Source organism: Oncorhynchus masou, chromosome 28, assembly GCF_036934945.1.
Source record: "Oncorhynchus masou masou isolate Uvic2021 chromosome 28, UVic_Omas_1.1, whole genome shotgun sequence".
NCBI classification, from domain to species: domain Eukaryota; kingdom Metazoa; phylum Chordata; class Actinopteri; order Salmoniformes; family Salmonidae; genus Oncorhynchus; species Oncorhynchus masou.
This window is the reverse complement of record NC_088239.1, coordinates 31,117,777-31,362,126: the sequence shown is the minus strand read 5'-3', so window position 1 is coordinate 31,362,126 and position 244,350 is coordinate 31,117,777. Positions and strand designations below refer to the sequence as shown.

Below are 244,350 nucleotides of genomic sequence, written 5' to 3'. Positions count from 1 at the left end.
TCAAAAACTGAAAAATTGGGCGTGCAAAATTATTCAGCCCCCTTAAGTTAATACTTTGTAGCGCCACCTTTTGCTGCGATTACAGCTGTAAGTCACTTGGGGTATGTCTCTATCACTTTTGCACATCGAGAGACTGAATTTTTTTCCCATTCCTCCTTGCAAAACAGCTCGAGCTCAGTGAGGTTGGATGGAGAGCATTTGTGAACAGCAGTTTTCAGTTCTTTCCACAGATTCTCGATTGGATTCAGGTCTGGACTTTGACTTGGCCATTCTAACACCTGGATATGTTGATTTTTGAACCATTCCATTGTAGATTTTGCTTTATGTTTTGGATCATTGTCTTGTTGGAAAACAAATCTCCATCCCAGTCTCAGGTCTTTTGCAGACTCCATCAGGTTTTCTTCCAGAATGGTCCTGTATTTGGCTCCATCCATCTTCCCATCAATTTTAACCATCTTCCCTGTCCCTGCTGAAGAAAAGCAGGCCCAAACCATGATGCTGCCACCACCATGTTTGACAGTGGGTATGGTGTGTTCAGGGTGATGAGCTGTGTTGCTTTTACGCCAAACATAACGTTTTGCATTGTTGCCAAAAAGTTCAATTTTGGTTTCATCTGACCAGAGCACCTTCTTCCACATGTTTGGTGTGTCTCCCAGGTGGCTTGTGGCAAACTTTAAACAACACTTTTTATGGATATCTTTAAAAATGGCTTTCTTCTTGCCACTCTTCCATAAAGGCCAGATTTGTGCAATATACGACTGATTGTTGTCCTATGGACAGAGTCTCCCACCTCAGCTGTAGATCTCTGCAGTTCATCCAGAGTGATCATGGGCCTCTTGGCTGCATCTCTGATCAGTCTTCTCCTTGTATGAGCTGAAAGTTTAGAGGGACGGCCAGGTCTTGGTAGATTTGCAGTGGTCTGATACTCCTTCCATTTCAATATTATCGCTTGCACAGTGCTCCTTGGGATGTTTAAAGCTTGGGAAATCTTTTTGTATCCAAATCCGCTTTAAACTTCTTCACAACAGTATCTCGGACCTGCCTGGTGTGTTCCTTGTTCTTCATGATGCTCTCTGCGCTTTTAACGGACCTCTGAGACTATCACAGTGCAGGTGCATTTATACGGAGACTTGATTACACACAGGTGGATTGTATTTATCATCATTAGTCATTTAGGTCAACATTGGATCATTCAGAGATCCTCACTGAACTTCTGGAGAGAGGTTGCTGCACTGAAAGTAAAGAGGCTGAATAATTTTGCACGCCCAATTTTTCAGTTTTTGATTTGTTAAAAAAGTTTTAAATATCCAATAAATGTCGTTCCACTTCATGATTGTGTCCCACTTGTTGTTTATTCTTCACAAAAAAATACAGTTTTATATCTTTATGTTTGAAGCCTGAAATGTGGCAAAAGGTCGCAAAGTTCAAGGGGGCCGAATACTTTCACAAGGCACTGTATGTATTTAATGGTGATGAATGGAAGGTGCACATTGGTACTGCATAGGGAGATAGAGTATGTGCATAAATGGCACCCTCTGGTGGGTAGATAGTGAACAAATAACTAAAGTAGGATAATGATGCTGATGCTTGAGCCAACAAGGGGTATGCTTTTTGCCCTTTTCTTTAACAAAGGTTATGGCATACACCCACATACACCCGCAATTAGATCCTATACAGCCTATGGCAGCCTTAGCCTATAGGCTATTAAAGTTTGGTAATCTTGTATAAGACATGTTCTTATAACCAATAAAGGTAATGGGTTTCTTCCCTCAAGATGAGTTATGCTGCTGTTATAAAATGCTAGTCATTTTAACCAAGTAACAAAGTAGTTATTTAAAAATAGACTAAGCGTTCTAACGTTGGCACAAGCAGTACCTCTTTCCCGCCTAAAATGCTTTTGTTCGTAGTGCAGCATTGCTCCTTGTCAGTCTAGCCTGGTCTCATAGACGAGACGTAACATAGTAAAAGTAAATATGATTACTCTATTTAGAAGGATTTTATTGCTTTTAGTGTGGTTACATAAGACAGATGGTTACTTAGGTTACTTATAACCTGAACTTCTAGCAACCCAAAGGTTGTGAGTTTGAGTCACATTACGGACAACTTAGCTAATTGGCAACTTTTCAACTACTTACTACTTTTGAGCTACTTTGCAAATACTTAGCATGTCCCCTAACCCTTTTAGCTAACCCGTAACATATAAGTTTAGCAAATTCGTAACATATTGTACATTAAGCAAATTCACAACATATGATATGAATTGTAATTTGTAACATACACTATATATACAAAAGTATGTGGACATCCCTTCAAATTAGTGGATTCGCGTATTTCAGCCACACCTGTTGCTGATTTGTGTATAAAATCGAGCACACAACCATGCGATCTCCATAGACAAACATTGGCAGTAGAATCGCCTTACTGAAGAGCTCAGTAATTTTCAACATGGCACCATCATGGGATAACACCTTTCCAACAAGTCAGTTTGTCAAATTTATGCACTGCTAGAGCTGCCCCGGTCAACTGTAAATTCTGTTATTGTGAAGTGGAAACGTCTAGGAGCAACAACGGCTCAGCCACAAAGTGGTAGACTTCACAAGCTCACAGAATGGGACCGCCGAGTACTGAAGCAAGTAGTGCATAAAAAGTGTCTGTCTTTGGTTGTAACACTCACTACTGAGTTCCAAACTGCCTCTGGAAGCAATGTCAGCACAATAACGGTTCGTCGAGAGCTTCATGAGCCTAAGATCACCATGCGCAATGCCAAGCGTTGGCTGGAGTGGTGTGAATCTTGCCGCCATTCGATTCTGGAGCAGTGGAAACGCGATCTCTGGAGTGATGAATAACGCTTCACCGTCTGGCAGTCCGACAGACGAATCTGGGTTTGGCGGATGCCAGGAGAACGCTACTTGTTCCCAGTTTGGTGGAGGAGGACTAATGGCTGGGGCTGTTTTTCATGGTTCAAGCTAGGCCCCTTAGATCCAATGATGGGAAATCTTAATGCTACAGCATACAATGACATTCTTTTTGTTCATTTTTATTCATTTTTTTCATTCCTTTTTTTGTTTTTAGAAGTGTGACTGCATCTAGGGTATTAAGCAAGGTTACATTTAGATCCTTGGTTAGGTGGATAACTGGGTAGATGGAGGGAGTCTGGAAGGGAATTTATAGCACAGCTTTTTATAATCCTTGGTTGGGGTCTGAGCAGATAGGTTACGTTCCTTATTGGTATGTATTAATTAGTGGATGTCCATCACCCATTTCATATGATGCACAACATGACCAAAAATATGTGGACACCTGCCCATCAAACATCTTATTCCAAAATCATGGGCAATAATATGGAGTTGTTCCCCCTTTTGCTGCTATAACAGCCTCCATTCTTCTGGAAAGGCTTTCCACTAGATGTTGGAACTTCTGCGGGGACTTGCTTCCATTCAGCCACAGGAGCATAAGTGAGGTCGGGCACTGATGTTGGGCAATTAGGCCTGGCTCACAGTCGACGTTCCAATTCAACCCAAAGGTGTTTGATGGGGTTGAGGTCAGGGTTTATGCAATTGGCTCCCACCAAACTGGAAGTGTTAGCTTGGAAAGACAGTACCGTGCAATATCGAAGAGCCCTCACTGCTGCTCAATCAACCTTATTTTCTAAACTAATTGAGGAGAATTAAAAACAATCCAAATTGTGCTTTTGATACATTCACAAAAATAACTAAAAAGCAGCATTCCTCTTCACTTCAGCAGTGATGAATTCATTAACTTCTTAAATGAAAAGATCATGACCATTACAAAGCAAATTACGGACTCCTCTTTGAATCTACATATTTCTCCAAAACTCCTGAGTTTTGTCCTGAGTTGGCACAGAACTGCCAGGACCTAGTACCCTATTCTAAGGAAGCAACTGAAAGAGCTATTTCCTGTGCTTGGCCCTCTTATGTTGAACATAATAAATGGCTCCATGTCCTCCGGATACGCACCAAACTCACTAAAAGGGGCAGTCATAAAGCCTCTCCTGAAAAAGCCAAACCGTGACTTGGAAAATTCGGAAAAAAACTATTGGCCTATATCGAATCTCCCATTCCAGAAAAAAAAACTTTGAAAAGCTGTTGTGCAGCAACTCACTGCCTTTCGAAGACAAATAATGTATTCAAAATGCTCCAGTCTGGTTTTAGATCCCATCATAGTACTGAGACTGCATTCGTGAATGTGGTAAGGGACCTTTTAATGGCATCAGACCAGACTGTCCTAGTGCTCCCAAACCTTAGTGCCGCTTTGACACCATCGATCAACACATTCTTTTGGAGAGATTGGAAAGCCTAATTGGTCTACACGGACAGGTTCTTGCCTGGTTTAGATCTTATCTGTCTGAAAGATATCAGTTGTCTCTGTGGATGGTTTGTCCACTTACACATCAGTTGTATGTTTTGGTGTTCCTCAAGGTTCCGTTTTAGGACCACTGTTGTTGTCACTATATATTTTACCTCTTGGCGATGTCATTCGGAAACACAATCTAAACTTTCACTGCTATGCGGACGACACACAGCTGTACATTTCGATGAAACATGGTGAAGCCCTAAAATTGCCTAACCTGGAAGCCTGTGTTTCAGATATAAGGAAGTAGATGGCAGTAATTTGTTTTATTTTAAACTCGAACTAAACAGAGATAATAGTTCTAGGTCCCAAGAAACAAAGACATCTGCTGTTTTATCTGACAACTAATCTTGTTGGCTGTACAGTCATCTCAAATATAACAGTGAAGGAGCACTGCGTTAATCTTTTCTGCCGAGCATCTTCATAACATTGCAAAAATCTGAAATTTTTGTCCAAAAATGATGCAGCAAAGCTAATCCATGCTTGTCTGAACCACTAAATAAACTTCAGTTAGTGCTAAACATGCTCTCATGGCGCTAATGAGGACCGCCACAGGAAAGGAAGACCCAGAGATACCTCTGCTGCAGAGGAAAAGTTCATTTGTTTATTTATTTATAATTTTTTAATTAATATTTAAAACATACAATATACTTGCAGTGAAGCCGCTCAACAACTACATCACATTAGTCACCTAACAGACTCCCATCTAGAGCAGCACACTGAAGCAACCAGCGTCAACACTCTGCTCAAGGGCACGTCGACAGATCTCACATAAGGTCAAAAACGTGGACCTGAACCAACCATCCCATCAGCCACCGGCCCAAGCCCCCAACCCACAGGCCATCATCAGCCCTCCAAGATCTCCCACACAGTTCCCCAAGAGCTGCCCCTCAACCAACTGAATTCCCCACCATAACCAAGAAAATGAACAAAAGAGAAAAAAGAGAAAGACAAAGGAAAACAGAAGACAACAATGCAAATAACAAAACACATCAAGGACAACAAAAATCATATCAGCAAGGCATGCAGTGCATGTATGGCACTATTTACATGTGTCTCCGTGTATGTGCATCTGTGTGCATTTGAATGACACCAATAAGAAGAAGAGGCTTGCTTGGGCCAAGAAATACAAGCAATGGACAAAAAGAAAACTGTCCTTTGGTTAGATGAATCCACATTTGAGATTTTTGGTTCCAACTGCCGGGTCTTTGTGAGACGCACAGTAGGTGAACGGATGATCTCTGCATGTCTGGTTCCCACCGTGAAGCATGGAGGAGGTGGTGTGATGATGTGGGGGTGCTTTGCTGGTGACACTGTCTGTGATTTATATAGAATTCAAGGCACACTTGACCATCTTTGCTACTACAGCATTCTGCAGCGATATGCCATCCCATCTGGTTTGCGCTTTGTGGGACTATCATTTGTTTTTCAACAGGACAATGACCCAACACACCTCCAGGCTGTGTAAGGGCTATTTGACCAAGAAGGAGAGTGATGGAGTGCTGCATCAAGTGACCTGGCCTCCACAATCACCCAACCTCAAACCAATTGAAATGGTTTGAAAGGAGTTGGACCGCAGCGTGAAGTACAAGCAGCCAACAAGTGCTCAGCATATGTGGGAAATCCTTCAATACTGTTGGAAAAGCATTCCAGCTGAAGCTGGTTGAGAGAATGCCAAGAGTTTGCAAATCTGTCATCAAGGAATAGGGTGGCTACTTTGAAGAATCTAAAATATATTTTGATTTGTTAAAAAGAAATTGGTTACTACATGTGTGTGTTATTTCATAGTTTTGATGTCTTCACTATTATTCTATAATGTAGAAAATAGTCAAATAAAGAAAACCCCTTGAATGAGTAGGTGTCCAAACTTTTGACTGGTACTGTATGTACGTTTGAACATCTTGAAGAACGATCTGGCCTTAATGTCCATGCACATTTATAATCTCCACCCGGCACAGCCAGAATTAGACTGACTACCACTCAGAGCCTGGTTCCTCTCTAGATTTCTTCCTAGGTTCCTACCTTTCTAGGGAGTTTTTTCTAGCTATCATGATTCTACATCTGCATTGCTTGCTGTTTTAGGCTGTGTTTCTGTATAAGCACTTTGTGACATCTGATTATGTAAAAAGGGCTTTATAAATACATTTGATTTCAGTTGCTTTTATACTAAATAGAGTGTCTCGGATTGAGAATAGGTTGGTCAGAAATGCACTGAAGAGCTACTACAGCGCTCTGTAGCTCACATCCATTCCACCGAGGCAGCTGGGACACTTTTTGGGGGTATGAACCCAACGTGAACCGGCAGGAACTGGCTCATTGGTTGATGCAATCCAAAGCCTGAGAAGAGGAACGCAATAAAAGATTTGAGTTCCAGACCAACTAGGTAAAATGCCTATGCAGTTGGCCCTCCCTGGCATGCTGTCAGCCTCACCTGGGACAACTTTAGAGATCTGTTTTTCTACAGTCAAAACACTCCATTACAGCAGTTGTTTAGCAGTCAACCTATTTCCTGTAGTCTCAAAATTATTAAAGTTAAAGATTTCTACTTCAGGGGCCTCCTGGCGCAGTGGTTAAGGGCATTGTATGGCAATGCCAGCTGTGCCATCAGAGACTCTGGGTTTGCGCCCAGGCTCTGTCATAACCGGCCCCGACCGGGAGGTCTGTGGGGCGACGCACAATTGGCCTAGCGTCGTCCGGGTTAGGGAGGGCTTGGCCGGTAGGGATGTCCTTGTCTCATCGCGCACCAGTGACTGCTGTGGCGGGCAGGGCGCAGTGCGTGCTAACCAAGGTTGCCAGGTGCACGGTGTTTCCTCCGACACATTGGTGCGACTGGCTTCTGGGCTGGATGCGCACTGTGTTAAGAAGCAGTGCGGCTAGGTTGGGTTGTGTATCGGAGGGCACATGACTTTCAACCTTCGTCTTTACCGAGCCCGTACGGGAGTTGTAGCGGTGAGACAAGATAGTAGCTACTAAAACAATAGGATACCATGAAATTGGGGAGAAAAAGGGGTAAAAATTCAACAACAAAAAATAATAATAAAAATAAAATGATCTCTACTTCAAATGGAGCACACTTTGTTAATAATATGTATTAAATCATATGAAATAATTTTATTAAAATAAGTTGAATCACTCGCATAAGTGTACCTGGATGCACAGGTATAAACTTTGAAATATTCTTTGTTTTTGGCTAATGGCTAGGCTAATGTTGCTTCTAGCACCTAGCATGGCACTTGGTAGTAGCCTGCAATTCACACCTCCCATGTAGATAGCGTAAATTAGCATAACTGTCAGTGCTCCTCTTTCCCGCCCATAATTACTTTGTTCATTGAGCAGCTTTGCTGGAAACCAACTTCAGCGCTGCAATTCATTGCCATTTTGTCGACGTAGGCGATGACTCTACTTCCGTTGGTAGCAAAAAAAATCTTAACCGCTGGGACACTTTTTGGGGGGCTATGAACCCAGTGTGAACCGGCAGAGTTCTGTCATGGAAGTTCTAAAGAATCAGGAGAGACTTGGATAATTCTTCAAGCAATTGTACTTTAATATTGATTAATTATTACAATAATGGAGCTGGTCAACGAACCAGCCATAGGTGATTCGTTGAGAGCCCCACAATTCAAGAAATGCAGAGGTCTTATATAGTGGACCTAAAAATGCTTAGTCATGGCTGGTTCCACCTTTCCCCGGCAGATCAGGGAAACAGAAGCTACCTTTTTTTCTTCTTGTTGCTATGTGTATCGGGTCATAGCGCACAAACAAGTGATAATGTTAGTTCCGTTACTCCTCTCTGTTTAAGCCAGCCTCTATTCTCTTCATATCTCCACACAGCTGTGCCCTTGGAAGAAAGTAAAAAAAACATGATGGACTGAAAAACTGTGGTCACTCAAGAGGCTCTTTGCCTTGACCGTGTGACTAAGTTGAACAAAGGCAGAGTGGAAAAATACCAGCTCCTTCTTACAAGACCATCAAACAGACAGTGGAAATGTACAGGTTTAACGTTCATACAGTGCATGTGCATAACAAAGTTTAGCATTAAGAACTATTAAAGTAATTCTTCATTACATTGTCTCTGCTATACAAACTTAAAGAGGTTATACAGGATTCTTCCCTCACAGTTTGGCCATTGGTGGTTTTGCATCACCTCAGCTGAGACCGACGGTGGATTGCATCAACCAATGGACAAATTCCTGTCGGTTCAAGCTGGTTTCATAGCCATAAAAAAGTATCCCAGCAGTCCCAAAAAAGTATGCCGCCGATGGAAATGGAGTCACTTCCTACGTCAGCGAAATGGCAGCAGGTATATTATTATTTATTTTTTTAGGGGGTAGATCAGCTTTAATATTGCAGATAGATCGTGGCTAACGTGTTGGGCCAGTAAAATGATATCTATATTTTTATATATTTTCCTTCATTATTATTTTCCCCTAACCCTACCACCCCTCCCCTAATTGGAGTAAACTAATTGAATATATTTTCCTTCTTTATTATTTTCCCCTAACTCTACCATCCCTTCCCTAATTGGAGTAGACGAACGGACAACAATAGTTAGTCTTACACTTCCAGCTTATGCATACTACATAAATTTGACGGGCAGTATATTTTACATTAGTTAACTTTAGTTTGTTTTTAGTCCAAGCCTTCAGTTATCTCTACTTGCACATCCATCTTTTGCACATCTACCATTCCAGTGTTTAATTGCCATATTGTAATTACTTCGCCACCATGGCCTATTTATTGCCATAACTCCCTTATTTGACCTAATTTGCACTAACTGTATATAGACTTTGTTTTCTTTTTTTCTACTGTATTATCGACTGTATGTTTTGTTCATTCCATGTGTAACTCTGTGTTGTTGTATGTGTCGAACTGCTATGCTTTATCTTGGCCAGGTCACAGTTGCGAATGAGAACTTGTTCTCAACTAGCTTACCTGGTTAAATAAAGGTGAAATACATTTTTTTTAAATACCATTAACCCCTCCCATCTATCCCTGAAGACCATCCAGTTTTGGATGTCATACATTTTTCCACTGTGCTGTGATGTTTCACAAAAGTTATGAATCTTTAGAGCATTATATTATTGATTGATGGACTGTGACTTTTCAAATCACCCACAAGTGCAATTTGCTGAGTTAGCTCTTTGTAAATGTTGTAATTTTTCAGCCATTCCTGAACCTGTGACCAAAAACAAGCTACATATGGGCAGTACCAAAACAAGTAATTTAATCTAATTATTCTGTCTCTTCGCAGCAAAATATGCAGAGTTGGGATGGGATGCATTCGGAAGGTATTCTGACATTCACTTTTCCACATTTTGTTACGTTACAGCCTTGTTCTAAATTGTGTTAATCCAAAATGTGGAAAAAGTGAAGGGTTTGGAATACTTTCTGAAATCACTGTATATATAACATTCTATTGGTTGTAAGAATTTTGATAAAGTATTTTAATTGAAAAACTTTACGTTTTGAATCCGATATCGTTTTGTGTATCAGTTTGTAAACCATGTGCCATGGAATAAGTACGTTGAAAATCTCCTCCCAGCTATATGGTGCAGCTATCAAGTTTTTGGTCCTTAAATGAAACTGGTGTGCTTTTTTATTTCTCACAATTTTCTTTAGCCAATTTTGGTCTTAGTTGCTCTACACTGCCTGGGCCATGCAGCAATGCTGCCTGGTTAACAAACAAATGTTAGGCAGGAAAGAAGGGCAGAGCACTGAGTGTTTTGCTTGTTATCGCCATCTTCATGATGGGGTGTGAATTGCAGTCAATTACCATGTGTCATGCGCTCAGGTAAAAGCAATAAGCCATAGCCATTAGCCCGAACAAATAAAACCATGTTTCAAATTTGATACACCCAGGTATACTTATGTGAGTGAGTCAAATTCTTTGAATTGTATATAAATTAATACCTTTTATTAACAAAGTGTGCTCCATTTGAAGTAGAAATAAACATGATTAAATTAACACAATTTGTATTAATTTGACACTAAAGGAAATAGGTTGATTGTTATGTTAATAACTGTAGTCATGGCAGTCCTGTGGCTATTGTAGTCTTTTGGGGGAGAAAAACCCCCCAGTAATCTCTAAAGTTGTCCCAGGTGAGGCATGCATTCAAGGGAGGGGCACTTACTCCTGTGCATTCCACCACCTGAACAAGGCCACAGTCACGACTTCCCAGGTCGAAGCACTGAAGTTCCAATAACTCTGACAGAATGTGAACTCCCCCATTAGTAACTTAGCCAAAATCTCTGACAACACTGCGCAATTTTAAACTCAGCACTGGACTGAGAGCAAAACATTGAATGAAATATGTTTGTCCTATTGTTTTTGTTTACATTTTTTTCAACTCCAAGCAATGAGTAACAATGAGTCTCAGGATCTGATGTGGCGTGTATTCATGGATGCCAAGGGAAGCCAGGCGTGCCAAAAACGATTTACAAATAAATGAACACAAATTATAAAAAATGTATCTTTCTTCCCTCTGTGTTTTCATAATTGTCCTTCAGTTCGCAATTGGCTGTATCTATCTCACAGGGGAAAGCGCCCCTCTGTCTCAGAATGTGTACCACATGTATCTGATGCTGTCTGGACAAAAGAGTACATGTTGCCGCCAAAGAGTTTGATTGATTGATGCCAGCGAGCATTTGGCCTCAGTTGATAAACCAATTCTAAAATAATTAGCCAATCAGCATTGAGTTGAGCTCAACTCTGGGTGGTCCTGGCGCAGCAAAACACCCCTCAAGGGAGGCCAGTCTGGATTTGGCTTCACACCAAAAGCAAAATGTCATTGTCAGAAAAAAAATCTGTTTCTGGTCTGCTTGTTGTCCTAAAGTAGCTAGCTACTTCGCCCCTTTACTAAATCGGCCCTTTACTAAGCCATGGATGGAGATGGGAATTTGGACTTGTTATTTTTATTTAAATCTCCATACAGGCCGATGATTATAATGGCAATTCTGATCTAACTATAAATTCATACATTGTACCACTGGCCTGAGAAGATTTAAGTTCAGTATGTATCCTAGATGTAGTAGGCTCACGTTAACTAGCTAGCTAGTTTAGCTATGGATATTCAATTTAGCTATGGATATTCAAGTTGATATTCAACATGTCATGAGTCCTTCAGTTTTAATACAATGGAAAAAACGTGTTTATAGGTCCTTTTGCGCGCTTGGCACCATTTTATATTTGTTACAAAGCTTAACAATTCCCAACTCCTCTTCAGATTCATATGCAGATCGCTTAACAATTCCCAACTCCTCTTTAGAATCACATGCAGATCACCAGCTGGTCTGCTGACTTGCAGAAGGGTCTGATTTATGTCTCCTTAACCTGCTCAGGGCCATTCAGAGTTGTAAACGGAGAAAAGAAGAGCAGTTTATTGGTCTTGTGATGGGTTGAATGGGGGCGGTGTCAATTACAGAACTGTAAATCTTGGCCTGGAGTGTGGTACTCTGTCCACTCGTGGGCTAACATTACAACATTCCCCTCTTGTGGTTTCAGCTTGGAAGGTTTTCCCTAGCTGTAAACCACAATGTAGGGCTGACCACGAGCTGTAATTTTGATGCTGAGTCTCCTGACCACGTCGTCCAGTCAGCCATCTTGGTTGACCTAGGCAGTAACTTAGCTACAAAGTTAATGGCACGTGACACTCAACCAATACACCATTCCTTTCCTATGAGTGGACGCTGTGGCACTTCATTTGTGGTTGTATGGAAGACTGTTCATGTCAGTTTAGGCAAAAATAGGTAAACACATTAATTCTGGTTACCACACCTTAATTATCTAAGCCGACATTTTGGAAAAATTACTCTATTAGGACACTTGTCTAAGATGTCTTACTTAGGGTGTTCCTACTTCAGTGGTGTGTTGCTTAAGGCACTAGTATATGTGGACTTAGGGGCATCAGCTTAGGGAGCCTGCACACCTCTGGGGAGGCAGTGGCTGTACTGCTTATAGGACTCTCGGGGTCACTTGTCAGCTAACCAAAGACTGGTATTGACTCGAACCTGGCACTAGTGATTCTAGTATAGATCCTTGTTGCATCCTCCATTGGGTGTGTGCACCTAAGCATGTAGTAAGAACAGACGCCAATGGCAATGAAACCAAGGATCATGATAGCGGTCGAAATACTGTCAGGCATTGTCTACGAGTGGGTGACGGACCAGTCTTTGGACTTATCATCAGCAGGGTTGATTACCAGGCCATCATTAAGTAGACTATGATCAACGACCATCGGTTCCTCATAAAAAAAATTGGTCTTGAATGGTACAGTTCAGCCAATTCAAGAGTGCGATTTGAAAATGAATCAGGGATTTTTATCTCAGTGTCCAGTCTGTCCCCGTGGAGATGGTACATAGCTAGGTCACCTATGTGGACAATTGCTCCCTCTTGCACACTAACAAAGACAGTCTGGTTAGGCATGCTAATTTCAGTGATTGAGGTCATGAAAGTCATAAGTCATGGCAGTGGATGTGAATGGTGTGTTAACAAGCCACTTGTCTTCTACTAACTCCACCTGAGTGGTAGACACATCATCCCTGGTTGTCAGCCTTGCATGGCAGCGCTCATCGCTGGCTAGGGGTTTAAGGATGTTTGATGTTGTTCCTAACAAATGGTTCGCTAGGGCAAAAGTAATGAACGTCTTTAGTTCTAGTACACTAATAGATTGTATGTCAGATATAAGTCTGGCCTTTCCTCCTGGAAAGCAGGGATGTGTTGATTTTCACATGTGTGTTGTCTTGCCAGAACCCTATGTTGAGTACAGTTTTAAACCTGTAGATATTCTCTACATCAATGACAAAGAGTGTGAGCAGCAATCCCACATTCTTACCAGCTGTACATGGGCATAATCATGATTCATGACCTCTACCAATTGTCCTATTGAATGGATAGTTCTATTAATGAGAGTAACATGCACGTTACCCAGAATAGTGCCTTGGAGTATCTTTCCTACATGTTGTAATCTAAGTGACTGGGCTTTAATCTGCTGTTGGATCAGGGGCATCTCATCTGTTAGTTCTCTAACATAATTTTTGAGTGGCCAAACAGACGGCGTTGACGGCAGTGGTACCTAAAGAGAGTAGTGACCCTAAAGCTCTTGCTACTGAGAGTAAGGCTCCAATGAATTGCTTCTGCCGTCTGGGCTCTGGTAATTCTTGGAGAATTTTTGGAGTTGGGCCAACATTTGAGCAGTGTCTAGCTGGGCGTGCTTAACTGCCTGGCCGATCCAATCAGACCCGGAACCAACTCAGGTGTGCACTGGGGGGGGGGGGGGGGATGTGTTCACGGTATACGTTCACAGAGTCCAGGCAGACATACATTCTCTAGAGATTAGTGGACAACTGTGTACTCTGCAGTTGGTCGTTAATAGTCCTGGATCGTTGCTCAGGATGATAACCACTGGGGGTCTGCTATTGAGTACATCTGGTTGGTTTGATTCGACAATGGCACAGAGTGCCAGGATCAACCAGAGCAATCCCATCCTAATCTGGATTGACCTCCCGGGATAAGATACACCATTGCATTGTAAGGGTTCTTTGTGAAGGTTTGGAAGGTTGGAACTGGCAACAGATTAAGCATACCTGTACGCGCTGTGTCACATCCTGTTCCATGCGTGGCCAGTGGCCCACTTGTTGCAAGACTTCAGACGTAGCCTTGACCCCCTATGGCCTCCGCAAGGCTCATCGTGGGCATGGGCTATCATCACCCCCCTTTGTGTCTTTGGGACCACACATCTGTGAGTGGTGTTGGTGGACCGGGACACAAGCCAATAGGTTATGCCCAACTTTGGGGTGGAACAAGTGTGTGAGCAGGGAATCGTGGGAATTGTAGTTTTATTGAGGCCACCATCTAGGAGCGATACTCGTCAACTGGCAATGGGTCCAGAGCACACAAGAAAGCATCCTTTTTGTTCAGGGGCTGGGTGGAGTGCCATGATTTCTCGTCCGCAATAAGGGATGCTGGAGTGACTGAGTGGCCAAGAGGGAAATCCTTTGTGTCTGGCTCGGTGTCATGGGGTGGTTGAGTGGCTGAAATCGGCTCTTCACTGTGGAGTACAGTGTTGCACCAAGTGTCTTGGGAAGGTGGTAAGGCCAGGGGAGCAGCTGTGGTCACTTGTCCACACTTGGTTCTTGCTCCAGTCTATCAAAAGGACCAAGCAATCTATGAAGTCTGACCCAATTAGCAGTGGCTCGGTTTCAAGGCTGGGAACGTACACAGGGTGAACATGGACCACTTTCTGGAAGGTTAGTTTTAGGAGAATTGTGAGAGGTGAAGTTGTTTGTGTGAACCCTCAAAGTTTATTGTCACATCGTTCCAATTTTAACTCACGTTTAGCCGGGTTGACGATCCTTTTAAGGTCACCCAATAATGTCAGAGAATTAGGGAAATGGTAGAACCAGAATTGATTCGAGTTTCACAGGGCAGACAGTCCTCAGGGACTGTCATGAAGATAGGGCCTCTTAGTGTTGTTTTTACTTGTCATCTCCCCAACAAAGTGGAGAGGGGGTGTTTCTTAGGGTTACGGCTCGTCATTCGTTTTTGTTTTGATGGTTAAAACAGACGTGCTTATTTCAGGGTCTGGAAGTCACATGGTTTGATTTTGTGTGGAAGCGGGAGCAGACCTATTAATGTTATACTGATGTTCCACGCCGAGTGATAGCGATTTGTTTTCCTGTTTAGCTGTTCACGTCTTTACATCTCTTTGAGCAATTCTTTCGCAGAGGCCGTGCTCAGCACTGCATTCCCATTCCATGTTTTGTTACCTTTTTGGTCTGACCCTTTGTCTGACTGATTAGCAAGATGTGTTTTATTAGGTTGGCTGTCATACAACCTATTTTACGCGTAGCGGTCGTTATTTTTACGCCTACCATGATAGGTGGGGAGTTGGAACTATTGCGTTGTGGTTGGTAGTCAGGTTGATAATTTTGAGGGGTAGCCGCATTCCCTGTCTGTCGAGTGGGTGGCTATGGCAGCGGATACAGAGGAGGAGAAGGTAGGTCCTCCGGAAGTTTAGTTTTCCTCCATTTTTGCTCAGCTGCCCGCTTCCCTGTTTTGTAAGCTTGCAATGAGTCATTCATCCACGGGCTGGAGTAGAGGGCCGAGCCTGCAGGAGGAAAGGAGACAGTGAGAGTTATGGGAGGAAAGGGGACAGTGAGAGTTATAGGATGCGGAAAGGGAGGAGATTAGGGTCTAAGTGGCAGAATCAGGGGACAAGAGGGAAAATGATTTAGCAGAAGGGAGAGATTATAGGATAGAAGAGGAGAGAGTAGTAGGAGAGAGAGTGAACATTGCGGTGGCGCATGGCAATCTGGGTAGGGCTGAGTGGCTTGGGTTGGAGGAAACAAAGACAGAAAAGGAAACAAAGCAATGATCAGAGTGTATGAATACATTCAATAAAATGTGCAAGTATAATTTTTTTAAAGTCAATTGACGAGTATGAATATTCTGCTGTGAATCAAAAATACACATGCAGATTGTCACGACTTCCGCCAAAGTCGGCTACCCTCCTTGTTCGGGCGGTGTTCGGCGGTCGACGTCACCGGCCTTCTAGCCATCACCGTTCCATTTGTTTTGTCTTGTTCCCTGCACACCTGTTTACATTCCCTAATCAACTGCATATATATATTCCCCATGTCTTTGTGTGGGATTGTTTTGTTACGTGTTTTGTATTGACGCGCCAAGCTGGTTTTTCCCCGGGTACTATGTTTCAACCCGGAGTATGTTTAATTGTTAAACATTTTTGCTTATTTGTGACTTTGTCGAGGTTTGCACTTTTGCCTTTGGCTGGAGGTTTGTTGGACACTGTTGCGTCCGGCTGTTGTTTGCTTCTGCCGAATAAAGTGTGCACCTCATCACAACTCTCTGCTCTCCTTCACCTGACTTCAACACCAGTAGCGCATACGCTGACACAGATTTAGAATATGCACATGCTCAGAGTTCTGTCACGTTACCAAGAGATTTGTTTGCTTGGAAAAAAGTTTTGTACATTTGTAGAAAGAGATTTGCAAGTAACATTTTTATTTGCGCTCTGGGGCAGGACCTTTTACTCCTGACCAATCAGTTCCCTCTGCCAAAACCACAGCCGCCTAACCATTGGCTGGATTGTTTCATCAATCAAATCTCAGGATTTAGCTACCCACATGAGCAAGAGAGGATGAGGTAAATAAAAACAAGATTCAGTGCGGCTTGGCGGGGTCGAGTTTTGGAGGACGCACGGCTCTTGACCTTTGCCTCTCCCAAATCTGTACGGGAGTTGCAGCGATGGGACAAGACCGTAACTACCAATTGGGTATCACGAAATTGGGGAGAGAAAGTGTATATATATTTCATACTCATAAATGGAATAGTTCTGAAATTATACCTGCCGATGTTCAAATGTCAAGAAAACAAGTTTGAGACCTTATTTTCCACCATAATTTGCAAATAAATTCATTAAAATTCCTACAATGTGATTTTCTGGATTTTTGTTTTCATTTTGTCTGTCATAGTTGAAGTGTACCTTTACAGGCCTCTCTCATCTTTTTAAGTGGGAGAACTTGCACAATTGGTGGCTGACTAAATACTTTTTTGCCCCACTGTACCTGATATTGGTGGAAAGCTTACATTCTTGTTAATCTAACTGCACTGTCAAATTTACAGTAGCTATTACAGTGAAGGAATACCATGCCATTGTTTGAGGAGAGTGCACAGTTTTTAACATGAAAAGTTATTAATAAACAAATTAGGCACATTTGGGCAGTCTTGATACAACATTTTGAACAGAAATGCAATGGTTCATTGGATCACACTAAATCTTTGCACATACACTGTTTCCATCTAGTGGCCAATATCTAAATTGTACCTGGGCTGGAATAATACATTATTTTGCTTACTTACTTACTGACTTTATTGTCCCCATGGGGAAATTTTGTTGCAGTGTCATGTACATGTTTAAAGTGGCGTTTAAATGCAAAACAAAATTGACAATACATTTTTCATAACAGTTACATACCAATAAAACATAATTTTTTTGAAGACTAGCCTGCTGGCCTTTCTGAGTCGATAGGAACATTAGCCCGAGCCATTTAGGAGGGATCACACCTGGCACAAATGATTGTCTAGTTCTGTTTTTCCTGCTGAGGGGTGCCCTATACCTGCGCCCAGAGGAGAGGAGTTCAAAGTCCGGGTACAGGGGGTGGCTTGGGTCTAAAATGATTTTGTGAGCCTTGCGGAGGGCCCTGACCTTAAAGATCTCATCCAGGCCTATCTGTTTGACTCCAAGTACATTGCTTGCTGTGGTGATAATCCTTCTCAGCATATTTCTCTGGCTGACAGTGGCATTGCCAAACCAACAAACAATACAAGAAGTTAAAATAGTCTCAATGAAAGATTTGTAAAACAGAGTCAGTATAGTACATTAAAAGATCCCAGCTTTTTGAGAAAGTACAGTCTCTGTTGGCTCTTTTTGTAGATCAGGTCTGTACATTTACTCCAATGAAGCTTATTGTCCAAGAGGACACCCTGGTATTTTCTTATTCCTCTACAATCTCTATATTCGGACCTCTGATAGATGTTTCAGAGGTAAGTGTTGTACACTTCCTGAAGTCTATGCACATTTCTTTGGTCTTGTTGGTATTGAGGACCAAGTGAGATTCCTCACACCACTCTACAAAGTCATCTAGGACCGGGCCATGATGTTCCTCGTCATCATGCAACAGGCTGATCAAGGCAGTGTCATCAGCGAACTTAACGAGGTGTCTGTCACGATGGGAACTAGTACAACTATTAGTGTACAAGATGTACAGGAGTGGGGACAAAACACATCCCTAAGGAGAGCCTATGTTTGTATTGCGTATGTCTGACACGTGAGGACCTATTTTGACTCACTGTGAGCGTTGGCTCAGGAAGTCCAACAGCCACAAAACCAGCCCCCCATCTAAGGAGAAATCCCGAATGCGTCTCTGTGCCAGAATGTAGGGCTGGATTGTGTTGAAGGCAGAAGAAAAATCAACAAACAGAACCCTGACATGGGATGTGGCCCCCTCTAGATGTCTATAGACCATGTTAAGGAGGGTAAGAATGGCATCATCAACTCCTCTGCTAGGCTGACAGGCAAACTGAAATGGGTCGAGAAGCTTCTGGGTGACGCTGAGAATATGACTTTTCACAAGTTTCTCAAGGCATTTCATTACTAAGGATGTCAAGGTGACAGAGCTGTAGTGATTCAGCACAGAGGGATTAGATGCTATAGGAATTGGTATAATTATTGAGTTTTTCCACAATACTGGCATGTGTTGCTGGTGTTGCTATTTTTCCTAGTGTGACATTTCACATGCTGGTGGTATGTGAGCAGGACTTTGTGCAAGGTACAGTTGTTAAAATCCCCTAAAATAAATGTGGGTGCGTCGGGAGAGATGGATTCCAGTTTCTGTGTTTGATTATAAATAATCTCTGATGCCTTTGTTATATTAGCTTTCGAGTTGAATGTACACAACGGTAATAAACAATTGGGGGAACTCACGGGGCAGAGAGTAGGGTCGCAGTGACACAGAAAGCAGTTCAATGTCGGGGGAACAGAGTCTCTCTCTTACCAGGATCGATTTACACCACTGGTCCCTGACAAGCAAGACCCCCCCACCCCACTTGCAGACAATCAGGGATTAGATGGGCCAATGGGATACCCTGCTGTATTGGAATCCGCTGCCAGCAGCGTTTTCATAATTTAGTGAGTTTGTAGCGGGTATATACACAATCAACAAGATCAGTCCAACACCCCACCACTGTGAATCCATGGTTGGCAGATTGTTTGTAAACTAAGTGTACAAATTAAAAACATAAAAGAACGCCACACAAAACACCACGCCACACCAGACGTCACACACACTGCAGGATGCAACAGAGCCTGTCTATCCCCCCAATCAGAGCTGGTGGCCTTTCTCTTGCATTTCAAAGATGATGGTACAAAAACAATGCAATAAAATGTTTGTTTTTTCTTTGTTATTATCTTTCACCAGATCTAATGTGTTATGTTCTCCTACATTCCATTCACATTTCCACAAACTTCAAAGTGTTTCCTTTCGAACGGTACCAAGAAAATGCATATCCTTGCTTCAAGGCAATGTCGTTCAAGGCAAACATGATTTTTTTTAAGTGTCCGATCCTTCAGAGGTTTTAAGTCTTTCACACATCATGATACAAGCTTGCAAAATTAAATGACACGCTTGCGAATAATACTTGCAACCACGAATCTCAACGTGTGACCACGAAATTCTCAATACAAACGTAGTTCTGTCATCGTTATAATCCCATACACTAATTGCCTAGCAGAGGTGAAAAGCACACCTCCAGGTATTAATTGCTGATAGCCTAGGAGAGGAGAAACCACTCCCCCTCCAATACAGCCCCTGATGACCAAAAAAAGTCACAAATTGCCCTGCCCTTTAATCCTGGTTGATGTGTGAAAAATCATCTGCAATTTATGAGTAGTCAGCCATTCACACACCAAGTAGGCTACTGGGAATGCAGGCAGCACTTAAAGTAGATGGCCCTAGCTTGCAAAAAGAAAGTACTAAACCACAACAGATAAAGACAACAATTGTACTTATCACTCCTGGGGATATAAGGAGTCCTCTAGCTATAGAATGAAGCACACAGCTATAGAATGAAGCATACCATCACAGGACATAGTCATATATAACATGTAATAGCATAACACAACAGATTAGATCAACTGGATTGACACTCTCACTCACGGTTTCACACAAAAAAGCTGGAAACAAACCACATCCCCAAATTCTCCTCTGGTTAAATAAAGGTTAAATACATTTTTTAATTCTAAATATTGCGCTGACGCCACTACATTTTTAATGATCACTAAAAGTTGAAAGAACCCTTTCTTGAATTGCAAAGAACCATTGACGGGCTCAAAGGGTTCTTTGGGTCAGTATGGTTCCACATGGAACCATCACCTTTCACAAAGAACCCTTGAGGAACCGTCATTTTTTGGGGGGTGTGTACACCACATCAGGAATTTATGCTTGAAAGATACTTGAATGTTTTATGTTTATCCACATTTTAAAGGTTCACAAAATAGACCGAGTTTAGTCAGACGCACGTGTTAGCGAATGTTACCATGCAATTTTTGGAAAGAGCAAGATATCGAGACCCTAAATGAAGATGTACTGTATGAATGAATACAGCACCTTCTCCTGTTAACCTATCATAGTTACATGTACCTACGATCAGTAGATGGCGCCGTTATACAGCTTTGAGAAGGTGATACACTGTGCTATTAGAATTCTGGAAATGCCTATGTATACTTATAGCCTTGGGAAAGTGATAATCAAGTGATCAACTTATTCACCACGATGGCAAGTGGGTACAAGTTCCCAACAAAGAGACTGAATGGTGTGAAAATACAAATACATATTCGGTGTGTCACTATGATCAAGCATATTCCATACGAACAATGAATTGCCCCGTCAATACATACATTCCTTTGCATAACTCAAGATAATGTGAAATCCCTCCCATTGTTACACTTGAGTGTAATTAGATATGTATTGTAGTTTTGACTTTTCTTTCTTTGATTTTATGAGATTTGTACGTTTCAAGGTTAGATGTAATAGGGTATAACCCCATTTAAAGTATATGCTCATCCAGTAATTTGGGAATGGTGTCTGCCCATTAAAATCAACCGGGCATATCTGATGAGTGGCTAGCACTAATGAGTTTGGAGAATAAGAGTGTTATTTCACGTGCCAACACTGAGGAGCTACTCAAAGTATACAAGACTGTTGAATTGGAAATCAAAATGACACAAATTTCTCACTAAATGTACAAACATACACAGATCTTGGCACGGCTGCTGGTGCCTTTTCTGTGAAGTCATTTGAAATTCTGGGCACTTGTGTAACAGGGTTGGTTAGGTTTCGACTTTCCACTGCAGATATGTATTCAATGTTTATGTATTCCGATTGGTTGGTTCGGAATACATAAACATTGAATACATATCTGCAGTGGAAAGTCGAGGCTACCCTTGCAGATAGGGGGAGATCGCGAACGTTAATTCTCCCCAGGTTGATGAGTCTATGCACGTGTGAGGTCACTTTCTAAACGACTATATTCTATTTTCATTTTAATGTTTACGAGTTCATTATGTACATTTCCTGATGTGTGTGTGTGTGTATTTGTGTGTATGTGTGTGTGTACACAGTGCCTGTTAGATATTGGGGGCTTCCTGTGCTTTTGTATGTATGATTGCTGTATGTGTGATAGTTAGCTAGCATGCTTGAGCTGTAACGATCACATTAGCCCCTGCTAATACACACAGTCCAGCAGGTAGGATAAATAATTGTTTCATTTTATGATACAAATATCAAACATGGTTCACTAATACTAAATGCTTTAATCAACATTTTAAAGATTGGAGGCAATCTGGGAAGAGCGTAAGTCAACCAGGTTAAACATCCAGATTTTCTGTTAGCAGAAAATAGGGTAAAATCATTCCAAACAATATAAAAATGACTTTCATTTAATCTACCCACCAAATTAACTCCACAGATAATATAGACAATCATTCGGATCATAATGTACTCTTAAAACCTTAATAGGGGTCATATTGAGGTCATTTTGAACATAGTCCAGTGCATACAAAATGGTGGACTTTGTGGTAGAGCCGCCAATTTTCAAGTATTTTTGTAAATAGTGCCATCATGGATTTTGTCCATTACCTCCCTGGTGGCCATTACCAATATGGCCAGCAACCAGCGTTATTGGGACATATTGGACTAGATTAATTTGTCAATATGTCCATAAATAATTTGTACATATAACCCAATGATGGCTTCAAATATTTGAGGGTGTCTGGAAAACACTATTTAAAAAAAAAAACGTTTTACAAACTTTGTGTTAAGGCTAAAATGTCTAATCATAAAAGTAGTTGTTAAAATGGGTTATCTGTCTCTCTGCTGGACATAATAAGTTCCTGTGTGATTTTACCTAAAGTGATGTGCACAGGGCAGGTTTCCTGTCATTTTTCATAAAATGTACACAAAACAGAATACCATATTACATATCATTGCAGTCAGTAGAGTTCAGGGAACACACATTTTACTTTTTAGAGTGTGTACATGTAAACTATTGGAACTAATCATTTTCACCACTCTTCTACTAAACATTTAAATGATAGGTATACATGTACATGGCATTATTGTGTTCTCCAGAGCCCAAATATTTTAAGCCATCGTTGGGGTGTATGCAACAATTATTTATGGAGACATGGCCATGTGAATCAAGTCCAATATGGCCCTGTGCAGCTGGGCCATCGCATGGCCATCATATTTCTAATGTTGATCATTGAAAGAATGTAGCCGGCTACATTTCCTAATGTTTTCCTTGAGGTTAATCTTGCATTTTACCGGTGGAAAAAAGTAGGCTGGCTACAACGAGAAAAGTACAGGAGAAAAGTAGCTACACATCAGTCAGAGCGCTGTCTACTGATAGAATTCCCGTTAGTGCATCCAAGTGGAAAAGTGCAACTGAAGCATAACATTTGTCTGATGCCGAGCAGAAATTCTAATACGAAGTTTACAAAACTCAGCAACATATTTCTATTTGTTTTATCTTTTTTTCCTGCGTGAAAAATGCAGAATTCTGTGTTAACGCGACCCCTAAGTTTAACTTGCTAGTTATCTAAGTAGCTGAATTAATTTGGTGACGGGGCATCATATTGTGTAAGCTTTTTGCCATGTTTGAGAAGTCAAAGCCCTTTGGATTAGTTATTTGTAGAGCTTCCACCCTTGATTTACATTAATTTTTTCTTAGCCGGTCTTCTCCATCCCTCTCTTGTCCTGAGCAGAGCAGACAGCCCTGTTGCCCTAGCGACTCCAGACTCCACACAGACACAGAATGTACACATTCTGCTCCAGAGCCAGTGGTGTTCTTCCTTCAGACAGGCATGCATCAAAATGTTGTTCATTTTCACAAAATGTTGTTTAATTTACATAATACCTCTTGTTCACATTCGCTTGTAAATGTCCAAACTCACCAAAAATTACATTCGGTAGCTCCTACCTATATATGTATAACTTTATGAGCTGGATTACCTGTCTGCAATTAGTTTATTTATATTATTTAGCTAGCAGCCTCCATGGAAATTCCATATTACTTGCACTACTTCTGTTAGCATTGCCCAATTGTATTTTTGTTGCGTTTTTTGGAGCCCCCTTGTGTACTATGTATGTACTAGAGTATATCCCAGGAAGAGATAAGGACGGTATGACGATATGAAAATCTGGATACCGCCCAACCCTAAACGTTACAAAGTCATTTTGATATTGTTTGGAAGGATTTTATCCTATTTTCTTCAAACAGGAAATCTGAATGGCAGCCATTTTATAAAAAATCCCACCCTGGTTATCTGACACACTTCCCAGACTGCCTCCATCTTTACAACGTTCCTTAAGGTACACTACATGACCAAAAGTATGTGGGAACCTGCTCGTTGAACATCTCATTCCAAAATAATGGGCATTAATATGGAGTTGATCCCCCTTTGCTGCTATAATAGCCTCCACTCTTCTGGGAAGGCTTTCCACTAGACGTTGGAACATTGCTGCAGGGACTTGCTTCCATTCAGCCACAAGAGCATTAGTAAGGTCGGGCACTGATGTTGGGTGATTAGGCCTGGCTCGCAGTTGGCGTTCTAATTCATCCCAAAGGTTTTCAATGGGGTTGAGGTCAGGGCTCTGTGTAGGCCAGTCAAGTTCTTCCACACCGATCTCAAAAAACAATTTCTGTATTGACCTCGCTTTGTGCTGAAACAGGAAAGGGCCTTCTCCAAACTTTTTCCACAAAGTTGGAAGCACAGAATAGTCTAGAATGTCATTGTATACTGTAGCCTGAAGATTTCCTTTCACTGAAACTTAGGGGCCTAGCCAGAATCATGAAAAACCGTCCCAGACCATTATTCCTCCTCCAACAAACTTTACAGTTGGCGCTATGCATTGGGGCAGGTAGCGTTGTCCTGGCATCCGCCAAACCCAGATTCGTCCGTCGGACTGAAAGTTGGTAAAGTGTGACTCATCACTGCAGAGAATGTGTTTCCACTGCATTTCACGAAGCTCCTGAAGAACAGTTATTATGCTGAAGTTGCTTCCAGAGGCATTTTGAAACTCAGTAGTGAGTGTTGCATCCGAGGACAGATGATTTTCGCAGATGACCCATTTTTGCTCCTAGACATCTCCCCTTCACACAACGGCATGTACAGTTGACCGGGGCAGCTCTAGCGGACAAATTGACTTTTTGGAAAGGTGGCATCCTATGATGGTGCCACGTTGAAAGTCTCTGAGCTCTTCAGTAAGGCCATTCTATTGCCAATGTTTGTCTATGGAAATTGCATGGCTGCGTGCTTGATTTTATACACCTATCAGCAACAGGTGTCACTTATTTGAAGGGGTGTCTGCATACTTTGTTATGTATATATTGTATCTATATAGTATTAGTGTACCAAGTTTGACACTTGTATCACAAAGTGGAACGAGCTCTGGTATGTTTGGTAATTAGCCACTGGACGAAAAGTTGTTTCCATGCTACAGATGACTCTACAGCCACCGACAGACTTCTTTCTGTACTGCATACTTGATACTCTTGCTCCAAAGATCGCGTTAAAGATTCCCTGAGATAAAGTGAGAGTAAAGATATAATGAACCGGGAGAGGGAGAGAGAATGGAGCAAGTGCGAAATGTAATTTCCAAAATTAGAAAGTTCAATTAGCGTCTCAAACATGATCCTTCCAGTGAACTATTTGTATTTTCTAAGACTGAGAGTTAAAAATAAAACCTCCAGACCAGATCAAATGAAATCAGTTCATGGCGACTGTATTTCACTTGCCGTATTTCATAAACATTTACAAATAGAGCAATTATCAACGAGAATAAGGGGACCTGGTCAGTTTCTACGGTTATGCCTGTTATGTGTGGCACAGGAGAAAGCACAACGATAATAATTCGAATTGGCAGCACACTCGACAGACACAGCAGCACAGGGACAACAGTAAGTCTTGTCCCAGCTGTCGTGGTAATGTTAAAAGCAAGAGTGTTGTTCAGACGACCCAAAAAAGTAGGCGCGTCCACAAGAAGGGGGCGGGAGGCAGAGGAAAGGGGGGAAATGTGGGGTGAGCAAGATAAGAGGGACAGATTGAAAGGGAGACGGGGAAAGAAATACGGGATAGAGGGGTAGAGATCGGACGGGAGAGAGAAACTGCATGGGAGTCTCTCCAATTTGATAGGAAGAGTGTAGAATAGAAGAGCAGACTGGTGGTGCATGCACTAAGCATAGACTCTCGATCAGAGCACTTGACTGCGCTCATTCAAGAAAAACACACGCATACAAAAACAGACACACACACAGGGGAAGGAGCTGGGAGCCGGGAAGGCAACTCAGGACGAGAAAAACCGAATGGGGCAAAACGCGTGAGTTTGAGAACCAACAGAAGTCGCAAGGGGGAGGCAGGGGTATTCCATAGGGGTGGGGAGGGGGGGGCTCCAGACAAGCGCCAGCCAGCCATGGGAAGCAGAGAGGCGGGAGAGAGAGAGAGGGTAAACCAGAGGAACGTATACCCAGCAGGACACAGACCCTCACCAGCAGCCCTGCAGCTTCCCAACACCAGACGGCCACTTATCCCAGAGATGACAAGCGGGATGAGAGGGACCCGGATAGCTAGCTCTTGCTCCTGAGCTGTTTAACCTGGGGTGGGAGGGGGGTTGCAGTCCACAAATGTGGTCGTTGCGGAGGACCATGGGGCCGGGTCCATTACGGGGTGGCTGTTTGCTCAGGTGGCTGGGGTTGAAAATATGCCGCAGGAGCACGCTGGTGTTCGCCCTGCTCTGGTTCGGCACTTGGGTGTTCCTCAATGGCTTGGTGTTTGTGCACCGGACCATCCTCTCCGACTACTGCACGGATGACAAGAGCAAGAGGATACTGCAGAGAGTGGTGAGTAGCCTACGGGGGATGGAGGGCTCACGCTTACGCTTCTGTTTTGATGTTGACATTGAACTTGAGTTTAGTGTGTGTGTGTGTGTGTGTGTGTGTGTGTGTGTGTGTGTGTGTGTGTGTGTGTGTGTGTGTGTGTGTGTGTGTGTGTGTGTGTGTGTGTGTGTGTGTGACAAACATGCCACAAACCACATACTACAAACATGCCACAAACCACATACTAAGCAAAATAATATAACAGGTTAAGATACTGTAGAGTACACAGATTCAAATATTGATTGATCCAAGCAAACTGACTTGGAAACAAAATATTTTCTCAGGGTAAAGTTATTTAATCAATCTGTCTTGGACAAATACCTTTTTAATTCCGCCAACCAACACTCACGCAATTAAGCTGAATTGACTCAACTGAATCACAACTCAATTGAAGAGCATTCCTAAGCAGTTGTAGACAATAAACCTCCCATATTCTTAACCTCCTCTGGGCTACAGCACAGCAAATTAGCCAGTGTTATAAAAATTTTTTTTTAACACAGAGTGTTAAATCAACACTGAAAGTGTCAAGACTGAGGACCTACATAGACACCATAACAGTGTTAAATTAACACACAGCTCTGTGTAAAGCCTTATTGAAATAGTTTTTTTTTTAAAGCTGAGTTACTTGCCTTTTGAGTAAATTGTAGATTTACCACCCATGACTGTATTTGTTAGTGAGAGAGACATGGTTGTTGCATTTGGACTTCAGCAAGTGATATCCTAAGTGAACATTTTATCATAATGTTTTTTTTTATGAACACAATTTAACACTGGTCATGTATGTATGTATGTATGTATGTATGTATGTATGTATGTATGTATGTATGTATGTATGTATGTATGTATGTATGTATGTATGTATGTATGTATGTATGTATGTATGTATGTATGTATGTATGTATATTAATATATAGACAAAACACTTTGTGTTGATTTAACATGCTGTGTTATTTAAACAAAAGACACTGGAAAACTTGCTGTGTGTATGTAGCCTATCACATTTATGACTTTTAATACAATTGCTCTATGCGCCCAGAGTCCACAAACAATCCCAATGTTTACTTAGGAGACATAATTATCTCTGCGCTGCCATGCTCTCTACCAATTACACCGACTAATGTTTCAACCCCAGCATCTTTATGTAGCCCTAGAGGCATTTCACGGACTATGCATTTCGTGGACTGCAATTCTGTCTGGGATTACTTCTTGGTTCTAAAGTTTTCACATAAATCTCCCTTTGAACCAGTGGATTACACACAATGTTGTGAGTGTGATGAAATGGTGGAAAGGTGCAAAGTTCGCAGCATTTTTCCTGAAGGGAATTCCACTTACAGGGTAGAATGAAAAGATTAAACAAAAGTGACAAACACGCGTGACAAGAGCAAATATAAGGATATAGGATAAATATGTGATTATCTATGCCTATTTGTGTACAATCTGCCCAATCAGATAAACAGTGCCTTCAGAAAGTATTCACACCGCTTGACTTTTTCCACATTTGTTATGTTACAGCCTAAATTTAAAATGGATTCAATTGAGATTGTGGGTCATTGGCCTACACACAATACCCCATAATGTCAAAGTGGAATTATGTTTTTTGAAATTTTTACAAATGAATTAAAAAGGAAAAGCTGAAATGTTTTGAGTCAGTAAGTATTCAAGCCCTAACCTAAATAAGTTCAGGAGTAAAAATGTACTTAACATGTCACATAATAAATTGCATGGACTCACTCTGTGTGCAATAATAGCGTTTAACATGATTTTGTAATGACTACCTCATCTTTGTCCCACACATACAATTATATGTAAAATGTCCCTCATTCGAGCAGTGAATTTCAAACACAGATTCAACCACAAAGACCAGGGAGGTTTTTTCAACGCCTCGCAAAGAAGGGCACCTATTGATAGATGAAAAAGACAGTGAATATCCCTTATCCCCTATCAATACACCCAGTAACTACAAAGATACAGGTGTCCTTCCTAACTCAGTTGCTGGAGAGGAAGGAAACTACTCAGGGATTTCACCATGAGGCCAATGGTGTCTTTAAAATGAGGATGGATCAACAACATTGTAGTTACTCTGCAATACTAACCTAAATGAAAAGAAGGAAGCCTGAACAGAATGCAAATATTCCAAAACATGCATCCTGTTTGCAATAAGGCACTAAAGTAAAACTGCAAAAACTGTAGAAGAAATTAACTTTATGTCCTGAATCAACACAATCTCACACCAAATTTGTGCAAATATGTACAAAAAGTATTTTAGCAGATTTTGTGCGTTTTTGTGTGGCTTAATTCGTGTGAAAATACATTTTGGGGGGGCATACTTTTGAAGTTATTAGAGCAATGCATGATGGGCAATGGTGTTCTACACTTCCTTATTTCGTGTCCCACATTTATTTATATAAAAACAAACATGTTAACAACCCACTATTGTTAATCAACCAGGTTGTCACCGCAATAATTATAATATAATAGTATCCTTACCTTTTTTATTAATGCCAATACGGTTTTCTATACTTGGGATACTGGTGCACTTGTAGTCAGAAAGACTGTTTTTTCATGTAGGCAACAGTGACCTCGATGATTTTCTTCATAACACATTTCATATTTTGTGGAGCCTGCATTACACAATTTTCTTCATAATGCATTTAATACAAGGCTCCACTTTTTCGTGTTCATTACACAATGGCTTTTTTTGGGGGGGGGTATTGATGAAGGTATTCGATTGGGGAATAAGGATACATTATTATGATGGGAAATTATAATACATACTATGATACACGCACACAAACACTTAAACACATATACAACACACTCACTCTGTTTGTACTCATGTTATAGCCAACTCTTGATTTTTGTCTGAATTATTTGTAATACATTTTTTTAAATCTAGTTGTCATGTATTCATTATCTTTAAATGTTTGTAGTTTGCATCTGTCAGTAATGATTAACATGGTTAAATAGTCATACATCACTGCTTGATTTAGCTTTTGATATATTTGGCATTTCTATACATATTCTGTATTTCCACTGAAGATCGCAATAATTAATCAACACACTACCTGAAATAAAATGACACTACCTGTTATAAAACAGCCATTCAGCTATGGGTTTCACAACCTTATAATAATGATACAAGTTATATCAGCTTAAAAAGGGTTCATTTACAAAGTCTGGGGTAAAACATGTTGAGCAAAGTGGTATAGGAGAGTCTGACATACAACCCCTAACTTGAGTTCAGTCTTCCCCAATGAGAACCAAGAGCGGCCTAGCTTCATCCTTCACGACTGGGAAAGGCCTAAATTCTAGGCTGTAGACAATCCTACATCCATTTCATTAGATGTATAACCTTTATTTAACTAAGGTCGAGTCAGTTAAGAACAAATTCTTATTTACAATGATGGCCTACCAGGGAACAGTGAACTGCCTCATTCAGGGGCAGAACGACAGATTTTTACCTTGTCAGCTCAGGGATTTGATGCAGCAACCTTTCAGTTACTGACCCAACTCTCTAACCACTAGGCTACTTTGCCATCCCAGATCAGAACAAGAGGGATCAACAGAGATTGATATTACTGGTTTCCATCCTTATAAAGCATAGTTGTGTTTTCCCGCGTAACACACATTATTTGTCTACCCATATGATGTGGATCATTGTCAGGTTATTAGAACATCGTGCTTGCAATAACACTTTAAACAGGCTGCTTGTAAATGTGTAGAATGTGTTTGTTTTGGGTCCACACTGGTAAGTTTACTTATGTAAATTTGACCGTCACAGAGGATTTTCTTCTGAATAACTGGTCAGGGTTTTGCACTTTCCATTCAGCTTCAGGCAACTTTTGTATAAGGCTGGATCACACCTGTAGTGACTACATCTATCTGTCACACCCATTCTTGCTTCTCCATTGTTCACTAGATGTAGCAATGTAATTACACCCAACGCAATGTTGAAAAACACAATGTTTTTATACCACATAACTAGACGTGAGCTGGACGTGATCCCTACGCTGCCACCTGTAGAGGAAGAAAGTGAAAGCTGCAACAGGGACTCTAACCAGGGCTCATACGTTGCAAAGTGAGCTCTAACATCCGTTGACATGAAAGCCTAGCAGGCCTCTGGGCAGAGGCAGTATGCCTACAATGCTGGCATATGCCTTGTTACAATAGCCTAAGTATATAACATGATCGACACGACCGCAATAATCATCATGAAACAGCCTTGGAAGTACCATAAGTGTAAGCCAACATAATTCATTATTTTACATTAATCTGTTTAACTACATTGATATGGCTTAATTGATCATAGTCCAGACTCGTTATTGTTGCAAAAACCATGCAGTTGCACCAAGGGAATTGAAACCAAACTGATTTTTTTGCAAGTCTTCTGTGTCCCCACATTAATTGATTAATTCATTTCCCATCATGAAAATGAATCCCAATTCTCCAATAAATGCAACCCCGACATCACACTAGTATCCCAAAGTATTAAGCGAAAACAGCATTGACATTAATAAAAATTAAAAAAAACATAAGGTTACTATTTTATTATAAGTATTTTGTTGACAACCTGGTTGATTAACAATACTGAGTTGTTAACCATTTTTTTATATATAAAAAAAATGTGGGACACAAAAAAATGCAGTGTCGAACACCATTGCCCAAAATGTATTGCTCCAATAACTTTCATATGATATTCATATGAATGAAGTCGCATAGAAATGTGTTTTTCCCTACAGAAAAGCTTGGAATCTGCTGAAATACTTTTTGTACATATGTGCACGATTGAGTGTGAGATTGTGTTGCCCGAATACAAAGCCTTATATTTGGGGCAAATCCAACACATAACTGATTACCACTCTTCATATTTTCAAGCATGGTGGTGGCTGCATCATGTTATGGGTATGCTTGTCAACGGCAAGGACTGGGGAGTTTTTTAGGATAAAAAGAAATGTAATGAGCTAAGCACAGGCAAAATCCTAGAGGAAAACCTGCTTTCCAACAGACACTGGGAGAAGAATTCACCTTTCAGCAGGACAATAACTTAAAACACAAGGCCAAATATACACTGGAGTTGCTTACGAAGATGACATTGAATGTTCCTGAGTGGCCTAGTTATAGTTTTGACTTAAATCGGCTTGAAATTATATGGCAAGACTTGATAATGGTTGTCTAGCAATGATCAACAAACATATTGACAGAGGTTAAAGAATTAAAAAATAAATAATTTGCAAATATTGTACAATCCAGGTTTGAAAATCTCTTAGAGACTTACCCAGAATGACTCTCAGCTGTAATTGCTGCCATAGGTGATTTTAACATTTATTGACTCAGGGGTGTGAATATTTACAGTATGTAAATGAGATATTTCTGCTCTCATTTTAAAAACATTTTCTTTAATGACAAAAAAAGACAACATGTGGTAAAGGCAAACACTGAAGTACCAATTGCTTATTGCATTGCTACATATTTAAATCCCAATGAACATTGCGCAAGTCATTTTGGTAGGCAAGCCTGAACAAACAAAATACACAAGGTAATAATAGCTAGATTTCGTATTATGATTAAATGCAGGCAATCCATTCTCTCCCTTCAACATTTACTCTGCCAACTTCATGAATAACGCCAAACATGCTTTGAAATTATGCAGCCATTCTAATAAATCATGTGGCGAGACAAGAAATGAGCACAAAATAGGCAAATATTGGTTGCTTTTGCAACAGGTCATCAGTCAGTCGTTTCTGGTTTTGGCTTTGTTGCAGGGCCTTATGTTGGCCAACCGTAAAATGTATCCCACTCTTTAGGGTCAAACTGACCAATGATTTACTGGTCAGCAATGTCAGCCAAGGTAGAACGCAAGTAAAAATGCCCCAACTCTGTATTTGCTGTCTGAGTCTATATTCCTATTCAGACAAAGTTGTTGTTCTGTCTGATTTATATTCATCATTATTTGTTTGCAATAGGTGCAACACAATCATACTATTCATAATATGTACACACATACAGTACTCAGTATTTACTCTGAGTACATTCTGGTAAAATGTACAGATAAAAACATGTTAAGGCTAGGTGTGTAGATTTTCACATTTTTAAGGGACATTTCATCATGGCCTATAGATTATTTAGCTTTCAATCTACATTTCATTGCAGAGGAGGCTATATATGTATATACAGTGTATTATGTGGCTTGAGGTGACCACTGAGGATTGTAGCTAAATTGTATATAATGTAACAGTGAAGGGTATTTTTAACTAAGCTACTAGATGAAAACTGTCACACGGATACCTTACCACACACAATGAAGGCAGCAGCTAACTTTGAGAGCGGACCTTGACGGAAATGCCCAATATCCCGATGATACATTTGAAGTCGGGAGTTTACATACACTTAGGTTGAAGTCATTAAAACTCGTTTTTCAACCACTCCACACATTTCTTGTTACCAAACTATAGTTTTGGCAAGTCACTGAGGACATCTACTTTGTGCATGACACAAGTAATTTTCCCAACAATTGTTTACAGACAGATTATTTCACTTATAATTCACTGTATCACATTTTCAGTGGGTCAGAAGTTTACATACACTAAGTTGACTGTGCCTTTAAACAGCTTGGACAATTCCAGAAAATTATGTCATGGCTTTAGAAGCTTCTGATAAGGCTAATTGACATCATTTGAGTCAATTGCAGGTGTACCTGTGGATGTATTTCAAGGCCTACTTTCATACTCAGTGCCTCTTTTCTTGACAATGGAAAATCAAAAGAAATCAGCCAAGACCTCAGAAAAAAAGTTGTAGACCTCCACAAGTCTGATTCACCCTTAGGAGCAATTTCCAAACGCCTGAAGGTACCACGTTCATCTGTACAAACAATAGTACGCAAGTATAAACACCATGGGACAACACAGCCGCCAAACCGGTCAGGAAGGAGACACGTTCTGTCTCCTAGAGATGAACTTACTTTGGTGCGAAAAGTGCAAATCAATTCCAGAACAACAGCGAAGGACTTTGTGAAGATGATGGAGGAAACAATTACAAAAGTGTCTATATCTACAGTAAAATGAGTCCTATATCAACATAACCTGAAAGGCCGCTCAGCAAGGAAGAAGCCACTGCTCCAAAACCGCAATAACAAAGCCAGACTACGGTTTGCAACTGCACATGGGGACAAAGATCGTACTTTTTGGAGAAATGTCCCCTGGTCTGATGAAACAAAAATAGAACTGTTTGGCCAAAATGTCCATTGTTATGTTTGGAGGAAAAAAGGGGAGGCTCGCAAGCCTAAGAACACCATCCTGACCGTGAAGCACGGGGGTGGCAGCATCATTTTGTGGGGGTGCTTTGCTGCAGAAGGGACTGATGCACTTCACAAAATGGATGGCATCATGAGGGGGAAAATTGTGGCTATATTGAAGCAACATCTCAAGACATCAGTAATGAAGTTAAAGCTTGGTCGCAAATGGGTCTTCCAAATGGACAATGACCCCAAGCATACTTCCGAAGTTGTGGCAAAATGGATTAAGGACAACAAAGTCAAGGTATTGGAGTGGCCATCACAAAGCCCTGACCTCAATCCTATAAAAAAATTGTGGGCAGAACTGAAAAAGCGTGTACGATCAAGGGGGGCTTACTCACCTATCTCAGTTACACCAGCTCTGTCAGGAGGAGAGGAATGGGCCAAAATTCACCCAACTTATTGTGGGAAGCATGTGGAAGAGTACCCAAAACGTTGTACCCACATTAAACAATTTAAAGGCAATGCTACCAAACACTAATTGAGTGTATGTAAACTTCTGACCCACTGGGAATGTGATGAAAGAAATAAACGCTGAAATATATCATTCTCTCTACTATTATTCTGACATTTCACATTCTTAAAATAAAGTGGTGATCCTAACTGATTTAAGACAGGCAATTTTTACTAGGATTAAATGTTAGGAATTGTGAAAAACTGAGTTTAAATGTATTTGGCTAAGGTGTATGTAAACTTCCAACTTCAACTGTAAATACAGAGACTAACATTGTCCCAGTGTTGCTATGGTTTGCTACTGTTTCCTAGTAGGAAGTTAAGCATATCTACAGCTTGGAACAACTTCTCACATTGGTAAGGGGGCTTATACACTAATTTCATCACTTCTCAGCTGGCAATAGGGACTTTGGCTTTCGAAAGCATCATGTAGCTATGCCTCTAAGCCCGGAGCAGACATGAAAGTGTCTGTATGTGTTCAGGACTATTGTCTATCTGTGAGGCGTTCAGTCAGAATAATCAAAGAACGGTAACATCCTCTGAGGATTTCCTCAGGTAAAGTCATATTTGTTTGTCAAGTTGCAATATCCATGAAATCTCTTTTCTCATCCATAATGATAACAGACAAAAGCAAATGAAGGGAAACAAAGCAACAACAAAAAATGAAGACAGAGCTGAACTTCAATTTGAATATAACCTAAAAAAAAAACACTTTGGAACGTGTGCTTAATTCCTTATCTAACCACATAAATACCTACAACACCACCCCACCCCTAGTTGTGCTACTGTGTGTAATAGATAGTGCTAGAAATATTAAAGTTTACAGGTTCAGATGTTGGATCTTAATTTGATCACCAGGTTTCAAGACAACTTTCCTGCAATGCAGGACATTTTGAACTTGTAGTGTATTTGAGGTTTTAATTCCCACTTTGACTTGATTTTCCTTTAAGAAAAATGTATCAACCCCTACAAAAATGTCCATTCATTATAATCCACCGAATAATTCACATTTCCTGTTGCTACAGGATTATTTTACTGCTCTAGCAAACTGGCACAAATTAAGATCCTACATCTATCTGAATGCTAAATTAACTAAAAATTAAATTAATCTAAATTAACTAAAATTAAATCTTAAAGGATCCCATTCAAAAGGCTATGTTGTGAGTCCTCTTTTTAAACAGCGGAGCCATCTTTTCGAAGGTCTTTTGGCAGCCTTTGCCAGTTGAACAAACCCCTTAAGATTTTTACTGCACACCTTAATAGCTTTCTGCTCCAGGGCTTACACTACAGCTTGGCTATTTTATTCTTTATTTATGCATTTAACCAGGCACAGATGGCAATGCCTGGAGATAGGGAGTTGTACCAAGGCCATTTCAATGTGAATTCTACTGATGGTTGTGTTTCATAGGATAATTACAGTAGGCTACTGTTTTAAAAAGTATACATAATATATATATTATACTTTTTATCTGTAAAGTAACTGTAAATATGATATTGTGTTCCTTTTATACCATGCCATTGTGAATAATATGATTGGTTAATAATATTGTGACAATTCCACATTTTGTTGTGTTACAGCCTGATTTTAAAATTGATTATCTTGTGATTTTTCTGTCACTGGCCTACATACAATACCCCATAATGTCAAAGTGGAACAATGTTTTTTTGAAAATGTTACCAATTAAAACCTGAAATGTCTTAAGTCAATAAGTATTCAACCTCTTTGTTATGGCAAGCCTAAATAAGTTCAGGAGTAAAAATGTGCTGAAAAAGTCACATAATAAGTTGCATGGACTCACTCGGTGTGCAATAACAATAATATCATGATTTTTTAATGACTACTTCATCTTTGTACCACACAATTATTTGTAAGGTCCCTTGGTCGAGCAGTGAATTTCAAACACAGATTCAACCACAAAGACCAGAGAGGTTTTCCAATGCCTCACAAAGAAGGGTACTTATTGGTAGATGGGTAAAAAAAAAGCAGACATTGAACTCCCTTTGAGCATGGTGAAGTTATTCATTACACTTTGGATGGTGTATCAATATACCCAGTCACTACAAAGATACAGGCGTTCTTCCTAACTCAGTTGCCGGAGATGAAGGAAACTGGTGACTTTAAAACAGTTACAGAGAGTTATGGCTATTATAGGACAAAACTGAGGATGGATCAACAGCTTTGCAGTTACTCCACAGTACTAACCTAACTGACAGAGTGAAAAGAAAAAAAACATGTACAGATATAAAATATTCTAAAACATGCATCCTGTTTGCAATAAGGCACTAAAGTAATACTGCAAAAAGTGTGTCAAAAAAAATGTGCCATTAACTTTTTGTTCTGAATACAAAGTGTTATGTTTGAGGCAAATCCAATACAACACATTACTGAGTACCACTCTCAATATTTTCAAGTATAGTGGTGGTTGCATCATGTCATGGGTATGCTTGTAATCGTTAAGGACTGGGGAGTTTTTCAGGATTAAAAATACATGTAATTGAGCTAAGCACAGGCCAAATCCTAGAGGAAAACCTGGTTCAGTCTGCTTTACACAAGACACTGTGTCATGCCTGCTCCTGTTCCTCCCCTCCGGCATACGAAGTTGCCAGAGTACTAACCACCGGTCCTGGGATTCATCATTACACACACCTGGCTCTCATCATTACGCGCACCTGTGAATCATTATGATTCACACATGTACTCCATTACCTTCATCATTTCCTCCCCTTTATATGTCACTCTCCCAGGTTCACTCACCAGTTGGCATTGTTCGTGTGTATCGACGTACTGCCTTATGTTAGTGTCATGTTCTTGGTTTTGTTGTTTTATTAAAAAGTTTCACCTGCACCTGCTTCCGATTCACCGACCCATCATTACACACTGGGTGTTGAATTCAATTCTCAGCAAGACAACCTAAAACATAAGACCAAATCTACACTGGAGTTGCTTACCAAGAAGACAGTGAATGTTCCTGAGTGGCTGAATTACAGTTTTGACTTAAATCTACTATCTAAAACTATGGCAAGACCTGAACATGGTTGTCTAGCAATGATCAACAACCAATTTGACAGAATTTGAAGTATTCTTAAAAGAATAATGGGCAAATGTGTGTAAAGCTCTTAGAGACTTACCCAGAAATAAATATGCTTCTGCTAAGTATTGACTCAGGGATGTGAATACTTATGTAAATTAGATATTTCTATATTTAATTTTCAATACATTTGCAAAAGAATATCAAAAATCATGTTACTTTGTCATTGTGGGTTATTCTGTGTAGATGGGTGAGAGAAAAAAATCTATTTTAATCCATTTTGAATTCAGGCTGTACCACAACAAAATGTGGAATAAGTCAAGGGGTATTAATACTTTCTCCTATGGAAATGGAACAGGTCATGAAAATAGAATATAATATTAATATAATGTATGTGGTAACTTCTGTGTTTTTTTATTATGTGCTAGTAAACCAGCTGTTTGAGACTAAAAACAATATGACAAGGGCTTGAATCCCACAGCTAAGCGATCAGATAATGCAACACTAGGCTACTGAATAAAGGGGTTTAGTTTCCAAATAAGCAGCAATGAAGTTGTGCATAGTGCATGCATTCATAATTATGGGATACTAGTACTTCCAGTGAACTGGACTTCTCGATAAAAAACAGGCCACCCTCTCAGTGCCCTCAAAATGAATGTATTTATTGTTCTTCTTCGTTTAAAATGAATAAACACAATAAAGTCCACCCCACATTCACACTCCACACAATAAGAGCAATTATGGCTTGATGATTTACAGTACTGGCTTACATTGGCTGTGATGAGTGAGTCCAAATAATTACATTGTTCCCGCTTAGCAAATCGTGCCAAATGTATATAATCTAGGCTACAATGTATATATTTTAAACGATTGTCTGTCGAATAATGGGGAACAAAAGGTCTTCTCTGGACGTATTTGAGTATATCTTTGTTTTCCGACAAATTTTTCCAGTGAGAGAAATCTTAGTAGAGCTAAGGCCACTGTTGTAGGACATTCCAGACATGCCGACTCTGACCAGTGCTTGGGCCAGACTGCGCTCCGCTCAACGGACCGCAGCACACTGGTCCACTGCACTTTTCTTGTGTGAAACTTGTGAACTGTCATGTGAACTGAAGCCACTACAGTTCAGCCATTTACAATAATTGTACAAAATAAGTATGCTTTTAATAACAGGAAACTAACCATATTTATGACACATGCATTGAACTAATGTAATTCTGAGGGATTCGTTTGTTATTACATAAATGCGAAGGGACATTGCGTTATTTAGCTCCCTTACCCATTAGCGAATAAGATTACAGAATGGTGAGCACTGTAAAACCTATACTGCCACTACCAGGTAGATTCTCTTCATAGGTAGATGGCTTCAGTTTTCAGAATAAGAAGTGTGTGTAAACAGGCAGCAGTTTGTGAACTTTGTCTGTTTGATTGAATCCCAGTCATAGAATAGGAATAAAGCATAAATGGTACAATTAAAAGGTAAATGTTTTATAATAGAAAAGTGGACCAATCTTTGCAGTGGTGCAGACGCTTTAGTAAACCTTGCCATTAGGTTAAATAAAAAAATTAATGTGATTAGCTTTTGCTGGGCCTTTTAAGATCTATGTATTTGGACTTTAGTATATGGAACGTGCTCCAGAGATGGAGTTTGGGCTTAGCCCAGCCAGCAGCGATTTCCCTGATTCTGATTGATGGTCAATAAATGTTTGCTTTGTTCATTACCTTTTTGGGGATTTCGAGACATACAATGTGAAAGGAGGAAAAGAACAGAAAGCAAACACCTGCTGATTTTTTGTTGTTGTTGCTGTTTCGACCCTGTAATCATGATTATGTGACTTGGCTGGTCAACCGAAGGTTCATTAATGACTTGGACTACTTCAAAGTCTGGATTGTGTTGTTTCCCTGAGCCCACGTATTCACGTCATTAGCTAGAGTTTGAAATGCCAAACAAACATGCTGTGGGCGCCAGCAGGGCTATTTATTGACTTTAACTCTTGTTGCCGTATTTTGGCTTCTCTGTACATATCCACATCTGACAATATGACATGCGTAACTATAGCTGAAGCCACTGTTTCTCCACAAAGCAATTATACGTACATTGTAAACGCCAATGCTTATACAAAATGCCAGCAAAACATCATGACAGAGTCCAAACACCACAGTGGGAAAGTTTACATACAAACAGAAGCTTAAAAACAGCTGCAGTCTGACATTATGCAAGTCCCAGGAAATCCAGGGAATTAAAAATGGATGTGTGGAACTTGGATGCCTTGCTGAGAAGGGAAAAAAAGAAAAGAGAAGAAAATACACGATTCGGCCTGGGCTAGATGGCTAGGCTGGGATATTATGGCCGCGGCACCGGTTAGCCTACACAAGGCCGAGAGATAGCAGGGGTGCATTAGGGGCCTCAAAATAATTGCAGGGGTCTCTGAGTTCAGCCCTCTGGAGATAAGGGGAGGACACTTAGGCCTTTCAGATGGCTGCAATGACCGTCAAAACTATGTGATACAGCTCAAGACAGGCCACTTTCATTTGTGTTGTCACCCAGCCTAACAGATAGCAAAGTTGGAGAGCAGGAAAGTCTGCCAATGCAAACATAGTATGAGACTCAATATCAGGCACAAGCCAAGCAGAGAAGGTTGATGACTGCTAACTCTTTTTAATTTATTTTGTGAAATATACACTACCGGTCAAAAGTGTTATAACTCCTACTCATTCAAAGGTTTTTCTTGATTTCTACAATTTCCTCATTGTAATAGTATAGACATCTAAACTTTGAAATAACATATATGGAATCATGTAGTAACCAAAAAAGTGTTAAACAAATCAAAATATATTTTACATTTTAGATTCTTCAAATAGCCACCCTTTGCCTTGATGACAGCTTTGTACACGCTTGGCATTCTCTCAACCAGCTTCACCTGGAATGCTTTTCCAACAGTCTTGAAAGAGATCCCACATGCTGAGCACTTGTTGGCTGCTTTTCCTTCACTCTGTGGTCCGACTCATCCCAAACCATTTAAATCTGGTTGAGGTCGGGGGATTGTGGAGGCCAGATCATCTGATGCAACACTCCATCACTCTCGTTCTTGGTAAAATAGCCCTTACACAGCCTGGAGGTGTGTTGGGTCATTGTCTTTTTGAAAAACAAATGATAGTCCCACTAAGCGCAAACAGATGGGATGGCATATCGCTGCAGAATCCTATGGTAGCCATGTTGGTTAAGTGTGCCTTGAATTAGAAATAAGTCAGCAGTGTCACCAGCAAAGCACCCCCACACCATCAAACCTCCTCCATGCTTTACGGTGGAAAATACACATGCGGAGATCATCTGTTCACCAACACCGCAACTCACAAAGACACAGCGGTTGGAACCAAAAAACTCCCATTTGGACCTCAGACCAAAGGACAAATGTTCACGAGTCTAATGTCCATTGCTTGTGTTTCTTGGCCCAAGCAAGTCTCTTCTTCTTAATGGTGTCCTCTAGTATTGAATTCTTTGCAGCAAAATCAACCATGAAGGCCTGATTCACGCAGTCACCTCAGAACAGTTGATGTTGAGATGTGTCTGTTACTTGAACTCTGTGAAGCATTTGTTTGGGCTGCAATTTCTGAGGCTGGTAACTCGAATGAACTTTTCCTCTGCAGCAGAGGTAACTCTGGGTCTTCCATTCCTGTGGCGGTCCTCATGAGAGCCAGTTTCATCATAGCGCTTAGTTTTTGCGACTGCACTTGAAGAAACTTTCAAAGTTCTTGAAATGTTCCGTATTGACTGACCTTCATGTCCTAAGGTAATGATAGACTGTCGTTTCTATTTGCTTATTTGAGCTGTTGTTGCCATAATATGGACTTGGTCTTTTAACCAGGTGACTTCCTCATGAAGCTGGTTGAGAGAATGCCAAGAGTCATCAAGGCAAAGGGTTGCTATTTGAAGAATCTCAAACATAAAATATATTTAGATTTGTTTAACAGTTTTTTGGTTACTACATGATTCCATATGTGTTACTGCATATTTTGTTCTTCTTCTACAATGTAGAAAATAGTAAAAAATAAAGAAAAACCCTTGAATGAGTAGGTGTTCTAAAACATTTGACCGGTAGTGTACATATGATTATGCCACATGGACCAAGTTGTCGGTATGTTAATGATTTTGTAGCACATCTGCAATGAACTTAAAACAATCACTAAATTGTAATGAATATAAATAGTCCACAACCACAGTTTTCAATTATTATCAGTGAAGTTAATGTTCAATTTCATGTTATTTGGCCAATTCATTCACTTCAATGTGTCACTATGTGATGTATGACCTATGCTTGTAAGCTTGCAATTTCAATGCAAGCCTTACAAGCCTAGAGAGAAAGGGGTGTGGAAGGACCAATAAACATCTGTGTGGGTTGGTGATAAGAGAAACAAAACTATGGCTAACGTATTAATGCCATGCCGCCCAGTCAAGGCTATTAAGCATCTCACTGAAATCTTGAGAGAATCAAGATGACAGCTGTTTACTTTGGAATGTAGGCAGAGAGGGAGTTTCTATGTAATCCCGCCAGGAACACTAATCATTTTCAACCTCTGGATGTACATCTATGCACTGAGATGTACACCAATCACATTAGCTCGCGAATCGGAGACATAAAAAAGCAGGTTAAATAGAGGGCGAAGCTGTAGTGTCGTGGGATGTAATTTAATTCACCATCAACTGGAACATGTTCAGAAAATGTACTGCCTTGTACAGGATTGTCCATTTTCATTTCAGTAGCACAGTAATACAGTGCCATTCCCTTATTAGGATGTGACGTAGACTACAAATCACATTTTTCAAATCTGCTGTTCAAAAATAAACGTTGTTTCCTGCTAAATTTGTTGGTGCCTCATCATTTTAGAAGAAAAAAAAGATTTGCAAAAAAAACTATGTTTTGTGACTCTGCCATGACAACCTTACTATGTACACCAAAAATAATTTGATTTTGTCTGTGTGTCTCTCTGTCTGTCCCAGTGTGAGGAGTACCGCGAGGGCGCCCTGACTGGTGACCTCTGCGAGGACCTGTGCGTGAGCGGCCAGGTGGAGTACAAGCGCTGCCTCTACTACGAGAATGGCAAGAAGGTGATCGAGGCTCGGTGGCGTGGCACTCCTGTGGTGCTCAAGTCCAAGCTGGAGAACTTCTCCTCCTACGAAAGCCTGGGCCTCCTGGAGTACCAGGACCCGGCCGAGGAGCTCGCTCCCCTGGACGTGGTCTTCTATGCCACCCTGGAGATCAGGAACTCCCTGGGGCTGGACATGGGTGGCAACGCCTCGCTGCCACCGCTGTGGGGCCAGAGGCTGAAGGAGCGTGGGCGGCCCTACTCGCGGCCAGAGCTGGCATCGCTTTGGTCCCTGCTCCAGCAGGAGGAGTACGTCTTCCTGAGGGTGCTGCAGGACCTCAGCCGCCACGTGGCCAAGGTGCTGGGTTCCTGCGGACACTTCTACGCTGTTGAGTACTTGTCGGCGGGCCACGCCTGGGACCAGAACATATTCTCTCTGGAGGAGTTATCGGCGGGCCCATGGACGGCGAGGGACATGGTGCACCGCATCGCCCTCAGCTTCCTGGACATGGCGTGGCGCTTTGACAATGACTTCTCGCACCGCCTCCACCTGTGCGACATCAAACCAGAGAACTTTGCCATCCGGAAGGACCTTACGGTGAGCTGACCACATTCGCACGCATACACACACACATATGAACACACTCACACACAGAGTACACTCATAGACACACACGCACATGCTTCAAAGCAATAAGTTGCTGACTCTTTCACAGAGGAACTCTAAAACAGCATGGAAGTCTCATTTGGAGATAAACCTGTCATTAAAACTGTCCCAGAGCGGCTGCTGGGTACCCCTCACAGATCTGAGATCGGCTTCTTTTTAGTGGGGGAGTTCCGATTCTTTCTGTGTAAACAAGACAAGGTCAGATTTAGCTCCCTTTTTTCATAGTAAAACAGTAATTAATCCACACAATAATACTGCAGCACATTAATCCGCAGAGTGCAAACCGTTTGATGAGAACAACGTGCAATCTGAAGAATGATGAGGCTCCAAGTTGTTTAATTGTTTCCCACAAGGTTAAAAAAACAGCCGGTTGTGCCATTTTTCACAATTATATTACGTTGCTTTTTAACGTGGAGGAAGCCCATGATCCAGGCAACACACCGAGGAATATGATTAAAGATGTATTTAAATCTGCTTGTTGAGGACACCCCTTATGCATTCCACAATATAAGTTTGTCTGAGTTTCACCTGAGTTTCTCTGTGTGAAACCTATACACCTTTGGCTGACTCTGACCTATGAAGGACTGAGAGCAAGGTGCATGTACACCGCACGTTGCATTTTTGTACCCCAATTATGCCATCAGTGTGCCAATAATCAGTACAAAACATGTTTTATTTCTGTTGATGGGGGATTCAAAGAATAGACAGATATCCAAATGAACTCTTTCTGAGTAGCCTAGATGAGACAAGAGGAATAAAAAGCGAAAATCATTAACACAAAAGCATAGTATTACCATAGAGGGTATTACAATTTATTAACAGTCCTCTCTGGTAGGCACCATTTTCATTTTATTTCCATAAAAATGTGATAAACTTGCCAGTGCCGTGAAGAATAAGCTGTTTGAGCAATCAATGAAAAACGTATGTATTATCTTTAGAGTGAGTAGATTTATTTATATTTTAATTCAACTTGGCTTAAGTTGCTGTACACCAATTGCTCATGTTGGCGGCGGTACCCGAAACTGGAGAACATTAGTTTGATGAGGCCCTCGATGAGATAACTATTGTTATAAGGACATCATTTATTTTGCATAACAGTTAGCATGCCAAAACCCAAATTATCTTTCGAAGTAAAAAAAAAAAAAAAGAAAAAAAAAAAAACATGCAAGAAAAAAAGAAAGATGGAAGCTTTTACAATTTATCGACAGCGTAGAAAGTAAAGAGATGACGCTGTTTGAAATGAAATATAATATTCTCATCCCTATTATGGTTTACATCAACCGTGAGCTCATTTGATAGTGTGGACAAAGACCAGGAGAAAGGAGAGGAGTCCAAAGGAGACATGTTATTGTCTATGTTTCGGCTGCTGCGTCGTCAAAAAACAGTATCCTTTCAATCCCTCCTTTCTTTTTTTATCTCAAAAGTACATGTATATAGCTCCAGGTGATACTTTGTTTTTTACCGTGCAGCTGATCCCTTATTTAGTTTTCTCATGTGATAATAAATAGAGGAAAGGAATTCTCTGTTATATACTGGGGGGTATATTGAAAGGGTGTATTGAGTACAGTATATTAAATGTTGGGGGGGGGGTTACACAGTATAGGGGCTATATTGTATATTAAAAATATATTGGGAGTATATATTTGGTTGGATTGCGTCATTGCATTAGCAGTGGTGAGTGATACATAGGATACCAATTATTATCATATCTGTCAGATCTACAGCTCCTTAAAGCGCTATGCTGATTTGGCTGGACGTGATGGATGAGTGAGAGCAATGTCGAGAATACCATCTCTTATGTCCACTGATCACTCAGGGCTCTATTCAGTCTGTATCGCTGAAGCATCACAGATTGCGCACTAGAAAAGTGAAGGTCATATCCGATTGAGCCGACATACCGTGAATGCAGTCTCCTTGACCACGAGAACATTCCCTTCAGTTGTCAATCACGCTATGAAGCTTCACCTTCCGCGATACGGATTGAATAGAGCCCTTAAGATTCTTTCTACCTTTCAGAATTCGACAGTGACTTGTTTTTGTTGTTGTTGGTGTTCTGACATGTTTGCTACAAATCAGCTGAAGCTGACATGAAGTGCTGCAGTGGCGTCATTCCTCACGGGCCGTCACTTAAGCAAAGAGGACGATTATAACAAGCCATACAGATGAAACAGAATCCCAACGCCCTTAAACAACAGCATGTGTGAATTGTTGTTGTTTTTTTTACTGTATAATTCCATGTCAATGAGATTCAAAATATCTCCCACAGGAATAGTTGCAATGTGGTTATTCTTGATTTATTCCTTTTGCTTAAAAAAAAGAACAAGTGGTGAAGGAAAAGGGAGGTAGATGAAAGTAGTGAACGTAAGTGAAGATTCTGAAAATAAACGAGGCTAAATAAAAATAAATTTGATTGATTGATACATCTATTAAACCCTTGCCTCTGGGGTCAATGTGAGCTCAGGAGTTGGCAGCAATGAAACTCCGGCACTTACTCAGCTCTCTCTGTGCTGTTGTGCAGGTGGTGGCTATAGATGTGGACATGGCTTTCTTCGAGCCCAAAATGCGAGACATCCTCGAGCAGAACTGCACTAATGACGACGACTGCAACTTCTTTGACTGCATCTCGAAATGCAACATGAAGACGAACAAGTGCAGCTCAAAGCGGAGGAATAGCAACCTGCAAGTAAGTGTGATTGCATCAAAATATGAATGTGATTGCATATTATTTTCAACTCACTCTACATCTCACCATTAAGTAAGTTATTCAATTCTTGGGTTGGTTGCTCCTCTGAAGAGCTAAACAGGAGCACTCAACTTTTAATTATTTTTAATTATGAATGTGTAGTTGAGCGCTTCAAGGAATGTTAATTGCGTATGATAACACTATGGAATTTCAGTGCATGATGATAATACATGAACCAACCCAAGATAGATAAGACCTCAAGAGACTATTTCCCACTTTCGCTGTAAACACAGAATAAATTATTTTCGCTGTAAACACAGCAGTTGTCAGCTTAAGCAGAAATCACCTTTACGGCCCGGGATTCAATACGATCGTGTTTTTTGTCAGCATTTTAATTGCTATGTTTCCGCATTTGCGGAGACTATATCCACAGTTGACCTTTCAATGTTGACCTTTCAATGGCACATTGTTCAAATCCGCGATCGGTTTGAAACCCGGCCTAAGACGCAATGCAGTACAAAAGCGCAACATGACTGCAAAAGAGACAGCTTGGAATGTCTGAGAAATAGTGGACAAATGAAACTTTTGGGTAAATTAGTGAGGTTTGAATTTGTTGATAAAATGCGGGACATGATTGTTTGGTTGCGGGATGCTGGACAAAAGGCCAAAATGCGGCACGGTCCAACACAATCCGGGACATGTTGTCACCCTTGTCAATACCTAGTCTTTGACATAATATGCATCCAATTGATAAGTTGAAATACTGTCGTCACTCATACTGCCGGATGCCCTGGAGAAGCAGAGAGCTCCCAGACAATGTCGCATATGTGATGACACCAGGTCCACCTCAAGGCCACAGGTGGCTGCTGCGAATGATACCTTTCCTCCGCTCCTGATCACTTATCGCGACCCTCGCTGACCCCTACCTCTCCATTGTACTGCCTGCCATCCAGGAGACAATGGTGGCTTTGTCTTTAAACGATTGCGGGGGTCAAGGAGACGATTTGTGTCTCGGGGGCTCTCGTCCCCTTCAAACAGGCGTGTAATAAGAATATGACTGATGATGGCCCCGGTGATAATGAAATAAGAACTAAGGAACAGTAGGTTACTCTCACAATGACCAACCCCCCTCCCCTTTTCTCTTGTCCACCCCTCTTTCTTCTCCTCTCTGACTGTCCACTTCTGTCATCCCCCTCCCCCACTTTCCTTGTGTTTCTGACTGTCCCATCCTCTTCTCTCCCCTCTCTGTTACCCCCTTCCTCCGTTCCTCTTGGGTCTGCCTCACCCCCTCTTCTCTCCTCCTTTCTTCGCTCCTCTCTGGACTGTCATCCCATCTTCTCTCCCCCTCTCTTCTGCTCTGGACAGGTGATCTGTCAGAAGATCTTCAGGCCCTGGTTCTCTCCCACACTGCTGGGCGCCAAGGCGGGCCTCCCCCTCCAGGTGGACCTCCAGCGGGCGGTGCAGGAGTGCGCCGAGACGCCCTGGGGAGAGGACGAGGAGCGTCCCCAAGCCGTCCAGAAGCGCTTGCTGCACCTCCTTACGCGCCTTCTCCACCAAGGGACCTCCTCTGAGCGTGGGGGCGCAGATGGAGAGGGCATTCACTCCCACACAGCTCTTAACTTCTGAGACATTGCACTGTTCACTCTCACAAAAACTATACACTGAAGAAAACAATCATATTGGCTTCATGTGAGTTATTTAAAGTGTCTAGATGTTTTGTGATGTGATTCCTGCGGACTGATACTGGTTGTTGATGTAACAAAAGATGCACTGATGGTGGTAGTACTGACTATGTGTCTTTAGTACCTACAGTAAGCAGACAATGGCAGTTTCTGAGGTATAACTGAAGCATCTGCCAATAATTTGTGGTCTATCAAGCAAGTGGTTCTTATTTGAGTCATCATTACATTAAATAAATGCAGATACTTTCTTTGAACCCTTTTGTACAGTCGATCTATTACTATGATCTCATGTTGATCACTAAGGATATGCCCCTTTTCTTCAATTTCCTCCAAAAATGACATACCCAAATCTAACTGCCTGTAGCTCAGGCCCTGAAGCAAGGATATGCATATTCTTGGTGCCATTTGAAAGGAAACACTTTGAAGTTTGTGGAAATGTGAAATTAATGTAGGAGAATATAACACAATAGATCTGGTAAAAGATAATACAAAGAAAAATCTACAGTTCTTTTGTATTTTTTTTGTACCATCATCTTTGAAATGCAAGAGAAAGGCCATAATGTATTATTCCAGCCCAGGTGCAATTTAGATTTTGGCCACTAGATGGCAGCAGTGTATGTGCAAAGTTTTAGACTGATCCAATGAACCATTTTATTTCTGGTCAAAACGTTGTATCAAGACTGCCCAAATGTGCCTCATTTGTTTATTAATAACTTTTCATGTTCATAATGGTGTACTCTCCTCAAACAATAGCATGGTATTCTTTCATTGTAATAGCTACTGTTAATTGGACAGTGCAGTTAGATTAACAAGAATTCAAGCTTTATATCAAATATGTCTATGTCCTGGGAAATGTTCTTGTTACTTACAACCCACGCATTAGCGTTAGCTCAACCGTCCCGTGGAATGGACACCGATCCCGAAGAAGTTTTAATAAAAAGTTACTTCAGTAACAGTCATGCAGTGTGACACACATAGCGTTTTAAAAATGTTTCCCAATATCTGTTTGATACCCGCTTGCGATCAACTAGCCAAACTCACAGCTGCCTGTTGTCAGATCTGCCTTTTGTTTCAAGTAACATGTCAACACCTTCCAGGCTAATGGACGGGGAGAAGTATAGATCAGAAACAGCGCTCGGTTCCCACCGTCTGGCCCGGTCGCTTGTTCCAATGGGAAATGGCGATGCTGTCGGGCAAGTACTCCCCTTCTCTCTACAGTGGACTTTAGCTTCCAAGAAGATCAGGTTCCCTACACTCTCCAGCTGGTTCACCACAGGATAGGGGGAGGAAGGAGACGAAACCCAGGCTTTGGATGGGAAGGGCGGGTGGGATGAGGGGCAAAACCCATCACATCCACAGGGGGCATCGAGAGTGTGACACGGACCTGGTAATCTGGTAACATCTTACCTGCAAGTGAACTCCGGCCCTATGGGGACCTACAGGGAGAGCCACTGATTTATGTTCAAGTGTCTCAGCTTTCTCTCAAAACACAAGACCTCTGCAGCTCCCAGGGTCTCCAAGGTGATACTCAGGGTCTGGTTTGGATCTACTCCTAGGGACTAAGCCAGGGGATGGTGGAGATACTGTAGTATGAAGGAGAGTGAGAGATGAGTGGACTCTAGGTTCTAGGAAGGTCTTCAGCTGGATCACTGTCACGTTCGGAGATAAACAGATTCGTTTAGATAGAGTTACTGTAAAAGGGAGAGATGGAAAAAGGGAATGAGAGCGCAAGAGACTCTTTCCAGTCCCTACTGTCAACATTCCACTACCTCATCTTCATGGGAAAGAAAAAGCCATGGGATTTTATTCCTAGGTTCAAGTGTGCAGTGGAAATCTGCTGGCCTCTGTTTTTTTGTGTGTGCAGACACAGGCCTCGTAAAACATTGAGTTTTATGAGATTGGATCATAAAACCGGCTGTCATCAGCGGTTGCTTCCTGTTCATACTCTCGCGCTTCATACAAACATAAGGGAAAGTGTCACTTGATATGCCTGACCAATGATGTTCTGAAGTTTTGTGTTGTCTCTCCCTGAAATCATGTTTAATATCAACCTATCAGTAATGTGATGATCACAATGTCCCAATAACTGTCTGTTTCATATTGGACAAGGCAGATTTCATGAGTTGACGAGATACTATAGCTTGGAATAGTTATCTACATGTAATGATCAGAAACACTTGGGACTTGGGAGATAATGCCCCCAAGTGAAATTTCTATTTTAAAAAGCAAGGTTTGGTAAGATTTAGATATGTGCATAATGTCTATCCTTAGGCAAACACATTTTTAAGGGGAATAAATGGGCAGATTTTTGTTGTTATTCAATAGAAACAAAAACTTTAGATAGTGGTGTTTTGCCCCAATATATGGGCAAAATGCCCCCTGAAGAATAGTGTGTTAAAATCAATTGTATTTAGTATTTTGTAGTTGACTCCTAAAATATAAAGTCTAGGTATCTTATTTTAATGAATTAATCTCTGAAATAATCTCACTATTAATATCTTCACTATATTGAGGTTTTGATGTAAGTCAATGGTACATTTTTTTTATTAAATTGACATTTGTTCCCTTCCTGTCCAATCATCCTAAAGTTTCTCAAAATTGACTGTGTAACTCAAAGAAGTTACTTATAGCTGATTTGAAAAATGATAATATACAGTGCATAAAAACCGCAAATATCACATTACATACATAAGTATTCAGACACTTTACTCATTACTTTGAAGCACATTAGGCAGCGATTACAGCCTTGAGTTGTTTTGAGTATGACGCTACAAGCTGGGCACTTGTATCTGGGCTTCTCTCATTCTTCTCTGCAGATCCTTTCAAGCTCTGTCAGGTTGAATGTGGAGCGTCGCTGCACAGCTATTTTCAGGTCTCTCCAGATATATTCGATCGTGTTCAAGGACATTCAGAGACTTGTCCCGAAGCCACTCCTGTGTTGTCTTGGCTTTGTGCTTAGGGTCATTGTCCTGTTGGAAGGTGAACCTTCACCCCAGTCTGAGGCCCTGAGTGCTCTGGAGCAGGGTTTTTTCTCTGTATATTGCTCCGTTCATCTTTGCCTCGATCCTGACTAGTCTCCCAGTCCCTGCCGCTGAAAAACATCCCCACAGCGTGATGCTGCCACCACCATGCTTCACCGTAGGGATGATGCTAGGTTTCCTCCAGATGTTACGCTTGGTTTTCAGGCCAAAGAGTTCAATCTTGAGTTCATCAGACCAGAGAATCTTGTTTTTAATGGTCTGAGAGTCCTTTATGGGTCTTTTGGCAAACTCCAAGCGGGCTATCATGTGCCTTTTACTGAGTCGTGGCTTCCATCTGGCCACTTCACCAAAAAGGCCTGATTGGTGGAGTGCTGCAGAGATTGGTTGTCCTTCCGGAAGGTTCTACAATCAACGCAGAGGAACTTGAGAGCTCTGTCAGAGTGACCATCGGGTTCTTGGTCACCTCCCTGACCAAGGCCCTTTTCCCCCGATTGCTCAGTTTGGCCACGCTGCCAACTATTGGAAGAGTCTTGGTGGTTCCAAACTTCTTCCATTTAAGAATGATTGAGGCCACTGTGTTCTTGGGGATCTTCAATGCTGCAGAAATGTTTTTGTACCCTTCCCAGATCTGTACTTCTGTTTTTTATGTTTAATACATTTGTACAAATTTCTACAAATCTGTTTTCACTTTGTCATTGTGAGTTATTGTGTGTAGATTGATAAGGAAAAAATATATTTAATACATTTTATAATAAGGCTGTAACGTAACGCAATGTGGAAAAAGTTAAGCGGTCTGAATACTTTCCGAATGCACTGTAAATAGCGTATATTTGATGGTCCGAACACATTCTGTCCCTTATCAACAAGAATGACAGAAAATAGTCAAGACAACGAGCTTAATCGAGCCTCTGCCATGTATATCTTAATACTTTCTGAATGCACTGTAGGTACCATTGACTTGCATTGATTGCCCTAGGGGCATTTTGCCCCCACTGGATTTTCCCCAAATTGTACTACTATATTAAAAATCCAAATTTTCTCTTATTATTTAATTATGTAAGCAATAAGGCATAAGGGGGGTGATATATGGTCAATATACCATGGCTAAGGGCTGTTCTTAGGTACTACGCAAAGCAGCACTTAAGAGGTGGTGTATTGGGCATATACCACAAACCCCTGAGGTGCCTTATTGCTAGTATAAACTGGTTACCAATGCAATTAAAACAGTAAAACATGTTTTTTTGTCATACCCGTGGTATACGGTCTGCTATACCATGGCTTTCAGCCAATCAGCATCCAGGAGCCAAACTACCTGCTTTATAATTATCTTTAGGCTCCCCTACTGGTATGTATTTTTTTTTTACATGTATAGATCTAACATTTCTTAAAATTGACAGAAAACAGAATATCATATTATAGACTGAACAAAAATCTAAACGTAACATGCAACAATTTCAAAGATTTTACAATTACAGTTCATATAAGGAAATCAGTCAATTGAAATAAATTCATTAGGCCCTAATCTATAGATTTCACATGACTGGGAATACAGATCTGTTGGTCACAGATACCCCCCAAAAAAGGTAGGGGCGTGGATCAGAAAACCAGTCAGTATCTGTTGTGACCACCATTTGCCTCATGCAGCGCAACACATCACCTTCGCATAGAGTTGATGAGGCTGTTGATCGTGGCCTGTAGAATGTTGTCCCACTCCTCTTCAATGTCTGTGCGAAATTCCTGGATATTGGAGGGAACGGGAACATGCTGTCCAAACATGCTCAATGGGTGACATGTCTGGTGAGTATGCAGGCCATGGACGAACTGGGACATTTTCAGCTTCCAGGAATTGTGTGAGGGGTTGGCAGCTTAGCCTAGTGGTTAGAGCGTTGGACTAGTAACTGGAAGGTTGCAAGTTCAAACCCCTGAGCTGACAAGGTGCAAATCTGTCATTCTGCCCCTGAACAGGCAGTTAACCCACTGTTCCTAGGCTGTCAATGAAAATAAGAATTTGTTCTTAACTGACTTGCCTAGTTAAATAAAGGTAATGTTGGGGGCAACATTATCAAGCTGAAACATGAGGAGATGGAGGCAGATGACTGGCACAACAATGGGCCTCAGGATCTCATTGTGGTATCTCTGTTAATTCAAATTGCCATTGATAAAATGTAATTGTGTTCCTTGTCCGTAGCTTATGCCTGGCCATACCATAACCCCACCGCCACTATGGGGCACTCTGTTCACAACGTTGCCATCAGCAAACCGGTCACCCACACAACGCCATGTACACCGTTCGCCATCTGCTCGGTACAGTTGAAACCGGATTCTTCCGTGAAGAGCACACTTCTCCAGTATGCCAGTGGTCATCGTAGGTGAGCATTATTCTCTAAAACGACAATGAAGGCGGTTTACGGTAGAGAAATTAACATTAAATTCTCTGGCAACAGCTCTGGTGGACATTCCTGCAGTCAGCATGCCAATTACACGCTCCCTCAAAACTTGAGACATCTGTGGCATTGTGTTGTGTGATAAAATTGCACATTTTAGAGTGGCCTTTTATTATCCCCAGAAGAAGGTGCACCTGTGTAATGTTATTGATATTCCACACATGTTAGGCGAATGGATTATTTTGGCAAAGGAGAAATGCTCACTAACAGTGATTTAAATACATTTGTGCACAAAATTCAATAGAAAATTTTAAATATTTTATTTCAGCTCATGAAACATGGGACTAACACTTTACATGTTGCATTACATTTTGTGTATATCATTTTGTTGGAGTGATTAAAAAAGTTGAGATGAGGCAGATTTTTTGTTGAGAAAGACTTGTGACATTCAGCGAAAGTGTTGAAAAAATGTTGCAGACATAAAGTGGTTTCTGGAAGAATTACATGGGGTGGCGTGGGGACGTTTAACCCCAAGCCACCCTAATGCTATTGGATTGGGAAGAGACAGAAGTGTGAATGGGAAAATGTATGGCTAGTTTGTCATTTAGAAAAAATTTAACACAGTGTAAATTGCTGTGGGAGCGCAATAAAACCAGTGAACTGTGACAAATTAAATAAATAATTTGCGAAAACGCACAGAGTTCCAGACTAACAAGCTGCTTTGCCAAAGTTAGCCAATCTTTTGTTTAGACAGCAGCACAAATAGGGAAAATGTGAATCATGAAATACGCACCAAATCCAAAATGCACATAGCTCAGTATTTTCCAGTAAGATATACACCTATGGAAAGAAATCAAACATACTGAGACAAAAACCCAGTTACTACTAGGTTCCTCTTTGCAGTTTCAAGCTTCCACACCTTGTCATTGGTGGGCTTAGAACCTTGTCATGGTTCTGTGGTGTGGAATGGCTGCGCCAGGCTTTGTTGCAATGTATATTATCACGTGTGACACTTTGAAGTTTCTTCACCCCTGTGATTTCTAGACTGGAGATGCGAGCCTGGCGAATTGCACACAGATGTGCGGAAATTGGTCACATATTTTGAGCGTTATCGACTTCGCAAAAAAACTGAGAAAGGTCAACTGTTATAATAGTTTGCGGAGACCTGAGGAAAATAAACTTTGGACTGCTATGCTACAATCCACATGAAGAAAATACTATGGTATTCCCTGTAGTGTTTTTGCAGACTGCTGTATTTACTTCAATGTCTTTGTTTGATTATCTTTGACATAGAAGGTTTCACGTACAGAAGAAATAATAAAAGAGTACATTTTTCATAACCTGTAGGTAGAACTGGGGCCTGACCAGATAGCTCAGCACTTCTGCTTTTTTATATAACATTTAGAGAACACAATATATTAAGTATATTTGGTATGAAGGTTTCTCATTTATGGGTGGCACAAATTATGGTATGGGGAGGGGAATGGTATATGTAAATTAAATATTGTACCATTAACTATAGTTTAAAAAGTGTAGTGTTTATGCGGACTGTCGTGTTTTTGCAGACATTATTATAGTTTTTACAACAGTATTATCCACAAAAAACACTGCAGTATTTACTATAGTATTTTACAGTATACTAAAACATTATATAGTAAGTACTACACATGATCGAGGGATATTACAGTGTGTAGTATAAGTATAATATTCTATAGTATACTACAGTTTACAATAGAATTCTATCGTAAGTACTGTAGTATTCTATTGTAAACTGTATTATTTCATGTGGGAGGGTAGCAACAACAGCAGTTTTCCAAACAGCAGTAGTCCCAAAGTAGTGATAAGAAATGCAACACAGAAAAGCTAGCTCAGTGCAATTATTAATCTTATCACTATTGCAATTGCCTCACTGCAATTTAAAGGGACAATACAAGTTTTTCCTATATTTTTAGACCTCACTAATGATCTTCTGTTTAAATAAATCCATGTGCCAGGCCATTTGTTTTGTACATCCAGTTATATAGCACAACCCAAAATAAATGGAAAAGATAAGCATAAAAACCTGGAAATAATATGGTGCTTATCTTTTCAACTCAGATGGGTTTGCAGTGGGGGGAAAAACTTTTGAGGTTTGGAACTATTCGAGAAACTTTGATTTTGGAGTGTAATGTCCCACTAACTAGATACATCTGCATAGATAAATAACTGGCATGTTCTCATATCCTGTTTTGGTGAGAATCTTGAATGGCACCATCCATCTGGAAGTTATAGAGGAAATTTGTAGCAAGGACTTGATCAACTGCTATCATATGGGCCACCGACTTGATATAAGGTTGGTAGGCCCAACTAAACAGTTTCACATGTCTCCGGCAGAGATTCTCCGTTGCGCATCAGTCGTCTGGGCAATTTTAGCAATGGGGCTATGGAAGGAAATATGTGGGTGAGGCAAAATTCTCTCACTGACTTTATATCTAGTGATGGATTAATGTGTTGACAATCATCAGTGTGCTTTGGGAACCAGCGCACCGCTGTGGATTGACTAATATGGACTCATGACCAAAAAGTCAAGAGTTCAAATGTTGGTTAGGAAAATGTTACTATCTAAAAAAAAGGCTGGGTTAAAAACAACCCAATCTGGGTAAATATTGGACAGAACACATGTTGGATTATTTTGACCAAGCCAGTTGGCTCACAAACAACCCATTGCTTTCTTTAAATGTGGCTGCTGAGGCTGGGTTATTGAGCTATGAGCCACTGGGTCAGATCAGAAAACTGGAGGCATGGCTTAGTAGGGGCGTGGCTTTCATGTAGTTATTTTTGGCCAGCCGTAAGAGTAAATGTCAATATGCTCTGTTTTATGGTCAACACATTCAAATCTAATATTATATGTTATATGTTACTGTAAAAAATTATCACATTCCTTGTGTATGATCATATATTTTGATACATTGAATGTTAATATTGTGACACTATGTTATATATTTTGTACCTCCTGTTTCAGGAAGTGATGTCACTGAGTACTGCCCCTGAGTACAAATGTATTTACATCACTGTTAGTGAGCATTTCTTCTTTGCCAAGACAATCCATCCATCCACTTGACAGGTATGCCATATCAAGAAGCTGATTAAACAGCATGATCATTACAGAGGAGTCCTTTGTGCTGGGGACAATAAAAGGCCACTTTAAAATGTGCAGTTTTGTCACACAACACAATGCCAACGATGTCTCAAGTTTGAAGGGAGCTTGCAATTGGCATGCTGACTGCAGGAATGTTCACCACAGCTGTTGGCAGAGAAGGAATGTTAATTTCTCTACCATAAGCCACCTCAATGTTGTTTTAAAGAATTTGTCAGTACTTCTAAACGGCCACACAACCGCAAACCACGTGTAACCATGCCAGCCCCGACCTCCCCATCCGGCTTCTTCACCTGCAGGATCGTCTGAGACCAGCCACCTGGAAAGCTGATGAAACTGAGGAGTATTGATGTCTGTAGTAAAGCCCTTTTGCGGGGAAAAATTCATTCTGATTCATTCTATTGCACCCATGGCTGCAATAATAAATAAATAAAATTCAATAGGCGCTAATCTTTGGATTTCAAATGACTGGGCAGGGGTGCAGTCATGGGTGGGCCTGGGAGGGCATAAGCCCACCCACTGGCTGCACCCCTGCCCAGTCATGTGAAATCCATAGATTAGCACCTATTGAATTTATTTGAATTGACTGATTTTCTCATATGAACTGTAACTTGTTGAAATTGTTGCATGTTGAGTTTAAATATTTTTTTCAGAATAAATATTTTGTCATTTGTATCAAACTGGGCTGAACTACACTCCAATGTTTTTTGTAACAAGATGCTTTCGAGAGCTGTAATTTTTATTTTCTAAATACAAAATACTTTTCTATACCATTTATTATAGCGGTTCATAATTTTGTGCCCTCCTTTCACCCTGCATTGGTATCCAAAGTCTGATGGCACTATGGTGTGATAAGAGTGTCTGCTAAATGACTAAATATCAATGTACAGTGCCTTGCGAAAGTATTCGGCCCCCTTGAACTTTGCGACCTTTTGCCACATTTCAGGCTTCAAACATAAAGATATAAAACTGTATTTCTTTGTGAAGAATCAACAACAAGTGGGACACAATCATGAAGTGGAACGACATCTATTGGATATTTAAAACTTTTTTAACAAATCAAAAACTGAAAAATTGGGCGTGCAAAATTATTCAGCCCCCTTAAGTTAATACTTTGTAGCGCCACCTTTTGCTGCGATTACAGCTGTAAGTCGCTTGGGGTATGTCTCTATCAGTTTTTCACATCGAGAGACTGAAATTTGTTCCCATTCCTCCTTACAAAACAGCTCGAGCTCAGTGAGGTTGGATGGAGAGCATTTGTGAACAGCAGTTTTCAGTTCTTTCCACAGATTCTCGATTGGATTCAGGTCTGGACTTTGACTTGGCCATTCTAACACCTGGATATGTTTATTTTTGAACCATTCCATTGTAGATTTTGCTTTATGTTTTGGATCATTGTCTTGTTGGAAGACAAATCTCCGTCGCAGTCTCAGGTCTTTTGCAGACTCCATCACATTTTCTTCCAGAATGGTCCTGTATTTGGCTCCATCCATCTTCCCATCAATTTTAACCATCTTCCCTGTCCCCGCTGAAGAAAAGCAGGCCCAAACCATGATGCTGCCACCACCATGTTTGACAGTGGATATGGTGTGTTCAGGGTGATGAGCTGTGTTGCTTTTACGCCAAACATAACGTTTTGCATTGTTGCCAAAAAGTTCAATTTTGGTTTCATTTGACCAGAGCACCTTCTTCCACATGTTTGGTGTGTCTCCCAGGTGGCTTGTGGCAAACTTTAAACAACACTTTTTATGGATATCTTTAAGAAATGGCTTTCTTCTTGCCACTCTTACATAAAGGCCAGATTTGTGCAATATACGACTGATTGTTGTCCTATGGACAGAGTCTCCCACCTCAGCTGTAGATCTCTGCAGTTCATCCAGAGTGATCATGGGCCTCTTGGCTGCATCTCTGATCAGTCTTCTCCTTGAATGAGCTGAAAGTTTAGAGGGATGGCCAGGTCTTGGTAGATTTGCAGTGGTCTGATACTCCTTCCATTTCAATATTATCGCTTGCACAGTGCTCCTTGGGATGTTTAAAGCTTGGGAAATCTTTTTGTATCCAAATCCGGCTTTAAACTTCTTCACAACAGTATCTCGGACCTGCCTGGTGTGTTCCTTGTTCTTCATGATGCTCTCTGCGCTTTTAACGGACCTCTGAGACTATCACAGTGCAGGTGCATTTATATTTATATTTTTGATTACACACAGGTGGATTGTATTTATCATCATTAGTCATTTAGGTCAACATTGGATCATTCAGAGATCCTCACTGAACTTCTGGAGAGAGTTTGCTGCACTGAAAGTAAAGGGGCTGAATAATTTTGCATGCCCAATTTTTCAGTTTTTGATTTGTTAAAAAAGTTTGAAATATCCAATAAATGTCGTTCCACTTCATGATTGTGTCCCACTTGTTGTTGATTCTTCACAAAAAATACAGTTTTATATTTTTATGTTTGAAGCCTGAAATGTGGCAAAAGGTCGCAAAGTTCAAGGGGGCCGAATACTTTCGCAAGGCACTGTATATGTAAAAATTAACAATTGCAAAGCATGCTGAGAATTATTCTTATGAGCTCCTCCCCAAAACAAGGCAAAAATAATAACACTCAGTGTGCTTTGCAACTCATTTTGGTATGTTAATTTTAACATATACGTTTTGGTCATTTAGCAGAAACTCTTATCCAGAGTGACTTACAGTCAGTGTGTTCAACTAAGGACGATTAACAACAACATATCACAGTCATAGCAAATAAAACTTTTCTAGACCTGTTACTGAGAATGTTATTGCAGTTTGGGCCAGCTACTTTTAAAATACTAAATACTGTTGAAGTCGGAAGTTTACATACACCTTAGCCAAATACATGTACATTTAAACTCAGTTTTTCACAATTCCTGACATTTAATCCTAGTAAGGATTCCCTGTCTTAGTTCAGTTAGGCTCACCACTTTATTTTAAGAATGTGAAATGTCAGAATAGTAGAGAGAATGATTTATTTCAGCTTTTATTTCTTTCATCACAATCCCAGTGGGTCAGAAGTTTACATCCACTCAATTAGTATTTGGTAGCATTGCCTTTCAATAGTTTAATTTGGGTCAGACGTTTCGGGTGGCCTTCCACAAGCTTCCCACATTAATCACGCAATAAGTTGGGTGAATTTGGGCCCATTCCTCCTGACAGAGCTGGTGTAACTGAGTCAGGTGCCTTGCTCGGAGTCAGGCCTCCTTGCTCGCACACACTTTTTCAGTTCTGCCAACAAATTTTCTATAGGATTGAGGTCAGGGCTTTGTGATGGCCACTCCAATACCTTGACTTTGTTGTCCTTAAGTCATTTTGCCACAACTTTGGAAGTATGCTTGGGTTCATTGTCCATTTGGAAGACCCATTTGCGACCAAGCTTTAACTTCCTGACTGATGTCTTGAGATGTTACTTCAACATATCCACATAATCTTCCTCCTCATGATGCCATCTATTTTGTGAAGTGCACCAGTCCCTCCTGCAGCAAAGCACCCCCACAACATGATGCTGCCACCTCCGTGCTTCCCTGTTGGGATGGTGTTCTTAGGCTTGCAAGCCTCTCCCTTTTTCCTCCAAACATAACGATGGTCTTTATCGCCAAACAGTTCTATTTTTGTTTCATCAGACCAGAGGACATTTCTCCAAAAAGTATGAACTTTGTCCCCATGTGCAGTTGCAAACCGTAGTCTGGCTTTTCTATGATGGTTTTGGAGCAGTGGCTTCTTCCTTGCTGAGTGACCTTTCAGGTTATATCGATATAGGACTCGTTTTACTGTGGATATAGATACTTTTATACCTGTTTCCTGCAGCATCTTCACCAGATCCTTTGCTGTTGTTTTGGGATTGATTTGCACTTTTCACACCAAAGTACGTTCATCTCTAGGAGACAGAACGTGTCTCCTTCCTGAGTGGTATGACGGCTGCGTGGTCCTATGGTGTTTATACTTGCGTACTATTGTTTGCACAGATGAACGTGGTACCTTCAGGCGTTTGGAAATTGCGTTTGGAAAGGATGAATCAGAATCGTGGAGGTCTACAATTTTTTCTGGGGTATTAAAACAAGTTTTAATGACTCCAACCTAAGTGTATGTAAACTTCCGACTTCATCTGTACATTTATTTGAATTCAAGACATCTCAAAATACAAATATTTTGAAGTTTATTTTGATAAATTGATCTTTATGGTATTCTGTAATTGTAATTTGCAATTATTTTACATTTTTGCCCCTCCCTGCCTACAGTAATGTATCCCTTTCCTTGTGGTATATAGCTGGGAAACATTTGCTATGTCCAACTAACAAAATTCAGGAAAGGAAAATGGTTCCTCATCAAGTAACCGAGACAAAATTCATCAAGAGGATGGGGAGAAGAAATCCTTTTGATGCACAAAACAAGCTGTTTGTTTGATCTTATTCATAATCTGGCCCTGCGAATGAAATGAAATGTTTAGTGAGATGAAGTCTCCAGTCTCTTCATTAATCCTCATGGTTCTTAATACAGTTTCTGAGAGAGCAGCCGAGTTGAAGTAAACGTGTTGACCATAAATCATATCGTATCTTCACAAATCCTTATGAACAACATAGCTGTACACTGGTAGACGTTTTTGTAATTTTATCAGTAACTTACTGTACTAATCAACAGTATGATTCTGTATAAACTGAATACAGTAGATTACTGTAGAATGCACAGAAAAATACTGTACATTTGTACGACAGCACACTAACACTTATCTATAATTTCAACAGTAAAATACTGTAGAATGCATAGTAAAATACAGTAAATGTGTTTAACAGTGTTAGTTATGGCACATTGTGAGAAAGTGTTGTGGGTGGGGAAATAGTCCCTGGCTCATTAACGTATTTTAAGGCATGCCTTGTAAGAGGCTATATTTGTTGCACCTGTGAGTGAGAATCCTGTACCCCCAAAAATATAGTAATATACTGTATTTTTGTAACGTGGGAGTCGGGAAGCAAGTTCAGGGAGTGGATAATTTAATAAACAAATGAACAAAACAAGAAACAATACCACCTGAGGAAAGAACCATCATGGAGGAGATAGAGTCCAGGTGAGTGTCATGAGGCACAGGTGCGCGAGGCGATGGTGACAGGTGTGCTGGATAATCAGCAGCCTGATGACCTAGAGGCCGGAGATGGCACATACGTGACAATTTTATGGATTCTCCAAACTCAACAGTAAATTACTGGCCAATTGCTGCCAGTAATGTACTGTAATTCAGAATACAGTACCATATCGCCTTATTGGAGCTACAAAATCATTCTCACTCGTTAACATATTTTGAAGAGTCTTGTAAGAGGCTATATTTGTTGTACCCATTATGTGGTAGTGGTTCCCAAACAATTAAATATAGGGGACAGAGCCGAGTGACAGCAATTCTCAAACCTTTAATGGTTCGCCATGTCCATTTGATCTGGTTTGCTATGTAGTCACTGTCAGCTTAGAGGACTATGTTAAGGCCTGAAGTGCAAGTGATATTAAACACCAAATGTCAGCTGGTATGCTGTAATGTATAATACAATATTCACTATTAGCAATTGTTGATTTTATGTTCACTACAATTCAACAACAAAGTGCTGTTTTGCTATATATTTTTTTTTTACAGCATACTGTAAATTATAGTGCATTGTGTAGTATTATTGCGGAAGGAGAATCTCTGGCTCATTAACATATTTTAAGTCATGCCTTGTACAGTAAGTGGCTATATGTTTTGACCCGTTCGTGAGTCCTGTACCAATTTAAGTGATATGTGGTAGTAGTTCCCTAATAATTTAACAGATCAGAGTGGTAATGGTATTAAACCTTTTAATAGTTGAATATTTACTCATATCCAATTAATCTGTTTTGCCCTGTAATCAAGACCATTTTAGAAGCCTTTATTTATGAGGCTAGAAGTGCAAGCCATATAAAACACCCAGTATTCATAATTATGCTTTCATATTTAAAGACAACCTGCTTGCGCTAATCCCTTGTAATTACATTACAATACTGTAGAAATAATTTTCTTACAGTTAATAGTCACTTTTACTGTATTGTACTGTGATTCATTGCTCTGGCATCAAGTTATTGTGAATATTTCAGTATTGTATTGGGGCTCCCGAGTGGCACAGCAGTCTAAGGCACTGCATCTCTGCTAGAGGCATCTCTACAGACCCTGGTTCTATTCCAGGCTGTATCACAACCTGCCATGATTGGGAGTCCCATAGGGCTGCGCACAATTGGCCCAGTGTCATCTGGGTTAGGGTTTGGCCGGGGTAGGGCGTCATTGTAAATAAGAATTTGTTCATAACTTACTTGCCTAGTTAAATTAAGTTTATAAAAATATATATTTAAAAAAAACTATCCAACAAGATATCTTGTTGTAATTAAAATCACAATGAAGATCAATGTATCCTTAACTACAACAAAATTTTCAGTAACGGTTATGGATACTTTTTACTTGCTATGACTGTGATGTTTTTTTTTATCATCCTGTAAATTACCAAGGATAAGAGTGCCCGCTAAAAAATCGAACTGTAAAATGTAAACTTGCAAAGAACACTGGGTAATACGTCGCTGCATGGGTAATTCCAATAATATACCGTAAATTAGATTTCAGTAACATTATCAGTACTGTAAATGGATTACCGTAAAATGGATTACAGTAGCTGTGCTGTAACATAAATTACAGTAACTTACTGGACAATTGCTGCCATTAAGTTCCTGTACATTTTACAGGAAATATTTTACAGTGTAGTCATGGAAGGATATGGAATATGGTTGAAGTTAACTCATAGGCACAAAAGTATCGATAGCAATGATAATCAAATTGCATAAATACACTAAATATTTGATGAATGCAGTCTGTCATTTATTCAGGCCTAAAATACATATGAAGTTTTCAACAATGAAAGTGGAAAGTGCACAATAATACCTGATTGGAGGGATATTGGCAGTCACATAGTGCTCATGTATGGCATTCTCGGCCAAAACCCTTGCATTCCTTAGTGAGATGAATTGGCTAAAGTAACTGCATCTAAAATTCGGAAAACTTCTCAGTCAAGACCGTGTCATTCACTACATGTAACCTTGCCAGAGTAAAATGATCGGTAGGAATGCATTCTTTGAGGGGAAATGCATATAATTTAAAGCACTTATGTTTTTTTTAAAGGTGCTGAGTGAATGATGGTGACGAATCAGGGAAAGACTCTAGTCATGTTCCCAAGTAAGGCTATACATTTCCAATGTGTCATGGAAAAAAAGAGATTGCGCTCACATCAAAGGTTCAAAGCGCTTCATTCGGCATCTCGGTAAACAATATTTTGTGATTGCACAACAGTGGTACAATTTAAACAAGTGTCCAGAGCTGAAATGTATTTACAGTTGAAGTCAGAAGTTTACATACACCTTAGCCAAATACATGTAAACTCAGTGTTTCACAATTCCTGACATTTAATCCCAGTAAAAATTCCCTGTCATAGGTCAGTTCGGTTCACCACTTTATTTTAATAAGAATGTGAAATGTCAGAATAATGGTAGAGAGAATGATTTATTTAAGCTTTTATTTCTTTCATCACAAACCCAGTGTGTCAGAAGTTTACATACACGCAGTTAGTATTGGTAGAATTGCCTTTAAATTGTTTAACTTTGGTCTCAGGTTTCGGGTAGCCTCCCACAATAAGTTGGGTGAATTTTTGCCCATTCCTCCTGACAGAGCTTGTGTAACAGTCAGGTTTGTAGGCCTCCTTGCTCGCATACGCTTTTTCAGTTCTGCCCACAAATTTTCTGTAGGATTGAGGTTAGGGCTTTGTGATGGCCAAATTGCGACCAAGCTTTAACTTCCTGACTGATGTCTTGAGATGTTGCTTCAATATATCCACATCATTTTCCTCCTCATGATGCCATCTATTTTGTGAAGTGCACCAGTCCCTCCTGCAGCAAAGCACCCCCACAACATGATGCTGCCACCCCCAGCTTCACGGTTGGGATGGTGTTCTTCAGCTTGCAAGCCTCCCCTTTTTCCTCCAAACATAACAATGGTCATTTTGGCCAAACAGTTATATTTTTGTTTCATCAGACCAGAAGACATTTCTCCAAAAATTACGGTCTTTGTCACTATGTGTAGTTGCAAACCGTAGTCAGGCTTTTTTTATGGCGGCTTTGGAGCAGTGGCTTCTTCCTTGTTGAGCGGCCTTTCAGGTTATGTTAATATAGGAGTAATTTTTTACTGTGGATATAGATACTTTTGTACCTGTTTCCTCCAGCATCTTCACAGGGTCCTTTGCTGTTGTTCTGAGATTGATTTGCACTTTTCGCACCAAAGTATGTCCATCTCTAGGAGACAGAACGCATCTCCTTCCTGAGCAGTATGGCGGCTGCGTGGTCCCATGGTGTTTATACTTGCGTACTATTGTTTGTACAGATGAATGTGGTGCCTTCAGGTGTTTGGAAATTGCTCCCAAGGATGAACCAGACTTGTGGAGGTCTATTTTTTCTGAGGTCTTGGCTGATTTCTATTGATTTTCCCATGATGTCAAGCAAAGAGGCACTGAGTTTGAAGGTAGGCCTTGAAATACATTCACAGGTGCACCTCCAATTGACTCAAACAATGTCAATTAGCCTATCAGAAGCTTCTAAAGCCAGGTCGTAATTGTAAATGAGAACTTGTTCTTAACTTGCCTACCTGGCGAAATAAAGGTGAAAAAAAATAAAAAATTACATTTTCTGGAATTTTCCAAGCTGTTTAAAGGCAGTCAATTCAGTATATGTAAACTTCTGACCCACTGGAATTGTGATACAGTGAATTATAAGTGAAATAATCTGTCTGTAAACAATTGTTGGAAAAATGACTTGTGTTCATCCACCAAAATGACTGCGTTCATCCACCTCTGGCCTGCTCGCCTCCCTACCACTGAGGAAGTACAGTTCCCGCTCAGCCCAGTCAAAACTGTTCGCTGCTCTGGCCCCCCAATGGTGGAACAAACTCCCTCACGACGCCAGGACAGCGGAGTCAATCACCACCTTCCGGAGACACCTGAAACCCCACCTCTTCAAGGAATACCTAGGATAGGATAAGTAATCCTTCTCACCCCCCCCCCCCCCTTAATGATTTAGATGCACTATTGTAAAGTGGCTGTTCCACTGGATGTCAGAAGGTGAATTCACCAATTTGTAAGTCGCTCTGGATAAGAGCGTCTGCTAAATGACTTAAATGTAAATGTAAATGTAATGCACAAGGTAGATGTCCTAACTGACTTGCCAAAACAATAGTTTGTTAACAAGAAATTTGTGGAGTGGTTGAAAAACGAGTTTTAATGACTCCAACCTAAGTGTATGTAAACTTCCGACTTCAACTGTATATGAACTGTTCCTGGAAAGTGTTACAAATTTGAGGCTTTAAAAAACAAGGAATTGCAGTACAAAGCCATACTACAATAACCAATGACCTGTATCACTGACCACCAAACCCTTTCAATGGGGGAAATTGCCACCTGCATACTGGTAAGTGAAAGCATGTTGCAATTTCAATGGAAAACAGGAGGAACCACTGAACTAATTTCGTTGGAACTGTCAGTGTGTTGCCACCGGTTTCCGGCTTCCATTGATTTTCCCAGTGTGGTTAGGTTTGGAAACATCACTGGCCTTCTGCCATGATGGGAATCACCTGGCCAACAGTGGAGAGTGTTGGCAATTGTGATGAGCATTTCATAAAGATTGAGGTTCCATGAATCTCCAGTTGACATCTGTGATAAGTTATAGATGTTTATCCAAGGATTCCAAACAGTGGCTGTTACAGTAGGTTTCCCAGATGCAATAGCAACTTCATAACATTCTCATAGAAAAATACCTTTCACTGTTGATACCTCTTATCAAGTGCATTATTCGTACTGTAATGTAGATGGTACGGTGAACCACACTAATGTAATGAGTAGACCTGAATACGTATGTTACGTCCCCGAGCTAATGCCTAGGCAGGTCCTTGAGCGGATGCCTAGGCTTTAGCTCAGTGGGATAACACAGCCCTGTGGTGTGCTGCAGACCCAGCTTTGTACCCAGTCAATCACACTACTGTACATACCACAAGTAGAGTCTACACAGTATTGCCCTAAAATATTGAACCGTTTTTGTTTGTCTGTTTGTGATAAAGGAAACTTCTAAAACCTCCTGTGGTGCAGTGCAGAAGATGAGGAGTACACAAATTATACATCACCTCATTGAAGTAGTGTGGATGGGAAAAGCAGGGGAACATGAAACATTCACCCAATGAATGTCAAGTAATGGAATATAATGAAGGTCAATCAAATCAATCACTAGTATTTATAAAGCCCTTTTTTTTTACATCAGCAGATGTCACAGTGCTATACAGAAACCCAGCCTAAAACCCCAAACAGCAAGCAATGCAGGTGTAGAAGCACGGTGGCTAGGAAAAACTCCCTAGAAAAGGAGGAACCTAGGATGAAACCTAGAGAGGAACCAGGCTCTAAGGGGTGGCCAGTCCTCTTCTGGCTGTACCGGGTGGAAATTATAAGAGTACATGGCCATTTAAGGCCAGATTGTTCTTCAAGATGTTTAAAAGTTCATAGTTGACCAGCAGGGTCAAATAATAATCACAGTGGTTGTAGAGGGTGCAACAGGTCAGTATCTAAGGAGTAAATATCAGTTTACTTTTCATAGCCGAGCATTCAGAGGTCAAGACAGCAGGTTCGGTAGAGAGAGAGAGAGAGAGAAGGCCGAAAACAGCAGGTCCGGGACAAGATAGCACATCCGGTGAACCGGTCAGGGTTCCCTAGACACAGGCAGAACAGTTGAAACTGGATAAGCAGCACGACTGGGTGGACTGGGTACAGCCAGGAGTCATCAGGCCAGGTCGTCTAGAGGCATGATCCTAGGGCTCAGGTCCTCCGGGAGGGGAGGGAGAATTAGAGGGAGCATATCTGAATTCACACAGAACACCAGATAAGACAGGAGAATTACACCAGATATAACAGACTAGCCCCCCGGCACAGACTATTGCAGCATAGATACTGGATACTGAGACTGGTGTGGGTCGGGAGACATTGTGGCCCCGTCAGACGATACCCCCGGACAGGACCAACCAGGCAGGATATAACCACACCCACTTTGCCAAAGCACAGCCCCGCCACCACTAGAGGAATATCAACAGATATCAACGACAACTTCCTACCCTGAGACAAGGCTAAGTATAGCCCACGAAGATCTCTCCCACCGCACGAGCCAGAGGGGGCGCAAAACCGGTGTAGTCAAACACCATCAAATCATGGGGGTTTCGGCAAAGAACAAAAAAAAAAAAACTTTGATGGCTATCCTGGCAATCTCGACAGACATTCCAATATAGATAGAGAAGATGACATTTTAACTGCTCTAGTAATGCACACCTTTTCCACCACCATACATTGTCAAATATAAAGGGCATTGACTATCACTGCACAGAGAAAAGGATGGAGAATCAAAAAGATGAACTGATTACTTAAAGGGACAGCTTGCACCCCGAATTCTTTTGAAAACTACAAGTTTTCAGGACAACCCATTAGAGTGAAAATTGAGAAATGTCACCCAACAAAGGCAGGAGTTTGGCTCAGTGAGTTCAGACAGTTGCCAGCACCTTTTTATGTTCCAGGTCAGCCACACATCAAATGAATAAGTCCTTCCTCTGTCCAACCTTTGTCAAGTCAAATAAAAGAAGAGGGAAAACTTGATAGATGATAGATTGATGACATCATTTACAATAATCCCCTGTGATTATTTGATACATTTGTTAAATGTATTGTCCTCATTTATCCTAATTTATCTAAATCGAAGACAAAGATCAAAAGTAACACCTTTCTGTGCACCCACATGGGCAGTCCCTGAGTATTGTATGTTGAATGATAGTGAACTGGCAAAAAAGGAGGGAGGGACATTGTTTCCCCAGAGCTTGAAGGATGGCCAATGTGTTAAATGTGACTTGCTAAAGAAAGAGTGAGCTCAGTCATCTCCAACTGCACACTCTTGAAATAAACAATGTTGTAATTACCTTCAAAGTTGATTGCATTTAGAACAGCAGGGTGTAACATTTTTCAGTTCCCTGGCATTTTGCACCTGTGTTGAGGCAGGTCTCTCTCCACACTTGGCTAATCGCTCCCTAAGGGGCTGGATTAAGTCTGCAGAAGCTCCATGCCGGTCTCCACCTGTCCTGCCATCTCCACAAGTCTGAAGTTCTACTCAATTAGAGGATTTCCGATAATCCTTCTGTTTACCAGCTTGTAGACAGCCTTTTCATTGTGGTGGCAATCAGGGTTTACAAGGATATTCCCATTAATATTGGCCTTGGCCTGCGACAATCTAGCTACCATCTCGCAAAAACAAAAGCAGCTTTGTGATGTCTGGCGCCTCTCTCCCATTGGCTGACGCCAGCTCCTTGGGAAATAAAAACAAATAGCAGCCATTCAATATAATGCTTCTTAATTTAGGAGCAGGCTTTCATACAGGAATCCATTAATTTTGGGATGACAAGTTTCCACTTGCTCTGAGGCCAGTGCTTAATTAAAGGGAGTCAGAGTTTCAGTGCAGCCAAGAGTCCTGGTTTTGTCTCTGAAGTCTTGAATTCCTGGAACGTGAAACCAAGTAGTAGTCTGCACAGTAAATAACAGACAATATTCAATGTTTCTGAAACATTTTCCTGAGGGCACAAACTCTGATGAAAAGGCCACATAAGTCACAACACGTATTCTGAATGGTACTGTGTCTGTCATCCTTATCATCGGAGTTTGAACCCTCAGGAAAATATAGAAATGCTGAATATCAGGTTATGTCCAAGGCAGACTCAATGACCATACCTTCAGGTGACAAGTATGTCAGATTAGATAGAGGTGAAAAGTTCAGAGGTTGAGCTATCAGTATATTTTCTCTGCTATCTTTTCAGCAATTAGTTAATTTGCCCAGAGGGGCCACCTAAACCCACCGGTCCTAAATCAGTCACATTTACTACAGAGCCTCATCGGCTGCGAGTAGAACAACTGGCCCATGAGGTTATACTGACAGGGAAAATGCAGCTAAATCTTTCAGCTATTTTCTCACCTGAAAATATGACCTGTGACATATTTGATCAAATGTGGAGAGACAGAATGGGACTGCAAAGTCCATGGAGAACGATAGAGCTGCAATTCCTTTTCTTCAGGCATTTGAATTTCAGATGATCTATCCCAAGCCTCTATAAACTGTGAGCTGACATTGAGACAGTTCAGAGGGTGTAAGACAGGGGGAGGGGTGTGAACTGTCCTGTGATGCCTCACTTCCGAGATATGTTCTATATCTGGTTCTCTGAAAAACGTTGTCCCTCTACAGTACAGATGTATCCAAGTGAAGGTATGTGTCCATGCAAGAACAGATTCCCATCCCTGATGGCTAATATTTTATTTCAGGAGGCTGGACGGGAGGCTTCATCCCCGGTGAGGAAAGCCAGGTCAGGAAGCAAGGAATGTCACGCGGCGGATATGACAAGATTAGGGGAAAGTATCTCTTGGCTACTCCCCAAAATGTAGCTGAGCCATCACCATAAAAAGTACAGCGAGAATGGTTTAAGTGAGGGAGCGGTCTTCAAGAGACAAGTGGACCAGATGTAGTGAAATGTAAGCAGGGATGGGGGAGCACTGATATGTTAATGCTGAGAGGGCACAGGAGTACAATGATTTCACCTGTATGGAATTTGACTATACTTTAAAGTTGAATTGGCACATCCAACTCTTGAATGAACAATGCAAAAATATTCCCATAAGGTAAATCATGGAAATACATTCACCACATGAATCTGTTTGGTGAGGGTAGGCAACAACATCTCCACCCCGCTGATCCTCAACACTGGGGCCCCACAAGGGTGCGTTCTGAGCCCTCTCCTGTACTCCCTGTTCACCCACGACTGCATGGCCACACACGCCTCCAACTCAATCATCAAGTTTGCGGACGACACAACAGTGGTAGGCTTGATTACCAACAACGGCGAGAAGGCCTACATGGAGGAGGTGACGGCCCTCGGAGTGTGGTGTCAGGAAAATAACCTCACGCTCAACGTCAACAAAACTAAGGAGATGATTGTGGACTTCAGGAAACAGCAGAGGGAACACCCCTATCCACATCGATGGAACAGTAGTGGAGAGGGTAGCAAGTTTTAAGTTCCTCGGCATACACATCACAGACAAACTGAATTGGTCCACCCACACAGACAGCATCGTGAAGAAGGCGCAGCAGCGCCTCTTCAACCTCAGGAGGCTGAAGAAATTCGGCTTGTCACCAAAAGCACTCACAAACTTCTACAGATGCACAATCGAGAGCATCCTGGCGGGCTGTATCACCGCCTGGTACGGCAACTGCTCCACCCACAACCGTAAGGCTCTCCAGAGGGTAGTGAGGTCTGCACAACGCATCACCGGGGGCAAACTAACTGCCCTCCAGGACACCTACACCACCCGATGTTACAGGAAGGCCATAAAGATCATCAAGGACAACAACCACCCGAGCCACTGCCTGTTCACCCTGCTATTATCCAGAAGGCGAGGTCAGTACAGGTGCATCAAAGCTGGGACCGAGAGACTGAAAAACAGCTTCTATCTCAAGGCCATCAGACTGTTAAACAGCCACCACTAACATTGAGTGGCTGCTGCCAACACACTGACTCAACTCCAGCCACTTTAATAATGGGAATTGATGGGAAATTATGTAAAATATATCACTAGCCACTTTAAACAATGCTACCTAATATAATGTTTACATACCCTACATTATTCATCTCATATGTATACGTATATACTGTATTCTATATCATCTACTGCATCTTTATGTAATACATGTATGACTAGCCACTTTAACTATGCCACTTTGTTTACATACTCATCTCATATGTACATACTGCACTCGATACCATCTACTGTATCCTGCCTATGCTGCTCTGTACCATCACTCATTCATATATCTTTATGTACATATTCTTTATCCCCTTACACTTGTGTGTATAAGACAGTAGTTTTGGAATTGTTAGCTAGATTACTTGTTGGTTATTACTGCATTGTCGGAACTAGAAGCACAAGCATTTCGCTACACTCGCATTAACATCTGCTAACCATGTGTATGTGACAAATACAATTTTATTTGAATTTGGGCACATTACTTTAGAGGGGACATTATAATAATATTCTGGGATATTTCTAAAGGCCATAGATGACTCTTAGAAACTTAGGTAATGAAAACCTAATTTGCTAAAATCAGATTTGGCAACATTTTTTCTTTAATTTATTTGTTTGAGAAATTCAAACAACTGAACTCGGCATTACTGGATGTACAGTGCATTCGGAAAGTATTCAGACCCCTTAACTTTTTTTCACGTTGTTATGTTACAGCCTGATTCTAAAACTGATTAAATAAATGTTTTTCCTCATCAATCTACACACAATACCCCATAATCACAAAGCAAAAAAGGTTTTTAGATTTTTTTTTTGCAAATAAATAAAAAATAAATAACTGAAATACCCTATTTACATAACAATTCAGACTTTGCTATGAGACTCGAAATTGAGCTCAGGTGCATCCTGTTTTTATTGATCATCCTTGAGATGTTTCTACAACTTGATTGGAGTCCACCTATGGTAAATTCAATTGATTGGAGATGATTTGGAAAGGCACACACCTGTCTATATAAGGTTCCACAGTTGCCAGTGCATGTCAGCGCAAACACCAAGCTACGAGGTCGAATGAAGTGTCCGTAGAGCTCGAGACAGGATGGTGTTGAGGTCTGGAGAGACCTGAAAATAGCTGTGAAGTGATGCTCCCCATCCAACCTGGCAGAGCTTGAGAGGATCTGCAAAGAATGGGAGAAACTCCCCAAATACAGGTGTGCCAAGCTTGTAGAGTCATACCCAAGAAGACCCGAGTAAAGGGTCTGAACACTTATACAAAAGTGATATTTCAGTTTATTATTTTTAATACATTTGTAAAAATGTATAAAAACCTGTTTTCACTTTGTCATTATGGGGTATTGTGTGTAGATTGATGTGATAAAATCGATTTCATAAATTTCAGAATAAGGCTGTAACGTAACAAAATGTGGAAAAGGTCAAGGGGTCTGACTACTTTCCAAATGCACTGTAAATGGAAACTAAAGGCTAGGATAGTGTATGTATGGACTTCCCAAGGGAAAAGCCAAGAACAGCAACATTAATCCACCAGGACTATAATATTAGCACATTTGTCTATGAAAATTAGAGTTTATGGGTCACAAAGCGATATCAATATTCTGTAACAAATCTTTACTCATTGATAATTTGAGGCCAAAGAAAACATAATTTGTGCCAATTTTGAGTTTTTTCATTTGAGGGATTTATTTTCCCACCGGATAAAAATGGTTCCACAGCCAATGCAGCTGGCCTCTCCCTATCAAAATCCAGCAACCCTCTTATGGCAGTGTGGAAATGGACTCTCCAGCTAACAAAACAATAACTGGTATATTACATGAACTGCTCTCTCTCAAAAATGAGAAATTAATAAGTCCCTGTGAATCTCTCATGTTCATTAACTATGGGAGTGCAATAGTCTGGGTCCCCAGCCCTTTAAATTGACAGAGGAACCAATACTTATTACACTCGAGTCCTTTATGTGAGGCTAGCCCTTCTCCACCTACTCTTTTCTCCTCTACCGCCCTTTGAGTACAGCCTCGTGATTGTTTCAAATCCAACCCTTTCCAGCCATGATTCAAACCACCAAACAGTACAGTGTCTTTTGTTTAAGAGCCACAGAAACAGGAATACAGTGAGTGTTTGGTCAGTACTTAGTTGTCATTTAACCTTATTATTCCCATTTAGATAAAATCTATTTTGCAAGCGAGACCTGTTCAAGTCTCCCAACGTTATTGATCAACCTATGTGTGTGTGGGGGGGGGGGTGAATGTTTTGGGTGACACATTTTCAAGAACTGCCCTCAGGGGTGACTGGGTAACATCAAAGGTATCCCATAAGAGCACCTCGTTGTTACTAGCTTGCATCAAGAATCAGGGGTCAGAGAAAGGGTTAAACAGATGTATTTGAATGGAGCGGAGTGGATAAATGAAGCCAGCTGCCACCTGCTGCAGAGCTAACACAGCCCGACTAAAACTCTGGTTGAAGATGGAAAAGGTTAAGACAACGGGATTGTAATATCCCATAACTCTTTGCAAAAATGGTACCAGCGTTGCTACTTGAATTATTATGTTGTCTTGCACCTGTATATTTTCAACCAAGACTAAAGCGTGGTAATGGCGATGTTCCAGTGGTAGTGTTATCCATATTGCAGGAACATGAAGGAACCAAGAAGAGCGTATCCTGCTAACTGTGTCAGCTTCGCAGAGAGCTGCTGGACTGCTTGTATGCTGATGAGCAACTCTCACCACAGGAAAAAAGCACCCATGAGAGAAAGTTCTTGATGCCCGAGTGGGTTATAATCAAATCAATAGCTGGATTGAAATGGCAGCATACAGCATATGGGTAGAAATAAGAAAGGTAAGTGCTACACAGTGGATGCAAATCCTCTGGGGCTGTAAAGAAAAACAACAAGGCCTTTCTCACTTCAGGGCCATACTTGCAAGCATTAGAAAAAGTAAAAATGTTAGTTTAATCAGCAGCCAATTAAAATCGTCAACGTAGTTGGACATGATCCAACGCTTGTTCATAAAAGCCTCTTTAACAGAATTACTACAATACACAAAATTACTACAACACACAAGAAATGTTTACTGGATAAGTAGCTCAAAGTGTAGCTAGACTAACTTCTAGTACTTTTCACCATACGCAGCAAGTCCAAATCCCAGGTGAGATTTTGTTTTTTCCCCTTTGAAATGTAGAATTGCATTTGTTGTGATAGTGTGTTGTGAAGGGAAGTTCAGCCAAAACCTTGTAAATTAATATTACAAATATATTTAATGAGGAACTTCTTGGAATCCCTCTTGCTGACCGACACATAGGCTACCGCTACACAGGTGTTGCAGTGCTGCCAGTGTCGCCACATCTCAGAATGGTGCTCGTTTAACGTGGACCTCAGGAAGAGTAGCTGCTGCATGTGCAGTAGCTAAAGGTGATCCAAATAAACTAAACAAAACAAATAAAGTTGGCATCAAAGCTGAATCAATGCCTCGCAAGATCATTTAATAACGAATTAGTATTTTACATAGGTTCTAAAATAGCGAATACAACAGTATTGTAAAACGTACTGTTAGACCAAAAACATTCCTTAAATTGTGTAGGCTACACTTACATACACAATGTTTTATTTGCATTATTATAATCATCCACTTCGTCACATATGCGTTATTTGAATACAGCATCAAGGATCGGTAGTAGATGTTTTTTTCCTTAACAAAAAAGCTTGACAGGAGGGGGGCTCGTAAAAGCAAATGGATGTACAGTACCAGTCAAAAGTTTGGACACACCTACTCATTCAAGGGTTTGTCTTTATTTTGACTATTTTCTCCATTGTAGAATGATAGTGAAGATATCAAAACTAAGAAATAACACATATGGAATCATGTGTTATTTATGGGCTCCTGAGTGGCGCAGCAGTCTAAGGCACTGCATCTTAGTGCTAGAGGCTTCACTACAGACCCTGGTTTGATTGCAGGCTATATCACAACTGCCTGTGATTGGGAGTCCCATAAGCCAGTGCACAATTTTCCCAGGATTGTTAGGGATTGGCCAGGGTTAGCTGACATTGTAAGTAAGAATTTGTTCTTAACTGACTTGCCTAGTTTAAAAAAAAAGAAAAGTGTTAAACAAATCCAAAATATATTTTAGATTCTTCAAAGTAGCCACCCTTTGCCATGATGACAGCTTTGCACACTCTTAGCACTCTCAACCAACTCCACCTGGAATGTTTTTCCAACAGGCTTGAAGGAGTTCCCACATATGCTTAGCAATTGTTGGCTGCTTCTCCTTCAATCTGCAGTCCAACTCATCCCAAACCATCTCAATTGGGTGGAGGATTGTGGAGGTCAGTTCACCTGATGCAACACTCCATCACTCTCCCTCTTGGTCAAATAGCCCTTACACAGCCTGGAGGTGTGTTGGGTCATTGTCCGGTTGAGAGATAAAATAGTCCCACTAAGCGCAAACCAGATGGGATGGTGTATCGCTGCAGAATGCTGTGGTAGCCATGCTGGTTAAATGTGCCTTAAATTCTAAATAAATCACCAACAAAGTACCCCCACACCACCTCCTCCATGCTTCATGGTGGGAACCACACATGCGGAGATCATCCATTCACCTACTCTGCATGTTTTCTTTTGTTCTACTGTATTATTGACTGTATGTTTTGTTTATTCCATGTGTAACTCTGTGTTGTTGTATGTTTCGAATTGCTACGCTTTATCTTGGCCAGGTCGCAGTTGCAAATGAGAACTTGTTCTCAACTAGCCTACCTGGTTAAATAAATGTGATTTTTTTTTTTTTTTTAATCTCACAAAGACATGGCGGTTGGAACCAAAAAGCTCACGTTTAGACTCATCAGGCCAAAGGACAGATTTCCACCGGTCTAATGTCCATTGCTCGTGTTTCTTGGCCCAAGTAAGTCTTATTATTATTGGTGCCCTTTAGTAGTGGTTTCTTTGCAGAAATTCGACCACGAAGGCCTGATTCACGCAGTCTCCTCTGAACAGTTGATGTTGAGATGAGTCTGTTACTTGAACTCTGTTAAGTAATATTTAGGCTGCAATTTCTGACGCTGGTAACTCAAATGAACTTATCCTCTGCAGCAGAGGTAACTCTGGGTCTTCCTTTCCTGTGGCAGTCCTCATGAGAGCTAGTTTCATCATGGGGTTTGATTGTTTTTGCGACTACACTTGAACAAACTTTCAAAGTTCTTGACATTTTCTAGATTCTGACCTTCATGTCTCAAAGAATGGATTGTCATTTCTCTTTGCTTATTTGAGTTGTTCTTGCCATAATATGGACTTGGTATTTTACCAAATAGGCCTATCTTCTGTGTACCCCCCTTCCTTGTCACAACACAACTGATTGGCTCACATGCATTAAGAAGGAAAGAAATTCCACAAATGAACTTTTAACAAGGCACACCTGTTAATTGAAATGCATTCCAAGTGACTACCTCATGAAGCTGGAGTGCAAAGCTGTCATCAAGGCAAAGGGTGGCTACTTTGAAGAATCTCAAATATAAAATATATTTTTATTTGTTTAACACTTTTTTGGTTACTACATGATTCCATGTGTTATTTCTTAGTTTTGATGTATTCACTATTATTCTACAATGTAGAAAATAGTAAAAAATAAAGAAAAACCCTGGAATTTATAGATGTGGCCAAACTTTTGACTAGTACTATATGTGAAACAGCTAAGCAAACATGTGTGATTTTGTCATATATGAAAAAACGTGCTTTCTCTGACATAAAATTAGTAAGTAACCTCGATGATCATGCAATACCTTGAATTTAGAGGTTTAAATATATTCCTCTGGTGGCCAAGTTGACCTATTTAAAAAAATTCAATTTATTGTGGACAAAAAGTTTAAGATGTTTGATAGGCTGATGCAAATTTGTTACAGGAATCAATCACAGCCACCTAGTAAGGTTAGCATAAGACTAAATGTGGCAGGTTATGTAATGGGAACAGCTAACGTGAAGCCTTTGATCAGGTGCAACTACGTCAACAATTTTAGTTGGCTAATGCTTAAACTAAACTTTTTCTCATGTTCACTAGTATGGCCCCAGTGCCTTTTTCATTGAGACTGGTCTTGAGACAGACTTTGTTGCAAAAACATTGACGCCAACATTAAACAGTCTCCCTGAGTTCCCTTTATATCCCACTGTCCTTGTTTTTCTCTAAACATGTATGGGTAAACATTAAATATGCAGCAAAAAGGAACCCTGGGGACTATTTGCAGCCCACTGTCTGATTTAATGACACCCCCTAAAGTTTCCAACCTTTCCAACTCTTACATACCTCTGTTTCCAAGACTATTTGAAAAGAATAAGTCTGTCAGTTAATGCTGTTTAGTTAATGAGTCAATGAGCAACTGCTGGAAGCATGCGACTACAGTACAGGCTAAACATGGGTGTAATATACATATTTTTTAGGCCTCCTGACATTTGCCTTGAAAGGAAAACAAAATCACCATTAAGGAACACACGACAAGGCTGTAATAAGGGAGCAGAGACCTTAGTCTCATTAGTCTGTGGATGGTGATCATTAACAGTATGTAGGTTACGTAGATCAGGTAAACAGAGAATTGTCATGCAGCAGCCCGTGAATAAACTGCACACCGGTGCGAGACACAGCATGCCTCAGCCCGCGGAATGTGCACTCCAACCCTGGAGCGACAGCATTTAAATATAGGGTGTTTCTGAGGAACTCAACCTCCGTCTCCTCCAGCTACGCTGCACACCTGTCTGTACACCTCTCTTTTTGTCTAGTCTCTGTCTCTACACCTCTCTGTCTGTGTCTCAAACTCTTCAACTGTTTGTCTGTCTGCACCTGTCTGTCTCTACACCTCACCGACTGACTGTCTGCACCTATCCGTCTCTACACCTCTCTGACTGTTTGTCTGTCAGTCTCCACACTGACAAGAGATTAAGGCCAATAGCTTTGATGTGATTTTGGCCTCCATTTCTCTCCATAGCATGCCACACAAACACATTATTGCCAAGCAATCACACCCCATAGTAATTGATAGTATCCGTAGGCACTGTAAATGAAATATGAAACCCATATTCGACAAAAGGTATGTTGGACTATGGCATAGATGATGTCTCTCTGTAAGACGAGTGAAACACAACTACTGTACTATGGGTAATGAATTGTTACATTTTTGTCATTATCAGACGCTCTTATCCAGAGCGACTTACAGTTAGTGCATGTATCTTAAGATAGCAAGGTGGGACAAACATACATTCGGAAAGTAATCAGACCTATTGACTTTTTCCACATTTTGTTACGTTACAGCCTAATTCTATAATTGATTAAATAACCCCCCCCCCCCCCCCGTCAATCTACACACAATACCCCATAATGACAAAGCAAAAACAGGTTTTTAGAAAGTCTTTGTTGAAGCACCTTTGGCAGCGTTTACAGCCTCAAGTATTCTTGGGTATGACGCTACAAGCTTGGCGCACCTGTATTTTCTCCCATTCTTCTCTGCAGATCCTCTCAAGCTCTGTCAGGTTGGGTGGGGAGCGTCGCTGCACAGCTATTTTCAGGTCTCTCCAGAGATTCAAGTCCGGGCTCTGGCTGGGCCACTCAAGGACATTCACAGACTTGTCCCAAAGCCACTCCTGAGTTGTCTTGGCAGTGTGCTTAGGGTCGTTGTCCTGTTGGAAGGTGATCCTTCGCCCCCAGTCTGGAGTGTGCGTAGGAGCGGGGTGACATGGGAGGATTTAGGATGTTTACAGAGAACAACAGGGTGTTGTCCGGGGCCACGCCAAGGTTCTTTTGCACTCTGGGAGGGGGACACCGTGGAGTTGTCAACCGTGATGGAGGTCTTGGAATGGGCAGGCCTTCCCCGGGAGGAAGAGCAGTTCTGTCTTGTTGAGGTGGTGGGCCAACATCCAAGATGAGATATCTGCCAGGCACGCAGAGATGCATGTCGCCACCTGTGTGTCAGAAGGGGGAGGGGAAAAAAGTATTTGAGTGTCATCCGCATAGCAATAATAGGAGAGACCATGTGAGGATATGATGGAGCTGAGTGAAAAGAGGAGAGGGCCTAGAACTGAGCAGTGGGGGCTAGACACAGATCCTCTCCATGTCACATAGTAGGAACGGCCTGCCAGGTAGGATGCAAACCAAGAGTGTGCAGAGCCTAAGATGCCCAGCCCTGAGAGGAAGATCTGATGGTTCACGGTGTCAAAGGAAGTTGATAGATCTAGGAGAACGAGAACAGTGTGTCAGCTTTGGCAGTACAGAGAGCCTCCGTGACACAGAGAAGAGCAGTCTCGGTTGAGTGACCTGTCTTGTAGCCTGACTGATTAGGGTCAAGAAGATCGTTCTGAGAGAGACAGCGAGAGGGTTGGTCAGAGACAGTACGTACGCTCAAGTGTTTTTGAAAGAAAAGAAGGGATACCGGTCTGTAGTTTTTGATGTAGGAGGGGTCGAGAGTTGGTTTGTTGAGGAGGGGAGCAACTCGGGCCATTTTGAAGTCAGAGGAGACTCAGCTTGTGGTCAGGGATGAGTTGATGAGGGAAGTGAGGAAAGTGAGGGATGGGAGAAGGTCTCTATAGGTGGTCTGGAGAAGGGAGGAGGGGATGGGATTGAGCGGGCAGGTTGTTGGACGGCCAGACCTCCTCACTAGTCGCAGGATTTCATCTAGAGAGGGAGGGGAGAAAGAGGTCAAGGCGTAGGGTAGTTCTGTGTGAGTAGGACCAGTGGACTCAATAGGCTGAGTGAATGAGGAGTGGATGTCGTCTACCTTATTTTCAAAGTGGTTTACAAAGTCGTCCTCAGAGAGGGAGAAGGGAAGGGGGAGGAGGATTAAGGAGAAGGTGGAAAATAGTTTCCCAGGGTTAGAGGCAGAAGCTTGAAATGAAGAGTGATAGAAAGTGGCTTTAGCAGTGGATACAGAGGAAGAGAAGGTAGAGTAGGGAGTGAAATTAGGTAATGACTAATTATCAAAGTAATATCACATTACTGTCACAAAGAGCACATGCATCCATAAAAGGACCATGATGCTTGGAGCCATTAAATCTAATGCCTAACAGTTGTCCTGGGGGCAGCAGGGTAGCCTAGTGGTTAGAGCGTTGGACTAGTAACCGAAATGGTTGCAAGTTCAAATCCCCGAGCTGAAAAGGTACAAATCTGTTGTTCTGCCCCTGAACAGGCAGTTAACCCACTGTTCCTAGGCCGTCATTGAAAATAAGAATTTGTTCTTAACTGACTTGCCTAGTAAAATGAAGGTAAAAAAAACGGCAAGAAAGGGAAGAGGAAAAATTCACAGTCTGTTTCACATTAAAAACTGTGATGTATGATATACCACCCCTCCAAAATAATGGCTTTAAAAAACCTTGAAAGAAAAGTTGAAACTCAATGCAAAGTACTAACAGACAATTGATGTCAGATTTGTACGGATCATTAAGCTTTTGCCTGAATAAACCATAAAGAAAGAGCTTTAAGTCTCCTCTTTGAAAGACAGGCAGTTTGGCTTCATATGCTTGCGATCAAATTTCACACAAATGCTTTTTACACTTTTGCAGTTGATCCAGACTGAGGGTATCATTACAGATGTCTCCAACAACCACCGCAGCGCATTCCAGCATACTTAGTTATACAAGACTTTTGTGCTGTCGCAATAGCCATCACACTCTAGAATTCTGTCTCTAGCTAGGGTACCATCCAACTATCGACACATTTTCATGCGAATATTCTAAAATCTGCATGAAAACAAAATGCGTATTTTCCCACCAGAGATGTGTTTCCATCAAATTGACTTGTTACGGATAATAGGCGATGCGTGATGACATAGTTCACATGAAAATAACTTTCTTGATTAGATTCCCATGTGCCCGAATAAAGTTAAATGGGTTTCCATCGCATTTTCAAATCTACTGATGGTTTTGCCACAAGAAATTATATAGCTAATGTGCCCACTCTGGTCTTGGCACGTGCGCTCTAGACAACAGCTCGCAGATACAGTGCAGGTATAGCCTACATGATGAAATGATTATAGACGAAAGAGCAAGATTATTTTTATTTGTCAAATGGCAGCCAAGCATCAGTCACCAGAATAAAACCCTCTATATTTATTGAAAAGGAGTATCAAGCTCATTACCTTGCACTTTCACCACCCTGTGAAGTTCATCATAACTTATTTCATCTGTAGCCTAATAAACTGCATGCTTTCCAGAGTCATAGTTGGAGGACCACACAACATATCATTGCGTGACTCCAAGTTTACTTTGATATAGTTATTATATCAATATTTGTGCATAAAGGCGCTTCCACCACCATTTCTCACATCATTTAAATATTGACTGGCTGGCTCAGTAAACATAGCACACTTCAATCAATAAGGTCAGAGGTAGACCTGGGTTCAAATTATATTTGAAATAATTTCAAATACTTTATCTGTTTGCCTTTTGCAGTGGAACTAATAGAAAAGTCCCCAAAGTGCAAACGCCGGCCACCTGGCACTCCTGTAGGTTAAAGCAAACACTCCCACAAAATTTCTTTCTTTTTTTTTGAAGATTTTCGAATAGTATTGGAATCCAGGTCTGGTCACAGAACATTCACTCTGCTGAGAGCAAAACGTGTAAGGGGGCCATATTCATTTTACATGGGGAATCTTTTCTATTTAATATTAAAAACATCTTTGTTTTATTATGGCAATCAATGTGTATGCACAATTTCAAAGGATCTGAATATTGAATAAGTACTAACAGACATTTGCTTTGATCTTTTCTGAAATAAAGCTCATACATACTACAGAAAATTACATCTTGAACAAGAAAAGCAAGAAATGGGGATTAATAAAAATTACTAATATATAAAACAAAACTATATAAATAGGAGATATATTACTCTTTTTATGTTAAACAAATAAATTCAAAAAATATATTACATAAATTATCTGTTCTTACCTCAAACTTAAGGCCAGAAACATCTTACTACCTCAGTTGAATTGACTTCTGTGCCCAGTGGGTATTAACTTCATAACAAGAACACCATACAGGTACAGTGCATATCATTCAAGAATGATAACACAGACCCTGATAGCAATACAAAGCTCACTATCAATGACCCTTAAAACCAGCCCGTTCTCTGTGATGTTGAATAGTGTAAAATGACCCTCTCTGTGTCTGTCTGGAAGGTGACCCTCACTACTCAAGATTCACTCAGGCAACGCATGACCTTTGACACCAGCTCCTCTTTCCTTTCCTTGGACCGTACCACCACTCCACGGCTCTTCAGCCAGGCCTGCAGGGTCGTCACATTGATCTTCGACAGCTGAATAAATAGCAAACAAGACATGTTCAATCATAAAGCAAATCAATCAATAAAATGTATTTCATAAAACCCTTCTTACATCCTTCTTATCCTACTGTAGGTCAAGAAAAAAATCTGAGGTGATAGATAATTTCCTCACAGGTATACTGTAATCTTTGTATAATGTCATCTTTCGGACACTTACTTTGCTTACTTTAGTCTCTGAATTATAACTCTCAAATTGGACTGATAAGGAAATATATATATATTTTTTTAAATCCTTCAGCTTAGTTTACAATTAGCGGTTTGAAAGTGATGTCATCAGACACAGTGGAGACATCTTCACCTTCTGAGGGGGGAGCACATCAAACATCAAGACATTTCTTATGTGAATCCTCCATACATTATGTGTTGAGATCCTTAGTTTTGTTCAATCTTCATTGTACAGGGAAATGTACTTTCTGTTGATTGGGTGTAATGTTGGCAAATTTCCTGGTTTCATTGGGTGTTTGCTTACAGAAAAAAGTATAAATGACCTAAAAGCTCAAATCTACTCGGACTTCCATAGTTTACCTTACCTGTGTTTATTCAAATAAAACCAAAACCAATGCAGCTAAAAAAGATAAATGACTGCAGTTGTAATAATGAACTATACAGACGCTGTAAAGTCATTTTGAAGAGTAACATCCCTATAGTTTACATCTAGCCCTCCCTGAAGTATATTAGGTAAGGTTTCTATGTCCATTCAGTGCCCATGTCTGTCCCAGTCTGAAAACGAATCCGTCAAAATGGCAGCAATCATTCTAATAAACTTTCCCCTGGCTCCCTCGTAAAAATGATCAACCGAGTCGTAACTTTTGTGAAATAGTATCTGTAAAAAATGGTATCTCGCTCGAGAACAAGACGGATCTCATTTAGTAAAAGCTTGTAATGGAATTCAATCAGGGGTGTAGTAGGAAAATCTATTCGGTTTATGGATCTTGCTAAACATTTACTCTGATGTATCGTCCCCTAATCAACCTGCTTTGGTGGGATGTTTTGCCTCCCTCAAACCATTTTTCGAATTTATCACCTCTCTCAACACGCAGAACATTTGCAAAATACATACTTTCACTGTAAATCAAAGCTATGGTAAAGGTCAAGGTAAAAGTATATTAAAGGACATACCTGGTTACTTCTCGCGTGTTTCTCCACGTCCACATCCTGCACTGCAGACTTTGGCTTCTTTGGTTTTGACTCAAACCATTCCCCCTGAGAGGTGAGAACCCATTACTTTAATTACAATACAATATATCTTTATATTTAAAGAAATAAATTTAAAAAACTATTCAAATCCTCAGAAAATACACATACATAAAACATATTTGACTACTGCACTGTCTCAAACATACAGTACAGGGACAAATCCTCACCTGGGAAAAGCATTGACTTTACGCAAACAATCAAGCACTGAATGCAATGGGAGATATGCCCTTATATTTAAATTAGGTGAGCTAATCTTAATTCCTAAGATTGAAATCCCATCGTAGCCCTTTCCTGCAGTAAAATGACCTAGTGGCCTCATGGGTGGAATGTTATTCCTATTTTTCATAATTTCAAAATTAATAAACATGATTTATTTTTTAACGCTTCAAATACAGTGTTTCTGTGTCAAATAGTTTTGTTTTCAGTTTTCTGTGATGTATAGTATATATAGTGTAACGTTGGGATGCAAACAAAAAACTATATCTGATATGGTACAGGTGTTCTTTTTTAAAGCTCATAACCATGTGTGTGAGGTGTATACTTTTGTTTCAAAGGAGATTTGTTTAAGACTACCAAGAAACACTCGGTGTGACCCTGATTTAGCCCACTGGAGTAAAAAGTTCAACTGAAATGTGATTGGACTAAATCTCAAATTACAAATACATCTGGAGTGTGTTTGGTGGTGACTCACCCCTCTGTTGCCTAGCAGACCAGATGGAAGAAGATGATGGGGACCTGAGGCGATCTCGTCCCTCACTCTGAAAGCTCTCTCACTGGCGTGCACCTGGGAGGAATGTGGGGAAACCCCTTCAGGCCTCGGAAAGGGGGTCAAGTGAGGCATGGACACTGGAGTGGGCCGGCGGGCTTCCTCTGTCCACTTGGAAGAGGTAGACGAGGAATGCAAAAAGAGGGGAACAGACGAGGAGGAAAAGGAAGAGGAGAAGGCTGGGCAGGCCCTCTTCTGTCCCGACACAGGTGTCTGCCGTTGCTCCTCGGCTCTCTTCTGCTGCTTCTCAGCCAGAAGCTGGGTGACATTGACATGGCGCGGGAGGGCCTTGTTCTTGAAGATGGGTACCATCTTGGGTCCAGTCGGTGGGGCCTGGCTGTGTTGGGGGTGTGTGGTGGGTTGGGGAGGGGCAGCACTGCGATAGAGAGAGGAGGAGGGCAAGCCTCTCCCTGGGGTATAGCTCTGAGTGGGAGTGGGATGGACCCCCTGGGTTCTCCCAGTGCTGAGAAAGCTGCTGCTGCCACTCTGTCCCACTGGCTGGCTGAAAGTCTGGGCGCCTGGTGCCCCCCCAAATGAGGGCTTGAGGGGGCAGGAGGCATGGAGTTGACTCAGCACGGGCCTGCTAGCTGACTTGGTCGTCAAGTTCACCGGTTTGCCACTAGCCACCTGCGACCACAAAGGAATGCAGTGCAGTGATGTTGGAACATGGGAACATACAGTTCTGGGAATTAAAAAAGTGAAACTGTACTGCAGTTCAGTAAAAAACATTTTGCTTCAAAGTGGATGTACTGTAACTGCACCGTAATTACATGTTGTATTGCAAATTAACTAGTATTTGGCAGCATGTTTGTCACATTAACAATGTACCTTCATGCTGCAGTAGGTAATTTTGAAAAAATATGATATAATGGCCAGAGTTTCACCAGCTTTGTATATTATAAATGTATGAAATGAATCCATAATGACTCAACAATACCTATGAACCATATATCACGTTACCCCAAATCTAGGTACATATACAGTTATTACTCCTGTAAAACAGATGATTACTGTGAGTTCAAGTACTACTTCATTAACTTCTTAATTAAACACTGTAAATACCCACTTGGCACACACTGGTTGAATCAACATTGTTTCCATGTTATTTCAATGAAATTACATTGAACCAACATGTAAAAGACATTGAATTGACGTCTGTGGTCAGTTGGTAGGGTGTTTCAACAAGCTCCCACATAATTTGTCAAACTTTAATAACAGCGTCCCTTTCCAGGTCCAGCACAAATAAACCTCTATTCTCTTTGACAGCGAGAGCTTCCACCACCAACATCTGTGGGCAATAACAAACCAGGGTCGTATTCACTAGGCACCAAACAGACGCAAAACGGACTGAAAGAGGGAGGGACTAACCTGAAGTTATCCATTATGAATCGTTTGTTTTCATTGCAAAACCTTTTGCTACGGTGAATACTAATGAATATGACCCAGGGAAGAGGATATGACCTAGCTGCTAGCAGAACGCTTGCCATTGTTTCAACTTGAAAATTCAAGGATTTTCTCTGCCTTGTATTATTTACCCAGATTGTACTAATCAATCACCAGAAAGGGTGGGTGGATGGAGGAGTGAACCTGAGCCTTCTCTCTCTCTTTCTGCTCGTTTCTCACATCCTATCGGGAGGACCCAGACATTTATCATCACACCGCCTTTCTGACAGTTTGGAATTTTAAAAAACTGTCAAACATACATTTGGATCCAGAGAAATGTAAGGCGTAAATCTTATTTTGTGAAGATAAATTGTACAGATAAAACTAATGTGGGAAATATTAAAAATCTACTATTAAAATAAAATCTTTATCATGAATAGTGTTACTTTTGTAAAACTTCTAAAACGTAGAAATCTTGCATGTGTAATTTGAAATACATGAGAAATATGAGCAGCACCAATTGTATATTGTACCAGTACGTGCGTCTATGTGTGCAAAATGACATACGTTGTATCAACGACAGTCTGTAGTCCTGTACCTGTGAGTGTGGACGGGTTTAGGGTAATTCAATATAGTGTAGATTTTCTTATTTTACCTTTATTTAACCAGGTAGGCAAGTTGAGAACAAGTTCTCATTTACTGCGACCTGGCCAAGATAAAGCAAAGCAAAATAAATAAATAAATAAATACAGTAGGGGAAGAGGTAGCTGTTTGGGGTAAATTATAGATGGGCTATGTACAGGTGCAGTAATCTGTGAGCTGCTCTGACAGCTGGTGCTTAAAGCTAGTGAGGGAGACAAGTGTTTCCAGTTTCAGAGATTTTTGTAGTTTGTGGCAGCAGAGAACTGGAAGGAGAGTTTTGGTTTTGGGGGTTACCAGAGAGCTATACCTGCTGGAGCCCGTGCTACAGGTGGGTGCTGCTACGGTGACCAGCGAGCTGAGATAAGGGGGGACTTTACCTAGCAGGGTCTTGTAGATAACCTGGAGCCAGTGGGTTTGGAGACGAGTATGAAGCGAGGGCCAGCCAACGAGAGCGTACAGGTCGCAGTGGTCGGTATTATATGGGGCTTTGGTGACAAAACGGATGGCACTGTGATAGACTGCATCCAATTTATTGAGTAGGGTATTGGAGGCTATTTTGTAAATGACATCGCCGAAGTCGAGGATCGGTAGGATGGTCAGTTTTACAAGGGTATGTTTGGCAGCATGAGTGAAGGATGCTTTGTTGCAAAATAGGAAGCCAATTCTAGATTTAACTTTGGATTGGAGATGTTGGATGTGAGTCTGGAAGGAGAGTTTACAGTCTAACCAGACACCTAGGTATTTGTAGTTGTCCACATATTCCAAGTCAGAAACGTCCAGAGTAGTGATGTTGGACGGGCACGCAGGTGCAGGCAGCGATCGGTTGAAGAGCATACATTTAGTTTTACTTGTATTTAAGAGCAATTGGAGGCCACGGAAGGAGAGCTGTATGGCATTGAAGCTCGTCTGGAGGGTTGTTAACACAGTGTCCAAAGGGCCAGAAGTATACAGAATGGTGTCGTCTGCGTAGAGGTGGATCAGAGACTCACCAGCAGCAAGAGCGACATCATTGATGTATACAGAGAAGAGAGTCGGTCCAAGAATTGAACCCTGTGGCACCCCCATAGAGACTGCCAGAGGCCAGGACAACAGGCCCTCCGAATTTGACACACTGAACTCGATCAGAGAAGTAGTTGGTGAACCAGGCGAGGCAATCAATTGAGAAACCAAGGCTATCGAGTCTACCGATGAGGATGAGGTGATTGACAGAGTTGAAAGCCTTGGCCAGGTCAATGAATACGGCTGCACAATATTGTTCCTTATCGATGGCGGTTAAGATATCGTTTAGGACCTTGAGCGTGGCTGAGGTGCACCCATGACCAGCTCTGAAACAAGATTGCATAGCGGAGAAGGTATGGTGGGATTCGAAATGATCGGTAATCTGTTTGTTGACTTGGCTTTCGAAGACCTTAGAAAGGCAGGGTAGGATAGATATAGGTCTGTTGCAGTATGGGTCAAGAGTGCCCCCCCCACTTTGAAGAGGTGGGATGACCGCAGCTGCTTCCCAATTTCTGGGAAACTCAGACGACACGAAAGAGAGGTTGAACAGGCTAGTAATAGGGGTCGCAAAAAAAATTGGCAGATAATTTTAGAAAGAAAGGGTCCAGATTGTCTAGCCCGGCTGATTTGTAGGGGTCCAGATTTTGCAGCTCTTTCAGAACATCAGCTGACTAGATTTGGGAGAAGGAGAAATGGGGAAGGCTTGGGCAAGTTGCTGTGGGGGGTGCAGTGCTGTTGACCAGCACTGTGCAGTGCTGTTCTAATTTTCTTGAATGGGGCATGCTTATTTAAGATGGGGAGGAAGGCATTTAAAAAAATAACCAGGCATCCTCTACTGACAGGATAAAGTCAATATCCTTCCAGGATACCCCGGCCAGGTTGATTAGAAAGGCCTGCTCGCTGAAGTGTTTCAGGGAGCGTTTGACAGTGATGAGTGGAGGTCGTTTGACCGCTGACCCATTACGGATGCAGGCAATGAGGCAGTGATCGCTGAGATCTTGGTTGAAAACAGCAGAGGTGTATTTAGAGGGTAAGTTGGTTAGGATGATATCTATGAGGGTGTCCGTGTTTACGGCTTTGGGGTGGTACCTGGTAGGTTCATTGATAATTTGTGTGAGATTGAGGGCATCAAGCTTAGATTGTAGGATGGCTGGGGTGTGAAGCATGTTCCAGTTTAGGTCGCCTAGCAGCACGAGCTCTGAAGATAGATGGGGGGCATTCAGTTCACATATGGTGTCCAGAGCACAGCTGGGGGCAGAGGGTGGTCTATCGCAGGTGGCAACAGATAAACAGATAAAGGGCGGGTGGGTTGAATAGAGAGAAAACAATACCTTACAAAATCCATAAATGTATCACTCTTGTGCAATTTATATTTGCAGACCCATGAGCCACTGTTCCCATGAGACCCATGAACCACTGTTACCCATCCCTGAACTATAGGCTAATAGAGTTTTTTTCTCTCTCATTATTTTAGGCTAGCATTATCTGGCATTAGTGCACAAGCTTAAACTGTGCCAAATAGCCTACACACCAATCGCCAAATGCTTTTGGGAATGGGCAGAAAAAGTTCAATCCACGAAGGCAAAAAGGGCAATGTCGGAGTTTAATTGAATAAGAGAAAAGCTGTGAAAGGGGAGTGAAAGTGAAGGGAAGGCCAGAAAAGTAATGTTTGGGAAAGATTGGTTGAAGTGCTAAAAGAGGATGATAGCAATGCACTTTGTTATGTGCATACACAGTCACAAGACAGTAGACTTCAAATAGGCCTATGGCACGTCAAGGGAATTGTAGCCTGCTGTTCAAATGGGTTAAATGGAAAGTGAAATCTGGACCTCTCACATAGCCTTAATATTAACTCCTGCAAAATTAAGCACTTCTTGGAGTAAAATAATAACCTACACCAAATGTAGGCAACATTTTGACTCGGGAACAGGAGTGGAGAAATATGATTTATGTCTTTCAGCATCTTGAGAGAATGCTAATGCTCAGTTAGATACCCTCTGTAGAGGTACTATATTTATCAGCATCATAAAAGCTGCTAGTATTTCAACCGCATAAAATATGCATCCAAGCCAACCTGAAATCTTATCAGAAACATGTTTGTTGTCACAGCTTTCTATTTACTTACAACAGATCAAACTGATGTCATTTTTTGGGAGTTACTGCATTTTCTCCCGGTCCCTAAAGGTCTTTGCTCCATGAAAAAATTTGACAGAGAAATTTGTCAACTAGATTTAAGCATTCATTCTATCGATTCAAGACATTATACTGGTGAGCAAGGGTTTATTTAGTCTTCTAGGGCAACATATAATGACAGAAGAGAAGCTGCATGGATCTAGTTGATGAACAAATAGCCTACCAAATTGTCCTGCACCCTGTCCAAAAATCTTTCTGCAGTCTTTGACTGTAGCCTATAGAGCATTTTCTATATCAGCAGGTTAGGGTCAGGTGCGAGCCTCAGATTTTCACTTCATCACATATAGTCGGGCAGTTGTGGATTATTAGCAATTATGGGCATGTGCGGGTGAACGAAAAGCTGACCCGCGCACCACTTGTGTGCACCCTGTACCTGTGCTGAGGCAATGCTGAGCAGGCTGGTGGTGTGGTAGCAGGGCTTGCTGGTCATGCGGGCTGGGAAGCCACAGACAGTCTGCAGGCTCTCTCTCAGGTGGGATAGGAAGGAGCTGAGTGCCCCCTGGAGGTCCACCCTGGGACAGCGCTGCACCGGGTCAGTCCGGATACAGCTCAGAGGGTATCTTAGAAGACAAGTTAAAGGTCCAATGCATCTGTTTGTTTTTATCTCAGTATCAAATCATTTCTGGATAATAATTAAGTACCCTACTGTGAATGTTTTCAATTAAAATGGTCAAAAATTAAGCAAAAACAGCTTCTTAGAAAATAGCAATTTCTCAAGCAAGATTTTTGCTAGGATTGCCTGGGAGTAGTCTGAGTAGGGAGGGGAAAACTTAAAATGAGCTGTTACTGGTTTGGAACTCTCTTTCTTATTGGTCTATTAACTGTTGACTGGTGATGTCACCAGGCAGGCCAAAACTTCATCCCACCTACAGGCTGAAACGTCATGCAGTCTTTTCAAAACAGCTCTTCCACTAAAAAGGCATTATCAACATTTTCACAATTTCACAGTATTATTCAACCTCATAGTGTGGAAGTATATAAACTCAGCAAAAAAAGAAACGTCCTCTCACTGTCAACTCCGTTTATTTTCAGCAAACTCAACATGTGTAAATACTTGTATGAACATAACAAGATTCAACAACTGAGACATAAACTGAACAAGTTCCACAGACATGTGACTAACAAAAATTGAATAATGTGTCGCTGAACAAAGAGGGGTGTGGTTCAAAATCAAAAGTAACAGTCGGTATCTGGTATAGCCACCAGCTGCATTAAGTACTGCAGTGCATCTCCTCCTCGCGGACTGCACCAGACTTGGCCGTTCTTGCTGTGAGATGTTACCCCACTCTTCCACCAAGGCACCTGCAAGTTCCCGGATATCTCTGGGGAGAATGGCCCTAGCCCTCACCCTCCGATCCAACAGGTCCTAGACATGCTCAATGGGATTGAGATCCGGGCTCTTCGCTGGCCATGGCAGAACACTGACATTCCTGTCTTGCAGGAAATCACGGACAGAAAGAGCCGTATGGCTGGTGGCATTGTCATGCTGGAAGGTCATGTAAGGATGAGTCTGCAAAAAGGGTACCACAAGAGGGAGGTGGATGTCTTCTCTGTAACGTACAGCGTTAAGATTTCCTGCAATGACAACAAGCTCAGTCCGATGATGCTGTGACACCCCGCCACAGACCTCTGCAGTCCTCATGCCTCCTTGCAGCATGCCTAAAGCACATTCACACAGATGAGCAGGGACCCTGGGCATCTTTCTTTTGGTGTTTTTCAGTCAGTAGAAAGGCCTCTTTAGTGTCCTAAGTTTTCATAACTATGACCTTAATTGCCTACCGTCTGTAAGCTGTTAGTGTCTAAAAGACCGTTCCACATGGGCATGTTCATTAATTGTTTATAGTTCATTGAACAAGCATGGGAAACAGTGTTTAAACCCTTTACAATGAAGATCTTTGAAGTTATTTGGATTTTTACAAATTATCTTTGAAAAACAGGGTTCTGAAAAAGGGACGTTTCTTTTTTTGCTGAGTTTCTAAAACACAGGAAAATCTAGTTTGCCTGAACAGGGCCTTTAAAGAAACGTAATATGTTCACTGTCTGGATGGAACTCACTTTAAAGGACCCATCTGGGATTGGTACATCCATTTTTGGATTTTTAAATTAATGATGTATAGCCATTGATGTTTGAAAAATATAACTTAGAAATTCCTCACGTGTTTAGTTCAACTGTTGTACCCCATCAGAAGCCAAAATATAAGCTTGTTTTACTTGTAAACAATGTAATTGCCCCTTTAAGATGAATTGAAATGTCTGCCAAATTTGAATGAACTTAAAGAGTGAACACTGGCTTGAAGAACACCATATGTGAACCATTTTACACTGTTTGTTTTGTTATTTTCCCTCTCCAGATTTCAATTAATGTTTCATTTTACAACCTATCAAGGGACAAATGCTGGTTACAAGCAGTTACAAGTTACAAGAAAACACTAACTGTGCCTTATCACAATAACAGTTGCATGAGTAGACATAAACGTGACAGATTTGAATCAGTGTAACAACATAACAGTCAACAGGTGGGCCAAAGGCAGATGCCTCAGATGGTCCCCAATCCATTCCACAGGCTTAAAAGGATACGTGAACAGCCTTTCTCCAACCAGTTTGAAGTATACATTGCAATAAATCACTTCTTCCTCATCAATTTGGGGGAGTTGGTAGCCATACTGAAAAATAAAAAATAAACAAGGAAGAAGCAGTAAGGACAAATACATGAACTGTGTGTGAGTGTGTATTGTGTGTGTGTGTATAAGCTAGCAGTGTCAAACAGAGGGGGTGAGTAGACGACACAGCAAGGAAGATTATTTGTTTGACCCATCTCTGAATGTGAAGCACTCACCCGGATGTGACGACAGACCAACACCAACACTAACGTGTCGAGCATTACTATCAGCCAGCTGTCCCGTCCATTTGTTCTATCCACTGGCCCAACCACACAGGCCAGTGAGTGGAGTAGTCCACGTGTGTGTGTGTGTGTGTGTGTGTGTGATGCCAATGTGAGTTTGCATTATTGTTGACAGAAATCAGTTGATGCCAAATAACTTGACATGGTTGTGACACTACATATCATTTAGGTAAGCTAGCAAGCAGGCGTTATGCCTAGCCAATTACAGTAGGTAACCTATTAGTGAATAAGTCTGAATTGACAGTGACACATGGTTCACTAAAGTGAGCTTGACCCAACCTGGAATCATAACCTTTAACTAGGGCCCAGAGCTTTTCCTAGTCAGGTAACGTGGTCAGGAAAATCTCAAAGTTATGACATATGAGATGTCTCTTTCATGGCAGCTTTATGCAGCCCTTATGAAGAGTAGTTAATGTGAAGTGTAACTTACCTAGCCTGGTCTCAGATCGGTTTGTGCTGTCTTGCCAATTCCTATGGCCATTGTCATGACAGTGATTATAGTAGTTGGCAAGACAGCACAAACAGATGTGGGACCAGGCTGTGACCTACCAAACTGCTCCAGTGATTTTGGATGTCAGCGTAGCACTGGAAGGGGCTCTCGGTGGGCATCCGGTGACTGATGCTGACGATCTGACCCCTTTTCATGCTACGCACAACACAGATGGAAGCTATGTATCAAGTGTACCTATAACATATCAGTAAAGACATACAAGATTGACAGGTTGTACAGATGTCGGACCTTAATTTGGATCTTAATTTGTCAAATCTGAGAAAGTTTTGAGAAAGGAAAATAATACCGCAGCAACAGGAAACATTAATTATTATTTGATTATAATTAATGGACATGTTTATAGGGTTTGATATACTTATCGTAAGGGAAAATCAAGTCTGAAATTTCAAAGTGAAAATTACAAACTTCAGAAGCCCTTTTAAACCTCACAATAAGATTCAGTAAATCCAGGAGGTAAATTGAAATTGCAAAATGTATGTTCACTTCCTGAATTGACTGAATTGAAATGGAATTGAGCCCAACCCTGATTTTGATGTTCTTACATTTTATGTTATTCTCTGCTCATACATAAGTATTCAAGTTCCATGACATATCAACAGTTCAATCCAACATGTCATTGCAATGTTTTTTTTCTCAATTTATGCCATTCCCGCTACACCACTACAATGAGCCTGTTCTCCTATAGCTCCTCCCACCACCCCCCACTGGTTTACACGGTGTCTTCATTTTCAAACTCCTGCCTGTATGCAAGTACCTGTGTACAAACCCCTGCCCATGTGCTCGTAACACTTGTTATTATGAATACAGACAGAATCTGCATGGTGCTTACAACCCTAGGGTTGTGGGTTCGATTCCCACAGGAGACCAGAATGAAAAAAGTAAGAAAATGTACAGTGCGTTCGGAAAGTATTCAGACCACTTGACTTTTTCCTCATTTTGTTACGTTACAACCCTATGAAAGAATCCTCAACAATCTACACACAATAATAGCCCATAATGACAAAGTGAAAACAGGTTTTTAGACATTTTTGCAAATGTATTAAAAATACAAAACAGAAATACCTTATTTGCATACGTATTCAGACCCTTTGCTATGAGACTCAAAATTGAGCTCAGGTGCATCCTGTTTCCATTGATCATCCTTGAGATGTTTCTACAACTTGATTGTAGTCCACCTGTGGTAAACTCAATTGATTGATCTAGAAGAAAAATAAATGCACGCCTATTTAGCCGAGGTGCTGGCTAGCGGAGTGGAAAACTTGAAAATAAAGGAGAGCCACACACTCCTGTCTATATACGGTCCCAACAGCTGCAGGGATGCAAACTGGTAAAGGCCCAAAAAGGTGACACTTTTTTTTGTTGGGCTGAAACATGCACAAAATCTCTGCTAGTGGGAAATGCAGGTTTTAACTAATTAAATAGCAAAGAATATATGAGCTACATGATCAGTCTCTATGTGTAAAATAAAACATTTAAAGAAAGCAATCCAATCTTATTTGTTGCCTAGACTTTACTGCAAATGACACTCATGTCTTGAGAAAAAAACAATACACTAATATTGCAGTTAGCCATGACGGCCTTCATAATAGAACGCTTGTGACCACACACGTCTAAATATTGTACTTGGGAAAAAAACATCTTAAAACATTTACATGATTAGTTTAATCACGTAATAATAATGACAGAGAATTGATTTGATAAAATAACCGTCTTCACTTTAATGATACCAAAGACACAACACCTCTGTAGTTGCATCCAGCATAAGCCAGGCCTCATTTTCACCTAATTCACTCGTTTTGAAAATTAACCACATAATGTCGAGGGAAAACATTAGTTCACTGATAGTAGATAGTTCATTTGCTAGTTAACATTTCACACAAAACTAATGCGTTATAACTTGAGGAACGGCAAGGAGTCGTATACATGTTAATATTATAGCCAATTGGTTAGGTTACTAACGTTAGCTCATCTGATGTTGTAACGTTAGCTAGCTGTTATTAGCCAGCTAATTTTCACACCAAAAGCTCAACTATTTGATCAGTTAAGTTGGTTAATGTTGCTCAACATTTCTCTGGCTAGCTAATGCAGAATTCGATCCAGCTAGCAAGATACTTAACAATGCTAACAATTCTTGTTCCACCACACTTTCTCCCTCACCTCAAACTTTCTAAATGCCAGTTGTTTTTCAGTTACAGCTCATGAAGTACGCTTCATCACCTTCTCACCCCTGTCTCCGTGGTCAGGCTTCTCACCTACCTCTTTGTTATCGTTCAGGGGATGCGTTTCTGTAACTTGGAAACTGCCTTTCCAATCTCTGCTGTCTTTCCAGAGCGCGCACTGATGCTGCAAATTGGTTGTCTCTTCAGTAGCATGCTGCATTCTGTTGTTGTGTGAATGATTGGCTGAGCCTTGGATACAATCAGTATTGCTCCAAATGCGCATCACTTGTTCGCTTACAGCCCGTAGTGATCCAAAGCCCCCATTTGATCTACACGAATCACGTAGGTCACCTATTTTGGATTCAAAACAGCGAATTTCCCCGAAAGGTGACGAGTTTGCAACCCTGCACAGTTGACAGTGCATGTCAGAGCAAGAACCAAGCCATGAGGTCGAAAGAATTGTCCGTAGAGCTCCGAGACAGGATTGTGTCAAGGCACAGATTTTGGGAAGGGTACCAAAACATTTCTGCAGCATTGAAGGTCTCCAAGAACACAATGGTTGAAGGTCCCCAAGAACACAGTGGCCTTCACCATTTTTAAATGGAAGAAGTCTGGGACCACCAAGACTCTTCCTAGAGTTGCCGCCCGGCCAAACTGAGCAATAGGGGGAGAAGGGCCTTGGTCAGGGAGGTGACCAAGAACCTGATGGTCACTGACAGAGCTGTTCCTCTGTGGAGATGGGAGAACATTCCAGAAAGACAGTCATCTCTGCAGCACTCCACCGATGAAACCAAGATTGAACTCTTTGGACTGAAGGCCAAGCGTCACATCTGGAGGAAACCTGGCACCATCCCTACGGTGAAGCATGGTGGTGGCAGCATCATGTTGTGGGGATGTTTTTCAGTGGCAGGGCCTGGGAGACTAGTCAGGAAGGTTTGAGGCAAAGATGAACAGAGCAAAGTACAGAGAGATCCTTGATGAAAACCTGCTCCAGAGCGCTCAGGACCTCAGACTGGGGCAAAGGTTCACCTTCCAACAGGACAACGACACTAAGCACACAGGCAAGACAACGCAGGAGTGGCTTCGGCACAAGTCTCTGAATGTCCTTGAGTGGCCCAGCCAGAGCCCGGACTTGAACACGATCGAACATCTCTGGAGAGACCCGAAAATAGCTCTGCAGCAACACTCCCCATCTAACCTGACAGAGCTTGAGAGGATCTGCAGAGAAGAATTGGAGAAACCCCCCAAATACAGGCGTGCCAAGCTTGTAGCGTCATACCCAAGAAGACTCGAGGTTGTAATCTCTACCGAAGGCGCTTCAACAAAGTACTGAGTAAAGGGTCTGAATAGTTATGTAAATGTGATATTTCAGATTTAAATGTTTCATACATTTCAAAAATGTATAAAAAAACTGTTTTTGCTTTGTCATTATGGGTTATTGTGTGTAGATTGATGAGGGAATTTGTTTTAATCAATTTTAGAATAAGGCTGTAACCTAACAAAAATGTAAAAAAAAAGTAAAGGTGTCTGAATAATTTCCGAATGCACTGTCTAGTTACAGCATATTTTTAGATATTAGAAGATTCTCTCTATAAGCACTCTACTACTGTAAGTCGCTGTGTATAAAAATGTCTACCAAAACGTGATCCCGTGACCGCTGTGAAATTGCTGAGTCTACCTTTAAAAGGAAAATAAAACGTGTTATAAAACAAAGTGCTGACCTTGGCAGAATGTAACACCAGTTGCTGGACATGGAGGTCTGGATAACAGCATCTGGCTGGCTATGGAAGTTCCGCAGGACCATGGGAGGGATGTCAAAGTCTGCCAACTAAAAGTCAACCATACAATCCTTAAAAAGTAAATGTTACGGAGTACAACTAGAGATAACTAATGAGAACAAATTATTATAATGACAACCTGATGAATGGTTAAGGTAGAAATACTTGATTAAGGTGTGTAGTTTGTTAATGTCTGTCTGGCAGTGTGATGCATGGTACAAGATATTGTGTTGGAGGGAAACAATTGCTAGTGAACCTACTTCTGTTTTAGTAGTATTCTATGGAATATCAGGCAGTGAGACAATTGCTTTCTTTTACTGCAATATTTGACAGATGGCTGTGTGTGTGTGTGTGTGTGTGTGTGTGTGTGTGTGTGTGTGTGTGTGTGTGTGTGTGTGTGTGTGTGTGTGTGTGTGTGTGTGTGTGTGTGTGTGTGTGTGTGTGTGTGTGTGTGTGTGTGATTGTGTTTGTGTGAGTATGTAGGGTTGTTTTGACTGGATGCTGGGCTCACCCTGATTGGAGGGAGTCGGACAGTGTTGGCCTCCACACTGACACACAGCTGGCTTTCATTGGCACTCAGCTCGATCACTGGCAAAGGAAATATAGAACCTTGTCATTCTGCTGGATTAGAGGCCAGTAACACTTCATTTTAAAGTGGCCTAAATAACCCAAAATATAATTCAGTATAATTCCATCAAATACATATGATGAGGACTGTACAGAACAGGGGCGAATCCTAACATCTTTCTACTCAAGTAGATTTTTCACTTTGTCATGCCATATCAATGTCAGGTGGAAGTTTATATGTACAGTACAGTCATCACCATATGTATTTCGACAGTAAAGCTATACTCCAGCAATTTGAATTGGATATCAAATCAAATTGAATTTGTCACATGCGCCGAATACAACAGGTGTAGCCCTTACTGTGAAATGCTTAACTTCAAGCCCTTAACCAACAATGCAGTTCAAGAAATAGAGTTATGAAAATATTTACTAAATAAACTAAAGTAAAAAAAGGTAATAAAAAGTAACACAATACAATAACAAGGCTATATATATAGAGGGAACCGGTACCGAGTCAACGTGCGGGGGTACAGGTTAGTCAAGGTTATTAGTACATGTAGGTAGCGGTAAAGTGACTATGCATAGATAATAAACAGCGAGCAGCAGCGTGTAAAAACAAAGGGGGGCGGGGTGTCAATGTAAATAGTCCGGGTGGCTATTTAATTGATTGTTCAGCAGTCTTATGGCTTGGTCAGTATCTGGTGTGACTACCATTTGCCTCATGCAGCGCGACACGTTGTCCCACTCATCTTCAATGGCTCTGCAAAGTTGCTGGATATTGCCGGTAACTGGATCAAGCTGTCGTACACGTCAATCCAGAGCATCCCAAACATGCTCAATGGGTGACATGTCTGGTGAGTATGCAGGCCATGGAAGAACTTTGTTTCAGAACATTCTCTAGCAATAGCTCTGGTTGACATTCCTGCAGTCAGCATGCTAATTACACGCACCCTCAAAACTTGAGACATCTGTGGCATTGTGTTGTGTGACTAAACTACACATTTTAGAGTGTGCTTTTATTGTCCCCAGCACAAGGTGCACCTGTGTAATGATAATGCTTTAATCAGCTTCTTGATATGCCATACCTGTCAGGTCGATAGATTATCTTGGCAAAGGAGGAATGCTCACTAACAGGGATGTAAACAAATCTGTGCACAGAATTTGAGAGAAATACGCTTTTTATGCGAATGTAAAATGTCTGGGATCTTTTATTTCAGCTCATGAAACTTGGGATCAACACTTAACATGTTGTGTTCATATTTTTGTTCAGTGTAATAAGTAGTCTAGCAGTATTTGGTCCCATATCGTGTGAACCCAATGACATCAAGATTGTGACTACAAACTTGTTGGGTGCATTTGCAGTTTGTTTTGGGTTTATTCTTTCAAATAGCAACTGAGTGGGGAATGGTATCTGGAGTAATTTTCTTTGTAAATGAGCAGAGATGTTTCTGAACACTTCTAAATTCATCCTGATGTTGCCATAATTCAGATAATTCATGAATGGATCATGAATAATGATGAGTATAAAAGTTACAGAGGCTACAACAACAGATGCTAACCACTCACCATGACGAAAAACTGAAAAGTTAGCATTTTTTCGGGGGTATCATCTTTGTGCCTCTGTAACTTTCTCACTCATCATCATTATCTCACTCATGAGTTTTTTATTAACATGGCAGTATCCAATGAATATAAGAGCATTTATAGCCATCTTCTATTTTCACAACTCTCAATTAAAAGGTGACATTCTGTGCTGTCGCCTCATATGAACTAATTTGATCTCAAATTTAAAATGCTGGAGTACAGAGACACTTTTTAAAATATTTAGCTTCCAAATACATCGTGAGAACTATTTGAATTTACTTTTTGAATTGACTACGATTTGTAATTTACTGAGCAATTAATAATAACTTAAGAGTTAAGCCTAATGCACTTAGCTAGAGCAACTAGAATTGTCATTATAGCCTTTCCACTATAGGAAACCTTCAACCCAGAGCCATATATAGTATGGTGACCTCTATATCTCTATTTATGGCTCTGCGTATACCACTGTGGTTCGAGAGCTAAAGGTTAAAGGCTTGGAGAAATAGCTTAAACAGCTCAAATAACTTCTAAACCAATGTTGTAAAGGATACTGAAAGTGTAACAGCTGAACATTCACACACAAACACCTACCAATGGCGTTGAGCTTCCCCGAATCAGCCAGAAAATCCCTCCCTAGAAAGTGAACAAGATCAATAGACATGGTTAAGTAATCAAACCTAGAGTACTACATTGTTGCACTACAATGTAGATGGATTAGTACTAGTCATCTATTGATGAGTATGTGCGTTTCTCTCTATGTGTGTGTATACGCATGTGTGAGACTTGTGTGTGTGTCTCTGTCTGTGTGTGTGCGCGCGCATGCATATGTGCGTGTCTACGTGTGTGTCATTCTGGCAGCCATGAAAGACTAGATATAAAATAATAAAGTTGGCAAGGAAGGTCGCGTTTAGCACGGAACAAACTCCCAAGTCGAAGGACAGTCTGGCCTTCCCCCGGTCTGTTATCATAAGACTATGACACGCTTTATGTAAAACGTTAAAGTTTTGGAGGACCTCAGATAAATTTTCTCTCTTCTTGGCCAGGCTCTTGAGATGGGAGTCATAAAATAATCATCTTAATTTATTTATAGATTATGGGGGCTGGAGGGTCTGCAAGAGAGGAAATGGCAGTAATGATGCAGCATTAATGATAACATTACTGTAGTTGTCTAAGCAGCGCTGTTCTCATAGTCGTAATCTAAATAAGTGCCAGAAAAGGCTGTTCATGGATCCCATCCATTCAAATAGCGGAATATTTTGGAAGGCAACAAAAGGCAATCCAGGTTAAGTGCAAGTACATTTTCACTTTTTTCTCGTTTCAGTCAAGGGCAAGAAAACATTTGGGAATAGACAGCGGCCTGTATGTAGGCCTTCATTGTAAATAAGCATTTGTTCTTAACTGACTTGCCTATTTAAATAAAAGGTTCAATAAAAAAATGAAAATTGTACTAGTCATCTATTGATGAGTGTGTGCGTTTCTCTCTGTGTGTGTTTGTGTGTGTGTGCGTGCGTGCGCATGTGTGAGACGTGAGAGTGTCTCTCTGTGTGTGTGTGTGTAGCGCCCTGTGTGAACTCAGAATCAAATACACACTATCATATCAAATAGGCCCAAGGTGAAGGTAATGAAGGGTAGTGTAACATATTTGCAGAGTCACTGCGATTATATACATGCCTTCTCAACAGGTCTGCGATTAAACAGTGACCTTTGCAACCGCCTAGCGAAATCACTTCCAACTAGAAGCAACATTTCACAAAAGAGGGAAACAATTCAATGTTATCAGGCCCAGCTTATTAACTATCCCATTTTCTTACTTTGTAAATGACAAACGCTTTAATTGGATGATGAGCCATAAAAAAGAGCAAGGGATAATACCAGGGATTAGGGAGGGGCTTTCAAAAGGGGCTGCAGTTAGGGCCTGCGCTATGGTAAGGGTTAATGTTTTTAAAAAGTGAGACTAGGGTTATGGTTGTGAAAAAGGCTGGAGATATGGGACGGACTGTGTTTGCACCACTGTCAGATTACTAGTCATCTATTGATACCACTGTCAACTTTCTACAGCATGGCCGTTTCTGGGGTTTGTTACTGTGTAAATGTGAAATTCTGTCACCCATAAGCTGTTTAAGCTCTCCTCTCCTAGATAAAACAGACTGGTGATAGGCTAACTACTGTATATCACAATAATTAGCCCATAACAATATTACTAAGTTAAAACAGTACCATTATATTAATTCCATATTCCTTTATACAGTACTAGTACAAACCAGCAATAAGGAACTGTCCGACTTTGTTCCAGTTTGGCGCCAGCCTGCTGGTCAAGGAGTAGGACAGACAGGTCTGTAGAATACCAGGGAAGACCCTCTGAGGAGAGCCCATCTGCCCAAACACAACACAGAGAGACTACATGTAACTTAACTGACTAGACGGGACAGCATCCACCCGTCTATGATACAGCATTCTATATCAGTGATTCTCAACCAGGAGACCTAGTACTGAGCCCTGTGGGGCCTCGTGAGTTTTCAAGGGGTCACAAGATAAGCAGGGAAAGATCTCTCAAGTAGTAAATAACAGAAGTAAGAACATAATATCTCACATTTATCTCACATTTATTTAAAATGTGTATGTGGATCATTAATGTAAAACTAGCATACATGTAAAAATGTATCTGAATTGGTTTCTAAACTTGGTAAAAATTGCAGAAGTAATGAGTGAAAGTGAATGACAAGTAGGCCAGCCCAAGCTTACCTGCAGACTGTGTCGTTGTACATAAGCTTGTACTATTCCTCTTTTAAAAAAGGGAATCTGTTGGGGGAAAAGTTTGAATTCAACAATATGAAACAAACAATTATTTGGTCAAATAAGGGATCATTGACTCTTCTGATAACACACTCGGTTAAAGGGAAGATAGTTAAACAATTGCAACATAGTCAATGATTCACCAGAACTGTGTTTATGTATTTTTATTTTACTAGGCAAGTCAGTTAAGTTCTTATTTTTAATGATGGCCTAGGAATGAACAGTGGGTTAACTGCCTGTTCAGGGGCAGAATGACAGATTTGTACCTTGTCAGCTCAGGGATTTGAACTTGCAACCTTCTGGTTACTAGTCCAATTCTCTAACCACTAGGTTACCCTGCCTCCCCTAGTGAAAGCAAATGGGAGTGCTGGAGCAGATGCACAATGTAGATTACATGTTTACATGCAGGGGTTAATTAATAATGTGGACTTTCCAGTTAGGAAGTTATTGGTGTTTCACAAATAGAAAACCATTGATTGTTTTTGTTTGAAATTAAGATTCAAATATGGAGAACCTGTTGTTTTGTAAAGCAGCTCAAACCGTTATACGCAGCTTAAAATTATATTACATTTGGACAAATCTAATATTGTTTTTGTTTTTCTATTATTTTGGCTACAATCCAGAAGGGGTGAAAAAAATGACAGTGTTTGGAATGCAGACCAACTGTTTTGGGTTGCATGCAACATGCCTCTGCACGATATGTTTAGGCACGCACACACATACGTTACACTCACTCACACATTTCTAATTTTCTCACACACTATTAACCTGCTTACATCATCCACTTAAACCAGAGAACATATTTCAGCGGAGGAATAAATGAATGAATGAAAGAGTACCCTTTTATGTTGCATTATGCTACCCATTCCATGTAAGATTAGTAAACACTACTATTTAATTAGTTACAATGATAAATTAGAGAGAGAAGCCAATTCTGTAATCGTGCAATGTGAAACAGGCTTAATCCCTCCTCAAAATCCCAAGAAAATCCAGGGTCGTGTTCATTAGGGCATGCAACGTAAACTGCTTTCAAACTTTTTGCAACTGAAATCGACAATGAGTGTTTGTTATAAATCCACAAAGTCCTTTCCCATTTCAGTCCATTGTCTTCCATTTGGTGCCTAACCCATATATCTCCCTCTAAGGAAAACAAACAATTTCCTATGACTGGAGAGTCGTGACAAAGCCTCTCTTGCGTGCACACCTGGTTGGTGTCATGTTAAATGGCATGTGAAGGTGGTGTTTTACTCACTGTGCACTTACATAACCTCCAACAATTGGTAAACAAGCCAGATCAAAGGCTCCAATGACCTGCTTTAGTGCAGTCATTGGTAACCATACTAATGAAAGTGTATGAGACAAAGTATACAGGGGAACTACTGACAATACTGAGTAAAATACATTTCACAGAATTCATAAATGCATGATTTTCAACTGATTGGTTCAAAAAGTGTATCATTATCATCATCTTACTCAAATATATGCAGGAGAAAATGTATTGTGTTGGCTGGTTGCCACAAGTACATTTAGCCAAACATGAACCAAAAGTAAATTCTTGTGTAACTTGGTCAGCTGCCTGAATCATTTCTGTGTTCAAATGTGTTAGAAATTGAGTGTTCCGGCAAAAATGAAGTCTTCACCTTCACAAATGATAACTCACAGCCAAATCACCCCCCCCCCCTTTCCGATCTGTGTGGGCACACGAACAAAGCACTCGTGGGCAAGCGGTTTAAGCACCGCCTTCGCCCAATCCTGATATGTCCAAATTACCAAACATGAAAACTGGAGCTCGGACTGGTCGGATATCACACATCCCATTCAGTCCTGGCAGATTCCCTCGGTCTACACTCAGAATCTGCACACGGGAGAATAGTCTGTCTGTTTCGTGGACTATTAAATACAGACTTGAGTGCACACTTACCGCCATCACCATTGTGATCTCTGAGAAGCACCCCAAAACCGGAGAGGCAATGATGTCTGCATACAATAACAACAGCTCCCTGAAAGTGAATATAGGAAAGTTAATTAAAATGGTCCTCTTATTAACCTGAGAACAGCAACAATGCACTTTAATACAATATAAAAAGTTGATTTTAAACTAGAGAATGACTGTGCAATCTTTTTGTGCATCCTTTCTGCATCTCAAAAGTTTTTATATTTCATTCAAAAAACAACCTGAGTTTCTTACAGAAAGTTAAATACATTACCATTGGGTTAAGAAGAGATTGGGCATTTTGAGGTTTGCATTCCTTTAATTCATTAATCAAAAAATAAGCAACCTCCAAGCAAACTCTGAGCAGCTATCTCACCTGCATGTTTTCACCTGCTTGTTTCTCACTTCTCCATCATCAGACTGCAAGGACAGGGTGACACAGCACAGCTTCCTCAGGTCAGGGAGAATTAGAAAGAACAGGGACTGCTCTCCACCTTCAGTTCCACTCATCCTGCTGAAAGACAGAAATATAATTGAAAGGGTCTTAGCCTGTGTCAAGCAATGAACAATTGCTCTGTTGGCACAGTGTCATACAGTGCCTTGCGAAAGTATTCACCCCCTTGACATTTTTCCTATTTTGTTGCCTTACAACCTGGAATTAAAATAGATTTTTGGGGGTTTATATCTTTTGATTTACACAACATGCCTACCACTTTCAAGATTTTTTATTTTATTTATTTTTTTACCTTTATTTAACCAGGCAAGTCAGTTAAGAACAAATTCTTATTTTCAATGACGGCCTGGGAACAGTGGGTTAACTGCCTGTTCAGGGGCAGAACGACAGATTTTGTACCTTGTCAGCTCAGGGGTTTGAACTCTCAACCTTGCGGTTACTAGTCCAATGCTCTAACCACTAGGCTACACTGCCGCACCAGATGCAAAACATTTTTTATTGTGAAACAAACAAGAAATAAGACAAAAAAACTGAAAACAAGAGCGTGCATAACTATTCACCCCCCCCAAAGTCAATACTTTGTAGAGCCACCTTTAGCAGCAATTACAGCTGCATGTCTCTTGGGATGTGTCTCTATAAGCTTGGCACATCTAGCCACTGGGATTTTTGCCCATTCTTCAAGGCAAAACTGTTCCAGCTCCTTCAAGTTGGATGGGTTCCTGATGGTGTACAGCAATTTTTAAGTCATACCACATATTCTGAATTGGATTGAGGTTTGGGCTTTGACTAGGCCATTCCAAGACATTTAAATGTTTCCCCTTAAAACCTCTTTGGGAAAGGCGGGACGCAAATGTCCCAACTGACAAATTGCCAGGGAAAATGCAGAGCGCCAGATTCAAATAAAATACTATAAAATTCAAACTTTCATTAAATCGCACATGTAAGATATTTAATTAAAGCTACACTCGTTGTGAATCCAGCCAACATGTCAGATTTAAAAAATGCTTTTCGGCGAAAGCATAAGACGCTATTATCTGATTATAGCACCAGCAGTAAACAAAGAGGTTAGCATATTTCAACCCTGCAGGCGCTACACAAAAGGCTGATATAAAATATAAAACATGCATTACCTTTGACGAGCTTCTTTTGTTGGCACTTCAATATGTCCCATACACATCACAATTGGTCCTTTTGTTCGATTAATTCTGTCCACATATATCCAAAATGTCCATTTATAAAGCGCGTTTGATCCAGAAAAAAACAGCTTACAAAAAACGCAACGTCAAAATATTTATACAAAATATTTCAAAAGTTGCCTATAAACTGTGCCAAAATATTTCAAACTACTTCTGTAATACAACTTTAGGTATTTTTAAAAGTTAATAATCGATCAAATTGTAGACGGGGCAATCTGTGTTCAATACAGGAATGAAAACAAACCAGCGCTACTTTTCACGTCTTGCGCAACTCAAAAAAGTGTTACTCAGTTCCTAGTTGGCCTACTTCTTCATTGCACAAAGGAATAACCTCAACCAAATTCCAAAGACTGGTGACATCCAGTGGAAGCGGTAGGAACTGAAAACAGGTTCCTAAGAAATATCCCTTGGCAATGAAAACTAAGGGAACAGAGAGAGGAAGAAAAAAGAAATTCTGAACAGTTAGTCCTCTGGGTTTTGCCTGCTACATAAGTTATGTTATACTCACAGACATGATTCAAACAGTTTTAGTTGTGTTTCCTATCCAAATCTATGAATAATATGCATATCTTATATTCTTGGCATGAGTAGCAGGAAGTTGAAATTGGGCACGCTATTTATCCAAAAGTGAAAATTCTGCCCCCTAGCCCCAAGAGGATTTATTTTAAACCACTCGAGTGTTGCTTTAGCACTATGCTTAGGGTCATTGTCCTGCTGAAAGGTGAACCTCCGTCCCCGTCTCAAATCTCTGGAAGACTGAAACAGGTTTCCCTCAAGAATTTCCCTGTATTTTGCGCCATCTATCAGTCCTTCAATTCTGACCAGTTTCCCAGTCCCTGCCGGTGAAAAACATCCCCACAGCATGATGCTGCCACCACCATGCTTCACTGTGGGGATAGTATTCTCGGGGTGATGAGAGGTGTTGGGTTTGCGCCAGACATAGCATTTTCCTTGATGGCTAAAAAGCTCAAATTTAGTCTCATCTGACAAGAGTACCTTCTTCCATATTTTTGGGGAGTCTCCCACATGTCTTTTAGTGAACACCAAACATGTTTGCTTAATTTTTTCTTTAAGCAATGGCTTTTTTTCTGGCCACTCTTCCGTAAAGCCCAGTTCTGTAGAGTGTACGGCTTAAAGTGTTCCTATGGACAGATACTCCAATCTCAGCTGCGGAGCTTTGCAGCTCATTCAGGGTTACCTTTTGTCTCTTTGTTGCCTCTCGGATTAATGCTCTCCTTGCCTGGTCTGTGAGATTTGGTGGGCGGCCCTCTCTCGGCAGGTTTGTTGTGGTGCCATATTCTTTCAATTTTTTAAATAATGGATTTAATGGTGCTCCGTGAGATGTTCAAAGTTTCTGATATTTTTTTATAACCCAACCCTGATCTTTACTTCTCCACAACTTTGTCCCTGACCTGTTTGGAGAGTTCCTTGGTCTTCGTGGTGCTGCTTGCTTGGTGGTACCCCTTTCTTAGTGATGTTGCAGACTCTGGGGCCATGTGATAGATCATGTGACACTTAGATTGCACACAAGTGGACTTTATTTAATGAATTATGTGACTTCTGAAGGTAATTGGTTGCACCAGATCTTATTTAGGGGCTTCATAGCAAAGGGGGTGAATACATATGCACGCACCACTTTTCCGTTTTTTATTTCTTAGACATTTTTGAAACAAGTAATTCTTTAAATTTCACTTCACCAATTTGGACTATTTTGTGTATGTCCATTACATGAAAACCAAATAAAAATCCATGTAAATTAAAGGTTGTAATGCAACAAAATAGGAAAAATGCCAAGGGGCTGAACACTTTTGCAAGGCACTGCATGTTCTTTTCATTGTTCTCAAGGCTTCCAATAACTGTGGAATTGATGCCTTTGCAAGTATCTTTAGTGTACCGCTCTCTAACATTAACTTACAAGTGATATTGCAGTGTAGAGTGTAACAGCTAGTGTACACACAGTACTGGTGACAATCATGTGTAGCTAGATCAATTTGGTTTAACATTGTAGCTAGTTATAGCCTAACATTACCGAGCAGATAGGTTTGAGGGTAACCTCAAACCTATCTGAAGCAAGACATAGATATATATAGAATATATATATATATATATATATATATATATATATATATATATATATATATATATATTTTTTTTTTATATTTTTTTTTTTTTTATTAACCTACCTATGAACAACCAAAACATAAACATGGAGTTGAAGCTAGCTAGGTCCTTTTTTGTTGTTGTTGTTATGAATCATAAGGTGTTAAAGCAAATTGTAGAGCAGGTGTTCTCAAACTTTTTTGGGTCAGGGACCCCTTTTGTGATCGCAAATTCATCAGGGACCCCTCACAATCGGAACACAACTCGAGGGAGAAAAAATAGCATATAAGGAGTTTTACTCTGACATCGACAGTGTATGGCCGGACAAACCAAGTCTCAGGCCCTGGGAAGGAACACTTAAAAGGCCTGGCATGGGAGAGAACATTTTGCACATTTCAAGCTATTGTGATTTCCTGCAATTCTACACATTTTGTTGTTGCAGCTTTAAAGGACGCCACCAGAGGGCAATGCCAGCCCTATTTCAACGTAATTCCTGTTCTAGAGTGGAAATGTAGAGTAGTCTTCATTATCGCCAGGGGGCAACTAATTTTGCAGCGCATAGTAAAAATACATGAACACATAACAATAAATATACACAAAAACAATATATACAGCAATATGTACACAACTACCAGAAATACTAGCTTATTGGGCAAGCTGTTAGCAGCTGGCATGGAGGAGAGTTTAACCCTATTAGTTTTACTTGCTCGTTTAGGTTCCACCTCTGAAGAATGACTTATACACAATACTTATAAAAAATATTTACAAATTGGGGGTGGGAAGGAACGCAGAGGTGATTTCCAATTGAAGTAGAGAAACATCACCAAATAAGGCACTGATAGCTGTCAGTGTAGCTAACTATGTTAATCTTATCTAGCTAACCTTATCTAGTTGCATTATCTCCAAAAATTGCGGCCGCAAATCCGCCATAGAAATAGTAATAAGATGCTCTGGTAATATGGTTAACTATTGAAAGGTTTAGAGACATGTGTTCTTATATATTGGAATGGACAAGGTGCCACCTTTGGAACAGTAGGTAGGCTGCTGGCAGGCTTCGGGTGTGGTACAGCAAAACCAAATCTTCCCCTGCTCATGGTTCTCACAAGGGATGTGAAATGATAGGTTACAATGACTTTGCTCATGATGCACGTCACAAATGACACCTAACAACACCCTGAGTGAATCGGACTCGAAGCACTAATACAAATGTAAAAACAGCACACCAAAATAAGTAAAGAGGTTCCTTGAATTTTCTTTTGCGGGGCCTTTTCATTATAGGACAGACACTTGTGGTTTCTAGATGCACCAACCAAAACAGTGGAGCATGTAGTGAAGCAAAACTTTTGTGGTCAAAATCATTCATCTTGGGGTGACGGGGGAGAGAGAACTCAATCATATCACACAATTATACAAAAACAATTTTAAAATTAAATACAGACTAGCTCAAAAATAAGTGAAAATTTACAGATTATCCAATGGATTTTAATAATTTCTGGTAAAAAAAAAGAAAAAGTGGAGCTGCAAAAACAAGTTTGCTCCCCATATTTTAATTTGCTCCATGGCTCAGGCAGCCAAGTGGACGAAAGGCTGTTTGGCTCAGCTCAGTAGCGAAGATGAAGAACTTTGCAGCTGTTTCTGATTAATAAACAATACCACGCTGGTGGGTGGTAACGAAACTTTGTCTGAAAAGTATTTGAAAGTCATCTAATAAGGAAACACAGCATTGCCAAGTATTTCCACAAATCTCCCACTTCGGATTTCCCATTTCAAGCCAAATATATCATACCTTGACTAAAACAATGACTTGTTTACTTAAATTGGTGTGCAACATCATGAGTAAGCTCTGGGCATCGTCTTTCAATTTCCCGCTGGTACTTTCAAGCTAATATCCTGCAATTCTACAAATTTTGCCATGAGGCAGAGAGAACTTTGCTGTTTTAAATCTTAAATTGCAGTGCATTTATGTTAAAGAAAAACACAATTTTGGGGGAATACAAGTATTGAGTTGAAAAATAGATAACTGGTCAAGTACTGTTGAAACCAATATCCCTGTGAGCCTCGAACATAAATTGTAGATTAATAATATTACATTATATTGTATTGAATTACACCCTCTAAACTTATTTTGCTGATCCCTTGGCCAAAATGTGTTTAATCTGTCCTTAGTAATATTGATTCAAAAGACGAACGCTGAAGGAGAAGAACGACATCTTACGAGTTCCAACCCAACTTTTCTATTTAGTGTTTACCTTAACTTTTTTGTATAGAAAGGTCATACTATTATCACATATGACCGCCAAGCACTTCTGGACATGAGATTGTCAGTTACTAACCTCGATTTTGACATCAACTCTGACTGAGCTGTTTCCCTGTTCATACGGACCCTATCTATTCCTTTGTTCCATGGGCTACCAAAGCGCCGCAAGCATAGACGCAGTAGAAGAGCTGGAGTCCTGGTGAAAATCTAACGGCGCTCTCCTCCGTTCTATTGGCAAATGTCCAGTCACTCGAGAATAAGCTGGATGAACTTCGTTCGAGTCTCCTATCAGAGAGACTTGAAAAGCTGCAATATTATACCAGCACTCACAGTCTCACGTCAGAATTAGACATTCATCCATGCTTCTCAAACATCAAATTTTGAAGTTCTTCCAAACGTCAAATCTCAAAGTGTTTGAGGTTAAGTTTAGCGTTAAGTTCAGGCATTAACTCTAAATTCTTAAGGCTATGAACTCCGAATTGTCAAGTTAATGGTTATAAGGTTTGGGATAGTCTTAAAACACAAAAAACTTTCTATCGCTTGATTTGAACTTGCAACCTTTGGGATCAGAGGCAGATGCTTACGCCCATCTACCATCCCCAAAACCATAAACCTACTTGAAGGTAACTAGTGGCCGGTTTACACGTCATCTCCTGACGTCCTCAGACATGGATGGATATCGAATACTGACTTGTATTACGATTGACCTGGCTGGCAATATTATGTTTTACAGGGACGTGGCAGGATGATGACACGTAGTACTTAGTGGATTCTTCAGGGCACGTTCTCAAAGCATGCAAAGACTAGCTGGCAAATGTCTTCACTGATCTCTCATTGCCCCTGTCTGTAATCCCAACATGTTTCAAGCTGACCACCATTGTCCCTGTTCTCAAGAACTCCAAATGTAACCTGCTTAAATGACTATCGCCCTGTGGCACTCACATCTGTAATTATGAAATGCTTTGAAAGGCTGCACATGACACACATCAACACCATCATCCCAGACACCCTAGACCCACTCCAATTCGCAATACCGCCCCAACAGATCCACAAACTCAATTGCACTTCCCACTGCCCTGTCTCACCTGGACAAGAGGGGAAATAACTATGTGAGAACAGTGTTGATAGACTACAGCACAATGTTCGACACCATAGTCCCTACCAAGATCACCACCAAGCTAGGGACCCTGGGACTGAACTAGAGGTCGACCGATTAATCGGAATAGCCGATTTAATTAGGGCCGATTTCAAGTTTTCATAACAATCAGAAATCGGTATTTTTGGGGCGCCGATTTTGCCGGGGTTTTTTCTCAATTTTTTATATACCTTTATTTAACTAGGCTAGTCAGTTAAGAACACATTCTTATTTTCAATGACGGCCTAGGAACGGTGGGTTAACTGCCTTGTTCAGGGGCAGAACAACAGATTTTCACCTTGTCAGCTCGGGGGATCCAATCTTGCAACACCAACAGTTAACTAGTCCAAAGCTATATTACCACCTGCCTCTTGTTGCACTCCACGAGGAGACTGCCTATTACGCAAATGCAGTAAGCCAAGTTAAGTTGCTAGCTAGCGTTAAATTTATCTTATAAAAAACAACCAATCAATCATAATCACTAGTTATAACTACACATGGTTGATGATATTACTAGTTTATCTAGCATGTCCTGTGTTGCATATAATCGATGCAACGCTGAGGGATGATTTAACAAAAGCGCATTTGCGAAAAAAGCACAATCGTTGGACGACTGTACCTAACCATAAACACCAATGCCTTTCTTAAAATCAATACACAGAAGTATATATTTTTTAACCTGCATATTTAGCTAAAAGAAATCCAGGTTAGGAGGCAATATTAACCAGGTGAAATTGTGTCACTTCTCTTGAATGCAGAGTCAGGGTATATGCAACAGTTTGGGCAGCCGGGCTCATTGCGAACTAATTTGCCAGAATTGTACATAATTATGACATAACATGATTTGATAGGGCAGTCTGACTGAGCGATGGTAGGCACCAGCAGGCTCGTAAGCATTCATTCAAACAGCACTTTCGTGCGTTTTGCCAGCAGCTCTTTGCAAGCACAGCGCTGTTTATGACTTCAAACCTATCAGCCTAATGGCTGGTGTAACCGATGTGAAATGGCTAGCTAGTAAGCGGGGTGCGCGCTAACAGCGTTTCAAACGTCACTCGCTCTGAGACTTGGAGTGGTTGTTCCCCTTGCTCTGCATGGGTAATGCTACTTTGAGTGTGGCTGTTGTCGATGTGTTCCTGGTTCGAGCCCAGGTAGGGGCGAGGAGAGGGACGGAACCTATACTGTTACACTGGCAATACTATAGTGCCTATAAGAACATCCAATAGTCAAAGGTATATGAAATACAAATGGTATAGAGAGAAATATTCCTATAAATACTATATTAACTACAACCTAAAAACCTCTTACCTTGGAATATTGAAGTCTCATGTTAAAAGGAACCACCAACTTTCTTATGTTCTGAGCAAGGAACTCAAACTTTAGCTTTTTTACATGGCACATATTGCACTATTACTTCTCCAACACTTTGTTTTTGCATTATTTAAACCAAATTGAACATGTTTCATTATTTATTTGAGGCTAAATTGATTTTTATTGATGTATTATATTAAGTTAAAATAAGTCTTCACTCAGTATTGTTGTAATTGTCATTATTACAAATAAATAAATAAAAATCGGCCGATTAATCTGTATTGGCATTTTTTGGTCCTCCAATAATCGGTATCGGCGTTGAAAAATCATAATCGGTCGACCTCTCGACTGACCACCTCTCTCTGCAACTGGATCTGAGCTGAGTCAGCTTCTACCCCCAAGCCATAAGACCACTAAATAGCTGTAAGACTGCTAAATGGTCAATTAATGGTTACCAGAACTATCTCTACTGTCTACTATCTTGCACTGACCCGACGAACACTCACTAGACAATGTATAAACACTATATACACACTCACACACTATACATTGACACTGCCACACAAAACCCAACACAACACAAACACATACATACACACACTTTTATACTAATCATTTGCGGCTGCTACTCTGTTCTTTATTTTACACTTATTATTATCTATCCTGATGACTATTCACTTTACCCTGCCTTAATGTACATACAGTGCATTCGGTAAGTATTCAGAAACCTTGACTTTTTCCACATTTTGTTACGTTACAGCCTTATTCTAAAATGGATTAAATAAAAATGATCATCATCAATCTACACACAATACCCCATAATGACTAAGCGAAAACAGGTTTTTAGAATTATATATTTTTTTTTATAGTGCCTTCATAAAGTTTTTACACCCCTTGATTTTTTTCTACATTTTGGATTTAATTGTCCATTTTTTGTGAACAATCTACACAAAATAATCTGTAATGCAAAGTGGAACAAAAATGATAAGATTTGTCAAAAAAATATGAAAAATAAAACACTAATATATCTTGATTAGATATGTATTCAACCCTGAGTTAATACATTTTAGAATCACCTTTGCCAGCAAATACAACTGTGACTATTCTGGGTAAGTCTCTAAGAGTTTTCCATACCTGGATTGTGCAACATTTGCCCATTATGCTTTTCAAAATTCGTCAAGCTCTGTCAAATTGGTTGTTGATTATTGATAGACAACCATTTTCAGGTCTTGCCATTGATTTTCAAGTAGATTTAAATCAAAACTGTAACTCGGACACTGAGGAACATTCACTGTTTTCTTGGTAAGAAACTCCAGTGTAAATTTGGCCTTGTGTTTTAGGTTATTGTCCTGCTAAAGGGTGAATTAATCTCCCAGGGTCTGGTGGAAAGCAGTCTGAACCAGGTTTTCCTCTAGGATTTTGATTGTGCTGAGCTCTATTGCATTTATTTTTTATCCTGAAAAACTCCCCAGTCCTAAACAATTAAAAGCATACCCATGAAAAGCATACCCATAACATGATGCAGCCACCACCATGCTTGAAAATATGAAGAAAGGTACTGTCCTCAGTGTTGTATTGTATTTGCCCCAAACATAACACTTTGTATTCAAGACAAAAAGTTAATTGCTTTGACACATTTTTTACAGTATTACTTTAGTGTCTTATTCCAAACAGGATGCATGTTTTGGAATATTTGTATTTTGTACAGGTTTCTTTCTTTTCACTCTGTCAATTAGGTTAGTATTGTGGAGTAACTACAATGTTGTTGATCCATCCTCATTTTTATCCTATCACACCAATCTCTACTCTGTAGCTGTTTTAAAGTCACCATTGGCCTCATTGTGAAATCCCTTAGCGGCTTCCGTCCTCTCTGGCAACTGAGTTAGGAAGGACACCTGTATTTTTGTAGTGACTGGGAGTATTAATACACCATCCAAAGTGTAATTAATAACTTCACCATGCTTTAAAGGGATAAGCTTTTTTTGACTGAGGGACATTACAGATATTGTACAGTTGGGGGTACCGAAAATGAGGTTAAACACTATTATTCCATACAGTGAGTCCATGCAACTTATTATGTAACTCATTAAGCAGATTTTTACTCCTTAACTTATTTAGGCTTGACATAACAAATACTTATTGACTCAAGACATTTAACATTTTCATTTTTGAATTCATTTGTTTTAAAAAAGAATGAAAAACTGTATTCCACGTTGACATTATCAGTTATTGTGTGTAGCCCAGCGCCAAAACCAATCGTAATGTAATCAATTTTAAATTCAGGCTGTAACACAACAAAATGTGGAGAAAAAGTACAGGTACAGTACTAGGGGTGGCAGGGTAGCCCCAAGCTGACAAGGTACAAATCTGTCGTTCTGCCCCTGAACAGGCAGTTAACCCACTGTTCCTAGGCTGTCATTGAAAATAAGAATTTGTTCTTAACTGACTTGCCTAGTAAAATAAATAAAAAATAAATAAAAATAACTTACTTTCTGAAGGCACAGTATTTACCTAAACTACCTCGTACCTCTCTCTGCACATTGATCTGGTACTGGTACTCCCTGTATAATATATAGCTCCATTATTGTGTAATTAATTCCATTCCTGTTGTGTTACTATTTTGTTTTACTCTGCATCCTTGGAAAAGGTTCAAAGCAAGGATTTCACAGTAAAGTCTACACCAGCTGTATTCGGTGCATGTCACAAAAAAAGTATTTTCATTTCATTAACAAAAATTCCATGTAAATATAGCTAGCTACGTATAACGTTATACTTTGAGATCTGGGCATGGACCCACTGCACTGCAGTACCTCCACAGACCACTTTGAGAAGTCCTGTTGTGGAGAACACAATCATGAGCTTTGGAAACCTTTCACCATCATTGTAGAGTTGAACAATACAACTTAGCTAGGTATCTCCCAACAATGACAACTCACCTGCAGAACAGTTGTGTCACAGATACGTTATTGGGTGGAACTGGATTCTGTACCTAGCTAGCTACCGTTAGCTAGCCACCTTTATTTAGTAACCTTGCCCTCTTCTTTAACTAGCTAGCTAAATAACTGACCTGGGTAGGCTACACAAGTCTATAAGCAATAACACTATCTGGCTTGACTGGCTAACAATATTTTACAATTCTATGACCGCTAACTAGCTAAGCTACCAACGAAAATATCAGAAAGCATCAGAAATTCGAAATAGCCAAATCTTCATGGCACATTCATGTTGCTCATTCTGGCGGGAAAACCATCGCGTGCAACCCGAACCATGCTCTGCCTGCATCATGTTATCTTCAGTCATCACAAAAGAGTACTCTGTTGCACAATGTTTCATCAAGTGTGTGGTTGCAATGTTTAAAGTCAAAATTGTTATCAGTGCATAGTTCCCTAGGTTATCTAGCCGATGTATAATCAATAGCATTCACTGTAGCCCATACATAACGCATATACGTTTTTCTTTTTGATGTTTCTGTATTTATTGATTTACATTAGACTAAGCGAAAGAGTCGCTTAAATAGCATTTCGTTTAACAGGCTTACACACAGTAGGAAAGGACAATGCCGTTTTGCACTTCACATTGTTATTTTGTTGCATTTTTTTGTTGCAACATTCCTGGTTTGAAGCAATTTACATACACAACGCACAGGAAGAAATGCATACCCATGTTATTGCGTGAGAGATAGGTTTATCCGGATGAACTTTTGTCAACTTTAGCCGAGTCACCCTGCGTGCTATTTTGTCAGGGACAGACTGACATGGAGTACACCAATAAGAGCGCCTCAGAATGAAAAGGAAATATTAAAATAACCAATCACCGCATTCATGGGCAAGTCTGAGGGAGTTTCCTGGTGCGTGCCAGGAATTACATAGAAATCTCTAAACTCACTTTGTCATCTAGGCTAAATGTCGTTACCTGTGTACTTGTGCATAGTCACTGCATCGAATTATTTGTAAGATTGGAACATAATTCTTTCCTGGATTCACATTAGGTGTATTTATTGAAAGTATAAATGGAGGATAAAGGGGAGAACGGACAAGCTGTAAAATACTACCGACTGTCAGAAATCGAGGAACAGAATACGTTTAAGAGTACATGGATTATAATCAACTTTAAAGTCTACGATGTCACCAAATTTCTGGAAGAGGTGAGAAAGTTAGGCTACACGAATGGTTCATATTATAGCCAATCAAATGTTACTTGATTTAGGCTAATGTCCATATGGCAACAGTCAACTAAACCAGTGTTTCTCAAGCCTAGGACCAGGATTGAGAAACACTGGCCAGTTTTTCTCAGCAATCATCAAAGGCTTAATTTCATATAGGCCTACGATTGTGTGAACATCACATATTCATTTTTTAATGTGAGGATAGTAACGTCACATTGTAGCATGAATAACTATCGGACCATTCTTTAACAATCAAACTTGCTGAGGGTTTGTAACATTTTGGTTCCCGGTAGCCAGCAGATTGAGACCCTACCATTATGCTTGTTTACACTGAGCTGCACTGGGGTCGGAATGCAACCACGGTTACTTTAAGAGCTGTGGAGCCAGCTGGATGGGTCTTAAAACGTACCTCGATGCAGGGATGGGATGTGCCACTGTACTCCAAATTGTACCGTTATCCACACTGATACATCGAGAAGATTTAAATACTGCTTGTTGTCCCAGAAAACTGCCCTTTTGTCCTCATGCAAACTAGCAGTAGCCACATGGAATGGCACTTGCGTTGAACAACAAAGGAGCTGATTTGCTGACACTGCCTTTCCTAAATGGCTACTTCTAGCTAGTGTAATGGCTAGCTTAGTTAGCGGTGTGCGCTAAATAGCGTTTCAATCGGTGACGTCACTTGCTCTGAGACCTTGAAGTAGGAGTTTCCCTTGCTCTGCAAGGGCCATTGCTTTTGTGGCGCGATGGGTAACAAAGCTTCGTGGGTGAATGTTGTTGATGTGTGCAGAAGGTCCCTGGTTCGCGCCCGGGTATGGGCGAGGGGACGGTTTAAAATAATACTGTTACACTAGCATGAGGACAAAAAGGTATTTCCAGGAAAACTAACAGTATTTCAATCTTCTCTGTGTATAACATTTTAAGTATTTCACAGATGAAATGTCTAGGAGTATAGGGTTTCCAAATGGACTGTTATAAATTGGTTCATAGCACATTGCCATAATCAATTAAAAGTACACAAATATGATTGGTCTAAGTCAGCTGTAGGGTTTTAAGAAGGTAGTTTATAGTGGAATGTGGGGAATCCTTATTTAGCCCAATAACACGCAGTCAATAAGTCAAGCATGACAAATCTTACTGTTCCATTATTAAATATTTGAACCTGTTATACAGTCTCCAAATGTAGGTGAGTGTTCTATGTTTCTGTATTATGCAAAAAATACTATGTTTACATTATTGCTTCCAGTCCTCTCCTTTCCCAATTGTCCATTTAGCTACAGTTTAACATTAGCATGGTTGAGAATTAAACTGTGATATGCCCTCAATAAGCCTAAATTGCTTGAAAAGAACTACTCTGACATGTACAGTATATTACAGCACCCAGGTGGAGAGGAGGTCTTGAGGGAACAGGCGGGCGGCGATGCCACAGAGAGCTTTGAAGACGTCGGGCACTCATCGGATGCCAAGGAGATGGCTGCCAACATGGTCATTGGAGAACTGCATCCAGTAAGCACTCTTCATGTTTCAAATATGCCTTTTTAAAAGCTTTACCTAACTTTTGTCTCTGGCAATCAGAAACGGGGTTCTACCGGGTGTTATTGTAGTATCCCAAAACACCATAATATGGTGTTATTTGGTCATGGGGAAGAGAGGTATGTTTAGGGTACTACAGTGTAAATGCTCTAATTTGACATTACTACAGTATACTAACAACCTGTATACAAAACTCTTTTTAGCACTTGCGGTACTGGTTGCACTATTATTCAACTGGTAGTGTTTGTCTTAATGAATTCCAAAAGTAATTCATAGGTTGTTATTGTTTCTAAGTAAGTACCCGTCATCTTCTTTACCGTAAAATTAAGTTGTATAGGTTTCAGAGTTAGCAGGCCAATTCTTCTCTCTTTTGAGGCATGAGACTGGATTGTTAGAGTACAATATGATATTGTGGTAGTGTTGTCCGCCCTGTTGTGTTCATTGAATATAAGCATACTGACATTGGCTATCCTTCCATTCTCTATTTGTCATCTTGATTGAAGGCATATGACCAAGATGTTGTGTAGGACGTTTCAGTGGTTCCATTGTCCTGCTATGGCAATGATATGGAAGAGACCTCTTAATTTTCATTTGGTAAATTTGTTGAATAATGAATCATTCTGGTTTCAGTTGGCTGATATGACACTCAATAGCTCTACATTTTGTCTGTTTTTGTGAACTGCTTTGCTGCAGTGTATATAAATAATTTAGTTCTCAACCTTCATCAGGGTTGCAAAGGGTCTGAACTTTTCTGTACATTTCCTGAATTTCTCCGGAAATTTTCCTTGATAAGTTAAGACCCGGGAATTTTGCTTAAATTCATCAAAAAAGTTAGCTTATAACCGTGAACCTTTTTTATGGGATTTACATAAGGCAATTCTATGTCTTGTGGCATATTTTGGTTAAACAATCACCAATTCAATGGAATTGCAAACCTCTGCATGCACAGTGCATTCTTCCATCACGTGTACAGCTGATTCTCAAGATCTTGCACACTAATGAGATGCTATTGAGCCCACACTACACACTGTGTGAGCCAAGGACTACATGTTTTCTGGTAAGTTTTGATTACAATACTAGGTGGGGTGGAAATATTTTATATATTACATACATGATTTTTTGTTAACTAGTAAATAGTGGACTATAGTAAAGTGTGTTTAAATAATTTCTAGCTTGTTAACAATTTCTGCTCGTTAGTTTTCGCTACCATGTGGGTTTTAGCTTGCTTGAGCCTGCTAACTGATGAGTGTTAATTCACCTGTTTCCATACATGTTTAATTTTAAAACATTTTATCTTACGAAGGAGTTGTTTAATCTAACTGCTTAATTATCTGTACATGGAATTCTATATATCTTTTTTTGACTTCTTCTTCTAATCTTTACAGGAAAATGCCACAAGCACTATCTGATGTGTGGAGACATTTCACTGCAGCTAATGTAGAAGGAAAAGCTGTGTACATTTGCAAATACTTTACCAAATCATATGTGAAGTATTCAACAAAGATGCCGAATCATCTGGCCAATTGCATAAAGTTCCCTCAGCGCTCACAACAAGCAACCTCAACTTCTATTCGAGGTGAAAATGATGAATCAGACACCTTATCGATAGCAACAGCTCATGGTCCTCCTGGAATCAGAGGAAGGAACGTAGTCAGAAAAATGCTGATTAATGTCTGGTTCACCTCTGATGCTCATAGTCAATGTGCATTAGAAGAGATTTCTGAATGTTCTTCGCCCAGCGTACACCCCTCCAACCAGACATGCTTTATCTACTAATTTGCTGGATGCAGAATTCAACAGAGTTCAAGTGAAGGTTAAGCAAATCATAGAGAAAGCAGAATGTATTGCAGTAATTTCTGATGGGTGGTTGAAGGTTCGTGGGTAAGGAATAATTAACTACATCATCTCCACCTATCAACCAGTATTCTACAAGAGCACAAACACAAGGGACAACAGACACACCATTCTCTACTTTGCAGATGAGCTGAAGGCAGTCAATGACCTTGGAACACAGAAGGATTTGCACTGGTGACAGACTGCTACGAACATGAAGGCTACTTGGTCTAAAGTGGAGGAGTCCTACCCTCACATCACACCCATTGGCTGTGCTGCTCATGCATTGAATCTGCTCCTCAAAGGCATCATGGCACTGAAAACAATGGATACACTCTACAAGAGAGCCAAGGAAATGGTTAGGTATGTGAAGAGTCATCAAGTTATAGCAGCAATCTACCTCACCAAGCAAAGTGAAAATAATAAGAGTACCACATTGAAGCTGCCCAACAACATGTTGTCATCATGTTTGACAGTCTCCTGGAGGGGAAGGAGTCTCTCCAAGAAATGGCCATATGACAGTCTGCCGATATAGACAGCCCCATCAAGAGGATCCTCATGGATGATGTATTTTGGGAGAGAGTGGTAAGCAGCTTGAAACCTATAGCAGTAGCCATTGCACAGATTGAGGGAGACAATGCCATCCTGTCTGATGTTCAGACTCTGCTTGCAGATGTAAGATAATAAATCCATACTGCCCTACCCACTTCACTGTTTCTCCAAGCAGAGGAAACTGCATTTCTGAAATACATCAAAAAGCATGAAGACCTCTGCCTGAAGCCCATACACACCGCAGCGTACATGTTTGGACCTCAAGTATGCTGGCAAGAGCATCCTGTCTGGTGCGGAGATCATCACTACCGTGTCTGGCCACCTTGGCCTGAATGAGGGCAAGGTTCTTGGCAGTCTTTGGGATGGAGATGCAATATGGCTGTCGTGCCAACATATCTCATCAGCCACCTGGTGGAAGGGACTTTGTGGATCTGAGGTTCTTTCCCCTGTTGCCTCCATCATCCTCCAAATCCCACTAACATCAGCCGCCTCAGAACGCAACTGGTCCTTGTTTTGGAACACACACACACCAAAGCACGCAACAGACTGAGCAATACCAAGGGTTGAAAAATTGGTGGCCATCTGGGCAAACTTGAGGCTTTTTGAGCCTGACAATGAGCCATCCTCAACAAGGTTGGAAAGTGACAGTGAAGATGAGGCCTCAGTCTGATGTTCAAGAGGTGGACATTGAGGAGGTCCAGGGAGAAGACATGGAAACCTGAGAGGAAGACAACCAAAGCTTTAGTTTCTAGACTATCATTTTACAGATGTATGTTGAAAATGTTTTTGGTAGATGCGATGGATGATTGGGGATCATTCAATATTTCCTTTCTTTTGTTGTTCAGTGAAGTCATTCCATGTGAAGAGTCAACTCATTTAATTAAAGTTAAATTCCTAACTAAATTGTTTTGTTTTTTATTTCTATTGGAAGGATTTAATTATTTGCAATTATGTTGACTTATGATAAGGTAAAAGGTTTATGTTTCTGTCTCCATATGATTTGGTAAATATATCCCATGCAAAACAATCTACATTTTAAATGGTATTCCCATTAATTCCCACAGAAAATTTCCCAAAATGTGCAACCCTAGCCTTCATCCACATCTAGTGTAATCTAAAGGGGAAGGATGGCCTGGTCTTATTTCTTTTATGCCTGCCAACTCATAGCATAATAAACAACCTCTCCCTCTCTTCCTTCCTCTCTCTTGTGTAGGATGATCGGCCAAAGATGGCCAAACCTTCAGTAAGTTAAACAACGATCTCAAATGTGAAAAGTTACACTACTCAAATTTAAGCACACATAGTAAGGCGTGACCATATGTTTTTGATCCGATGATAAGTCACTGACATTTCGATGGCAAGCTGCCTTCATCCAGGTTTATTTTGAAAACTGTAGTTCACATGTACAGTACATATAAAACAATATAATGATAGGTGTACTCAAAGATAGAGATATCCATGTAAAGATTTGTGAGGTCTTACAGACTTTCCTTTTCTAACAGGTGTCACTTGCCACCACAATCGAGGAAACCTCAAGGTATGTAGGCACCCCTGATGCCATTTTCCTATTCTTGGTTTTGAATCAGGTTGAAACAAAACTGATTAAAATCAGAATTTATTTTAGCAAGTTTGCATCTGCATGAGCTATGGGTATTTTCTACATTGTAGAATTAAAGTGAAGACCTCAAAACTATAAAATAACACATGGAATCATGTAGTAACCAAAAACGTGTTAAACAAGATTTTAGATTCTTCAGAGTAGCCACCCTTTGCCTTGACGACTGCTTTGCACACTCTTGGCATTCTCTCAACCAGCTTCATGAGGTAGTCACCTGGAATGCATTTCAATTAACAGGTGTGCCTTGTTAATTTGTGGGTTTGATGCGTTTGAGCCAATCAGTTGTGTTGTGACAAGGTAGGAGGGGTATACAAAAGATAACCCAATTTGGTAAAATACCTAGTCCATATTATGGCAAGAACAGCTCAAATAAGCAAAGAGAAACAACAGTCCATTTAAGAAGACATGAAGGTCAGTCAATCCGGGAAAATTAAAAGAACTTTGAAAGTTTTTTCCAGTGCAGTCGTAAAAACCATCAAGTGCTATGATGAAACTGATGAGGACCGCCACAGGATAGGAAGACCCATAGTTACCTTTGCTGCAGAGGATAAGTTCATTAGAGTTACCAGCCTCAGAAATTGCAGCCCAAATAAATGCTTCACAGATTTCAAGTAACAGGCACATGTCAACATCAACGGTTCAGAGGAGACTGCGTGAATCAGGCCTTCATGGTCAAATTTCTGCAAAGAAACCACTACAAAAGGGCACCAATAAGAAGAAGAGACTTGCTTAGGTCAAGAAACATGAGCAATGGACATTAGACCGGTGGAAATTTATCCTTTGGTCTGATGAGTCCAAATGTGAGAACTTCAAGACTGTTGGAAAAGCATTTCTTATGAAGCTGGTTGAGAGAATGCTACTTTGAAGAATCTAAAATTCAAAACATACTTTTTTTTTTGGTCCCTACTTGATTCCATATGTGTCATTTCATAGTTTTGATGTCTTCACTATTATTCTACAACGTAGAATACATTGAGTGTGGCCAAACTTTTGACTGATTCAGAAATTTTATGGGATGATTTTTCAAGTGCAGGTTGGCAGAACTATTGTTTGCTATTCTATGACATTAATGTTCATCATTTTTGTACAGTTTCAGCTGTCCGTTTTACTGATGTACTGTATCTGAGTTCTTGTTCTTCCTCTACCCTCAACAGTTGGTGGACAAACTGGTTGATCCCCTGTTTGGCCGCGGCAGTTATCACAGTTATGTACCGCATGTACACGTCTGTGGAGCAGTGACCGTGCCATCGGTCCATCACCTTTGCCAATCAAATGTAAATCACAATCACTGGCTACAAAATTACCGCTACAGAGTCTGCATTTGACCCCTGAGAAACCACTGCTAGTTTTTGGGGGATTTGCACAGCTCATATGCAGCATTGCAATATCCATGATTTCATTTAATGTTTTTCATCCAATCACTTGGCATCATGATAATGAAGGCATATACTTTTGTTATTGTGTTAATCTTACTTTTCCTCTCCTGATTTACATATTGATATTTTAGACAGATTAACATGAATGTATTCAGAATGTAAAATTGTTATGTTATTGTAATATCTTACGATTCACTATTACTCAAACGTATTGTAACCCTGCGATTGAATCTGAAAATTGCAGTTTAGCTTAAAAGAGCAGGCTACATCTTACCTGTGCATAGCTAGACTGAATTTACCTTCATTTTGGAACGGAACTAATGAGGCTGCAGCTCAACCCACTGCCATTCAAATTCAAAGGCTCAGGTTACATAATGTTTTGCATTAGCTGTCTTGTTTTAATCAATATACATATAGCAAGAGACATGTTTTAAATTGCACAATGTATGTCAGTAGAGTACTGTGTGCATAATATATGCTATAAAGAGTGAATGAGTTCATTTAACATCAATATGCAAAACTGTAGACCCAATGGTCCCACATTTCTGGTGCCATTGGTATCAACATTCCATAGACCAAGTAGGCCAAAAACTTGCATTGTGCAACAACTAAGTGGGGATTAAGTTGACCCCATGTGACTTCCCTTGAACCATACAATGTTTTTTTTAAATGGAAAATATCCAGGTTGTCCCTACTTGCTGCTAATGTGTGTAAGAAGCTCACCACTGAATTTTTTAATCGACAGTCCAATCAAATGTAATTGTACAGCGGCCATTTTAGTTTTTTCAATAAAATGATTAATAAAAGTGTTACAGTTGTCTAATTTTACCATAAACAATCGTGCAGTGGTACACAGTGGGTATTAAACCATCAAGGTATGCTAATTTGTCACATGCCTAACTTTATCACACTGATTAAATATTATTTTTGCAAAACCAACCTCTGTGCAGGCTCATTATACTGTTTAGTTTGTACTTGTAGATTGTGATAGAGCACCATCTACTGGATAAAAAGTTGCTGTGATGAGAAAAGTGTTATTATAGAGCCAACACTTAGGATTTTGCTTGTCATCAGGAAATCTTTGGTTGTTCACGCAATCTCAGTTGTGTCAGTAGTTGTAAAAGCTAATGCAGCTTTTTTGAATGTGTTTTATATATATTTTTGCTTTATGGAGATAGTGATAGGCCTAGATTTGAATAAGGGGAGACCGAGAGAGAGAGGTACAACTTTTCACTTTCATAGTCTGGATGAAACATTAACCTAAGAAGTACTGACAAACATTGAAGCACTTGATATAATCTACACAGAGACACACAATAGGCCATTTGATGACATGCGAGTCAGCAGATATGAAAATAACAGTACGTACTAGATGCCGTTGATGTTAACAGATATCCCCACTTGCTTGAACAAATATGGTGAGAAATCTAACAAAAAGTTAACCAAATGTCGTAGGTATGATGTGCATGCAGCTGACCTCTATTGATTTTGTTAGCGGTTTTGTCTACTGTGACGCAACTGGAACTAAAGTAGGCTATAACTTATGCAATTGTGTTGTTTTGTTGGCTTAAATAACAGCCATGATCGTTTATCAGAATAAAAACAATTGGTAACACTTAATTTTAAGGGGCACTTATTAGATATGTAATTACACTAACAAGTATTGTAGTTAACTGTAAACTCATATTCACACTGTAATAACAACAGGTAACTGGTTGTTTATTTTTTTATTTTACCTTTATTTAACCAGGCAGGTCAGTTAAGAACAAATTCTTATTTTCAATGACGGTTGTAATTGCAGTCTGTAATTACAGAGGTGTTCTTGTTACAAATGGGCACATTTCCACTAAATTCACCAATTTTAGTTTATTCTAAGCTGCATCTGATTCACTCTTGTGGACAGATGGGCTGGGTATCCGAGATTGCAAAGATTGGAGGCTCAATAAGCTCTAATTGGATCCCCAGACAGATTCATGTAAGATTATCCCTGTTTAGTTCCATTTGCTTCTGTTTAAGAAACATTTTTCAACAGAATTGTTGGAATTAATACACCCCTGATCACAAGCAAACAGGTCACTTTCATAGCAGCCACATAAAAACAGTGTGATCACTTTGCTCGTTGTATATATATACAGTGGGGCAAAAAAGTATTTAGTCAGCCACCAATTGTGCAAGTTCTCCCACTTAAAAAGATGAGAGAGGCCTGTAATTTTCATCATAGGTACACTTCAACTATGACAGACAAAATGAGAAAAAAAATCCAGAAAATCACATTGTAGGATTTTTAATGAATTTATTTGCAAATTATGGTGGAAAATAAGTATTTGGTCAATAACAAAAGTTTATCTCAATACTTTGTTATATACCCTTTGTTGGCAATGACAGAGGTCAAACGTTTTCTATAAGTCTTCACAAGGTTTTCACACACTGTTGCTGGTATTTTGGCCCATTCATCCATGCAGATCTCCTCTAGAGCAGTGATGTTTTGGGGCTGTTGCTGGGCAACACGGACTTTCAACTCCCTCCAAAGATTTTCTATGGGGTTGAGATCTGGAGACTGGCCAGGCCACTCCAGGACCTTGAAATGCTTCTTACAAAGCCAATCCTTCGTTGCCCGGGCGGTGTGTTTGGGATCATTGTCATATTGAAAGACCCAGCCACGTTTCATCTTCAATGCCCTTGCTGATGGAAGGAGGTTTTCACTCAAAATCTCACAATACATGGCCCCATTCATGCATTCCTTTACACGGATCAGTCGTCCTGGTCCCTTTGCAGAGAAACAGCCCCAAAGCATGATGTTTCCACCCCCATGCTTCACAGTAGGTATGGTGTTCATTGGATACAACTCAGCATTCTTTGTCCTCCAAACACGACAAGGTGAGTTTTTACCAAAAAGTTATATTTTGGTTTCATCTGACCATATGACATTCTCCCAATCTTATTCTGGATCATCCAAATGCTCCCCAGCAAACTTCAGACAGGCCTGGACATGTATTAGCTTAAGCAGGGGGACACGTCTGGCACTGCAGGATTTGAGTCCCTGGCGGCGTAGTGTGTTACTGATGGTAGGCTTTGTTACTTTGGTCCCAGCTCTCTGCAGGTCATTCACTAGGTCCCCCCGTGTGGTTCTGGGATTTTTGCTCACCGTTCTTGTGATCATTTTGAGATCTTGCGTGGAGCCCCAGATCGAGGGAGATTATCAGTGGTCTTGTATGTCTTCCATTTCCTAATAACTGCTCCCACAGTTGATTTCTTCAAACCAAGCTGCTGACCTATTGCAGATTCAGTCTTCCCAGCCTGGTGCGAGCCTGGTGCAGGTCTCCAATTTTCTTTCTGGTGTCCTTTGACAGCTCTTTGGTCTTGGCCATAGGGGAGTTTGGAGTGTGACTGTTTGAGTATGTGGACAGGTGTCTTTTATACGGATAACAAGTTCAAACAGGTACTATTAATACAGGTAACGAGTGGAGGACAGAGGAGCCTCTTAATTTTTTTATTAATTTTGTCTGTCATAGTTGAAGTGTACCTATGATGAAAATTACAGGCCTCTCTCATCTTTTTAAGTAGGAGAACTTGCACAATTGGTGGCTGACTAAATCCTTTTTGCTCGATTGTAATTCCTTCTCGCAACTATATGTGCTCTCCTCCTCTCAGCTTTTCCCTTCGCTTGTGGACTTCAGTGCACAACACATCAGCTGTCACATCAGCTGTTTAGGCTAAACTAGCTAACTATAGCTGCATTCAATAGCTAAGTGAAAGTTTATTAAAAAAAATACAACCAAATATAGCTAACTCTCTCTCTTTTGCTTCTCCTTAATTTTGGAAGAAATGTATTGTTTCAAAACTGTTCAACTATTGTGTTTCTCTGAGACAACTACTCACCACATTTTATGCACTGCAGTGTTAGCTAGCTGTAGCTTTATTCTCTGATCTTTTCATTGGTTGGACAACATGTCAGTTCATGCTGCAAAAACTCTGATAGGTTGGAGGACATCCTCCGGAAGTTGTATTAATTACTGTGTAAGTCTATGGACGGGGGTGAGAACCATGAGCCTCCTAGGTTTGTATTGAAGTTAATGTACCCAGAGGAGGACAGAAAGTAGCTTTCCTTCGGCTACACCATGGTGCTACCCTACAGAGTGCTACTGAGGCTACTGTCGACCTTCATTGCAAAGAAAAAGTGTTTTAATCAATTATTTGGTGACATGAGTGTCGCCAATATTTAATCTATTTTTACCTCAAAAGAATAACTTTTGAAATGTTTTACTATTTTTGTTTTTATGAAATTCACTGAGGATGGTCCTTTTCTGAGGAGCCTCCACTGCTTGAGGTGTACTTACTTGTGATTATTGTGTACCTACAAAGTACTTTACCCATTCTGACAATCTCATCGTCAGCTTCTGAAAGCGCCATTCAAGTGGGGAAAAACACACTAATACACCACAGAGTACATATCTGTAATATCTACATAAGTACAAGGTTGTCACTGGTTCTTAAACAGGATTTAGCTATTTAGAATGAAGTGTAACCTGAGCAATTTCTATATATAATTACTCATTACCAAGTGAAAATACCTTCAAACAAAAGACAAGCTTCTACTTTAAGTCAACTTTATTGCCACATGTAAACAGACCTTACATTTCTTACAGAATAAGGATTTTTATTGTTCGATTCATAATTTGATTAATTAGATTAAGCAAAGATACAGTGCATTCGGAAACTATTCAGACCCTTTGACTTTTTCCACACTTTGTTACATTACAGCGTTCTGAAATGGGTTAAATAATTGTGTTTCCTCATCAATCTGTGCACAATACCCCATAATGATGAAGGTGATGAAGACATTTTTGCTAATTTATTCAAAATAAAAACAGATATCTTATTCACATAAATATTCAGACCCTTTGCCATGAGACTCGAAATTGAGCTCAGGTGCATCATGTTTGCATTTATCATCCTTGAGATGTTTCTACAACTTGATTGGAGTCCACCTGTGGTAAATTCAATTGATTGAACATGATTTGGAAAGGCACACACCCGTCTGTATAAAGTCCCACATTTGACAGACAGTACATGTCAGAGCAAAAACCAAGTCGTGAGGTGAAGGGAATTGTCCGTAGATCTACGATACAGGATTGTGTCGAGGCACAGATCTGGGGAAGGGTAGCAAAACATTTCTGCAGTATTGAAGGTCCCCAAGAACACAGTGGTTTCCATTATTCTTAAATGGGAGAAGTTTGGAACCACCCTTCCTAGAGTTGGCTGAGCAATTGGGGGAGAAGGGCCTTGGTCAGGGAGGTGCCCAAGAACCCACTGGTCACTGTGACATGGCTCCAGAGTTCCTCTGTGGAGATGGGAGAATCTTCAAAAAGGACAACCATCTCTGCAGCACTCCACCAATCAGGCCTTTACAGTAGAGTGGCCAGACGGAAGCCACTCCTTAGTAAAAAGCACATGACAGCCCACGTGCAGTTTGCCAAAAGGCACCTAAAGACTCTCAGACCATGAGAAACAAGATTCGCTGGTCTGATGAAACCAAGATGGAACTATTTGGCCTGAATGCCAAGTGACACATCTGGAGGAAACCTGGCACCATCTATACAGTGAAGCATGGTGGAGGCAGTATCATGCTGTGGGGATCTTTTTCAGCGGCAGGGACTGGAAGACTAGTCAGAATAGAGGGAAAAATTAACGGAGCATTGTACAGAGAGATCCTTGATGAAAATCTGCTCCACATTGCTCAGGACCTCAGACTGGGGTGAAGGTTCACCTTTCAACTGGACAACGATCCTAAGTACACAGCCTAGACACCGTAGGAGTGACTCTGGGACAAGTCTCTGAATGTCCTTGAGTGGCCCAGCCAGAGCCCAGACTTGAAACCGATCGAACATCTCTGGAGAGACCTGGAAATAGCTGTGCAGCGATGCTCCTCTTCCAACCTGACAGCTTGAGAGGATCTGCAGAGAGAATGGGAGAAACTTCCAAAATACAGGTGTGCCAAGCTTGTAGCGTCATACCCCAGAAGACTCGAGGCTGTAATCGCTGCAAAAGGCGCTTCAACAAAGTACTGAGTAAAGGGTCTGAATATTTATGTAAATGTCATATTTCAGTTATATATACAACCGTTTTTTCTTTGTCATTATGGGGTATTGTGTGTAGATTGATGTGTCGAAAAATCTATTTAATCCGTTTTAGAATAAGGCTGTAACATAACAAAGTGGAAAAAGTCAAGGGGTCTGAATACTTGTTTTATTTTTTTTAATTTCACATTTAATTAACCAGGTAGGCCAGTTGAGAACAAGTTCTCATTTACAACTGTGACCTGGCTAAGATAAAGCAAAGCTGTGTGACTAAAACAACAACACAGAGTTACACATAAGATAAACAAACATACAGTCAATAACACAATAGAAAATCTGTATACAGTGTGTGTAAATTAAGTAAGGAGGTAAGGCAATAAATAGGCCATAGTGGCGAAGTAATTACAATTTAGCAATTAACACTGGAGTGATAGATGTGCAGATGTGTAAGTATAAATACAGGTATAAATACTGGTGTGCAAAAGAGCAGGAAAAAATTACAACAAAAATATATATGGGGATGAGGTAGGTAGTTGGTTGGATGGGCTATTTACAGATGGGCTGTGTACAGCTGCAGCGATCGGTAAGCTGCTCTGACAGCTGATGCTTGAAGTTAGTGAGGGAGATAAAAGTCTCCAACTTCGGAGATTTTTGCAATTTGTTCCAGTCATTGGCAGCAGAGAACTGGAAGGAAAGGCCAAAGGAGCTGTTGGCTTTGGGGATGACCAGTGAAATATACCTGCTGGAGCGCGTGCTACAGGCGGGTGTTGCTATGGTGACCAGTGAGCTGAGATAAGGCGGAGCTTTACCTAGCAAAGACTTATAGATTACCTGGAGCCAGTGGGTTTGGCGATGAATATGTAGCGAGGACCAGCCAACGAGCATACACATCACAATGGTGGGTAGTATATGGGGCTTTGGTGACAAAACGGATTGCACTGTGATAGACTTCATCCAATTTGCTGAGTAGAGTGTTGGGGGCAATTTTGTAAATGACATCGCCGAAGTCAAGGATCGGCAGGATAGTCAGTTTTACAAGGGTATGTTTGGCAGCATGAGTGTAGCCTATAGCATGGTGAGTAGCCTAGATAGCTGGCTAAATGGGATTGTATTTTTCTTCCCTTTTTAACAATACAAGTAACAATGGAAATCGACAACTGTGTCTCTGTCTTCAAATGTTTCTTGTAAGTATTTTCCCTTCCTGGACTCTGAGAACTTGTGGGAATCTGTGGTAGAGTAAAATAATGGGTAAGGGTAGCCTAGTGGTTAGAGCGTGTGACTAGTAACCGGAAGGTTGCAAATTCAAACCCCCGAGCTGACAAGGTACAAATCTGTCGTTCTGCCCCTGAACAGGCAGTTAACCCACTGTTCCTAGGCCGTTATTGAAAATAAGAATTTGTTCTTAACTGACTTGCCTGGTTAAATAAAGGTTAAAAAAATAATAATAAAAAATATATATAAAGCTAGCTATGCCTAAGTAGTTGTTGTGTTATCCATCTACCACTAATAATGCTTGTGTTGAAACAAGTAGCCTGCTAGCTAGTTAACATGCTGAGTGTCTCATGTAATACCCTGAGAAATAGGTTCAGGGAAGATAAGACCATATAGCCCAGCTAACGCTAGCGAGTAGAAACCATAGCCTATTTGCCAGCTTCAGGTAGCTAGCTACACTGATCAAAAATATAAACGCAACAATTTCAAAGATTTTACTAAGCTACAGCTGAAATAACGAAATCAGTCAATTGAAATAAATTCATTATTTCACATGACTGGGAATACAAATATGCCTGTTGGTCACAGATCCATTTAAAAAAGGAAGAGGTGTGTGTCAGAAAACCAGTCAGTATCTGGTGCGACCACACTTTTGCCTCATGCAGCGTGACACACCTTCTTCACATACAGTTGATCAGGCTGTGGAATGTGGTCCCTCTCCTCTTCAATGGCTGTGCAAAGTTGCTGGATATAGGCAGGAACTGGAAAACTCTGTCATACACGTCGTTCCAGAGCATCACAAACATGCTCAATAGTTGAGTACACAGGCCATGGAAGAACTCAGACATTTTCAGCTTCCAGGAATTGTGTACAGATCCTTGCGACATGCATTATCATGTTGAAACATGAGGTGATGGCGGCGGATTAATGGCCTGACAATGGGCCTCAGGATCTCGTCATGGTATCTCTGTGCATTCAAATTGCCATCGATAAAAAGTAATTGTGTTCATTGTCCGTACCTTAAGACTGACCATACCATGACCCCGCTGCCACCATGGGGCACTCTGTTCAAAACATTGACATCAGCAAACCGCACTACCACACGATGCCATACAGCTGTCTTCCATCTGCCTGGTACAGATGAAACCGGAATTCGTTGTGAACCCGTTTTTGCCATGGTGCCTATTGCATAGGTGTGTCAATGAGGTGGTCGGTTTTCAACTGATTTACACGTATCACTTGGTTTGTGCAGGCTGAAATATGGTGCATCTGGATGCTATCGGATAAAATGTTTACATTTGTAACAAGCACTGTAATAAGCAATCATTGTACTTACAGACTACAATTACTACCAGTTACATATTGTTAATGCAGTGTAACTATGCATTATTTTAGTTAATTACAATACTTGCTAGTGTAATTAATTGTGTTTTTTTACACTGTAATAAGGACCCCCTAAAATGAAATGTTAACAAAAAGGTATGCAAGGTTATTTGAAAGAGTTTGAGTGTCGCCAATTTATATGGATTTTATTCACCAAATTATATGTATCCTAGATGTTGGCATAAAACAGTCATTTGTTTATAGTGAATATTGAAAATGACTTATTGATAATGAATAACTCGATGACCTTGTAGCCTAATAACGCGCTCCTGCGCGCTGGGCAGGTGAGCTGTTGTTTGTAAACTTGAATTAGGCCTACGTTGCAATGACGTGTTACAATGACGCTGAATACAGCAATAGGCAGTTAGTTGTATGATGAGCTTTCAAGTGGGCGTATCACTCTTAAGTGAAAAGTTCCATCGAGAATCTAAACTCCCGGAACTGTTCCGGTGAATGTCCATAACGCACGCATTGCCAATATGTCCGATTCAGCCGTCCTGCGTGATTCCAAGCAGTGTTCTCCAAATTCAGGGGGAACCATGCTATCAGGGAGTGAAGATGAGCCAACGGAGAATGGTGACGAGGACTTGGAAGATGGCTTAATCGAACCACCAGAAATGTATAAGAAAGACAGGCGAAGGGCGAAATCTCTGCCCGCATATCCGGAGCAGGCTATGCTTTTTGAAGAAATAGCCAATAACGGCCGAAAACGGGTGAAGTTCGCAGACTCCATGGGCCTTGATTTAGCAAGCGTGAAGCACTTCAGCACAGCAGAAGACCCGAAAATCCCTTCCAAGGTTTTGTCGAGATTGCAGAGCTTTCTCCCTCAACCACGGGACCGAGAGTATACAATCGGGGACCTGTGCGTAAACTTTAAATCTACCTTGACCATGAACCGTCTCATCCCAACTTTCAAGATGCCAGTTGAGGCTGATGATTTTGAAACCAAGGTATTGCAGCGGCACGTCCACCTGGAGAAGGTAACCATCACTCAGTTTGACATCCGTGGGCAGATTCGGACGAATACTCAAAACTGTTGCAAGAGGGAAGTTGGTGTGAGGTACACATTCAACGAGTGGCTCTCTTTCGTGAACGCGCAGGCGATACCCATGCCTTTCGATGAGAATACAGTCGGTGAGCGCTACACATTTACCATGTACACACCTCCATTCCTAGACCCATCTTCCTCTGTGCACTTCGCCGTGTACACCAGGAATGACCAGGGCGAGTTTTGGGATAACAACCATGGACAAAACTATACCTTGAAGTATCGCTGTGCAGGTATGCCGACCTACGAGAGCGCAGCATTCCATGCCACCTGAAATTCGCCGTTACGCACGTGCGTAAAGATGGTGTCGCTCAACCAGGTCTCTTATGAAGTTGTTCTCCATCATGTGTATTGATATATACTTTTCAGTGAAGTGAATGTATTTTCTTCTTGCTCTCCGAGCACACCGTTTTGTTATCAAGGTGTTCATGAGTTCATCATGATTGTTATGATGTTAGGCCGACTGTACCATCCTTCCCAGGGACTGCGGTTGAAAATTAGCCGGCTGGCTAAAACCGGCACTTTTACTGAAACGTTGATTAATGTGCACTGTTCCTGTAAAAATAAAAATAAACTCAACTAAACTCAACTTCTTTAAAGTAAAACATGGAGTTGCCAAATTTGCCTCTGTCCAATTGTGTCTTCTGTTCTAGAATGACATTTAACGACACGAGAATTTACAATAATAGTCGTTGGACTCATTTGCAGTTAGATCTCATTTTCTGAAATGGGGAAGTCAACAAATCAGGACCCATGGATGGACTGATTAACATTTCTCAGCTACACTGCCAATGGGGTCTACACAGACCCGAGACTACACAGACACGGGACCATACTGGAATACTTTAAATTAGGCATCTTAGGATACATGATACACAGTACATCTCATATCCAAGAGGACTTCACCTGTTCTACATCACATTTGCCTATAATGTCATCAAATCAGGAGAGCTACCTTACTGTGCTGAGTTGTGGATTCAGTTCGGTCATTTATAGGAATTGTGTTGTGTTATTCATTTTCACGATTCTGCTAAAACTTGTGGCACCCTATTTCCTATAGATAGCACTACTTTTGACTAAAGGGTAGGGCTGGTCACAAGTAATATACTTTAAAAGGGAATAGTGTACCATTTCAGACATTGCCTTTGATTCAGAGCCCAGAATAATGCAGAGTATGAACATGTGTGATTTATCCAAGTCATAATGCCATCATGGGAAGCAACATCTGTCAAAGAGTTCTCTGCCATGAAATATATGATTTCTTGTTTATACTCCCCTGGGCACTGAGGAATGATTAACGAGCAATCTGTCTGTCATATTAGTGTGCGTGGCTACTCAGTGAACAACTTGATCAAATGGTCTGATGCAGCAAGTCCATGGAACATGATGCAAAAAAATGGGTTTTACTGCTCTGTAGAGCATTGGTTTCCCAGTGTTGTTAACAGCATTTCTGTCCCAATTACAGCTATGACTGCATTATATATATTCTACATGTTATGTTTGTGGGTCCTAATAGTTATCAACAACTGTATATTACAAAACATACATTACACATCTACGTAGCTATAAAGTCATACAATAGGCCCATTACAATATTCTGCAATACAGTTGTTTAATGTAAAACATATCTGTTGACATTATGACATCCATACAATTATATAGGATCTGTATATCACCTTGTCAAAACTCCTCCACTGCTTTCTCTACAATCAGAACATTCAGAGGGCGTTTGTAATACTGTTGATGGGTATGTGAGCAGCACACGACTGATGCCAGTGATGTTAGCCTGTCATGTACCCTTTAAAAAAAGACTACATGGTGGCTGTCAGGTTGTTGTCCCATACCTGTCCCCTGACCAAAGTTCAAGAGGCAAATCAGCAAATCACGTGGAGCTGTTTACTCTGTCAACAGAGAATGCCTAGTTTCTAGGCTTCAGCTCTGCAGTGATCTCACCGGGCAAGATACACACAGGCCTGGGTTCAAATACTATTTGAAATACTATTTATCATTCAGAATCGTTTTAGCACCCAGGTCTGGCGTCCGGACAACATCCATGCTGATGGAGCGTGTACTCGTTCATGTAACTGTTCAGTCGGTCTCAGAATCTTGGGGCTACTGAACTGAATGTAAAAATAGACTATAGACAATGTGAAAATGCAAAGTTAACCCCAATCTTAAATGGTACATGCATGTATGTTGATGTAACAGTAACATGATATGGTGACATTAACCTTGGGATTCATGCACTGTACATGCCATCAACTGGGCTATTGAATATCAACCAATAAAATACACTACATTTTCAAATGCAGAATCCTCTTTTTTTTCTTCCAACAGTACATGACATATTGAAAATGATTATAAACTGTCCTTATCAAGTATCCTTTCATATTATTCAAATGCCATCAGTCCCAGTTGTTTTACAGTGATGCCTCCTGAGTTTAAATACTATTTCAAATCTTTCAAATACTTTTGAGTGTTCTCGCTAGCCTGCCTGGAGTACTAGATGTTTGAGGCTTGCCATTTGGGACTGTTCTATTGGATAAAGTATAAAGTATTTCAAACAGTATTTGAACTCAGATCTCCTCCCCTTGATGTTCCTGTATTTCAAATCGGCCTTTGTTGATCACCCTAAAACGCTGATCAGAAGCAGAAAATATATTTAGAGAGGGACCTCTGGGGGAGCTTTCAACTTTGACTCTTATTTGTTGAGTAATATGATCTTTACACCCATCTCGATCGAGTACTAGGCCACTGCTCATTCAAAACAAACAAAAGGGGCATTTTTTTTTAGAATAGGTGGCCTTGTGGGATACATTCAACCTCTTACCCAACCCGGATTTCAAATAGACAATATGATCCATTTCCATTATTATTGGCCATTGCATATTATTATTCTGCTGGTATAATGTGTTGTGATGCAGATTTAATGCATTATAACACTTATGGTAGAATAATAATATATGCCATTTAACAGTTGCTTTTATGTAAAGCAACTTAGTCATGCCTGCATACATGTTACGTATGAGTGGCCCCAGCAGGAATCGAACCAACGACCCCTGGTGTTGCAAGTGCCATGCTCTACTGACTGAGTCATGACTGAAGGATAGAGAGACAGTAATTGAATTCAGATATGCATATCTTTAATCCATTTATACACCATCTTACATGACGACAAATCATACATACAATACACAATTAAAAGACTGGCAAAAATATAACAAAGAAATCAAGGCTGTCTGTACGCTCTCTGTTGCACTGTTACGGCTCACAAAAGAAACGTGAATAGCGAAATATACTATGGTGAAGAGAGGGTATATAGTGACCAAGAACAATAGTTATGTAATCGACGCAGGACAGTTGCCCAGTCCGAAATCAACCAACCCCTCACCTCTTCCCTATTCCCACCTCGTAGATCTGTATTATTCTTTGAATCTAGTTGCCTCCCACAATGCTTTCCCCCATATCCATCCAAAGGTTGCGGGAAATTAAGCTTCCGTGTGGAAGGTGAAGTTAGGTTGAGGTTCAGTGCTCCGTCTGCCATGGTCTCTTAGACATCGTTTCCAATCGTTTTAAGGCAGTCCATTACTGCCCCAATGCCCATCAGAGGCTCCTCTTTGACCCCTACCCCTCAACGATAGTCTTCTGGGTCAGGTACAGCTTACCTATGGTCACCTGTGGAGAGAAACAAAAAGTCCACAATTTGATATGTTGTTCTTCATATAGAGATGTGTTACGGTAAGTTGTGTTGGAAATCTAAACAAATGGGTTGTAAAACTGGTTCATTTTGTAAATTCACGTCACTTTATAGGGAGCATTTGTGTGCCAAAAAATACTGTAAATACTTGGTTGGTGAGGATGTCAGACAACTAAGACTTCATTTCCCCACAACATTTCAGTGATTCAGATAAATACTGTGGGGAAGACTATGTGTAACAAATCAATATTGAACTGTAACCCTGGGAGCAAAGCTCAGCTCACCCATACTACAAGTTACAACAGTGACCGACAGTATCAATATCTGGTGACCTGTTCTGACAGTCCGCTGTGATATTGGAATAGACAGTCCGGACTCCTCATGAGTGCACATTAGATAAATGTTTAATCTGTTTAAATGTGCTGCCAGTTCAACAGTTCAGATTCAAATGCATTTCTTGCACTTGCATATAATGCACGGATTCATGACAGTTCATGACCAGCTATTGCAAATATCAAGATTCAACTATCATGGTCTATCCTACACACACAGCCTTTGCTGTTAAGTGTTAAGTTGTTCACAGCTTTGAACTCTTATCAGCACTCAGTACACATACGGCACACACACACACACACACACACACACACACACACACACACACACACACACACACACACACACACACACACACACACACACACAAACACACACACACACAAAAAAAATTGCTGTATCGACAGAACCAAAGCAGCCCATCCATCTCTCCCCCCTTGCAAACACTTTCTTGACTGACACCGGGGCTAAACCTAACATATGGCTTTGGCATTAAAGACACCTCAAAGTGAGTCAAGGAAGCCATTGGTTAAAAGCCTGGCTTGTAAAGTGCGGCAAATTGTTGCCCCCGCGGGAAAAGGGAAAAACAGAAGTGAGAGAGAGAGGGGAGAGCGACGGTCAAAAGATGCAAGGTCAGCTAAGGCTGCGCCCGTTCATTTCTCAAAGAGATGGCTCAGCAAAGAGGAGCATTAAGATCCATTTCGCCGAGCCCCCGCCCCTGTGTAAATATGTCCCGCGTCCTGTTGACATGGGCCATCCGTCAGAACCCCCTACGGCTGCCTTTAAAAAGAGTCACAGCCAGAACAGGGAGCACAGCCATCTACTGTATGTGGACATATACACCAACCAGCCTTGTAACTGTATATCACAGTTTGCACCTGCTTATATGGACGGTTTTAAAAAGAGTAGAGCTTCAGTACTGTGCCTGTTTATAAACCTACCAAGCCTTTGCAACAGGACCCCCCCCCGGCTTTAAAAGAGCAGGGAGTACTGCAGTGTTCCCCTCCCCCACCAGTGGCTTGTTCACAATTTTGATGCCAAAGGGCCTTGGTGTTATTTTAGGAGGTCTTTCCCTGGACATTAAAATATCTGTTCAACTGTATAAAGGCCTGGGTCCTGGTTAGGATTGTGTTCTGTGCTCCATTTTTGCCATTTTGTAGTATGGGACCTGTATAAGAACCCACTCTTGATTGCATATTGAACGCCAGTTCAATATCATGTTTTAACCAAGACAGCACAGGCTTTGCTGTGTGCGATAAAACCATACGTTCATCTGGTATGTGCTGTGCTGCTCAGTGTATTATTTATGACTGACTGCTCGGGCGGGTGACAAGGAAAAAAAAAAAACGTGTCTTTTTTTCCATTCGCCCAACACTCTGCATCTCTCTCTCTATTGCACTCTATCACACGCGCATTATTTCGCACAAGTCTACACACGCCTGTTTCTCACCACCGTCGTTTGCTGGGCTTCTCTCCGACGTGGGCATTGAATAGTGAGAGCACACCCAAAAGCGGACCACTGTTACACTTTCTTAATGGACAGAGTACAATTGGTTCATGGCATAACGGATTCATCATACTAGAGAAGGGGCAATCACCAACCTATTCCTTATATACTTTTGACCAGGACCTTTCATAGGGAATAGTGTGAGATTTCAGACTCAGACTTGCCAAGTCTACCCTCTATGCTCTGACCCTTGCCCTGTGCCATCCCTACAGTGTTTCAACCTCATGCCCTTTAACAATGTGCCAGTCCTGCAGTGCTACTTGCCCTGGGGCCAATGTGGAGTGGCAATGCAGATCTCTTTTTCCTTGACATCAGCAGGGCATGGGGATGGCAGGCACCCCAGGGGGGCACCTGTGTTCCCACAGATAAACTGCAGTCAGGCAGACAGGTAGTCGGGCGGGCATGCCCTCGCCCTTCAGCTCCTACATCAGTGGCAGCAGATATTCTTCTCCTTTGCCCATACCTCAGGGTTAAACCTGCTCTGTCTGGATACAAATTGCCAGTAAGCACTGGGTATAGATCTAGAATCAGCTTGCCCTCTCCCGATCTCAACCTTAATCCTTAGGCACATTTAGGATCAATCGTAACCTTTAGTATTAGGCACAGATCTAGAATCCGTTTTCCCTCCCCCAATCACAACCTTCGCTATTAGCATGCACAGATCTAGGATCATTGTCCTGCCCCAATCCAATCCTGAACCATTAATCACAGATCTAGGATCACTTTGCCCTCCTCCAATCCTAACAATTGCGGATCAGTCTAGGGGCAACTGCGTTTGACTTGTACAAACCAACCCACCACACACTAGTTCCATTACAATAGTACCCGTTGCTGCTTCAACAGTATAGTCATTTGGGTGTACGTGCGTTTGTCTACAGCCTTTATGTAGATTTCACTATTCGGGTGACACAAAACGAATCTTCTGGTAAATACCACAACAACCACCGCAGATCATTTGTGTACTGTGCTTAAAACTATATTTACATGTGATACCATTGCGATTTAAAGACATGTTCCCGAGACAGACAGAGGACGCTCTTTATAGGTTTTTATTTAGCAGTGCTATTTCTCGAGGTGAAGAACATGCTACGGTGTGGGGAATACGGTGTGGGGAACCGTTATCTCGTTAAACTCACACGCATTTCCCGACCTCCTAGTGCCTTTTCTATATTTAATCTCCTCGCGGCTGGTGCGAGGCCAGATGTTTCCAGCGACTTTCAAAGACGTGTGAACAGCTGGTTGTGTGTCATACAGGGAAGACTTTTGAAGGGCGAAAGAGAGAGAAGGTGGGGGAGAAGAGAAAGAGGCGGGTAAGGGAGAAGGAGAGAGAGCGAGAGAGTTGAAATGCATCGTTCCCTCCCCCGCTAGAATACCAATTCCTTATCTGACAAAGTTTGTACCATAGTTTGTACCATATTGCTCTCACCGATCAACATCAGCAAACTCATCAGGGAAAGAAGGAAGGAAGGAATGGAAGGATGCCCTTGGTCGTATTGGAACGGGGCCCATCCTTCAGCCTGGCTGATTGTCCCCTCCTCTCAACCTGTCCAGGGTTGCCACAACTAGTAGTATCTCTACATTCTGACACTCCCCCTCTAACGAGCCAGTGCTGTCAATACACACCTCAATTAGGTGAATAAATACGTGTGTATGCCTGTCCTCTGTGGTGCCATTAGAATCCGCCCCAATTTACATGGCAGACTATACGGTTGGGAAAGCCATCTGAAGTAGGGTTGTCACGATAGTCAGCTGGCAAGGAAACTGACTTCATTTCTTGAGGAAATTAGTCCTAATGTTATGGGGGGGGGGGGAAACACCTTATGTTGACTTAGTGTCACATTTGCTTATTTTACAAGCTAAAGCACACACTATGTCGTAAAGCAGGTTCTTAAAGTGGCAAAGAGTGAAGTGCGTGTGTGTGTGCTGACAAATCTCTGTCCTGTGACAATAGAGGATAAAGCAATCTTCTTCTACCCATTGAATGTCAACAAAGCGACCCCATTCCAAGACAAAGCCTACGTGGAAAAAGTTATCCCCCGTTGGACAAAAAATATACAGTGGGGCAAAAATGTATTTAGTCAGCCACCAATTGTGCAAGTTCTCCCACTTAAAAAGATGAGAGGCCTGTAATTTTCATCATAGGTACACTTCAACTATGACAGACAAAATGAGAAAAAAAATCCAGTAAATCACATTGTAGGATTTTTAATGAAATTATTTGCAAATTATGGTGGAAAATAAGTATTTGGTCAACTACACACAAGCAAGATTTCTGGTCCTCACAGACCTGTACCTTCTTCTTTAAGAGGCTCCTCTGTCCTCCACTCGTTACCTGTATTAATGGCACCTGTTTGAACTTGTTATCAGTATAAAAGACACCTGTCCACAACCTCAAGCAGTCACACTCCAAACTCCACTATGGCCAAGACCAAAGAGCTGTCAAAGGACACCAGAAACAAAATTGTAGACCTGCACCACGCTGGGAAGACAATCTGCAATAGGTCAGTAGCTTGGTTTGAAGAAATCAACTGTGGGAGCAATTATTAGGAAATGGAAGACATACAAGACCACTGATAATCTCCATCAATCTGTGGCTCCACGCAAGATCTCACCCCGTGGGGTCAAAATGATCACAAAAACGGTGAGCAAAAATCCCAGAACCACACGGGGGACCTAGTGAATGACCTGCAGAGAGCTGGGACCAAAGTAACAAAGCCTACCATCAGTAACACACTACGCCGCCAGCGACTCAAATCCTGCAGTGCCAGACGTGTCCCCCTGCTTAAGCCAGTACATGTTCAGGCTTGCCTGAAGTTTGCTAGAGAGCATTTGGATGATCCAGAAGAAGATTGGGAGAATGTCATATGGTCAGATGAAACCAAAATATAACTTTTTGGTAAAAACTCAACTCGTCGCGTTTAGAGGACAAAGAATGCTGAGTTGAATCCAAAGAACACCATACCTACTGTGAAGCATGGGGGTGGAAACATCATGCTTTGGGGCTGTTTTTCTGCAAAGGGACCAGGACGACTGATCCGTGTAAAGGAAAGAATGTATGGGGCCATGTATCATGAGATTTTGAGTGAAAACCTCCTTCCATCAGCAAGGGCATTGAAGATGAAACGTGGCTGGGTCTTTCAGCATGACAATGATCCCAAACACACCGCCCGGAAAACGAAGGAGTGGCTTCGTAAGAAGCATTTCAAGGTCCTGGAGTGGCCTGGCCAGTCTCCAGATCTCAACTCCATAGAAAATCTTTGGAGGGAGTTGAAAGTCCATGTTGCCCAGCAACAGCCCCAAAACATCATTGCTCTAGAGGAGATCTGCACGGAGGAATGGGCCAAAATACCAGCAACAGTGTGTGAAAACCTTGTGAAGACTTACAGAAAACATTTGACCACTGTCATTGCCAACAAAGGGTATATAACAAAGTATTTTGATAAACATTTGTTATTGACCAAATACTTATTTTCCACCATAATTTGCAAATAAATTCATAAAAAATCCTACAATGTGATTTTATAGATTTTTTTCTTCTCATTTTGTCTGGCATAGTTGACGTGTACCTATGATGAATATTACAGGCCTCTCTCATCATTTTAAGTGGGAGAACCTGCACAATTGGTGGCTGACTGAATACTTTTTTGCCCCCCTGTACATATATTTTTTTTAAATCAACAAATTTTCTAGGCCCAATGTCTGGCACGCAAACGAGTAACAACAAACAGCAAAAAGGCAGTATAACTCAGGGGAGACGGTTGCGCGAGCAAGACATGCAAGACAGTCAGTCAAGCCAAGAAACATGCTTGCTAGACTCAGACAGCCCACACAAATGCCTTGTTGTAGCCAGTGGCTTTTCAAACAGACATGTTTGATGTATCCAGTGGCTCCATTGAAAAAAAATGATGTATATCTCAAACGGGACTCGTCTTGGTTAAATAAAAGATGCATCAAGAAGTTCATATGTGATTTATATAGGAGGGTTAGTCTGGCCTTTGCTTGGAATTGTAGGCCTCCCTGAATGGGTGATGCTGTTGTGTGGTCATGTTTCAGCAGTACCACAAGAAGGCAGCAGTTACCTACTCAATCTGTGTAAGTCTCCTACTACTTCATTCTGTCATTCACATTCTTTCCGTCTCCCTCTTATTCTCTGACGCACACACACACACACACACACACACACACACACACACACACACACACACACACACACACACACACACACACACACACACACACACACACACACACACACATTTCGCTTGTGGGTGTATCCCGGTACGTGAGATGCATCCCGAGCCTCCAAAAATAACACACACAAACGGTTCTTTAAAATCCTCCGATGTGTGGCTGTGAAGTGGAGGGGGAGGGAAGGCGTGACTGGTTGCCGCTGTAGAAAGCAGGCGGCTGATTGGCAAGGATGTCACACCGCGGATTCCCAACACGTGCACGCACGTCCACACACACTGTGCAAAGACAAGCAAACTGAAGATACAAACCTTTCAAACATGGCACTGTGATGTGATTGTACAGGAGAACCACACACGCCATGCCACGCATCATGCCATGATCACGTATGATCATGAAAACCCCACCAGTGCACAGACAGAGAAAGGTACAAGAAGAAACAGAACCATGTTCAGTACATACAAACACCGTTCTCTCTGTAGTCACACGCTCGCATGCACACACACACACATTCCTCTCTCGGTTGGCTGGGAGAAAGGGGGAATCACGACTCAATCAACAGAAAGGCAAACAGAAAGACAAACAACGCAGCTTCCAGAGTTGAAGGTTAATGTTGGATTCCCTCTCTTTCACACAAGTCGTGACTGCTTCTGTACCAAGCCCGGAGATCATCTCACACACACACACACACACACACACACACACACACACACACACACACACACACACACACACACACACACACACACACACACACACACAGGTTATTTATTATTCACAGCATTCAGTGTAATCTTAAAATAAGACTGTGTGGTCTCTCGGCAAATAGAAGAGGCACATTATATTATAAGTGGAGAAGACACCGATAGATATTGGGAGATACCGGTATCGGGTGTCAGGCATGGGTGGTGTGTGTGTGCGTGGGGGGGTGGATGGAGGAGACAGAACAGAAGGTCAGGGAGGGATTAGGGATTCCCCTCTTCTAAGGGAAGCTCCTAACTAGAGTAATGAGGTCAGCTATGTTGGACTAGGTACGCCTCACCACCCTCTATAATACACGTTCCCTGTCCTCCTCATTATCCTCACTTCGAATAAAAAGTGCCATTCCGTACGGTTGCCTCGTGTTCACCATTTTACCTCCAATCCAAATTGATGGAGTATAGAGCTTCACTGTCCACACACTTATGGAGGGCTCTGTATCCATCTGTCTGTCCATCTTGGAATGGTATTGTACTGATATACCCGACAAGGCCGATTCTTGACAATACATTGTACTTTTACCAGGGGGATTTCAATATAGAGCTGGTAAGTGGTAACTGATATAGTATGAATCTCTAGTCATCTTCAGAAGGTCATCAAAAAAACATTATGGTTTCAAGTAGGGACTATAAAAAGGTACAAAGCTGAATGGGAGAGCAGTCATCATTTACAAACCTAACATGCAGCATTCATAGTAGAATCATGTTTCTTAAAGTCATGTCTCAAGGTAAACGCTATTTTTAATCCGACCACTTCACATTTAACAATGTGCAATAAGAGGATCTCTTTATCACTGGGGTTGACTGCAGCACAGCGGAGTCCAAGGACCGTGTTACGCAATTTTAAATATTAATAGTAAGCGCTCCTTCAATCACTAACACAAGATTCCAGCTAGAGTAGGGTTGCGTTCATTAGGCACTTAAATGGAAGAAAACCAAGTGAATCGGGAAGGTACTACCTGGACTTGTCCAATTAGAAACTTTTATTTTAATTTTCGGTTGTGAAATGTTTTATAATGTTTCTGTTGTGTGCTTGTCTATTGATTACAACCCAGGTGACGAAAACGTACAAGAGGGGCGACAGACAAGATGGAGTCCACGGGTGAAAAGAGAGTGGGAGAAAGATAGTTGGAGATGGGAACATAGAAAGAGAGAGAAACCCCAGACTTCAGTCAAATTAAAAAGAGCGTTTTGCCTCCTACTGACAATTTTTGTGGAATAAACAGGCCCTGAAGAAAACTGAGTATAGCGTGTCAGATGTCGCTTGTCAGATCTCTCTCTCACAGAGTTTTTGCCCATCCTCAAGCTAGCTTTTCAGCAGGCGGTAAGCTGCGGGTAACACAGCCACAGAACATGAACAGATTTTTATATATATATTTTTTAAAGCAACTCAACTTGAGCGTATGTCTGTGTTTTTTAAAATATAAATAATAAACACGAGCTGGGGCTGGTTATGTTCTCAACAGCTTCTCAATCTCGTTTCAATTTTTACTTTTGTTATCGCTCTCTCACTCTCTCTCTCAAAACACACACTTTCTCTAAGTCACACACTGACACACATATAAACACACAAATGCACGCACACACCGCAAAGACTTCTCACTACTCTGCAGCACAGCGCCTCTCTATAGGAGCGAATGCAACGAGACCCTCCCAGAGCGCCTTGATGGAGTGCAGAGCGACAGGAGCCACGAAAGAGTAGAAGGGTGTAACATCATCACACACAGCGGTTGGCCTTTTTGGACATCTATCCCCCTCCACCCGACCCTCCTTCATCCAGCTCCTGTGTCCCAGGAGTGGGGTTCTGGGACCTCTTTGATTCCAGTTTTCATCTACAGTTGCCTTAGGCACCATTGACTGTGGAGACAAGCCTTTGAAACCAGGGGAGAGCGATGCCCCCATTGTCCCCCAGCTAACTCTGCCCCTCATAGGGTTACACTAGCGCGCTGCGGCTCCACTGCACACAAAATGGCTGCCATCCACTCCCCTATATTAGTTACGGTATCTTCTCGGCCAGAAGTATGAAAAGACAGACAAGATAGGTTAGCATGTGTGCGAATGGGAATGTGCGTAACTCAAATGAATGACACTACGCGTCAGTGTCATGGCTCCCCCGGTCAAGGGGGAGGAGTACTTCTTTTTATCTTCTTATTTCTCCTTGTCCATGTGGTGAGCTGTGGAAAGATTTCCCTCTTGATGGATAACAACAAACAAATTCATTCATATAGGTTAGTACACGTACAAAAGACCAAGTCAGTCAGAATGTAAGACTACTATCACTGACCTTTTGGGAGGAGGGAAAAACTACCGTACATTGACTTTCTTGTCAATGCTCTTTTTTTTTTTGCGTCCAGCTCCTTTACCGAGTTTGCGCCGGCGTGCGATTACAGTTCTCTGCTTTTACAAATGTACAGTAAAAAGCGGAGTGTGCAGTGGTTTTCTGACGGTCACACCCCTCTCCAATCTCCCTCTCCACACACACACACATACACGCACACACACACCTCTCATTTCTCTGCAGCGGTGGCATTCATTATAGTTTAATGATGTGTTTTTCATGGCCACGGGCCTGCCACTAGTTTTACTCATCGTTGTTGATGGTGTGTCGATGTTCAGTGCGTGGGTGTGTGTGTGTGCATGTGTGCGAGGCTGAGAACGTGGGTTAGTGATTCTGATGTCTTCATGGCTTGGTTTTCTGATGGCTAACAATATCTGTTTTAGGTCTGATAACGGAGGAAGGAGAGTGAGGAAGAAGGAGGAAGAGGAAGGGAGAGAGCTTGCCCTGATTTGTTATGGTGGTGCCCATATCACAGCAGCCTCGGGCACTCCTGTACAATTCAATACCTGGGTCCCCCTGCATTACCTCCTTCCTAACGTTCCGTATAACGCATCCCGGCTATTTACTGAATCAAGGCTATTTTCAGGAGAGCCTCCAGCTACAAGACTTGGGCTGCATCACAAATGGCACCTATTCTCTATATAGTGCACTACGACAAAAAGTTGTACACTAAAAAAAAAGTGAATAGAGTGCCATTTGGGACGCTGACCTGGCTGGCGGTGGTTCCGTGTCCAGAGTACACACGCGCGGAGAGAAGCTCTCCTCTGAGAGGAAAAGTAATGCAATGGGTCTCGTCTGAAAATGGAGAGTGTTGTTTGTTTTTGGGAGATAGCGGAGGCCTAAGGCCATTAGAACTGCAGCATAACTGAACACACCTGTTTTTGTGGACAATGGCCCAGTAGAGTCCTTAGAACAAACACACAAGCACACACACACACACCAGTTAACAGGTCTTCAGGTCTGCTTCACACTGCACACACTTGCAGGACTGAACAACGGCGATCGTTTCCCTTTTTTGAGGAATTCGTTCTCCCCGTGCCCGTAAACTACATATTAAAGTCACTGCTCTGTGGCTGGTTGCCAGTTGATGAATAATGAATTGCATATAAAACTGTTCCGAAATGACTCCCCACGTTGAAGCGCCTTTTAACAAGATATGCAATCTGTTAAGTCCCACCTCCACGCCGCTCTGAGTGCCGCAGTGATAAAGCCGATTTTATTAACGACCGAATCCCCGGCCCTGAAGGGGGAAAAAAAGGGAGACGAACTTTCAGTTGACGGCCAAATTTAAACAAAAACATATTTTTCGAGACCGATGTAGCATCACGCCCAACTAACTTTTTGCAGGCTGCATGAAAATTAGGGACACTATGCTAAACAAGCTAGCTCGTCTGTGCGTTTGTCATCTAATTGGGCCCGCACGCACGCATACACAAAGGCCATGGCCCAATAAGCTTTGCCTGATCAAACGACGGGAACCAATGAAATACCATTATGCCTAATTCGAATGAAGTCACCCTATCCGATTAGCTCTTGCCCGGTCTGACCACACCCAGCTAATAATGAGGTATAACCACGTCACCAAGATAAAAGTGGAGGTTCATTCAAGCTTCACCCCAATCAAAAGAGCTTTCTCCACATCCACACACGGGCTTTACTAAACTAATGAGCATGGCTTCTCCACTATAGTGAGTGAGTGCGTGTATGTGTGTTTGGAGAACTCAGCTGTCTCTGCCTCATATCTCATCACATAGAACACACATGCTCTAATTGGGGATGGTGAAGAGATGAAGACACCCCAGTGGCACCGTGTGTGTGTGTGTGTGTGTGTGTGTGTGTGTGTGTGTGTGTGTGTGTGTGTGTGTGTGTGTGTGTGTGTGTGTGTGTGTGTGTGTGTGTTCATGGAGTTCCCTCAGCACCACTGTTCACACAGACTAGCTCTGATCCTTCGCTTCAGTCCACTGCACAGCACAGCATAGCGAAGAGTGCGGGTTAAAAATAGCTAGCCCAGTTAAACTCTCATTGTTCTTCAGCTCTCTTTCTGAGGCTCCTCATCTCCAGCCTCTTCTCATGTTTCTGTCTGAACAAAACTTATGTGGGAGTTTTGCTGCAGTGAGAGGTCTGGACTCTGTTGGGATCAAATTCCAGGGGACCAGGCACTGGCTTGGCGCACTGTCCCTTTAAAAGGGCTCCATCCATTTAAGTGAGCTCCATCCCCTTCAGTGGCTGTAATCAATAAGCACTTAGGGGCCACTGGCCGACAAGGCCTATCCAGCACAGCCAGGCCAGATGTAGGCGACTGGCTCTTGACTTGCTCTCTCAGAGCCGAAAGGCCATCTGATCCCAAGTGGGAGAGAGAAGGATGGAGAGAGAGAGAGAGAGAAGTGGAACAGAAAGAGAGAGAGAGAGAGAGAGAGAGAGAGAGAGAGAGAGAGAGAGAGAGAGAGAGAGAGAGAGAGAGAGAGAAGTGGAACAGAAAGAGAGAGGGCAAAAGGGAGAGAGAAGGGGGGAGGAAAAGGGAAAGAAATGGAGGAGTAGAACAACAGAGAGAGAAAACAAATGAGAGTAGGCTTTATGTGAGAGACAGCAAGAGAGGGAGGGGAATGAGCAACACAATTAGAGCCAACCAAATCATGAGAAAACAAAAAGATAATTCTTTCCATTGTGTCAAGTAACAAAAAAACAGATCAGACTAGAATGCAATTTGGCCTTAAACAGAGAGTACACAGTGGCAGAATACCTGACCACTGTGACTGACCTAAACTTAAGGAAAGCTTTGCCTATGTACAGACTCAGTGAGTATAGTCTTACTATTGAGAGAGTCTGTCGTAGGCAGACCTGGCTCTCAAGAGAAGACAGGCTATGTGCACACTGCCCACAAAATGAGCTGCACTTCCTAACCTCATCCAAAATGTATAAAGGGGCAATCAGTGAAATACAAACACCATTGTAAATACAACCCATATTTATTTTCCCTTTGTACTTTAATTATTTGTACATCGTTACAAAACTGTACATAGCCGTAATATGACATTTGAAATGTCTTTATTCTTTTGGAACTATTGTGAGTGTAATGTTAACTGTACATTTTTTATTGTTTATTTCACTTTTGTTCACGATCTATTTCACTTGCTTTGGCAATGTAAACACATGTTTCCCATGCCAATAAAGCCATTTGAGAGAGTGAGAGATATGCAGACTGAAAGAATGAGAGAGAGAGAGAGAGAGAGAGAGAGAAGAGAGATTGAGTGGCAGACTGAAGAGAGAGAGAGAGAGAGAGAGAGAGAGAGAGAGAGAGATAGGCAGACAAAGAGTGGGAGAGAGCATGAGATGGGCAGATCGAAAGAGATGAAGAGAGAGAGCTAGGCAGACCAAAAGAGAGAGCGACAGGCAGACTCACCGACCTCAACCCAGAGTCTCTCAGAGCCTTCACATTCAGCCCACTAACACCTCTCTCAGACCACAGTAAAATCACAGTTTATCTGACAAGAGCGGAACCTAACCATGAAGCATCATGGACCAATAAATGATATGCCACTAAACAGGCCTACAGATGGAGTGCAAACAGTACAGAAATAGAAAATAATAGATCATGAAAAATGGTCTGATAATGATTGCAAAAATCTAAGGAAGTCATTGAGAAACACATCTAATCAAAAACACAGAACCAGACAACAAAAATACACACCTTCAATATGGGGAAACAATACAAACACACCCTAAGAACAAAAAAGGAACAGCACATTAGAAATTAGCTGGATGGAATTGAGGAATTGAGGAATCCATAGAATCAAACCACTTCTGGGAATTGGAATAAATTAAACAAACCACATGAGATATTGGCTATCCATAATGGTGATATGTGGAGAAATCACTTTGCAAACCTCTACAGCAATATAACAAAGAGCCCAAAACAACAAGATATACAAGAAAAATGACAAATCCTTGAATCAGAATAAGAATTATTAGAAAAACGATACACTCCACAACCCCAAAAGGCCTGTGGTGCAGATGGTTCTTCAAATGAAATTATTACATTTACAGACCACAAATTCAAATTGGCTACAATCAAACTTTTCAACATGATCCTGCAGGTATTGTCCCCGATATTTGGAACCAAGGATTGATCACACTAATCTATAAAAATCGAGACAAATTTGACCAAAATAATTAATGAGGAATTTGCAATAACGGTAACTTGGGGAAAATTCTCTGCAGTATCATAAATAGCAGACTATGTCATTTCCTTGATGAACACAACATCCTGAGCAGAAGCCAAATTAGATTTATAACAAATTACCAGACAACAGACCACATATATACCCAAACACACTATAATTGACAAACACACTAAACCAAAACAAAGGCAAAATCTACTCATGTTTTGTAGACTTTAAGAAAGCATTTGATTCAATTTGGCACAAAGGTCTTTTTTAAATAAAAACTAATAAAAAAGTGGTATTGGAGGGAAAACGTACATTATTAAATCAATGTACACTATAAACAAATGTGCAGTTAAAATTGGCAACTAGCAAACATAGTTCTTCTCTCAGAGACGTGGAGTGATACAGGGCTGCTCAATAAGTCCAACACTATTTAACATCTACATTAATGAATTGGCAAAAACATTTGAAGAATCTGCAGCACCTGGTCTCAACTGACAACACTGAAATCAAGTGTCTGCTGTACGCAGATGACCTGGTGCTGCCGTTTCCCACTAAGGAGGTATTAAAGCAGCATCTAGATCATGTGCACAGGTTCTGTCAGACCTGGGCTCTGACCGTTAACCTAAAAAATAACTAATATAATGATATTCTAAAAGATGTCCGGAAATCAGGATCACTAATATAAATCATATTTGGACAAAGTTCTATTAGAACATGGTAAAAACTACACATGCGTATCTAGGACTAAATAGCAGCACAGGTTTCACATGGCCGTGTACGAGCTGAGAGACAAAGCAAGAAGAGCATTCTATGCCATTAAAAGGAACATTAAAATGAAAATTCCAATTAGAATCTGGCTAGATTTTCCAATCAGTTATAGAACCAATTGGTCTATATGGCAGTGAAGAATGGGGTCCATTCTCTAATAATGAATTTACCAAATGAGACAAACAGCCAATCGAAGTACTGCATGCAGAGTTTTGCAAGACTGTATTGCAAGTGCAAAGAAAAACTCCAAATAACACATGTAGAGCAGAATTGGGCCAATATCCCCTCCTTATTCGAATAGAAAAAAGAGCCATCAAATGTTGCAAGCATCTAAAAACAAGCGTTCCCGAAACATTTCATCACACAGCCCTACGATGTCAAGAGATGAAACAAGAGAAGAAGGAGTCCCCTCAGCTAGCTGGTTCTGAGGCTCAGTTCATTAACCCAAACCATCCCCATAGAGCCTCAGGACAGCACTCAGACATTCTGGCACAACCAAATCATTACAAAGCAAAAATAAAAAATATATCAACTATTGGAAAGACACCACAAAAAATGTAAGTAAACGTCAATGCTATTAGGCTCGAAACAGACAGTACATGGTGGCAGAATATCTGACCACTGTGACTGACAGAAAACTGAGAAAAACACTGATTAGGTACGGGGAGAGGTAGAGACAGAGCTACATTTCCGATTACACTGTGACAAATACTCAGATCTAAGACAATCTTTCTTTCCCAAAATGTTAATTCAGTCCAAAGAATTTGAAACTATAAAATATGAAGAAAAAAATCTAATATTTATTGGGTGAAAAGCCAAAATGTGCCGTTTTGGCAGTCAAGTGTGTCCTCCTGCCACAATCTGAGGGACGGCCAATGAAAAGTGCAATGTAATGTCAATAATATTCCCCATTTTGATTTGGCTTTCATACCAGGCGGCATTTCAGTCATGTTAAGACTGGCCTAGTATTGCTTTAATGTATTATTATTCTCAATAATAATTGTTGTAGTTGCTGTTAATGGTAATACCATTTCCACTACTACTATTATTATTGTGCCTCATTGCTGTTGGTCCCACCATTGCTGTTATATGTATACTTTGACAATGTACAGTTGAAGTCGGAATTTTACATACACCTTAGCCAAATACATTTAAACTAAGTTTTTCACAATTCCTGACATTTAATCCCAGTAAAAACTCCCTGTTTTAGGTCAGTCAGGATCACCACTTTATTTTAAGAATGTGAAATGTCAGAATAATTGTAGAGAGAATGATTTATTTAAGCTTTTATTTCTTTCATCACATTCCCAGTGGGTCAGAAGTTTACATATACTCAATTAGTATTTGGTAGCATTGCCTTTAATTTGTTTAACTTGCTCACACACACTTTCTCAGTTCTGCCCACAAATTTGCTATAGGATTGAGGTCAGGGCTTTGTGATGGCCACTCCAATACCTCAACTTTGTTGTCCTTAAGCCATTTTACCACAACTTTGGAAGTATGCTTGGGGTCATTGTCCATTTAGAAGACCCATTTGCGACCAAGCTTTAACTTCCTGACTGATGTCTTGAGATGTTGCTTCAATACATCCACATATTTTTCCTCCTCATGATGCCATCCATTTTGTGAAGTGCACCAGTCCCTTCTGCAGCAAAGCACCCCCACAACATGATGCTGCCACCCCTGTGCTTCACGGTTGGGTTGGTGTTCTTCAGCTTGCAAACATCCCCCTACTTCCTCCAAACATCACGATGGTCATTATGGCCAAACAGTTCTATTTTAGTTTCATCAGACCAGAGGACATTTTCTCAAAAAGTACGATCTCTGTCCCCATGTGCAGTTGCAAACTGTAGTCTGGCTTTTTATGGCGGTTTTGGAGCAATGGCTTCTTCCTTGCTGAGCAGCCTTTCAGGTTATGTCGATATAGGACTCATATTTTACTGTGGATATAGATACTTTTGTACCTGTTTTCTCCAGCATCTTCACATGGTCATTTGCTGTTGTTCTGGGATTGATATGCACTTTTTGGACCAAAGTAGGTTCATCTCTAAGAAACAGAACGCATCTCCTTCCTGAGCGGTATGACGGCTGCATGGTCCCATGGTGTTTATACTTGCGCACTATTGTTTGTACAGATGAACGTGGTACCGTTAGGCATTTGGCAATTGCTCCCAAGGATGAACCAAACTTGTGGAGGTCTACAATTTTTTTTCTGAGGTCTTGGCTGATTTCTTTTGATTTTCCCATGATGCAAAGCAAAGAGGCACTTAGTTTGAAGGTTGGCCTTGAAATACATCCACAGGTACACCCCCAATTGACTCAAAAGATGTCTATTAGCCTATCAGAAGCTTCTAAAGCCATGACATCATTTAATTTTACAAGCTGTTTAAAGGCACAGTCAACTTAGTGATGTCATCTTCTGACCCACTGGAATTATGATACAGTGAAATAATCTGTCTGTAAACAATTGTTGGAAAAATTACTTATGTTATGCACAAAGTAGATGTCCTAACCGACTTGCAAAAACGATAGTTTGTGGAGTGGTTAAAAACAAGTTTTAATGACTCCAACCTGAGTGTATGCAAACTTCCGATTTCAACTGTAAGTAATTTAACTTGCCATGTCAATAATGTCTACTGAATTCAATTAAGAGCGATGGGCAGACCGAAAGAGAGCGAGAGCGAGAGAGCGTGAGAGAGATGGGCAGATTGAAAGAGTGCGAGCAAGAGAGATGGGCAGACCGAGAATGAGAGTGAGGGTACGAAAACTAGAAAATACGAGAGAGCGAGAGACCTGTTTAAAACACTAAACAACCCTATTGTCCAAAACACACAGAGAAATCAATCAAATTGTTCATGAAATGCAAACCACATATTTGACAAATTGGGAAAATGAAACAAAAACACAGAATAAGATAAATTGCTATTTGGCCCTCAAAAGAGAATACAAATTGGCAGAATATCTCTACTCTTTCAGAAATACAAAACAGAGACAGATACAGATCCTGATCAAATACAGGCTCTAGCGACCACCGATTGGCTTTAGAAAAAGGGAGACACAAAAAGACATGGCTACCCAAAGAGATGCTTCTGTGTAGACACCACACGACACAGGAAGTAGAGTCATTTTCATTTTACTGTGAGAAATACTCCCAAATAAAATCTTATTTTTTCAAGAAAATATCTCAATTGATTCCCAACTTCTGTGCATTTACTCACCGCAAATACTACCGACAGACATGTATGAAGTATTATTGCCATAGCCTGAGGGACATCCCATGACCATTAACTCCTTAAAGTATTAGTACATAGTATATAACTTACAAGTAATACAAAGCTGTAACCATCATCCATGTACATTTAGTTGTTTATTTATTAGCCATTCTTACATTCTTTTTTACAATCTTATTTAGTTAAATGTATTGACCGAAGATTACATAACAGAACAGCAGTAGTGATGTGCCTGTATACATGATAATACCGTTATAAAAGCAAACATGCTTCCTCATGTACAGTACCAGTCAAACGATTGAACACACCTACTCATTCAAGGGTTTTTCTGTATGTTTTACTATTTTTGACATTGTAGAATAATTGTGAAGACATTAAAACTATGAAATAACACATATAGAATCATGTAGTGACCAACAAAAAGTGTTAAACAAATCATATATATTTGAGATTGATTTTAGATTCTTCAAAGTAGCCACCGTTTGCACTCAACCAGCTTCACCTGGAATGCTTTTCCAACAGTCTTGAAGGAGTTCCCACATATGCTGAGCCCTTGTTGGCTGCTTGTCCTTCATTCTGCAGTCCAACTCATCCCAAACCATTTCAATTGGGTTGAGGTCGGGTGATTGTGGAGGCCAGGTCATCTCATGCAGCACTCCATCACTGAAGGTGTGTTGGGTCATTGTCCTGTTGAAAAACAAATGATAGTCCCACTAAGCGCAAACCAGGTGGGATGGCATATCGCTGCAGAATGCTGTGGTAGCCATGCTTGTTAACTGTGCCTTGAATTCTAAATAAATCACAGACAGTGTCACCAGCAAAGCACCCCCACACCATCACACCTCCTCCTCTATGCTTCATGGTGGGAACCACACATGCAGAGATCATCCGTTCAGCTACTCTGCATCTCACAAAGACACAGTTGTTGGAACCAAGAATCTCCAATTTGGACTCATCAGAAAAAAGGACAGATTTCCACTGGTCTAAGGTCCATTGCTCGTGTTTCTTGGCCCAAGCAAGTCTTTTCTTCTTATTGTTGTCTTTTAGTAGTGGTTTCTTTGCAGCAATTCAACCATGAAGGCCTGAATCACGCAGTCTCCTCTGAATAGTTGAGTTGTGTCTGTTACTTGAAATCTGTGAAGCATTTATTTGGGCTGCAATTTGGGCTGGTAACTCTAATGAACTTATCTTCTGAAGCAGAGGAAACTCTGGGTCTTCCTTTCCTGTGGCGGTCATCATGAAAAACAGTTTCATCATAGGGCTTAATTGTTTTTGCGACCGCACTTGAAGAAACGTTCAAAGTTCTTGAAATTTACCGGATTGACTGACCTTCATGTCTTAAAGTAATGATGGATTGTTGTTTCTCTTTGCTTATTTGAGCTGTTCTTCCCATAATATGGACTTGGTCTTTTACCAAATAGGGCTATCTTCTGTATACCACCCCTACCTTGTCACAACACAACTGATTGGCTCAAACTCATTAAGAAGGAAATAAATTCCACAAATACATTTTTAACATGGCACTCATGTTAATTGAAAAGCATTCCAGGTGACTACATCATGAAGCTGGTTGAGAGAATGCCAAGCGTGTGCAAAGCTTTTATCAAGGCAAAGGGTGGCTACTTTGAAGAATCTCAAATATGAAATATATTTGGATTTGTTTAACATGTCTTTGGTTACTACATTATTCCATGTGTGTTATTTCATAGTTTTGATGTATTCACTATTATTCTACAATGTAGAAAAAAGTAAAAAAGAAAGAAAGACTTGTACTTTATGTACTTAATATTAATTAATATTCCTTCTGAAATTAACTGTATTTCATTATCCTCTTTGCATTGTACTGTATTTACCAAAGTGCTGTACCACTATACTGTTTTGGCAATATCTACAAATTGTATTTCATGCCAATAAAGCAATCTGAATTTGAGAAAGAGAGAGATGGGCAGACTGAAAGAAAGTAAGAATGAGAGCGATAGAGAGAGAGAGAAAGAGAGATGGCAGACAAATATATTGAGAGAGAGATGGGCAGACTGAAAGAGAGAGGCAGACCGAGAGAGCGAGGCAGAGAGAGAGGCAGAGAGAGAGGCAGAGAGAGAGAGAGGCAGAGACAGAGACATCTATCGGCAAACCAAAAGAGGGAGAGAGAGCGAGAGAACGAGAGCGAGAGGCAGACCGAAAGCGAGAGGCAGGCCGATAGAGAGAATGAATTATATTGAGAGAGAGAGAGAGAGAGAGGCAGAGAGAGAGCGAGAGGCAGAGAGAGAGCGAGAGGCAGAGAGCGAGAGGCAGAGAGCGAGAGGCAGACCGAAAGGGAGAGAGTGCGAGGCAGACCAAAAGAGAGAGAGAGAGAGAGCGTGAGGCAGACCGAAAGAAAGATGGGCAGACTGATTTTAAATTGAGAGAGCGAGAGCGACCGAAAGAGAGAGAGAGCGAGCGAGGCAGACCAAGAGATAGAGAGAGAGCGAGGCAGACCGAACGAGAGAGAGAGAGCAAGGCAGACCGAAAGAGAGAGAGAACGAGGCAGACCAAAAGAGTGAGAGAGAGAGAGTGCGAGGCAGAGGGCGAGGCAGACCGAAAGAGAGAGAGAGCGAGCAAGGCAGACCAAAAGAGAGAGAGATGGGCAGACTGATTTTATATTGAGAGAGTGAGAGTGACCGATAGAGAGAGAGAGAGAGAGAAAGAGAGAGAGAGAGGCAGACCAAAAGAGAGAGAGAGCGAGGCGGACCAACAGAGAGACAGAGACCGAGGCATATCGAAAGAGAGCGAGAGAGAGCGAGGCAGACAGAAAGAGAGCGAGCAAGGCAGACCGAAAGAGAGCGAGGTAGACCAAAAGAGAGAGAGAACGAGGCAGACCGAAAGAGAGAGAGAGAGAGAGCGAGGCAGATCGACAGAGAGCGAGAGAGAGCGAGGCAGACCGAAAGAGAGTGGAGGCAGACCGAAAGAGGGATAGAGAGAGCGATGCAGACCGAAAGAGAGAGAGCGAGGCAGCCCGAAAGAGAGAGAGCGTCATGCAGACCGAAAGAGAGAGAGAAATGCAGACCGAAAGAGAGAGAGCAAGGCAGATGACAGAGAGCGAGAGAGTGAGGCAGACCGAAAGAGAGCGTGAGGCAGACCGAAGAGAGAGAGAGTGATGCAGACCGAAAGAGAGAGAGAGAGATGCAGACCGAAAGAGAGAGAGAGTGCGAGGCAGACCTAGAGATAGAGCGATGCAGACCGAAAGAGAGAGAGAGAGCGCGAGGCAGACCAAAAGAGAGAGAGAGAGAGAGCGCAAGGCAGATCGAAAGAGAGTGAGGCAGACCGAAAGAGTGAGAGAGAGTGCGAGGCAGACTGAAAGAGAGAGAGAGAGAGTGTGAGGCAGACTGAAAGAGAGAGAGAGAGCGTGAGGCAGACTGAAAGGGAGAGAGTGCGAGGCAGACCAAAAGAGTGAGAGAGAGCACGAGGCAAACCGAAATAGAGAGAGAGAGAGAGAGAGAGAGCGTGAGGCAGACCGAAAGAAAGATGGGCAGACTGATTTTAAATTGAGAGAGCGAGAGCGACCGAAAGAGAGAGAGAGAGAGCGAGGCAGACCGAAAGAGAGAGAGCGAGCAAGGCAGACCAAAAGAGAGAGAGATGGGCAGACTGATTTTATATTGAGAGAGTGAGAGTGACCGATAGAGCGAGAGAGAGAGAGAGAGAGAGGCAGACCAAAAGAGAGAGAGAGCGAGGCGGACCGAAAGAGAGAGAGAGAGACCGAGGCATATCGAAAGAGAGCGAGAGAGAGCGAGGCAGACAGAAAGAGAGCGAGCAAGGCAGACCGAAAGAAAGCGAGGTAGACCAAAAGAGAGAGAGAACGAGGCAGACCGAAAGAGAGAGAGAGAGAGAGCGAGGCAGATCGACAGAGAGCGACAGAGAGCGAGAGAGAGCGAGGCAGACCGAAAGAGAGTGGAGGCAGACCAAAAGAGGGAGAGAGAGAGCGATGCAGACCGAAAGAGAGAGAGCGAGGCAGCCCGAAAGAGAGAGAGCGTCATGCAGACCGAAAGAGAGAGAGAGAGATGCAGACCGAAAGAGAGAGAGAGCAAGGCAGATGACAGAGAGCGAGAGAGTGAGGCAGACCGAAAGAGAACGTGAGGCAGACCGAAGAGAGAGAGAGTGATGAAGACCGAAAGAGAGAGAGCGATGCAGACCGAAAGAGAGAGAGAGAGCTCGAGGCAGACCAAGAGAGAGAGAGAGAGAGAGAGAGCGCAAGGCAGATCGAAAGAGAGTGAGGCAGACTGAAAGAGAGAGAGAGAGTGTGAGGCAGACTGAAAGAGAGAGAGCGTGAGGCAGACTGAAAGAGAGAGAGATCCAGGCAGACCACAATAGAGAGAGGCACCCGGCCTCACCCTACTAGAATCTGAAGTCAAATTTCTACAGTTTTCTGATGCTCTGGGGCTTCTGTCCCAACCAAGGAGGGCCAAAAGCAGAACCTAAATCTTCTGCACAGATTCTGTCAAACCTGGGCCCTTACAGTAAATCTCAGTAAGACTAAAATAATGGTGTTCCAAAAAAGGTCCAGTTGCCAGGACCACAAATATAAATTCCATCTAGACACCATAGTCCCCTAGAGCACACAAACAACTATACATACCTCGGCCTAAACTAGAGGTCGACCGATTATTTGGAATTAATTAGGGCCGATTTTTCGGAAATCGTTATTTTTGGACACCGATTTGTCTGTTTTTTTATATTTTTTTACACCTTTATTTAATCTTTATTTAACTAGGTAAGTCAGTTAAGAACACATTCTTATTTTCAATGACGGCCTAGGAACGGTGGGTTAACTGTTTCGTTCAGGGGCAGAACGACAGATTTTTACCTTGTCAGCTCGGGGGATTCAATCTTGCAACCTTACAGTTACCTAGTCCAACGCTCTAACCACCTGACTACATTGCACTCCACCAGGAGCCTGCCTGTTATGTGAATGCAGTAAGCCAAGGTAAGTTGCTAGCTAGCATTAAACTTATCTTGTAAAAAACAATCAATCATAATCAATAGTTAACTGTCCTGCCTTGCATATAATCGATGCGGTGCGTATCGTTGCTCCAATGTGTACCTAACTATAAACATCAATGCCTTTCTTAAAATCAATACACAGAAGTATTTATTTTTAAACCTGCATATTTAGCTAAAATAAATCCGGGTTAGCAGGCAATATTAACCAGGTGAAATTGTGTCACTTGTCTTGCATTCATTGCACGCAGAGTCAGTGTATATGCAACAGTTTGGGCCGCCTAATTTGCCAGAATTTTACGTAATTATGACATAACATTGAAGGTTGTGCAATGTAACAGGAATATTTAGACTAATGGATGCCACCCCTTAGATAAAATACGGAAAGGTTCCATATTTCACTAAAAAAATAAAATTCTTGTTTTCGAGATGATAATGTGGTTGAATCGGGAAACTAATGACCTAAGGTTCATAGTTCTGTGTGTTATTATGTTATAACTAAGTCTATGATTTTATAGAGCAGTCTGACTGAGCGGTGGTAGGCAGCAGCAGGCTCGTAAGTATTCATTCAAACAGCACTTTCGTGTGTTTTGCCAGCAGCTCTTCGTTGTGCTTCAAGCATTGCGCTGTTTATGACTTCATGCCTATCAACTCCCGAGATTAGGCTTGTGTAACCGATGTGAAATGGCTAGCTAGTTAGCGGGGTGCACGCTAACAGCGTTTCAAACGTCACTCGCTCTGAGACTTGGAGTGGTTGTTCCCCTTGCTCTGCATGGGTAACGCTGATTCGAGGGTGACTGTTGTCGATGTGTTCCTAGGTCGAGCCCAGGTAGGGGCAAGGAGAGGAACGGAAGCTATACTGTTACACTGGCAATACTAAAGTGCCTATAAGAACACCCAATAGTCAAAGGTTAATGAAATACAAATGGTATAGAGAGAAATAGTCCGATAATTCCTATAATAATTACAACCTAAAACCTCTTACCTGGGAATATTGAAGACTCATGTTAAAAGGAACCACCAGCTTTCATATGTTCTCATGTTCTGAGCAAGGAACTGAAACGTTAGCTTTCTTACATGGCACATAATGCACTTTTACTTTCTTCTCCATCACTTTGTTTTTGCATTATTTAAACCAAATTGAACATGTTTCATTATTTATTTGAGGCTAAATTGTTTTTATTGATGTATTATATTAAGTTAAAATAAGTGTTCATTCAGTATTGTTGTAATTGTCATCATTACAAATTAAAATAATAATAATCGGTATCGGCTCTTTTTGGTCCTTGAATAATCGGTATCGGCATTGAAAAATCATAATCGGTCGACCTCTAGCCCAAACATCAGCGCCACAGGTAACTTCCACAAAGCTGTGAACAATCTAAGAGACAAGGCAAGAAGGGCCTTATTTGCCACCAAAAGGAACATAAAATTTGACATACCAATTAGGATCTGGCAAAAAATACTTGAATCAGTTATAGAACCCATTGCCCTTTATGGTTGTGAGGTCTGGGTTCCGCTCACCAACCAAGAATTCACGAAATGGGACAAACACCAAATTGAGACTCAGCATGCAGTATTCTGCAAAAATATCCCGTGTACAACGTAAAACACAAAATAATGCATGCAGAGCAGAATTAGGCCAATACCCGCTAATTATCCAAATCCAGAAAAGAGCTGTTAAATTCTACAACCACCTAAAAAGAAGTGATTTTCAAACCTTCCATAACAAAGCCCATCATCTACAGAGAGATGAACCTAGAGAAGAGTCCCCTAAGCAAGCTGGTCCTAGGGCTCTGTTCACAAACACAACCAGACCCCACAGAGCATGTATGACCATATTAGAGACACATATTTCCCTCAGATTACACAGACCGACCCAAAGTTTGAAAACAAACCCAATTTCGATAAACTCCCATATCTATTGGGTGAAATACCACAGCGTGACATCACAGCAGCAAGATTTGTGACCTGTTGCAACAAGGAAAGGGCAACCAGTGAAGAATATTTTTATGTTTATTTATCTTCCCTTTTGTACCTTAACTATTTGCACATAACATTTGAAATGTCTTTATTCTTTTTAAAATTTTGTGAGTGTAATGTTTACTGTTAATTTTTAATTGTATATTTCACTTTTGCTTATTATCTACTTCACTTGCTTTGGCAATGTTAACATATGCCCATGCCAAAAAATAACTTAAATCGAATAGAAATTGAGAGAGGCAGACAGAAAGATAGAGAGACACCGAAAGAGAGAGAGAGATGGGCAGGCCGAAAGAGAGTGAGAAAGAGGGAGAGAGATGGGCAGACTGAAAGAGATTGAGAGAGATGGATAGATAGGCAGACAAAAACAGAGAGAGAAGGAGAGAGAGAGCTAGAGGCAGACCGAAAGAGAGCGTGCCAGACAGAGAGAACCAGACTGAAAGAGAGGCAGACCGAGAGAGAGAAATGGGCAGACTGAAAGATATTGAGAGAGAGAGAGAGAGAGAGAGAGAGAGAGAGAGAGAGAAAGATGGGCAGACTGAAAGCGAGTGAGATGGGCAGACTGAAAGGAGTGAGATGGGAAGACCGAAAGTGAGTGAGATGAGCAGACCGAAAGAGGGATGGGCAGACTGAAAGAGATATGGGCAGACTGAATTATATTGAGAGAGAGCGAGAACGACCGAAAGAGAGAGAGCGAGAGGCAGACCGAAAGAGAGAGAGCAAAGAAAAGAGTCCCCTCATCCAGCTGGTTCACAGACCTGTTCTACTAACACACTGAATTAGGGCTGGGTGATATGGCCAAAATCTCATATTCCGATATAGGTAATTTCATATCCCGATAACGATACATACACACAATAAAGCACATTTTCTGTAAATTCAATTAATAAATAGTTTATATAAAATTACCACATGTAAAGGCCTATTTCTTAATACATTTTGAATTCTACTCAACAAACTTACACTTACTCACACTTGATTATGTCTCCTTTCACTTAGAACCTTTGTGCAAACGTTCAATTAAGCATGTAACAAAATATAAAATATGAATGTATAAAATCTAAAAAGGTAAATAGAAAACACTTCAACTATAAATAAACATTGGCCTAAAATAAATCATATCTTTTTTTAGGGGCTTGCCTGTTTTGCATGTTATTTTGGCATTAATATGTGTCACATATCAATTTGCATTTGCCACCTTGGGTCGAGTGTTAGCACCAACTCACGAAACCCCTGTTGCTCGCCCGTGTAAATTGGGGCCATGTCTTTGCAGATGTAAGGTGTAACGGCAGCTGTTATCTCCTTCCATCTTCGTGATGCTTTGCCGTATGTTGTGCCGCGGGAAAAAGCCTCTTGAAACGTCTGAGTCGTGGGTTTGTTTTGAGCACTCGACTGTACTTTTTTTGGGTCTCATCCGTAGACTCTCTTCGTACTGTTTCACATGATTCTTGCGTAGGTGGTAAAAGAGGTCAGTGGTGTTTGAGCCTGTTGTCAGGACCGGCCTGTAACATAATTTACAGAGGACGGTTTTCTGGTCCGTGTTAGACTTTTCATACCCAAACCACATCCATGTGACCAAAGTAGCCCGTCTTTTAGGTACGGTCTCCGTGCTCTTTGTCGCAGTGTGGAAGAACGCAAAGCGTCGTCCAATTGACGGAAAATATTGCCGTAGTGTGTGATTTGCAACACAACGAAATAAACGATAGAGCATAATATGAAACGATAGACGTTTTCCTATCGTCACACGATATATCGTCAAATCGCCCAGCCCTACACTGAATCACATCCAATCAATCAGATCAAAACTAATTACAACACAGTCAAAACAAAACTACATTACTTATTGGGAAAAACAAGGACAAGCACAAAGCAAAATGCAGTGCTATCTGGCCCTCAATCGACAGTACACCGTGGCGAACTATTTGACCATGGTTACTGATCAAAACATTAGAAAAACCTTGACAAAAGTGCAGGCTCGGTGAGCACAGCCTTGCCATTGAGAAGGGTAGACAGGAAAACGTGGCTCCCTGTAGAGGAAAGGCTGCGCAACTACTGCAAGACAGAGCTGCATTTCCTGATGAAATGTAAAAAATAAAAAACAATTAAAGAGTGTAATTTCCCCAAATTTGAAACCCTTACTCAAGGTTTCAAGACCTCTCTGATGAGGACGCAGAGAGCTGTGGGTTGGCAGCGCACTACATTGCTGACTGCCATAAGATGAAGGATGGTGTCTGACAGACCAACCAACCTGCACATGTCGTCTATGCTTATTGTTATTGTTCAATGTATGGTTATTTTGACCCTTGGTTATTGTTGTTACTGTTGTCCCGTTGACAATATTGATTATTATTATTATTTATGTTAATATTTTAAATGTACAAAGTAAGTTTTGGCAATATGTACAATGTTACATCATGCCAATAAAGCAAATTACATTGAGAGATTGGCAGACTGAAAGAAAGAGAGAGATGGGCAGACCAAAAGAGATTGAGAGACAGAGGGAGACAGAGAGACAAAGCATGCCTTCACTACTAGTCCTCATATTTTACACATAGGTAATAGATAGGGCCATTTGCCGTATCAATAACCTTACATTTCCACAGTAAAAACATCTGATGCTGAGTGAAAAAGTTTCAGGATATAACCTATTTCTCTTTATGAGGCCTTGTCTGCTGAGTACAGTTAGTGTTTGTCTCATAGGGGATTTATTTCAGGAAATAGGACAATTTAAAGGACTGCATTTCTGGAGTGTAGGTCAAAGCCTTGGACTGCAGTGCCTATGTTGTTTTTGCACAAAGTGGTATGGTGATTTGGACCAGTAATTAGTAGATTTCTTATTAACATCACCCCCCTTTGGCATTTTTCTGATTTTGTTGCCTTACTAACTAGAATTCAAATAGATTTTTGGGGGGGTTGTATCATTTCATTTAAACAACATGCCTACCACTTTGAAGATGCAAAATATGTTTTCTTGTGAAACAAACAAGAAATAAGACAAAAAACTGAAAACTTGAGTGTGCATAACTATTCACCCCATAAGTAAATATTTTGTAGAGCCACCTTTTGCAGCATTTACAGCTGTACGTCTCTTGTGGTATGTCTCTATAAGCTTGACACATCTAGCCACTGGGAGTTTTGCCCAAATTTGACTCGGCCATTCCAAGACATTTAAATGTTTCCCCTTAAACCACTCGAGTGTTGCTTTAGCAGTATGCTTAGGGTCATTGTCCTGCTGGAAGGTGAACCTCCTTCCCAGTCTCAAATCTCTTGAAGACTGAAACAGGTTTCCTCAAGAATTTCTCTATATTTTGCGCCATCCATCATTCCTTCAATTCTGACCAGTTTTCCAGTCCCTGCTGATAAAAAACATCCCTACAGCATGATGCTGCCACCAGCATGCTTCACTGTGGGGGTGGTATTCTCGGGGTGATGAGAGGCGTTGGGTTTGCACCAGACATAGCATTTTCCTTGATGGCCAAAAAGCTAAACTTTGACAAGAGTACCTACTTCCATATGTTTGGGGAGTCTCCCACATGTCTTTTGGCGAACATCAGCCATGTTTTCTTATTTTTGGCTTTTTTTCTGGCCACTCTTCCTTAAAGCCCAGCTCTGTAGAGTGTACGACTTAAAGTGGTCCTATGGACAGATGCTCCAATCTCAGCTGTGTAGCTTTGCAGCTCCTTCAGGGTTATCTTTGGTCTCTTTGTTGCCTCTCTGATTAATGCCCTTCTTGCCTGGACCATGAGTATTGGTGGGCGGCCCTCTCTTGGCAGGTTTGCTGTGGTGCCATATTCTTTCCATTTTTTTAATAATTGATTTAATGGTGCTCCATGGGATGTTCAAAGTTTCTGATATTTTTTTTATAACCCAACCCTGATCTGTACTTTTCCACAATTTGGTCCCTGACCTGTTTGGAGAGCTGCTTGGTCTTCATTGTGCCGCTTGCTTGGTGGTGGCCCTTGCTTACTGGTGTTGCAGACTCTGGGGCCTTACAGTACAGGTGTATATTGAGATCATGTGACAAATCCTGTGACACTTCAATAAAGTCCACTTGTGTGCAGCAAACTAATTATGTGACTTCTGAAGGAAATTGGTTGCACCAGATCGTATTTAGGGGCTTCATAGTAAAGGGGGTGAATATATATGCACACACCACTTTTCTGTCTTTTATTTTGTATCATTTTTTTAAACAAGTTATTTTTTAAATTTCACTTCACCAATTTGGACTATTTTGTATGTCCATTACATCAAATTCAAATAAAAATACATTTAAATTACAGGTTGTAATGAAACAAAATAGGATAAACCCCAAGGGGGGTGAATACTTTTGCAAGGCACTGTATGTGGACACCCCTTCAAATTCGTGGATTCTCGTTGATGAACGGTGTATAGAATTGAGCACACAGCCATGCAATCTCCATAGGGACATTGGCAGTAGAATAGCCTTACTGAAGAGCTCAGTGACTTTCAATGTAGCACTGTCATAGGATGCCAACAATCTTTCCAACAAATCAGTTGGTCAAATTTCTGCCATGCTCGAGCTGCCCTGGTCAACTGTAAGTGCTGTTATTGTGAAGTGGAAACATCTAGGAACAACAACGGCTCAGCAGTGAAGTGGTAGGCCACACAAGCTCACAGAACAGGACTGCAGAGTGCTGAAGTGCTTACCCTGAAAAATCGTCTGTCCTCAGTTGCAACACTCGCTACTGAGTGAAAAACTGCCTCCGGAAGCAACGTCATCAGGTGCTTCATCAAATGGCTGAGCAGCCACACACAAGCCTAAGGTCACCATGCACAATGCCAAGCATAGGCTGGAATGGTGTATAACTTGCCGCCATTGGACTCTGGAACAGTAGATACGCGTTCTCTGGAGTGATGAATCACGCTTCAACATTGACAGTCCGACGGACGAATCTGGGTTTGGCGTATGCCAGGAGAACGCTACCTGCCGGAATGCATAGTGACAGCTAGTAAGTTTAGTGGAGGAGGAATAATGGTCTGGGGCTGTTTTTCATTGTTTGTGCTCGGCCCCTTAGTTCCAGTGAAGGGAAATCTTAACACTACAGCATACAAGGACATTCTAGACGATTTTATGCTTCCAACTTTGTGGTAACAGTTCGGGGAAGGCCCTTTCCTGATTCAGCATGATAATTTATTTAAAAAAAAAAGTTTTTTAACTTTATTTAACTAGGCAAGTCAGTTAAGAACAAATTCTTATTTTCAATGATGGCCTGGGAACAGTGGGTTAACTGCCTTGTTCAGGGGCAGAATGACAAAGTTGTATCTTGTCAGCTTGGGGATTTGATCTCGCAACTTTTCAGTTACAAGTCCAGCGCTCTAACCACTAGGCTACCTGCCGCCCCAATGCCCCTGTGCTGAAAGCGAGGTCCATACAGAAATGGTTTGTCGAGATCGGTGTGGAAGAACTTGACTGGCCTCCACAGAGCACTGACCTCAACCCCATCAAACACATTTGGGATGAATTGGAACGCCGACTGAAAGCCAGGCCTAATCGCCCAACATCAGTGCCCGACCTCACTAATGCTCGTGGCTGAATGGAAGCAAGTCCCACAGCAATGTTTCAACATCTAGTGGAAAGCCTTTACAGAAGAGTGGAAGCTGTCATAGCAGCAAAGGGGGGACCAACTCCATATTAATGCCCATGATTTTGGAATGAGATGTTCGACGTGCAGGTGTCCACATACACTACATGACCAAAAGTATCTTGATCTTGGAAAGAGATACAGTTAATAAGCTACTTTAAACACCTTTTCAGAACTAGTTCCCAGATCCAAAGCACGTCTCTACTACTAAGTCCTCATATTTTGCACAGAGGTCAGTGGCCATTCCATACTGATGAATGGAACATTTTGAAGGGCCATTTGCCGTATCACTCACCTTATATTTCCACAGTAAAAATGTCTGATGCTGTTCTAAATTACAGACACAAGTGTGTAGTTGCTAAGTGAAAATGTTTCAGAATGTTACCTATTGTTAATTTGGCAGCATTGTCTGCTGACATAGTTTGAGTTCATTTTGTGAATCTAGATTAGGGTTAGGTTAGAGACCGGTCTCAAAAAGGCCCCATTGGGATGTAAATCCATGATTATCTGAAAACAAAAACAAAATTTGTCATTCAAACGTCACATAGCATGTTCTAAAAGAGCCATCAACATGATTCTAGAAAACATACTGTTTAGCTATAGTTTGAGTTAATTTTGTAAAACAGGGTTATGGTTCGAAAGAGGCAATTTTTTAAATCTTAGTTATTTTCATAGTTTATAAAAAAAATGATAACATATCGTAAAGTTTGTAGTTGGAAGGAGACCAAGGTGCAGCGTGGTAGTCATACATCCTTTTTTTAAATGTTCCACCAAGAAAAACAATACACCGAACGAAAAGCTTCGTGGTGCAATCTACATGCACTCAAACAAAGACAAGATCCCACACTGAAAGAGGGAAAAAGTTCTGCCTAAGTATGATCTCCAATCAGAGACAGCTGCCTCTGATTGGGAACCACACTCCGCCAAACACAACGAAATAGAGAACACAGAATGCCCACTCAAATCACACCCTGACCTAACCAAACATAGAGAATAACAAGGATTTCTAAGGTCACAGCACTGAAGCCACTGCTCCAAAACCGCCATAAAAAAGCCAGACTTCGGTTTACAACTGCACATAGGGACTAAGGTCGTACTTTTTGGAGAAATGTCCTCTGGTCTGAGAAACAAAAATAGAACTGTTTGGCCATAATGACCATCGTGACATTTGAGGAAAAAAGGGGAGGCTTGCAAGCTGAATAACACCATCCCAACTGTGAAGCAAGGGGGAGCAGCATCATGTTGTGGGGGTGCTTTGCTGCAGGAGGGACTGGTGCACTTCACAAAATGGATGGCTTCATGAGGAATGAAAATTACGTGGATATATTGTAGCAACATCTCAAGACAGGAAGTCAGGAAGTTAAAGCTTGGTCGCAAATGCGTCTTCCAAATGGACAATGACCCCAAGCATACTTCCAAAGTTGTGGAAAATGGTTTAAAGACAACAAAATCAAGATATTGGAGTGGCCATTACAAAGCCCTGACCTCATCCTATAGAACATTTGTGGGCAGAACTGAAAAAGCATGTGCGAGCAAGGAGGCCTACAAACCTGACTCAGTTACACCAGCCCTGTCAGGAGGAATGGGCCAAAATTCACCCATCTTATTGTGGGAAGCTTGTGGAAGGCTACCTGAAACATTTGAACCAAGTTAAACAATTTAAAGGCAATGCTACCAAATACTAATTGAGTGGATGTAAACTTCTGACCCACTGGGAACATGACGAAAGAAATAAAAGCTGAAGAAAAAATAATTATCTCTATTATTATTCTGACATTTCACATTCTTAACATAAAGTGGTGATCCCGACTGACCTAAGACAGGGAATTTTTACTTGGATTAAATGTCAGTTTTTTTTTTTTTTTTTTGGTACATCTGACAGGGCCTCTGTTACCTATGACCGATGTTCGCTCCAATTATTTTCGGGAACTGAGCAAATTTCAGGTCTGCTGAGCAACTTCTGGCATGTTTACTGTGAAAACTTAAAGCGGGTACAGCGTCAGTGACCGTTTTAACAGTGGCAAAGTAGGCTACTGTGGCAATTTGATCATAATGTAGGTCTACCAGAGTGGCCTACCATCAAAAACAATGGAGAAAAAAGCTTTCCCATAACATTTTAACATGAAATAGCTGTTCTATCATTCAGCCCACAGGAGCGGCCAACGTGTGGTGTTCAATGCCTACATTCTATTAAACAGGCTTCCATTAAACGGGCTTGAGTCGTTCCAGTCCAATAGCGCTCTGACTACAAGAAAATCTCTTGCACAGTTAGTTTTGCATACTAAATTTAGCATAGTTCGTTGTGTTTCAGTATATTACATTGTAAGTGGCTAATATGGTGTTGATTCGATCACAATTGCCACAGTAGAGTGAAACATTGATAGTGTTAACTAAAGGGGAAAACTGTGGAAAGTTAAGTGAAGTTCAATCTCCTGCTCTGCGTGTGCTCATATTTCTTCTGTGAGGCAGTCCGAGGTGAGCTGTGCAGGCACAGCTCGATGGACCATGGAGAGAATAAGAGGGAACAATCTGATTAGTAGCTACCTAGTTTATAGCTTTCAAAAACATGTTATTCTCTCCTTCTCCGGAAATTCTCTCTAATGTAATTTCATATAAAAGTTACATTTTACAATAACAAAATCATTTTTCTAGCTTTGAAAAAATAGGAAAAGAATAATCATGTGTCACATAACCAATATGATTAAATTGATTCATTTATACATCAAGAGAGAGAAGGTAACAAAGAGGCCCTATGATACATCTAAAGAGAGCGAGAGAAGGTGAAAAAAAGAGACCCTGTGATACATCTAAAGAGAGAGCGAGTGTGTGAGAGTGCGAGAGAGAGAGAGAGAGGACCCTCTAATGACTGACATGACCGGAGTCCAGTGCTGCTGAGCTCTCCTACAAGCTAATCGATCAGACACGACAGTCCCTTTATCCAGCATAGCGCCTGTCTACTACGGGCCACGTTGACGGCTGTCCCTGCTACCGACTGTATCACTCACTATCAGAGGTGTAATGGCCGTCTGGATGGATTGACAAGAACCATATCAGCGCAAATGCATGTTTCACTTAACACTAGCCTACACCTAGTTTAAAATATAACAGATCTAGACTAAATATTGTTACAATACATGGTACAAAGGTTTGAGAGGTTGGTATACAATGGGATATTGGAAAGAGTAAGCCAAAATACTGTATCTGGGCACAAAATAGGTATTTCAATTAGAATAGACAGACAGAACATATGAGCACAGAGTAGATAGATGGGTCGAGTTCATTAATGGTGACTCATTGCATACATCTTGCATTTTGCCCAAGCTGTGAGGAAGCGAGACATGCGTTACTGATTTTTCTTCTCTGGCGCAGCTCGCGGTGGGGGTCCACATGAGACGTGTCGACCCAGGCAACACATACTGGCAGTGTTCAACCGGCCAATATACTCGCAAAGCAATTTTCACCCTTGGCCCACAACAAAAACAAAAAACCCTGGGATTCGTTTCAAATCGTAACTCCCCCCACCCCATGCACAAAGGAAATTTCGGTCTTTTTGAGAAGAACACAAAAGTCAAAAATAAATCCTCTTCCCCACACCACCTCGTCCTACTCCATTCTCAATATTGTATCCGTGTGGTGAACGACAGCCTCTGAGTCAACGGATGAGAGACATTAAAACTGTGTTTTAATATAAAAGATAAGAAAAAGAAAATGAAAGAAAGAAAGAAAGAAAGAAAGAAAGAAAGAAAGAAGACCGAAAAATAAATGTGGACGACAAGTGGTTCTGGGGGATTGAAGAACATGACAGAAAATGTATCTGGCCAACAAATTTGGCCACCCCTGCCTCGAATGACGGATATACCGTAGCACACTTGATGGAAGTCAACTCCATTGGAATTTCATTCCACTCAGATGGGTCCATTTGTATTCATGTGGATGGAATTCCAAAGAGCACAATCATTCACTTTTATGGAGTATTTGGCTGTTAATATGGCATTAATAACTGCTAGGCTAGCTCATTCGCTGGCCTATTCCATTATGTCCCAACTCTCCTTCTCTCATACGTAACCCTACATAGGCACGCACAAGGACACAATTTTTTTTAAACATGCACATAGCAAACAAGTGGACACACAAGCTCAGGCACAAACACACATGGGCAAATCGTACAGGCACACACCAATTAACACAAACAAACACACACACACACAGATGGGAATCACACGTCATCTACAGTAGCCTAGCCCAAATAGCTTTCCAAAAGCTAACTAAGAGCAGTCAAACCGACAACATATACTTGTAGCACATTATTTTTAGGCCCAGATACACTGTAGGTAGGTCTTGATACCCTTACAGGGTGATGAGGTATGTTAGGCTATACATTTTGCCGATGTCCTGTTGCTGCTGTTTCAAAAATTTTCAGCAAGCTCTCACTTCTGGTTCTAGCCTCTTCCTAGCCACAGCGCTAATGCCAATATCACCCATTCTTAACGCTGTCCAATCACACACGCTAAAGAAGTTATTAGCCCCATTACAGTTATCACTGGGAGGCTACGCTAACATCGCTAGCATAATCAATGTCATTAATCAAACGTCTCCATCTCATAGACCCACAAAGTGAACGTCGGCTGAAACTCATCAGTTCGTCATTTGATGTGTTTTTGTAATCAAACGAGCTTAGAATGTGTAAGGCTACTGAGGCAACGAGTTTTTGTGGATTCCAGGTAGAGTAGCTTGAACCAACTGTGCGTCTTAGCCACAACATCTGGTTAAACCTAGCTTTTTACATCCGATTCGCTCCCCTGACATCTACCTCATATTGTTCTTCACATTTAAAATCCATGGCTCATTTCGAGCCTCAGCTCTACCACATCATGATTCGTCAAATGGGCATGCAAATCCCCCCCCCAAAAAAATCATTTTTGTACTTTTATTTATTCAGGGAAGCCCAATTGAGACCAGTGTCTCATTTCCAATGGTGCCCTGAGGACAAAAATACCATCAACACAACAACAAAAGATAAAAAACTACAAAACATTACCCTCAGGTTATTACAACAACATATAATAGTCAATAGAAACCATTCCACACTTCAGTAAACTCATTTAACAACATAGTTTAAAATGCCCTATCAGCACAAGGGAATCCAGATGTAATCTGTTTTGTAAGGTATGTGATAACTGTGGTAAAACTAAAAGGTGGATTTACCAAACTTTGTGGAGACAAACTGGACCTCATGAGTCCACCAAACCCTGCAAATGGTATGTCATATTTTTATATTTCAACAAGGAAGTGAGGTATGTTGGATGCTTGTGGAGCAGAGCTTTGTAAACAAGAAAGGAGTAATGAAGGGATGTACAGGACTTTAGTGAGGTCGAGCTGACCTGTTTCAGAATGCTGTGATGAGTATTACAACTGCCACCTGTAACAAAGCAAAGGGCGCAATGTCAGACGGCATTCAACGATATAAAAGTAGTGGCTGCTGCATTCTGGTAAATGGTGTCACTGTAGTCAGGAAATGGCAAGAAGGATGACTGCACAATCTGCTTCCCGCTGTTCATGGAGGAGGCCAGATCCAATTCTAAAAAAGAAGCCCACTTTTTTAAGCTTTGTAACTAGCTCATCGTATGCTTTTTAAACGTTAGCGCTTCATCAATCCAAACGCCCAGATATGCTATTTTTTAAGCTGCAACCTCCTTGATGAGAGAGCCATCCAATGAGTGAATATGTAGAAATGAGAAATGTTGTTGTGAATTACAGAACATATTTAGTTTTGCCCGTATTAAGTACACATTTTAAATCAACAAGGGCTTTCTGTATTGCAGCAAAATCCGATTGCAACTCTAACATACAGTATATATACAAAAGCATGTGAACGCCTTTAAAATAGTGGACTCGGCTATTTCAGCCACACCTGTTGCTGACAGGTGTATAAAATCGAGCACACAGCCATACAATCTCCATAGACAAACACTGGCAGTAGAATGGCCTTACTGAAGAGCTCAGTGACTTTCAGCGGGTCGTCGTCATAGGATGCTACCTTTGAAACAAGTCAGATCGTCAAATTTCTGCCCTGAAGAGCTGCCCCGGTCAACTGTAAGGGCTGTTGTTGTGAAGTGGAAACGTCTAGGCCACACAATCTCACAGGAATGTAGCAAGTAATAATGGTTTGTCCTCAGTTCCAACACTCACTACCGAGTTCCAAGTACTGTTCGTTGGGAGCTTCATGACGTGGGTTTCCATGGACGAGCAGGCCACAAGCCAAAGATCACCATGCACAATGCCAAGTGTCGGCTGGAGTGGTGTAAATCTCGCCGCCAATGGACTCTGGAGCAGTGGAAATGCGTTCTCACACTTCACCATCTCGCAGTCCGTCGGACGAATCTGGGTTTGGCGGATGCCAAAAGAACTGTACCTGTCTCAATGCATAGTGCCAACTGTAAAGTTTGGCGGAGGAGGAATAATGGTCTGGGGCTGTTTTTCATGGTTTGGGCCAGGCCCCTTAGTTCGAGTGAAGGGAAATCTTAATGCTACAGCATACAATGACATTCTAGATGATTATGTGCCCTTTCATGTTTCAGCATGACAATACCCCTGTGCACAAAGCTAAGTCCATACAGAAATGGTTATCAAGATCAAAGTGGAAGAACTTTACTGGCCTGTACAGAGCCCTGACATCAGCCTTATCGAACACTTTTGGGATGAATTGGAACACCAACTGCAAGCCAGGCCTAATCACCCAACATCAGTGCCCTACCTCAATAATGCTCTTGTGGCTGAATGGAAGCCGGTCCTAGCAGCAACGTTCCATCATCTAGTGGAAAGCCTTCCCAGACGAGTGGAATGGCATACATAACCGTAGCGCCTGCCACAGATGAATATTACAGAATTTAATACATACACCAATATTATTTTTGGAAATCGTATGAAAAATGTTACTGTATCTGTTAAGTTTTCTGGCAGAGATAGATAGAAAAAAGAACAGATAGACGGAGGAACACTGCATTGAAGCAGCAGCAGCAGCAACAACAACGTTCGGTGGTTGGGGCTCAGGAAGAATATCTGCCTCCACCCAGCTTTTATCTGCAGAATATTTGGTATTTGGCAGCCCCTGCCAGGCTCTCCGCAAACAATTCCACTTTTATTGGGCACTTTACAGCCTCACGGCCCACAGGTGCTCAAATGCATTATTGGACAAGAGGCTAGCGGTCCGGATCCCGCTGTCAAAACTTTATTAAAACCGATAGAGAAACACAGTTGGATCAATTGTGGGATAATTTTATTGGGTTCCTCAAAGTACCTGGAAGGAAACTGTGTGAGCCACGTTTTTTCATTCATTGAACCTTTAATGCAAGGTAGCAAACTCCTGGACTCTGTAGTGGAGTTACGGAAGGAATACATCGACCAGTAGTGAATCAGGTCAAGATGACCCCACTTCTGACCATTTGTTTCTACGTGGACAGATGATATATCATGTAGCCTATATTATAATATTTTTCTCTAAGCACCCCACTCACACACACCCTTTCTCCCTCCCTCTTTGTAACTATTTAGCATCTTCAATAGCGGATGACCACGTTTAGACATAGGACACAAAACTGTCTGACTATGCGACTACGTGGGAGGTTAACTGACCTCACGAGGGCAGCGACTAGAGCAACGAGGCAGCATGGGTAATGACTCACAGGTGACATCCTGGCGTTCTCTCAATACCTGCCTGCTTCTCGAACCCCCTCTGTTTTCCTACACAGTGAGCAAGGACGAAGAAAAGAGCCATTTAAAGCTTGTTTAGCCCTGAATAAGGAGTGTTGTAGACACCTGGTGTTGCCTCCTACGGATGTGCTAATGTGTTTACTGGGTTATGCCAGTCACTCTGCTCAAGGCCCAATACACGTACAAGCGTGCACACACACACACACACGCATGCATGCACACACACGTGCACTAGTGGTGTGCGGGTCAGCTGTTTGATCACCAGCACCCGCCTGCAATTGCTAACAATCCATCCGCAACTAGGCTAGTCAGAGATAGCAGAACAGGTGCAGGTTTTTAGTGTGCCTAATTTATATAGGTTTCTGATGCTAATTTCAGAAATTTTGGTCAACTATAATTAGATACAGGCAGTTCACTCAGTCAACCTTGCTTCTTTTGCAGAGACGTTCAGGGACCTGCGAGAAAATGCAATAACTTGTTTAAAAAAAGGGAAACATTTCCGCAAAATGTCCTAATAGCATCAGTTTGATCAGTTGTAAAGAAATAGAAAGCTATGAAAATGACCCAACATGTTTCTGATAGGATTTCAATTCGGCCTGGATGCATATTTTATATGGTTGAAATACTATCAATACTATGGAACCCTGACCTGTTCACCGGACGTGCTACTTGTCCCAGACCTGCTGTCTTCAACTCTCTAGAGACAGCAGGAGCGGTAGAGATACTCTCAATGATTGGCTATGAAAAGCCAACTGACATTTACTCCTGAGGTGCTGACTTGTTGCACCCTGAACAACTATTGTGATTATTATTTGACCACGCTGGTCATTTATGAACATTTGAACATCTTGGCCATGTTCTGTTTTAATCTCCACCCGGCACAGCCAGGCAATGAGGACAGGCCACCCCTCATTGCCCGGCTCCTCTCTAGGTTTCTTCCTAGGTTTTGGCCTTTCTAGGGAGTTTTTCCTAGCCACCGTGCTTCTACACCTGCATTGCTTGCTGTTTGGGGTTATAGGCTGGGTTTCTGTACAGCACTTTGATATATCAGCTGATGTAAGAAGGGCTATATAAATACATTTGATTTGATTTGTATGGTGCTGACAAAGATAGCACCTCAAACTGATGGTATCTAACTGCACATTCACATTCTCTCAAGATGCTGAAAGAAAGAAATAGATCTTTTCACTCCTGTTCCTGAGTCAAAATGTACATTTTGGAGTATAATTTTACTGCAACAGGAGTTAATATTAACACTATGTGAGAGGTTATAGACCTACAGTTAGTGTCCAGATTTCAGTTTCCATTTAATCCATCTGAACAGTAGGTTACAGTTCCCTTGACGTGACATAGGCATATTTTAAGTCCCCGTCTTGTGACTGTCGAATTTGTATAGTACCTCACCATTATCACACAACATAGGCACTCCAATCATCCTTCTTTACCACTTCAACTTTCCATTTCGCAGCTTTTCTCTTATTGAATTAAACTCCGACTGTCCTTTTTGCCTCAGTGGATCAAAGTAAACTTTTTCTGCCCGTTCCCAAAAGTGCTTGACGATTTGGCAAGCGTAAAGTTAGGCCCTAAAGCTTAGACTTATGCATACATGAATAGCCCAAAAAATAATTAAAGAAAAACCTCAATGTTGCCTATAGATATAAATTGCACAAGAATTATACATTTATAGATTTTCATGTATATTCTCTTTATTCATCTCGACCGCCACCCACACGCCCTTCATCCACAGAATATTTAATGACCCTTAACCAGCCCGCCCCGCGGATAACCGCGGAGACTGCAGGTTATGAGTCAACCCGCGCATCACGAACTTTAACACATATTCACACACATAAATGTTGTGTGCTCATTATCACTACAATGAGATGCAAGTTGTTTTCCAAGATGCATCTTTCTTTCATTTAGAGTACACTATAGAGCTTGCATAAGTCTTTTGGAATCTCATCTCAGCCATGAAAATGAAGTGATTATCATAATGATGTGTCTGCAGATATGAAAGCTATTTTTTTCACTGAAATTGTGTACCGTAAAAATGATATTAAACATGAGTCTCATATAGCCAACTGCCTGTCCCTTTAAATCGCTGGGCAACAGCACACATTTCAGCAAATAAACGTCTGTTTCAAATAAATGCCAGGTCGAAAATTGTTTACAAGGTAATCACGAATTATCATCAATCGTTTACGAGGTTTAATGTTTGACTTGTTACATTCAATTATTCAGCAATGACACAAGACAATGATAGCAAATCATCCTTTTTTTATCACCAGTAATAAACTGCTAGGTAACTGGAAAGCACAAAAACAGTCAAAACATTTTGGTAGTACAGACCCCTGGAAATCGTCAGATAGTGGTGAAAGTAAGAACTGCGGAAAAAGCAGAGTCAGAAAATAATAATTATGTCAAGGAAGATATAAGGCATAATAAGACAAAATAAATGTGACAGTATGTAAATGATAACTCAGTGCAGGAAATAAAACAACTGACTAAAATGCTGGAAGTGAATTCTGGGATTAAACAATGAACTACACAAATGCGCAAACACTGTGTGCATTAAGGAAGTTGCCTGTCTCAAATAGAAGCCTGTATCTAATAAGTGTCTGTTATATTCCGTAATTTAAGCAAATAAACACCCAGGCTATAAATTCAATTTTTACAGTAAGTAAAACTATGTTAACCACGACAATCTGGTTGTGAAAATTTTTATGAAAACGTTGAATGAATACATGTGATACTAATATATTCAAGGTCTCCAAAGATGGATTCTGTACTATTTCAAAGATCTCCACAAGTGACCTAATAGAAAGCTATTAGTAGCTAAGAAAACACTGTCAATGTCAAATAAAATTTAATTTAATTTGTCACATACACATGGTTAGCAGATGTTAATGCGAGTGTAGTGAAATGCTTGTGCTTCTAGTTCCGACCATGCAGTAATATCTAACAAGTAATCTAACCTAATCATTTCACAACAACTACCTTATACATACACAAGTGTAAAGGAATAAATAAGAATATGTACATAAAAATATATGAATGAGTGATGGCTGAACGCCATAGGCAAGATGCAGTAGATGGTATAGAGTACAGTACATACATATGAGATGAGTAATGTAGGGTATGTAAATATTATATAAAGTGGCATTGTTTAAAGTGGCTGGTGATACATTTATTACATACATTTTTCCATTATTAAAGTGGCTTGAGTTGAGTCAGTATGTTGGTAGCAGCCACGCAATGTTAGTGATGGCTGTTTAACAGTCTGATGGCCTTGAGACAGAAGCTGTTTTTCAGTCTCTCTGTCCCCGCTTTGATGCACCTGTACTGACCTCGCCTTCTGGATGATAGCAGCGGGGTGAACAGGCATGGGCTCGGGTGGATGTTGTCCTTGATTATCTTTTTGGCCTTCCTGTGACATCGGGTGGTGTAGGTGTCCCCTTGGGTTGTGCCGTGGCTGAGATCTTTGTGGGCTATACTCGGCCTTGTCTCAGGATGGTAGGTTGGTGGTTGAAGATATCCCTCTAGTGGTGTGGGGGCTGTGCTTTGGCAAAGTGGGTGGGGTGTTTTTGGTGACAAGAAGGCGCTGCTGCGCTGACGCTGTCTGTGGGGGTGGACCATTTCAGTTTGTCCGTGATGTGTACTGGCCACGCAGTCATGGGTGAGCAGGGAGTACAGGAGAGGGCTGAGGCGTGGGGCGTGGACACATAGCTCAATTGGTATCAAGGGACCTAATGTGTGCCAGAAAACATTACACACCGTTACACCACTGCCACCAGCCTGTATTGTTTCCATCAGGCAGTATGGGGCCATGGACTCTGTTTACGCCAAATCCTGACTGTGCCATCAGCATAATACAATGGGAAACGGGATACGTTGGATGAGGCAATGTTTTTACACTCAATTGTACAGTGTTTGGTGATCGCATGCCCACTGGAGCCACTTCTTCTTGTTTTTAGCTGATAGGAGTGGAACTCGGCGTGGTCATCTGCTGCAATATCCCATCTGTGATAAGGACTGACGAGTTGTGCAAACCGAGATGCCGCTCTGCACACCACTGTTGTATTGCACTGTTATTTGTCTGTTTGTGGCCCGCCTGTTGACTTGCACGATTCTTGCCATTCTCCTTTGACCACTCATCAACAAGCTGTTTTTGCCCACAGGACTGCAGCTGACTGGATCCTTTTTGTTTGTAGCACCAAATCCAAGACACTGTCATGCGTGAAAAGCCCAGGAGGGCAGACGTTTCTGAGATACTGTAACCGGCGCACCTGTCACCGACGATCATGCCATGCTCAGTCGCTTAGGTCACTTGTTTTGCTCATTCTAACGTTCAATCGAACAGTAACTGAATGCCTCAATGCCTGTTTTATATAGCAAGCCACGGCCACATGATTCACTGTCAATAGGAGCAACCTATTTTAGTGAATGGGTGGTGTCCCTAATAAACGTGCCACAGTGTACATGCAGTGTGACATCACATCACTAAATTGCTGGCAACAGGGCAGCCATCTTGTGCCAGTAGCGGATAGCCTATAGAGCTTTGTGTCACAGCACAGTACGTCAGATATAATTCACTAAACTCTCTGACATTTCATCTTCATTGACCCAGAATGGTCGAAAGGCTTTGACATCAAGTGCCATTAGTAGCAGCCACTTGTGATGGATTGTCCTGCGGGGTATAATATTAGCGGGAACATTGGAGAGGTAAATCAGATCAATAGTTTATTTCAAAACAAGAGTGCAATGGAAGTCATGGTCATAGACTCGTCACTTGCTGACAAAATCCCTTCTCAAGGCTCCGACACGGGCTGGCGGACGACGTCTGGCAAGGACGCATGCACTTGTGGAAGTGCGCACATGGGCACACACACACAAAAATAATAACAGACAGAGATAGAAAAGAGAGAGAACAGAAAGTACAAAATCAGATTAGTCTACTGGCATTTGTACAAAGAGCTATTTTTCATTGTTCTCCCATTAAAAGAAAGGCCTTAAAAGAAAGGCCTTAAAAGAAAGGCCACATTCATTTTGGCAAGATGATCCTGCCGTTCCCTAAATAAACACCATCCTGCAGGTGCCATCCATCATAATTACATTGAAGCCGACTTATAAAAGACTGACAATGTACTGCTGCAAAGGAACAAGAAAGGGCAGAGAGGAGAAATAATGGAACTTTGAAAGAATGGAAGAAGAGCAAATTTTAAAACAGAGGTGTCTAGCGGAAAGACTTGTAACTGACATGACTCACATGATGGAAGGGGCATTTTCAAACCCCCATAGCCTAGCCCCATAAGAAAGATTAGCACACCATGACTGGTCTCAGGGGCCTGATGTGTTTGAGATAACAAAACACCACCACAGTGGCTGAATTGATGGGAACATAGGGCCAACATTTGCCACACATTATGAATGTGAAGTTTGAAGTGTAAATCTCATGGATAATGACTACAATATAGGGATAGTGGCAATATTAGAATATCCTAACATTAGATTGTCAAGTCCTATACTCCACAACCAGACTTGTTTCAAATGCCTTTTGAAGTCATTTTAAATATACTTTTTGTGCTTGATTGAGCTAGCCTGGTTTAATGGACCAATAGAATAGTTCCAAAAGTGCAAGCCCCACTAAGTCTGGCATTTGAGTGAATTTAAACAATTTTTGAACCCACATCTGAGCTCCATTGAGAGGTGAAGTTGTGTCCTCCTGAGCCGGGGACATTGATCCAAAATGTCTGGCTGAAATGTTTACCTTCATTTAACTCAGCAAGTCAGTTACAAACAAATTCTTATTTTCAATGACAGCCTAGTGGGTTAACTGCCTTGTTCAGGGGTGGAATGACAGATTTGTATCTTTGGGATTTGAACTTACAACCTTTTGGTTACTAGTCCAATGCTCTAACCACTAGGCTACCCTGCCTACACCCTGCCTGTCTTTTCCCTATACATTACTGCTCTATCTGAAATATACTGCGAGGTTAAATTGTGCTCTCCCATTGAACATGGCCCCCTCACAATAGTGCAGATTTACAGATGGGTGTAGCCCTGAAAGCAAACTCATTGAGCTCAGCCACCAGTGAAACAGGCACTGTAAGGTGCAGGGCAAAAAAAGTTCATGGCATGAATCAATTAACTTTGAATGCACTATCTGACATTATCAGGGTTTTAGCAGACAAATTCACACAGCCAAGTCAAAGTGTGTCAACATGAGCCCTGGCTATACTATAAACGTGACTTGTTTGTCACATTCACTCAGGTGGCTGGTTAAACTGTTGAATGCCGTTATAGGAATGGGAATGTGGTGGTGTGCGTGCTATTGCTTCACCTGAGTCCAGATATTTAATGCTTCTAACGCCGCCAAATAAAGTGCATTTGGAATTAGGGGGCATATTAATAATGCATATATCCTACATTTACTTTAATATTTACTCCCGGGCATTTTTGGTAACAGTGTGTAAAAGCAAGGATCATGGTGGAGCCGACAAAATAACAAATGGTACAAAAACGCCCAGGTAAGCCACGGCTGCCAAAAAACAATTCAACGTGGTTGATACCCTTGAGGTTAAGAGGAGAGCCAGCAACCTGAGGATTACTGGTTCAAATCCCAGGGCTGATGAGAAAATCTGCCATTGTACCCCTGAGCAAGGCACTTGTTCCATTCTGTATACAGTGTGTCAGGTTGGTTACTGTCTGACAGCAACAGAGATTGTTGATGTAAATGGATGAACAAAGCCTCTCCCTTTGAAGCTGGGGAGGTCTGTGGATACAAGGACTAGAGAGCACTTGGGTTGTTCCATGAAAACACTGCCTTTTGCATCCCTTTGATATTTTAAGTAGAAATTGTGCACCAATATTGAATTTTAAAAGCATGTTATATTAAATTAAGTGACCTTTAATGTAGACCACATGTAGAATGCAATAAATCAGATTTTATATATATGAATAAAGATGTGCTAAAGTCCCAAATTTCATCATTTTGACATGTCCCTCCATGCACCCTCTGTGACTACTAGCAAGATCTTAACCCACTTTACTCCAACATTGCTCCCAGTTTTGACCATCATTGTAAAGCCCTAGTTACTTTATTGCTTTGACAAATTCATATCTGACTATTATTTATTTAATGTGATTAATTCACATCTGTTTCCCATTTTAAGGGCAACACTGTTAAGTGAACTGAACTCTTGTTTTAATATGGTGAAACTGTTCTGAGTGGCACAGCAGTCGAAGGCACTGCATTTCAGAGCTAGAGTAGTTACTACAGACCCTGGTTCGATCCCGGGCTGTATCACAACCGGCCGTGATCAGGAGTCACATAGGGCGGCACACAAATGACCTAGCGTGGTCTATTGTAAAATTGTAAAATAAGAATTTGTTCTTAACTGACTTGCCTAGTTAAATAAAGGTTAAATATGTATAAAATAAAACGATTTCAAAAAGAAACATTGAACATCAAACAGTCAAATCACAGCGTCAAAGTTATAGAAAAATGGCCACGCAGTCATGGGTGAACAGGGAGTACAGGAGGGGGCAGAGCAGGCATCCTTGTGGGGCCGCAGAGTTTAGGATCAGTGAAGTGGAGGTGTTGTTTCCTACCTTCACCACCTGAGGGCGGCCCTTCAGGAAGTCCAGGACCCAAGAAGGAGCAAAAGTGTCTCTTCAACCTTAGTAGGCTGAATACATTTGGCTTAGCACCTAAAACCCCCACAAACTTTTATAGATGCACAATTGAGAGCATCCTGTCGGGCTGTATCACCGCCTGGTACGGCAACTGCACCGCCCACAACCGCAGGGCTCTCCAGAGGCTGGTACGGTCTGCCTAATGCATCACCGGGGGCAAACTACCTGCCCTCCAGGACACCGACAGCACCCGATGTCACAGGAAGGCCAAACAGATCATCAAGGACAACAACCACCCAAGCCGCTGCCTGTTCACCCCACTATCATCCAGAAGGCGAGGCCAGTACAGGTGCATCAAAGCTGGGACTGAGAGACTGAAAAAAAGCTTCTATCTCAAGGACATCAGATTGTTAAATAGCCATCACTAGCACATTAGAGGCTGCTGCTTATATACATAGACTTGAAATCACTAGCAACTTGAATAACGTATACATATTCTAGCATTACTCATATCAGTATGTATATACTGTATTCTATTCTACCTCATCTTAATATATGCTGCTCTGACATTGCTTGTCCATATATTTATATATTCTTAATTCCACTCCTTTACTTAGATTTGTGTGTATCGTTGTGCAATGTTAGATATTACTTGTTAGATATTACTTCACTATTGGAGCTAGAAACACAAGCATTTCACTACACCCACAATAATATCTGCTAAACACGTGACCAATAATTTGATTTGATCCTGGTTCTACTCTTTTTTGCCATTTCTGGTGTTTTGTGGTGGAAAACCAAGGTCGCCCCATAACTCATCATCCCTGTTACCTATAGATAGACAGGCTAGAAATGTTTTAACAAGAAAACATTTTTTTGTGAATGATAAGGGACAGGTTAGGCAATTTGTTAGGCCATTTAGACACACTACAGCTCACTACCACACTCCATTCCCCCAGGGGGCAGCAGCAGCCTTGTCCAGATGCTGAGCCTGATTGATAAGAACATCAAGTGCTGCCAATTAGGCTGATCAGTCAGACTGCCAGCTTGGAGAGCTGTGAGGCTGCTGGTTGGTTTGGTGGCCGGAGGTCTTTCATTTGGTTGTGAAAATGGTCAAATCAAAAGTTTAATGTTTTACCTAGTTAAACATCTCAAAAGGCACCAAATTGGTTGAACAACCTACTTGGTGAGCAAGTGAATCGATTAGTCATCCACGTGGCAGAGACACAGATCTGTCATTATGAAACACACTAAAAATGTGACTTTACCATGTCGTGTGAGGCTTCATGTGTATGCAGTAGGGCCTGCGTGTGTGTGTGTGTGGTTGAGGGGGTGGGTGGACGTAGTGTGACTCACTCCAACCAAACACAGCCAGCGCGGTGCCACCCCCACATTACCCACCTCATGCCCACCTACATTGGCTCCCACACTGTGCCTGCTAGAGAGAGGCAGAGAGCCAATAATATTCTCTGCGTCAAAATTGCCATACTTCCTTGGGCACACAAGTTAGAGGTTGTCACGACATGCTTGGTGTGTATACGTACACTTGAGCATCCATATGCGCACGTGTGTGGGAGGCGTGGGCCTTGCCCTCTCCACAAGACTGTATTGCATCTGCAGGGATATTCAAGCACACACACACACACACACACACACACACACACACACACACACACACACACACACACACACACACACACACACAGCTGCTCTATTCTGCTGCTTAGCACTCTCACCAGTGACAGATCAGTGGGCAGTGCCACCCACACAGCTTCACTTACGCATTTATTTCACACACACACACTCACATCTGAACAAAACCACACTGTTTTATGCAGACTTGCAGTTCAATTCACTGACTGTACAGAAAATAACTGTCTTAACTGTACTAGTCTCTCTTTATAACAAGTAGCTTGAAAAGGCTTGCGAGAAGTGGAGTTTTGTTACTTTATTGTATGAATCTTTTATTTTCATTCTATATTCTTATTGAATAGGCCTGTGGGATGATGTATAAATTGTTTTTATACATAAATCGGAAGAGCTCCAAGCATTTCCAAGCAAACATTCTTCTTTGTAGGTCATGGACCAAGTCTTTAATTCCTGCTGGTTATCATCACAACTGCAAAACACAGTGCCTAGGGGAACCAAGGTTAGGTGTTCGATAATATCGTCCACCAGCCATCTCTCTGTTGAACCGTCTGGTTTCGCAGCACCTCTGAATGGGAATTGACTGGAAGTCTATGGTAGGAGCGGATGAAAAAAAAAAACACTTCATAATTGGCTGATCTCTGTCCACCACCGAGCATAACCCTTAGAACCTCCCCATACATTGTGAACTCCAAAGCATGAGCAGAGAAAGAGATTTAAACTGAAGTTCACTGAAAGTACACATCTTGGAATTAGTTTTCACTTACATTTACATTTAAGTCATTTAGCAGACGCTCTTCTTATGCCCGAACCCAATCAAAATTGGGCTTCTCAAAAATAATGGTCACTAGAGCTAGGTTTCCATCCAATTTGTGACAGATTTACATGCGAATATTCAAAAAATCTGCATAAAACAATATGCACATTTTCCCACCAGAGATGTATCCATAATACTAGATTTTTGCGGATAAAAGGCTTTGTGTGATGCAGTGCACATAAAAATTACTTTTGCCGTTAAATTCCCATGTACCGAATTTGAGTTTAATTCATGTTAATTTAATTCAAGAACTTGTTGGCTGCTAGCTAGCTAACGTTAGCTAGCTATGTTGGGTTAATTCTAGCTAACATTATCTAACTAATGGTAGGTAGCTAGATAAACAACTAATGTGTTTGTATTCGAAAATAGATAATTGGTTTAGACCAGGAAACAATTGAAACTTCACTACCTAGCTTAAAGAGACTTGAGGTAATTCGAGCTAACGTTAGTTTTGTTGTTTAAGACCAGGTTTGAATAATATTATAGCCTATATATTAGCTAGAAACAATAGAGCCAGGTATGTTCATTATCTAGCTATGCAGCTATGCTATTAGTATATTCATTAGCTGATTGATATGCAAGTTAAACAGAACTGAGAAGTGTAACTTGATGTCCCAGTGTTAGCCAACTAAGTTCAAAGATTCACCCATCCTTTCTCTCTCTCCCCACTCTCCCTGATTGTCAGTTTACAGAGCTAAACTTCAATAATCCCGAGACAGAGGAGAACCTGTGCCAAGGTCCATAACTTAACTTAGCCAGTGTAATTTAACTAAGCCAGTCATGCACATGCCATCTTTCCACTGTATTTTCTCTCTGTCATGTGTGCAGAGCAGACACCAGCCATTTGATTTGTCTCTAAAGCTACAGCTGTGCAGTCCTTCACTAGTTGTCTTCCCTCTGTGTTAGTCTTGTTTTGTGCGTAGACCAGTGTCTTCCATCCTCTGAGGGAACTACTATAATAATATTTCAGCAAGTGTACAGTATATAGCAGTTGCTTCTCTTTACAGAAGCCTACAGAACAGCCACATTTTCTTGTCTTCGGTCTCTTTCCCTATCATAGTCTTGACCATCTCAGAGCCGTCACCAACCCTGGTCTCACTGCTCGGACCGGACTCTTCCTCTCTCTGAATGACGGAATCTCCTGGAAACATGTAAGTCCTCCTAAATGAATGGTTCTCAACCGCTAAGAGTTGTCTTGATGTAGTTGCAAGAGTGTTTTGTGGTGCTTTACAGGGCTCATCAGGAAAAGAGACCTTGGTCTCAGCACTGACTCCCTGTCAAAATCAAGGTTAAATACAAAAATGTATATATGGAATCAAAAATTAACCTTTGGATAACTTTACATTAAGTGAATTTGTCCCAAAAAAGCCTAAGTCGGTCTTCCCAAATCAACTTTCTTGAGGGCAGGCATATCTTTGGTGGGTTGAAGAGGTCCTCATGAAGCGACAGGAGTGGGGTGTTGCAGACCTTTTCAAATAATTTTGTGAGTTATTGCAAGTCTCCAGATATATAATGTTTGCCAGGACAGGAAGCCAGGGATGTGGGGTGGATAGTTGTGTGCCAGACAGTGATGTGCATGGTTAAAGTTAATTAAGTAAAGTAGTATGTAAACATGATTAAAGTGACCAGTGATTCCATGTCTATATACATAGTGGTTTGTCTTTTAAAAGTTGCAGCATACTGCAGCACAGCTTGCATTGTGCCGCAGAATTATATGGCACGTTATTTAAGTGTCAACCACTGTTACCATTAATGCTAGTTAGTGCTAGTTTGACCAACAGAGGGCATCTTTGAGAAGCATTTGATAGCCTTCAATAGTGGCTGTACTAGAGAATTCAAAACCTTTTTTGTAAGAATGTATAGTATATGGGACTGATTTAAAGAAATTTTGCTTAATGAATTTGATAAACAGTATGGTGTTTCTATTCCAAGAAAAATGAAACAGTACTGGCCTATTTAGCTAAAGAATCCCTGTGTTGTACGGGCACACGGGAGACAGGGGTTCAATTACCCGACAGGGAGGAAGGAGTAGGCTGTCCTTGCAAATAAGAATTTGTCCTTAACTGACTTACCTAGTTAAAGGTTACACTAAGAGCATAACATTTCTACACCCTAATTGTAGTCTAACTAATACCCAAACGGAGATTCAGTGAAAATAAAAATCTCATTGAGTTATCAAGACCAGTCTCCATGCTTGTCTCAGAGCAGCGCGAAACGGTGCTAAAATAGTTGTAGGCTATTGCTTCAAATCCTATTGCTTCTAACTTCAATATGCTCTTTAAATAAATAAGACCTACACCACTTTTAACAGCACATTACTCAACACTAGTGAGACTCATGTCTCCTATGGCCTGCAGTATATAGAAAAATATGACGTGACACTCCGCCAATAATTACATAGAGAATTGAGGGATTCACAATTAAAATCAAAAGCCTCCTGCCTCATGGGTCTCCCGGTGGTGGCAAGCACAGGTATTGAACCTGCATCTGAAGCAACACATTTTGCACTGTGATGCAATGTCTTAGACAGCTGCACCACTGTGGAAGCCCCATCCACAAAGCATCAAAATACAGAGAGGTGTTGGCAACGGTATATTGTCCTGCTCATAGCCCATAATGGGCTATTATAAAACTGTACATGGTGTCCAGGATAACCAAAACATTTCTTTATTAAAGACTATCAGAAAGAATGTTGGTACATATTTATTTTGATCCAAAACCATGAATGATTGAGTCACTCAGCTTTATGTAGGTGCCAGGCTATATGACTGTGCCATCAACTTGATAATATAACGATTTGAGGTACAGTGGGGCAAAAAAGTACTTAGTCAGCCACCAATTGTGCAAGTTTTCCCACTTAAAAAGATGAGGCCTGTAATTTTCATCATAGGTACACATAGGTACAGATTTCTGGCTTTCACAGACCTGTAACTTCTTCTTTAAGAGGCTCCTCTGTCCTCCACTCGTTACCTGTATTAATGGCACCTGTTTGAACTTGTTATCAGTATAAAAGACATCTGTCCACAACCTCAAACAGTCACACTCCAAACTCCACTATGGCCAAGACATAAGAGCTGTCAAAGGACACTAGAAACAAAATTGTAGACCTGCACCAGGCTGGGAAGACTGAATCTGCAATAGGTCAGCAGCTTGGTTTGAAGAAATCAACTGTCGGAGCAATTATTAGGAAATGGAAGACATACAAGACCACTGATAATCTCCATCAATCTGGGGCTCCACGCAAGATCTCACCCCGTGGGGTCAAAATGTTCACAAGAAAGGTGAGCAAAAATCCCAGAACCACACGGGGGGACCTAGTGAATGACCTGCAGAGAGCTGGGACCAAAGTAACAAAGCCTACCATCAGCAACACACTACGCCGCCAGGGACTCAAATCCTGCAGTGCCAGATGTGTCCCCCTGTTTAAGCCAGTACATGCCCAGGCCCGTCTGAAGCTTGCTAGAGAGCATTTGGATGATCCAGAAGAAGATTGGGAGAATGTCTTATGGTCAGATGAAACCAAAATAGAACTTTTTGGCAAAAACTCAACTCGTCGTGTTTGGAGGACAAAGAATGCTGAGTTGCATCCAAAGAACACCATACCTACTGTGAAGCATGGGGGTGGAAACATCATGCTTTGGGGCTGTTTTTCTGCAAAGGGACCAGGACAACTGATCCGTTTAAAGGAAAGAATGAATGGGGCCATGTATCGTGAGATTTTGAGTGAAAACCTCCTTCCATCAGCAAGGGCATTGAAGATGAAACGTGGCTGGGTCTTTCAGCATGACAATGATCCCAAACACACTGCTCGGGCAACAAAGGAGTGGCTTCGTAAGAAGCATTTCAAGGTCCTGGAGTGGCCTAGCCAGTCTCCAGATCTCAACCCCATAGAAAATCGTTGGAGGGAGTTGAAAGTCCGTGTTGCCCAGCAACAGCCTGCTTTAGAGGAGATCTGCATGGAGGAATGGGCCAAAACACAAAATGACCTCTGTTATATACCCTTTGTTGGCAATGACAAAGTATTGAGATAAACTTTTGTTATTGACCAAATACTTATTTTCCACCATAATTTGCAAATTAATTAATTAAAAATCCTACAATTTTCTGGATTTTTCCCTCTCATTTTGTCTGTCATAGTTGAAGTGTACCTATGATGAAAATTACAGGCCTCTCTCATCTTTTTAAGTGGGAGAACTTGCACAATTGGTGGCTGATGAAATACTTTTTTGCCCCACTGTAATTTCATATAAAAAATAAAAGTGAGCATTTATAATCTGAATAAAGGCAAAAATAATATTTGTAAAGGCCAACACATTTATGTTTTTAGAGGGAGAAAAACGCTGGGGTAATTGTGAACCACCCTATGGGACTCCCAATCACGGTCAGATGTGATACATAATAACACCTTTTGTTGTATTATTTGTTGTTGTTTTTTTTCTGGTGGATTAAGCTGAAATTGCATCCAATCACAGCCAGTTGTGACACAGCCAACCGAAGTAAGAAATACATTTGACAACAGAATTCTCACCCTACCCTCCTTCTAGGCAAGTCTATTGCCCAGCTACCTGCTAATAGCCATAATGGCGCTGTACAACGTGACCGTGTGTGTTTGTAAGAATATTTTCCAGTAAGCAATTTTTTTTAACCTTCATTAGACAACTTTGTTCCAATATTTCGGTATTTCAGTGACATTTTCTCACATAGTAATCCGTTATGGATCCATACTAAATAAACATTGGCATTTTGAAAGAGTATTTTTAATCATTTTATGAACAACAGCATTAAGATGCTGATGAAGAAATACAGTACAGTATATGCTTCTACATTTGGATAATAAAGCGTTTAAAGCATTTAAGATATAAGCCACCTGCATTTGTTTATTAGGCTATAGCAGCACAGCATAACGGTCCGGGCGGCCCTTGCTGTGCCTAGTGAGCAGTTGGTCAAGTTCTGTTGTCAGAAGAGGAATGGAAATGTCAGGGTGAACCGACAACCTGATGAACCGCCGGGCATGTTGACTGCCTGTCGGATGTGGAGTTCCAGAGCTCACAGGTGTGCCTGGCATGGATTGTGACTCCATCTCATTCCTCGTACTCTTCAACGCGCCATTCTCTGCCTGAATCTCCGCCAATGCCACCTGGCTCTAGACCAATGTGTCAGCTGTTGCCCGTATCTCTGCCCTCAGATAATGTTTCTCTTTCTGCTGGTCTGCCTTCAATCTCGGTCTTCAAAGTTTGAATCTGATCCATGCGCACCTTCAGATGAACAGAACGGTACCGCCCTGAGCCCCCTTCAATTACAATGGCCTATGATAGAAACGGTAGATCAATTAAGAATTAAAAGTGACTCCAACACACAAATGCTGTGTACACATTTTAAGAATCTACCAAAACTAACCGCTTTCTTGGCAAGGATGCGTTTTTTCGGTGCGGCCCGATGTCCAGCCCTTTGTCAACTGATCTCCATGGATGGTTGTCGGCATGGTTGTATGCTCTGCAAAAACACATTCACGTTTTTAGTACACAATATGTTTTATTTAACCTTAATTTAGTTATCGATTTTATTACACAGTATGCCTACAAATTGATAGGCTATATAAACACAGCAAAAAAAAGAAACGTCCTCACTGTCAACTGCGTTTATTTTCGGCATGTGAAAAGAATTGTGTGAACATAAGATTCAACAACAGAGACAAACTGAACAAGTTCCACAGACATGTGACTAACAGAAATGGAATAATGTGTCCCTGAACAAAAGGGAGGGAGGGGGGTCAAAATCAAAAGTAAAAGTCAGAATCTGGTGTGGCCACCATCTATATTAAGTACTGAAGTGCATCTCCTTCTCATGGACTTCACCAGATTTTCAAGTTCTACTGTGAGATGTTACCCCACTCTTCCACCAGGGCATCTGCAAGTTCCCGGACATTTCTGGGGGGAATGGCCCTAGCCCTCACCCTCCGACCCAACAGGTCTCAGACGTGCTCAATGGGATTGAAATCCGGGCTCTTCGCTGGCCATGGCAGAACACTAACATTCATGTCATGCAGGAAATCATGCACAGAACAAGCAATATGGTTGATGAAATTGTCATGCTGGAGGGTCATGTAAGGATGAGTCTGCTGGAAGGTTACCACGAGAGAGGAGGATGTCTTCCCTGTAACGCACAGCGTTGAGATTGCCTGCAATGACCATAAGCTCAGTCCGATGACGCTGTGACACACCGCCCCAGACCATGACGGACCCTCCACCCCCAAATCGATCCCGCTCCAGAGTACAGGCCTGGGGGTAACGCTCATTCCTTCGACGATAAACGTGAATCCGACCATAACCCCTGGTGAGACAAAACCACGACTCGTCAGTGAAAAGCACTTTCTGACAATCCTGTCTGGTCCAGCGATGGTGGGTTTGTGCCCATAGGCGACGTTGTTGCCGGTGATGTCTGGTGAGGACCTGCCTTACAACAGGCCTACAAGCCCTCAGTCCATCCTCTCTCAGCCCATTGCTATACGTGGTCTGCCACTGCGAGGATGATCAACTTTCCGTGCGGTCTCCCTGTAGTGCTGTCTTATGAGTCTCACAGTACGGACATTGAAATGTATTGCCCTGGCCACATCGGCAGTCCTCATGCCTCCTTGCAGCATGCCGAAGGCACATTCACGCAGATGAGCAGGGGTTCTGGGGATCTTTCTTCAGAGATAGTAGAAAGGCCTCTTTAGTGTCCTAAGTTTTCATAACTGTGACCATAATTGCCTACCGTCTAAGCTTTTGGTGTCTTAATGACTGTTCAACAGGTGCATGTTCATTAATTATTTATGGTTCATTGCACAAGCATGGGAAACAGTATTTAAACCCTTTACAATGAAGATCTGTGGATATATTTGGATTTTTATGAATTATCTTTCAAAGACATGGTCCTGAAAAAGGGATGTTTCTTTTTTTGCTGTGTTTACATGTTTTTTAAAAGAAAATGCACTGAAACCAAAATAGCTTAGGTTTTGGCGCCGGCTCATTTTCATGTCCTCTCGTGGTTATGGTCCTAACCCTGGAAAGGGTAGCACCAAAGAAAGAAGCTAGCTTGATGAAAACGATTTCCATTTCGTCTGTTCTCTTTGGTTGCAATGTCATTTTTTTTCAGATAAACAGCTCGTTTTTGAATGGTAACTGTGTTAAGGTTGGGGCAGGGTGAGGAGTACTGGAAAGGTGTGACTCTCACACCTACAGTAGTCGGGCTACAAAAGAGTATTGTCCTGCTCATCGGGCTAAAAAAAAGTGTTTGAAAACCTCTTTTCAAAATGCCACCAGATCTCCATTTCCACTGAAAATAAAACCACAGCATCTTGTTTACATTTTTACTGTAACCACAATGTCACAAATAATTTGCATTTACCTTTCAAATCACTTTTACAGTTTGGGATTTACAAATGTAAGTTCAGATTTAAGTATAATTTTTGAGTGACGCCTTTAGTGAGAGGTCTAATGCTTTAATATTTGCCCTCCGAATTCATATCTACGGGGCATTTTCGCACTATCATTAGTTACATTGTTTTAGTTTGAACGTGCAGACTGGCACTAAGAACAGTGGGAACATTTCCGTAGTTAGCGTCATTATTAGCGCAATGCCCCTTAAAGTGTTGCTCCATGCTACCCTATGGGCTAGGTCTGTCTTCTGTGCGCAACTCTGCGGCCCATACCGTGCACCCTGCCCTCGTGCCTTGAACCTTGCACGCCCACCTCTATTTCAGTGGATACAGCTGGAGAACTGCAAAGCAATCCCATTGTGCGCCACTTGGGAGCTATGACCAATAATTTTGCTTGACTGTTTAATGTCATAATAGTTTATATTCCAATAACATGTTATTCAACAAATGTTCCTTTTGGACAAAGTTGACAATTCAATTGAAGTGGCTACTGGTTAGTTATTTTGCAATGTTCCTTGTGTCCTGCTAATAGGTATTTAACAGAATACACATTTATTTTCAGACAATAACTTGCGAGCCAGGCAGAAATTGAAGGCTTTGTTGACCTGTGAGTTGTCAGATTTACAGTCCGAAGCTGAGGTGGGTGGAGGCAGGGGGGGAAAGGAAGAAGCAAAAGTGAGTATTTTTCTTAAAAAAAAAAAATTCTCGCCACATTTACTCAAATCACCATCACCCACAGATTAATTTGGACTTGTTGGTGATTTGCTGAGCTTGTGATGCATTTTTAAACGATTAGCTACAACATAGCCAATTCATATTAACCATATTTCTCCTTAGTCAGTGTGATGTACTGTATCTGTACTTGTCATGTACTGTGTGAATGTTACTGTTATACACCCGATGTTCCCACTGGGAAGTTACTCAGATAAAAAAGTCTGTGTTGTCTACCATTATAGACATACGGAGATACTGACAGAGCGACTCCCAATGGAGGGAACAATACAGTATTACACTAGCTAATAATCATATCCCCTCGATCTCACTATGTAGAAACATGGTATGGAACTCAAATTCTATCCATCTTATTTTTTGGGGGCAGCAGCAGTTGAACTCCACATCCTAACACTGATGGAGCACATGAAACCTCAGCAGTCGCAACTTGCTGCAACGGTCAACAGCCTAGATGGGAGGATGGAGAACAACTTGCCCCAACCCGATGATGACCTCGAACAGTGGCTACAGGACGGCACAAATACAACATGGTATGATTCTTAACACATTAGGACTATGTATGTGTACATGTAGTAGTACACTACATGATCAGAAGTATGTGGACAACTGCTTGTCAAACATCATCCCAAAATCATGGGCATTAATATGGAGTTGGTCCCCCATTTGTAATAGCAGCAGCCTCCACTCTTCTGGGAAGGCTTTCCACTAGATGTTGGAACATTGCTGCGCGAACTTGCTTCCATTCAGCCACAAGAGCATTAGTGAGCTCGGGCACTTAGGATTAGGCCTGGCTCGCAGTCGGCATTCCAATTCATCCCAAAGGTGTTCGATGGGGTTCTGGTCAGTGCTCTGTGCAGGCCAGTCAAGTTCTTTCACACAGATATTGACAAACCCTTTCTGTAAGGACCTCACTTTGTGCATGGGGGCATTGTCATGCTGAAACAGGAAAGGGCCTTCCCCAAACTGTTGCCACAAAGTTGGAGACACAGAATCATCGAATGTCATTGTATGCTGTAGTGTTTATATTTGCCTTTACTGCAACTAAGGGGCCTAGCCCGAAACCATGAAAAATAGCCCCAGACCATTTTCCCTCCTCCAAACTTTACAGTTGGTACTACTTATTGGGGCAAGTAGTGTTCTCCTGGCATCCTCCAAACCCAGATTGGTCCGTCGACTGCCAGATGGTGAAGCGTGATTCATCACTCCAGAGAACGCATTTCCACTGCTCAAGAGTCCAATGGCGGCGAGCTTTACACAACTCCAGTCAACGCTTGGCATTGCGCATGGTGATCTTAGGCTTGTGTGTGGCTGCTCATCTATGGAAACCCATATCATGAAGCTCCCGATGAACAGTTATTGTGCTGACGCTGCTTCCAGAGGCAGTTTGGAACTAAGTAGTGAGTGTTGCAACCAAGGACAGACAATTTTTACACACTACTGCACTTGGTGGTCCCGTTCTGTGAGCTTGTGTGGCCTACCACCTCTCGGCTGTGCAGTTGTTGCTCCTAGAAATTCACTTCACAATAACAGCACTTACAGTTGACTGGGGGCAGCTCTAACAGGGCAGAAATTTGATGAACTGACTTGTTGGAAAGGTGGCATCTTATAACATTGCCACGTTGAAAGTCACTGAGCTCTTCAGTAAGGCCATACTACTGCCAATGTTTGTCTATGGAGATTGCATGGCTGTGTGCTCAATTTTATACACCTGTAGGCAACGGATGTGGCTGAAATAGCAGAATACACTCATTTGATGGGGTGACCACATACTTGTGTATACGGTGGTTCCTCCTTTAAAAGTTGCGAGTTTACACCGTGGGACTTAGAGGTACCCAGCATCACGGCTTCATTGCTCCAGGCAACCACAAGGGGGAGTTAGAGCACTCATTTACATTTGGGTCCCAAAGTTTTTATATGACCAATTATATCGAGTGGTTCCAATGACAAATTTGACGCGAGCCACCCCTCCCCTGTGGCTTTCTTCAGCAAAGATGGCTGACAAAACATTTTGGGAGAAGCAAATGTAAGTAATTATAACATCATAACGAGTCAAGCTAAAAATGTACAATTGAGAGGAATATGTTCGTTAATGTAGAGGCAAACGATTGTGCATATTTGTCAAAGTTAATTTATGAAAATCGCTATTTAGTAAGCTATCTGACTAGCTAACATTAGCCCGCTTGCTAGTGTTAGGAGAATTAATTTGACATTCTTGTTGTTTTAATGTTTTAGGGGCTCCTGAGAAAAGCAGCAAACCAGGCTGTCGTCTTGTGAAACAGTGGATGTAAAGAATCTAGCTAGCTAAAGCATTTACTGCAAATTGAATGTACAATGGTGTAAGCTTGCCTTGCAATGCAGCTACAGTAACATAGCTAGCTAACTACTTGCTTATTGTGTAGTACAGGATAAACATAACTGTATGCCTATGGATGTGTAGCTAGCGACAGTATGTAGCCAATCTGTGTAAGGACCTTAAAACGTTTGGTATGAGTATTAGTTCAGAACCCATCTACCTATGAACCTCAGCCATCATAGTGGTTGTATCAACTTCAAGTCTGAATGGCATTAATGAAGCCTATGGATAGAGTAGAATATAATAACTTTATTGTGCCATGGATGCAAGTCCTATATACATATACTGTAGTTATTACCACACATGAGATCACCCACATTGTAGTCTGTACATTGAGTATATTTACTGATCATATACTCTTCCTTGGTAAATAAAGGTGAGAATCTTTTTCAGTCATATCCAATACCAGGTGTATCAAACTCCATTATTTGAATGATGCTGTGTCTGCATGTATGTATTACAATTATTACACTTCAACAGTGTTCACCACTCCTGCTCCTAGGACATCAATGGTTACACATTGTAACTATGCAATAGACTAGAAACATGATTTAAAAGCTGATTTGTAATTCATGTATACAAAAAACCCGATGCATATCTAACTCCCTTCATCTGCATTAATCTGAGTATTTCAATTAGATACTTAATTTCAACCAGTGGAGAATGTGAAATGATTTATTGAAAGTTCATCATCCAGGTGTTATAAATACATAATACATGCTTTATAATAATTGTAATATCAGAAATACAAGTTAAATCTGTATTTCAATGCACATACAGTGGGGAGAACAAGTATTTGATAACCTGCAAAATCGGCAGTGTTTCCTACATACAAAGCATGTAGAGGTCTGTAATTGTTATCATAGGTACACAGGAGGGCTTCTTAAAGAAAAACTAACATGTCTGTGAGAGCCGTAATTCTTACTGGTTTGTAGGTGATCAAATACTTATGTCATGCAATAAAATGCCAATTAATTACTTAAAAATGATACAATGTGATTTTCTGGATTTTTGTTTTAGATTCCGTCTCTCACAGTTGAAGTGTACCTATGATAAAAATTACAGACCTCTACATGCTTTCTAAGTAGGAAAACCTGCAGAATCGGCAGTGTATCAAATACTTGTTCTCCCCACTGTATGGTGTGCACTATAAAAAAGAGGAACAAAGATGGTGGGGAGAGAGATGTAGAAGACAGAAAGGGAAAGGTAAGAACAGAGGCAGACAGCATATGATTAATGAATTACAGTGCTACCCTAATATTCTCTCAGTTCATCACAATTACATAGTGTCTCTAGCGGTATCTCCTAACCAGCCTTGGGCTCCCAGTTGGCCCGAAGGTTATCTTATCTTAAGAGCGGGTGAGGAGGCGATGACGGGACTGGCTTCCTCTCTCACATTAAAACCTACCTGCAGGCGAGAGACAGATGGATAGAGAGAGAGCATGATTAAGCATTGTTTAAAAAAAATTCTAACTCAGTCGGTCAGTCAATCATTTCACCAACACAGCTGATATAACCTAGAGGATTTAGGGAGAAAGGGGAGAGGGATGAAGTGATAGAGAGAGACTTATTGTGTGTGTGTGTGTGTGTGTGTGTGTGTGTGTGTGTGTGTGTGTGTGTGTGTGTGTGTGTGTGTGTGTGGTCTCACCTGGTGTACACACTAAGTGGTTAGAGTACTTTATGCTGAAAAACAGACGAGGTCAAACAATAGAAGAAAATGTCATTACCAGACAAATACCACTTGAAGCTTGTAAAAAAAGCTAAACGTAACTCTATAATGAAATATGATTATATATCGACTATGAAACAAATATGACATGACCTGTTGCCATGAAAATAAGTTAGATTAATGCAACTGAAAATGTCAAGAACAGGTGTTCGTAGCTCAATGGTTTTGGTTAGCTTGAGAATAATAATTGCATGATTTATCATGCTACAGTATGTTTGTATGTACAGTGGGGCAAAAAAGTATTTAGTCAGTCACCAATTGTGCAAGTTCTCCAACTTAAAAAAATGAGGCCTGTAATTTTCTTCATAGGTAGACTTCAACTATGACACAAAATGAGAGAAAGAAAAAAAAAATCCAGAAAATCACATTGTAGGATTTTTAATGAATTTATTTGCAAATTATGGTGGAAAATAAGTATTTGGTCAATAACCAAAGTTTATCTCAATACTTTGTTATATACCCTTTGTTGGCAATGACAGAGGTCAAACGTTTTCTGTAAGTCTTCACAAGGTTTTCACACACTGTTGCTGGTATTTTGGCCCATTCCTTCATGCCCTCCTCTAGAGCAGTGATGTTTTGGGGGTGTTGCTGGGCAACACAGACGTTCAACTCCCTCCAAAGATTTTCTATGGGGTTGAGATCTGGAGACTGGCTAGACCACTCCAGGACCTTGAAATGCCACTCCTTCGTTGCCCGGGCGGTGTGTTTGGGATCATTGTCATGCTGAAAGACCCAGCCACGTTTCATCTTCAATGTTCTTGATGATGGAAGGAGGTTTTCACTCAAAATCTCATGATACATGGCCCCATTCATTCTTTCCTTTACACGGATTAGTCGTCCTGGTCCCTTTGCAGAAAAACAGCCCCAAAGCATGATGTTTCCACCCCCATGCTTCACAGTAGGTATGGTGTTCTTTGGATGCAACTCAGCATTCTTTGTCTTCCAAACACGACGAGTTGAGTTTTTACCAAAAAGTTCTATTTTGGTTTCATCTGACCATATGACATTCTCCCAATCTTCTTCTGGCTCATCCAAATGCTCTCTAGCAAACTTCAGACGGGCCTGGACATGTACTGGCTTAAGCAGGGGGACACGTCTGTCACTGCAGGATTTGAGTCCCTGGCGGCGTAGTGTGTTACTGATGGTAGGCTTTGTTACTTTGGTCCCAGGTCTCTGCAGGTCATTCACTAATTCCCCCCGTGGTTCTGGGATTTTTTCTCACCGTTCTTTTGATCATTTTGACCCCACTGGGTGAGATCTTGCGTGAATCTCCCTCGATCTGGGGCTCATCAGTGGTCTTGGATGTCTTCCATTTCCTAAAAATTGCTCCCACAGTTGATTTCTTTCTTCTTCAAACCAAGCTGCTTACCTATTGCAGATTCAGTCTTCCCAGCCTGGTGCAGGTCTACAATTTTGTTTCTGGTGTCCTTTGACAACTCTTTGGTCTTGGCCATAGTGGAGTTTGGAGTGTGACTGTTTGAGGTCTTTTATTCTGATAATTTCAAACAGGTGCCATTAATACAGGTAACGAGTGGAGGTCAGAGGAACCTCTTAAAGAAGAAGTTACAGGTCTGTGAGAGCCAGAAATCTTGCTTGTTTGTAGGTGACCAAATACTTATTTTCCACCATAATTTGCAAATAAATTCATTAAAAATCCTACAATGTGATTTTCTGGATTCTTTTTCTCATTTTGTCTGTCATAGTTGAAGTGTACCTATGATGAAAATTACATGCCTCTCATCTTTTTAAGTGGGAGAACTTGCACAATTGGTGACTGACTAAATTATTTTTTGCCCAACTGTATATATGTATGTAATATAGTAGAATATTATGAACTGACACTTAATCGTAGGAGATAACTACTAGCTAAGTAGAAGTTGGACGGAAGAATGCCCAGTGCTGCTTACCTGAGATGCTATCATCACACAGTCCTTCGTAGGTGCCCGCTAGGACTTCCTTTGTGTCGGAAAAAAAGTTGCTTTCAGAACAGATTTTTTGATTGAAAATAAAACATTTTGCTCTTGACAAAAAGACACAAATGTACCTCCATAGCATATAACAATTTGCCTGTGAATAACCACACATTCATACAAACGTGCTACTGTATGCAAAATTCTTGACACACAACCGAAAGGTGCTGCCATATCCTGCCAGCAAGCCCACAAGCGAGCCACTCTGTGGACGAGGGCGAGGAACGAGATGGGAGTAACAATTTGTTGTAAGTTGGGGAGGGGGACTAATAGCTGAACAATAGACTATTCTTTAGTAAAGGCTGCAAAGTCTAATAGCAGATCTAGGTATGAACCCCCCCCCCCTATCACAGACCAGATTTGTCCTAATGACCAAGGGGTAGCTTGCTACTCAATGTAATGACTTTCAAATAAGTTACCTTACACGTTATATTAGCTGACCATGTGTTATCTACGCTGTCCATACGAACCACATAGCATATGTTAGCTCGCTACTTAATGTTAGTAGTTATACATCAAACCTGCCAGTATATTAACTATAGGCTAACTACCCAATGTTTTTCGACTGGATTATTCCCGTCATTCTTAGCTTAGCGGTATAGTCATTGTGCGTTCTCAATGGACATTCAGGTGCTTTCGTAAATTCGCTCTGGCTATCTACACCGATTTCAGAGCACTCTCGTCTGAGTGTACCAGAGCGCAGAATAATGAATTTGAGCGCTCAACACCCGTTGAGTATGGCTAGTATCAGTAGACTTCAGCAAAAAAAATATAATCTAATTGTTTCACACCTACTCATTTCAGGATTTTTCTATATTTTTACTATTTTCTTCATTGTAGAATAATAGTGAACACATCACAACTATGAAACAACACATAGGGGATCAGTTAAGAACAAATTCTTATTTACAAGGACAGCCTACTTCTTCCTCCCCGTTGGGGGATTGAACCCCGGTCTCCCGCGTACTTCTAATATGGAGACTAATCAAATGCTTCTCAAAGATGCCCTCTGGTGGTCAAAATAGCAATAACTTTCATTAACAGAAAAAATGTCTGACATAACGTGCCACAGAATGCTGCAACAGCCCGCAAGGTGTGACGTAGTATGACGCAGCTTTTAAAGGAAGAACCACTGTATATAGTGTATATCTAGGGATGCTTCTTCACTTGCTTCAATGACTGTTGCTTTGGCCAGAAGCTGATGTCATCAGACATTGTCTAGCTTTCCTCAGGTGTTTCGACCCTGAACTGTAACACCCTTCCATTGGCGGGTCAGAAGTGGTGGCCAGATCACTGCCCATCTCTTTTGAACTCCTCAGGCGTTGGATCTCCCCTCCGTTTGGCTGGTGTGCAGTTCGGTTCTCCTTTTCCACTGTGACAGAGCATTCTCTCGCCTGATAAGTGATTTGCGAAGGAGTCAACTTTCCATTAAGCTGTCTAGAGTGGCTCTAGGACTTTAAGGTCTTGGTCTAGTTGGTTCCATTCCTTGGTTTTTGCTCATCTTGGGCTATTTAATTATCTTGTTGCTTGGGTTTCTGGGGTGGCATCAGATGGGTCCCTCTTGCGGCCTTGAGGTGACAAAGGTGCTGTGAGATTTCCAGTGCTGTGGAGTGCTTCCTGATTGGAGTTCTTGTGTCTTACGAGGTGTTACTACTTTGTGCTGCACGTGCATCTCCCCTCTTCAATACTTGGTCCTGGCTTGTTGTATTTTCAGCCCCTATCGGTTCTTGGTCTTTCCGCAGTGCCACTTTACTTCTATTACCTGATTAAACCGGTAAATTGTTAATTATTTGTAATGTCATAAGGCAACATATGGAATTCCGTTGCATTTTAATATGGCAGTTGTGCGAGAGCTCTGACGAAGGCCTTGAGGCCGATACGTAAAGCTTAATCTAATTCAACTTTTACCATGCACCTACAACAAAGACAGCTCAGATGTGCGAGTGCCTTTTGAAATGTGATTCTCGTCGATTATAGAAAAATAATATCTCAATGTGTTTGTGTCTATATGACCGATTCGGTAGGACCAAATCTCAAATGCAAATAGTAAGTTGAAACCACTTGTTGTCAAAGAGGAAATGATCTTTCATCTTTGTTGTTGTGAGTAGCAGGAGCTTGGTGTGTGTGTGTGTGTGTGTGTGTGTGTGTGTGTGTGTGTGTGTGTGTGTGTGTGTGTAAATGGGAAGTTGTACAGTCACAGCAGAAGAAGCAAAAGGAGATGAGACGAAAAACATGACAACAAGCGGACGGACGTAAGTGCTCATAAAAAAAAGAAAAGTTGATGCTTGCGACACAGACATTTGGAATACCGTGATAAAACAACCTCAAATTAATTAGATATATCGCCCATCTCTATGATACGTATTGCGATTCGATATTGCAAATTGGTGTTCCAAACGTATTGCTCACTATGTCTGCTGCAGAGAGATGAGAGAGCATGAGAACGAGTTTTGATCATTGAGGGAAATAAAACTGCTGAGAGGATGGAGAACAAGCTAAAGGCTGAAAAATACTAGCGTTTTGGCACAGGTACAGCAGACTAGCACTACCCCACAGTATGCATGTATGTATGTATATATTTTTTAAACTCTGTGTATATTATCGACCACGTGGCCGTTTTACTAACGGCATATTTTAATGTGTGTTAGCCGTCAGTCAAACTACAGCAAAAGTGAAACTACCTTGATGGTTAAAGGGATACTTTGGGATTTTGGAATCTACTTACCCAGAATCAGATGAACTCGTGGATACCATGTTAAGGTCTGTGTCCAGTATGAAGGAAGTTACAGGTAGAGAGAAAGAGTGAATGATATGCAAAAAGAGAAAGCGAGACAGAAGACAGACCGATGGAGATATACCTAAGAGAGAGGGTTGCAGCCTTCGCCATGATCCCCTGGGAATGGGTTTGGAGGTTGGAGTGCATTATGGGGACAAAGCAGCCAACAGCAGGGTATCAGCTGTGATTAGCACTCTGTTGCAGCTGCACTGCGGGAGAGTCGACAGGTAGACACTTAACAGGTGCTCATCTACATGCATCTGGACATGTTTGTGTAGAGGGGTTACCCGAGGGGGAGTGAGCAACGTAGGAGGATGGGTAATAAGAACCCCCACTGTAGAAACTACAGTACAGAGAAATGCTGGCCAGGGGACATTTTTGTGGGTGATTAACGGAAAACATTTCTTTGGCTGAATGATTGTTGGGGGAAAAGATGCTGTGAGCATCACAATCCTCGCTGGAATAACTCTGTTCTTTCATGAACCAGTGTGTGTGTGTGTGTGTGTGTGTGTGTGTGTGTGTGTGTGTGTGTGTGTGTTGCTTAGCCTACCTGTCTTTGGTTGATGTCTAGGTTATCCCTGCCCTGGTTTAAGAGCTGCTCCACCATCTTAGGGTCTTCTACACTCCGGTTCGCCCTGATAGAATCCTGCACCCGGCACAAGGTATACATCCTGAATGAAAACACACAAATGATCAATCTACACATACAACTCTGGAGGAAAACATATCCGGCATTCAGTATACAAATCTGAAGCAATTGATTAACGTGGCACTTGTCAAAGTGAGGGGATTAAAATTATTTTTAAAATCGCTATTTAAGCCACTAACGTTGCAATGTAGGCAACACACAATGAAAATGTGTAAACCCTTGCCAAATCCGGTTCAGTGCACATTGAGTCCCATTATAAAATCCCAAAATCCCATTGACAGGACTCATTTATACAGAGTTTGGCGGTGCAAATAACCTGTTGAATTTGATAAGGAAAAATGCTGTTAGCCAAGGGGCTGTGTCATGTGAATGCCACAAGATGCTAAATCAGCTGTCTAGTTATGGGGTTGCGGATAATGGGGGTGGGGTTCTTCGTTTACTGGGAAACAATAGGCTGGAAATGAGTGGCTGTTATGCCTTTTATCTGGTATCCCGAGCTCTGTGTGAAGCGGGCAGGAAGTGCAGTGCCATGAGAAGATCAGAGAGGCTTCCTGGCACCCAGGGATGCTCTTCTGCTGAGAGATGAACTGACGAGCAGCTCCTATTGACAGCCAGGACCCAGCTTTTTTCTCAAAACAAGGTGGAAGATGAGGAGAGAGAGTGAACGAGCGAGTGCGAAAGAGAGGGGTAACTCAAAACCGGTTGAGGAAGCAGTTGAAAAACTGGTTGACAAAATAAAAGAGTTGCTCACTGAAGAAAAAGTAGCATTGTTGTTCTGACTGACAGGAATCTCAAAAGGCCTTGAAGCGAACAAATAACATGTTAATTTGTCTAACGTGCACTTGCATTATCTAATTATTAGTTGCTTAGGAAGTAAAATTGTATCTGCTAAAACATTGCAAAATATATTTTTTACATGACTGCGCAAGATATTTTATTTTCAGTTCACCAAGTAGAAAAAGTAGGCTTTTAAAGGCTAACCACCAACAGAACACTACAGGACAAATCCAAAATCTAAAAGATTCATGGAACTCGTTCTTCAGAGAAAAACTTAGTACATCGACGCCATGATTCATTAGAAATTGTACTTCTACGTAAATTAAGATTAAGATCACTTTATTGGACACAAGGGCCAATTGAAATTTGACTTCTGCTAATAACCCAACAACCCTGAAAGATAGATAGATAGATATCTATCTATCTATCTATCTATTTGACAGATATCTGACAGATATCTGACAGATTTGTTTGGAGCTGTGTGGGGAGGCTGACACACTGGGCGCCCAGGGAAATGTTGTGGGGGTTAAGTGCCTTGCTCAATGGCACAATGGCTCAAAATATTTTTATAAACTAGATGGTTCGGATGATTGCTATTATAAACTGGTTAGCAACGTAAATAGCGACGGAAAAATGTATATCTTTTGTCATAACCGTGGTTTGTGACTTTCAGGCAATAAGGCACCTTGGGTGTTTGTGGCATATTCCCCATATACCACACCCCCTCAAGTACTCAAGTATGTCATGATAAGCATAAAGCTGTGTGCTAGGCCCAATGAGATCAATAGCCTCAATTTAAAATCCCCATGGCTAAACTCCGTGAATGGACTGCTCAACCCTGATAATGCTAGTCTATAAATTCACAGCAAACTCACCAGATTAAATAATATGTTAAATAGCCTACATTAAATAGAAAAATGAAGCCTCGATTGACACAGGCCTACATCTGAGTTTTTGATAAGCCATATAGACTAGCGATGGTGGGTGGGTGAGTGGGGGGAATCGATACAGTATATCGTATTGTTTAGACAAAACTGCATTACTTTTTGACCTAGTTGGCTGAACCTGCACAAAAACTTCTGAATTTTCCCTTCATAGCTCGTTCTCCTTATTAAATAATTAGTGCAGCAATTTTATTAACATGACTAATTAAAATGAGTTTCGCATGGCTCTCTTGTCCCTCTGCAGCAGACATATGGTGAGCAATATGTTTTAAACAGTAAATAAAAATCACAGACTTAAAAGGGAAACATGTAGCTCTCGTAGTCGATAAACCATACATTGATAAGCAACTGTTCCGAGACAGACTACTCCATGGCTATTCTAAATAATACCAAGCTCCCATAGAAGAGTCGAATAATGGAACACCCAATAATATCCATGGTAGGGATTGTAATAAAGATTTGACTGGAAAACAAAATACAATTGATAAATTGATAAAGAAAAACTACAAACACACTATACCACTCAAGACAAGGAATGTTGTAAAATAAATAGTAATCAACTTTCTATTTATAAATGTGACCCAATTAAGGAAACAAGGTGTATGTCGCAAGTCATGACTTCACAGGAGAGCCGTTTGAATGCAAAACATTTTTTGGCAGAAATGTCTTCTGGAACATGTGAACTTTCATGGCATACGAGTTTGTTATTAAGGAACATGTGTAAATACAAATCAAATTGTTAAATTACGAGCCTTGTTGGTTAAGCCACAGAAAAAGATAGTTAATCATGGCTAGGTTGCTGAGATAATGAGTGGTTTGGACATGCCGAGTTCGTAGTTTGGATTGTTCAAATCAAATTTTATTTGTCACATACAAATGGTTAGCAGATGTTAATGCGAGTGTAGCGAAATGCTTGTGCTTCTAGTTCCGACAATGCAGTAATAACCAACAAGTAATCTAACTAACAATTCCTAAACTACTGTCTTATACACAGTGTAAGGGGATAAAGAATATGTACATAAGGATATATGAATGAGTGATGGTACAGAGCAGCATAGTCAAGATACAGTAGATGGTATCGAGTACAGTATATACATATGAGATGAGTATGTAAACAAAGTGGCATAGTTAAAGTGGCTAGTGATACATGTATTACATAAGGATGCAGTCGATGATATAGAGTACAGTATATACGTATGCATATGAGATGAATAATGTAGGGTAAGTAACATTATATAAGGTAGCATTGTTTAAAGTGGCTAGTGATATATTTACATCATTTCCCATCAATTCCCATTATTAAAGTGGCTGGAGTTGAGTCAGTGTCAGTGTGTTGGCAGCAGCCACGCAATGTTAGTGGTGGCTGTTTAACACTCTGATGGCCTTGAGATAGAAGCTGTTTTTCAGTCTCTCGGTCTCAGCTTTGATGCACCTGTACTGACCTCGCCTTCTGGATGATAGCGGGGTGAACAGGCAGTGGCTCGGGTGGTTGATGTCCTTGATGATCTTTATGGCCTTCCTGTAACATCGGGTGGTGTAGGTGTCCTGGAGGGCAGGTAGTTTGCCCCCGGTGATGCGTTGTGCAGACCTCACTACCCTCTGGAGAGCCTTACGATTGAAGGCGGAGCAGTTGCCGTACCAGGCGGTGATACAGCCCGCCAGGATGTTCTCGATTGTGCATCTGTAGAAGTTTGTGAGTCCTTTTGGTGACAAGACGAATTTCTTCAGCCTCCTGAGGTTGAAGAGGCGCTGCTGCACCTTCTTCACGATGCTGTCTGTGTGAGTGGACCAATTCAGTTTGTCTGTGATGTGTATGCCGAGGAACTTAACTTGCTACTCTCTCCACTACTGTTCCATCGATGTGGATAGGGGGGTGTTCCCTCTGCTGTTTCCTGAAGTCCACAATCATCTCCTTAGTTTGTTCTGGATTGTTCTGCTATATTCAAGGCGTTCGTCAGTGTTTGTAATCCTGTTGAACGCAGATAAAAAAATAAAAAAATGTATTGTATAGTGAAGCTGCATAAGTGTAGCTCTCCACTTTTTTTAGGATCAAGTTTTGAAAATCAGTGGAATTAGAGTATGATAGCTAAAGATATGGAGAAAACGTCTGTCTCCGGATTACATCTTCAATCTAAGGGCAACCGTGGTATTGCATTCCTGACAGGGAGACGTATCCATCATGCATAATGATGTATGCAGGTAAGATAGCTAGCTAGCTTCAGATATTACACATTTCTAATCTTGACAGTGGTTTTATTTCAAGCTAAAGTGTACTGTTAGCTAGCTAACTTTAGCTGGCTGGTTCCCTAGCAGAGGTTATTATTAGTTTCCCAGAGCTGTTTGCTTTTCTAATTTGAGCCTAATGTTACGCAATGTTGGAACTTTGTTCAATGTTGTTTAATTAGCTAATGTTAGCTGGCTGGCTCGTTAGCTAACGTTACGTGTGTACAACACCCGTTGATTATGGCCGGTGTCTGTAAAAAAGCGTAATGAAATTGTTGCCAGCAAAGCTGATTTAGGCTGTTTATGTTATCCAGACGTGAACAAATACGCCAGAGCGTCAAGTGTGTGCTCAGAGTGAAACGAGATGGGTGAGGCTATAGCTCAAGATGGTGTGAATGATGTTGAATGGGTGTAGACAGAGCTCTTCACTAGATAACATGCAAATACTATTTTCTCAAAATGGGAGTTTCCAAGTTGATCAACATGCAAGGCAGATTTACTTTCCCATTGTTCCTCAAATGCAGTGTATGATATACCATTTTGTAGCTCTGAGTCTCTACTTTTATGTAATATAAAAAACACCATTTCACATTTTGCTACAAAGGACCGAATCCAGGTGGTGAGTCACATAGATAAGCCATCATTTGTAGAAAGGATAATTATTGAAATAATACATCTTCACATTTAAGAAACTGGGACACAAAAATACTCAAAAGCCTGAAATTAGGTCAGAATCAACATGTTGGGGATAAAAACACAGCAAACAGGACATAGAACGCACAGTATCTGGATATGTGTGGGTGTAATGCGATGGAAGGTGGGGTGTGTGTTTTTGTGTTTGGGAAAGCTTGGTGTTGAGTGAAAAAGGAAAATGGTTACAAATGCCAGAGCCCATGTGTGTCTGCAAGCAAGCGTTGTGAGAGCTTTCATTTTGTGCAGATATGAGACATGCATTTTAAAATAAATGACAAATATAGCTTATTTATTGTCCTATCATGATGGAACAGACCCCAAACCTATACACCCACCTGAGCGACCCACTCACTAAGGAGAAGTCATTATCTGTTTAATAGGCCTATGGTAAATAGCCTATACCGAAAGATTAACGTGGTCACAGACCCACTAAAGCTGTACTGCCCCCAGATGGGTGAGCATAATATACAAGGAATTTCTCAAAGCTACTAATGAGAACCTTTATGACCTTGTACCTAGCCAGTGGGAATTACAGCGGAGTGGCCCCACCCAGCTAGTGGCAGTGCTGGCAACACTAGCCGCAGTAACCCATTGCGAGGTGGTCACACTCAGACAATCAAATAGAATGTTATTAGTCACATGCGCCAAATGCAACAGGGAAATGCTTACTCAAGAGCCCCTAACCAACAATGCAGTTAAAAAACAACAAATAAGTAATTAAAGAGCAGCAATAAAATAACAATAGCGAGACTATATACAGGGGGGTACCAGTACAGAGTCAATGTGCGGGGGCACCGGTTAGTTGAGGTAATATGTACATGTAGGTAGAGTTAAAGTTATAATCAAAGTAGGCTGTGATTCAGTGATAAATTAACAGGCACCGACGTGCAGTCATGAGTGAACAGGGAGTACAGGAGGGGACTGAGTACACACGCTGAGGGGCCCCGTGTTGAGGATCAGCGTGGCAGATGTGGTGTTAACCATCTTTAGCACCTGGGGGCGGCCCGTCAGGAAGTTCAGAATCTAGTCGCAGAAGGTGGTTTTTAGTCCCAGGGTTCTTAGTTTAGTGATGAGATTTGAGGGCACTATGGTGTTGAACGCTGAGCTGTAGTCAATGAATAGCATTCTCACGTGTTCTTTTGTCCAGGTGGGAAAGGGCCGCGTGGAATGCATTAGAGATTGCAACATCTGGATCTGTTGGGGCAGTATGCAAATTGGAGTGGGTCTAGGGTTTCCGGGATAATGGTGTTGATGTGAGCTTTCAAAGCATTTCATGGCTACAGATGTGAGTCCTATGGGTCGGTAGTCATTTAGGCAAGTTACTTTAGTGTTCTTGGACACAGGTTAGTAACATGTTAGTATTACAGACTCGGACAGGGAGAGGTTGAAAATGTCAGTGAAGATACTTGCCAGTTGGTCATGCTCAGAGTACACGTCCTGGTAATCCATCTGGCCCTGTGAATGTTGAACAGTTTTCCAGTCTTCCGGAACAGCTGGTGCTCTCATGCATGTTGTTTCAGTGTTAGTTGCCTCGAAGCGAGCCTAGATGTAGTTTAGCTCGTCTGGTAGGCTCGGCTGTGCTTCCCATGCCCTGCCACATCCAATGAGCGTCAGAGGCGATGTAGTACGGTTCGATCTTAGTCCTGTATTGACGCTTTGCCTGTTTGATGGTTCGTCGGAGGGCATAGCGGGATTTCTTGTAAGCTTCCGGGTTAGAGTCCCGCTCCTTTAAAGTGGCAGCTTTACCCCTTTAGATCAGTGTGGATGTTGCTTGTAATCCATGGCTTCTGGTATGTATTTATGGTCACTGTGGGGACGACGTCGTTGATGCACATATTGATGAATCCAATGACTGATGTGGTGTACTCCTCAATGCCATTGGAGGAATCCCGGAACATATTCCAGTCTGTGCAAGCAAAACAGTCCTGTAGCTTAGCATCAGCTTCATCTGACCACTTTTTATTGATCTTGTCTCTCGTGCTTCCTGCTTAAATTCTTTGCTTGTAAGCAGGAATCAGGAGGATAGAATTATGGTCAGATTTGCCAAATGGAGGGCGAGGGAGAGCTTTGTATGCTCTGTGTGTGGAGTAAAGGTGGTCCAGAGTTTTTTTTCCTCCTCTGGTTGAACATTTAACATTATGAGAGAAAACAGGACAAACAGATTTAAGTCTCCCTGCATTAAAGTCCCCGGCTACTATGAGTGTCACCTCTGGGTGAGCGTTTTCTTGTTTGCTTTTGGAGGAATACAGCTCATTCAATGCCGTCTTCGTGGCAGCCTCAGTCTGTTGTGGTATGTAAACAGCTGCAAAAAATACATATGAAAACTCTAGGAAGATAATGTGGTCTACAGCTTATCATGAGATACTCTACCTCAGGCGAGCAATAGCTCAAGTCTTCCTTAGATATCGTGCACCAGCTGTTATTTACAAATATACAGTCCGTCGCCCCTTGTCTTACCAGATGCCGCTGTTCTATCCTGCCGGTACAGCGTCTAACCAGCCAGCTGAACAGTTGAAGTTTACATACCCCCTTAGCCAAATATATTTAAACTCAGTTTCACAATACCTGACATTTAATCCTAGAAAAATTGCCTGTCTTAGGTCAGTTAGGATCACCACTTTATTTTAAGAATGAGGAATGTCAGAATAATTGTAGAGAATTATTTCAGATTTTTATTTCTTTCATCACATTCCCAGTGGGTCAGAAGTTTACATACCAAATACTAATTGAGTGTAGCATTGCCTTTACATTGTTTAACTTGGGTCAAACGTTTCAGGTAGCCTACCACAAGCTTCCCACAATAAGTTGGCTGAATTTTGGCCCATTCCTCCTGACAGAGCTGGTGAAACTGAGTCAGGTTTGTAGGCCTCCTTGCTCGCACATGCTTTTTCAGTTCTGCCAACATATTTTCTACAGAATTGAGGTCAGAGACTTGTGATGGCGACTCCAATACCTTGACTTTGTTGTCCTTAAGCCATTTTGCCACAACTTTGGAAGTATGCTTGGGGTCATTGTCCATTTGGAAGACCCATTTGCGACCAAGCTTTAACTTCCTGATTGATGTCTTGAGATGTTGCTGCAATATATCCACATCATTTCTCCCTAATGACACCATCTATTTTGTGAAGTGCACCAGTCCCTCCTGCAGCAAAGCACCTTCACAACATGATGCTTCCACCCCCGTGATTGACGTTTGGGAAGGTGTTCTTCGGCATGCAAGCCTCCCCCTTTTTCCTCCAAACATAACAATGGTCAGTATGGCCAAACAGTTCTATTTTTGTTTCATCAGACCAGAGGACATTTCTCCAAAAAGTACGATCTTTGTCCCCATGTGCAGTTGCAAACCGAAGTCTGGCTTTTTTTACGCAGTTTTGGAGCAGTGGCTTCTTCCTTGCTGAGCGACCTTTCAGGTTATGTTGCTATAGGACTTGTTGTACTGTGGATATAGATATTTTTTGTCCCCGTTTCCTCCAGCATCTCCACAAGGTCCTTTGCTGTTGTTCTGGGATTGATTTGCACTTTTCGCACCAAAGTACGTTCAGCTCTAGGAGACAGCAGTATGACGGCTGCGTGGTCCCATGGTGTTTATACTAGCGTACTATTGTTTGTACAGATGAATATGGTACCTTCAGGCGTTTGGAAATTGCTGGATGAACCAGACTTGTGGCGGTCTACAATTTTTTTTCTGAGGTCTTGGCTGATTTCTTTTGATTTTCCCATGATGTCAAGCAAAGAGGCACTGAGTTTGAAGGTCGGCCTTGAAATACTTTCACAGGTACACCTCCAATTGACTCAAATTATGTCAATTAGCCTATCAGAAGCTTCTAAAGCCATAATTTTCTGGAATTTTCCAAGCTTTTTTAAGAAGGTACAGTCAACCTAGTGTATGTAAACGTCTTACCCACTGGAATTGTAATACAGTGAATAAGTGAATTAATCTGTCTGTAAACAATTGTTTGCGTCATGCAAAGTATATGTTCTAACCGACTTGCCAAAACTAGTTTGTTAACAAGAAATTTGTGTAGAGGTAATAAAACAATAAAGGTTTTAATGATTACAACATAAGTGCATGTAAACTTCCGACTTCAACTGTATGTTGATAGTGTCGTCGTTCAGCCACTACTCCGTGAAGCAGAATGTCCCGTTGGTAATTTAATCTTCCACGTAGGTCATCTATTTTATTCTCCAAAGATTGCACATTTGCTAGCAGGATGGAAGGAAGTGGAGGTTTATTCGATCGCCTACAAATTCTCAGAAGGCAGCCTGCCCTCTGGTCCCTTTTCTCCACCTCTTCATGCAAATCACGGGGATCTGGGCCTGTTCCTGAGAAAGCAGTAGATCATTCGCGGTGGGGGTCGCCAGACTCGTTAAAGAAGAAAAACTATTCTGCCAGTCCGTGGTGAGTAATCGCAGTCCTGATGTCCTGAAGTTATTTTCGGTCATAAGAGATGTAGCGGCAACATTATGTACAAAATAAGTAATAAAATATGAAGTTACAAATAACGCAAAAAAAAGAAGAAAAAAAAAAACAATAATTTGGGGACAAGCAAAACGTCAGCCTTCTTCTCCGGCGCCATTGTTACTGATGGAAAATGGATTGTGGGCCTGGTGGCACAAAATAATTCAAGTCTGTCTGCACAGAGATGCTTGGTAAAATGGTCACAATGGGGGACCAGCATGTGTGTTTCAGGGTAGGGGGTTGTATCGGAGCTCCATCAGCTAGAACTTGACATTGATGAATCAAATTGCCCCATTCTTGCTCAATTGTGCATGCCTTCACAAACAGCTACAACTGTATATGCATTCGCACATCAAGTCTTCATGAGTTGGGCTCGAGTATGGAACAACTATTTAATATTTGAGCTTGTGGTTGTTTGTGGGGGAAGGGTGGGGATTGTGTGTGTGTCCCACATCTACAGGATTCACCCTGTAGTGTCCCTAATATTACCCCACATTGCCTAATGTTGGGGACACTACAGGGTGAATCCCAATAATTGTTTGCCCAATTATTGTTTTTGAATGCCAATCCTGGTTATACAGCTAGATCTCTGAAGTTGTTATTTTGCAAAGAGGCGGAGCCAGGAAACACAAAATAATCACCTATCCCGTGCAACTGAGTCAGCGGTAATCTGTGTCCTGATGATAAAAGCATTTGCTTGATAAAAGGCATCTGCCCATTGACACTCAATTAATAGATAGTAGTTATTTACATAAACATGTTTTCAGTATTAGCTGCTTTTTAATTTTAATTTTTTAATTTTACCTTTATTTAACCAGGCAAGTCAGTTAAGAACACATTCTTATTTTCAATGACGGCCTGGGAACAGTGGGTTAACTGCCTGTTCATGGGGCAGAACGACAGATTTGTACCTTGTCAGCTTGGGGGTTTGAACTCGCAACCTTCCGGTTACTAGTCCAACACTAACCACTAGGCTACCCTGCTTGATGTGCTATCAACAACAAAAAAGACACCGTTATCCTACAAAATTGTGTGTTTTTACTTAAAAGCAGAAAATGATGCATGTGTACAAAAAGAAAAATATGACTAAAAACAAAGACAAATTGACATTCAGTACAACCGTTTAGTCATATGGTGTAACCGGAATTTCTGGTGACTGCAACTGATCGTTTTGGTTATATTGTATGACTTTTCACATAAGCATGTTTTAGGGGCAACTGCTTGCATGTGAACAATTGACTTTGACATCAAGTATGTATCTTGGGTATTTAAATTCAATAAGCTTTTCAGATAATTATATTTTTATTGGATTTTACCGTTCACGCCACGATCAGATTTTGGGAATAAAACCCGACAGGAAGTATAAACTTAAACATTTACGAGAGAGACTTGCTAATCTTTATTCTTAACCAAAACAGGCATCTTAATGGAGGTCACATGAGTACCATGTGATTTGATCCAAAATAATGAATGTGTCGGTCGCGGCGAATGACAACGTGACAAAAGTATTTAAAATCTTTCTGCCTAAACGGTCTTACCCATTCAGACGTATAGTGAAATAGTCAATTTAAAAGAAAATGTAAAAAAATATATATATATACACACACACACACATACACCAAAATATGCATGTCATGTCATTGACCCAAGTGCTGTTATTGTGAAGTGGAAACGTCTAGGAGCAAAAGCTCACAGAACGGGACCGCCGAGTGCTGAACCATGTAAAAATCGCCTGTCCTCGGTTTGCAACACTCACTGAGTTCCAAACTGTGTTTGGAAGCAACATTAGCATGAGAAAAGTTCGTCAGGAGCTTCATGAAATGGTTTTCCATTGCCCAGCAGTCGCACAAAAGCCCAGGATCTCAATGCGCGATGCCAAGCGTCGGCTGGAGTGGTGTAAAGCTCGCCGCAACTGGACTCTGGAGCAGTGGAAAAATGTTCTCTGGAGTTGGTCATGTCGTCAAACAATCTTAATTTAATATTGATTATTTATTGTAATAATGAAACCATCGGCCCAAAAGTCTTGACTGTTAGGCTGAGAGCCTACCCTTTACAGACCATGCTGTTCCTTATATACAGTGGGGCAAGAAAGTATTTAGTCAGCCACCAATTGTGCAAGATCTCCTACTTAAAAAGATAAGAGAAGCCTGTAATTGTCATCATAGGTACACTTCAACTATGACAGACAAAATGAGAAAAAAAAATCCAGAAAATCACATTGTAGGATTTTAATTTATTTATTTGCAAATTATGGTGGAAAATAAGTATTTGCTCAATAACAAAACTTTCTCAATACTTTGTTATATACCCTTTGTTGGCAATGACAGAGGTCAAACGTTTTCTGTAAGTCTTCACAAGGTTTTCACACACTGTTGCTGGAATTTTGGTCCATTCCTCCATGCAGATCTCCTCTAGAGCAGGCTGTTGCTGGGCAACACGGACTTTCAACTCCCTCCAAAGATTTTCTATGGGGTTGAGATCTGGAGACTGGCTTGGCCACTCCAGGACCTTGAAACGCTTCTTACGAAGCCACTCCTTCGTTGCCCGGGCTGTGTGTTTGGGATCATTGTCATGCTGAAAGACTCAGCCACGTTTCATCTTCAATGCCCTTGCTGATGGAAGGAGGTTTTCACCCAAAATCTCACGATACATGATCCCATTCATTCTTTCCTTTACACGGAACAGTCGTCCTGGTCCCTTTGCAGAAAAACAGCCCCATCTGTTTCATCTGACCATATGACATTCTCCCAATCTTCTTCTGGATCATCCAAATGCTCTCTAGCAAACTTCAGACGGGCCTGGACATGTACTGGCTTAAGCAGGGGGACACGTCTGGCACTACAGGATTTGAGTCCCTGGCGGCGTAGTGTGTTACTGATGGTAGGCTTTGTTACTTTGGTCCCAGCTCTCTGCAGGTCATTCACTAGGTCCCCCCGTGTGGTTCTGGGATTTTTGCTCACTGTTCTTGTGATCATTTTGACCCCACGGGGTGAGATCATGCGTGGAGCCCCAGATCGAGGGAGATTATCAGTGGTCTTGTATGTCTTCCATTTCCTAATAATTGCTCCCACAGTTGATTTCTTTCTTTTTCAAAACAAGCTGTTTACCTATTGCAGATTCAGTCTTCCCAGCCTGGTGCAGGTCTACAATTTTGTTTCTGGTGTCCTTTGACAGCTCTTTGGTCTTGGCCATAGTGGAGTTTGGAGTGTGACTGTTTGAGGTTGTGGACAGGTCTTTTATACTGATAACAAGTTCAAACAGGTGCCATTAATACAGGTAACAAGTGGAGGACAGAGGAGCCTCTTAAATAAGAAGGTACAGGTCTGTGAGAGCAAGAAATCTCGCTTGTTTGTAGGTGACCAAATACTTAGTTTCCACCAAAGCAAAGTGTTATTTCTTCAGTGTTGTCACATGAAAAGATATACTCAAATATTTACAAAAATGTGAGGGGTGTACTCACTTTTGTGATATACTGTGTATGTATGTACATACCATACCATACATACATAGTATATCACAAAAGTGAGTACACCCCTCACATTTTTGTAAATATTTGAGTATATCTTTTCATGTGACAACACTGAAGAAATAACACTTTGCTCCAATGTAAAGTAGCTTGTATAACAGTGTACATTTGCTGTCCCCTCAAAATAACTCACACAGCCATTATTGTCTAAACCGCTGGCAACAAAAGTGAGTACACCCCTAAGTGAAAATGTCCCATTCCAGAGGGTGAATGGGAAAGGCAAAATATTTAAGAGCCTTTGAATGGGGTACAGTAGTTTGAATGGAGTACAAAGCTACTTGTATACATTCCAGACACTAACATTACTCGTTCTGATATTTTTTCATTTATATTTCTGGGATTATTGTTTTGCTAGGTATTACTGCACTGTTGGAACTAGAAGCACAAGCATTTCACTGCACCTGCGATAACTTTTGCCAAATCTCTGCGCGCGACCAGCTAACTTTGATTTGACACAAGGATCATTCCAAGATTGAGTTTTGCCTGTGATCATAATAGCAAATAAATTATGGCTGATACTTTAAACCATGTTGCATTCTTTATTTATAAAGGCTTATTTTCCCCCTACATTCCATATGCCGGTTTTCTTATGAAAAAGACAATTCAGACCATGGCTCAAATTTCTCAAACAGGCCTATATCTATAGGCCTAGTAACCTATTACAAGAGTTGATGGATCAGATGTGCCATTTCTTATCAGAAGGCCATTTCTATGATCATTTGATAAATGAGGGCCATTGATTATTATGAGTGAGTGAGAGCCATAGTCATTCAAACATGAGAACGGCAGAGTGGGTTGTTGGAAGTGAAACGTGGCGCAACTTGTGGCCAATACTTTTGCTCACAATTTAAAATGTTTCCTGTTGTGTGCCTTAATGAACAACACCCACATGAGCATGTAGGTACACAAATGGCAGGCTGTTCTGTTGACATTGGTGTCCTACTTGCAAAGAATTTATATTTAAAACAGTTTGTCCGGCTCAAAATGAGCATCAGTCAATTAACATTTACTTGGACGTGACAGCGTGCTAAATTGTAGCTGGTCCCATCAGATAAAATGCCACATGTTAGCCATAAACTAACATCACCAGGTGGCAGTGATTATATAATGGAACAAGTTCATCAGCCAATTAAAAATCATTGCAGTAGTTGGACGTGTTCCAACACTTGTTCATGGAAGCGTCCTTAACATACTTCAGCTCAACAGCATGTTCTGATCATCAAAGCAACTATCACATGTATTTGACTGACAGGTCAAATTACTTTTTGTAAAGTTCCTAATCCATGTAATTGTTGCAGATTGTGGCAAGGGTTCGAATCTCACATGAGGTTTTCTGCACTTTGACATTTACATGTATTGTGTTAATGGGTTGAAAAAGGTCATAACCTTAAATTTTCAAGCTGTAAGTGAAGACTGAATTTAATAAGTCGAAACCTCTAATGCTTGCACAGAAACATACTGCTCTTGCCTAGGCTATATTCAGTGGTGTAAAGTAAAAATACTTCAAAGTAGTACTTATCTGTACTTTACATTAAACAACCTTTACTTCACTACATTCCTAAAGAAAATGTACTTTTTACTCCATACATTTTCCCTGACACCCCAAAGTACTCGTTACATTTTGAATGCTTAACAGGACAGAACTGTCAAATTTGCACACTTATCAAGAGAACATCCCTGGTCATCCCTACATCTTCTGGTCTGGCAGACTCACAAAACATAATTTACAAACAAGGAATTTATGTCTGAGTGTTGGAGTGGGACCCTGGCTATCCATACATTTTTTTTTATTGTGCAGTCTGGATTGTTTAATAAGGTATTTTAAAATATTAATATTTAGGCATATTTTAGCAACTACATTTATTTTTGATACTTAAGTATATTTAAAACCAAATACTTTTACTCAAGTAGTTTTTTACTTTTCACTTTTACTTGAGAAATGTTCTATTAAAGGCATCTTTACTTTTACTCAAGCATGAGAATGTAGTACTTTTTCCACCACTGGCTATATTACAAGGATGTGTACATTAAATGTAGGCATACATTGTTTTATAATTGTCTGCTTTGTTACATATGCATTATAAATTATACCTGTACATTGTGTTGAAATTGTATTTTATGTCTGAGAAATATAGCTAATTGTCTACTCACTTTATATGTACATATGTATTCTCGACCTGGCTCATCCTATACAACTACTGCCATTTACTGGTTCCAGTCTGCCGTGAAGCGTTCATCCATGTAGTAAGAGTCTAGCTCCATTTTCAGATATAAAAAGTCAAATTATCAAAGTCATTTTCATTGCAAGTTAAAGCACACAATTAACTAGCGAACATTAGCTTGCTGGCTCACTAGTAATATTATTCAAATCAGAAACCCATTTGCATTACTAGTTATAGCCTAATGTTAGCTAGCTGACATTGAACCTAGTTGGTAAGCTTTAGCTACCTGCAGATTCATATTGCAGCGATGCTATTTTAACAGTATAACTTTAGACCGTCCCCTCGCCCATACCCGGGCGCGAACCAGGGACCCTCTGCACACATCAACAACAGTCACCCATGAAGCATCGTTACCCATCGCTCCACAAAAGCCGCGGCCATTGCAGAGCAAGGGGAACCACTACTTCAAGGTCTCAGAGCAAGTGACGTCACCGATTGAAACACTATTTAGCGCGCACCACCGCTAACTAGCTAGCCGTTACACTATCGGTTTGTATTGGTAGTAGTAGTGGTACAAGTTGGGATTATGCCGGTTCATTGTTTAGCTAGCTACATGTCTAACCAAAAGACTCCACTTCACCAGATGATTACATCACCCATCAAGTTAGCCAGGTGTGTCTGGGGGGGTTTACGGCAAACTATTTTATTTCAAGAATATGTGCACATGCCTAGACAAGTGACAATAGCGCAAATATGCAAGTAACCATTTCACTGTACCGTTTACACCTTCCGTATCCTGTGCATGTAACAAATACACTATATCAAATAAAATCTAAGTTTGTGTTCAGAGACGGTAATGTAAAGAACATGACCTGCAAAGTCAAATTAGGATATAGGCCAAGGACTAGATCAAGTGTATTTTTACCTGGAGTTTTTCCCTCATTGTAGGCTAGTACTTTTAGTCTTGAGAATCCTTAAGAGATTGGTGGGGCTAAGGATTAAGAGGCTGTGAACAATGCTGCATTTGCGTAGTCGACAAAGAAGCACTCTCCAGTAGGTGTACCAAAACATTCAATGGACATTTTCTCAAAAGTGGATTTACAAGTTTCAACTTTCAAAGCAGAATTACTCACCCATTGTTCTTCACCAGCTCTGTATGACATTCAATTTTCTAGCTCTGATTTTCTACTTTTATCCAATGTAAAAAAAAAATAGATATAATTTTGCATCATAGGACCGAATCAAGGTGGTGGCTCACATTTGACAAATCCATAAGGCTTTATTATATATATTTTTTATTGTGTACGATAAACTTACATGTTGTAAAGTCCTCATCTTTTTTCCATAAAGTACATGGATGTGTGAGAAACAGAAACAAAAAACTGGAAATTGTCATATGCGAAAATGTTTAACATGAGTAATCGTGAGTAGCCTAGTCAAGGACGCATCAGCGTAATATTGGCACACATTTTGTTACAGACCAAAGGAACAACAGTAAACCTTGAACTTGGAGGTGGCAGGTAGCCTAGTGGTTAGAGCGTTGGGCAAGTAACTGAAACGATTGCTGGACCAAATCCTCGAGCTGACAAGGTAAAAATCTGTCATTCTGAGCGAGACAGTTAACCCACTGTTCCCCGGGCGCTGAAGACATGGATGTCGATTAAGGCAGCCCCCCACTCCTCTCTGATTCAGAGGGGTTGGGTTAAATGAGGAAGCTATATTTCAGTTGAACAACTGACTTGGTATCCCCCTTTCTCCTTTAAAATATTCCTCTAGTGGCTAGTACTGGGAGAAATGCCATAAGTTGGTGAAGATCATTGATAGACTAAATTCTTCATCGATCACTGCCGCATGGTGAGATTAGCATAGGGATAATGTGTGCCATGTTATCTGATGGGATCAGATACAATTTAGCATTCTGTTACGTGCAAGTAAATCTACGATTTTAACTGGCAAATAGGCATTTGAGCTGTAGAATGTTAATGTAAATGGTTGCTTATGTATGGCCTCAGTTGTCTTTAGCACTGATGTGCGGTATTCTTGATCTTAAGATTTCACAGAAATGGCCCCTTTGGAACCAAAATGACTGACACCCCTATTGAGGGAGGCTCCACTCTACAGCATGAGACAGTGATTAGTGATCTCCTGTTGAATCTCTCCGAATGAAGAATGGGAAAGAAATCAAGAAGTAGACAGAAAAATATAAAGAAAAAGAGGCTGCTTTGAACTGACAAATACTAAAATATGAATTAATGACAATACAGTCTAGGGTGTTAAGGCCAAACATAAAGGCATACAGAATTCTGTACTGTTTGAAGACAAAACATGGTCTGCGCTGCACCCTATAGCTGTGAACATGGCTGAATATGGACACACTCCAATCCCTCAAACGCGACAACATGCCTGCAGGGAAACCCTTAGATGGATATGGAAAGATTTCACAGGGAATACTCCATGTGGTGGGAGGATGGATTGCCGTAATCACTTATTTCTCAAGTTAACACTTGACAGTCTGCTTTATGACTAAGAGCCGGCGCAGAGCCGCTCATGACTCATCGCAGACTTCACGCTTAGGTAGTGTTACCGCCAGAAGCCACGGGGGAAAATTTTATTTTTAATAGGCTAGACACTTTTCTTTACATACGCAAGAGATGGCCTACTTCTGCCAGTCCGCTCATTGTGATATGGTTCATCTTCTGCAATAAACTCTGCATCTCTCCCTCACAGAATATCACCTCTGCCTTACTTTCCCTCAGTCACTTTTTTTCACTGTCCCTCTCTGAGTCTCCCTATCTCCAGAGTTGATTTTTTTCCACAGTCTTGGTCTACCCGATCTTCTCTCTCAGTGCAGCACCTCTGCTATTCCTCCACTCCCTCTCCCACTCTCGTCTGCCACCTCAGTCTTATTCTATGGCTATCACACGGCATGCCTAGATCCCCTTCTGAATTGTGAACATGCACACTCCCCATCATGGCTTGAAATGGGGTAAGCTTCAGCTGGAGGGAGTTTCCACCATTGCTAATCCATACGAGGGAGTGAGAGTTGGAAGGGCCTCAAGCACTTTCTTGTTTCGCGTCTACATTTGCAGGTGAAAGCAGTGTTATTGCTACCGACAATTTAGTGCAATGTCTGGGGACACAGCGCATTCGGAAAGTATTCAGACCCATTCCCTTTTTCCACATTATATTCAATTCTAAAATAGATACACCACCCCCGCCCCTCAATCTACACACAATACCCCATAATGTCAAAGAGAAAACAGGTTTAGAATTTTTTGCAAATTTACAGTGTCAAAACACCTACTCATCCCCCTGTATAGTCTTGCTATTGTTATTTTACTGCTGCTGTTTAATTACTTGTTACTTTTATTTCTTATTCTTATTTGAAACTGCATTTCTTATTTGAAACTGCATTGTTGGTTAGGGGCTCGTAAGTATGCACTTCACTGTTGTATTCGGCACATTAACTAATAAAATTCGATTTGAAAAGGTTCTTTATTTTTACCATTTGCTACATTGCAGAATAGTGAAGACATCCAAACTATGAAACAAAATACACTACCATTAAAAAGTTTGGGGATCACTTAGAAATGTCCTTGTTCTTGAAACAAAAGCAAATTTGTCCATTAAAATAACATCACATTGATGAGAAACACAGTGTAGACATTGTTAATGTTGTAAATGACCATTGTATCTGGATCATCGCAACTAGCTAGCTGCTACCGAGTGGCAAACGCCCTTGTCCCGAAGCTAGCACCAGTTAGCCTTGAGACGCGCATCTCCCGGCTAGCAAACGAAATTACTCCAGCTACAATAACTCTTTTGCCAATTGGCTTGGACACTGTCATCACGGAGCACTGTCGATCCATCACGACTGGTCTACCAACGTAATTCCATCCGATGTGCCCTCAACCGGCCTTTGTCAGACGTCGGTGAAGACGCTTCCGCTAGCCCCGGCCTGCTAACTTTATGAATGCAGTGTCTCCCGCTTGCTAGCGTAGTAACGACTTCCCTGCTTCATCTATTGCTGTTCACTGGACCCTATGATCACCTGGCTACATAGCGGATGCCTGCTGGACTGTTCATTAATCACGGTACTCCATTTTGTTTATCTGTCGGCCCCAGCCTCGAACTCAGGCCCTGTGTGTAGTCAACCTACCCTCTCTGCACATTCCTCGCCATTTTACCTGTCGTTGTCTTAGCAGATTAGCTGTTGCGGTCTTACCCGTTGTGGTCTTAGCTAGCTCTACCAATCAACACCTATGATTGCTATAGGTCTCTCTAATGTCAATATACCTTGTATACTGTTTAGGGTAGTTGTTTTAGTTTACTGCGGAGCCCCTAGCCCCACTCAACATGCCTCATATATTTTGTCCCACCTCCCACACATGGGGTGACCTCACCTAGCATAACTAGAGACTCCAGAGATGCAACCTCTTATCGTCACTCAATGCCTAGGTTTATCTCCACTGTACCCGCACCCTACCATACCCATGCCTCTACATTATGCCCTGAATCTATTCTACCACTCCCAGAAATCTGCTGCTTTTATTTTCCCCAACGCACTAGACGACCAGTTTTGATAGCCTTTAGCCGTACCCTCATCCTACTCCTCCTCTGTTCCTCGGGTGATATAGAGGTTAACCCAGGCCCTGTGTGTCCCCAGGCGCTCTCATTTGTTGACTTCTGTAACCGCAAAAGCCTTGGTTTCATGCACGTTATCAGAAGCCTCATCCCTAAGTTTGTTTTACTCACTGCTTTAGCTCACTCCGCCAACTCGGATATCCTTGCCGTGTCTGAATCCTGGCTTAGGAAGACAACCAAAAATTAGGAGTTTTCCATCCAACATTTTCCATCAAGAAAGAACTGTCAAAAGGGGAGGAGTTGCAATCTACTGCAGATATCTACCTGGAAAGTATGACAGAACTTTGCAGGCTATGCCCAAACAGTTCAAGCTTCTAATTTTAAAAATGAATCTCTCCAGAAATAATTCTCTCACCGTTGCCCCCTGTTATAGACCCCCCTCAGCTCCCAGATGTGCCCTGGACACCATATGTGAATTGATTGCCCCCCAGCTATCTTCCGAGTTAGTTTTGTTAGGTGACCTAAATTGGGATATGCTTAACACCCCGGCCATCCTACAATCTAAGCTAGATGCCCTCAATCTGACAAATTATCAAGGAACCCACCAGGTACAACCCTAAATCTGTAAACATGGGCACCCTCATAGATATTATCCTGACCAACTTGTCGTCCTAATACACCTCTACTGTTTTCAATCAGGATCTCAGCGATCACTGCCTCATTGCCTGCATCCGTTATGGGTCTGCGGTCAAACGACCACCCTTCATCACTGTCAAATGCTACCTAAAACACTTCAGCGAGCAGGCCTTTCTAAAAATCGACCTGGCCCGGGTAACCTGGAATGGCATTGACCTCATCCCGTCAGTAGAGGATGCCTGGTTGTTCTTAAAAAAGTAATTTCCTCACCATCTTAAATAAGCATGCCCTGTTCAAAAAAATTTAGAACTAAGAACAGATATAGCCCTTGGTTCACTCCAGACCTGACTGCCCTCGACCGGCACAAAAACATCCTGTGGCATACTGCACTAGTATTGAATGGTCCCAAAGAATATGTAACTTTTCAGGGAAGTCAGGAACCAATACACACAGTCAGTTAGGAAAGTTAAGGCTAGCTTTTTCAAACAGAAATGTGCATCCTGTAGCTCTAACTCCGTCACAGGTGCACCTCAGCCACGTTCAAGGTACTAAATGATATCATAACCACCATCGATAAAACACAGTACTGTGCAGCCGTGTTCATCGACCTGGCCATTATATATATAAAATATATATAATGTCGCTCTTGCTGCGGGTGATTCTCTGATCCACCTCTATGCAGATGACACCATTCTGTATACATCTGGCCCTTCTTTGGACACTGCTAACAAACTGAGCTTCAATGCCATACAACACTCCTTCCATGGCCACAAACTGCTCTTAAAAACACTAGTAAAACTAAATGCATGCTCTTCAACTGATCGCTGCCCGCACCCACCTGCCCGACTAGCATCACTAATCTGGACGGTTCTGACATAGAATATGTGGACAACTACAAATACCTTGTTGACATTAAGAATCTCCAATCCAAAATTAAATGCAGTATAGAGTCGGCTTCCTATATCGCAACTAAGCCTCCTTCACTCAAGCTGGCAAACATACCCTCGTAAAACGGACTATCCTACCGATCCTCGACGATGACATTTACAAAACAGCCTCCAACACTCCACTCAGCAAACTGGATGCAGTGCCATCCGTTTTGTCACCAAAGCCCCTTATACCACCCACCACTGCGACCTGTATGCTCTCATCAGCTGGCCCTCGTTACATATTCGTTGCCAGACCAACTGGTTCCAGGTCATCTATAAGTCTTTGCTAGAAGCTCTGCCTTCTCAGCTCAGGGGTCACCATAAAACACCCACACGTAGCACACGCTCCAGCAGGTATATCTCACTGGTCATCCCCAAAGCCAACACCTCCTTTGGTCTTCTTTCCTTTCAATACTCTGCTGCCAATGACTGGAACGAATTGCAATAAAAAATAAATATAATAATAATAAAAAAGCTGAAGTTGGAATCTTATATCACCTTCACTAACTTTAGCTGATGGTTATCTGAGCAGCTTGCCGATCACTGCAGCTATTTACTATCTGTAAATAGCCCATCCAACTACCTACCTCATCCCAATATTGTTTTTATTTACTTTGAACACCAGTATTTCTACTTGCACATCATCATCTGCACATCACTCCAGTGTTAATTTGCTAAATTGAAAATACTTCGCTACTATGGACTATTTATTGCCTTAACTCCTTTTTAATTCCATTTGCACACACTGTATATAGATTTTTCTATAGTGTTATTGACTGGACTTGTGTTGATCCCATATGTAACTGTTGTTTTTAGTCGTACTGCTTTGCTTTATCTTGGCCAGGTCACAGTTGTAAATGAGAACTTGTTCTCAACTGGCCTACCTGCTTAAATAAAAATTGAAAAGGCAGATTTTTAATGAAATATCTACATTAGGCGGACAGAGGCCCATTATCAGCAACCATCACTCCTGTGTTCCAATAGCGCGTTGTTAGCTAATCCGAGTGTATCATTTCATAAGGCTAACTGATCATTAGAAAACCATTTTGCAATTATGTTAGCACAGCTGAAAACTGTTGTCCTGATTAAAGAAGCAATAATACTGGCCTTTAGACTAGTTGAGTATCTGGAGCATCAGCGATTCTGGGTTCGATTACTGGCTCAAAATGGCAAGAAACAAAGTGCTTGCTTCTGAAACTGGTTAGTCTATTATTGTTATGAGAAATGAAGGCTATTCCATGCGAGAAATTGCCAAGAAACTGAAGATCTCGTACAATGCTGTGTACTACTACCACCATGTTCTCAGAACAGCACAAACTGGCACTAACCAGAATAGAAAGAGCGGGAGGCCCGGTGCACAACTGAGCAAGAGGACAAGTATATTATAGTGTCTAGTTCGAGAAAGACACCTCAAGTCCTTAACTGGCAGCTCATTAAATAGTAACCGCAAAACACCAGTCTCAACAGTCACCTCAACAGTAAAGAGGTGACTGCAGGATGCTAGCCTTCTAGGCAGATCTTCTGTCCAGTATCTGTGTTCTTTTCTTAATCTTTTTATTGGCCAATCTGAGATTTGGCTTTTTTCTTTGCAACTCTGCTTAGAAGGCCAGTATCCCGGAGTCAAACTGCAGTGGCCAAAACAAGAACAAGTTTGCACTCTGGTATTGTGCCTGGCATACCACACACAAGCTCCACCAGAGTCTGGACCTTCACTTTGCCCCTGGTCCTTCGGCCTCATCAAGCAGAACGATGCTGAATGGGCCTAGTAGACAAAGCAGCACTCTCCAGTAGGTGTACCATACCATTCAAAGGCCATTTTCTCAAAAGTGAGTACACAAGTTGATCAACTTTCAAAGCAGAATTACTTCCCCATTGTTCCTCAAAAACACAGTGCATGATATACTATTTTGTAGCTCTGCGTCTACTTTCATCCAAAGTAACAAACACAATTTCAAATTTTGCTACATACTGTAAGACCGATTTTAGCCGGGCGGTCATATTTGAGATTCTTCAAAGTAGCCACCCTTCACCTTGCTGACATCTTTGCACTCTTGGCATTCTCTCAACCAAGTGTGCCTTGTTAAAAAGTTAAACAGTTGAATTTCCTTTCCTTCTTAATGCATTTGTGCTAATCAGTTCAAATGCTTCAGAGTTCAAGTAACAGACATATCAACTGTTCAGAGGAGACTGAGTGAATCAGGCCATCATGGTTGAATTGCTGTAGAGAAAGCACTACTAAAAGGAGACCAATAAGAGACTTGCTTGGGCCAAGAACCACGAGCAATGGACATTAAACCGGTGGAAACCTGTCCTTTTGTCTGAGTCAAAATTTTGGATTTTCAGGTTTCCATCCGCCGTGACATTGTGAGACGCAGAGTAGGTGAACAGATGGTCTCTGCATGTGTGTTTAGGGTTGCAAAGGGTCAGAAACATTCCAGTAAATTTCCAGACTTTTCCTGAAAATTTCTCGTGGGAAGTTAAGCCCTGGAATTTTGGAAACTTTGCTTAAATTCATTTTAAAAAGTTGGCTTATAACAGTGAACCTTTTTTGTGGGATACACAAAGCAATTCTTGGACTTGTGGCATATTTTGGTTAAACTATCCCCAATTCAATGGAATCGCAATGCACAGTGCATTCTTCCATCACATATACAGCTGATACTCAAGATCGTGCACACTACACTGTCTGAGCCATGGACTGCATGCTTTCTGGTAAGTTTTGATTACAATACTGGGTGGGGTGAATATATTTTATATGACAAACGTGATTTTTTGTTATTTAGTAAATAGTAGCCTACAGCAAAGTGTGTTTAAATAATTGTTTGCTACCATGTGGGTTTTAGCTTGCTAACTGATGAGTGTTAATTCACCTGTTTCCATACATGTTTCATTTTAAAACATTTATCTTACAAAGGAGTTGTTTAATCTAACTGCTTAACTATCTGTACATGGAAATATATATATATTTTTCTAATCTTTACAGGAAAATGTCACGGGCACTATCTGATGTGTGGAGAGATTTCACTGCAGCTAATGTAGAAGGAAAAGCTGTGTACATTTGCAAATACTGTGCCAAATCACATGTGAAGAATGCAAAAAAGATGCAGAATCACCTGGCCAAGTGCATACAGTTCTCTCAGTGCTCACAACCTCCACTTCTATACGAGGTGAAAATGATGAATCAGACACCTTATCGATAGCAACAGCTTGTGGTCCTCCTGGAATCAGAAGGTGTTTTTAATTAATGGAGGAACGTAGTCAGAGAAATGCTGATGAATGTTTCCCTCGAGTGGTGTATGCAACTGGTTCACCTCTGATGCTCACAGGCAATGTGCATTGGAAGAGATTTCTGAATGTTCTTCGCCCAGCATACACCCCTCCAACCAGACATGCTTTATCTAGTCATTTTCTGGATGCAGAGGTCAACAGAATTCAAGTGAAGGTCATGCAAATCATAGAGAAAGCAGACTGTATTGCAATAATCTCTGATGGGTGGTTGAATGTTCGTGGGCAAGGAATAATTGACAACATCTTCACCTATTAACCAGTATTCTACAAGGGACAGACACACCGGTCTCTACATTGCAGCTGAGCTGAAGGCAGTCAATGACCTTGGACCACAGAAGGTACTGGTGACAGACAATGCTGTGAACATGAAGGCTGCTTGGTCTAAAGTGGAGGAATCATACCCTCATATAAACACATATTGGATGTGCTCCTCATGCATTGAATCTGTGCCTCAAAGACATCATGGTACTGAAAACAATGGATATACTCTACAAGAGAGCCAATGAAATGGTTAGGTATGTGAAAGGTCATCAAGTTATAGCAGAAATCTACCTCACCAAGCAAAGTGAGAAGAATAAGAACACCACATTGCAGCTGCCCAGCAACACTGTTGGGGTGGTGTTGTTGTCATGTTTGACAGTCTCCTGGAGGAGAAGGAGTCTCTCCAAGAAATGGCCATATGACAGTCTGCCGATATCGACAGCCCCATCAAGAGGATCCTCCTGGATGATGCATTTTGGGACAGAGTGGTAAGGAGCCTGAAACCTATAGAAGTAGTCATTGCACAGATTGAGGGAGATAATGCCATCCTGTCTGATGTTCAGACTGCTTGCAGATGTTAGAGAAGAATTCCGTACTGCCCTGCCCACTTCACCAAGCAGAGGAAACGGCAGTTCTGAAATACATCAAAAAGCATGAAGACCTCTGCTCGAAGCCCATACACGCCGCAGAGTACATGTTGGACCCCAAGTATGCTGGCAAGAACATCCTGTCTGGTGCAGAGATCAACAAGGCCTATGGTGTCATCACTACTTTGTCCCACCACCTTGGCCTGGATGAGGGTAAGATTCTTGGCAGTCTGGCAAAGTACACTTCCACGCAAGGGCTTTGGGATGGAGATGCAATATGGCAGTCGTGCCAACATATCTCATCAGCCACCTGGTGAAAGGGACTTCGTGGATCTGAGACTCTTCCCCCTGTTGCCTCCAAATCCAACCAACATAAGCCGCCTCAGAGAGCAACTGGTCCTTGTTTGGGAACACACACACCCCAAAGCACGCAACAGGCTGACCAATACAAGGGTTGAAAAATTGGTGGCCTTCCAGCTAAATTTGAGGCTTTTTGAGCCTGACAATGAGTCATCCTCAACAAGGTTGGAAAGTGACAGTGTAGATGAGGCCTCAGAGTCTGATGTTCAAGAGGTGGACATTGAGGAGGTCCAGGGAGAAGACATGGACGCCTGAGAGGAAGACAACCAAAGCTTTAGTTTCTAGACTATCATTGTTGTAAATGTTTTTGGGAGATGCAATGGATCATTCAATATTCCCTTTCTTTTGTTGTTCAGTGAAGTCTTCCCATGTGAAGAGTCAACTCATTTAAAAGTTAGGAATTTAACTAAATTGTTTTTCTATTGGAAGGATTCAATCATTTGCAATTGTCTACTTATGATAACTAGAAAGGTTTTTGTCTCCATATTATATGGTAAATACATGCAAATGTTTTTGCATTGGATATATTGCTGTTAATTCCCATATATATTCCCGTTAATTCCCACAGAAAGTTTCCACCTCTGAATATTCCCCAAAATGTGCAACCCTAGTGTGGTTCCCACCATGAAGCATGGAGGTGGTGGTGTGATGGTGCATTGCTGGTGACACTGTCTGATTTATTTAGAATTCAAGGCACACCTAAACAGCATGGCTACTCCAGCATTCTGCAGTGATACGCCATCCCTTCTGGTTTGTGCTTAGTGGCACTATCATTTGTTTTTCAACCGGACAATGACCCAAGACAACTGCAGACTGTGTAAGTGCTATTTGACCAAGAAGGAGAGCTGCATCAGATGACACCATGGGACCACACAGCTGCCATACCACTCAGTAAGGAGACGGGCTCTGTCTCCTAGAGATGACTGTGGTGCAAAAAGTGCAAATCAATCTCAGAACAGCAAAGGACCTTGTGAAGATGCTGGAGGAAACGGGTACAAAAGTATCTATATCCACAGTAAAACAAGTCCTATATCAACATAACCTGAAAGGCCGCTCAACAAGGAAGAAGCCAATGCTCCAAAACCGCCATAAAAAAAAGCCAGACTATGGTTTGCAACTGCACATGGGGACAAAGATCGTACTTTTTGGAAAAATGTCCTCTGGTCTGATGAAACAAATAGAACTGTTTGGCCATAATGACCATCATTATGTTTGGAGGAAAATGGGGAGGCTTGCCGGCCGAAGAATACCATCCCATCCATGAAGCACGGGGGAGGAAGCATCATGTTGTGTAGGTGCTTTGCTGCAGGAGGGACTGATGCACTTCACAAAATGGATGGCATCATGAGGCACGAAAATTATGTGGATATATTGAAGAAACTAAGCCCTGACCTCAATCCTATAGAAAATTTGTGGGCAGAACTGAAAAAGTGTGTGAGAGCAAGGAGGTCTACAAACCTGACTCAGTTACACCAGCTCTGTCAGGAGGAATGGGCCAAAATTCAGCCAACTTATTGTGGGAAGCTTGTGGAAGGCTACCTGAAACTTTTGACCCAAGTTAAATAATTTAAAAGGCAATGCTACCAAATACTAATGAGTGTATGTAAACTTCTGACCCACTGGGAATGTGATGAAATAAATAAATCATTCTCTACTATTATTCTGACATTTCACATTCTAAAAATAAAGTGGTGATCCTAACTCACCTAAGACAGGGAATTTTTTACTAGAATTCAATGTCAGGAATTGTGAAAAACTGAGTTTAAATGTATTTGACTAAGGTGTATGTACATTTCCGACTTCAACTGTAAGTAGATAGCACCCATTCAGAAACTACTAAAATAGTGATTTTGTCAAGACAGCAGGGGCAGTTGCTCTATAGAGATGAGGATATTTCATTAAAGTAATGTGAATACATGGTTAATAAGTGATAATGGGCAGTAACTACAATCATGGGACTTTCATTAAATTGTTTCATTCTGTGTTACAGAATTCAACCCACATAATGTAAAAATCTTTTCTAAACCGAGAACCGTGACCATTTAAGAATCAAACCAAAATGACCTAAAAAACACTAATGGCTCAGCACTAAACAGTCAGCAAACATGAGAAGATGACTACACAAGACCAGTCTGTAAAAAATGTCCAGCTCGTTGTTGGTAATTCCAGCTAAGAATGAAACCTTGTACTAACGAAATATAGCTTACTCCTCAAAAGTATTAGAATAGGCTCATGAAAATTTACTAGCATGTGTTGTGTAACTTAGCATCTTGAACCTAGTCAGACCATTACTGTTCCAGCTGGCTGATAGGCATTCCAAACAGAAGTACACAGGGTTCATGACGGGTGAAACAGAAACTACCCCACACAAATTTACATCAACAAATTTGTAAGTCGCTCTGGATAAGAGTGTCTGCTAAATGACTTAAATGTAAATGTAAACAAAACTGCTCATTGATTTCCAGAGGTAGTTAGACCCAAGTGAGCCACCTAGACCTGGGTGGTGAAAAGGTAAAGAGAATGGGGAGTTAAGTACCTGGGAACCATCATGGACAGCAAACTCAGTTAATGCCAACACTCAGAACATCAATAAAAAAATGCCAACGACAACTGTACCTCCTGTGCAGACTGAAAAAACAATGTCAACACCTGGATACTCTCCAACTACTACACCTGCCATATAGACAGTGTGTCAGTGGCTAATAAGGGTTTCCTCAGGCAAACCTAGGGTCCAAGCTCTGCAGGCTGCAGTGGAGGGAGGGAGGGAGGGGGGGGGGGGTTCAAGGACTATGAACAACAGCCAGGGACAAGGCCAAACGCATCATGGAGGACACCACACAAAATCTTGCCCAATGTTTTTAGCTGCTGTCCTCAAGGAGATTCTGAAGATTACTAACGGTTCTCACTGTTCAGTAAGAGTAGGAGCAAGGCAAGTTTCATTTCATCAGCCATCGAGCTGCTGAACAGCGGGACATAGGACAGATGCAGGCCCAATACACGGTTGGACAGTAGGCCGCAGATACTTGAATATGTGAAATGGAAATGTGTGACTTGTGAACCAACTATCCAGTTTTCTGGACTGCATGTAATGTGTATTTATATTATGACGTCACATAGTGAATTTCCATGTAAATGGACAATAAAGTCTATCCTATTGTAATTAGGTGGGTAATGTTAACCGTAGCACAGATCACTTTTGACCAACCCTTAATTGGCGATACTTCCTCAATTCCCAACTTAGATGACAACAATGTCTTTTATACTTCCATGTCTAGTTGCAGGGTGTTCCTTTGAATTTTGAAAATGTTCTGTTATTAAATTAAGTAAAATATTTTGCTCCATGAAGTAGGCTAATCCAACAACGTGTACGCTGCCAACTTGTCAATTCCAAATCTCTCATTGATCAAGTCAGGGGTGTAATCATTAGTCCCAACAGTTGCAAAACAAAGAGTTTATATTTGTCAAATTTAGGTAGGTCCCGCCATGTTTCACTCCGTTTGCCTTTATTTAAGATACAGAATCGGCATCATGTGAGTGTCATCATGACATATGGCACTTTGGGGTGCACCTGTCTCGATCAATGAGAGAAGATTTGAAATAGACAAGTTGCTTCTGCAGGTCTTAAAAAGCTAAATTAGCATTACACGAGCTGAATAAAATGTAAAAGGCTTTGCGGTAAGCTCAGTGCTATGTTGACATTTCACAGAAATACCCTTGTCTATATCAGAAATGTTTTTTTAAAGGAAAGGAATTTCATAAATATGAAAAGTGTATACTAAATGATGAAAATACTACGTCTCAAAATCAATATCCATCTGACCTCTACTTCCGGATTCGAAAAAATGACAAGTTTAATGGTGAGCCTGTCAATTAGCTGATGCATTGCCATTTTCCTGATTTTTTACAACTTTTTCTCTGGTCATTGATTTAGTCACCCTTATTTTGGCCATCCTTCAAGGGTAATAATTCCAATAACTTTTGAACAGATGACAGACATAAGGTTTGGACCATTGGTTTGCTTAAAGGACCATCAACAAAATTAACATACACTATCGTGCAAAAGTTTGGGGTCACTTAGAAATGTCCTTGTTTTTTATAGAAAAGCACATTTTTTGTACATTAAAATAACATCAAATTGATGAGAAATACAGCGTAGACACTTTATGTTGTAAGTTCCTATTGTAGCTGGAAACGGCATATTTTTTTATGGAATAGCTACATAGGCGTACAGATGCCTATTATCAGCAACCATCACTCCTGTGTTCCAATGTCATGTTGTGTTAGCTAATCCACGTACATCATTTTAAAAGGCTAATTGATCATTAGAAAACCCTTTTGCAATTATGTTAGCACAGCTAAAAACTGTTGTTCTGATTAAAGAAGCAATAAAACTGGACCTTCTTTAGACTAGTTGAGTATCTGGAGCATCAGCATTTGTAGGTTTGATTACAGGCTCAAAATGGCCAAAAACAAAGAACTTTCTTCTGAAACTTGCCAGTCTATTCTTGTTCTGAGAAATGATGGCTACTCCATGTGAGAAATTGCCAAGACACTGAATAACTTGTGCATCGCTGTGTACTACTCCCTTCACAGAATAGCCCAAACTGGTTCTAAGCCAGAATAGAAAGAGGAGTGGGAGGCCCCGGTGCATAACTGAGCAAGAGGACAAGTATATTAGAATGTCTAGTTTGAGAAACAAACGCCTCACAAGTCCTCAACTGTCAGCATCATTAAATAGTAGCAGCAAAACACCAGTGCCAGTGATGTCTGGTGAGGACCTGCCTTACAACAGGCCTACAAGCCCTCAGTCCAGCCTCTCTCAGCTTATTGCGGACAGTCGGAGCACTGATGGAGGGATTGTGTATTCCTGGTGTAACTCTGGCAGTTGTTGCCATCCTGTACCTGTTCCGCAAGTGTGAGGTTCGGATGTACCGATCCTGTGCAAGTGTTGTTACACGTGGCCTGCCACTGCGAGGGCGATCAGCTGTCCGTCCGGTCTCCCTATACGGACATTGCAATTTATTGCCCTGGTCATATCTGCAGTCCTCATGCCTCCTTGCAGCATGCCTAAGGCACGTTCACGCAGATAAACAGGGACCCTGGGCATCTTTCTTTTGGTGTTTTTCAGAGTCAGTAGAAAGGCTTCTTTAGTGTCCTAAGTCTTAATAACTGTGACCGTAAGCTGTTAGTGTCTTAACGACCGTTTCACAGGTGCATGTTTATTAATTGTGTATGGTTCATTGAACAAACATGGAAAACAGTGTTTAAACCCTTTACAATTAAGATCTGTGAAGTTATTTCAATTTTTACAAATTATCTTTGAAAGACAGGGTCCTGAAAAAAATATAAATTTTCTTCTGAGTTTAATAGATTCACAAAGCAAATCATGGCTTAGTCTGATTAATCAGGATTGGCCAAGTGTGCTAAACAGCTAAACCCCAATTAATGTCTTGTTCTATATTGGCAGCTTGAAGTGACAAAAAAAGCATATCTGATAGAGATGGTTCTTCTTCCATCCAGTCTGAACAGCCAAAAAGCACATGGAATGAGATATTTCTATCCATCTTCATAGGTGGTTTGAAATAAGATGCAAATCTGATTCCTGACCATGGGACTAGTATTTGAACAATCAAATCTTATTTACACTCAAGCGGTTTTTAGACTGTTACTTGGCATATCTTGTTGCTGCATATCTTGTATCTTGTTGCTTGGTAGCTACTCTGACAAGAACATGTGGTAGCTAACTACCTTAATTATTTACAAAAAGCTAACGGATTGCTGTGGCTAGCCAAAAAAAAGATAACATTTGGATAATCTTATCCTTTGAGGCTTTTAATGTGTTCCTACACTGATTTTTAACGTTCAAAACAACTGGTAAATGTCAATGGTGGGCATTGTTGTCACCTTAGCTTACTGGCTTCATAACTTCTGAGTGATAGGAAGCACGAGTGCCAACACCAATAACACAGATCCCAAACCGTCTGTGCGCGCTCGCGATCGTGCAAAAATATATTTTGTCCCCCTACACCAAACGCAATCACGACACGCAGGTTAAAATATCAAAACAAACTCTGAACCAATTACATTAATTTGGGGACAGGTCGAAAAGCATTAAACATGTATGGCAATTTACCTAGTTAGCTTGCTAGCTAATTTGTTCAATTTAGCTAGCTTGCTGTTGCTAGCTAATTTGTCCAGGGATATAAACATTGAGTTGTTATTTTACCTGAAATGCACAAGGTTTTCTACTCCGACAATTAATCCACACATAAAACGGCCAACCGAATCGTTTTTAGTCATCTCTCCTCCTTCCAGGCTTTTTCATCTTTGAACTTATATGGTGATTGGCATCTACACTTTTACCACAACTGGCAAAACATTCCGTCTTTCAATCACCCACGTGGGTATAACCAATGAGGAGATGGCACGTGTTTAGCTGCTTCTATAAACCAATGAGGAGATGGGAGAGGCAGGACTTTCAGCGCGATCTGCGTCAGAAGCGACGTGTCCGGTCTGGTCAGCATGTAAACCTACACATACCGTCGTTACTATGCGAACGAGCTTAGACATGTCAGCAAATGACTGATGTCTAAAAGCACACGCACGCTGTTTGGACAGGCAGTATTCCAAAACAGATTTGGAAAACAAAACGGATTGAGCATTAACACCTGCAGTATGAACAAGGCTTAAATTATTTGAAGTCCCATTCATATAAACCAGTTTTCTTTCAAATCCAATGTCAGTTCTGCACAAGCCAATCTGTCAGTTTGTTGGCCATCAATGAGGCTATTTAAACAAGGTCTCTCCCTCGAGAAAAATACACTGACAGCTTGTGTGATTTTAGCTAGCTTTAACACAGACAGTAGGAAAACAGCAAAGCCTTTACTTGTAGTTATAAGATGATCATTTCTTGCTTTCTTTCATAAGCAAGCGATACAGAGAAAGTACCTGCGCTCTTAAGGACGCTACCATCTTGAAAATAAAGGTCAGCGCTTCGGTTTCAGACGGTACCGAACCCCAACTAAACGCGGTTAGTGAGCGCCAGTATATACAGTATACTCGTTTAAGTCTAGCTTTTGAAAGCATCTAAGAACCATTACCATAACAAATGTTCACTAAGAAACGAAAATAGCTATATTTCATTCCTAATATACACGAATATTTTCTAAAACAGTTGTAAATATTTTTCAATTTATGCAGGCATATTTTCGGTAGTCACATAACAATCCACCGATCCACAGTGGTGGTAAAAGGTGAGCTTTCTTTCTGCTGCGCTTTTTGTGAATACAACTGCAAACACCTTTTCAGATATACAGATATTCAATGTCTTACTGTATCGACTGCAGCGCTGGTAGGAATGAGTTTACTTGAAATAAGATTACCACAGATGACCTTCCCATAATGAACTGAATAATTATTCAACAAGAGCATGTTTATGGGCACAAGTCATCATAACATATATTTTTTATTTCACCTTTATTTAACCAGGTAGGCAAATTGAGAACAAGTTCTCATTTACAATTGCGACCTGGCCAAGATAAAGCAAAGCAGTTCGACACATACAATGACACAGAGTTACACATGGAGTAAAACAAACATACAGTCAGTAATACAGTAGAAACAAGTCTATATATGATGTGAGCAAATTAGGTGAGATAAGGGAGGTAAAGGCCAAAAACAGGCCATGGTGGCAAAGTAAATACAATATAGCAAGTGACCCATGCCTATACATTTAATACATTGCTCAGAATTATAAATAACACTCAAAACGATTTAGCTGTTGATATCACAGAGTTATCGCATGTTAGTTTACTGTTTACCCTTATTCATGACTCAAATTCCATGTCATTACATCTAGGGCTGGGTAGCTATACCCCTTGAGTTCTTGAGAGCTACCTTACTGTTACAGTCTTTAAGGTTTCCAGTTATTTAAATATATCTCATGAATAGGCTAGAATAATTTGGCATACCGTTATGGGATTAGCTATTTTAGCTAACTAGTGCAAGCAGTATTAGTACAAGAACAACATAGTTGTTTTTTTCTCATTAGGCTTTGCAAATAATAGTAGCACCATGTTTAAATAAGTATACTGAACAACAATATAAACACAACAATTTAAAAGATTTTAATGAGTTAGAGTTCATAGAAGGAAATCAGTCAATTGAAATAAAAAAATTAGGCCCTAATCTATGGATTTCACGTGACTGGGCAGGGGCATATGCCCACCCACTTGGGCACCAAGTCTACCCACTGGGTTGCCAGGCCTAGCTAATCAGAATGAGTTTTTCCCCCAAAAAGCGCTGTAATACAGACAGAAATACTCCTCAGCACCCCTAAATCATCTATGTGCACTTGGAAATGTCATGCACTGCACTTGCACCATTGCATTTTTTGTTGGTGGCTTAGGTCTACTCTGATGGTGCAGACCATACAGAGGGTGGCTGTAAAACGTAACCAGCCTTTGGGAAACAAAACCTCTGTGCTCAAGTCTTCCTGTAGCATAGAAAAGGTCAGCTAGCCTCATGTCACAGTAATTTCACCTTTACCAACATCAGAAGTAGACTATTGTCGGAGTTCAGAGTGCTGGTGGGGCCATGCTAACAGCTGTTAGGGGTGGTAGGTAGCCTAGTGGTTAGAGCATTGGACTCGTAACCAAAAGGTTGCTAGATCAAATCCTGAGCTGACAAGGTAAAAATCCGTCATTCTGCCTCTGAGCAAGGCAGTTAACCCACTGTTCCTGGGCTGTCATTGCAAAAAAAAGAATGTCTTCTTTACTGACTTGCCTAGTTTAAAAAAAATAAGTTTGAAGGCTTACCTGCAACCCTTGAAAAATGGCATTGAATCTGACCAGATGATATGCCTATTTTATTTTAAAACATTAATGCACAATACATTGGGAAATTTGGACAATCCAGTAGGAGAGCACATGTGGCTGCTACTTATAGAATATTTATTTTAGCCTGGAATCCATGGTGAAATGGAGCATATCATCTTTATCCATCCATTTGCACATAAATTCTTTCTTCTAAGTACCCAACCCGGCATACCACACAGCCTACACACTACAGGCTGGGAGCAGCACAGCTGGGTTAGCAGTTTTGGGTTTATTTACCTTGCTCAAGGGCACAATGACAGGTGGTGCCTGGGATATTGATTGATTCAACTTACAATTGTAAGGTAACCAGCTGCAATAGGATTTTGAGTTTGCTCAACAAAATGGTCACACAAAGTTTTTGTTTTGAGTTGGCTCAACAATTTTTGTTGACCAATCTCACAATCCTATTGCACCCGGTTGCATTACAATTGTACTTTGAATCAACATCTCTTTATTTTCAGTGCACATTCATCCTAGGTATTCAACAAGATGACCAAAACATTTGTGCATTCATCATTTACACAGTGACAATCAACTAATCAACAGATTTAGCATCACTAATGCTGAGAACCCAATCAGAACGGGCCCTTCAATCCCCGCTAGATACCTAATATATCTCCCTCCCCTGAGAAATGTAGGCATGTTGGCCAGTATATAACCCAGTATATGTTTTGCAATGAGGTGTTGCATCGGCCAAGGTCTGGGGAGGGGCTGTTAAAGGCATGCGGTCTTTAGCACGATGGGGATAGGTTCACCCGACACAACCTGTTAGCTGACCTTTTGGCCTTTGAGCAAAAAGGGCCCGAGGGGGGGGTTAATTGATTAATCACAGGCCCAATTAAGGTGGGGAAATGAGAGCCCCGAGTTAAGATGTTAGGTAGGAAAAGAAGGATGGCTAAATAATGACTGATAATGCTACCGAACATCCGAATCAACGAGGAAGAATTGTTTCTTTATTGTGGTCACCATCACACATCTTTTAGCTATTATTAGGTGTTCCTTGCATTGTTGTTTAATTAAAACACTCAGTTTGTGAATGTCAGGTTTCCATACAAAATCTCTTTTAATTTGGCTACCGTACCACGTACCAGGGCAATTGATATATCTGATTTCTGCTAAAGCTCTTTGTCATCCATTGAAGTCCACCAAAACAAAGCAGATAAAAGGTAGCCTAATTAATCAAATGGCTCCGAAGCTAATGTTCTTCTTACATTGGCTCTATACTGTAAAATGGAATGCTTGGAACCCTCAGGCTACTCCAGAGGGTGTCAGAGAACCTCTGCCATTGAGTAGGCTTGTCAATGAGAGCACTCGTTGCAGCTGGATGCCTGCTGTGACTCTACACGCGCAACACACCCACTCACTCCCTTTCCAGTACCAGGGAGAACCTACTGCTCGCCTGCTGTCTGACTGTCTGAACTCCAGGTAGCTTGGAGCGGGGGTAATGAAAGCTCAAGCCACCCATCACTGAGGCTGACTGCATTGAAGAGCCATAACACAGGTCTGCAGCCACTTGTCCCCTTCAGAAGATGAGTCAGTCAGGAGTCGAGTCTCCCCCTATTGAATTCAAATGGGCCACTCGTTACCCGGTGACATAGTGTGGCTCGCAGTTGCTGAGAGATTCAGGCCAAGAGAGGTGGCGCCTTCTGCCCGGCATGCATCGTCGAGGGGTTTGCGTGTGGGATGGTGGGTTGTGTATGTGAGATTACTGCTTCTTTTCGAAAAAGCGATGAGAAATGATCATCCCCCTTACAATGAATTAGGAGCAAAAAGAGAAGGTGGTAGGAAATGTTGATTTCCTAATTCCTATAGTAGTATTGTTACAGGTGTACACTACATGACCAAAAGTATGTGGACACCTGCTTGTCAAACATCTCATTCCAAAATCATGGGCATTAATATGGAGTTGGTCCACCCTTTGCTACTCTAACAGCCTCCACTCTTCTGGGAATGCTTTCCACTAGATGTTGGAACATTGCTGTGGGGACTTGCTTCTATTCAGCCACAAGAGCATTAGTGAGGTCTGGCACTGATGTTTGGCGATTAGGTCTGGCTCGTAGTCAAGAGTTATATTCATCCCAAAAGTGTTTGATGGGGTTGAGGGGCGGGGCTCTGTGCAGGCCAGTCAAGTTCTTCCACACCGATCTCGACAAACCATTTCTGTATGGACCTCGCTTTGTGCACAGGGGCATTGTCATGCTGAAACGGGAAAGGGCCTTCCGCAAACTGTTGACACAAAGTTGAAAGCACAGAATCGTCTAGAATGTCTTTGTATGCTGTAGCGTTAAGATTTACCTTCCCTGGAACAAAGGGGCCTAGCCCGAACCATGAAAAACAGCCCCAGACCCTTATTACAGATGGTGCTATGCATTCAGGCAGGTAGCTTTCTCCTGGAATCTGCCAAACCCAGATTCATCCATCGGACTACCAGATGACAAAGCGTGATTCATCACTCCAGATCGTGTTTCCACTGCTCCAGAGTCCATTGGCCGCGAGCTGTTCACCACTCCAGCCGACGCTTGTCATTGCACATGGTGATATTAGGCTTTGCGCGGCTGCTCGGCCATGGAAACCCATCTCCATGTTTTGTTGTCTTTTTTTACTTGGTGCACTGTCACATAGCACAGTAGTTGGAGTGACCTGTATGGTAGGAGGGTGTGTGACTTGAATAGTGTGACACTATGATGGTTATATTACTTAAAGGAGAAGTTCACTTTAGTTGAAGCAAATCTCTATTTTCAATGCAAATCGCATGTTCTAGAAGAAGTGTTGACACTTTTTTTGCAGTCTCACTTGTTTTTGAGAAACCTACCCCTAAAGCGATATATACTTCCTCAATCTTGTTCAGCAGTTGTATGGGCACATAAAAACATGAACAAAGGCTCCAAAAACACCCAAATATGTCCCTTAAAAACAGCAACGCTCTCAGTAATCTCTCAATAAGTCATTAGATGTTGTACACATGAAATTGTGTCATTCCGAACTTTCTCCGCAAAGTGCTGCATGGGCTACACTGAGAAGCAGCACAGCTGGTAGTGGAAACCGCTCGAGTTGTGTTTTTGGAGCCTTTTTATGCTTTGAAAATAGTAACCTCTTTATGCTGTCAAAATTTCACCCTACTACCTCATCTTTCTGAATGCCTTGTTGTGTACGTTGACAGCCACATAATTGCTTATACAGGAAACTGATGCATTAAAGGCATAGGTCACTATAATTTTATGTTTTTGAGTGCACTGCTAGGCGAGTCTTCCCATTACCATTGCTATATGCTTATAAAATGCTAGCTAGGAGATGCTAGGCTAAATACAACTTTTAAAAACTGTTTATATTAAACGAAACACCCTAGGTAACTGGAATAAGCTTAAACAAAAAGAGTGAACTCTCCCTTTAAAGCTGTTCACCTGCTTACAGCGGGAGCGCCTAGAGTCTATTTTGATGTCTGAGAGGAATTCGGTTATTAGTTCACCCCAGTCTTTTACCACAAATTAAACAAGTCCATCTTAACTCTGTTGCCTCTTGGCGGTGAATCAGTCAGATGAGCTCGACATGAGCCTAGATTGCCAGTGAAATGTTTATTACCTCACATTTGTTTCGCAGGCCATCATCAAGCTACATTTAGGCGGTGTCTCTCCCTCTTTAAATCTTCACTCGGAGAGAGCTTGAGTTTCCCGGGGAATCGGAAAAGACCTCACTCTTTGTCATCTCGTACACCAGCAAGGAGAAATCATAGCCACTAGTCAGATCATCCCAGTCCCATGATGAGGGGGAAAGCAAGAAAATTAAAAATGCCAGAGAGAGGGCAAAAACAAACAAGAGGAGCTTCCTTATGAAGAAATGCAAGCCATCCAAATAAGGATTGATCCAACCTGCCTGCGGTGCCATCTGGCAAGGGAGGTCGACGTGAAAGGAAGCAAACAAACTTAAACAACAGACGGGACTAACCGCTTTATTCCAAGGGAAAACGGAAAAGAAAACAAATCAGCTCCTAGCCCCTGGCAGAAACCATTACTAGGCTGCTTACAAAAAACAACAGTTGCATTTTGCTAGACATTTCCACAGTTCAGGGCTTAATGTGAATCCATGCTCGAGTCCAAACCATCAACCAGGCAACCACACCTGCCTTCTTCTGACAGCAATCAATAGTTAACCATTAGCATTTTGGAGCTATAGCTTAGCAACACAGTAGGACTGAGGTTATTAGCATGGGTATTGGATAAATAGCAAGTGTCCATGCATTATGACCATGGCCACTGCCTCGAGCCGTATCCAAAGTGACCTTGATAAAGCAGGAGCTTAGAGATCATGTAACACCTCTTTTATCAAAGGGACCGTAGACCTGGGCTATTAACGGAATTGTACTGTGTACATTATAGTGTTACAGGGCCACAGGCAGTTTTGAGTGCTGTTCCCTTGAGTGTAATTGTGTTGCAGAGAACCTTAATCACTTGTTTATTTTTTTGTGGAGGTCTTGCAAGATGTGAGTAAATACATAAGCTGGAAATTCCCCGGTAATGACCTTGTGTGCTGGGTTGTGGCATTTGTTTAGCTGGCACCAAGACAAATCAGCCAGTTTGATAATTGTTGGAAATTGCCAGAAATGCATTGGGGCAAGGTGCGGCCTCTCAAATTGCCCAGTCCAACTCAAGAAGGGACACAAGTGGGCCCCATATCCATGTTCTTAAAACTCAACGTGGTTGGGAGTGATGCAAATTTCCCTTTATATGCTAATGCATGAGTAAGATAATAAGACCTTGATTTTTACCAAGGTCGTCAGGGAAGTTGCATGGTAAACGGAACTGAAGCTAATAAAACCAAGAGACATTTTACTAGTTTTTCTCTTCTCGTACTCTTGCGGTAGGCCTCAAGATCTTGATCCCTGATCGGCCAAGCTCTCTAGAGGTTGCGGTTCTACGGCCTTAAGGTTTGAGTCAAACCTAAACTCTTATTCTAGCAAGTTTTCAAAGGTTTGCTCTCGGAGGGATCAGTGAGTTTCTGGTTATTATTTTTCTCTGGCTTGTGGTAGATAACATCTGCAGTACATTAGATTGTAATTAGCAAACCACCAGTGGGATGCTGTCTGTTTTATACCAGTTTGGAGCAAATGCTGTGCTGAATGTTTGAAGTATTTCAGTTCTGTTGCTGTGTGGTGTTACTGTGGTGTTACTGTTTTGTTCAACCCTTTAGAGTTGCTATAGGCTTTATTACCTTGAGGGCGGGTCTCTCCTCTCTCGGGTGTATGGCGAGGTCTCGGTCGGTGTCCCCCATCTGCTCAGTAAAGCTCTTCCTGAACCCGCTGTGCCCCCCAGCACCAAGCCTTTGCCCGCGAGCAGAGCCACACACACTTACACAGCCCAGAGAGCCAGCTGCCCTATGATGTAACATGGGAACGCACCCTGCCCTTACCCCATTCACCTACAACAACACACGCACACACACAAACACACAGGACCATTTAAAACAAACACACCCTATTGGTCTATTCTATGCACATGACATACATCATAGCATATACAGTGGGACCTACATGCATGCCTGTGTGTACAGTACAGCACACACGCATATCACAAAAATGTCTATGAGACACACGTACCACACACACACACACACACACACACACACACACACACACACACACACACACACACACACACACACACACACACACACACACACACACACGGGCTTGGATGAGTTGCACTCCATGTATTATTAATTTAAAAGCTTGTCAAGGCCCACATCCTGGCTTCGATACATAATTCAGCAATCGATTTCATCACTTGTTCCCTTAAAGAGATCATGTTAATTGACTTATGGTTCATGACCGTCTGTTATGGTTGCTGCTCAAGTCTCTCATAAATCATAAACTCTTTGTTGTATTAGTACCTTTTTAGATTAGAACATGTCTTGTTAAGCGATAAGCGAGTAAATGGCTTTTGTCATTTGCCAAGTCATCCATTGTAGCTCATCACACACTCTGACCTGTTTTTTAATTTGGCAAATGGCAAAGGACAGTGGAGCTCCTGTAGATTTGATCCCCTTTGGCATTTACCTTAATTCTGCTCTTGGTAGATTCACATTGAGATTGAAACTAACTGTTCTGGGTTGAGACTTCATTTGACTGACCTGAACTTTAACTCACTTCTTTGAGAGTGATCATGTTTGAGGACATTTTTTGACAACTGGCTTACAGATCAGGTGATCTTTGTTCATATACTAGGATTAGTGAGATGATGGTTGACTTCAACAACCTTAAACAATGACCTCAAGCCATAGGCCTAAGCAAGCAGTAACAGAATAAGTAAGCAGCCTTGCGTCGTCCAATCGTCCACAAAGCAATAGTCATTGGAGAGCAAGCTCGGTTTTCCGCCATTTCTTTTCAGGGAGAAGTTTTAGCGCTGACATACAAGATCAGAGTCTTACCAAGGCACTTTAAGTTTAAGGGGACCGTTGTGTTTCAAAGACGGGCTTTCTTTTCCCGAAAGTAATCCACAGGTCATGAAAAGTGGATTTGGAGTAAAAAGAAACCATCGGATAACCGCGGCTTTGCTCAAACTTTGATTAAAAAATCTAAGGCGATGTAAGAATACATCCCTGTGCTGTGTGGGCTCCCTTTGTAGTGTCCTGTGGGGCTTTCACACAAAAAGTTCTCAAGGGCGGTAGTTAGGAGTTGATATGTGGGCTGAGCGGTCGCTGGGTCGAGGCTGCAGAGAATTGTTCACTATTTCTCTGTTAGAAAGCAATCAATATGTTCCACATGCAATGCAATCATGTTCTCCCAGGTTGCAGGAGACCAAATGAGTAAACGAATAACAAAAAGCCCAAGCATGATCCTTGATAGATGGGTTCTCGCGAACAGACTAACTCCAAAATTGGTTTGGAGTTGTGCACACAACATCTGCATGACAGTAGCTTTTTTGAGAGAGAGAGAGAGAGAGAGAGAGAGAGAGAGAGAGAGAGAGAGAGAGAGAGAGAGAGAGAGAGAGAGAGAGAGACTAGGGATCCAATGATGGATGTGTTCAGGTGCTGTTGTATTCTTTGGAGGGCGCCAATGCCAATCAGACCCCTTGGCACTGGTTCAGCTGGATATCGTGTCTCCCAGTGGGGCAAGCCCAGAACTATGTAATATCAACTTGCTTTACAATGGTCGTGTTACACTCTTTCGATTCCCCTTACCATCCATTTCCGGACAGAAAGCAGTGCAGTTTGTTACTGGTGGTCAGTGTGCAATAACCTTTCAGTGACAGCAATCAGATACAGTGTTGTCAGTGAAATGAAGTGTGTGTGTGCCGGTGTGCGAGCGTGTGCATGCGTGCACCTCATCTCCTCCCATCACCCGCCTCCTTGAGCACCTGCCCGGTCCCTGCTAGTATTAGTACGCCCACACCACTTCCAACAACACAAGGTGGTCTGCAACTCCCTTGCCGTTTCTGTTATTTTAGTGTTCCCTCTCAGTCCATACCTCTTATCCAACCCTTCTGTGTAGTTCAAAGATGGCACAACAGGTGTGTTTGCTTAGTAGCTTCCTGTATAAGTTTTTTTTGAATGCTGTACCAACACTAACACTCACTTAGACACCTTCCCTACCTAAAATAATTCCATGTTTGTATTTCACCAAAGGAATAATTCTGTTATAATGCTACTGCATAAATACTGCAACGAGCGCTTGATTGAATTGATTCCTCAATATCCCTTAAGAGTAGAATGCCACCTGAATCCATAACTTCCATTCAAGAACAAATGCTCAGGTGCTGTGTCTCACGCTTGTGTTTTTATTTAGACTTTAAATCCTGATAAAGGACCCTCAGGACCAACACTCTGACACTTGTACGTGACATAGTTGAGTGAGCTGAGAATCTCTGAATGCTCTAAAAACAGCAGACTACACACAAACCCTGCCGGCGGAGTCTTTAATGACTTCTCAAAAGGAGAGCTGCCTGCCGCGTATTGAATCAGCCCTTTTTACATTTGTCGCAGGAGGAATCGAGTTGCGTTTGCCCCTGTCAACCCTGAGATAGTGGCCGTGTTTGAGAGGATCAAAACAGTAATGTATTATGGCTAAATTGTGACTGACTGATCTACAAATAATAAGGAGTAGTTATTTATGATGCACGGTTCTTTGTAGATCAGTCAGTTGGCAGTCGCCTGCACTGTCAGTTGCAATGTCGAACATGCCCGCAGTCTCAGGGAAGAAATCCAGTTTATTTCCTCCCACAATGACATGTCCCAGGGAAATGTAGACTCTATTCCCACTCCAGTACACCATGTCCCCTTAGAGCAACATGGCCTCACCATGACTCTGTATCCAATGCCAATCACTTAGAGATGCTCGATAGCACAGTGACAAGATGAGCCACACCTGAACGTTTCGCCACAAGTAGAAAGTGTGTAGTAAGTTGCATACTGGAGGATGGTTTTGTATTAACGTTATGTTAGCGTTATTGCATCCGACGTGGAAGTTGTGCTATGGAGTTGGAAAATGGACAAATAGAGCCACGGCAAATAGAATGTGTTTGGCCTCCAAGGGCCAGTGGGGTAGTGCCTGGCTTTGATGGTGTGGGGTTGTGACATGTTGTGAGGAGAAACAAATTGAATATATGGGGTGGGAGTGATGAGTGAAGAGTGCAGCCTCGCACATTTCTCAGCCGCCCATAAAAC

General features: G+C 41.3%; 4 protein-coding genes and 1 long non-coding RNA gene across 5 annotated transcripts; 3 read left to right on the top strand and 2 right to left on the bottom strand.

Moving 5' to 3' along the window:
- The first annotated feature begins 25,561 nt into the window (after positions 1 to 25,561).
- On the top strand, positions 25,562 to 47,524 carry dipk1c (divergent protein kinase domain 1C). Its single transcript, XM_064941909.1, has 4 exons — positions 25,562 to 26,344; positions 42,153 to 42,836; positions 45,424 to 45,588; positions 46,954 to 47,524. Exons 1-4 carry the CDS (start codon positions 26,129 to 26,131, stop codon positions 47,212 to 47,214), a joined length of 1,326 nt encoding a protein of 441 aa, XP_064797981.1. The 5' UTR covers positions 25,562 to 26,128; the 3' UTR covers positions 47,215 to 47,524.
- Positions 47,525 to 79,969: 32,445 nt separating this feature from the next.
- On the bottom strand, positions 79,970 to 116,394 carry LOC135517519 (uncharacterized protein C18orf63-like). The gene is made up of 14 exons (XM_064941907.1): positions 116,191 to 116,394; positions 103,543 to 103,680; positions 103,155 to 103,233; positions 101,183 to 101,239; positions 100,702 to 100,813; positions 99,032 to 99,073; positions 96,801 to 96,877; positions 96,233 to 96,339; positions 92,391 to 92,487; positions 91,517 to 91,602; positions 89,313 to 89,499; positions 83,648 to 84,349; positions 82,879 to 82,962; positions 79,970 to 81,732 (listed from the first exon to the last, which is right to left on the bottom strand). The coding sequence occupies exons 2-14, from the start codon at positions 103,674 to 103,676 to the stop codon at positions 81,610 to 81,612; spliced, it is 1,887 nt and encodes a 628-aa protein (XP_064797979.1). The 5' UTR covers positions 103,677 to 103,680; positions 116,191 to 116,394; the 3' UTR covers positions 79,970 to 81,609.
- LOC135517520 (cytochrome b5) lies at positions 115,459 to 123,503 on the top strand. Its single transcript, XM_064941908.1, has 5 exons — positions 115,459 to 115,760; positions 117,159 to 117,287; positions 120,913 to 120,942; positions 121,202 to 121,236; positions 122,472 to 123,503. The coding sequence occupies exons 1-5, from the start codon at positions 115,626 to 115,628 to the stop codon at positions 122,554 to 122,556; spliced, it is 414 nt and encodes a 137-aa protein (XP_064797980.1). The 5' UTR covers positions 115,459 to 115,625; the 3' UTR covers positions 122,557 to 123,503.
- An 8,259-nt stretch (positions 123,504 to 131,762) lies between these two features.
- On the top strand, positions 131,763 to 134,720 carry ppp1r3g (protein phosphatase 1 regulatory subunit 3G). The gene has a single exon (XM_064941906.1). The coding sequence runs from the start codon at positions 131,845 to 131,847 to the stop codon at positions 132,685 to 132,687; it is 843 nt and encodes a 280-aa protein (XP_064797978.1). The 5' UTR covers positions 131,763 to 131,844; the 3' UTR covers positions 132,688 to 134,720.
- Positions 134,721 to 135,545: 825 nt separating this feature from the next.
- Positions 135,546 to 239,579, bottom strand: LOC135518570 (uncharacterized). The gene is made up of 3 exons (XR_010452171.1): positions 239,275 to 239,579; positions 201,292 to 201,412; positions 135,546 to 136,088 (listed from the first exon to the last, which is right to left on the bottom strand). It is a non-coding gene; the product is annotated as an uncharacterized LOC135518570 (long non-coding RNA).
- Positions 239,580 to 244,350: the final 4,771 nt, after the last annotated feature.

Bases quoted from the DNA above. Each gene is read 5' to 3' on its own strand.
- ppp1r3g (XM_064941906.1), top strand. From the start codon at position 131,845: ATGTCCGATTCAGCCGTCCTGCGTGATTCCAAGCAGTGTTCTCCAAAT.
- LOC135517519 (XM_064941907.1), bottom strand. From the start codon at position 103,676: ATGAGTGGAACTGAAGGTGGAGAGCAGTCCCTGTTCTTTCTAATTCTC. The intron at 101,240-103,154 runs GTAAGTGTGCAC...TTCCCCCAACAG, and splicing joins AGATCACAATGGTGATGGCG to ATTCCCTTTTTTAAAAGAGG. The intron at 92,488-96,232 runs GTCAGCACTTTG...TGTTGTGCGTAG, and splicing joins TGGTGTTACATTCTGCCAAG to CATGAAAAGGGGTCAGATCG.
- dipk1c (XM_064941909.1), top strand. From the start codon at position 26,129: ATGTGGTCGTTGCGGAGGACCATGGGGCCGGGTCCATTACGGGGTGGC. The intron at 42,837-45,423 runs GTGAGCTGACCA...GCTGTTGTGCAG, and splicing joins CCATCCGGAAGGACCTTACG to GTGGTGGCTATAGATGTGGA. The intron at 45,589-46,953 runs GTAAGTGTGATT...TGCTCTGGACAG, and splicing joins GGAGGAATAGCAACCTGCAA to GTGATCTGTCAGAAGATCTT.
- LOC135517520 (XM_064941908.1), top strand. From the start codon at position 115,626: ATGGAGGATAAAGGGGAGAACGGACAAGCTGTAAAATACTACCGACTG. The intron at 115,761-117,158 runs GTGAGAAAGTTA...AGTATATTACAG, and splicing joins TCACCAAATTTCTGGAAGAG to CACCCAGGTGGAGAGGAGGT. The intron at 117,288-120,912 runs GTAAGCACTCTT...TCTCTTGTGTAG, and splicing joins TCATTGGAGAACTGCATCCA to GATGATCGGCCAAAGATGGC.